Raw genomic sequence first — 288,358 nt, forward strand, 5'->3', positions numbered from 1 at the left:
TGTGCTTTACAGCTTACAAGGTGTTTTCACACCCGTTTACTCCTCATCTCAAACCCTGAGGGAAGCAGGGCCGGCATCCTCATGTCCCTGAGGCAGCTGAGGACCGGAAAGTCTGGGAGCGACCCAAGGTCACAGAGCTTGGAATCCAGCTACTGGGCCTGGGCTCCATGCTCGTCCGACTTTCTCGTGGAACCCACATGACACACCGAAGTCCTCTTGGAACCAAATGGTTGAGTGAATATGTGCTATACTCCAGGAAAGGGGCTGCCATTGAAGCACAAAGTAGGCATGTCCCAATTCCAGGGTGTAGTGATCAGAAGAAACTGTTCGAAAATTATTCAAGTGTCAGTGAAATAGCTACAGAGTTTTCTCCTTCGTAGTGGCTCTTAGTCACGTTGGTTGTACACCTGCAAAAGGAGTTTTTGATATACAGAGATATGAAAGTGCTCGGCTTGCTCAGGGAAGGGCAATCTCACATGGTCAGAAAGTGGGGTGTATCACGAGACGTGGTGGGCGATAAGGTTAGAGAGGAAGCTAGGACGAGGGCTGGAGACGGAGTGAGGAATGGAATTGGATTCTGTCGGTGACAAGGAACCCTGGATGTTGTTAAAGGCAGTGGTGACACGACTTGACTGGTATTTAGTAAGCCTGCTCCATGAAGAACATTGTCTTTTAAAGAACATTTATTCTTCCTGCCCGTATTACAAAACAGGTTGCTTTTGAAAGCATTGCATTTGATGTTGATGGGTTTTCATCGAGGACTGGGTGCTTTGCTGCAATTTGGATGAAACCACTTTCCGAGAGATTGGAGGCAGATGAAAATAGCATCTTGCACAGCTGTCCATCTGGGTGCCTATTTAAGTACCTAGTAAGTGAAGTCATAGTACAAATACTCACATGACTAACCATCATCTGAGCTAACCCAAATGGGTTTATTACTCCAATTCTAAAATCAAATGCACGAAAATAGGCTCCAGTGTGTTCCCAGGGTATGTAGTGTCATTTACATGTGCTAACTCTGGAATGGAGATCATCATACTCAAAGGCATTAGAAAAGAGAGCCCTTATTTACTTACTTATGGCACCATGCTGGCTACTACACCAAATAAATGGCTGTCTTTGCCTTTTAATTGCTTCCAATTCATATGTTAATACAACATTTATATATTTCTCTGGTGATACCTTCTCTTTGTAAAAACATTAGAAAGTGCAGATAAGTAGATGGCAGAAAATGTGTCACCCACTATTTCTTTCTAGAGTTTTTTTCAAATTAATAAAGATAAGTTATCATTTTTTTTCAAAGAATAATTCTGAAATCACACTTGTGTTTTCCTGTTTAAAAATTAAATCTTGGGACTTCCCTGGTGGTCCAGTGGTTAAGAATCCGCCTGCCAGTGCAGGGGACACGAGTTCAAGCCCTGGTCTGGGAAGATCCCACATGCCGCAGAGCAACTAAGCCTGTGCGCCACAACTATTGAGCCTGTGTGCCACAACTACTGAAGCCCGTGCGCCTAGAGCCCATGCTCTGCAATAAGAAAAGCCATGGCAATGAGAAGCCTGTGCACTGCAACGAAGACCCAGCAGCCATCAATCAATCAATAAATAAATAAACAAAATTTTTTTTAATTAAAATCTTTCATTTAAGTAAATACATAAACCTAATCTATCCTCCAGGTAACTCTTTTTCTTCTTGGTGAGGTTTATGCCAATGTGATAACCTCTCTGGGAGTATAAAGCATGTAGAAAAGTATTTGCCCTTAAAAAAAACTACAACATTGCCTCATGAATTGTTTTTTTTTAAACTAGTTAATTTAACATTTCTAAATATTCTTAGTCTTTCAGAAATTATGATATTGTGGATAATTTGCTCCTATAGAGCACATTTTTGTTTCAGCCCTGATAATTCAATTTTCATCTCTTTTCCCCAAAACAGGTTAAAAATCATTGCTGATTCTAAAAGAGAGGCTTTGATTCAATTTTACTTCGTTATTTAAACCTGCGGTGGGGGAATCAGTGCGTGTCACTCATTCACAGCTCTCCAGGTCACGGAGGCACAGTTAGTACCATGAGGGTATCACAGCAGTGACTGAAGATTCTAGTTCTAGAGTTGTTTTCTAAGTCATCCTTTTAAACATGCAAGGCATGGTGCCTTTCACTCCTAACTTCCTCTTACAGTTTCAGGGAAGATGCATCAGGATATTTTATTGTCTTGAGGTTGTCACTGTCATTGTCACTCTAGGGGGCCCTCGATCCAACGCTGTCCAGTGACCCATAAGGTAGTGGGCCTGAGGGCTTTTGCCCTGTGAAGGTGATCACAAGCTAATCAAACTTTGTCCCTCTGAAATGAGGACTAAATGATTTGTGGCCCTTTGGCCAGTAGGTAGTGAAAGGAGAAGGCAGAATTTACAAGCAGAGAAAGAGAGGCCTATGCAGGAGACCACGTGGGTCAGAGAAGCTGGAGGCAAGGAGAGGATGGAGGAGCTGTGAGTGGTCCATCCACAGGCCTCCTTATAATAAACCGCCTTTCTCTTTAAGGGGACCACATGCCTTGTTTTTGTTTCGAACAATCAAAAGTGCTCCATGCTTATTTTCATTCTAGAGTTCATGGTGATTAGCATAAGCTTTACACAAAGTGAGTCTTAATGTTTATGGAAATAAATAATTCATTTGTTCTCTCCAACAACATTGTATTCAAGACCTTAGAAAAACTCCACATAAAGTATCATGATTCTGAAAGACAATATGAAGAGAATTGGCAGACAAGACCCAGACTGGGAGAAAATACTTGCAAAAGACATATCTGATAAAGGACTCTTATCCAAAATATACAAAGACCTCATAAAACTCAACAATAAGAAAACAAACAACTCAATTAAAAAAGGGGCTAAAGACCTTAACAGACACCTCACCAAAGAAGATATACAGATGGCAAATATGCATATGGAATAATGCTCCACATGTGTCATCAGGGAAATGCAAATTAAAACAAAGAGATACCACTACACACCTATTAGAACGGCCCAAATCCAGAGCACTGACAACACCAAATACTGACAAGGATGTGGAACAACTGGAATTTTCATTTATTGCTGGTGGGAAAGCAAAGTATTATAGCCACTTTGGAAGACAGTTTGCCAGCTTCTCACAAAAGGAAACAAATTCTTGCCACATGATTCAGCGATCTTGCTTCTTGGTATTTACCCAGAAGAGTTGAAAATTTTATGTCCACAAAACAACCTGCACATGGATGTTTCTAGCAGCTTTATTCATAATTGCCAAAACTTGAAAGCAACGAAGATGTCCTTCAGTCGGTGAATGGATAAACTGTGGTCCATCCAGACAATGGAATATTATTCAGCACTAAAAAGAAATGAGCTCTCAAGCCATGAAAAGACATGGAAGAACCTTAAATGCATAGTACTAAGTAAAGGAAGCCAATCTGCAAAGGTATACATACTTTGGGATCCTAACTATACGCCATTCTGGAAAAGGCCAAACTATGGCGACAGTAAAAAGACTGGTAGTTGCCAAGGGCTGGGTTGGGGAGGGATGAATACCTAGAGCAGAGAGGAGCTTTAAGTCAGTGAAACTACTCTGTATGATACTACCGTTGTGGACTTATGTGATTTACATTTGCCTAAACCCATAAAATGTACAGCACCAAGAGTGAACCCTAATGTAAACTACGGTCTTTGGGGGATAATGATGTGTCCATGTGTGCTCCTCATCCGTACCAAATGTACCACTCTGATGGGAGATCTTTTTTTTTTTTTTTTTTTTTGTGGTACGCGGTCCTCTCACTGTTGTGGCCTCTCCCGTTGTGGAGCACAGGCTCCAGACGTGTAGGCTCAGCGGCCATGACTCACGGGCCCAGCCGCTCTGCGGCATGTGGGATCATCCCAGACCGGGGCACGAACCCGTGTCCCCTGCATCGGCAGGCGGACTCTCAACCACTGCACCACCAGGGAAGCCCTGATGGGAGATCTTTTAACAGGGGTTGGGGGTGCTATACATGTGTGGGGCAGGGAGTATATGGGAAATCTCTGTACCTTCTTAATTTTGCTGTGAACCTAAAACTACTTTAAAAATATGAAGCATTTTCTAAAAATACAACAACAACCAAAAATCATCATTCCTGATCTCAAGGAATTTTTGAGATATACACGCAAATATCTGCAGACAAATAAAAATATAGTAATTTTAAGATGGCTAAAATAACATATAACATTTAGGATGCTTTTGACTTCAGCAAACAGAAGACCTAACTTAAATAGCTTAAACAAAGAGAATCTCACATAACCAGAAGTCTGGAGATAAGGCACCTCCAGAGCTTGTTGGTTCAGTGGCCCAAGGACATCATCCAGGAAGGACGTGGGTTCCTCCCATCTTTGTACTCTGCCATCTTCAAGGTATTGACTTTGGTCCTGAGGCTTGTTCCCTCATAGATGTCAGACGGCTATTCCTCCTCCAAGTATCAAACCTCACATAACAGTCTGAAGACTGGCACAGAGAATGTTCCTGAGTCCTGTTCCAAGGGAAGTTTTCCCAGAGACCTACCAGCTGACTTCCCTTCACATTTATTGCCATTTTTTTATACCAGTCACTGGCAGGGGAAATGGAATTACCTTTATTGGTTTAGCCTAATCAAGAGTCCCACCTGATTATACTGTAGTACAATAATTGAAATTTGCCAAGCAAAATATTCTTTCTCTTTCCCTCCCTCCCTCTCCTTCTCTCTCTCTCTCTCTCTCTTTCTCCCTCTCTCTTTCTCTCTCTCTCACACACACAAGATAAATATATAAGACGATGGATGTGTTAATTAACTAGATGGGAATCCTTTCATAATGTATACATATATCAAATCATCACAATATACACGTTAAGTATCTTACAATTTTATTTGTCAACTACACCTCAATAAAGCTGAAAAAAAGACTTTAGAGGGGCTCATGAAGTATATGACTATCCAGTCCCTCAACCTAATAGGGGTCTAGTAAACAGGAGGTAGGGGGTATAAAATGACTCTTGAGTGGGCGAGAGCGTCTGTCACATGGGTCAAAAGGGCAAGTTAAAAAGACTGATAGAATAAAATAGAGGATAAATTAAAGGTAGTAAGAAAAATCTAGATAAAATATAAATTAAGAAAAAAGATTAAATACAGCATAGTTTAATGAGAAGAGGAAAATAAAAGCTGAGGAAAATTAAGATCTAACTGAAACATTAAATCCAGAAAACTAAAAGACTGAAAGGATGAAATGATAAAACAGGTTAAGACCAGCAGCTCTCAAAGTATGGTTCTTGAACAGGCAGCAGCAGCGTTACATGGGAACTTGTTACAGATGCAGATGATTGGAACCCACCCCAGGGTTACTGAATCAGAAACTCTGGGGGTAGGGCCCAGCATCTGTTTTAACAGATTCTCCTGGTGATTCTGATGCAGCCAAAATCTGAGGATCCAAAAGGGAAATAGACATTTTCAAACATTAAGAATTATAAAACTGAAAAGATCAATAGGCAAAAGGGCAAAATAAAAACTGGCACCTGGACCAATTCCAGGGTTAACGCTCCTCTGACTCCCTTTAGCACCGCCACCCTTTACCATCCCTTCCTGACTGACCACCCATTTGGTTGCCCAGCCAAATCAGAGGTTCTCCCCCAGCTACCCTTTAGAATCACCTGGAGAATATTTAAATGATGTTATATCTCAGATTCCACCTCAAACCAACTAGGTTGGAATCCCTAGGGGTGGGGACCTGTCATGTGTATTCTTAAGAAATCCTTAGGTGATTCTATTGTACACCCATAGCTTTGAACCACTGGCTGAGAGCCTCTGGGCTGAGAGCTGAGGGTCAGAGAGGCCTCCTGCTCTCTGTGGCTCCCTTGGCCTCATGTTTGCTGCTCATATCCCCAACAACCTGACTAAGAACATTTGGGAAAAGATGAAGCAAGCACGCGTGCAGCTCATTTCTCCAGCAGGTCTACACATCCTGCTCTACCAAATAACTCCATTTGGATTCTGGGTTGCTCAGTGTGGGAAAGCACAGGCCGATGCTGGAGTCCTTTATGTCTCTTGTGTTTTCTAAACACCTGCTGCGAACACAGTGTCCTCCAGCTAGGCAGCATCCCATCAGTGCAGCTGCTTTGAATGGTCAGAGCTTGGCCCCCACGCAGGCTGGGCGTGGCAGTTAAGAGCAAACCACGCTGGCCAACAGCTCATCCAAGCGCTCCCTCAAAGGGGGCCCCTCCCCAGGCTGGTCTGGTGCTCCGTTCTCTCACCGAGAATGCGGCAACACTTTTATCTCAGTCTTGGGCAGGTGTATTAGCCAGTTTTCTTTCCTGGCTCAGTTTCGTCCCCTCTGTGACATGGATCGCTTGATCCTTCAGCCTAATGCAGTGGACTCTAGTGGCCCATGGCCCACACCACTGACCCCTCATTGAATCAGCAGTGCCTACAAGGTAAGACACTCCCTGTTCACTTGGAGAAAGATTTCTGGAGTCCTGAACCTTAAAGGACCACAGTGCAGGCCTCTGGTCCATTCTTGAGCTTCACATCTCTGCAGACAGATCCCTTCTCCTCTGCACACCTTAGTGCCTGTCTGCCCTTATCCACCCTGCGGATAGGACCTGCTGACTCGTTTCCCCTATGAGTCCTTCAGTCAGCAACCTTGACCCCCACGGTCCCCTCATCATACATCTTAAATATCTGAATCAATGATTCTCAGTCATGGCTAGACTCCCCTGAGAAGATTATATACATACATGGGACTTCCCCGGTGGTCCAGTGGTAGAGAATCCGCCTTCCAATGCAGGGGACATGGGTTTGATCCCTGGTCAGGGAGCTAAGATCCCACATGCAACGGGGCAACTAAGCCCGCACACCACAACTACTGAGCTCACACGCCTCAAAAAGAGAGACTGTGTGCAGCAAAAACTACAGAGCCCACGCGCCACAACTAGAGAGAGAAAACCTGCATGCCACAGCTAGAGAGAAGCCCGCGAGCTGCAACTAGAGAGAAGCCTGCACGCCACAATGAAAACCCGACACAGCTAAAAAAAAAAAAAGAAAAGAAATAAAGAAGATAATATATATACATATGGATAGTGCTTTGTGGTGGTGATGCTTCTCAAGAGGGTGAGTGCAGAGAGGAAACAAAGAAGGGTCTAAGGAAGGAGCCTAAGGGAATCTAAGGAATTTGTGTGTGTGTATATATATATATAATTATAATTATAATATATAACACATAATATATAATGTATAAAGGAATTAATATAATACGTATATAATATATGTATAAAGGAATTTATATATGTTATCATAACATATAATATGTAAGTTTGTATATATAAAGGAATTTACATATATAATATAATCAAATACAATATATAATCATATATAATTAATATAGTATATATTATATTGATTACAATATTATATAAAAATTCCTTTATATTTATATACTGTATGTAATTATAGTACATATGTAATTATATATACATATATATGAATTTCTAAGAAATTTTATTACATATATTTACATACAATATAATATCCTATTATATTATAACTAATATACTACATTATATATTATTTATGTATATTAAGTTACATGTTCCATGTAATTATATTATATTAAATCCCTTTATATATTATATGTAATTATTATACATATACCTATATATAAATTCCTTAGGAATTCATATATGTAAACTATTATAATTAATATGATATATAATATTGAAAGGAATTTATATATAATGTAGTTAATATATTATATATTAATTACATATGATTACATATTATATGCAATTATATATAAATTCTTTATATAAGTTCATATATTATATATAATAATATATATACATTCCTTTAGTTATATGTAATTATTTTATATTATATAGATATATAAATTCCCTAGGTTCCCTTCTTAGAGATTCTGATTTACATGGTCTAGGTCGGGGTCTGAGCATTTTAGAAGCTTCTCAAGTGATCTTCCTGTGCAGCCAGGATTGAGAACCACCAATTTAGAGCACATTTAAAGCAAAAGGGAGAAATACAGCTAACAAAAGTCCCCAAGTAATTCATGTCCAGGGGAAGAAGCCCTGGCTGGTCACCTCCTCTGCCCTCACCCGCTTGAGAAGCATCACCACAAAGCACTATCAGTGGCCCCTGAAGCCACACGGACTCCTCCACTGGACCTTCATCTTCCATCCTGGCCCAAAGTCTTCACTCGCACTCCCCCCACCCCACCCACCGACCTTCACACCGGTAGGGAGCTCAGTTCAATCGCCTCTTCACACCTGCCTCTACTGCTAAGTCTCCCTGGACCCAACCACACAGGTGATGCTCCTGAGGCTTCTTCTCGTCTTCAAGAACCTCCCAGTAGTGGCAAAAAAAGACACGTGAGAGGAATGCCCCACAGGCCAGCAAGCGGCAGTTCAGCAGAAAAGAGCACTGGGAGGTAAGTGACCAGCTGTCCTGACTTGCTAGTTTCAGTGCTAAAACTGGGACAGTATTAGACAAACCAGGTCAGTTGGTCACCCTATGGCCTTGTATCCTTCTGGAATGGAAACTCAGGTGGGCCAGTGAGACCTTCCTTAACACAAGCATCTTCTGTCTTCTTTGTTGCCCTGTACCCATGCAGGGAGTTATTTTTCCAATTTTATTTTTTGCTTTTTCAAAAAATTAAGCGATTGATGTGTCAATCATAGAAAAATTTAAATATCCAGAGAAGCAAGAAGAAAACAAATGAAATCGCTTGTAATCTCATTCCCCAAAGTGAATGACTTTTGAGATTCTAGCGTTTCTCCTCCCAATCTTTTTATGCATATATATTCTAAATTTCTATGCATATATAAATATGTTAAATTTATTTTTCTATTAGAGAAATCAAAGATGTTGAGAGAGTAGAAAAGATCATTCAGCGCAAATGAAAGATGGCACACCAAGGGAAATGAAAATGAAAACATGAATGAGTCGGTAAGTTAAAGCGGAGAGCATTTGAGATTTGCCAGAGCCATGGTCTTGCTCTGAGGCATCGGGGTTGTGCTTTGTCTGTGAGGGAGGTGGTTAGAGCCATGAGGTCATGCTCCTGGCATCCCCTCTGATGGTGACCAAGGTTCTGTGTACATCCTAGGCTCCAGAACTCAAGGGGCCTGTATGGCACTTTCACAAAAGGCAGTTGCTATAGCACATGGAAAGGGCTCAGAGAAGAGAAACAGGGATGGCTAAAGGGAGCACAATGAAGCCTGTGAACAGAGGTGAAAAAGCAGAGCTCTTCAGCCTGAAAAGAAAGAAAGTGAGGGGCAACTTAATAGCACCCTTCATGCAGATGAAGGGTTTGCCCCACAGGCTGACCTGCTGTTCTCCATCTTCACTAAGGACCAAAAAAGGAGAACAAATAACAAATGTTCCTCTCCTGTGTAAGGGCTTTTACTTTGCCCAACGCCTTTCCTTCCCATTGGTTGGTATCGTCCTCAGAACATCTCTGAGATGCTGAAAGAGCTCACACAAGGGATTTAGTTTACACAAGAGAAAATGATGTGAGGGTTGTTAGAGCACCCAATGAGATTTTCCATGGAGGTCACAGATTCTTCTTTTAAAGGTCAATGAAAACAGAATCATTTTTCATCAAGTAGGGATGCTTTATACATCACCCTGCCTAAGGACAGGGAATAATAAGTATGCCTTCCATTTATATAATACATTTAAAAAATATCTTTCACCTTCCTAAACTCATTCTTTCTATGAAAGAATCATTTGAGGTCACAAGGAGATATTACTTTCCCATTTTCCAGATGAGAAAATGGAGGTTTAAAGAAATGAAGTGGCTTGCCCGAAGTCCCATAGTGAATTGGGGAGGTAGAGTATTTTCTAGACCTAGTGGTTCTTGGTTTCCAGGTCTAGTGGTCCAGGTCTAGTGGACCACACTAGTGGTCCTCAGCTTTTAGCACACATCGGAATCTCCAGAAGGGCTTGTTAAAGCACAGGTCACTGAGCCCCCTCGCCCCCAAGTTTCTGATTCAGTAAGTCTGAGAATTTGCATTTCTAAGTTCCTGCTGGCCAACTAGATTAGTGATGGAAAAAAATGTCAGTAAGGCCTTAGACCCATAGAAGCTGTGTTTAACTTCAGAAATTGTCTCCATGGAAACCATTACCTTCTGACTGCCTTTACAGCTGGCCCCTATGTTATCAGAGCAAAATAGCACATATGTCTGCTCACAGTGTAGGGGTCCAGCTCTCCTTCCCAAACAGTGTCTCAGAAGAATACAACCCAAAGGGTAGAAGTGGAGCAAGAAACTAAGACATTTTGGGCACCTATTCTTTTTTTTTTTAATTATTTTAAATTTATTTTTAAATTAAAAAAAAATTTTTTTTAACTTACACCTATTCTATTCTGTGACAAGCACTCTTCAGGTCTTTTATAATAACTTACTTTATGTTTGCAGTTACTCTTTGATATAGAAACAATTATTCCCATTTTATAGATTAAGAAAGTGAGGCTCTGGAAAGCTATGCAACTTGCCTAAGAAAAGAATTAGAATTTTCAGTTTTGAAACTATATTTTTCTTTGACATCATAGATTTAATTATTTTAGATCCATTACCTGATTTCCATTATACTCAGCCTAATATTTTTAGGTCCTCAGCATATTACACAATGGTTCTTTCCCCTACTCTACATGGTTAGTTATTTTCCCCAGCCTATGGTATTATACTCAATTTCTTTTTAGTTCATAAAGTTCTTTTCTGGACCTTGGAGCCAGAATCATTTAGGATTTGTTAGTTGGCTGATGAGTTTGATGCAAAAGGCATGCCTAGGAGGGAATTAGTTGGGATATTGTGGTACACCCATACGATGATGTTTTATTTAGTACATATTGACCTGAAAAGATTGGCATGATATATTTGATTTTTTTAAAAGCAAGTTATAAAACGTGCACAGAATGCTGCTTTTGTAAAAAAAAAAATTGTATGTAAAAACACACATGTGCATATGCAAATGCACATACTCACATTCCAACATATATACTCAGAGCAAACATCCAAACATTAACAGTGATTAACTCGGAATAAGGGGATGATGGGTGACTTTTTAATTTTCTCCAATTTGCTTTTCTGAATTTTATCATTTCTCTTCCATGGGTGTATATTATTTTGTGTAAGAAAGTCCTCTTTGCCCATCCTTAAAATTTCCCTCTTCTCTCCCCACACTAATTTCTTTATGTGTCCCGGGTGTTTATTCTCCTAATTAAATACTTAGCTCTATGTTATTCTCTATACCAGGAAATAATAGTTCTTTGGGAGCAGAAAGAAAAAAAACCAGCCTCCCACCCATGTCCCATTCAATGAGAAAGAAGGCAGCTACTAAATCTCCCCTTGGACTCCCATTTTGTACTTGCAGTGAGAGTGCTACTCAAAGGCATCTAAGAAGAGAACGTGTGTAATAATGATTTCTTCAGGATTCCAGGGCTCTGGAGGGTATGCCTAAGAATTTATTAATTATTTATACTAGCCAACTCGTAAGTCTAAATGATTAATATCAACAGCAAATACACCATAATAAATACTTATAGGACTCAATGAACAAAACGTGCATGTTGCAGCAGTGCCTAAACAATTAATAGCTGGTGTTTGAAGCCCTCTGTAAAGTAGTAAATTCTCTGGCATTTCTCTGCCCAAGTGACTCTGTTTGAGACCCCCGTACAATGGGGACCAAAGCTGTGCAGGTGTGAAGAAGGAAGATTCTGCAGTGTGAAGCCAGGGCCCCTTGAGGAACAAGCCTCGGGTCCAGGCCTCTTCCAGTGAAGGTCTTTCTCCACTGAAACAGGGACCACAGGTGATGCCCTGGGTTGGGGAGTACTCACTCCGTCACACCCGATGCCCTGGGTCATCCACCCACCCAGTTAAAGGGAGTGGATCCTCAAGGACACAATCACCTTTGACCTCTAATGTCTCTGGAGCCAGAAAGGGAAGGAATGTGTCTTCTTTCATGTAAGCTTCTAGAAAGGACAGGATCAGCAAGTGGGGAGTGAGGGGACAGGGAATCATTCACTGCACAAAGACAAATATTTGAAACTGGGACATCTCTAAGCCTGCAAAGTAAAAAGAAATCTATACATCTTCGGAATAGGGTCATGAGAGTGAAAACATCCTCTGGTCCAGGTCCCAACCCCTCAGTGCTGTGTTGGGACAACCCTCCTAAGGAAAACAAAGGAGGGACCCATCAGGACTGCTGGGCCCGGCCTGGGTTCTGGCTGCTTCAACAATGACTGTCTTCTAACGAACTCTCAGGGGGAGCAAAAGTCATGCAAGCATCTCAAGCGTTCTATCTGCGAGAGCCAGCCTCTGGCATTCTCCACACTCACCCTGCACCTTATCTGTCTTGTCACCATTAAACAGGTGATGTGGGCAAGGGGTATACAAAAACCAGAATGACTCACAGGCCCTGCCCTGCAGGTTAGGGATCCAGGCAACTGTTTGCACCTGGGTACCTGGTGGCCAAGAGCGAGGTGCCCTGTTGCTGCATTTCCACTGGGCGCTGGCTGAACAGATGCCTTGTGCCTTCTCTCTTGGCCCTGTTGCTGAACAAAAGTACCCCAGACTTGCTTCCTCTCCAGGGTGATCTTTGGGTACAGATGTGCATGGAAGGCGTCTGTTCCCGGCCTAGCCTGCCTGCCTACAGGGAATTAAATCTACATTTCAGCCCACCCTCAGCGATGTCAGGGGCTACCCACAGCTTGTTCCTTCCCCACCTCCCAGCACTCAGAGGGTCTGTGCAGACCGAGGCCCCAGAAAGGAGGACTGAGCAGGACAGCAGGGAGACGGCCCAGCTGGCGGCCCCTCACACCGTGAGCCCTCTGGCCAAGCAGCACTGAGAAGGTTTCCTGATCAACCTAAGTTAAGAGGTAAATACACAGTGGTCCTGGGAATGCCTCTGCTCCAGCAGAGAAGCAAAACCACCACCTTGTACGTGCAAAGGGGGAGAGAGCTCTTAGAAAGATTCTTCAGGAACCTTGACAAGAAGCTAAATACCACGAGGCACAGCCGTTTTCTAGCCACATTTTTTGCAGTTCTGTGCTGTGTGTTTATAACTCCAGACCACTCGCTTTATCACTCAGCCTCCTTCCTCTCCTCCAGAAAGGCTCAGGGAAGCAGCATCTCTCCGAGTGCCTTCCAGAGCAGCAGGATGTTTCTTGTCTCCCGCAGGCTGACGGCACCTTTGCTCCTGTAAACGAACCAGGGCCCCTTCTCCCATCCTGTCCTCCTCCGATGGTGGGGTCACTGAGAACACATTCCCTCTGCCTTTCTACATCATAACTAAACGCCATGACACTGATCTTTCTGACCTGCTCCCCCCTCCCCACCAATTTCTCAGGCGCACTGTTTTACTTTGAGTTTCTAAAACAGCTTGTGTTGACAGGTACAAGAAGCCTATTGTGTAGACAGCCTCAAGCTCAGCTACTAAGAATGAAGCTAGAGCAAGACATTTGAATGAGCCCCTGAAAAGCTAGGTGGATGGCAAACAAGCACATGAAAAGATGCTCAGTGTCCCTTGTCCTTAGAGAAATGCAAATTAAAACCACACTGAGATACCACCACCTATTTGAAGAGCTAAAACTAAACTAAATTAACCACACCAGGTGCTGGTGAGTATGTGAAGCAACAAGAACATTCATACACTGCTGATGGGGATGTGAAATGGACAACCACTTTGGAAAACTTCAGCAGTTTGCCAGTTTCTTATAAAATTAAACACATACCTTACCATGTGACCCGACAATCCCACTCCTAACAGAAATAAAAACCTATGTTCACATAACAAACTTTATTTGAATGTCTACAGTAGCCTTATTAAAAATTGCCCGAAGCTGGAAACAACCTAAATGTCCTTCCACTGGGAACAGATATGCTTCATCCGTACAGTGAAATATTACTCTGCAATGAAAAGTAAGGAACTACTAATATACATGCCGCAGCACTGATGAACCCCCAAAACATTATGCTGATTGAAAGAAGCCAGGCTCAAAAATCCACATAATGTATGTTTTTTCCATAATCATGATATTTTTGTGAGATTGTTGCAAAGGCAAAATTTTAGGGGCAGAAAACAGACCAGTGGTGGCCAGGGACTGGGGGTGTGGAGGGGTTAACTACAAAGGGGTGTGGGGGAATTCTGGGAGTGATGGAGTGTTCTAGATCTTAATTAGGGTGGTGGTTACACTACTGTGCACATTCACCAAAGCTCACAGAACTATACACTGAGGGTGAATTTTACCCTACATAAACTATACCTTAGCTTTTAAAATACAAAGCCAGAGTCTCCAGGTAGCCTGTGTAAATGCTTACGATGTCACCTTTCCAGTCAGCCTCCCCTGAAGGGCCATGTCACTGCTTCTCTCCTCCCCGTCTGTATGAGAAATGTCACCTCAGAGTGGCTGAAAAGGAATGTAGTTTTGCCACAGGCTTTTCCAGCTCTGGAGGAAATTGCTGTTGCTGCTTCGTTGACAGAGGTGATGCTGGTAAGGAAAGTCAGCTTGTGCAGCTGGTTAAATCCAGCTGGGAGGGACACTGTCAGGTCTGCCCTTTATACACGTCAAGTCATCAGGGGTCATGTAGGACACGGCCACCACGAGCCACTGAGCACCCAGGATGACCTCTAGGGTGAACGTGAGAGGAGGCAGCCCTGCCTACCCTGTGGTCAGCACATGACAAACTCAAGAAGGTCCCCAACCCAGGTTACCCCCCATGCCTCCCCACCCCGACACAGTGCCCAGTGCCAGAGGTGGGTGCAGGGGCAGCTGTCCTGGTGAGCAGTGCCTCACTCTGCAAGCAGAAAGCTGCCTGGCTCTGGCTTAGAAAACCAGGTCCCCTGGTTGCTGGTTACCCTGATGAGCGAGGTCTAGCTCTGAGCCAGTTTGAGACTGTGGGTTCCCTCCATGCGGAAGGCACGTGTTCCTGGGAGCCAGCCAGCTGCTGCTTCTGGAAAGAATCCTTTGGGCCCGAGTTGAACTGGGCCCTGGATGGTTCTCCCAGGTGAGTTCCTCTCCAGGCTGCTGAGCCCAGGGGGGTCCCTAGCGAGCAGCACATGGAGGGCAGGATGAGGATTCACCTTGCCCCTGGTTTCTGCCTCGCCCTGGCCCCAGGCCTCTCTCCACTGGTCTTTCTCCTCAACGTTCTTTCCTGGCTCTCGGGTATTCTGGCCATCAGCTTCTCTCTGTCTAGCAGCTTCCTTGAGGTATAACTGATATACGATAAGCTGTACACTTTAAAGCTCACAGTTGGATACATTTTGCCATGTGCCTACATCCAGGAAACCCTCACCAGAATCAAGATAGAGAACCTACAGATCTCCCTCCAAAGCTTCCTTGTGCCCCCTTGGTCATCCCTCCTCCTGCCCTTGCTTGCCCCTTATTCCCAAGAACCACTAACCTGCTGTCATTATAGGTTAGTTGCATTTCTAGAGTTTTACATAAATGCAATCATACAGAATTGCTCTTTTTTGGGGGGTGGGGCTGGGGAGGGTCTGGCTACTTTCAGAAAAATTATTTTAAGATTTATCCATGTTGCCACATGCATCAATAATTCATTCCTTTTTACTGCTGAGTAGCATTCCACCATATGGCTACACCACAATCCGTTTATCCGTTCATCTCTTGATGAACATTTCAATTGTTTCAAGGTTTGGGGCAGCCTTTTTCTTAAACCAGTCAGGTTGGCAGTTCTTTAGGAAACACCCAGAGCTCCTCACTCTGGCTTCTTGCTCTGACCCCTCCTGACCTGCCCAGTGAGAGCAGCAGGAAATCATTCTGAGGTAGGAGGTAGATAGGCCTTGGGAAAACCTGCTGAAGCCAGTTTCATGCTGACCCTTTAAGATAAACTACTAACGGGAACAATGCGCCCTGACTGGGTGAAAGACAAAGCAGCCCAGCGCAGCCTCCTCATTTCTGTGGTTGAGAGGATTTCCCGGTCCAACACATGCACAGGAGGCCTCTCAAGTCATCTTCTAGTAACCTTGGCTGCCCTGTAATATCATTATAATATCATTAGCATTGCAGTTGTGACAGCCCCCCTCCCCGTGGGTTTTTCTCAGGTGCTCACTGGAAAGATTCAAAATGGCGCCTGGTGGAAGCCCAAATAAGGAATTCTAGATGACATGCTCATAGGGGAGGGAAAAAGGGAGTCATCCTTATCTAAAGCCCTGAAGACTAACCCCATATTAACACCCTAAGCTACCCATATAGGGTGCAACTCCCTCTGCAAGTTCTCGTGTGTGTTCTCCCACACTTACTATGCTTCTGATAAACTCTGTGCCTGCTATGCAATCTTGGTCTCTTTGCTGAATTCTTTCTTCAAAGAAGACAAGGACCTTCACTTGCTGACAACAATTCCACAGAGCCTGGGAATTACGGTGGGGAGCACTGACATCTCCTTACGGCCTTCCTCCTTCCCACCGCCCCCATTCCAGTGGCCTCTGGAATCTCAACTGCCCCTTGATTTGAGCCAGAAAGAGAGGTGAGAACTGGGAGGAATGGGGCAGTTCAATAGGGACACCATTTCTCCGTTTGCCTTTGAGAAGGAGGCAAGTCTCTGCAGAGTAGTTGGTTGCTGACAGTTTTTATAATACTGGCTCTTGGAACATGTTTTTAAGAGCCCAATATAGAATGTCAATGGCAGTGCTTCTTAAACTTTGACGTGGACACAAATTATTATAGGATCATGCTAAAACTACAGATTCTGATTCAGTAGGCCTGGGATAGAGACCTCAGATTCTAGATTTCAAGCAAGATCCTAGACAATTTGATACTGGTGGCCTTCAGACCACACCCTTGGGAGGGGTCAGTCACAGGTGTTAAATTATTTAGTAATTGCTTTTAACAAGCATTTAATCACTACCTATAAAACTCCACTAAATACAGGCTGATTGCAGTCTGCCTCTCTCCTGGAGATCCTACAGCTCTTCTGACCCGGCCAGGGCCTACTGAACACCTCCAGTGCTCCCCTGAAGCCAGGAGGAAGAAGGACTAGATCTGGAGGGTCAAGAACGGCATCTCTTCTTAGCAGAATATCCACTGCTTCTCTTGTGTTCTGCCTTCTACATTACTTCCTGGGAAATACTAAGTTCAGGAACTAAGACTGCAGAAATGGGTTAAGGGACAGGCTGAGAGACTGGAAAAAAGGGGAAAGGAAACAAGGGTATTCAGAGGAAAGCAAGGAAGAACTCCTAATTATGTTCCCCAGGCAGATCCAGCTTAAGGCTCAGAGCCGAATGGGGAATCTGAGATGTGCTGTTAGTTTCAAACCTCGATCCCCAGGAAAACTTTCCAAAAGGGCTCAGCGGCTCCACTATCCCCATGAAATGCCCCTCCCCTTCCTTTCACTGGCCCTCAGTAACCCCCACGTTTGAGAAACGGTTGCATTCATCTGGCTCATTCTTTAGGCCATATACACTTGGCCCAGAGCCTAAACCTAATGGAATCTTTTTTCCGTAGGGACCAACTATCGCAGACCTATCTCGGGTGGAAATGAGCTGGTAATGGTAACTGTGGAGATCATAGATCTCTGGGTGAAACGTTTCAATCAAGTGATTCACTTAATCATGCAAATGAATATCCATCTCCTATAATGTGCCAGGCACTGTGGACACAGCCCCTTCCCTCAAGGGAGGACGAGATATATACTGATACATCTACACTCCTTCATGGGGGGAGGTACAAACAAGCTTCTTGGGAGATCAGAGAAGGTCACTTCTAACCATGGTATACAGGGAAGGCGACCCCGGGCAGGTGGCACTTACCTGAATGATCGCTAGGAGCTGGTCAGGGGAAAACTGGGGAGAGGTTTTCCAAGGCAAAGTCACAAAGGTGAGAATGCCCGCTGTCTGTGGAGAAAGCAAGTCACCTGGTCTTTGTGTCGAGAGGAATGGAACATGGAGGTGTGCACGGACGCCAGAGGCTCACCTGCTGCACTTGAGGGCTAACTGGAGATACAGAAGTGACAGAATTGATTGGCCCCAACGTGCTTGGATCAGAGCGTGGGTGAGTCGGGAAGTGAGGAGAACAGTTAGGAGGCCACCTTGTCAGTCTAGGTGGGAGGGGCTCGGCCAGGATGGGGTTCTGGGAACAGAAACGTGGTTCAGATGAGCGGGTAGGGAAGGAAGACACCCCAGGATCAGGTGGCTGCATGTCAGAAGTGACGGAGAGCAGGTGCAATTCTGAGTCTTTCTGGGAGAATGACTGTTCCAAACCGTGAGTTTGGTTTTCGTTAAATTGAGACATTTATGTGAAAATGTCCAGCAGTTAGAAACACAAAGCTGCAGCTTTGAAAGCCAGGGCCGCCCAGAGACACGTGCTTAGGTTACTCACACTGAGGTCCTTTTACAGTCAAGCCAACAAAAACGAGAGGATCTCCAGTATCCCACCCAGTGCTGCTCACTGCGACTCAAAGTGAGACAAAGTCCTTCCCTTGTGGAGTTCTCATGTTTGTAAAGGAAACAGGCCCTCCTGCAATCACAGATCCCAGGGCCGAGGGCCATCTGCAGTGGAGGTGTGTGCGGAGCTGCAGGAACACAGCTGGCCAAGGGGTGTGAGGGAAGGACAGGCTCTTGTCTCTCAGGCCTACATTTTCCCAGTGTTTACAACAAGCCAGGCACTGGGCTGAGCACGGCAAAGTGCAGACGCGTGACCGCTGCACTATAACTGTCCCACTAAGTAATGTCAGCCTAGGCAAAGGAGAGAAACTAGTCAGAGAAGGAAATGGAAAGGAACAGTCCCAGGGGTAGGAAATCAAGATACTGAGATGTCCGGGAGCCAAAAAGGAAACAATTCCAAGTGATAGCCGTGCTCATCAATGTCAAATACTACCAAAAAGTCAGGAAGGAGGACTGAACAGAGGTGACTGAATTGGGGACTTAGAGGTCACGGTGACCTTTGGTAGCAATTTCAGTTAAGACGCATCAGAGAAAGTCATATTCTAAGGGATTAAGGCAGGTAGAGGAACACTGAGTGTAGATGTCTTGTTAGAAATTTTTGGTAGTGAAAGGGAAAATGACTGCTCCTGGTTCAAGGTGAGAGCAATGTAGGATTCTTTTTTTTAAGAGAGCCTGGGGCAGGACTTCCCTGGTGGTGCAGTGGTTAAGAATCCGCCTGCCAATGCAGGGGACACGGGTTCGAGCCCTGGGCCGGGAAGATCCCACATGCCACGGAGCAGCTAAGCCTACACGCCACAACTACTGAGCCTGCGCTCTAGAGCCCACGAGCCACAACTACTGAGCCTGTGTGCCACGCCTGTTAAGCCTGTGCTCTAGAGCCCGTGCGCCACAACCACTGAAGCCCGCGCACCTGGAGCCCATGCTCTGCAACAAGAGAAGCCACCGCAATGAGAGGCCCACGTGCCGCAACGAAGAGTAGCCCCTGCTCGCCGCAACTAGAGAAAGCCTGCGCGCAGCAACGAAGACCCAACGCACGCAGCCAAAAATAAATAAATAAAAATAAATAAATTTAAAAAAAAGAAAAAGTACTTTCCCTTTAAAAACAGAAAGAGAGCCTAATCCAGGTTGGTATTCAGAGGAAGAAGGAACCAATGGGGTGGTAATGTTCAAAGATGAAGGAGATAATTAACACACTAGATTCAAGAGTGTAAAGGTCTCCTGGGCTGCCCACATCTAGGGGCCCTGTCTTCCCCTCGGCAGCCACCAGGCCCTCACCTGTACCTGCAGCTCTCAGCAGGAAAACGGGGCCCCCGTCATCAGCATTCTGGTTGGACCCTGAGTCCTTCTGGAGCCGCCCTGCCCTGATCTGTGGTTTCTCTCTCCTGCTCCATTTCCCTGACGGTGAATCACTGGCCTAAAGCCCAGTTTCCTAGGGGCGTATTTCTCCGTGTTCTCACCTGTAAATAAAGTTCTGCCCTAGACCCAGAGACCTCAAGAAACTGGTTTTCCTAGCCCTGGACACCAGAATCCCCTGATACCCAGTGACAGCTCTGTTAAGTGTTGACCATTTGTCCACCTAGATGTCTATGAAGTCCAGCTATGTGGACGTTGACACTCAGGATGTAGGACTCGATTTGGAAATTTTGGTAGCTGTCCTTCTCCCAAGAGATGTCACTTGGAAAAATGCTTTTCTTAACCCACAGCTATCAAATTACTTGCTTTATTTGCACCAGATAACCAGTGTTCAGCTTTCTCCAGTTTAGGCAGCCTGCTGTTGCTTCAGCTTCAGGGTTGAGAACAGGAGAAACTGTGCTAACAGGCGTAGGTGCGGGGCATGGGGTGGGGGTGGGGGGGGCGTCCTTCCCTCCAGGAAGTTTAAAGTTAGAGGAGAAAGCTTGGGGAGCTCCAGCAGGTCAGCCTGGAGCTCCCCAGTCTCCAGCCACAAAGCCATCCTCCTGTCCGTTCTTTTATTCCACCCCTCAGTCATCCACTTCCCTGTCTGCCGGTCAACAATGCTAGTGGAACACCCACAGCATGCCCGGCTCCAGAAACAAGAGACCGAGAAAGCCTCAGGCAAGACTTCAACTAGCCCATCAGTGACTCAGAGACCTAGACACACCCAAACCTCTCTGCTTTCTGCCAAGGAGAAAGGGGAAAACCTGTTTTATTTGCAGTCTCAGTGCCGGGGCCTCCCTTAACCAATTAGGACCGCAGGCCTCACACCCCACAGTCCTCCCTAGGAGGTGTAAGCAGACCCATCCTTTGGCAATGCTGGGTAGTATGGCCAGCACGGGGTGCCAGGCATTTAAAGACCTCGCCCCATTGCCCAATCCAGAGGTGAGGATGAACACTACCTGCCTGATAATTCTTGCTATTAATCATAGTGACAGGAACATGAGTATTTTTAGCATTTGAAACTCAATTCGCACACCAGGCCCTGCTCCAGCAGAAGCCCCATTATTACCAGCGGCTTCTCAGCTTCTCCTGTTCAGCAGTTAGGGACCAGCAGGGGCTCCCACAGCCCGGTTCTACCTGGAGACGCCTGCTTCTGCTTCCACTGCCTTCCCTAACAAGACGCACGGGACCCACAGTCCTTCCAGCTCCATCTGCTCCTCCAGGACCAGAGCAGAGCCCAGCCTAAGGCCAGGGAAAGGAAGATGCAGGGACACCAACTCAAGGGAGGAGTGAAAGAAAAGACTAACAAACCAGCAGGAAGCGGGGTCTACCTCACCCGGCCTCTGTCAGACATGGGAATCAACAGGCCTCTAGCTATGTGATGTTCGTTTCAAAATAGATTCGTAGTTTTTACTTTTCTGATTAAAAGCAAAAATACTGTTATGGTGGAAATTTATCAAACATTAAAAAGGCTGAAGAAGAAAGAAGAGTCATCCAGAAATAAACACTGTTCACGTTCAGTCTGCTGCCAGCCTTGCTTTGTCTACATATATGTTATATGTTCCCAAAGTTGTCTCCTTTGTAATCGGCTCTTTTTTTCACTTCATACATCATGTCCACTTCCTCACATTTTCAGATATTCTTCGACACCATATTTAATGGCCATGTTGAATCCATGAAAAGAATAATAATACTGACAGCAGCTAACACTTAGAATAGTGCAGGCACTTTACACAGAGTAACTCATTTCATTCTCACAATAACTTAATGGGGCAGATGCTATAAAATTATCTTCATTTTACGTATGAGGACACTGAAGCACAGAGAAGCCACACAGCTAGTAAGTGGAGAGGCAGAATTTGAACCCAGGCCGTCTCAGTGTCCATGCTCTTAACCACTTAATCATACTGCAACGAAATTTACTGAACCTAACTAAATCCCCTCTTCATGGAGATCAGTCCAGCTCAGGGGCTTTTTTACTGTCGTAAACAATACTGAATTGAACATCCTTGAATGCACAATTTTGTACACACTTAATTATTTCTTTACGACAATTCCTAGGCCAAAGGGAAAAATCACTTTTAAGACTTTTGATACATATTGCTGAATTTCAGAAACATACCAAATTGTATTCTGCATATATGAAAGTATGACTTTTTAAAGAATGCTTACCAATGCTGGGTTTCTCTTTCCTTAGCAATTTATTTGGAGGAAATGGTTCCTTATGATTGTTTTAATGTGCATTTCCTTGTTACCTAGTTTTATAGAAATTTTTTTCATAAAAGTATTGGCTAGTTGCATTTTTTTCTTATAAATAACCATTTTGTTTGTTAACATATTTTTTCTATTAGGGTATTCTCTTTTATTTTAATTAGAAGTGTTCCGAGTATATTAAGATTTTAAGTCTTATGTCAGGTACGTGTGTTGGAAACATCATTCAAGGTTGTCATTTGCCTTTTAATGTTGTTTACAGTGGTTTTTAAAAATATACAGACATTTTTAATTTTTAGTTTTTAATGTGTCCAATTCACTGATCTTTTCCCTTATGTTCTATTTTTATGTTCTATTTTTAATGTTCTATTTTTAATGCCGTGTTTAGAAAGGATTTCCCTACCTCAAGAGATTAATATTCACTTATATTTTCTTGCAGTTCTTTCCAAACAATATCATTTAATGGCTTTATGGTCCAGTGAGCAAAACTGCAGAAAATCAGAACAACTTGTCCAATGACATGACTGTTTGCCCAGCTCAATATCTACTTTGCTGCCATTTAAAAAAATGTCCCTCTTGGGAAAGGACAGGACTCGGTGCCATTTTGTGGGTCTCCTGGGAGCTGCCTATCATTCCAACTCAGGGACTTTAGTTCCCCACGTACCCCAAGGCTTCCTTTCCTATCTCAGAGGTTGCCTGCTTGAGTCAAGACGATTTCTTTGCTGCTGTTGATGGGAGCCGCGGGTTTACCATCTGTGTGCACTTGGACCACTTTCTTTCCTCTCCAGCCTTCTCCAAAGAATACGTTTAGGAAAAATAAACACCTAGAGCTCCCAAAGACATTGAGAAATTGGTCCAAGGACTCCAACATTTCCTTTCTTAAAAAAAAAAAAAAAAAAATCCCGCATGCCCTGCAGTGCTCCCCCTCTACACCAGAAAAAAAGACCAAAGTATTAAGAATTTCAAGACAGCAATAACAGAGCATTAAACTAAGCACTGGGCCCTTCTAAGTGTAGGACCCTGTGTGACTGCAGGGCCTGGGAAGCCCGTCCTGGCAATAATACTCCTTAGGAGTTAAATGGGAAGGTGGATACTTTTCTCATCTCCGCCCCTTACACAGGCCGAAGGAAAGGCACCTCTACGGAACAGGGCACTTCCAACCGGAGATCTCTGAGTTCTTTTCGGAATACCCTAGGACACCGACACACACATCCCTCCATGACAAGTCCCTCCTCATCTAACTCAGGGACACCAGCGACAAAGGCCTTGGTTCTGCTCCCAGGGCACGATGGGACAGTTTCATGGCAGGTTACACTGCCTGGCACCAGGGGAGCTCAGATTCCAAGAGGCCGATCTCCAGTATTGTGGTTATGTGGGAAATGTCTCTTATTCTTAAGAGATACATGCTTAAGTACTTTGGAGTGAAGCATCAAAATGCCTGCAACTAATTTTCAGATGGTTCAGGATATATGTACACTACATATACATGTAGTGGTAAGGGAAGGCCACTCTAAGAGTGCGTCAAGTGGAAATCTAGGGAAAGAACGTTCCAGAACAGAGAACCACAGGAGCAAAGCCTTGAACCAGGGTGCCCGTGAACCGGGCAACCAGCCTGGCAGAGCTAAAAGCTTAAATTTGGGATTCCGAAAAGAAACACTTTATTCCATCTATCACTGTAGGAGCTCATCTTGCCCTGTTGTTTGTTTGTTTTTCTCTCCTCTCCCTGACCAATTAGAATGTGAGGCCGTGAGAGACGGAAGCCTGGGCTCCTTATTCACCCTGTCCCACTGGATCCCAGCACCCAGAACAGGGCTGCAGCCTGAGGAGCTCGGGATTTGTTCACTGGGTGACAATGGATGAATAAGTGGTCGGAAGGTGCGTTTAACTCAAGACCGTCCCCGGGGCCGTTTCTCCTTGTTCTCCCGCGCACTGTTGGCCCGACGGGAGGAAAGGAGTCGGTGATGTCAATCACAGTGATCAGATCTGCTGCAGCTTCTCGGCAGTATGAGCCGTTTCAAAGAAAGCCAAGGTGGGCTTCCCTGGCGGTGCAGTGGTTGAGAGTCCGCCTGCCGATGCAGGGGACACGGGTTCGTGCCCCGGTCCGGGAAGATGCCACATGCCGCAGAGCAGCTGGGCCCATTGAGCCATGGCCGCTGAGCCTGCGCGTCCAGAGCCTGTGCTCCACAACGGGAGAGGCCACAGCAGTGAGAGGCCCGCGTACCGCAAAAAAAAAAAAAAAAAAAGAAAAGAAAGAAAGCCACGGAGAGGAGTGTGCTTTTGCTAGAACAGCAAACATCTGTGGAAGAGATGGTGGGGTGGGCGGGAGAGGAGGATGAAAGGGGGAGCGCTTTTCCTGCTGTTCAGATCATTCCACATAAACAGTCTGGGCTCCACCACCCCCCCGCTTTCCCTTTGTGGGCCCTCCTAAAATGTGTGTGCCTGGAGGGTGGAGGAGTTGCTGCCGGTGTATTTCATCTTTGCTCAGCAGCCCTCTCCTGTCAGAAACAGGATTTCAAAGGTCCAAGGGTTAAAATACCACGAAGCCCCCTCACCAGGCTCCCCAGGGGGCTTCACAACCTGTTGGAATTAATCTCCTGAGGTTTAAGGCATAACCCACAGAGCATTGTGGTTATTATAATTTTTCAATCTGGCGAGACACAGGAGCAGGCTGATTTAAAGGGAGATTTACATTCACCTGCCTAGAATGTTGATGATCTTGCAGAATTACAGGGGAATCCAGGGCCACATTTTCAAAATAATTTTTAGCAGACAGGCCTAGTCTGGTGCCAAGAAAAAACGAAAAAGAAAACAACTGTCTGGGAGATCAAATAAAATGATAATTCCGGACCTTGAGAAGCAGGGTTGTTACATGCCACGGTGCTCAGCACTCTTGTCTAATATGTTTTAAGAACAGCAGTTTTCTTAAAAACAGCCCCATATGCGGTATTGAGCAACCTGTGAGGTTACATCCCCACCTTGTGAAAATGTGTGCATTTATTCATCCTAAAACTTCCTGAGATTGTGAAATACTAAAAAGTAAAAATAGGACTTGTCACGTCAGACAGACAGGATTTACGAACCAAATATGACTTGTATGTCAGAGAGTAAAAAATAGAAGCCTCTGAAGAGTTGGAAGTTTGAAAATATAAAGGTTTTTTTTTTTCCTGTCATTCCCCAAAGCCAAGAAAACAAAATACAAATGATGCCAAATGATTCCACTGTTTCTCTCTGCTTGTAAGTTTAAGATATTTTAGGGAACAGTCCATCTGTTTAGATAAAAGAGCAACAGTCCCTTAGCCTTGACACAGGTCAAACTTCTTAAGAGACTTGGCCCTTTGCCTCGGATAAAAGCTAGACACGCCAAGTCCACAGACGTATCAGAAATGAAGGTGATTCCCTTCCAGGAACACTTATTAGTTCAGCCATTTGGCAAATGAATAGGTAAGCGCCTTGTTGGCAGACGGATAAAACTGAAGCAAACAGCGGCTTGAAAGTTTCTGTAGCTTCTCTCACAATCAAAGAAATAAAAAGTTGGTGATATCACCCAGCCCATTATGGACTAGAACAACTGGCATTAAGTATTCCATTGCAGTAGGGTTTGTATCATACAAATAACCAATCTAACGAATCAATGCATCTAACAATAATTAGACATCTCTTTTAGAAGAATTGTCATCTACGTCTGTGTCTTAGTCATCGTACGTTTTAAGAACAAACTTAAAATTACTAGCAAAATCAAGCAAATCCCTTCAGATGGTAAACAAGGGTCTGAAGATGACCGAGGAAATAAATGTAAGGAAAGGCCAAGTTCATTGTCTATTTTTCTTTGGGTCTTTACTTCTGCTTCTTTTGCTTTCAGGCTGGGGCAAGTCTTTTCTTAACAGTATCCAGCTAATGTCTTAGAAACTAAACCAGTAAGAACTGATACGGGGACATATGCTGTTGAGATAGCCTCTGAAACACACATTTTAAATGGTAACAGTGTTTTTAAAAATAGTTTGGAATCTGAAACCATTTTCTAAGACCTATGTCTAAATATTAGTCAGAAAACTTTTTAAAAGCCCAGGCTTTCATGAACTCATTTGGAAAAAAATGTTTGTTATACATGTATGTTGGAACCAAAACAACACCTTTAATTTTTAAATCTCATTTTCTTTATTCATATAAATGAAGTAATCATTTCTATCTTATGATTGCTGCTAGATAGAAAAATGCCCTCACACTAAGATTCTCAGCCAAGAGGGCTGATCATGTGTTCAGCTTGGGTCTCTCTTGCCTATGGTGATACACGCCACTCATTCTCTATTTACTGAGACCCACTATGTGCAAAGAAATGCACTAAAGGCTTTGGTGCATACAGAGATGGCTCAGGTGTAGCTCATTTTGCATTTTGCATGTTGGATGAGGGACACACAGGGTTAGAAATTGGGGGATTGAGTTCTAGTCCTGGGTCTGCCACTGACAGTGTGACTCTTGGCAAATCATTTAACCTCTGGAGGCCACACTCTCTTCACCTATAAAAAGAGGAAGAAACTAGATCAGTAGTTCCTAACCTGGGGTCTACGACCCCCAAGGTGTTCGAGGATGATATTCGGGTCAATCAACTTGTATGGGGAAAAACTGCATTGTATTTCTACTCACCTCTAGCTGAAAAAGTACATTTCCTCCCATTGTGAACGTAGGCAACAAACCACAGTTGTATTAGCTATGTATCAGCTGTGCTTTGCCACCAATAGAAACCAAAGATATCTTCATTTGGCAATTGCTGCAAATATGTTGAAATATTGTTTAGGCTCATTATTACTTTGAAGTTATGGTAATTATTAGACCAGCTGCTAGATTTTTTTTAAAACAACATGTTAATAAAAAGCATATATATATATATATATATATTACTACAAATTTGTTTTTAAAAATATGTTGAGGGCTTCCCTGGTGGTGCAGTGGTTGAGAGTCCGCCTGCCGATGCAGGGGACACGGGTTCGTGCCCCGGTCCAGGAAGATCCCACATGCCGCGGAGCAGCTGGGCCCGTGAGCCATGGCCGCTGGGCCTGCGTGACTGGAGCCTGTGCTCCACAGCGGGAGAGGCCACAGCAGTGAGAGGCCCGCGTACCGCAAAAATAAATAAATAAATAAAATAAAAATATGTTGAAAACTCCACCTTATACCCATTAGGATGGTTACTATTTAAAAACAAACAAACAAACAAAAATAACTAATGCTGGAGAGGGTGTGGAGAAAAAGGAACCCTCTTGCACTGTTGGTGGGAATGTAAAATGGTGCAGCCACTATGAAAAACAGTATGATAGGTCCTCAAAAAATTAAATATAGAATTACCATAAGATCCAGAAATTCCACTTCTGGGTATATACCCAAAAGAATTGAAAGAAAGAGCTCAAACAGATATTTGTACACCCATATTCATGGAAGCATTATTTATAATAGCCAAGAAGTGGAACAACTCAAATGTCCATGAAGGGATGAATGAAATAAATAAAGTGTGGCTTATACTTACAATGAAATATTATTCAGCTGTGAAAAGCTACATCCATGCTACAACATGGATGAAGCTTGAGGCCATGATGCTAAGTGAAATAAGCCAGGTACAAAAGGACAATACCATAAGATTCCCCTGTTTTTTGAGGTACTTAGAGTAGACAGATTTATAGAGACAGAAAGTAGAAGGGTGGTTGCCTGGGGCAGGGTTGGGATGGAGGGAGAACAGAGGGTGTTTGTTCAATCAGCACAGAGTTTCAGTTTTGAAGGTGAAAAGAATTCTGGAGGTGGACGGTGCTGACAGTTTCACAACAATGTGAATGTACTTCATGACCCCGCACAGTACCTTTAAAAATGGTTAAGATGGCAAATCTTATGTTATGTGTATTTGATCACAATTTTAAAATAATAATAATATATAGTGATAACTATATTTCAACATGGTTGACATTTCTGGAATCTTATGCATTTTATTTTATGCATTTAAAAATATTATTCTGAAAGGGGACAGTGGGCTTCACAAGAATGCCAAAGAGGTCCATGACACAAAAAATAAAGAACTCCTGAAAACCTCCAAAGCGGTTGTCAGTTTGGAAACTCTAGAATTCTCTGAAATGGAAAAGGAAGCAAGAGAAAAAAAATAGCTGTTTTATAAGGTGGAAGAGTGCAGCTCTACAGAGGAATATTGAAACCTTCACTATAAAGTATTTTTTCATAATAAAAATTTTAAACTAGATTCAGAAATTATTTAAAATGTTCTTCAAATCCCAAGAAATAATAACCATTCTACAAGCTGCCCTTTTCTTCATAATGCTCACCTTGGGCATCTGATCGGGTGCTCTATGAATAATTTTAATTATTGATTACAACTAATCAAGCCTTTTTTTTTTTCGGTATGCGGGCCTCTCGCTGTTGTGGCCTCTCCCCGTTGCGGAGCACAGGCTCTGGACGCGCAGGCTCAGTGGCCATGGCTCACGGGCCCAGCCGCTCCGCGGCATGTGGGATCTTCCCGGACCGGGGCATGAACCCGTGTCCCCTGCATCGGCAGGCGGACTCTCAACCACTGTGCCACCAGGGACGTCCTCACTTTTTTTTATATATTGACTTCAAACGGGAAGAGGAAAGTATCTCCAATCTTTAAAGCAGTTTATTTGCTCTGACGCTGCTGGACCAGCCTCCCCTTGCCTGCCGCAACTGGCCCCACTGTAGAAAGCAGGCCAGTCTGGGCAAAGGTCAAAAGGAAATTCCTTCCTCAAGGAGAAGCAAGGACTATTTCCCTTACCTGATCCTCAAGGTTTTGTCTAATTACCTAAGTTGCAAGTAGGTCATTTTCAGTTGTAAAGGATTTTTGTATAAACTGCTAACTAGGGTGTCATTTGTACAAACCGCCCGCCCTGCAGAGTGTCTTCATGTTGCTTATCTCACACGTTCCCGACTTTGTCCTCCAGGGACGTGTGGCCAGGTCTGGAGGCATCACTGGTCATCAGGACTGAGGGGTGGGATGGGCGGGGGCGTGTATTGGCATTTAGTGGAAAGGTCGGGGCCAGGGGTGCTGCTACACGTGCTGCAATGCACAGGACAGACCCCTACCCCCCAAAAAAATTATCCCGCTCAAAGTGTCCATAATGTTCAAGTTGAGAAACCCTGCTGTATCTGATTTTGTTTAAAAGAAAAGGATTCTCAGATGTCTCTTGAGAGCCATCTTGTGGGGAGGGGCGGTGGACAAGGGAGAAAAGCAGAAAGTCATACTGAGCAGTTTAGGCTTTACTACCTAATACCTGTCATGCTCACTGAGACCGTGTATTTTAGTATTTTCTCCATTTGTACAAATGAAGAAATAGGCTCTCTAAACAAGCCACTTGGGGTTGTAATGTGACAGGTCTAGAATGAACCTGAGACAGTGTGGCCCTAAAGCCTATGAGCTCTCTATTATTTGTGATCTAGGTACTAAAAATTCATCTGGAGTGTAATAGAATGAGCCTCAAAAACCCGAGTCCCTAGTCTTTATTAAGCCCTTACCATGCCATGGACAGAGACCTAGGATCTCATACAAGACCCTGTCTAGCCTAACCCTCTGTTGCTAAAGGGGCGTATCAGAGAAGTACTGGATTGTTCAAGGGGAGCAGAAATGAATTGAGAAGAAAAAATGAATCTGTACGAAGCTACTAAATAATAGCACAACCTATTGTAGCACAGTGTATTGAATTGAAATAATAGCACACATATACAACAAGAGTTGAATTACTTGGCATCAGCAGTGAGTGCGATGGGAGTTGAGAAGGGGCCCCTCTCATGTGTGTTGGTGTAGACAAGACGGCTTCATAAAGGAAGTCGGGGAACTGCGCTTTCAGAGAGCATAGGCTTTGAAGACAGTTAAATTCAGGAGGTTAAGGCAACATGTTATTGTGGGGAGTAGGAGGTGCTCAGACATCAGATTCCCTAGGTTTAACTCCTTCCTCTAGCACTTAATAAGTGGTGTGGCCTTGGGCAAAGCATTAAACCTTTTGGTGTTTGTTTTTTTCATAGGTAGAATCCAGATACTACATTTGGGTTGTTATGAGAATTAAATGAGATAATGCACGTAAAGTCTTAGCCTAGCGCTCGCCCCATGGTAAATGCTCACTGACTGTTAGCTTAAAAAAAATGTCAGGGTGTGTGTGTGTGTTTGTGTGTGCATGTGTGGGCACGCAATGTCAGCAGGAGTTCTTATTTGGAAGCAACAGAAATCTAGTTAACTTAAGCAGGAAATAATTTTGCTGGAAGGCTACAAGGTAGCTCCAAGAATTGACAGAAGGCAGGAAACGTGGATCAAGAAGCCAAGGGCAGCTGGATCACTGAAATTACAGCCCAAATCATGTGGTGACAGGCATGGTCCTGTCTCCCACCAACACTCACACCAGGAGGAGTTTCCCCAAGGAGGAAGGGGACAAAGACTTTGGGTAGCTTCTCAATTATGAAATATCTACTAATGTGGGTGTTATGTTTGGGGGGGAGTCAGGATGGATTTTAAGGGTTCGATGGTGAAGGGTAACAAGAGGAAAGCCTCTAGTATTGAACGGACACAGGGTCGGAGGTGCAATGGAAACTTCCCACGGTGCCTATAAGAGCAAGTAAAATGAGAGGAGGAGTGAGTGGAAGGGAAAGCGGCTTCACCAGCAGGCAGAGGAGAATGAGCTCTGACCTCTGACGGACCGGAAGGCACAGCCCAGAGGGACCTGCCACAAACTCAAAACTTCTTTTAAATGTCCTGTTTAGAATTTAAAGTTGCTGTGAATTTAATATTCTTGTCCCTAATAGGTTTGTTTTACAATATACTATGATTTAGGTGCCATACTAGTTAAACTTTTGAATATTTTTCCCTCAAATCTTCAAGTAAAATGGATATTACAGGAAAATATATTTTATCCATGTGACTTCACACATCCCTACCCAAACTGGCCTTGTACTCTCCAGGGGGATATGCATGGTTTCAAACATTCATTCATCAAACCTTGATTAAGCCCCTCCTATGAGCCAGATGCTAGGCCTACGAAGTGAGTAGTAACCAGTAAGGCCCCTTCCCACGTGGAGTGATGGTCTAGCTCATACTCCCATCTAAGAAGCCTGAATCCTAGAGGGCTGCGAACAAACACAGCTGGAGAAACATGGATAGGGCAGACCATGGAGTCGATCTCAGTTCAACCAACACGGGGCCTAAAGAGAGAAAAGAGTTTACACCAAGCAGGAGAGGCAGGCAGGAAGAGGCGAAAATTAGACTCAGAAAGTGGGCAGAAAATATATAAAGACTTTCCGTATGAAGGATGTAATTCCTCATAGAAATACCTATAAGAAAGAGAGACAGCACAAATGAGTCAGAAATGAATTCTGCAGAGGAGGGGCCATTGGCCTGAAGAGGGTTTTAAAGGATGACTCGCAGCCGACCAGGCAGGCAGTGAGGGAAGGGCCTTCCAGGCAGGGAAGACACAGCCTTGCGACACAGTGTGGGGTGCTGGGGAATTTTAAGTGTAAGAGAGCGAGTGGAGGAGACTGGAGAGATGATCAGGGGCCAGACAGTTGTCCCTTTGTCTGTCTGTCACATAAGTGCTGGGACTTTATCTGAAAGCAGTGAGGAGTCACCAAAAATGTGACATTTCTCAGGAATGAAAGGATCAAATTTGTTTTCAAGAAACCTAACTATGGCAGCGCTGGGTGGGTCTAAAGGAGACAAAACCACGGACTGGTTTGAGACTAGCGAGATAGTCAAGGCAATAGATAGTAAGAAGCTGAAATGGGAAAACCACTGTGGGGATGGAGAGGAGGGAATAAATCCAGTAGTGATGAAGAAGATGATAATTAGAGCAATAAAAAATTCCAGTTAAGGTTAATAAAAACTATTACTATATGCTAGGCACTGTTCTATGGTCATTAAGTGAGTTATTTCATTTTATGAATTCACTTAATAAATATTTATTGAGCACCTACTATATGCCAGATACAGAACCAGGCAATAGGATACAGCAGTGAATAAGCTCAACAAAAAATCCTTGCCTTCATAGGGCTTACATTCTCCTGGGGGAGACAGACAATAAACAAGCAATAAATACAATTTAGTAGCATGTTAGATAGTGCTAAGAGCTAAGGAGAAGAAACTGATGCAGGAAAGGGGAAATAAAGTATTGTGGAGGGTGTAAAGATTTTAGAGAGCAGAGCCACACAAGACCCCGATATAAGGTGAGATGCGAATAGACGTGAAGAAATGAGGGAACCAGCCACAGAGATATCTGGGGGAAGGGCGCTGCATGCAGAGTGAACAGCATGTGTGACACAGAGGCCGGAGCATCCCTGGTAAGTTCCAGTAACAGCAGGAAGGTCATTTGGTCTTAGCTAATGAGAGGAAGAGGAACTGGGGACATGCTAGGAGCAGTGATGGGGTCGTGATCTTGTTGGACCTTGAAAGTCATAATAAGGACTTTGGCTTTTACTCTAAGTGATTTGGGAAATGGAGCACCTGGAACAGAAGAGTGACGTGATGGGACTTGAATCTTAACAGGGTCACTCCCGTCTGGTTTTTAAGAATAGATTGCAGGGACCAGGGCAGACTTCGGAGAAACCGATATGGTACTGTCATCCAGGAGAGAAATGATGGTGGCTCAGAACAAAACAGTCACAACAGGGATGGTGAAAAGTGATCCGTCTCTGATTAGAATTTGAAGGTTGAGTCAATAAAATTTGCTGATGGATCAGATATTGTGTGTGTGTGTGTGTGTGTAAGAGAAAGAGAGAGAGAGAAAGAGAAGACAGAGAAGACAGAAACCAAGGATTTCTAAGGGTTTTGGCTGAGCAGATGGAAAAAATCGAATGATGTTTACGGGGGAGACTGCAGGGGGTGGATTTAGCTGTTCAGTTTGGGACCTGATAAATTAGCGATGTCACGTCAGCAGCTGGATATGTTGGTCTGGGCTTCAGGGGAGCGGTCTGTGCTGGAGATAAAAATGCTAGAATGATCAGCATATAGGTGATGTTTAAAGCTAGATGAGATCAACGAGGGAGTGAAGGGAAGGTGAGACAGCTATTAAAATAATCAAAAAGTGATACGAATGACTGGAGACTAGGTGTTCCGGTCTGAGGGCAAGATCATCAGAGATAACGCGACAAGGAAGAGCCCCACCCCACCTTCAAGCTCTGTGAGTGGGGATCCGGCCCCCAGCAGAGGCTGCAGGGGAGGGAGTGTCCCTGAGGGACAGGGCCAAGTTTCAGTTAGGGAGGACAAGAGACTGCTCAGGAGAGGTAAGAGAAGGAGGGTTTTGCTGATGACTGACCCACGTTCCAGAGGGCAGGTGAGACGGTTTCAGAGATGGGGAGGGGGGCCCAATGAGGCCAGAAAATAGCGTGGGGATTAGACTCCCAGGGACGAGAGATGACCTGTGAATGCCGAGTCTTGTGGGGATGGGCATCGGTGGGGATAAGGGACACGATGGGTTAGTCGTGATGGTCACAAGGCAGATAGCAAGGGATCTGGGGGACTTGATAGGAGTTGGACAGGTTTGGGGGCTCCCCCCTGATGGCTGTTGGGAGGGGTGTGGGGTCTGGCACAGGGGTGGTCTACCCTGAGCTGGGCCCTCTTTAGGGCCCTATTTAATCCACACAGCACTGTGAAGTGAGTACCGTTATTATTCCAATTTTACAAAAGAAGATATATTCAAAACGCAGGGAGGATGAAAAACAACAGGACTTGGTGAACAAAGGGCTTAAATTGCAGGTTGAATCTGGTCTTAATCACCAGAAGGGAGTTGAGAAGGGAGGCTACTTCGGTGTGAAAGTGGAGGGAAGAATAGACTGGGGAGTTGATTCCTGTTTAACAGGTTTTGAGTTGAAGGTGCAGGCAGAGGGGAAATGAGTTGGAGATGACTGGAAACATAGAAGCAGGCTTGACTGATGTGTCAGAGCAGGAGAGGTTGATCTGGAAGTCAGCAGTCCAAGCCAGAGCACACCTTTCCAGCCCAGATCTTCCCTGGGTAGGGGTCTTACTACCACAAGGGAAACATGTGTTTTCCAGGGGTGAGAAACAGGAGGAGATTAGAAGTGGATTTCAATTTAGGAACTTGATAAAATCCCAGCTGTTGCCCTCAAACTACCCTTGGTAGTTTGCCTTCAACTTCTTGCCCTCAACCTCTCATGCCAACTTCTCACTTGGCGTGATCTGAAGGATCGTCTCAATTTTATTGCTGGTGTAAAGCTGATGCTTTTGAAATATTGCTTGAACAGTGACCTCTAGTGTTATAAAGAGATCTCTGCTAACCGATGAGGCAGTCTAAAAATGAAAATTCCCTTAACCTAAGAGTCATCGCATAGATTCATATTGCCAGGATGTACCTTAATAAATTATTCAGTCCATCTCTCTGCCTTTAGGGAGGACATCCCTTGAACAATTCCAGGTCAGTTCCCTTCAAGGCAGATGTAATAGAGCTTGAGAAAGTTCAGAGAATGGCAGCTAGAGTAAACAAGGAGAGAAAAGTACTTTCCTGTGAGAATGGATGTTTTTTTAGAGATGAAGAAGAATATACTACAGACTAGAAAGTTGACACATATGAAACACTGAACTAACAGAACAGATCTCCAAGCGTGAGATCTCTTTGAAGCCATGAAGAGAGGGCTTTAGTATAATACTGGCTACAGTTTTGAGTATTTGCTCTGTGCCAGGTATGCTTTCAACCACCCTTGAGGTAAGAACCATTATTATCTCCATTTTACAGGTAAGGAAACCAAGGTATAGAAAAATTGATTGCTATTGTAATGAACCAAGGTGACACGGCTGAAAGGGGGCAAAATCAGGATTGGAGCCAGGCTTCCTGACTCCCAAGTCTGCACTCCTAACCTGTAGACACAACAACCCTGGAATAAACAAGAATGCTAATTTAGATATAGGATGCACATGAATCAGCAAATTAGCAAAGGATAAAAGTATAAATTTGTTCAAGAAAAGTGTGGTTGTGGCCATGGCAGTTTGGGAACGACTGGGATATTCTAGGCATGGGTGGTTCTCTTCCATTTCTCACCCAGCGTTCCTCAGTCCTAGCAAACCCTGGATCTGTGGACCTTCAGAGAAGAAACCCCATGCAGACTGAGCCATGCATTTCAATTTTTTAAAACCCTCATTAGCAGAAAAGTTCTTCGTGTCTAGTCTAAATCCCTCCTGTGGATGCCCATTTTCTTTTATTCTTTTTTTTTTTAAAGAATCAATTTATTTAGTTATTTAGTTTTGGCTGCGTTGGGTCTTCGTTGCCACACACAGGCTTTCTCTAGTTGTGGCAAGTGGGGGCTACTCTTCGTTGCGGTGTGTGGACTCCTCATTGCGGTGGCCTCTCCTGTTGCGGAGCACGGGCTCCAGGCGCGCGGGCTTCAGTTGTGGCACACAGGCCCAGTAGTTGTGGCTCACGGGCTCTAGAGCGCAGGCTCAGTAATTGTGGCACACGGGCTTAGTTGCTCCGTGGTATGTGGGATCTTCCTGGACCAGGGCTCGAACCTGTGTCCCCTGCATTGGCAGGAGGATTCTTAACCACTGCGCCACCAGGGAAGTCCTCATTTCTTTTATTCTGTCATCAGTGAAGATGGAAAACAGGTGGACAGAATCCTCGCTGTTTCTCTGTATCTGAATACCATCCGTAAGTCCCTCTTCAGGCTTCTGGTCTACCCGCCTTCAAGCTATACCATCACCCCCCATCCTTTCCAGTATCTCCATAGGTCTCTTGTCCACCTTAAGACTTTAATGCATCTTATGGGAACATTTTCAACCCTAAAAAGAAGTTTGTGCTTACAAAATCAATCATAAAAATTGTCTTCCTTCATAATATTTACACAATGTTTCTCATTTTCAAAGGACTTCCATTTACCTTATCTTCCTTGATTCCCATGTGCTTGTCCCTGTTTAACAGAAGAGAAAATGAGGCTCTGGGAACTGAAATGATTTGCCTAAGGTCCCATAAGGGAGTAGTAGAAAAATAATGAAGTTGACAAGAAAAGAGGCTGCATGGTATTTTATGACGTTTTTTAGAAGGCATGTAAGGGTTGGAAAATAATCCTTTTTACCTTTTCTGTTTGTTTTGGTAGCTATCAGCATCTGATAATAGAAATATCCAGCAAACAAAACAAAAGTACAGCTTCCCTTTCCGGTCATCCTTGGGGCTTTCATTTTCATAATTAGAGCCCAGAGCCTCTCCTTCAATTTCTGGGACTTAGGTAACTGCCAACTCAGTGCCACCTAACTTACTGGGCCAGGCACTGTTCCAAGCACCCTCCATGTACCAACTCATGTAATCTTCACAGCAGCCTTGTGTGGTGGGGACTATTTTTACCTCTCATTTTACAGATGAAGAAAGAAGCACAGACAGGGTAAATAATTTGCTCAAGATCTTACAGGTAGTCCTGGCCAATATACAGGTAAAGTTAAGATAAAATCTGCCTAAATCCTGCTGTGAAACAGTAAGCATCCATCACAGACTATGACCCATTATAATGCTGTGTAGGCAGACAAATATGCTTCCTTTGACACATGAGGCATTTGGGCTTTAGTGAGATTACGTCACTTAGTGTTGGCCACACAGAGGGGCAGGGCTGGTACCCGCTGGCACCCTCCGACGGTCATACCAGTGGTTAAAATGGTAAATTTTTCTACACGGGTTGACCGTGCTGTTGCCTGAAGCTCCCCAGGAATCCCCATCACCCCTGCTGCCCAGGCTTCTCCCCTACGAGCCCTCCAGATCTCCCTACAGCCCGGCGACTCCAGGGGCCCCTGCTCCGATGACGCTTTCACCCGGCTCTGGCAGGCTCCCTTTGGGAACTGGCATCAGGGAGACAGGAGGGGGGTTTCAGGGAGAGGGGGTGTCCACAGGAGAGAGGGCAGCCCAGGACAGGAGGATTTGAGGGGTGTCTGCTGCATAGATGGTTTCATTTCCCCTCTGCGTTATTACCTAACAGACAAAATAGGACTCAGGAACAGCAGAGGAAGTATTTCTCCTTTGTTTTCACATTTCCCGGAGAAACTCTAGGTGTCTGAGCAAGGAAACAACCCTGTCTGTGCTGCTGGTGGACTTAGAGGAGAGAGGACCCCAGCATCTGGGGAGGGCCAGAGGGCTGGAAATGAAGACGAAGGGATCTCTCTCCTTCCTGATAGATGGATCCATGATGATACATACACATGAAGCCCTCCTATACCGGGCCAGGCCCTTACCTGGGCCTCCATAAATACGTGTGTCCTTTCTTAAATTATGATGTGAGTTGTTTAAGAAAGAGCCATGAGTCTGCTTTCAGCCTTGCATTTAGTAGGCGATTACTGTAGCTCCAGAGCAGACAGGCAGCAGCCGGGAAGGGTTTACCAAATAGGGGGACATTGTTTTGGTAAAAGAGAGAGTCTCTGAAATGGGCCAGTAGTTATAAATATCAGTGGGAAATGCCTATATGCTGATGTCAGAAGATGAATCGTAAAAGCAAGAAAGTCTTAGAAAAGGCCTGTGAGCATAACTGATTCTTCCAAGTATAAATCCTCTCAGTTAGTTCCCAGTCTCCTCAGGCATTACGTGGAAAAAGGAACAGCAGATGAGGCATCCATCTGTCTGTACAAGTACACTCTCAGAGCACAAGGAAGCAAACAGAAGCAAAAACAGGATAAATGGCACAGGGTGAGAAGTCAAGACAGATGACCAAGAGACGGAGCCTGAAAACTGGCGAGGGTGTGTGAAGTGTTCCTTGGTCAACAAAGAGATTCCACAAAGATTCACTTGTTGAGTTTAATAACCACATCCTTGCACAGGGTATAGCAGAAAGAGAACTGAGTCATAAAAAGCAAAAGATGTTTGTATTACTTTCCTAGGGCTGCTAACTCGGTGACTTACAACAAAAATTTATTCTCTCACAGTTCCAGGGGCCAGAGTCCAAAATGCAGGTGTCGGCAGGGCCATGCTCCGTCTGAAGGCTCCAAGAGACAAACTTTTCTTGTGTCTTCCAGCTTCTGGTGGCTCCTGGCATTCCGTGGCTTGTAGCAGCATCACTTCAATCTCTGCCTCTGTCTTGTGACCTCTCCTCTTTTTATTTTTATTATTTTAGGGGTGAATTTTTTTCTTCCAGTTTTGTTGAGATATAATTGATATATAGCACTGTGTAAGTTACAGCATCATGATTTTTTTTAACATCTTTACTGGAGTATAACTGCTTCACAATGGTGTGTTAGTTTCTGCTTTATAACAAAGTGAATCAGCTATACGTATACATCTGTTCCCATATCTCCTCCCTCTTGCGTCTCCCTCCCTCCCACCCTCCCTATCCCACCCCTCTAGGTGGTCACACGGCACCGAGCTGATCTCCCTGCAGCGTCATGATTTGACATACATACATCGTGGAATGATGACCACGATAAAGTTAGTGAACATGCATCATCTCATACAGATACAAAATTAAGAAAAAGAAAACAAAATCTTTTTTCCTTGTGATAAGAACTCTTAAGGATTTATTCTTTTAACTTTCACATATAACATATAGCCGTGTTAATTATATTTATCATATTGTACATTACATCCCTAGTATTTATTTACCTTATGACTGGAGGTTCACACCTTCTGATTGACTTCATCCAACTCTCCCTCCCCCCACTCCCCACCTCTGGTAACCATACATTTGATCTCTTTTTCTATGACTTTCTGTTTGTTTGTTTGTTGAGGTGTAATTGACCTACAGCACTGTGTCAGTTCCTGGCACAGTCTTTCCTCTTTTTATAAGAACACTGGCCATTGAATTCAGGGCCTGCCCTAAATCCAGCCTGATTTCATTTCAAGATCCTTAACTCGTTACGTCTGCAAAGACCCTCTTTCCAAATAAGTCCACATTCTGAAGTTCTGGGCGGATATGAGTTTTGGGGGGGGTCATTATTCGAACCACTACAATGTGTGACCTATTGCAGGAAATGGACAAAAGGGGGAGACTATGCATTTATAAGACAGGAAATTCTTTTACTCTATGTGATTAACTTGTTATTCTTACTACAGCAAATTATCTCATGATTGTTGACAATTAAAAGCAAACTTGGGGCTTTCCTGGTGGCACAGTGGTTGAGAGTCCGCCTGCCGATGCAGGGGACGTGGGTTCGTGCCCCGGTCCGGGAAGATCCCACATGCCGTGGAGCGGCTGGGCCCGTGAGCCATGGCCGCTGAGCCTGTGCGTCCGGAGCCTGTGCTCCGCAGCAGGAGAGGCCACAGCAGTGAGAGGCCCCCGTACCGCAAAAAAAAAAAAGAAGCAAACTTGACTTTTACCTGTATCCTGTAGGACAGTGGTTCCCAGATGCTGGGTGATAGCACAGCCCTGGTCCAAGGGAAGTTTTCATAGGTCAAGGCATCTTTCCCTATAAACCCTGCAGGCCCTGAGTTGAGGCCCCGGGGCCTCCAGCTGCCCAGTCTCAGCTAAGCGGAATCACTGAGTGGGAGTTTCTTATAGGCACCTGGGTTCTTCAGGGCCCAGCAGAGAATGAGTGTGGCATCAGCGCTGTCAGCGAACTTGCTTCTGTTTGCACAGAATATTCCAAATTAAGGGAAACGCCATGAAGAGTGTCACTTCCGTTCTTGTTAACAAATCTATGAGAAACAGAGTTTAATAGTGAAAGATAAAGGCAAAATATGAGAATAAATGGAATACTTACACTCTACTTCATGATATCTCATTGAATATATAACCACAAGCTGATAAATGTGTATCAAGCTAACAATTATATAAATGTAATATTGTAAAACAAAATTTCATATTGCAATTCTTCTCAACTCAAACACTATGTATATATTTGTAAAATTATATTTCATCTGTGTTTGTTGTTAGGCTATACCAGCTGACCTTTATGCTATGTCCTTTTTACTTTCTGTATGCCAAATTAGTATTTTTTTAATGAAATAATAGCAAAAATAGATTTCTACCTCACAAAATTTAAAGAGGGCAACTTTTTTTTTTTTATTTGCGGTACGTGGGCCTCTCACTGTTGTGGCCTCTCCCGTTGCGGAGCACAGGCTCCGGACTCACAGGCTCAGCGGCCATGGCTCACGGGCCCAGCCGCTCCGCGGCACGTGGGATCTTCCCAGACCGGGGCACGAACCCGTGTTCCCTGCATCGGCAGGCGGTCTCTCAACCACTGCGCCACCAGGGAAGCCCAAGAGGGCAACTTTTTGTTGTTCTGTACCATAAAAAAAATTTACTGAATATATTTTATGTTTCAATGACTTATTAACCTATTGCTTTGGAACACAGAATAATCACAGAAATAGATTTCAGAATCTAAAGGTATTTCGCCATAAGAAAAGAAAACCTGCCATTTAAAAGTCAAATTTAAAGGCTATATTGGTTAAAATATTACTATATGTACTGTTTTGCTTTACAGTAAGAGAGTTTGCACTTGAGGGAAGGTACACCATGGAGGCCCTTTACACAATCAACTTCTGAAGTGCATTTATAATATGATTCCATTTTATATTTAAATCCAAAATTTAAAGAGTATAGACTCTTTGCAAATCTAATTACAGCCAGCGGTAGGCAAGGTATTCTATCTGCAGCTCCCACCTGTCCCACCCACCTGAGTGCTCCCCTGGCACCTTGAGGTCAGGCAGGAGGAAGGGCTGCAGAGGTGGGAGCCACACCCCGACTGGGCATAGTCATCCTGGCCGGGACGTTGGCTCTTCTTTTCCCTGGGCCTTTACTGTTATTGACCAGCACGTGACAACTGACAGTGATGGCAGGGTCCCCGGATCATCACTCCAGTCACCTTCAAATGCAGAAGACCTCAGCCCTCCTTCAGAAGGAAACCCTCACCCCAGCCTCATGTAAAGGAACTTGAACACCTACTCTGTCCAAGGTGTTCCAAGGGGTGTGGCTCACGCCTAACTGTGTTTTATTGTCATTACCTCTTTGGTGTTTGTCTGTGTAACTGCTTCTGTGCTTCTCTCCCTGTATCAAAACTTTCAGATGCTTTACTAGGAATTGTTTTTGTCAGCTATTGATAATTAGAAAAGCACTAAATCAAGTTGTCATCTAGTCTTTCCAAATATTTCAAGCTGTTAGAAACCAAGGTCTTATTCATTTTAAATGTTTTTGAATTACAACCAGAGGTTTATTTACCAATCTCCAGTACAAAGTCATATACTAAGAGACATGTCTGTCACATGGCTGACTTGTTTTCAAATTCTAACTCGTGGTATATGTGTATCTCTGGCTGATTCCCAGTGAAATCTCTTATTCACCTCCATGGAGATACGTAGTTTAACTTGATGCATCAAACTGCTTGGGCCTTGCATTCCAGAGAAGGAGCTGGCATAGACAGGAGGATGGCAGGAGTCTAAAAAAGATGAAAAACAATTTCTTCTAGGTCTCTCTTGTGCTTCTGCAATTCATACATAAAATACATTATGCCCTTGGAAATGGCCCTTATTTTCTCCCCCTCCTCCCATCATGTTAGAGGCTAATATGTCATAGTGTGAGGCAGATATAAGCATCCTTTTGGATTGAGCTGGACGGTAAATTAACTTATGCTAAATGCTGTCTGCCCATGACTGTCAACTATGTCATCCTTGTCAGCCTCCTTTTCCTTCCCCCAGACATTTCATTTCACTGTGGGTGACATTTCATTTCATTCTCCATACCATTTCATCTCCTTGCAATGTATGAAATTTTTCAGTGAACAGCATACTCACTGACCCTTCTGAAGCTGACAAGGATACTTGTACGCCCCCTACAAGTCCAATAATACAACACTGCTTGGATTCCCTTCCAGTCTCTCTCAAGCTTGTCTACACATCAGAAGCTGAGTTCTTAAAACGGAGCACTTTGGGCTTCCCTGGTGGCGCAGTGGTTGAGAGACCGCCTGCCGATGCAGGGGACACGGGTTCGTGCCCCGGTCCGGGAAGATCCCACATGCTGCGGAGCGGCTGGGCCCGTGAGCCATGGCTGCTGAGCCTGCGCGTCTGGAGCCTGTGCTCCACAACGGGAGAGGCCACAACAGTGAGAGGCCCGCGTACTGAAAAAAAAAAAAAAAAAGAGTGAAAAAGGAGCACTTCTCCCACCTGTGCTCAAATCCCAAAACTGGACTTAAGCCTTCATTACAGACACACACCATCAAGGATAATCTATCACATGAAGGTCTTTAGTAGGCTAGTGGGCAAAGGTCATCTAGGAATCAGAAATCAAGATATTTTCTGAGCACTTAAACAGTGTGACCTTGGATGTTGGCCTGGTCTCAGAGTCACCTTAGGAGCACGTGATCCTCATGTGCTTTATGATAATAAGAGATTGCTAGCAGAACAACTTTCTGGACGTTTCCTATAAATATACTGGGAACCTAAGTTCCCTGCACCTCTTCAATCCAGATACAGAATCACTTTTTCACACAACTATTTACTGAGGTGCCACTATGTGCCAGGACTGGATATTGTTAAATGCTGAGAATGCAAGGCTGAAAAAGATGTGTGTGGCTTAGTTCCTCACCGAGCTTATGGTCTGGCTGAGGAGCTAGACAAGAAAACTATGAAGAAAAGAAGCTGGGACGTATAGAACACTGTGGGAGCACACAGGAAAAAATCCCTAACACAGGTCTTGGGAATCAGGAGGGCTTCCAAGAGGAAGCAATATTAAGCTGAGACCTGAAAGATGAGTAGAAATTAGATAAGAGAAGAGTGAGGGGCCCAATCTCCTGTGGATTAAACATTGGCTAGGTTTATTATAGCAATCACTCACACACATGCACACACACCATTCTAGATTAACTTTAATGACCTCTTACTATTTCATGCTCTTCTGAAACCTGAGATACAGTTTCTGGTTCTACTGCCCAGTCTCTACAGCTCGGGCTTGGCCAAGTCCTGGCTCATGGTGGGTGTTCAATAAATGAATGAAATGAAATGACCACTATGGACCCAGCATCTGACTCATTGAAGATGCATTCTTTTTTTCCTGGGAAGATGAATCAACTGAATGGAGACAGGACGTTTTTGGAGAGGAAGCAGAATGAAGTAGTAATCATAGGTAACCCTTACGTACTCTGTGCTCCAGAAACTATTCTACATGTTCACACATATTAATGCTTGTGCTCTTAGGACAGTTACTTAACCTCTCTCTGCCTTAATTTTCCCATCTGTAAAGTGGAAATAATAATAGCACTGACCTCATAGCCTTGTTGTGAGAGTTAAGTTGGTTAATCCATACATAAGTCTTAGAACAATTCCTCATACATGGTAAGTACTCAATATGTTTTTTGTTTTTGTTTTTGTTTTTGCGGTACGCGGGCCTCTCACTGCTGTGGCCTCTCCCCTTGAGGAGCACAGGCTCCAGACGCGCAGGCTCAGCGGCCACGGCTCACGGGCCCAGCCGCTCCGCGGCATGTGGGATCTTCCCGTACCGGGGCACGAACCTGTGTCCCCTGCATCGGCAGGCGGACTCTCGACCACTGCGCCACCAGGGAAGCCTCTCAATATGTTTTAACTCTGATTAGGTTATGAAATCACCACCCCTCCATGTTTTACCAATGTGCTGTTCTGAGTTCAGTAAATAAGTGCTTTACAAGTTCTGAGATGAGGCCAATGTAGGCAGTAGGAGCATTTACCAGAGGACATAGGATTGAAGCTGGGCCTTCGCTCAATTTGGGCGGGCAGAGTGGAGTGGGAGGGGCATTCCAGGAGGAGGGAGGGTGTCGGGGGATGAGGTCACAGTCATCCTCTAACGTGCTTGGATTCCAGCCTGACCATTTACTGGTTTCCCTATGTGCAAAATCAGGACAATATCTGCCTCACAGTGTTAGTGCTATTTGGATGTTCCGTGAAATAGTGAACATACAATTCCTAGCACAGTGCCAGGCACACTGTAAGCATCCAGTGTAGGTAGCTACTGTCATAGAATAGAAGGGCAGAAAGAGAAGTTTGTGAGACTCTGAGGAGACGAACCGCTTCCATCTAGAATTGGCTCCCCTATTCTATCACTACCTTAGTGACTTTTTCACCTACGTAAGACCTTATTAACAGCACAAACCTGGTTTAAGTGGAGCCTTAAGTTTTAATGGTTTGGAATTGGGGAGTGGGAAGTGGGACCTGATTTTGAAGAGACTACTTAGAATACCTTTCACTCTTAAACTGGTTAGGGTTAAAGTTACTGAGAAACTGAATCACTGGAAAGTGAACCAAATAGCAAGTGGAGTGCGGAGGTGATTTGTTCTTTCTTCACACCCTTGCAAGCAGGCAGACTCGTGCTCCTTGTAAGTCACCTTGCTGCTGCTGGGGCAGGAAGAAGCAGTAACATGAGCCAGGTGCCTTTCCAGCCACTCCTTAACATACTTGATATGAACTTCTAGCTCCCAAAATAATTTCCCTGAGCTCAGTGCTCTTTTGGACTCGGGTTTTCCCTACTTGATCTTTCAGCCAACCCTACCCCAGATATCCTACAGAAGCCCAAGCTTAGGCCCCTCTAACTTTTTCTTTCATATCTAGGGCAGGAATTGCTGTTTTAATCAATTTTTGGTTTCCTGTGAAGATTCTGTGCACATATGGAATGGAAGGGCATTTTCTCTTCAGAGCTTTATGCACTCAAGGGTGGCGTTTTGTAGATTTATCTACAACATGTACGAAGCCCCAAGTGACTTCATGGACTCTTCTACAATCTACATTTGGAGATACTGTAGATGTACACTCTTTCTTCCTTATATACAGCACAGAAAATATCAAATTAAAAACCTCTGAATTCTTCCAACCTGGCTTTATTGCCCTGCACGTCACCTGTCCAGGCCTGGGACCCCCTGCAGGAAAGCTTCCTGACTAGAGCAGCTCATGCCAAGCTTTTCTCTATACTCTAGGAGTTCTTTTACCACACAGATTTGAAACTTAGCATACAATGGCTTTTACTACCCAGTGTGTTTATTCTGTCTTCCCAACCAGATGGCAAAATCCAAGGTAGGGATGAGGCCTTTCACTGCTCTTTATCCCCTCTCACTCCCTAACACAATGCACTGGCAGAGAAAGCTCTCAAAATAATATCTTACCCCTATGTGATAGTCCTCTTCCCATTTCAGAAATAGCTCAACTAATAGCGATCCTATGATTGAATCTTTATTTTCTTTGCTCTGAAAACAGAAAATACGTCATTCTGAAGAGGTTAGCTTGGGGTCTGTAGGGTTCACTTTTTAAACATTGTGTTTCAGATGCTTCACCAGATGATAATATCTCTGAGTGTCAAAATGACCAAGTCCTGGTGGTGGAGATTCAGCTGGGGGCTAATTTCGGACTCTGTGTTCAGCTTCTAGAGAGCCAAGGCCTCAGACAGTTCTATTTATTAATTGGATCTGGCAAGGGGATTTAATTCCTGGTAAAAATACACAAGCAAGCTTTTAAAAATAACAGTCAAAGAAGAAAGTTAAAAATAATGTGCAAAAGACCAAACTTCTTAACTCAAATACAAGTTTAGAAAAATAATTCTCTTACAATTTCTTTAAGTGTTTATTGGTAACATTGAAGAGTTTGAAAAAGAGGAGGAAGACGTGGGATGTTAGCTTAATATCCTCAGAGACTGAGAGTTCTTTTTTCTTTTGTTAACAGTTTGTATAACTTTTAATACTGAATACTTTATATACGGTGGAAAGATGAAGCAGGGTTTCTTAATAGTGAAATCTTAAACAAATTTTATACGCACGTCCTTTGTCTGGAGAAAGTCCAAAGCTTTATTTGAATTCTCAGAAGGGGCTGTTAATCAGAAAAGATTTAAAAACACAGGTAACCTTCCTCCATACTACTCTGAGTTTAGTAGGAGAGACGTAGACACTTCTAAATTCCCTTTATTCCAAGTACGTCTCAGATTTCAATGCATTTTTCAGTTCTTTTAAAGTAAACAACAACCCCCCAAATCCTGTACCTTTAACAATCTTAAAATTAAACAGAAAAAAAAACGCACAGGTAGTATTTATTCAAAGGCTAGGCTTATACAACGATCCCATGGGCCGATGGAACTTGACAAGGATTTCTAGAATTGCTCTCCAGAGCTTTGAACATCTGGAGTCCTCATAGCAGTGGGCTGCTAAGTCATTAAAAAGTGTTAGCTTTTTAGTTTGCCTGATTAAAGACATGTATCATCTCCCTCAGGCCCCACAAAAACCACTATAAGTACTAAACGGATTTCCACACAGTGAAACCATTCTCTGGGCAGTTAATTAGGAGCCAGGTCTTCCCTAGACTCAGACGTTTTTGAACTGATCTGCACAATGTATCTATTCCACACATTATTGAAAGTAAAAAAAAAAAAAAAATTGCCAAATTTGTGGAGAAGGTTCTTACAGAAAACAAAAATCCAAAGAACCATCTTCTAACCAGGGGCATTATGTGTGATAATTTTTTAGAAGTCTGGCTTCTCATTTTGAAACAGGGGGAGATGGAGTAGTGTGAGAAGAAAAACGGATTGTCAGTGAATCATTTTAAAGACACCGGCTCCTGTTCATGTGCTCGTCACATAGCAGTGAATGATACTCGAGCTGAGAACAGTGGTGATTCAAGGGACAACAGAATTTGGAGAGGACAGCGAATCATTCTAAAAATATATATTCTATCTTTTACGTTAAGGAGAGCTGCAGAACATGATTAAAACACCAAAGAGCCAAAATTAACAATTAGAGAACGAACCTTATCTGTTTTGCTTTCTACCTCCTAGAATATACCTTTATTATTCCTTCTTGAGCCCCAGCCTGTTATATAGATCAGCACATCTTGTTACTATACTAGATAAGAAAAAAAATAAAGGAGGGGAAAATCATTTATTAGAGAATCATTTGTTTTTAGACATTAATTTTGCCTTTTGTCATGTTTTTTTTTTCCCCTCCTCAAGTGTTTTCAGACCCTCCTTTTGAGGCTTGAATCTTAAAAGACATAGCTTTCAGGTGGATTATTTAGTTTTTTCCCCAATAGTATTGAGGATGTTTTATTCCAAGGAGGATGTTCATTCCCAATGAGACCATTTGAGAGCACTGGCCTAACATAATTCAAGCTGCCCCCGATAAACCACACCTCAAAACAGAGAATTAGGAGAACCTTGGTTATTATTTAACCTGTGGTTCCCAATTACACACAATAGTCATGATATTTTTAGAGAAGTGGCAGAAAGGGAAGCAAGAATGTTAATATGTGGGGTGGGGGAGGGACAGACTGGGAGTTTGGGGTGAGCAGATGCAAACTATTACATACAGGATGGATAAACAACAAGGCCCTACTGTACAGCACAGGGAACTCTATTCAATATCCTGTGATCAACCATGATGGAAAAGAATATTTTGAAAATGTATATATATGTATAAGTGAATTACTTTGCTGTACAGCAGAAATTAACACAACATTGTAAATCACTACTTCAGTTTTTTAAAAAATGTTAATATGAGACTGTTGAAATCTATTTTATTGTCTTGTAAAGATGTATGTCTTACAGCATGACCTTATCTATTTGTTCCATAGACACATTCTTTCCTTCCAGGTTATAATTCATCTTAACATAAAGGAAATGGTTTCAGCACTGGGAGAGTATGTTGGGAGGAGGGGGGCACAGTTTACAGGGGTCTTAAATGAGCTCCGTTTAGGTCCTATTTCAGGAATGGGAAGATTTCTCTTCCTCGTCCCCACCGCCATCTCAGAGGCATCCAAGGTCCACCACCCCTTCTCTTGGGCAGTTGAAAGGCAGGCTGCTCACGTGGGGAAGTGGACAAGATCTGCCAAGGTCTTGGGGCTAAGACTGGAACCACCTCTGCAAGGCGGTCACCAAACAAGGTACTGGCTGCTGTGGAAGGAGGATTCCCCGGATGCCATGAGGAGGGAGGGGCAACGGACACGGCCCATCCCAGGGGGCACTGGGCCATCTGCAGAGTCAACTCAGCTCCCGTAGTTATTTGACCTCCAAACAATGTCCATCTCAATGACCCTGGCTATAATCTTCCTCATTCCTGTGTGGTTCCCAGGTCCTTCCTTTTCTCGCCACACCTGGAGGAAATTTTTTTCTTCTTGAGAGGAGCCTCCAAACTCTCCTTTCTAATGCTTTGCCTATGTTCCGAGTCAGGCTTTGGAAAACAAACATGGGAAGACTTCTCCTTTTCCTCCTCCATTTTATTTCTGTTTTGGTAAATAAGAGAGCGAACGCTTACCCCGTCCTGACTGTAGGCCAGTCCCTGCAGGCCTGGCCTCTTCCTCCTCCTCCCACTTTTCATCACTTGAGATGCTTTCTTCCGGTTCTTTAACCCATTCAGTCTCCTTCCCTCCGAGAACCGTTGCCTAGAACGTCTTCTCCTTTCATCTCCTTTGACTCATTGACCCTTATTTATCAGGCAAATCTCAGATCTCAGGTCCCGACACTTCCTTCCTGACCTTGGGATTAGGTCAGGTTCCCATATTATATGGTTTTATAGAAGCAGGTACTATCCTTCACATATTTCAGCATGGTCGTAATTTTATTTTTCTTCGTGTCATTATTGAGTACCGTCTGCCTCCACCACTAGCCTGTCAATTCCATCACGGCGGGGACTTTTTTTTTCACTCTCACCGGTCAACCCGCAGTCCCTCGCATAATGAGTGTGATAGGCTCTTATGGAATAACCAGCCATTTTTTTTCTTCACTATAATCTTCTGGAGTCACTAGGCTTGATTCAAGTCTATCTGGAAAATTCTCTGAGCAACAAAATCAATTAGGCAATATCAATCTGGACTTCCTAGGATTTTGTATTATTTCTCTAACAGAATAACTGAATATGGCAGATAATGATCAAAGGTAGGGAAAGAAAAAAGACAAAGTTGAAATTCCACAGCCTAGGTGGATGTTGTAATAGGTTATTAGCCTTGTAGTAGACTTTAACTGTACAGCTACAATTCAGGAATGCAAAAATATACGTTGTTTTTTTTTTTACAAAATTAAACTTTAAGGGACTTCTCTGCTGGCGCAGTGGTTAAAAATTCACCTGTCAATGCAGGGGACACAGGTTCAAGCCCTGGTCCGGGAAGATCCCACATGCTGCGGAGCAAATAAGCCCGATTGCCACAACTACTGAGCCTGTGCTCTAGAGCCTGTGACAAGAGAAGCCAACGCAATGAGAAGCCCACGCACTGCAATGAAGAGTAGCCCCCAATCGCCACAACTAGAGAAAGCCTGAGCACAGCAGTGAAGACCCAATGCAGACAAAAATTTAAAAAAAAAAGAAATTAAACTTTACTTGTCCACAAGCCCCCATTTCCATTTAGCAGCAGAAAAACAACAATCTTTCCACTTAAAATATTAATTGTCTTCTGGTTTAAAATTTAATTTCACTTTAGAAATTACTCAGACATTGTGGGATTTAAACTCTTCAGCATGACCTCTCAGTGCAGGTGCAGGAACTTGTTATAAATAGAAAAGACATAACAAAAGAGTAAACTAGTCAGGATGATAACTTTCCCTTTAGGAAAACAGGATTAGATCCTTGCCTCTACCACACAAAGGATAAATCCAAATATGAAAACAAAGCTTGTAAGCTACTAGAAGAAAATCCAGAGGACTATTTCACGGCCTTGAAGTAGGGACAAGAAAAATAAAATAATTAGTATAAATAAAAAAAACAGAGATTAAGTGATCCCAATTTTAAATAATGAAATGATCTGACTAAAACCATACTTGAATTAGTAAGAAACTTTGATGATGTGACTAGATATAAAATAGTCAAAAATCATTCACTATTCTCTATACTAGTAATAATCAGAAAATTAAAAATTAAAAAACTATTCCATTCACAGTTGCAACCAAACTATAAAATATTTAGGAATAAATTAAGAAAATAAAGGATATATATGGTCATCTGAAGCAAACATCATATTATGTAAATTGGTAGATATTTGTATTGTATATACTTTCCCATACTTTTAAATTAAAAATTAGAGTATGTCAAATTAATGATTATTCTCTTATGATATTGTATATGAGTCTTCTTTTACCAAGTTTATTGTTGGGTGACTTTACAACAATTAAAATGGTTGCAATGCATAGGTCTGAGTTTTTTGGTGTTATTTGCTTTATTTTCTTTCTTACTTTTTTGGTAACTAATTTGTTTGGTTTAATTTTACTTGGGAATTAACTGTTCATTGCAGTAAACAGCATGAAATTCTCATAGATATTTAGAGTGTAGGGGTGGGGCAAATATCTCTCTGCAAACCACTCCAAGTGTTGAGAAATGCACTTCTGGATCTTTTTTTGGGAGCAGTTGTGCTCAGTGGGGCAGGTAATAACATGAAAATGACTCTTATCTCCACGCTGAGTTATCTATTTTGAGATACAGAAAATAACGCGTGGCACCAGCCAGCAATGCTGGTATGACTTTGTATTAACAACAGGAGAGTTTAGTGGCATACAAAGAGGAAGTTAGGGGAAAACAAAACAAAACAAAACGTGGCCTTTATTCCTAATACAGGAAACAAGACTCTCTGTAACGTCATTGAGTTCCCCAATTGAGCAAATATTTAATCATATCAACAATCTGCCTATACTTAATAGGTACTATTGGAAGGATATAAAGGGATTATATAAGAGTCCACCTTTAAAAAGCAAAACATGATGTTGTTGGGATTTGATGACTCAGAAAAAAATAAGTAAAAGTGGAGTGAAACGGGGCTCCTATTCTTCTGATTTTTCTCCCTGACACATTGGCTAAGAGTTTTCCTATCAAGGAAGCTGACTTCTTTGGACTTGTATTGGACTAATGTGCGAAGGTGAACACGTAATTTATAGTACCTTAAACCAGCAAGTCTAGTTTTTCACCAATTCGATACTATGTATAGTTTCTGTTTCACTTGGCAAGGAATTTTCTAGCCTTGTGGTAACAGTAAGATGTTCAAAAAGGAGAATCAGAAGGGGATTTTAGTTCCAGAATTTGCAAGTTGAATTTAGAAAATATTCACTTCAGTTCAAGCAAGGAAATTTGCATATACACACAAATAAAAGAAATTTTAAAAAAGTTTAGAGCTTGATGTTTCATCAATGTGAACATATATGTAATCAATTTTCTTAAAAACCTTCAAATAGTTTTTGGTTTTTTGTTTTTGCTTTAAGCTATTATAGGACTGCAATCTGCTATCTGCATTCTGAAACGTGAAAAGCTCTGAAAACCTTTTTGTAACCTGTATGGTGGTAAAAGCTGACCTGACATGAACTTATTTGGCAGTAAAAACTAGGAAGCTACTAAGCTATTTATAGTCTTTACATATCTGACTTCATGTGAGTATGATTCACCGCAAAATTATTGTTTGGGGATGCTGCCATAGTATTCCCAGGGGGTGTTATATAATATGAAGTATATGCATTATTATCTTTTTCAAATCTGAGAAATTCTTAATTCTGAAACATATATGCCCCCAAGGTTTTGGATAAGGAACTATGGTCCTGTATACACTGCAACAAATATTCTTAATATCTTTGTTTTGTTAGGATGAATTTATATCATGTACAACATATTTCTAAGTCAGGTTTTCTGGGTTTAAATCCTTGTTTTGTTATTTATTAGCTGTAGCTGTTCTTAAATTTTCTCAGTGGTAAAATGGAAATGATAATAATTGGAGGTATTCTGAGGATTAAGTGAGACAACGTATGCAAAACACTTAGAACAGTTGGGTAATTAGTAAGCATTTAATACATGTCAGCTATAATTTTAACAGAGCGTACCAATTTATATTTCCAACAACAGTGCACCCGTTTTTCTGTGCTCTTGTCTACATTTGGTATTATCCTTCTTTATAATCTTTTCTAATGTGCTACACCCTCCCCCAAAAGATATCCCATTTTTGCTTGCATTTCTTGTGATGTTGAAAATATTTTCATACTTTATTTTGACACTCAACTACTTTTCTTGAGTATCATACTTTTTAAAAGATCTCTGTTGAAGTAATATTAAAATATTTACATTTACCTATATTTTTCTTAGTGTCTGCAAGTTTCTTTCCTCTCTTCCTTTCACTTTTTCTTTTTCCTTTCCTCTCCTCCTTCCTTTCTTCCTTTTTTGCTTTCTTTCCTTCTTTTCTTCCTTTTAAGAGTTTAATCCTTCTAGGATTCATTTTGAATATGACTTTTAAAAAATCCTATATTGTTAACCAGTTGCCCCAGTGCCAGTTACTTAATAATCCATCTTTTTCACCACTGATTAAAAACTATTTTTATTATATGCAAATTCTTTGTCTTCTTCTAGACATCATACATTATTCATTTGATTGACCTATTAATTCCCTTGCCAACACTATACCGTTTAAACTTCTGCTATAGGTCAAATACTACCTATTTTTATTTTTCAAGAATTCCTTAGATATTGATACATTTTTATTCTTCCAGATAAAAATCAGAATTATTTTGCAAAATTTTCAGCAAACCTGGATTGGGATTTTGTTTGAAATTAACTTGGAGAAAACAGACATATTTCAAAGTTGAGTCTTTCCATTTGTTCAACGACATGAAATATGTTCCCATTTCTTTTTAAAGTTTCATAAACTTTAAAGTTTTTGCTAATAGCTACAGCTAATTAACAAGTTCTGAAATATGCATGCCTTTTTAGTTTATAGAAAATTGAAAACTAAATTAATATGTGAGAACAGTTAACCCTTGAACAACTTGTGGGTTAGGGGCACCGACCCTCCAAGAGGTTGAACATATGCGTATAAATTTAGTCTGCTCCCTGTATCCATGCATTCAACCAACTGGGGGCCAGTGTAGTCCTGTAGTATGTATTTAGTGAAAGAAATGCACATCTAAGTGGACCCTTGCAATTCAAAGCTGTGTTTTTCTTTTTCTTTTTCTTTTTTTATTAGTTTCTGCTTTATAGCAAAGTGAATCAGTCATACATATACATCTGTTCCCACATCCCTTCCCTCTTGCGTCTCCCTCCCTCCCACTCTCCCTATCCCACCCCTCCAGGCGGTCACAAAGCACCGAGCTGATCTCCCTGTACTATGCGGCTGCTTCCCACTATCTATCTACCTTACGTTTGGTAGTGTATATATGTCCATGCCTCTCTCGCTTCGTCACAGCTTACCCTTCCCCCTCCCCATATCCTCAAGTCCATTCTCAAGTAGGTCTGTGTCTTTATTCCTGTTTTACCCCTAGGTTCCTCATGACATTTTTTTTCTTAAATTCCATATATATGTGTTAGCATACGGTATTTGTCTTTCTCTTTCTGACTTACTTCACTCTGTATGACAGACTCTAGGTCTATCCACCTCATTACAGATAGCTCCAAAGCTGTGTTTTTCAAGGGTCAACTGTACCTTCATCAGTACGAGGTAGTCGTTATGGACAGAATGAATGACTCAGAATTCACATGTTGAAGCCCTAACTCCCCAGTGTGATGGGACTTGGAGATGGAGCTTTAAGAAGGTAATCAGGGTTAGATGAGGTCATGAAGATGGGGTCCTCGCGAAGGGCTAGTGCTCTTATAAGAGACATCAGAGGGCTAGCACTTGCTCGCTCTCTCCCTGTGCTGACACAAAGAAGAGGCCATATGAGCATCAGTAAGAAGACAACTGTCTGCAACCCAAGGCGAGAGCCCTCACCATAAACTGACCAGCTGGCACCCTGATTTCAAGACTTCCAGCCTCTAGAATGGTGAGAAAATAAATTTCTGTTGTTTAAACCACCTAGTCAATGGTATTTTGTTATGGCAACCCAAGCAGATTACACTAGTAGTGTGTATATTAGTATTCCCCCCGACTCGGGGTTACCCTCAGCTACACAAGTTAATCACAGGCCAAGGAAACAGTACAATCAAATCAGCTAGCGTGGTGACGGAAAGGGCTACTTAGAAAGGGCTACTTCACAATGAGTACTTATTGTACTGAATTGCTTTCCGTGAGGATCAGTTTTTTAAAAATGAAGGTTTCTAAGTCGCCTTATTCCCTCATTCAAAAAGGAGATAATTTTTTTATTTCTACAGATGAATTGCATATTTCTAGAAGTGTTGGCTTTCCTATTTTACTGCACAGAAGAATCTCAATGAGAAAACTGTCGGTGGTGTTTAGCGACCACAATATTAATACTTGTGCATATCTGGGAGTAGTAACATAGAGGCACCTTTCTGGTCATTCTCTATAGTTCTGGAACACTTCAGAGTTTGCTAAAGGCATTCACATGCAAATTTTTCTTTCATCTTCAAAATAAATTCAAATGAAGTGTCAGTCTCATTTTATGGATGGAGGAAACTGAGATTCAGAGAAATGAAATGTCTTTTGCAAGGTAGCCTAGAACTAGGGCCAGATTTCATATATTCCAGCAAATGAAATGTTTTCTGAGAACTTAATTGTATGCATATCGTGGCCCCTAACCTAGGTCTTTCTCTCATGGGGTCTCCTCTCAGCAGCTAGGGTAGCTGTCTGGCTGCCTTATACCACGCTGTCCTCAGCCCAAGTAGCTTTTAGTGGCCCCAAAGATCCAGCCCACCACTGGACTCTGAACCTCTGGGCAGATGTGTGGTGTCGTCTTTCCTAGAGGCAAACCTCTGTCTGCCTGTCTCTACCATGCCCCTGCTGGGCCAGTGATTGAGAGGGCTGCTCTAGACATCTGAGGTGTTTGTGTGGCAAGCTCTCCTTCTACTCTTCCTCTCCTACTTTACACCCCCTTCCAATTATTCTGCTTTGTATACACTAAGAGGGAGGTTTAACATTTGATATTAGGTCCAAATAAGAAGCCAGGCAAGTAACATGAAACCCACAGGCCTTGATTTACTCACTGTCCTACTTTATCCTGAAGCAAATCTCTTACTAGTGGAGTGAATCAATGTCCCAAATCCAATACAAGATTTGTTGTTTGATGAAGTAGAAACAGGCAAAAACATTGTTGAAACAGTAGGAATTTATAAGGAAGAATAATGAAAATAATGCCACATTTAATTGAAAAATGAGTGAATTGTAAATCAAGTTCTTCTTTGAAAAGACAAGTGACATTTAGTCCCAACTTTTTATTGACTGTGTATAGAGAAGATAAATCAGGAGTGAGGCAGGCAGGTAGTGACTGTCTTAGGAAAAGTGACTTTTTTTTTTTTTTTTTTTTTTTGCGGTACGCGGGCCTCTCACTGTTGTGACCTCTCCCGTTGCGGAGCACAGGCTCCGGACGCACAGGCTCAGCGGCCATGGCTCAGGGGCCATGGCTCAGGGGCCTAGCCGCTCCGCGGCATGTGGGATCTTCCTGGACCGGGGCACGAACCCGTGTCCCCCTGCATCGGCAGGCAGACTCTCAACCACTGCGCCACCAGGGAAGCCCAGGAAAAGTGACTTTTTAAAACTTTTGTTCTGAGAATGATTTAAATCTATATATCTTGTAAATTACACAGAAGCATACACATCATCAACAACTTAAAAGTTTATCTTTGAATTTAAATCTGCAGGCATCTTTTGCTTATTCTTTATAGGAGCCTTGTCTTATTTTATCACCTTTAGATTTATTATGCCCCAGAAGTAAAAAATGGATGATGTCATACAGAGGAAAAAAGAGTAGGTACTTTCAACACTTTAGGAATATTAAAGTTGTTCTAAATTTTTTCGTTAGAACTCCACTGGAACCTCTGTGTTAAAGTGGTACAGAACTACCAAATCAAAAGGTCCTGGTATTTCATTAGCAACAATGTTCTCAGGAGAGATGTTAATGAATACAACTACAGCAAAGATCCAGGCAGGGTATTTTCTGAAATACTTTGACCTCGGGGCCCTAAACTCAAGGGAAAAAACAACAGAATTTTCTTTTATAGAGTATAGAAAAGAAGTATTGTGGTATATAGTTAGAAGAACACAGGACGAGGTGACGGGGCACTACTGCATTTTAGTTTTGGTCCTGAGATTTTAACCAAGTCATCTTTCCAGGTTTTAATTTCCTCATCTTTAAAAATGGAGATAATAATTCTTATGTCATAAAATATCTGGAATGATTAAGTAAAATATTTGATACCAAAATGGTATGAAGTGGAGAAAGAAAGAAAAAATTTATTGAGGGCTCAGTATACACCAAGTACATTAGTTACAGGTGGGGCTCTTAAGAGAGATCAACGTCCATGATTTAGGTCCATGATTCCACCACTTTAAAATTTTAAAACAAATCATTAATAAAAATGCTTTTAATTAAATTTAAATAATCCGTATTTCACTCTAAAAGAAACTTTCTTAATATTAATATATTTTTAAGGCTTACTGTTACTAAATCTCAAAAGCAAAGTAAATCAACAGTGGAAAATAAAAATACTTTCTATAAATATTTCCTTCCAAATGTGTCTTGTGTTGGCAGATTAATGATAATTCAGAATAAAAATCATCCATATAATGTTTTATACTTTTTCAAAATACTTTTCAAAGGGAACACTAAATTAGATGTAATAAGTTAAATAAACGTAGTGTTTAAAATTTAACAACAGAAAAGTCTGACACATTGTTATATTTTTTCTGTTGGTTAAAGACTATTTTATGGATGGAATATAAATAACTTCATACAACATTTTAAAACATTCTGAAGACAAAACTTCCCCAAACAGAAAGTTAATCCAAAATGTTACCCACTGGATTTGAAAAAAAAAAAAAAATCAAAATATGCTGAAAGAACAATCAGTCCTGAAAATAAAATTCAGTAAAACCAAAAAAATTCAACATTACAGATTAAAAGTTTCAGCTCTTAAAATCAGAAAACTATCTAAGAACTACATAAGACATTTTCTTTTTTAGTAACTGCATATGTATATTCATATTTACTTTTTAAGAGTAATCTTATTAAAATATAAATATCATAGGAGTTTAATATATGTTTCAATAATGTATTTTTCTATTTAAACACACACATATACATACAAATATTTAGGAAGAACCCATATCACCTTCTGGTTATAGATGATTAAAAAAAATCTGATAAGGTCATAGTCTTTTATTTGATCTTATATAGAAATAACTTGAAAGTTAGACACATTTTTAAACATATCGGTATATAATTGGGTCAGATTTTATTTTCAGTAATTTTTCATAGTTTTTATTAGGACGATTAGCTAGTTATGAGAAAAATAATTTAAAATTAACATTCGATATTTAAGTCTAGTTAGAATATATATGTTTATAAAACTAAATATCTAACCAGTAGATAGATATTTTGTTTCTTAGATGAGGTAGATAAATTAAAATATCCTAGAACATGATCTGAACTTAAAAAAACCCAGAAAATAGCAATCACCAGTTCAACCTGTATGAATCAAACAGCTGGAGAGTTCTTTTTATTTTTGACATATATGCTGTATGTTTCAAGTACAAGGCCTCTGAAATTCATTTTCTGCTCCCCAAAACCTTACTAAATTGAAATTCATATTATTCATTTACTTACTCATTATTTAATCTACCTAGGGAACTTTGCTCTTCAGACTAAAGACATTTGCAATTAAACCAAAGATTACTAGTTTTTCATTTTTTAGGTTTAAGTAGTAGTATTTTCCCTTTACATACCTTAAATAGTAAAATGTATTACAAAAAGCTATTATCTTCAGATGTTGTACAATAAATAATTACTTAGATGATAAAGAGTTAATAAAAATTTCAAGGTCTGCTAAAGAATTATGAAGCTCATCATTCATATCTTGACTTCTAAGAAAACTTTTCAGAGTATCTAAAGCGGTTATTGCCACATTTTTTGATGGTAAAGGGAGTTCGGTTCCCAGAGATCCACCATCATCCTCTTCGTCAGAAGTATAAAATCCAGTCTCATCTGATTTACTTTCTTTGGTCCATACAGCATCACCACTTGGTGCTGCTTCACATGTCTCTAAATCATCGTCCAGGGCAGCATACTCTTCTATGGATAAGCCTTCAGGAAATTCCACTCCTGCCGCCTGGGCATGGACAACCAAATCAAGACCAGTGTCCGTCTCTGCATTTGTCTTGTCACTTTCTCCCTTTTGAGATTTGAATCCTGCCTCTTCATAGCTCTTAACAATAGTCTCTGGGGTGACAGCCCTCCAACAGAGATGCAACGTATCAACTGCATCTAGCAGGGAAAACATAAATTCTTTGCTGCCTTCAACAGAGCTTAAAAATTTCTTAATGAGACAATGTCGATATTTGATTTTAAGGCTTTTAATAACACCCTGTTTCATGGCTATAAGTTTGGAAGATAAGCATGATGGAAAGAATGCTAACTCAATGGATTTTAGGTTTTTTACCTCTGGATGTGCAGGAAACGATTCAACAAAAATCACCACTCTTCTTTGCTGGGCTTGAAATTTCTCATCAAGCTTCCGCATCCATTGTTCAAATACAACTGAGGTCATCCGTGCCATTTTGTTAGCTTCATAATACACAGGCAATGATTTTACACCTTTGAAACAATGTGGATTTCTGTTCTTTCCAATGATAAGCAAAGGAAGTTTCTCTGAGCCGTCCATGTTTGTCCCAACCACCAGAGTTATTCTGTCTTTGCATAACTTGCCAATTGAGCATGTTTCTCCTTTAAATGCAAATGTATTTGTAGGCAACATTCGATAAAGCAGCCCAGTCTCTTTTACATTAAAAACATTTTTAGGATGATAATCATTTAAATAATAAGGAAGTATGTTTTGGTGCCAGACATCTGAAGGGTCTACTGATACACCTGTAGCTTCTACAGGTTGAGCTCTGAATACTAAACCATACCTGGATTTAAAGCGATCCAGCCAACCATTGCTGCACTTAAAATCATTATGTCCCAGTTTCTGGGCAAAATCATTAGCTTTTAGGCGCAACATTGGACCATTAACTGGTACATTCAGACACTGGGCGATTCGATACCACCTCATTAGTGCCTCTTCCAGATCTGTATAAAAAGCAGTTCTCAGTCTTTTTCTCTTTGGATCAAATCTCAGAGATTCAAAGGCTTCTAGAACCTTGTCTTTATTCTTCATAATAGAAGACAATGAATTTTTCTTTATTCCATATTCAGCTGCAATCTCTGCTTTTTTCTTACCACTTTCTACTGCATTTATGATGTCGATCTTTTCTTCAATGGATAGACTTTTCTTTTTCTTCACAGTTACGGGCAGAGTTGAGGCATCCACAGGAGCCTCTGCCATCTCACCCTGTGCTTACGTAGAGATGTCTTCTCTTTCTGGGTCTGTTTCTTGATGAAAATTTATTTTCCAGTATGATACAAGTTGCTGCTTTGTATTCCACTTCATATATTAAAAGTCGGTAAGTGTCTAATAGTCGTATTCCTCAGAAAATGGATGAGTAAATAATTTCTTCAAAGGATCTGAATAAGAAAAATGTTATCTGCAGCTAGAATATTTTAGAAGAGAAATTTCCTCCCCAGGACCTTGTGTAGCTCAGTTTATAGTTTATTCGGAGTTCCAGAAGTCAAGCTAAAATAGAAATCTCATTATGTCAAACCTGTCCAGTCCTGCTGATGTATTTTTGGAACTTCAATCCTTTAAGATGATCCATTTTATCCATGCGTGCATTCAACCTCCTCTTAATTCTCCACAGAAGGCCTCAGAGATAAGAAGAAAAGCATCCAGTAATTTCATGCAAAATGTTACCCATTAATTTCCAAGTCTCTTTAGGATGGAGAAGAATATGGTAGAACCCTTCTAGGACTTGACGATCTCCTCTATCTCTTGAAATATTAAAAAAACAAAACAAAAAAAAAACACACAACAATTTTAACAATGATATGTCAACTGAATATCAAAAAATATTTATACTAATTAGTTATGCTTTTAATAATAATGAAAAGAATAGGAACATATTTCTAAAAATACAATAACTAAAGTTTCCAGGAGAAATGCTTACCTCCTAAATGGTGTCTTTGTGAAAAGCTCTCTAGCTCTGCTCTGAGCCTTTGAATTCTCACTTGCCTTTGAATGCTTTGTAATATATACTTCTGAAATAAATCAGACAAATTTAATCTGTTTTGAAAATGTGAGCTTACCAAAATTAAAGAACTAAAAATGATGCTGGATAGATCTTTGGTGGCTATTTTTTCCATGAAGTCACAAACTGCCCCCTCTGACTTCTCTAAAAGAAAAACACAGTCAGACAGTGGTCACAAGGTCCAACTTTTAATAGCACATGGGAGACAGTGTCTCTTTTATAGGAGTCTGGTACAAAATGCTTCACTAAAAATCAAACCAAGGGATTCCATTACAAATTTTAAAAATCAAAATCTTATTCTATCTAAATGCTTAAAAATCTAGTAACTTTTTATCAATTTGACACATTAGCTGGATGCATAAAGGCCAAAAATACTTGATAAAATGCATAGGAATAAACAAATTACTGAGAAGATATAATGCAGAAAAAGACCTAGACGAAGAGTTAGAAGGAGAGTGACCATGGTCTTAATCTCTCAGGACTTCCACTTTTTTATCTGTAAAATAAAGGGCTTACCATAGTGTAAGGAGATGGACTTTGGTGCCAGACACACCCGAATTGACAAGTGACTCTGCCATTTAGTACTGAATGTGATCCTGGGTAGTTTATTTAACCATCTGAAGCCTTGGCACCCTTATTTGTAAAATAAGGGTGACTACAGCAAGTACCTCGTGGGGTAACTGAACATTCAGTGAGATGGTGTAAAGCACTTAGCACAGTATTTTGCACCTTACAGAGTGTTCAATAAATGTTTGATGATATCATCATCATTGTCTTCTCTCTAATGTTCCTTTCATCTGTGTCAATCTATAAAATTCAGAGATTTAATGAAATTGTACTTCAAAGAGAAGCGAGAATCCCACCTAAAACATATACTGAAAGCAGAGCTCTTCTTAAGCCAAATAGTACTGTGAGAACAGTCACAGGGCCCCAGGTGGGCTCGCCTCTACCTTCCCAGGTAGCATCTCCCCTACTGGAAACCACAGTCTTTGGGCCTCCTGCAGGCCAAGGAAACAAGCTAATTTGATGAACCCGTGTTACTTCCCTGTGAGAGTGTGGGCATTCCATTCCTCTAATTTTTCTCTGTCCTACGAGGTTTCAAGATGACACATGCATTTTTTTTTTTTTTGCACAAAACTTTGTTAAAATTCCTCTGCCTTTGTCATCAAAATCAAAGAAGTAATTTTTATTATAGGAAATACAACCAGTAAAGGAGTTTTCGTTGTTGCTGTTATTGCAAAAAAAAGGTCTTAAAAATAATTATGAGAGCCTAGAGTGTTACTTTCTAAACTGCTTTACTTCCTGTATTCCAAACAACACGGGAGGGAGGTAAAAGTGGATTTCAAAGCTCATACAGTTATAATGTGGTTGAATGCAGTCCAGAATCCAGGCTTTCTAATGTCAAGTCTACATTCTTTTCACTATATTACAGTGTCCTTGAATTACATGGTGTGGCTCCTCTAACAGGGGCACATTCTATGCCTCCAGCACCAAGCCAACTCAGCATTTCCAATGCCTATCCAAACCTACCCCCCACCCCAAAAGGCAATATCAGGCCTCCATAGGAGAATAGCCATTATGAATTCTGTGGACACAAATAGCAACCACGTTCCATATCCAACTGTTAGGGTGGGGGTATTTACCTTAGAAAGGTATTTACCTTTCTAAGTAAATAAGATTTGACCATTCAACTAAAAAAAAAAATCTTACTCATATATGGGACCTCCCTGTATATTTTTCTGCAGTTTCCTATAAATCTACCATTATTTCAAAATTAAAAATTAAAAATATCTTGCTCTCATTAGGAAGATACCAATCTTCAGAAATGTAGGTAGCAAGAACCAATTTCTTAAGAAAAATTAAGGAAAACTACTCTCCAAAAGAAAGAGGGAATCTCTTTCTTCTTTCTGTTCTTTCCTTTCTTCCTCTTTTCTTCTTTCCTTCCTTTTTCCCTCTGCCTTATTTCATTTGTCAGAAATAAACCCTATCATCTCAAATAACAAGGATTACAGAAAAGTGACTTGAATTTTCTCCCTTACCCCATCCCAAATAAAGCAATGTAGTATACACAATCAGAGATTACTGATTATCTTGATCAAATTGAAAATAGTGATATGTTTATTTAGGAAGATAGTTTTTTTCTGAAGTTAACAGTATATATTTCCTTCTTGAACAGTAGTCAAATCTACAATTTTCCATGGTAAGATGCAATATATATTTATTCCTGAAACAACCACACTTCTAATGACAAACCAGACATGCTAAACTTTTTCCCTAGCGAAGAAGAAGGCACCAATACTGCCTAATCAATGAAGCTGACATTTTCCATTCTCCCACAGTACAATGGCTGGGCTATTATTTTGCAGGGAGAGATGGCAGTAGCTAATATTTCTTAGACTATTCATTCTCTCAATTAATTAATCATTCTCTCAATTAATCATTCTACCCCTTGAAAATATTACAAGAGAAATGCTGTACTACATGTTAGGAACAACCTTCTCTATGTCAACAGTAAAGCTAACTAACGACTAAGAACGGGCAATTCACTAAAAAAGACTTACCAACTGAATTCCAAATAAAGAAAACAATGGTCAGCAATATGAGAAATGTAAATCTTCCTTCAAAACAGGAGATACCTTTTTGTTTTTGCTTTTATTTCCCAGAACAGTAGTATCTAGTGTTTGCCAGGATGCAGTAACATAGGTTGCTAGGAACCTATGTTAAATAAATTGGTACAAAGCTTATGGAGGGCAAATTAGCAATACAGTACAAAAACCTTAAAAAGGGGGCTTCCCTGGGGGCGCAGTGATTAAGAATCTGCCTGCCAACGCAGGGGACACGGGTTCGAGCCCTGGTCTGGGAAGATCCCACATTCTGCGGAGCAACTAAGCCCGTGTGCCACAACTACTGAGCCTGCGCTCTAGAATTTGTGAGCCACAACTACTGAAGTCTGCGCACCTAGAGCCCGTGCTCCACAACGAGAGAAGCCACCACAATGAGAAGCCCCTACACTGCAACGAAGAGTAGCCCCTGCTCGCCACAACTAGAGAAAGCCCACGCACAGCAACGAAGACCCAATGCAGCCAAAAATAAATAAATTAAAATAAATAAATAAATAAAAAAAAACAACCTTAAAAATGTGCATAAGTTTTATCCAGCAAGTCCATACTGAGGATTTTATCCCCTCCCCCAAAAATTGTAGATGTAAAAATAATCTAGCTTACAAATATATTTATTTTCTATTGCTGTGTAACAAATTAACACACATTTAATGGCTTAAAACAACACCCATTTATGATCTTACAGTCTGTAGCCAGAAGTCCAGGTGGGCTTAACTAAGTCCACTGCTTCGGGTCTTACAGGGCAGAAATCAAGATGTCAGTCAGACTGGGCTCTTATCTAGAGGCTGGAGGAGAAACTGTTTCCAAGTTCATTCAGGTTATTTGCAGAATTCAGCTTCTGTGGTTGTAGGGCTGAGGTCTCTGGGTTTTTTGTTGGCTGTGAGCAGAGACTGTTCTCAGCTCTTGGAAGCCTCCCTCAGGTACTTGCCTGTGGCCCTCTTTATTTCAGCAACAGAGAACCTTCCTCATGTCAAATCTCTTTCATGCTTCAAACCTCTCTAATTTCCTCTGCTGCCACCAGCAGGAGAAAACGCTCTGCTTTTAAAAGTTTCATGTAACCTAATTAAACTTAAAAGCTTTTGGACAGCAAAGGAAACCATACACAGAAAGAAAAGACAACTTACTGAATGGGAGGAAATATTTGCAAATGATGTGACCGAGAAGGGGTTAATATCCAAAATATATAAACAGCCCATTAACTCAATATCAAAAAACAAACAACCCAATTAGAAATAGGCAGAAGACCTAATTAGATATTTTTCCAAAGAAGATACGCAGATGGCCAACAGGCACATGAAAAGATGCTCAACATCACTAATACTCAGGGAAATGCAAATTAAAACCACAATGAGATACCACATCACACCTGTCAGAATGGCTATCATCAAAAATAATAAAAAAATGTTGGCAAGAGTGTGGATAAAAGGGAACCTTTGTACACTGTCGGTGGGAATGTAAATTGATGCAATCAATGTGGAAAAAAGTATTGAGGTTCCTCAGAAAACTAGAAACAGAGCTATCATATGACCCAGCAATTCCAGTGCTGGATGTATATCTGAAGAAAACAAAAACATTAATATGAAAAGATACACACACCCCAATGTTGATAGCAGCATTATTTACAATAGCCAGGATATGGAAGCAACCTAAGTGTCCATCAACAGGTGAATGGATAAAGATGTGGTATAAATATACAATGGAATATTACTCAGCCCTAAAAAAGAATGAAATTCTGCCATTTGCAATAATGTGGATGGACCTAGAGGGTATTATGCTTTGTGAAATAAGTCAGACAGAGAAAGGCAAATAATCTATGATATCACTTTTATGTGGAATACAAAAAATAAAACAAAGGAATGTATATAACAAATCAGAAACAGACTCACAGATATAGAGAACAAACTAGTGACTACCACTGAGAAGAGGGAAAGGAGGAGGGGCAAGATAGGGGATTAAGAGATACAAACTACTATTTATAAAATAAATAATCAACAAGGATATATTGTACAGCACAGGGAAATGTAGCTGTTATTTTGTAATAACTTTAAATGGAGTATAATCTATAGAAATATTGAATCACTATGTTGTACATATGAAACTAATATAATATTGTAAATCAACTATACTTCAATAAAATAAAATAAAATAAAATATAAGGCTCATGTAGTCAGTTTAGGACCACCCAGATTATCTTCCTTTTGAGTAACTCAAAGTCAACTGATTAGTAACCTAAATTACATCTGCAAAATTCCTTTTGTATGTAATATAATATAATCATGGGAATGATATACTACCATGTTCACAGAGGAGGGAATTATACAAGGTGAACATCTTTGGAATCATCTAAGAATTCAACCACACAAGACTGTTCCTCATATTGTTGTTTTATAATCATAGACAAAACCAAAAATAATCCAAATGTATAACAAAAAGGATTAGATAAATAAATTAAGGAATATCTATATGCTAAAATACTATTGAGTCACTGAAGGAGACTATTTAATGATATGATGGGAATTCCATACTATATTAAGTGGAAAAAGCAAAATACAAAACTGTACGCCAACAAATACAACATACACTGAAAGTTACATGAGGGCAAAGGCTCATGGCTATTCCTACAGTGCTTAGTGCCCAGGAAACAGTAGGTTCTTAAGAACGATCTGTTAAATAAATGAAGAAAAAAATACTCACAGAAAAAAAAGATCCTGACCAAAATGTTGAATGTTAACTCCAGAAAATGGAATTATGAACACGTTTTTGTTCTCTTAGTTAAAACAATTTCTACTCTGATGTTCTACTCATTCTACTATTCAAGGGCTTGTTTAAATGTTCCATTAATCAGTACCCTCTAATCAAGGGTTTATTTCCAGAGAATGACACTGTGCAATCAGTAACTGAATATCTCTTCATGAAAAGGAAGCTGTCAATAAACAGTGATAAAATTACTGGGACACTACCAGAATTCCCCTAGAAAAGAAAAATAGCACCTTCTTCTTCTAAGGAAATATTGATAAGCAGAATACAGTATTCAACATCTAAAGCAAAGAGAAAAGGTTGCATGCACATTTAATTCACTCAGAAAGGAAAAATAACAATATCCTTTAACCTGTTGCCTCCTTTCCTTCCCGGTCAATAAATAAAAGATAGGCTGCCACAGTTCCCCACAAGCCAAGTGAATAAATGGTACCTGATTTTTCTAAAGCTAAATAATAGCCAATAGCAGTGCAAAGGTAAATGAGTAGATAAGCCCCATGTCATAAGCATATGTGACAGGCAGCTATTCCCTTTTTGTCTTACTTCTCCAAACACAATGGCAGTTAAAAGAAAAGTAGTATTTTTCTGTTCTTCCTAAGGAGAATGGGCAGGCAGAATTCCCCAAGCTGTAGGGAGAGGGGGAGATAGAGAGAGAGAGAGAGAGAGAGATGAAAAAAAGTCTCCATCTAAGCAAGGTTAGGTTTAAAATAGTCTTTGAGTTAGTATGAAAAATTTTCCCCAAACCCAAGAATAACGACTACTACTTCCTTTTTCCCAAAGAAAGTGCATAGACTTTCACTGTTTTCCATCTACTACTAAGTTCCATTCTGTTCCTATATAATAAGAGCAGTAATTATCCTAGATTAGAATCCTTTTCTTATAATTGAGAAGACTAACAGGATGGCTTTGAACAGGAAAATCCACAGTAAACTGTAGAACTTAAGTTAAATGAATCGGCATATATATTCACCCATTTAAGATAAGGGCCCTTTAACCACAGATTTATGTTTTGGGATTTCATTACGGTTTTTGTCAGAGAAGGTGTCCTGGAGATTTCAGACAATAAATATTTACTTTTGAAATACTTGTGGTGTCACGGGTATCTACTCTTCACAGATATGGGAAAGATTATCTGTACAGGGATATACAGTTCACTACGCTGAAACTCCCTACAAATTTGGAGAAGCAGAGTTCTGCCATCGGGCACTTAGTCATTAAAAATGTCTTGTCAACTAATGTGACAAGGCAGGTGAGAATTATGGTCTAAAGAGGGGTAGGTCCCACGGAGTGCACTGTTGCCTTTGGCATTCTTGCAAGTGAAATGGTGGTGAAAATGAGCACCCAAGGCTGTCAAAGTAAAAGCGGAGTCCGGAACCTTGAAGGGAGATGCGCTCGGCTGGATCACCGCTATGTACTGTATGTAACTGAGCTTCAGGTTTGTCTAGCACCACTGCAGAGCCATACGGTGCTGGGGACAGGGAGAATATCCGAAGTACAGACTGGGGCCTCCACTTAGGAAACTACAAAGGGATCTGAGAGAAGGACTGTTCGTCGGCTTCTGTAGACAGGGCAGTGATCTACTTAAGTAACGGGGCGAGCGAAGAAAGCAGAAATCAGTCCTCTGGATAAACAGGAGCAGGAAAGAACAGTATCATGGATACACTGTCTGCGAGCGAGCAGAGCAGAAGGTGATCACAAAGATAGAGCAAATCATAAGAACTCAGGGATGCCGCGCGAGGGGGTCTGGTCTTCCTGAAGCGGGTGGGCGTGAGTGACGTGGCCAGAGGGTGGCTTCCCAGGCACTGGGGAAGAAGAGTGAGGCGCCCGCATCCCGTCTGCTCCCTAAACCCCGCATTCCCTCCACCCTCCTACCTCCCACGGGGCTGGAATAACCTTCTACGTGCTCTCTGGCAGCTGAGAAAGAAGCTTGGCTCTCCTGTGATTGCGAGGCGGTGAGCTACGTCCACCTCCACCCTCCCGCCACCGGCTCACCGTCTGTTGGGGGGACGCCTAATACGTGAGGCTGGGGTGTGTGGGTGAGAAAAGGATGCCGAGGGCTCCTGGACCTCCGACCACTCAAGACCAGGCCGGCGCGCCCTTCGGCAAGCTCCCAGCTCTGGCAGGTGCATCTGGACCCGTGCTCACACACCCCCACAGTGATCTAGCCGCAGCCAAAAAATTACCCGGGCAAAGGCGCCGGCTGAGTCCCGGATGTGGTTGCTAGGGGCCGCAGCGGGAGGGGCGGGGCCCGCCTCCTGGAGCGGGGCGGAGGGGGCCTCGGGGGAAGCGCGCTGGCACCATCGAGACGTGGCTGGGCCGGCCAGACTGAGGGAGAGAGAGGCCGTCCAGGGCTACGGACAACGCTACTTCCGGTCCCCTCACTTCCGGCTCCGCTGCTCGCGGTGTTGGAGCTGTAGGCCTGGTGGAGGTGCCGCCGGTCTGAGTGTCCTCGGCGGTTGGTCAGTGTGAGGCTGTGACAGCTGCTGTTGCTCCCCACCCCCGAGGAGCCGAGGTGCGTGGGAGAAGGGGAGGAAGGAAAAGGCCCGGGTCGCGTTTCCGCTCACTTCTTGCCAGGGCTGAGGCGACTCCGGAGAGCAGAGGCAGGGATAATCCTCGACGTGAGAGCTGCCGGCTTCCCTGCAGACAGGTGAGGGCGGAGCTGGCCGGCTGGGAAAGAGGCGGGGGAATGCTTCTCGGAGATGGTTGGCGGGGCTGGACACGTTGCCTCTGGGGCTCGCAGTTCCGGACTTCCACGGGGCACTTATGTCCTTAGTCTGTGTGTGCCGTCTCTCTCTGCCCAGGCATTCGGCGTTGGGTTTCTGCTCCTTCGTTCCTCCTGTCCCCCTGAGTGTGCCCCCGAAACAGCCGGGTGAAGAGGTAGGACTGGCCCTCCCAGGGCGGCACCCTCCCGGTTTTGCTTGTATTTAGTGGGGAAAGGGGTTGCAGGATCCAGGAATTTCTCGACTGAGTCTCGGAGCGGGCCACCTTCAGGTTTGGTGTCCAGCCTTTATCTCTCTCCTCCTTTCCCTGCATCCCCTCTTTCTCCTCTCCCGCAGTGAGAGGAAGGGAGCTAGCGATAGTCCCTGCGAGAGGTTTCTCGGGCAGTGGTGCAGGGAGGAGCCTTGCCTGTGAAATGTCCCAAGCCTGACTGCTTGCGAGGACGTCCAAGGAATGCTGGAGTTTGGGAAGGAAGTTGTGCCGTCGTCTCGTCCGTTCCTCTTTGCCAAGTTACTACTGTTTACGTGTCTAGGAAAAAGGAAAGAGGTTTTTGTTTTGTTTTAAGAACAGTTTCTAGACGCTTTTCCCTTTTACTTTATTTTATTATTACTTCCTTTGTTTTATTCTCATCTCCCTCTTGAGACCTTTGATCTCAAAAGGTTTGTAGTTAACACTTCCTGCAGATCCTTTAGCCACCCCGTTTGAGGATTGCTGGCCCCCTCCCTTCCTTTTTTTCTCCTAGATTAAAGCATATAATTTCTCTCAGTCGGTTCTTAAGGAAAAAATGATTTGCAGGACTTTGGTTAAACTTGTGCTTTCACCTGCAAGTGTGGCAGGTGTGGGTTCACATTTGCCATTTAATTAACTTCACTGGCGTGGGAATGTGCACCAAAATTGGGTACCTTAAATCGTTCCTTGTTAACGCTGCAGGAATTGGCCATTTTATTGCTGCTGTCTGAGAGTGAATGCAAGAGACTACATGTCAGTACTGTTTTAATTCCACTTGTCTTTTGTTAGTCCTGTGTTTTTTTGTTTTCCCTACTCAACATGACCAACACCCTCTCCCAGCCACCACGTCTAACACTCATTAGCTGAGAAAACAAAATATTTCTAATCTTGTTTTATTTTCTGGATTAAAATCTCGGTCTCAGTTACTTTCATTCCGTTTCAAATTGATAAATTAGTTTGCCTTAATCCTGGGTCATGCCTTTGGGGACTGTGGTCTAGTGGTCAGTGACTTTCAGGGGACTTTCTCATCCCCACCCCTGAAATTAAGTGCACAGTTTTGTTTTCAGTGCATTTTCTCCTTTCTGGGGAGAATGTCCATTCTTCTTATCAAATTCTCAAAGGAGATATATAACCTCCAGGTAGATTAAAAGCCACTCCTTAGACAGTGTCTTGAAGTTAATGAAAACTTTTTTTGTGGAGCTACTACTTTTTCAAACTGTACATAGCTAGTTTGGGCACCAAGGAGAGTAGAATGCAGAGATTCCAGCTTTATAGTGATGAAATCTCTAGCTACTTCAAAACTTCAGTGTTTCTAAATTTCTTCCTAGACCTAGAGAAGGAAGTAAGACTGCCTGTTTATTTAGTTCCTGATTTGTGGTTTTGAGGTTTCTTTTTATGGATAAGTATTTGTGGCCAATGTTGTGGCGATCCAGTGGATTTATAAATTGATACATTTATTATTATTTAATACATATTTAGTATCACCAACCTACTGGGTACAGTTCAGACTAAAAGTATAAATTTCTAGTGTACTTTGTTTTCATTTTCTTGTTTTTCACTTGAGGCATCTACTTTGGGCTTCGGCTTTGTTCAGAAGGGCAAATGATGTTTCAGTGGTGTGGTCTGTAAGCCTTTGGCATGTTGCTGCTTATCTCGACATCTCCTTTCCCTCCATATTACCTCTATATTAGGAATTTAATGATCGTTCTCTTTTGTGACTAAGATAGTATCCTTCCAAACTTAATGTAAGTTTAGAGTGCATATTTGAACTTACTGATTTGATGGTAAAGTGTTTGTTGATCAAGGGTTGACGTGCTAAAATGTTTGACACCTGTTTCATAGAACGTTAGAACTTGAAGAGACCTATACAGCTCATCATAGTCCATATGGAGTAACCAGTGTATTCTGCGCCCAAAATAATTTTCCCTCTGTCTAGCATCCTCACTTTGGGGGGCAGAAAACATAAGTTTATAAAGAGTCAATTATGCTAAATTAGTTTCTTTCTAAGGTAATGACAAAGTCAGAAGATTGATTATATCTGATACCATAACAACAGTTAACATTTGTTTACTTACTGTGTGCCAGGCATGATGCTAAGTGCTTTATATGATTATCTCATCTAATCCTCACAGCAACCTTATAAAGTGGCTAAATGTTTCATTTTTGTAGATGAAGAAGTTGAAACTAAATGATTAACTGAAGCTAAAGTAATCTGCTCAGAATTACACTGGTCAAGCCAGGATTGAACCTAGGTTATCTGAATCCAGACTGTGAGCTCTTAACTACTACTCTAGGCTGCTTCTACCATATTTTCTTTACATCTTTTATTGGCATGTGTTGGGGTATCTCACCTTATTTTCTATCAGACATTAAGTAAAGAAGGTCTTTTCCTTTATTAACCTTCAGTAGCTGAACACCTGGTTGAATATCATACCAAAAAGTATGACAAAAAGAAATGAATTCGGAGGAGGCCTATGGAGTGTTATTTGATAGTTTTCCCACAGGGCGGATATGTGTATGTGTTTGTCGGGTGTGTGTGTGTGTGTGTGTGTGTTTGTATGTATGTATGATGGCATATGAGGAGTGGAAAATGTGAAAATAAAGGTTTTAAGTAATAGACTTGGCATTGTAAGAGTCTGGAGCTATAAATACATTCCAGAATGATAACTTTGGGATGGGGTAAGGAATAAATTCAGGATGGAGGAAGGAGTAAATTTAATAGGGAATTTAAGATAATATGGCTGTGGATGAAGAACTAACAATACATGTGCAGATTGGAAACAGTAGTCCCACAAAATATGGATGATGATGTCGTAGGGACCATAACAATCTAAAAGTCAGACATACACCAGCATTAGTTCTAGGAAGTATGAAAAAGACTATCAAACAAAGGAACCTGAAAATAATCTTGTTCTCTTTAGTCTCTAGTTTAGCTTTAGGCAGTCATGGAAGCCAGTGATTAGCTCTTACGGATTCTCAGCTATTTTCTACAAGACAAAAGTCTACATTTTCTTTTTCTCTTTGTTTCTTTTCTCTTTCATCTTCCCTCCATCCCTATTTCCCTCTCTTCCATTACTTCTAAACTTTTGTCTTAAGATGGTTCTAGGCAGATATTGCTGGAAATTGCTCAAATCTTTTGTGAAAATATGGTAACATCTTTGCCGTATTGTCACCTGAGAGTTTTTATTTTGTTTCATTTTTTGTATATGTATGATGGCATTGGACTAGCTGCTCCTTGATGTTCGGGCTTGATCCTTTTTGATCCTTTGGGGAACTGTGACATCACTGTCTTTGAAGCAGGATCATAAGAATAACAGAGTTGGTGGTGAGCCCTAAATCATCCAGAGGAGGGAGTCATTTGGCCATCTCCAGCATCTGCCGACATGAGATAGTGTGTTAGAGCAAAGTTTCCAAACTTCTGCATCATGGCACACATAAAAATGATTATTTGCATGGCAGATTCCCCAGCTCCCTGTAGGCCGAGGGGGCCAGGGAGAGGGGGTGTCAATATTTCAGCATGTCTGTAATCCTTTTTTTAAAAAATTTATTTTTGGCTGCGCTGGGTCTTTCATTGCTGCGCACGGACTTTCTCTTGTTTCAGTGAATGGGGACTACGCTTCATTGTGGTGCGCAGGCTTCTCATTGCGGTGTCTTCTCTTATTGCAGAGCAAGGGCTCTAGGCGCACAGGCTTCAGTAGTTGTGGCACATGAGATCAATAGTTGTGGCTAACGGTCTCTAGAGCTCAGGCTCAGTAGTTGTGGCGCACGGGCTTATACTAAGGGATCTTAGTTGCCACGGAGCAACAACTAAGATTGGGATTTTCCCGGACCAGGGCTCGAACCTGTGTCCCCTGCCTTCCCACCAGGGAAGTCCCTGTAATCCATTCTTGGCATATTGATTGGAAAGCTTTGTCCAAGAGAGGAGAAATATGATACTCTTTAATACCTTCTTTTTATTTAGCATATAATAATTTACAAAGCATTTTCCCATACATTCTCATTTTATTTTTACTCCAGCCATCTCAAGTAGGTAAGAGCAGATAACATTACCATGTTAGAAATGAAGAAATTTAGATTTTAGATGAAGTACTTTGCATAAGATCACACATCTAATAAGGGATGGATCAGGAATTCACATCCCAGATGGAAAGAGGCCCTGGGGTTAAGCCAGTGTAACGTAACCTCTAGGATGGCTGGGATTCTGTTTTGCTTCAGAGCTCTCCCCTTCAGTATCTAGGGCAGCGCCAGGCGCATAGAAGTCCGTAATAGTTGTCATTTATCGAGTGCTACTCTGGCTAGGCATTATGCTTTATAGATGCTATCTGTGTATTAGGTACCCTTATTTTCTATAAACAAATGAAGAAACAGGTATAGAAACCAGCAGAAGTAATTAGTCCAAGTCATCCAAATAGTAAAAGGAGAACCACAGACTCAAAGTTGCTTGACTCCAAAGCTTGTACTCTTTTTCACTATAGTGACTAATGATTCCATGATATTGTGGGGTAGAGATTGGGTTCCAGTTACAGTGGTGGCAGAGGGTGGTCGTGGTGGTGGTGAAAGGGAGATAAGCAAGAGGACTATGAAGTGTTTATTTTTGGCAGCCTTGAGGTAGAGTTCTAGAGATGATAGCTTTCTAATAGGATTCTTAAGGTGTTTGGGATGGGGATGAGGTAGAAGAGAAATATGATAAAACTCAGAGAGAGTAACGGGCCATTGGTGCGCCTTCTAACAGAAGGGTTAAAACTGTAGATCCTCTTCATATAGGGCTAAATGTTAATTATAGATTATTTCTTAAAGTAGGTTTACAGATTATTTTCATTTTCCTCTTTCTGTATTTCCTAATTTTTCTGTGCATTTAATTAATTTTAAAATTAAAAATATTTTAAATTTTACAAGTAAGATATATTCTTGAAATAAAAATTCAAATAATATAACAAGCAGATGGAATGAGAGCTTCTACTTCTTTACTCCCTCTATCCCCCACACTGGCTCTCAGTTAATTCACAAGGTGGTGGTTTGGGACTAGATGAAATATACAAGGAAGCTCTAAAATGCTCCTGTCCAATAGAGTAGCCACTAGCCACATGTGACTATTTAAATTAGTTAAGATAAAATAGGATAAAATTCAGTTCCTCAGTTCAACCAGTCACGTTTCAAGTGCTCAGTAGCCACATGTGGCTAGTGGCTACTTTACTGACTAGTGCAGGTATTGAATATTTCCAAGGACATTGGCCAGCCCTGCTAAAACTTTAAAATACTGTATGATTAGTGACATAATAAATATACTGTTGAAACAAGATTTTTAAAACTCTGTGTTCCGCATGGTGCCTAGCAGTTTTTGTTGTAGTTGATGAAATATTACTGCCATGTTCTGTCTCAGCTTTTTGTTTTAACTAAATACAGATGGTCAAAGTCTAACGTTTTTCTTGGATATTTGGCAATTATAGTTAGCTGCTTTACTAGGATAAAGATGTCAGCTTTTCTAAGGACGTGAGTGTTTTCTATCTCGTCTGAGCTCTAGATCTATATATTTTGCTTTCTAGTTGGCACCTCTCTTGCATATATTAGATATCGCAAATACAAGGTCTAAAACTAAACTGGTTTTTCCCTCACTCCCAAAACCCCCGCAAAATGTTGGTCCTCTTTCTTTGCTTTTTATTTCAGTGAATGACTCCATTATTTTTCCAGTTGGAAAATGCAGGACAGTAGGAGTGATCCTTAATAACTCCCTCTCCCTTATACGTCTAGTCTGTCAACAAGTTTTATTAATCTTACTTTCTGAGTATCTCTTAAATCTGTCTGCTACTTCCCGTTTCCACTACCACCACTTTAGTTTGTTACCATCATCTTGCCTGAAATTTCTACAGTAGCCTTCCTTCTTGTCTACCCACTTCTGTTTCATCCCCTCTCTAATCCAGTATCCATCCTGAAGGCACAGTGATTTATTTTGAAACACACGTCTGATTGTCACTCTTCCCTCCTCTTCCCCAGTCTTTTTATGGCTTCTCATTGCTTTTAGGATAAAAACGAAACTCCTTAACAATGGTCCAGCCTTATTTTTTATCCTGTTCTGCTTAACTCTCCATTTCACCCATGCTGGCCTTCGTTAGTCCCTTTGTACTTGTCTTGCTCCTTGCATTACATGGCTTTTGCCCATGCTTTTCTCCCTGTCTTTACCACTCTTTCTTTTCTTTCATTTCACTTGTTGGTTCTTAGCTATCCTTCACACCTCAACTGAAGTTTTGCTTCTTGAGGACATATCCTGACCTCCCAGATGAGGTAGTAATGTCATACGTTTTCCACAGTTGCCGTTTACGTTTATATGTGTGACAGTAAGATTGTCTTTCTCTTCCGCTACCGCCATATCCATGCAGATAGGGACCACATCTTATTTTCTTTTTTGGCTTATTATTGACTCCCAAGGACCTAGACCAGTGCCTGACACCTAAATATTGATTGAATTTCCAAGTTGATAGTATTAAAGATTTCAGTTCATGGAGTTCTGCCATATAGGATTTTAAATATAAATATTTATAAATATATTAAACTGCCAGTTATGCTGTTTTTTCCAAGTGCATGGAAATAAATGTTTTTCTTTTTTATTGGGGTATAGTTGCTTCACAATGTTGTGTCAGTTCCTGCTGTACAACAAAGTGAATCAGCTATATGTATACATGTATCCCCTCCCTCTTGGACCTCCCTTGCCCCTCCATCCCGTCCATCTAAGTCACCACAGGGCACTGAGCTGAGCTCCCTGTGCTATATAGCAGGTTCCCACTAGCTATCTGTTTTACACATGGTAGTGTATATATGTCAATCCCAATCTCCCAGTTCATCCCACACCCCCCTTCCCCACCTCCATGTTCCACACATCCCTTCTCTATGTCTACATCTCTATTCCTGCCATGCAGATAGGTTCATCTGTACCATTTTTCTAGATTCCACATACATGTGTTAATATACGACATTTGTTTTTCACTTTCTGACTTACTTCACTCTGTATGGTAGACTCTAGGTCCACCCATGTCTCTACAAATGACCTAATTTCATTCCTTTTTATGGCTGAGTAATATTCCATTGTATATATGTGCCACATCTTCTTTATCCATTCATCTGTTGATGGGCATTTAGGTTGCTTCCATGTCCTGGCTATTGTAAGTAGTGCTGCAATGAACATTGGGGTGCATACATGTAAAAGAATGAAATATTTTAATAATATAAATTTATATTATTAATATTAATTATTAAAAACAATAATTATAAAATAATAATATAGCAAAGTATTCTTAGATTATTTTATAATAAACTCTTATTTTAGAATCACTTTAGATTTACAGAATTACTGTAGAGATAGTATACAGATTCCTATATACACCATGTCCAGTTTCCCACATTATTAACATATTACATTAGTATGGTACATTTGTTACAGTTCATGAACCAGTATTTATACATTATTAGATAACATATGTTCAGATTGCCTCAGTTTTCTCCTAATGACCTTTTTCTATACCAGGATTCTATGCAGGAATAAATCCTGGTTATCATGTGTCCTCTTAGCTTTAAGAGTTTCTCGGACTCCTCATTTTGATGACAAGTTGATAGTTTTGAGGATTGCTGGTCAAATGTTTTGTAGAATGTCCCTCAGTTGGGATTTGGCTGATTCTTTTCTCATGATTAGACTGGGTAATGTGTTTTGGGGAGAAAGACAGCAGAGGTAAAGTGCCATTCTTTTTTGTTTGTTTGTTTTGGTTTTTTTGTTTGTTTGTTTGTTTTTTCTGCAGTACGCAGGCCTCTCACTGCTGTGGCCTCTCTCGCCGCGGGGCACAGACTCCAGACATGCAGGTTCAGCGGCCATGGCTCATGGGCCCAGCCGCTCCGCGGCATGTGGGATCTTCCCGGACCGGGGCACAAACCGGTGTCCCCTGCATCGGCAGGCGGACTCTCCACCACTGCACCACCAAGGAAGCCCCAAGTTGCCATTCTTGTCGTATATCAAGAGTAAATACAGGGACTTCCCTGGTGGCACAGAGGATAAGACTCCACGCTCCCAATGCAGGGGGCCCGGGTTCAATCCCTGGTCAGGGAACTAGATCCCACATGCTTGCCGCAACTAAGAGTTCACATGCCACAACTAAGGAACCCCTGGAGCTGCAACTAAGACCCAGCGCAACCAAGTAAATAAATAAATAAATATTTAAGGAAAAAAAAAGAGTAAATACAATCAATATGCCTTACCACTGTTGATGTTAACCTTGATCACCTGGCTTAAGACAGTGTTTGTCAAGTTTGTACCTTGTAAAGTTACTTTTCCTCTCTTCCTTTTGCATATTGTACTTTTTAGAAGAAAGTCATTATGTGAAGTGCACACTTAATGTGTGGGGAATTATGTTCTACCTCCGTAACAGTGGAGTGTGTACATAAATTTTTTGGAATTCTTCTGTAAGGGAGATTTGCCTCTTCTCTCCCATTTATTAATTTATTCAATCATTTATTTATATCAGCATTGACTCATGGTTATTTATTTTATACTTTGCATTATAATCCAGTGTTACTTTATTTTATTGCTCCAATTGTTCCAGCTTTGGCCACTGGAAACTCTTTCAGTTGGTTCCTATATTCTTTTGAGCTTTTGTTGTTGTTCTGTTATGGTGTTTTTTTTTAAAGCACGTTCTTACTTTCCAGCACTACAAGATACTCCAGGCTCATCTTGTATGTAATCCTGCCTCAGTCCTAGAATCAACCATTTCTCCAGGGAGCACTGGTTCCCTTTATTGGAGAATGGTATTAGAAACCAAGATCTGGGCACTATGTGTGCTCATTGTTGCTGGAGTTGCTTCTAGGAAATATACACTAACTCATGTATATACACATATCTATAAATATTTCTCTGTGTAACTCTCTATATTATTAAGCTGTCTTCTTAGATTATTTCCTCTGAGCTTTTTCCCATTGAAAAAATTACCTGAGAATATTGAGGGGTTTATTTTATATGGTTTTGGGAATTAATACAGAATTTTACAGTAACTCTCCAATTCTCTTGGTTGGCTTCATTGCGAATGTTCTGAACCTTAGCTAGCCGTTTGTGAAGAATGAGGCCACAGTACACTGAATAATTTAGAGTTTATTTACAGCTAGCTTTCTTTTCAGGGAGTAATTTAGTTTTGAGAGTCTTATCATTTTACTTCTCATTAGTTTCTCTGTAACACAGTCTGAATGGGGAAAATAAAAAGACTTCTCCAAACTGTTCATTTTGTCACTTGGTTAGAAGGTGGTATGATGGTGAGGATGAGAATAGTTGAATATCTGTTGATTTTTAAATTGTTTCTCATTACTGCATATAATTGAGAATTAACTTTTTTTGTCAAAGCTTTCTACTTTTGAATTATCTAGACTGATGTGTTTATCTTAATGATCCACGTGAACTTAAGTTATCACTGTCTAAAAGAATTTAGGAGTATCTAACAAAATAGCTTTTACAGATACCAGATAGTTGTTGACATAAAGACAGCAGTATAATGTAGATGATTCTTTATCTTACTCTTGATTATTCTACTTATCAAAGAAAATGTAATATACTTTGAACATATTGTGTGGTAAACCATTTTCAGTTTAGCATCATTTGCATTGACAATAGGGAAAAGGATCTTTCCTCCATGTTAAGGAAACTACCATCATAAAAAAACCCCACTATTTTAAATTGTTTTGACCAAAACTAGAAAGCTAATGTATTTTAGATACTATTTTTCACTCTTAGCATATATAGTTATTTAATGTAGTCACTATGTATTTTAACTCTAAATTTTTTACTGTAAACAAGTCAGTTCAACTTGAAAATTAATATTGAATTATGAAATTAAAACAAATCTTACCATTCTCTTCCTGTTCATCTATGAGCAAGAAAAGATAGACATATTTGAGTGAAAGAAATAGAGCCATTTTCTTTAATCGCTAACCAGTCTCTGAAATCAGTGATATACCCAGTCTAGAGAAGCTAAGCAAGTTCAGACCAAAGCAAGCCCAAGTTTTGCTACTTTTTGCCCTCAGTTTTCTGTATTTACCTCCCTAGCATTGTCCTTGAGTTCCAGTCAGAACTCCTTACTCCCATACATCAAAATTAATTATAGTACTTCTCCAACTTTTTTACTGAAGTACCCCTAGAAAGAATAACTCTTCAGATATTCCTTTGGAGATTCGTATTTCATCATAAAAATTCAGGAAATTTCTTAGAAGGCTTATGTGTATTTTATTCAAGTGAATTTTGTTTTAGATTCCATAACAGCATACTTATTTTCATTTAAAAAAAGTGTAAATTCTCATTCCACTATGATGTGCTGTGTCTATCCTGTTTATATCTGCTCTCCTGTGCCTTGAGTATACCATTTCAGATCCCCTGTGGTATGTGAGTACCTTAATTTGAAATGTGCTCATGTTATAATTTCTATTCAACATTCATTCTTTAATATTATAATTCTGAATCTTTAACTCATGGAGATTGTAAATGCAGTTTTTTCTTTTCTGGTATCCATGGAGTATTTGTTTCTTCTTATCTTCTAGGATCCTGGCAAGTCTCTTACCTCCTGCCCTCTCTTTCCTGGGTCCTTGGAAAGACCTTAAATGCACTTAACAGTTGTAGGATATAAAATTCTCCCTCATTAAATTCTGGTTAAAGTTCTTATATAGTTTCCCTCTATAAACTGAATAGATCTAGTCTATTCAGTTTATAGAAAACAAAATGTGATTTTGATAATAAATCAAAAACAACTCCAAAAAGTTGAATGAATTATAAACTTCAGGTAATATTAGTTATGCTTTTTTTTTTTTACAAATGTTAATTAGTAATTCACTTTATAGGTCATTGGTTCTTACACTCATTAGTTAATGAATACCCCTGGCTGATTTATGGAAGTAGAGCCCCAGAGATGACTTGAGGCATATTTGGCCTCCAGTATAAACCAGTCTGTGAAGTCTCAACATTGATGGCAGTTTTGTAATAATGATTTATCATTTTATTTTGAAGACAAATTTAAAGATAACTTCAAATTCGTGTAAAGATCAGAACACATATATCTTAAACAGCACATTCTGCAAGTCATTAACTTCTTTTTTGGTTTCCCATAATTATAAGTTTTTTTTTCTTCCAGTTTTATTGAGATATGATTGACATATAGCACATATAAGTTTAAGGTGATAATGATTTGATTTACATACGTCATGAAGTGATTATCACAGTAAGTTCAGTGAGTAAGTCATTAACTTTAAATCTTGTTGTCATTCCCTGTGTGTGTCCATTATTAAAGTTATGAACAAATGAACTTTTAAAAAATGTGAAGGTAAGACCATTTAAATAATATGAATAAAACACAGACTTAGTACCTGACTCCGTAATTCTCAGAAATTTGATTCCCTGTTTCCCTATCTGCTTGGAGTTATTTGGTCTTTTTTTTTTAATATACTTATCGGTTTATTATATAGTAAAGGATATGATAAAGGATACAGATAGATAGCCAGATGGAAAGGACATTGGGCAAGATCTGGAAGCGTTCTGAGTACAGGAGCTTCTATCTCGGTGAGTTGGGGTGTTCCACGATCCCAGGACATGGATGTGTTCACCACAGAATTTCTCCAAACCCCATAGTTCGGGGATTTTTGTGGAGGCTTCCTCACCGACGCATTATCAGTTATTAACTCCTCTCGCTCCTTTCACCTCTGAAAGTTCCAAACTTCTAATCATGGCTTGGTCTTCCTGGTGACCGGCCCCATTCTAAAGCTATCATTTGGTCTTTTCTTGAGCTGGTTGATAATGATATATTTTGCTAATTGGTGCAACTGATGAATACAGGGGAAAGGATGATAACTCCTATTTCACAAGAAAGTAGAAGACAGCAAAAATGAACTGCCTTAGCTTTCTTCTGTTTTCCATTCCATTCCTCACTATTTCCATGGGTTCCTTCCTTCTTTCACTCTTCCTTCTATCTAAGGAAGAGATTTTCTATCTAAGGGTAATTCCTCTACCTTTGCTCAGCATTCCTTACTGTTCTTTAAAAACTTTTATTTTGATCTAATTTTAGACTTGCAGAAATGGTACAGAGAGTTGCTTTATATTCCTTACCCTACTTCCCATAATGCTAACGTCTTACATAATCATAATATAATTATCAAGAATAAGACATTAGGGGCTTCCCTGGTGGTGCAGTGGTTAAGAATCCGCCTGACAACGCAGGGGACCCGGGTTCGAGCCCTGGTCTGGGAAGGTCCCACATACAGAGCAATGAAGCCCGTGCGCCACAACTACTGAGCCTGCGCACCACCACTACTAAAGCCCGCGCGCCTGAAGCCCATGCTACACAACAAGAGAAGCCACCGCAATGAAGAGTAGCCCCTGCTCACTGCAACTAGAGAAAGCCTGCGTGCACCAACAAAGACCCAACGCAGCCAAAAGTAAAAGAAAAATAAATTAATTTTTATTAAAAAAAATAGAAAATTAACATTGATATAATATTATTAACTGAACTACAGACCTTATTAGAATTTCACCAAATTTTCAACTAACTGTCCTTTTTTCTGCTGCAGGATTCTATCTAGGAACCCATATCGAGTTTGGTTATTTCTCCATAGTCTCTTTCAATCTGTATGTTTCTCACACTTTCCTGGTCTTCATGACCATGACACTTTGAAGAGAACTGGTCAGTTATTTTGTAGAATGTTCCTCAGTTTGGTTTTGTCCAATGTTTTCTCATGATTGGACTGAGTTAATGCATTTGGGGGAAGAATACCACGAAAAATAATGTTGTCCTTTTCAGTGCAGTGTATCAGGGATTACGCTCTTGATATGTCTTACTACTGGTGATTAATTAATCACTTGGTTAAGTTAGATCTGCTGAGTTTCTTCACTGTGAACTGTGAGTTTCTCCCCTTAACTGTCTTTCTTTTTTCAGTTGAGTACCTTGTGGGAGATTTTGGAGATTATGTAAATGCTGTTTCTCATCAAACTTTTGCTCTCTAATTTTAGCATCCATCAGTGAGTCTTTCTGCAACACTTATTACTGTGATGTTTGCCTGATGGAGAGTTCTGGTTTTCTCTCTTTTCTGTGTTTATTAATTGAGATTCTGTTGTGAAGAATTGTCACTTTACCCCCATTTACCTATTTATTTGATTATTTATTTCTATCAGTATGGATTCATTAATATTTGTTTTATTCCAGGAGTTTCAATTCAGTACTGTCATTATTTGTTGCTCAAGATGTCTCAGGATTGGTCATTAGGGGCCTTCAGGTTGGGTCCTTTTTTCTTTCAATAAGCCCCTGTCCTTTTTTGAATTTTTTCTTATTTTCTGACACCAGAAAAATGCCCCAGGCTCCTCTTGTATTTTCCTTGCCCCAATATTAGAATCAACCACTTTTCCTTAAGAGTTGTGGTTCCTTTTATTGGAGAATGGTGTTTAGAGACCAAGATTTGAGCACCAAGTGTACTCATTGTTACTGGGTATCACTGCTTCTAGGTCCTCTCAGTGGACAAAGCTAGGAAACCTATACATACATGCATATGTATGTGTATAACAAATATATATACACGAATACAGACACACACATATTAAAAACCATGTGTTTGTACTGATAACTCTAATTCCAGTCCAGTAACACAAGGTTTATTTAGCATTTCTCCTTTCTTTATTACTTTTTTCTCTAGCAGTGAGAAACCAAATTCTCAATATCTACATTCTGTTTGCATATTTGTCCTGTTCTGTTACACACATAAAGTACTTTAAGAATTATTAACCTATACCCCTGTGAGAAGTACTTTTACTAACTATATTAACAGAATTTGTGTATAATTCTTTTTGTCTTCAGCCTCGTGGTGTCCAGTCAAGACACTCTTTTCTCCTGCTCTTCCTTTCCCTCCCTTCTTCTCCCTCTCCGCCCCCATCTCTCTTTGCCCCGCCTTCCCCTTTCCCCCTTCCCTTTCCTGGGTTATTCATTTCTAATACAGTTGGTTTCATGTGTTAGTGATTTTTTACTGTTTGAATTCCTCTCAAATCCTGGTTGGTTTTATTTTTTTTTTATGAGGGGTGTGTGAAAATTTCTATGGTTCTAAGAGTCAGAATTATTTAAAACTATATATTCAGAGAAGTGTCACTCCTTGATTCCTGCTACTTTGTTCCCATTTCCTACCTTTTTTTCCACTCTTTTCCCACCTCTCCTTGTAGGTAACCTATCTCTTTAGTTTCTGGTTTATTCTTCTTGTATTTCTTTTGTTCCAATGAGCAGAAACATGTATTTTCATGTATCCTCTTTGTTCTTACATGGAGACAGCGTACCTATAGGTATTTTTGGACTTTGCTTTTTTCGCTTATCACTATGTCCTGGAAATTACAGTATATCATAGAGATCTTCATTTTTTTCAACAGTTGCACAGTACTTCCTTGTCTGGATGTGTCTTAGTTTATTCAGCCACTTTCATATGTAAGGACATTTAGGCTCTTCCCAATATTTTACAATTATGAAGAATGCTGCAATGTGTAAGTATTTTTGTATTATTGGAGATGTATTCCTGGGATGGATTCCTAGACATGGGATTGCTGGTTTCAAAGGTAAGTACATGTGTGATTTTCTTAGGCATTACCAAAGTTCCTTCCAGAATGGATATACAAATTTGTGTTCCTATCAGCAATGTATATGAGTGCCTCTTTCCTTACATCCTCAGTAACAGAATGTTTTGTTACATTAAAAAAGTTTTTGCTAGTCTAATAGATGAAAAATGGTATCTCAGTGTTGTTTTAACTTGCATTTCTCTAATTATGAGTGAATTTGATCATTTTTTATATTTTGGAGACCATTTTAATCTTTTTTTGTGAATCGTCTGTTCATGTCTTTTTCCTGCTTTCTATCTGGTTTTGGTTTTTTCCCCTTTGTTTTTAAGACTTCTTTATATATTAGGAATATTAACCCATTGTGGCATATGTTGTAAATTTTTTTTTTTTTTTTTTTTTTGGCTACACTGGGTCTTCATTGCTGCGCGCCAGCTTTTTCTAGTTGTGGTGAGCGGGGGCTACCCTTCATTGCGGTGCGCGGGCTTCTCATTGCGGTGACTTCTCTTGTTGAAGAGTATGGGCTTCAGTAGTTGTGGCTCACAGGCTCTAGAGCGCAGGCTCAGTAGTTGTGGCACACGGATTAGTTGCTCTGTGCATGTGGGATCTTCCCAGACCAGGGCTTGAACCTGCATCCCCTGCATTGGCAGGCGGATTCTTAACCACCGTGCCACCAGGGAAGCCCCTGTTGTAAATATTTTATCCTAGTTTTTCAGTTGTCTTTTTTCTTTGTTTATAGTGCTTATGTTATACAATTTTTAAAACATCTTTATTTAGTCAAATTAATCAATTTTTAAAATTATCTCTAGATTCTTAGAAAGTTTAAAGAACAATTCATCTATGTTTTATTTTAGCAGTTCATCTATGGTTTCATTTTTTACATCTAGATTCCTAATCCATTTGGAGTTTATTCTTGTGTGTGGTGGTCTAATTTTGTATTTTTCCAAATGGCTACCTAGTTTTCCTGGCATCATTTATTGAGAAGCCCATCTTTAATTAAGCAATTTGAGACGTCACCTTTGTTATATATTAAATGTTTGTATATATTTGGTCTAACTTCACACTTTTTATTCTGGTCTCTTTGTTTATTCATGTGCTATACCATAGTGCTTTAAGTCTAGATACTTCATGGTATGTTTTAACATCTGACAAAGTTAGTCCCCTTGTGAGTTTCCTTTTTCAGTGTTTTCCTGACTACTCTTGCATGTTTGATTTTTCCATATCAACTTTAGTATAACTTATCTAACTGTATAATTTAGCTTGTTATATTTTTCTCTATTGCAATGAATTTGTAAATTAACTAAGGGAGAAATGACTTCTTTATAATGTCATCATAGCCGAGAACAGGATGTCTTTTCATTTGCTCAGTCTTTAGTGTCTCTCAGTTGTGTTTAAACATTTTTCTCATATAGGTTTTATACATTGTTTAATCTATTCCTAAGTATTTAATCTTCTTTGTTGTAATTGTAAACGGGATTTTTCTCTGCCTTTATGTCCACTGATTATTGTTTTTCAATAACAGTTCAAAAATTGTTGAGTTTTTTTTAATTGAAATATAGTTGATTTACAATGTTCTGTTAGTTTCAGGTGTACAGCAAAATGATTCACATATATATATATAATATATATATAATATATATATATATATTCTTTTTCAGATTCTTTCCGCTTATAGGTTATTACAAAATATTGAGTATAGTTACCTGTGCTATACAGTGGGTCCTTGTTGGTTATCTATTTTGTGTATAGTAGTGTGTATATGTTAATCCCAAACTCCTTTTGTATGTTAATTTTTTATCCTACTTTTTCACTGAATTCTTTTAATTTTTAGTTAGTTTTACCATTGAGTCTTTGGAGTTTTTCAGGTGTACTATCATTCATCTGCAAAAAGAAATAGTTTTACTTCTTTACCTATTATTCTTCTAATTGGTTTATCTACTTGGATTGGCTAATACCTCTAGTTCAGTGTTGAATAGTAGCAGAAATGGTGGGTTCCTTTGCATTGTTCCTGTTCGTAGTGGAAATGCCTCTGTTATTTCTTTATTAAATAAAATAATGGTTGTAGGACTAAAGCATGTATCATGTTGAAGACATCTCCCTTAATTCCTTTTTCCTTGAGTATTGAATTATGAATGGGTATTGAATTGTCAATAGATTTCTCAACATCTACATAGAAAACCATGTTTTTTTCCCCTTAGATTTATGAATATATTATATATTAATAGCTTTCTTAATTGAACAGCCTTGTATTCCTGGAATAAATCCCACTTGTTCATGTTGTATTATTTTCTTAATGTGGTACTGGATTCGATTTGTGAACAATAAAATTGTTCCCTCCCTTGTATTTCATGAGTAAAACTTTGCTTCTGTACATTATAGTACCTAATATGGTGTTTTGTACTTATCTATCTGTCTCCTTGATTAGATTCAGAGTACAGTCGCCCTCGCTATATATGGGGTATGGGTTCTAGTACACCCACAGATAACAAAATCTGCAGATGCTCAAGTCCCTTATAAAATGGTATAAAATTGCATATAACCTATGCACATCCTCCCATATACTTTAAATCCTCTCTACGTTACTTATAATATATAGTATAATGTAAATGTTATATAAATAGTTACTGGTGCATGGAAAATTCAAGTTTTGCTTTTTGGAACTTTCTGGAATTTTTTTTTTCAAATATTTTTGACCTTTGAACCTGCAGATATGGAGGGCATTATGCTCTTATAACCTGAATTAGATTTTACTTTTCTTTCTCCTTAATGCCTAGCAGAATTCTTCATATGTAGTTGGCATTCTCTAAATGTTGTTGAATAAGTTAGAAGCAGAAATAGCACATTAAAGTTTTATTGAATGAAATCTGAGTATAATTTGACTTTGACAATGAGCAGTCACATCTGTTATCAGTACTAAAGAGCACTGGTCAGAGAGTTGGAAGATATCTGAGTTCTGGTCTGAAACTTTGATTTTATATAGGCCATGAATAACTAATATTTTGGCTTTATCTTTGGATATTTTGACATTTTTGATCTTAGTTTTTTCATCTAGCAAATCAAGTTGACACTCTGATCTTTTAAATTGTTTCATATCTAAAATGGTTTTATGAAATTATTTTTTACTCACTGAGATATGTGTTTTTACATTTTGCATAAAAACTTTTCCTGAATTTTTGTCTGTTTTTAGAATTGTTTATCTGTTATAATCAATAGATACTCATGTGGTTATAGATAGTTTTGCAAAACAGTTCTGACTGCAAATAAATGATTTATGTTGTGGAATATTTGTAAGAATATCGGTAAGGTGATATAGCTCTTTTAACTAAATTATTTAATGTGTGCTTAACACGTTTTACTTTTAGGTATGTCTGACTGCAGCAATGATACTACAACTCTTGGTACATCTAAGCCAGCCACAGAAGAAGTCAAGTCTAATTCTGAGGTGAATGGGTAGTATTTATATTGTTTTTTTAAAGTCAACCCATATCAATCAAATTTAGACTGTCCAAATTGACTTAGTGTGTCTAAACGTGCCATTCTAAATAAACTGTTCTACACACACAGACACAGGAAAGGGGTGGGAGGAGAGAGAGCTATCTCTTCATAATTGGAAGTAAGTTAACATCTGCCTTTGGGCATATGAAATTTTAGAGTATACCTGTCCCATAATCAACATAAAAGTCTGGTCGAACTATAGTTTTAAGCTTAAACATGAAATGAAGTTTCTGTTGAAATAACAGTGGTAACTGGTTCACATTTGCACGCATCTACTCCCATATTCTCTCTGTAGTTAATTATGCATCAGAATCCAAATGTAGTGTTTAAAAAAAATACTGAGTTCTGGACTTTACTTCAGACTCACGAAATCTGAGTCTGTAGTGATAGACACCGGGCTGTGTGTGTGTGTGTGTGTGTGTGTGTTTTCTTTTTGGAAGTTCTACAGGTGATTCTAATATATACCACCCAAGAACCACTGTTCTAGCTCATTAGAGTAGAAGGATGTTAAGAAGTTAATTTTATATCGAATTCAAGTCATCAGATGCTTTTTTGAACACCTAATCCTAGTAACATCTCTCAGATTTATAGTGCTTAAAGATTTACAGAGTAGCACTTTCATATTGTCCCGCCTTGATCCTTAGACTGATTTGATACAATTCAGTTAGGCAAGTAGAACAACCATTATCTCCCCCATTTATTTGTTGATCATATTTAACTTTCACAGAGGTAGTGCCTGAGTTGGAGTAACCGGCAAGGCTGGAACACAACATGGGTTCTTCCGGCTCCAGTTGCAGTGTTTCTGAACCAGTTTGCCTTCTGTGTATGTGGCACAGTGTTAGCCACAGTGTTTCATCATCACGCCAAGACGCTGAGTCTGTGTGATAGACTTTAATGTAGGGTTTAGAGCTGGATAATTTATTTTTCGCCCACAAGTCAAAGATGAGTTCTGGTTGGCAAAATATGTATTATCTGTGAGGGATTCAGGATTCTTCTTGATTTAAAATAGTTTGGCTGGGACTTCCCTGGTGGTGCAGTAGTTAAGAATCTGCTTGCCAATGCAGGGGACACGGGTTTGATCCCTGGTCCGGGAAGATCCCACATACCACAGAGCAACTAAGCCCGTGCACCACAACTACTGAGCCTGCGCTCTAGAGCCCGAGAGCTGCAACTACTGAGCCCGCATGCCACAACCACTGAAGACCGCGTGCCTAGAGCCCATGCTCCGCAGCAAGAGAGGCCACCGCAATGAGAAGCCCGCGCACCACAACAAAGAGTAGCCCCCGCTCACTGCAACTAGAGAAAGCCCGCGCACGGCAACAAAGACCCAACGCAGCCAAAAATAAATAAATAAATAAATAAATTTAAAACAGAAAAAAAAAAGTTTGGCTGTTTACCATTTGTCAAAGCAGTGTTGTAGTTATATTTAGTTCTGAGAACCTAAGGAATTATGTATACTGTATTTGTCCTAACTCATGGATTTGATTTTTTATGATCAGATCTCTGAATCTATACTGTTGAGAGATGGTCAGAGGAAGTTTAATGCTTGTGAACTACAGGAAGGATTGGCAGCCCTGTCAGTGATGGGACTCATCATAATAAATGAAAGTATTCCCTCTGTGGTTTACCACTGTGAGTTTCTTCTATGTGAATGTCACACCAGTAGATGCTAAACTAGAAATCTGCTCAAGAGAGTTAAGGCTGGATGACAGTGATCTGAAGGAATCCACTGCCAAATAATTGTTCAAATTTGTCTGTAAATTAACATTGTAATTCATATTAGGCATTCCCAGTGTTTTTAGCCATGCCCAAATGTGCAGCATCCACAGGGAATATGGTAATCAAAACAAAACAAAACAAAAAAAGGCCAGGTGTATGAGTATAATCTGAATTTATACCCAAATTTAAAAGCATTGTATGAGTTTACAGTTAACCAAAGTAGGATTTAGGAATATTCTGTAACTTTAAAATTCCCCATTTATCAATATTAGTATTCTACTAACTTAAATCTTCTTTTTTCAATATCCTTGATGAAAACATTTTGGGGGTCAGATTTGCTTATAAGAGTTCTTTTAATATATGTGTATATATATTTATATTTTAAAATTTTTTGTCTGCATTGGGTCTTCATTGCTGCGTGCAGGCTTTCTCTAGTTGCTGCAAGCGGGGACTACTCTTCGTTGTGGTGCGTGGGCTTCTCTCATTTGCAGTGGCTTCTCTCGTTGCAGAGCACGGGTTCTAGGTGCGCGGGCTTCAGTAGTTGTGCCACGTGGGCTCAGTAGTTGTGGCTCCCAGGCTCTAGAGCGCAGGCTCAGTAGTTGTGGCGTGTGGGCTTAGTTGCTCTGTGGCATGTGGGATCTTCCCGGACCAGGGATCAAACCTGTGTCCCATGTATTGGCAGGCGGATTCTTAACCACTGCACCACCAGGAAAGTCCCTTCTTTTAATCTATTATAACTCTCTATGTATTATGGCCATTAACTCTTAATTAAATGTTCTATACATTGGACTTTTCAGTAATTCAGGCTAATCCTAGCAGAGGTTGGCACATCACCGATGGTCAGTTTGATGAATGAATTAGTCCTCACTCCACTAGTATAAACGATATATGGATACTGGTTTCTTAGGAATAGAATATGATGACCTGAATGATAGTTTTCATTTCTTTAAGAGCAAAACAAAACAACAACAAAAACTCCAGCATTTTGAACTGAGCCAAAGACAGTATCAACCCTGAACAAGAAGGGACTTAAGGTTCATTTTAGGTTCTGTCAGGTGAATTGCCTTTGTGCAGAATCACTCAGCTAGTTAATTGCAGAATCCAGGTGATTTCCTCTCAATCAAATGATGTTTTCATTAGGATATCCATCCTATCAGTGACCATAAAAACGCTTTCTTCTTCTCTTTTTTTTATGACATCAGTTGTTTGGTTTTTTTTTTTCTTTTTGAATTAAAAAAGACGAAAACGTGAGCTTGGCTTGCTTTGTACTCTATTCCAGTCTTGATTAGAGCAGAAAACGGTAGATTTTGTTTTTGTCTTTTTAATATTCAAACTTTATACCCTGAAATGTGTTTAAAAACTGCAGTTTCTATATCTGTAGAAGAAATAATAGCCAAATAGGCACCATTCACTGACAGCCTGTTAGGTGCCAGGCACTGTACTGGGTTTTATGAGATATATTATCTCATATAATACTATAATAACCTGTTTGCAGTTGAGGTTTTCTCCCTCATTCTATAGATTAGGCAACAGAGACCTGGAAGGGTTAACATGGCTGATGAGGAAAAGAGCTATGATTTGAACCCAAAGAAAAGTGGGAAATATGAGTAAATGTAAGAAATTTTATAGGAAAAAATTATGTAAAGATGGAATCAAGGAAGTTGGGAAAACAAGTGTATTTTTAACAACAATAAAAAAGGAAAGAAAGCAAAATAGTTGTGTTAGGTATTTATTAGTGTATCTTAGGATTATTGCATGAATTCTCCTTTTCTGTCTGCCCTTTGATACAGTAACACTAATACATATACTTACTTCTAATATCCAAGAAAAAATATACAAATATTTCCATTTCTCTTTTATGTAAGTAACCCAGAGGTCTAAAAGTGAATTCGTTTAGATCCTGCACTCAAGCTGCATGTTGATTATTAGAGGATATTTTAAAATAAATAAAATATAGAATAATAATGCCTTTAGAGTGGTACAGATGAAGAATTGTGGCAGTTCAGAGAAGTATCAGCCAGGAATATCAGTAAAGGTGGTGTTTAAACTGTTTCTTACAGTGTGGGTAGAATTTGAGTATGTGAATGATGATGGTCACAGCTTGGGCTGAGTTGTAGAGAAAGGAAATTGAGAAGTGTGAGTAATTAAGTTTGATTTAATAGGGTATCTGAAGAAGCATAATAAATGGGAAGAACATAGTTCAGGTCATGGAAGGATTGTGAGTGTCAGGAGGAGTTGGCTTTTATGTTGTAAACATATTGGGGAGGGAGACAGACATGTTAAATATATACATAAATTATTTTATAATATAATGTAAAGTAGTCTTTACTGCTGTAAAGCAGGATAAGGGGCTAAAGAGTGATGAAGTGTGCTAATTTACATCCTTTGGTCAGGGCAGGCCCTTTCTGTTTGAGCAGAAACCTAAATGAAATGAGGAAGGGTCATGTGAAAATCTGGGAGTAACAACCTTCCAGAGAGAGCAAAGGCAAGGGCAAAAATAAGATTGGTATGTTTGAGGAATAGCAGTGAGAACTCTGGCTGGAACTGAGGGTCAGTGAGGGAGGAGTGGGCGGAAATGCGGTTCAAGTGGTAGCTAGTGGCAAAGATTGGCTTGACCCAGAAATGAGAATGACAGGCAGAAGGTGAGAAACTTGGGAGACCTGACATGCAGTATTCGAGTAGCAAGTGGTTGAAAATATAAGACAAATAGGTGTTGATACTAGTAGATTAAAACATCTGTTAAGAAAAATTTGCAACGTATGAAATGAAGGTGAAGTAGTAAATGAATTACCATATATTAATCATCCAGATTCAGTAATTATTTGGACTTGACCACATTGCTTTCTCCATCCTTATGTAGGATCATCTTCCTTTTAAAACCATGAAATTGCCAAGAAAGAAAAAAAAAAGAACTTGGCCAAAGACGATAACATTTGTAACCATATTTCAGCTCTGTCTTGATATTGGTCTGTTTTAGAGAAATGTATTTAGGGTACCCATAGTGACAGTTAGGAGGAGTAGCTATGCTGGTAAATGCTAGTGTTGATGGGACTACTCCAATATTTGTCCTTAGCCGAAATCAGTATGCTATAATTATAACATCTTTATAACGTTTCCAGTTTGCCAAGCAATTTCATATTTGATTCTTATAATAGCTGTATGATATATAGGTGAAGTTAAGAATCTCATTTTATAAATGAGGACATTGAAACTTAGGGAAGTACAATGACTTCTGTAAACTTATAAAACAGTGGCAGAGCTGGTCCTTAAATCTATGTCTCCTGACACCTTGGTTAGTTATCTTGAGACCTCATGGGTAGGCTTATTCACCTAATACTTTTGAACCATGTTAAATTAACTTTGCTATAAATACATTAACCAGTTTTCAAAGCTCATATTTTTACTAATACAGAGGGCAATTTCAAAGACTGAATTATGAGTTTAAATGTTAAATTAACTTTGCTGTAAATACATTAACCAGTTTTTAAAGGTCATATTTTTACTAATACAGAGGGAAATTTCAAAGACTGAATTATGAGTTTAATAGAATTGCTTTCTTTTTTTGTAGGCAAACAAAAATCTAAATAATTTCATCTGACACAGAAGGCATTTGTGCTTTTTGGTTTTAGAACAAAATATGGTCTCTGTTGACGTACATAATTAGTTCACTAAGCACTGCGACCTTCATTGTCTGAAACCATAACTAGAACAATTAGAGTTGAATATTTGTAGCTTCCCTTCTTTTCTTTTTTTTTCCCCACACTGTTTACTTTATTCACTGCTCTTTTGTCTAGATTTGACTGAAATTAAGAATTCAGTCCTTTAAATTAGAAGAACTACTTGATAGCAGAACAAAATACCTACTGAGCATTCGAAATATTTCATAGTGCTTTTCAATGAATTTTCAAATAACTTTTTTTTAAAAAATGGTAGATGTAAGAAACAATTGGAAAAACTTTAAGCTTATTATTATACCACTTTATTTTTACCAGCTCAGTGGTAAATTGGATTAAAGAACAATGTTAAATATGTGTGTTTTAGAAGATGTGATGCCTTGTATTGTTCCAGAAGTCTGATTAAGGCTAAGACAAGTTCTTTTACACCCTTTCTAGAAAGTTTCTATCTTTTTCTAATAAGCATTTTAGAAATTAGGTCTTACCATTCATAATGTAATATATTGATAACATCAAGAAACTTATTTCCAGTATCCTTCTCTTGCATTACTAAGATAGATTTTTAGTCTTTGGGTGAATTTTTGTTAATGTTGAATCTTTTATTTTCCATGAAGTGTTCACCCATAGATGCTGATTGTCTAATGTAAAGCCTTTTATAATGTTAATGTCAAGGTATATTTTCAGGATTTGAAAAACATAAGTAGTGCCAGAAAAAGTTACACGAGCTTTTTTCTTTTAGCTTTGGTCTTGGGCAGCTACAGAAAAGGCCATAGACTAGGAGTTGAATTTACAGGGAGAAGAGTTACTGTGCACCATGAAGTGAGCAGACATTTAGTTGTCCAGTATGGAGAAAGTTAGGGAAGAATATGGTCTGAGAAGTGGCTGGAGAAGTAGGTAGGGGTCAGCCTGTCAGCAGTTTTAAGAGCCATGTTATAGCTATTGTAGTGTTGAGAAAGTTCTCTGGAGTGATGGATAGTGTTAAGTGGTGCACCAAAGGAGGGCATGGGGGAGTTATCCTCACCCAGTGCAGTTGGTCTTGCTTTGAAATGGGTTACATTTATGACATTAAAGTAAGTTTTGTTTTTAATTGAAGTATAGTTGATTTACAATGTTGTGTTAGTTTCTGGTGTACAGCAGAGTGATTCAGTTATACATATAGATACATATTCTTTTCCATTATGGTTTATTACAGGATATTATATACAATTCCCTGTGCTATACAGAGGACTTTGTTGTTTACTTTATATATAGTAGTTTGTATCTGTCAATCCCAAACTCCTAATTTATCCCTCCCCCACCCCCTTTCCCCTTTGGTAACCGTAAGTTTGTTCTCTATGTCTCTGAGTTTGTTTCTTTTTTGTAAATGTGTTCATTTTTGTCATATTTTAGATTCTACATATAATTGATATCTTATGGTATTTGTGTTTCTCTTTCTGAGTTACATCAGTATGATAATCTCTAGGTCCATCCATGTTGCTGCAAATGGCATTATTTCATTCTTTTTTACGGCTAATATTCCACTGTGTATATATATATATACACCACATCTTCTTTATCCATTCATCTGTCGATGGACATTTAGGTTGTTTCCATGTCCTGGCTGTTGTAAATAGTGCTGCTGTGAAGATTGGGGTGCATGTATCTTTTCAGATTATAGTTTTCTCTGGATATATACCCAGGAGTGGCGTTGCTGGATCATATGGCAACTCAATTTTTAGTTTTTTAAGGAACCTCCATACTGTTCTCCATAGTGGCTATATCAATTTACATTCCCACCAACAGTGCAGGAGGGTTTCCTTTTCTCCACACGCTCTCCAGCGTTTGTTGTTTGTAGATTTTTTTGATGATGGCCGTTCTGACTGGTGTGAGGTGGTACCTCATTGTAGTTTTGATTTGCATTTCTCTAATGATTAGTGATGTTGAGCATCTTTTCATGTGCCTGTTGGCCATCTGTATATCTTCTTTGGAGAAATGTCTACTTAGGTCTTCTCCCCATTTTTTGATTGGGTTGTTTGTTTTTTGTTATTGAGTTGTATGAGCTGTTGGTATAATTTGGAAATTAAGCCCTTATTGGTCACATCATTTGCAGATATTTTCTCCCAGCCCGTAGGTTGTCTTTTCATTTTGTTTATGGTTTCCTTTGCTGTGCAAAAGCTTATAAGTTTGATTAGGTCCCACTCGTTTATTTTTGCTTTCGTTTCTATTGCCTTGGGAGACTGAGCTACGAAAACATTGGTACAGTTTATGTCAGAGAATGTTTTGCCTGTGTTCTCTTCTAATTTTATGGTGTCATGTCTGATATTTAAGTCTTTAAGCCATTTTGAGTTTTTTTGTGTATGGTGTGAGGGTGTGTTCTAACTTCATTGATTTACATGAGGCTGTCCAGCTTTCCCAGTACCATTTGCTGAAGAGACTGTCTTTTCTCCACTGTAGATTCTTGCCTCCTTTGTTGAAGCTTAATTGACCATAGGTGTATGGGTTTGCTTCTGGGCTCTCTATTCTGTTTCATTGATCCATATGTCTGTTTTTGTGCCAATACCACACTGTTTTGATTACTGTGGCTTTATAGTATTGTCTGAAGTCTGGGAGAGTTATGCCTTCAGCGTTGTTCTTTTTCCTTGGGATTGCTTTGGCAATTCTGGTTCTTTTGTGGTCCCATATAAATTTTAGGATTATTTGTTCTACTTCTGTGAAAAATGTCTTGGGTAATTTGATAAAATGAGTAAATATTAAGACCCATTGGGCCTGCTATTATAAGAAGCAGTTTATAGCATCAGGCTATTTACAGTTTTTCAGCCTTGACTCTGTGGCATATTTACCTATATGATTTTTTATTGTGGGGGATTATCCTGTGCATTGTAGGACCTCTAGCAACATTCCTGGCCTGTACCTTCAGGAAGCCAGTAGCACACCATCCCCAGCTATAACAACCAGAAATGTCCCTAGACATTGTTTGGGGGGATGGGTACTAAAATTGACCCCAATTGCTAACCAAGGAGTTATCAGGATCAATAATAACATGCATATTTTCTGGCAGCTGATGCCATTTGCAGCATCAGGCTTAGTCCATATCCTGAAGCTCCTGATTCCCAGATGTCCTAGTTTAATTCTGCAACCTCCCACAGCTAGGAGTAGGAAGTTCCTGGTCACAGCTGTCTCTAGGGCTCTGTTATTAGCAAAAGGCAGCAATAATGATATAACTGGAGGCTGTTGCTTCCATCTTGAATTGTTGGATTGGGTCAGATTTAAGACAAGTAGCACAGTTAGAGTAGCGCAGGTTGATATGGAAACAGAAGAAACAACAGTACAAGTTGTCAGCATCAAGAAAGCAGTACGTTTGACTCACAAATATCTGAAGGCATATATATTGGTTGGCATGGCCCATTGATGTATTTCAGTCACCTTTAGGGAGGCAGTATAATGTCGAGGTTAAAAATAAGGTCTCTGAAGCCGGACTGCCAGATTTGAATCCCAGTTCATCACTTGCTAGCTGCATGTCATTAAGCACATTTCTTAATCTTTCTGTTCTCTTACCTGTAAAACAGGAATAATAATGGTATCTCGGTTCGCGAGTTGTGGTGGGTTTGAATGAGTTAATGCATAATTAGAATTAAATCAGTTAGTATGTGAAAAACGTATAAAACAGTGCCTGACACTTGGTATGTACTCATTGTTAGCTCTTACTATTCTGGTAGGGCTCCATTTGCAAGAGGATACATTATTTAAATCATTTAAATTCTTTAACCTCCCTAGCCCTCAGTTTTCTCATCTGTAAAATTGGGAAAATCTTATCTACCTCACAGGGCAGTTGTGAGGGTTAAAGGAAATATTTCCTGTCATGTGCTTATTATTACTACCATGCCTGGCATGTGGAAGGCAGTTAATTAAGGTCAGCTTTTTGGTTATTATTGGCATATTAGATTAGGGAATCATGAAGGTATCAAACAAGTTCCATAGCTAACTTGTTCACGAACATTCTCAAAAGTTTCTAGACCATTTCATAGTTATCACTTGGTATGCAGAAGCACTCATAAAGATACTATAAGACCTTTTCACATTTACCCACTTTTTGCAGGTCAGCTGTCAGGATCTTACGTTGCAAGCAAATGAAACCAACTCCAGCTCACTTACATAGAAAAGACATTTACTAAGAGGATCTGAGGTAGCTTACTGGAAGGTTGGAAAACCAGAATGCAGGCTCCATATCTGGGAGTATGCTCCAAATCACGGTTCAGCACGATTTCAGTGAGGGCACTGTCGCTGCCATGGCTTAGCACTGGCTCTAGCACCTCGCGCTGCCAGGACTCTGGTGACTAGCTCTGGTGACTGGGTGCTGCCCCTGGTGCTGTGGCCACTGCTGAAGGCATTTGGTCTCACTACAGTTGTGGCTGCCCCAGAGTGAGTTCCTCATCATTCCTCTTTCTTGCCATCGCTAGTTTCTGATTCCAGGTCTGGGGCAAGTGCCTTTGATTTGGCAGAGCCAAGGTCATATGGCAGTGCCCCCAGAGTTTGGGAAAGAAATAATTATAATGTAACCTATATACCACTTATTATATGCCCGATACTTTTCTAAGTACTTTATATTTTATTTTATCCTCACAACAACATCGTAAGGTAGGCACAATACTATTATCATTTTATTGATGAGGAAAGAGACTTTTAGGAAGTTTAGGAAGTTTACATAGCTAGTATGTGGAGGAGCCAGGGATTGAACTCAAGTAATCTGGCTCCAGATATTTGCTTGATTATCTGGTGTTTTGAGCTTTATATATAATAAGAAGCAGGCTCTGCCTTTCCCCAGACTTAGGTGGAGGCTTTCCCCAACATTAAGGGGGACTGAGGCTGGGCAGCCAGGAGAATGAGATATACACAGTACTTGGCTAAAAGTCTGACTTGGCAAACCAGTCATTGCCTCTATGGCTGCCTTAAAAGATCTAGGATGAGGGACACTGGATCTGAGGAACAGAGGGATTTTTTTAATACTCTGCCATTTTTTAGATATTCTCTTAGAGGCAAGTGCTTGTGAATTTTCAGACTCTGGATCAAACAGGGAATATATATGTCTGTAAATGACACTTAGGATTCTGCAGTAATTTTTATGGTGAGAGGGTATTGACCTAATTTATTTTTGTCATGAACACATATTTTGGAAGGTGACAAACTTTATTTGCTACTGGGTTGTAGAGCTGCAAGTCCGTTCTTCCTTGTAGGTGGGCAAGGAAGATCATGATCAGGGCCATATGCCTCCCCGCATCAGACTGGTATGGTCTCCCTGGGGGTGGATTTTGGGCTTTGAGGCAAAACAGATCCTCTGTCCTTAGATGATAGAATGGAATTCACCCTTAAAAAAAATTGACAGTTTATTGAAGTAAATTTTGCATATGATAAAATGCATTCATTTAAAATATACAGCTCGACGAGTTTTGACAAATGTATAAACTTAGGAAACCCATAGTCACAATCAAGATACAGAGGAAGTTTCTTGTGCCCCTTTGCCATCAGTCCTCCCCTATCCACCCCTGTCCCCAGGCAACAACTGATTCGTCGTGATAAATTAATTTTGTGTGTTCTAGAGTTCTGTATAAATGGAATCATATAGCATGTATTCTTTTTGTGTCTGGCTTTTTTTGGCTCAGCATAATATTATGAGATTAATCAACAGTTATTGCATGCATCAGTAATTCACTCTTTTTTATTGCTGAGGAATATTCCGTTCTATGTATGTGCTATAATTTTTTTATCCATTAACCTGTTAATGGGCTTTTTTTTTTTTTTTCTAGTTTTGGGCTCTTACGAGTAAAGCTGCTATGAATACACATATACAAGTCTCTTTGGGACATTTGTTTTTGTTTTTCTTGTGAATGCTTAGGTACAGAATGACTGAGTGATATGATCAAGTGTATGTTTACTTTTATAAAAAATTGCTAAACAGTTCTCCAGAGTGAAGTAGTTTTTTACATTTCCTCCAGCAGTGTATGCAAATTCCAGTTACTCATTACCAACACTTGGTATTGTCAGTCTTTTTTTTTTTTTTTTTTAAATGCTTGGCTTTTTTATTTATTTATTTATTTATTTATTTATTTATTTATTTATGTCTGTGTTGGGTCTTAATTTCTGTGCGAGGGCTTTCTCTAGTTGTGGCAAGCGGGGGCCACTCTTCATCGCGGTGCGCGGGCCTCTCACTATCGCGGCCTCTCTTGTTGCGGAGCACAGGCTCCAGACGCGCAGGCTCAGTAGTTGTGGCTCACGGGCCTAATTGCCCTGCAGCATGTGGGATCTTCCCAGACCAGGGCTCGAACCCGTGTCCCCCGCATTAGCAGGCAGACTCTCAACCACTGCGCCACCAGGGAAGCCCTGTCAGTCTTTTTAAACTTTAGCCATTGCATTGCGTATATAGTTGTATCTTCTTGTGGCTTTAAATTACATTTCCTTGATGATTAGTGATGAACATCTTCTCATGCGCTTACTTGCCATTCATTTGTTTTCTTCAGTGAAGCGTCTGTTAAAATTTTGGGCCATATTTTATTTCGGTTGTTTGTCATCTTATTGAATTTTAAGACTTATTTATATATTTTGAATACCAGTCATTTGTCAGATACATATCTTACATCTGTTTTCTCCCTATCTGTGGCTTGCCTTTTCATTTTTTTAAGGGTGTCTTTTTGAAAAGATGTTTTTAATTTTGTTGAAGTCCAGGTTACCAGTGTTTCTCTTATTGTTTATGGTTTTTGTTTCCTAAGAAACATTTGCCTACCCCAAGGTCATTGTTCAGTCTACTAATAAGCCCGTCAAAGGCATTCTTCATTTCTGTTATTAACTGATTTTTGTCTCTAGCATTTCTTTTTGGTTCTTTCTTAGGATTTCTACATCTCTGCTTAAGTTGCTCGTCTGTTCATGCATGCTGTCTGCTTCATCCATTACAGCCCTTAGCATATTGATCATAGTTGTTTTTAAATTCCTGGTCTGATAATTCCAACATCCCTGCCATTTCTGATTGTGATGCGTGCTCTTTGATCTCCAAGTGTGTTTTTTGCCTTTGGAAGCCTTGTAATTTTTTCCTTTATAGTCAGCCATGATGTATCAGGTAAAAAGAACTGCTGTAAATAGGCCTTTAGCAATGTCTGGGTAAGGTGTGGGAGGAGGGAAGCACTATGTAGTCCTATGATTAGGTCTCAGTCTTTTAGTGAGCCTGTGCCTCTGGATTATGAACTTCACCAGCGTTTCTCAGTTTTTCTGTCCTCCCCTTAGGTGGGACAGGATAGTTAGAGTGTGCTGGGTTTGGGTATTTCCCTTCCTCATCTCTGTTAGGTGCTGGTTTTACCCAAGCAGGTTAGGTTCTGGTTTCTCCTGAGGGTAGGCCTTGTTAAGAACAGAGTGCTTGATGTATTTCAAAATGGTTTCAATTCTCCACCACTTGCTGGAAGGATGAGGGTTTTTTTCTGATATTTGCAGGGGTAACCTGGTCTGGCTCTTGGAAGCAAAACTCAATATTGTGGGACCCTGCTTATGACTGGGTCGCCCTGGAGTCTTTAATTCTCACAGTTGTCCACACTGAGCCTCCAGCAGCTCATCGATTACAGTTCAGGTTTTCCTACCCCAGCACTGGTTCCTGAGGTGGTTTTTGCTCTGGTGAGCCATGGCTCCCTGCATTTGCCTGTCTCTCCAATTTTGGGAGTAGCGGTGTGCCCTGTGTCTCCCCTTTTACGAATTCAAGAAGAGTTGTTGACTTTTTAGTCTGTTCAGCTTCTTACTTGTTGTTAGAATGAAGTGGTGACTCCCAGGCTCCTTCCATGCAGAAATGAAACCGGAAGTCAAGGTCATGACTGAGTGCTTCCTCACACCAAGGTTACCATGGTTCTGCCTACAGTCATCGTTCCTTATTGGTTTTCTTTTTGAACTGAATCGTACGGTATGTACTCTTTGGGCCTGGCTTCACTGGCTCAACATTGTCTGTGAGATTTTTTGTTTTTAATAGCCGCAGTTCTGTTTTATTGCTGTGTAGAGTTCCACTGTATGATTATACTACAGCTTCTTTATCCATTCTACCGTTGATGGACATTTGGGTTGTTTCCAGTTTTTAGCTATTTTGGATAAAGCTGCTATGAATATTCTTGTATTTGTTTTATGATGGACATATGCACTATATTTCTTGGGTGTATTTCCTAGGAGTGGAGTTGCTGGGTCATAGGATAGGCATATGTTTAACTTTACTAGTTAAATACTGCCAAAAAGTTTTCCACAGTGATTTTACCAATTTTTACTTGCACCAGCAATGTATGAGAATCCACATACTTGCTGACACTTGGTTTTGTCACTCTTTCTAAATTTGGCCATTCTAATGGGTGTACACTAGTATCTGATTTGTGGTTTTAATCTGCGTGACAAGTTGAACTGAATGACTTGTAGATCCTCCCCAATACTCAAGTTTTATGTTTGTTTGTTTGTTTAAAGAGTCTAGTGCCTGCTTATAGCAGTGGTTCTCAATTAGCTACACGTTGGAATCTCCTGGTGAACTTTTAAAACTTAAAGTTCCCCAGGTAGTTCTAAGATCCAGAGAGTTCTTGAAAATCATTGGCATTCATGGATGAAACAGTCTGTGCTTCTCAGGACTTTGCCGTACCCTTTGGTGAGTGACATGTTCGTCTTTCTCCTTGCCCAAGCCAAAAATTGGGTAGGGGGCAGGGAGGGGGCATGGGTCATCCTACATTCCTCCCCCTTCTTGATCCCCCACCATCTAGTCACTCTGTAAGTCTCTTACTTGACCTCCTAAAGAACTCTTGAATCTACCTTTTTCCATTCCCACAACCTTAGCTTAGATCTTTATTATTTCTCACTTGGGCTGTGAAATACCTCCTAAATCGTTCTTCTACTGCTAGTCTTCCTGTCTTTCCCTTCAGTCTAACCTCCTACCAGACTGTCCTCTAAAATAAATTCATCAGATTCTTCTCCTTCTTTCTCCCTTATCCCTTTTAGGCGAAGTCCACACTTCTTGGTCTGGCATTTATAAAGTCCATCATGATAGTCTCCTGCATACTTTTCTAGCCTCTTTTGTTATTTTTATTTTTCAAACTTTAAATTTTGATAAAATTTCATACAGAAAACTTAAACTCTTTATCCAGATTCACCAGTCATTGTTTTGTCCCATTTACTTTAATGTTTTCTCTTTATATATATATATAGTTTCTTCTCTTTTCAACCCTTTGAGAGTGATTTGCAGACATCGTGTCCCTTTATTCCTAAGAACAAGGACTTTTTCTTATATAATCTCAGTACTTTTATCAAAATTAGAAAATTATTTAGGCAATTGATACAGTACTGTTATTCAGTCCACAGTTGTTCCAATAATGTCCTTTATAGCTATTTTTTTCCTATTTTGTGATCCAGTCCATATTGTATATTGTATTTAGCTGGCATTTATCTTGTCTCCTTTTATCTGCAACAGTTCATCTACTTTTATTTTTCATGAGCTTAAGCTTTTTTGAAGCATGTGAGCCAGTTTTTCTACTGCCTACCATCTATTTCCTTGATTTTTGGTCTTCATGATTATTTCCTTCCTACGTCTTACTTTTAGTTTAATTTGCTCTTTTTCTGTTTTCTTAAGGTACAATCTTAGATTGTTGGTTTAAAATCTTCCTTCTATTCAAATATAAGCATTTAAAGCTATAAATTTCTCTCTAAGCTTTGCTTTAGGTGCATTGCACAAATATTGCTATGTTGTGTTTTCATTATCATTCAGTTCAAAATATTTTCTTTCTCTTGTGGTTTCTTCTTTTTCACATTAATTTTTTAGATGTGTTATTTAATTTCCAAATTTTGGGGGTTTCCTGCATATCTGTATGGATTGATTGTAATTAAATTCCACTGTGGTCATAGAACATTCTCTCTATGATTTCACTCTTTTAAAATTTATTGAGTCTTGTTTTATGGCACCAAATATGACCTGTTATGCTAAATACATCATGTTCGTGTGAAAATAATATGTATTCTGCCATTATTAAGTTTCCTATTCCATAAATATTAGTCAGGGTGGCTGATGGTGTTCAGATCTTCTATGTCTATGCCAGTTTTCTTTGTCTAGTTGTTCTTTCAGTTGCTATAAGAGTGGTGGTAAAGTCTCCAAAGATGATTGTGGAGTTATCTGTTTCTCATTTTAATTCAGTCAATGTTTGTTTCATTTATTTTGAAGCTCTATTACTGGAACCAACATATACATTTATGATTGTTACATATTCCTGATGAATTGATCATTTTATCATTATGAAACATGTCTATCTTTGGTAATACTTAAAAAAACACTATTTTATCAGATATTAGTAAAACCATGCCAACTTTCTTATGCCTACTCTTTGCATGGTGTATCTTTCTCCATCCATTTATTTTCCATCTATTTATACCTTTGGCTTTAAAGTGCATCTCTCATAGATAGAAGATAGTAGGGTCATTTAAAAAAAATATCCAGGTAATTCCCTGGTGGTCCACCAGTTAGGACTTTGCGCTTTCATTGCCGAGGGCCCAGGTTCAATCCCTGGTTGGGGAACTAAGATACCGCAAATGTGTGGCATGGCCAAAAAAAAATAAAAATTCCATTCTGACAATTTCTGCCTTTTAACTAAAATGTCTAGTCCAATAATATTTAATGCCATTATTGATGTGGTTGATTTTGTATCTACCTTCTTAGTTTCTTTGTTTTTCACTTCTTTCCTCTGTATTTTTTCTCTCCTCCTCTTTTCCTGCCTTTTTATTTATTATCTGAATATTTTAAAGAATTTCACTTTTATTTTCCTGGTAATTTTTTAGTTATACTTCTTTGCATTATACTTCTAGTGGTTGCCATGATTATAGTATATATATATGGTATATATATTAAACTTTTCATGTTTCACTTATAATTAATAATGTACTGCTTTTCTCTTAAAACAGAAATTTTATATCCTTTGTATCCATATTTCTCTTACCTCCCCCCTTGTTCTTTTTTTTTTTTTTTTTTTTTTTTTTTGCATTACACGGGCCTCTCTCTGTTGTGGCCTCTCCCGTTGCGGAGCACGGGCTCCGGACGCGCAGGCTCAGCGGCCATGGCTCACGGGCCCAGCCGCTCCGTGGCATGTGGGATCTTCCCGGACCGGGGCACGAACCCGTGTCCCCCGCATCGGCAGGCGGACTCGCAACCACTGCGCCACCAGGGAAGCCCCCCCCGCCTTGTTCTTTAATACAGTTGTTTTATATATATTACATCTAGATACATTGTAAACCACAGAAATGATGTTCTAACATTTGCTTTAAGCAGTTTTATGGTTTATAAAGAATTGAGATGAAAAGGCAAAAAGAAAAAAAAAAGGTTTGTGCATTTACCCAGGGAATTACCATTTCCTTCTCATTCTTTTCTGAACATCTATTTTTTCTGTCTGGTTTTGTTTCCCTTCAGCCTGAGAACTTCCTTTAGCATTTCTTGTAGTTCAGGTCTGCTGGTGATGAATTCTCTTAGCTTTATCTGAAAATATCCATAATATCCTAATTCTTTTTTTTTTTTTTTTTTGCGGTATGTGGGCCTCTCACTGTTGTGGCCCCTCCCGTTGCGGAGCACAGGCTCCAGACGCGCAGGCCCAACGGCCATGGCTCACGGGCCCAGCCGCTCCGCGGCATGCGGGATCCTCCCAGGCCGGGGCACGAACCCGGCAGGTGGACTCTCAACCACCGCGCCACCAGGGAAGCCCTCTAATTCTTAAAGGATATTTTCATTGGATATAGAATTCTAGGTGGATAGTTTTCTTCTTTTTACCACAGTGTCCCACTCTCCTCTGGCCTTTACAGTTTCAGATGAGAAATCAGACATTAGTTGGATTGTTGTTCTCTGATAGTAATTTTTTTTTTTCTCTCTTGCTGCTTTTGAGGTTACCCTTTTCTCTCTCCTTTTCTTCTGGTATTTTACTTACACATAAATTGGAATATTTAATATTTTCTTACAGGTCTGTGAAGCTCTTTTTCTTTAGTCTTTTTTTCTCTCTGTTCTTTACCTTGGATATTTTATATTGATTTAATTTAGTTTTACTTTACTCTTTCCTGTCATCTTCATTTGGCTACGTCCACCTAGTGAATATTTTCTTTGAAAAATTGTAGTTTTCAATTCTAGAATCCATTTGATTCATTTTTACTATGCTGAGATTTCCTGTTTTTTTCACTGAGATTTTTGATTCACTGAAAATATTTTGTTTTACTTAATTGAAGGTATTATAATAGTGTCTTTTAAATCCTTATCTGTTAGTTCCAATCTCTTGTTCATCTCAGAGCCAGACTAAATTGATTTTCTTTTCCCTTGGGAATTCTGTTTCATTTTCTTGGTTCATTATATACCCAATAATTTTGGATTGTATCCTGAATGTTTTGAACATTGAGATGTGAAGATCTGGATTCTGTTATTTTTCTCCAGTGAGTATTGCTCCCTTTGTTTTGGCCGATAATTTTCTTGGCTGGACTTGCATTACAGACTGTTTCTTGGGTGGCAGCTCTGGTCTCAATTCAGGTCTTTTGGCTTTAGGTGAGCTCATTCGAGTCTGTTCTGTGCAGGTACCTTGAGGGGTTAGAGATGTGAGTAGACAGAGTTTGGGAATCCCCTTTCTGGGTCTTTCCTTTTCAGGATTCCCCTATACCTTTTACTTATGTGAGCTTAACTTTTCCCCAACTCAGAAGGACTAGTTTTCCCCTGGATGCTCTGGCAGCTACCGGGTGCACAGCATAGATAGGATTTAGTTTTAGGCTAAAAGCCAAGGAGATGGAAACTTGCTTGCATAGCTCCCTGTCTCCCCTCCTCCAGGCAAGCATGTGCTCTCCACCAGAGTCTCTTTACTCTTCAGTGCCTTCAATTAATTGCTTTTTAAATTGTGTTCCGCTTTTACAGTTGTTTACTGTGCAGGGTTGGGGAGGTTTAGTATAGGGTCTTAGTGCATTAGTTCCAGAAGCAGAAACCTGTCCTTGGAAGCCTCCTGTTGTGGTTTTCCTCCTGCCCTGCTTGCCATCCCTTATACGCTTCCTTTGCTAGTTCCTCCCACGTCCAAATATTGGGGTGTCCTAGAGCTCAGTCTACAAACCTCTCTCTTCTATCTACATCAACTTTCTAGATCAGAGGTCAAGCCAAATCCATGCCTAGTCATTTATGTATTGCCTGTGTCTGCTTTTGGGCTATAACAGCAGAGTTGAGTAGTTATAACAGAGACCTTACAGCTCACAGAGCCTAAAATGTTTGCTCTTTGGCCCTTTATAGAAAATGTTTGTTGACCCCTGTTCTAGGTGATCTTATGCAATCCAAGGGATTTAAATGTCGCCTACACACTGATGACTTCTAAATTTCTTATCCCCAGCTTCAAGCTTTCTTCTGGACTCAGGCTCATATATCCAAGAGCCTAGTAACCTTATCCACATAAACCTTAATATGTCCTACACTAAACTTTAGCTATTTTCTCTATGTTGTGCTCCACCCCCAGTCTTGCCCAGGTCTATTAACAGCAATTCCACCTTTCCAGGTGTTTGGGCCAAAAACCTCTATAGTTGTCCTTCACCTCTCTTTTTCCCATCTTTCACATCTGTCTGTAAGGCATTCCAATTGGTTCTACCTTCAGAATATGCCTAGAATCTAACCACTGCTTACCTCCTCAGCCACTGTCACCTTACTCCAGGCTACCATTATCTCTTGCTCAGATTATTCCATTAAATTGTTCTTCTTGCTTCTGCCTTTGCTCACTTATAGTTTAATGCAACACAGCAGGAAAAAAGTGATCCTTTTCAAACATAAATCAGGTCATCTCACTCTTACGTTCAATCCTTCAAGTGGCTTCTCATTTCACTAAGAATAAAATCCAAAGTTCTTATTATGGTCTTTAAAGCTGCACATGTTCTTGCGCTTCGCTGCCTCCCTGACATTTCCTTCTGTTCTCCTCTGACCCTCAAGCTGCGTGGCCTTCTTGTTGTTCCTTGAAAAGCTGAGCATGTTCCCACCTCCTCGTCTTTGTATTTACTATTTCTTCTGCCTGGGATTCTGGACTCCCGGATATCTTTATGGCTCACTCCCTCACTTTATTCAGGTCTCACAAAAATATGATACCTCTTCTGAGGTTTTCCCTGACTACCTTATTTAAAGCAGCACATTCATGAACACATGCCCATTAGCATTTATGACTGTATAACATGTGTATTTATTTATTTGTTTTCCCCAACTAGGATATGAGCTCTATGAGGGTAGGGAGTTTTGTCTGTTTTGTTCACCACTCTATCCTGAGTATCTGATTGTGCCTGGCACATGAGAGAGCTCAATAAATTAGTAGAACTGATGAATGTATGAATGAATAATCACCATACTACCCAAATTGCTTTAGTTGCAGTTTCTAGAATATACTAGACTCTTTCTATTCTGCTCCTGTTATTCCTTCTATTTAGAATCTCTCCTTTACTGTGTCCCCATCTGTCATCCTATAATATTCAGCTTAAATATCACCTCTGATTAAGTCTTCCCTCTGAGTGCTTACCATGTTAAGTGCTTCCCTCTGGTGCTCACCACACTGTACTGTAATTATTTTTTACCAACACTTCTAGTTCCTAGAAGCCTAAGATCTGATTTCTATTTCTATTTCATCCCATGCATACTGCATAGAAGATAGTAAATACCTGTTGGATCACCAGCTATTTTTAGGAGGAAGAAAGTAAGAGCATATCTTACAATTTGGAAGAGTGATGATTATTTAGATAGCTAGATCTTAATCTTCCTAATTGGATTAGAGACCAAATACCTAGTGTCTGTACATCTCTTAACCACAAGGAGCAGAAGCTTAACTCCAGTAGCCTCAACTCAGTAGCTGGGTATATATTGTAAGGAGGCAGTGGCAGTGAGCAAAATAGGGATCTCAAAAGAAGCCAAGATGCTGAGACCCTTCAATGGAAAAAGGGAAGTCTCTTCAACAGATGGTGCTGGGAAAACTGGATATCAACATGCAAGGTGGACCCTGTCTTATACCATACACAAGACCAGCTCCAGAATGTATCTAAGACCTCAGTGTAAGACCTATAACTATAAAACTCTTAGAAGAAAAGCTTATGATAGTGGATTTGGCAAAGATTTCCTGAATATGACATCAAAAGCACTGGCAACAAAAGTAAAAATAGACAAATTAGGGGCTTCCCTGGTGGCGCAGTGGTTGGGAGTCCGCCTGCCCATTCAGGGGACGCGGGTTCGTGCCCTGGTCTGGGAGGATCCCACATGCCATGGAGCGGCTGGGCCCGTGAGCCATGGCCGCTGGGCCTGCGCGTCCAGAGCCTTTGCTCCGCGGCGGGAGAGGCCACAGCAGTGGGAGGCCTGCGTACCGCAAAAAAAAAAAAAGAAAGGAAATTTTGACACATGTCCAACATGGATGAATCTTGAGGACATTATGTAAAATGAGATAAGCCAGTCATAAAAAGTCAAATACTATATGATTCCATTGGTATGAGGTATTCAGAACAGTCAAATTCATAGAAATAGAAAGTAGAATGATGCTTGCCAAGGGCTCTGGGATAGTGGGGGAGGGGAATGGAGAGTTGTTGTTTAATGGGTATAGAGTTTCAGTTTTGCAAGATGAAGAAGTTCTGGAGATTGCACAGCAATGAGAATACTATACGTAACACTACTGAACTATACATTTAGAAATGGTTAAGATGGTAAATTATACGTTACACGTTTTTTACCATAATAAAAAAAACAAGATTTTCATAAGGTCATAATTTAGAAACAGAGGAGGATCTAGATACAGATAACACTTTGTCAACAAACTTTGACAAGTTTGATAACACTTGTCAAGTAGAGTTTGTGAATTTTTAAGCTGTGACTTTTCATCAAAATAATTCTATTCTTTGCTCTTCTTGTGCTTTCACTTGTCTTCCCAGTACCCTAGTTGACTGATTTGCTTAGCATCCCCAACTCACACCTTCAGAAAGAGTCTGATTAGCTCAGGAAACTCCTCTTTCCTCTGTTGAGCAATGGTTTTCTAACCCGGCCTTACCTTGAAACCTGTAGCTTGCAAGGCCTTGTGTCAGGGGTTCTTCTTTGGTTCAATCAGGGGCCACCCCTTAATTGGGGACTGTGAAAGAGACAGTTTCTCTTAGTAGAGATCAGTGAAAGTCTGTAAATATATGCATAAAAGTAGCCAGATATAATTTAAATGACATTTCAAATCCTTTTAAGGTAGATACTGCTTTAGAATAATAATAAGGAAGATATAGTGGATGCTATGGTGAGGGGCTCAGTTACCTCCTTTAGGACCAGGGCTGTCCTTCCAGGAGTGATGCCTGCTGAGGGCTCATAGCTGAGTCTCCCCAGGAATTGCCTCTGCCAAAGAGTACTGCCTTGTCCACGATTATACCCCTATCCAGGGGATAGCCTGCATCTAATAACCAGGGGTAGGGATGCTGGGGTACAGAGGCCTGGCCCCCTTCCCTTAATTTGGAACAACTTTACAGAGCCACCTCAGCTTCAGTGCTCCATGTACGATTGGCCGAGGCCTATGATGTAACAACAGCGTTGCAGCTCCGTCCAGTCTTACTACCCTCACTCACTGCATTCAGAGACTCTTCCCCCAGAATCCAATCTAAAGCAGAGAAGTTTTTGTTTTCCCCTCTTGAACTTTTGAAATCTTCTCTCTGAAAATTTTTTTTTAATCTTCAAGTCTTACATGAGATGTTCAGTTTATTGATTCCCTCACTAGTTCCGAGCCTGTGGTAAGGTGAACTCTGAAATACGGCATTTTTTAAGCCAGTATTTTTTTAATAAGATATTTAGGAATGCAAGGAAATAACTGAGCTTTCTGGGAAATGTTTTAAGTGATTTTAACGGGGTTTTGCCTTATTATAAAAGTTCTCTTTTCATTGGCTTAACCAAGTTCAGTTTGATATTTTAGTCTTTTATTAAAACTGTCTCCATATAATTAAAGTACATTGATTTTGAGATACTTGGTAATTCACTTTTTTTGTTTTGCTATTTCGACATTTCCCCTTGGTTTGTTTTACTGCAGTGATATCCATAAGAAGTAACGAATGTGTGACTACATGCTTAACGGGTGGGACAAGGGAGAGAGTGAGGGTGGAACCTAAGTGTACAATGATCATTTTAACACCTTCATAACTACAGATCAGACTTTTGATGTAGCTCGTATCCTTTCCATTCAGAAAACATTTATTGAGGACCCTGGGCTAATCTCTAATGATACAGAGATGTCTATGACTGTCTCTGTCCTCAAGGACCTGACTTTACTAAAAGGGAATGTATTCATTTATTTGTTTAGATTTGTATTCTGTTGCCCTGGGAATACAAAGATGTAGAGGTAGTCTATTAAATTTTGTGTCAGACACTAGAAACATTACTATGTATAAAATTTGTCATGGTAAAGAAAAAGAGGTTTGTATAAGGCGTAGAAGTGTAATATAAATGTGGATCTATGGGAAGCAGAACATTTCTAGAGCTGCCAGGAAATAGAAATCTGGCCTAGGAAGACCGTAGGATTTATGCAATCTATAACTATTCCAAAAGGTTTGGTTTTAGAGGATCCAAAAGAGGGGCAGATACTTACTGTTCTAGGTATTTACTGAAGAGTCCAGTCAGTCTCCCAAAGTGAGTCAGTGGTACTTTCCCCCAGAGCAGTGCCTATCTTATCTTTTTTTTTTTTAATATTCTCTAGAATCTAGTACAGTGCCTTGCACGTAACAAGTTTCACTAAATGTTGGTTAAATTTGTCTATACCAGTGTTTTTCAAAGTGTGGTCTGTAAATGGACTTGAGGATATGGGGAGGGGGAAGGGTAAGCTGTGACAAAACGAAAGAGAGGCATGGACATATATACACTACCAAACGTAAGGTAGATAGCTAGTGGGAAGCAGTCGCATAGCACAGGGAGATAGCTCCATGCTTTGTGAGAGCCTGGAGGGGTGGGATAGGGAGGGTGGGAGGGAGACGCAAGAGGGAGGGGATATGGGAACATATGTATATGTATCACTGATTCATTTTGTTATACAGCAGAAACTAACACACCATTGTTAAGCAATTATACTCCAATAAAGATGTAAAAAAAAAAAAAAAAGTGTGATCTGTAGATCCAAGAATCTTTCAGGCAGCCTGTAAAGTCAAAACTATTTTCAATAATACTAAGACATTATTTGCATTTTTTGATTTTTGTGTCATTTGTACTATTTACAAGGTAAGGATATTGCCCCCTGATACCTACAATAAGATCAAGAAATCTAAGTTGAATGCAGTTTTAAAGTCCAGATGTGTTTTTTATTATATTGGTATCATGTTTATTTCATAAGGATTAGGTAGGTTGTAATTTTTTTTTTTTTTTTTGCGGTACGCAGGCCTCTCACTGTTGCGGCCTCTCCCGTTGCAGAGCACAGGCTCTGGACGCGCAGGCTCAGCGGCCATGGCTCATGGGCCCAGCCACTCCACGGCATGTGGGATCTTCCCGGACCAGGGCACGAACCTGTGTCCCCTGCATCGGCAGGCAGACTCTCAACCCCTGCGCCACCGGGGAAGCCCGGTTGTAATTATTTTTCAAAAGGGCTATAATGGTGGCTTTTAAGTGCTATAAACATGAATATAGTCTTTTGAATATTTGCCTTTTATGATTTGGTGTTATTTATGACTATTTCTTTCCTCCTTTTTTTAGGAGTCTACTATGGCTCAAGAATCTCCAAAAAATTCAGCAGCAGAAATTCCAGTGACTAGTAATGGAGAAGTTGATGACTCTCATGAACATGGCTTTAATAGGGTAAGAACACTTTTCTGTCTCTTAATACAAAGAACCATGATAAGCCCTTAAAGCTGAGACAAAAGTAATAGAGTTTAATATAGGAATATGCTCTTAGATTGGCTGAAATGCCAGGAATCCAGTGTTATTACCGAGGAATGACTAGGTGGGTCATGTTAGTGATTTGTCAAGATTAAGCTCCAGGCCAGTAAAGCATTTAGGTTTTGATGTTACTATCTGCAATTTTATTACATGACCAGAACAAGAGTATATCTGATGATTTTGGCATATAACTTTATAGAAAATGACTTCATTTTACTTGTGATAAGAAAAAATATTAACTATAGATTATCCTTTAAAGAATTGGTACTATCTTAATCTCTTTTCTTAGTACATAATTCCTTAGTACACAATTCCTCAGTAGGCTTCTCGTGACTTTGCCGTTACTTTCTAAAATGGCATATTTGACTCAGTGGAAAATGAAACCTGGGGTGTGTTTAATTTTGATCTGCTGCGCATTTGAAATGGACATTTAATGCATTTTAATGGAAGCATCATGGGTTTAGAGATAATATGGGTTCAAATTTCAGCTGTGCCACTCCTAGCAGTGTAACCTTGGGCAGATATTCACTTAATCTCTTCTAGTTGTTGTTTTCTAACCTCTTTAAGTGAGATCTTATTTTCATGGGCATATTAATATTAAATGAGATTTAAATAAGTTATATGCCTAATATAGTCCTAGAAATGTTAATGATGGTTATCATTTCTGGAGATACTTGAATTAAACATCCCTTTTTATGACATTTGATACATGTGTACAACTTTAAATAACTTTAAAAATATAGTTTCATATTCTGAAAAAGTATTGGTTGAAAGATACTTGAATTATTTTACAGCTTAAATAGGACTCTTTTTACTTCATATGTTTTAAGAATAAAATTCTTTATTTTAGTTTAACAGAAGGTGATATTTTAGATCAGGGTTTCTCATTCTCAGCATTGTCTACATTTTGGGCCAGGTAAATTCCTTAGTGGAGGATCCAGTAGCACCCTCCAGTTGTGACGAGCAAAAATGTCTCCAGATGTTGCCACATGTCAAGGGTAGGGGAAAACTTGCCTCTGGTTGAAAACTACTGTTTTAGATAGATCATTTTAGTGGATTTTTAGAAAATTCCACTGAATTTCACTTATTTTTGACTCAGCAGTCCTTTGGAAGAAACAAATGTGTTTTCAAGTTTGGGATATGTTTATTTTAATTGCAAGTGTTTTAACTCGGTTTCTAAGCATCCATGGCCCAATATAGGGTGACTGACAGAAGAAAGACTTAAATTCTGAGCGCTCAAAGGAAATTTTCACTTTCTGGTATTTGAAAACACTAAGACACACTTGGATATTAAGGAGACTCAAGTTACCATCATTAGACAGTCTACCAGTTACTTTATAAACTTCTATTAATTCAAATAATTTGTTATACCAGGATTTTAGTTAATGATTGCTTCATCTTATTTTTGGTAACAGCTCCTTTTTGTGAATTTATTATGCAAACATTTATTGAATGTCTGTTGTATACCAGGCACTGGGGATATCACCACAACAAAAATGACAGAAATACCTGCCACCAGGGAGTTGACACTCTAATAGACAGTCTAATGAAACCTTTGAGAAAAATGCAACACATACAAAATGCTGCATTATTTTGGGGATCCACCTGCCATCTTCCATCTTAAGCCTTAAGCCTGTTCTTTTTTTTTTTTTTTTTTTTTGAGCTATAGCTTATACATAGTAAAAAGCACAAATATTTTAAGTGTAAAGCTCAACAGAACCACTACCCACATCAAGAAGTAGAACATTTTGAGGTCCTGCCTTACCTGGCTCCCTCTTGCCCTGTTCTAAGCAATATACCTCCCTCCCTTCCAGGGTAATTACTGCTATAATTCTGTTGTCATTGATTGCTTTTGATTCTTCCTGAACTGCATATAAATGGAATCATACAGTGTGTACTCTTTTCTGACTGGCTTTCACTCAACATTATGTCTATAATATTGTTGTTGTTGCTTTGGCAGTATTTAATTCTTTTTCATTGTAATATAGTTTTCCATTGTGTCAATACACCACAATTTGTATATCCATTCTTCAGTTGATGGATACCTAGGTTGTTTCCAGCCTGTGCCTATTATGAATAAAGCTGCTGTGACCATTATTATACAAGTCTTTTGGTGTACATAATCACCTATTTCTGTTGAGTATATACCCTGAGTGAAATTGCCAAGTCATGATGATGTTTGGGTTTGGTAGGTATTGTCACCTAGTTTGCCGAGTGATCAAACCAGCTGACAATCCTCACAGCAGTGAATAAGTATTGTAGTTATTCCACATCATTACCAATTTTTGGTATTGTCATACTTTAAAATCTTAGCCATTCTGATAGAATCTTAATGGTTATCTTATTGTGGTTTGAACATGCATCTCCCTGATAACTAATGATGTTGAGCATATTTTCAGACTATTATTGACCATTTGAATATTATCTTTTATGAAGTATCTTTTCAAGTCCTTTGCCCATTTTTCTATTAAGTATATGCCTTTTTCTAATTCATTTGTAGGAGTTCTTTATATGTTCTGGGTATAAGTCATTTGTATGGATGTGTGTATTGCAGATGTTTACCTCCAGTCTGTAACTTGCTTTTGTACTCTATTAATGGTATCTTTAGATGAGCAAAAGTTAATTTTAATGAAGTCCAATTTATTAGTGTTTCTTTCCCTTTAATGATTTTTGTGACCCTTCTTAGAAATCTTTGCCTATCCCAGTATCATGAAGATACTCTATCTTCTTCTAAAAGTTTTACTGTTTTACTTCTTACACATAGGTCTGTGATTCACCTTGAATTTTGTGTATGGCATGATGTAGGAGTCAAGTTTCATTTTCTTTTCTCATATGCATGTGATTTTCATCATTTGTTGAAAAAACTATCCTTTCTCCACATAGGGGCCATTGCTGTTAATCAGGTGATCGTATATGTGTGGCTCTGCTACTGGGCTGTTTTATTTCTTGGTCTTTTTGTCTATCCTTGCAATAATACCACACTATCTTACCTACTTACTTATTAGAGTAATTAAGTCTGGAGCAAATACTAGCTTCAACCGTGATACCTAGTAGTTAATTCCGCCAGCTTCATTCTTCTGCAGGGTTGCTTTGTACCTTAAACCTATTCATGAGGCTTTAGTTAAGAACCTTTATTGCCTTTGAGTAGTACTGAAAAGTTATTTTTAATCCTTTCAAATTTTAACTTTAGAATAGAGTCTTATTAGAGTGAAGTGAATTAAATCATTATATATCTGTATAAGTTCTTTGCTTAGGCAGTCAAAGCCAGTTAACTTGCTGCTTTGTAAGTTTACTTCTTATTTAATGTTTAATTCTCTTTCTGGAGAGTCCCCTGTAATGTTATTTCATTTTCTATGGGGGGGGTAAAGAAGGAAAAAAGGAAATGTTGTCCTGAGCTCTCCTCTTACTGGATGTGAACTTTACCAGTAGGCAAGACTCCTTAGAAGCAATAATCCACTTCAAACAGTACACCCCACTTTACCTCCCTAAAGAAATTCAACATCATGAAAGTTGTTTCTCTTTGTAGCTGCTCTTATGAACAATATATATCATGAGAGTCTCTTACATATTTAACATTCTTTAAAATAAAACTTGGCTATGTGATCCCTTTTACTATGAGTGAAAACAGTATTTCAAAAGCATCTTTTGACTCTTTTAAATAAATTACACTGAAGACTGTTAGGCATATATTTACCTACATTTTGGCATACCCCTTTATTTTCCTGAGCAATAAAAGGGAAATTGTATTTAACGTCATATTCATATTTCTCTTTTAATATAGATAAAAGTTCACAAGGAAATTGTGAATAACGTACTGCTTAGCATTATATAGACTAGTAAAGAGATTTCATGAGAAACTAGCTCATAACTAAGGGTATTTTACTAATATACATCTTTTATACATATTTGATGTTTAAAATCATACAATACACAACATTGTAAATCAACTATACTTCAATAAAAAAATATTGAAAAAATGAAATAAAATAAAATCATATAATGGCTTTTATTTAATGCATACTGCATAATGCACTTTAAAAATTATAAAGTCTTGTATGAAATTAAGATGATGGCTTATTAAGTTGTCATAACTTGGCTGGCCAGTTGGCGTCACTGTGGCCCAGGCAGTGAAATTGTAAATGATTCTGTTCTCCTTTCTGTGTCTCACTGCCGATGTTTCATTTTTCATTTAATTTCCCTTCTTAGTCTCCTACTATGAGAGGCTCTGATGGACTTTAACTCAACATTCACATTGAAATAGAGAATTTGTCCTAGAAATTCCCTGGCAGCAGCTTAACATGTGTTAATGTTTCAAGGTTTGTTACTTTTTTTATTAAGATGAGGGGCAACAGCTATATGTAGAGAGGATAGGATAATAATCTTAGTATTATCGCAGTTCTTTACAGCAAAAATATTTTTGCTTCTAAATAAAAAGTAATTGTTAGTTTTTAAAGAGTAGTAAAATTTAATCTCTAAAGAATACAAATTACTCTTTTACTTATAAACCACATATTATTTATAATTTATTCTGTTATAGTGCTGGTCAAAATGTTAGATTAGAAATGTGCAATTTGTACCATGAGTTAAAGAAGTGAATATTAGCTCCTTGTGAATTAAGTTGAAACTTCTTGTGAATTAAGTTATATTTGGCAGATTTAGAAAAATTACCTTAGTAAATATAGCTAAAATAAAACGTTTCCTGTGGTAGGCCCAAAACTAAAATTCATAATTTAGGTTTTTCCACCTATAGACCTTTTCTCTAGAAAAACCTGTATATACACAAAGCTACCAAATCTTGTGTTAAATTTGAAGGAGTTTAGGATCCCTTGAACCTTGCAGGTGGATCCTTAGGTTCCCTGTGTTTTAACTACTCCTAATCTACAAGTTTTGAGTTAAATCACAGGATTTTAATCCAGTAGGAATACCTTGAAGATCCCTGTGTCTCACTACTTTATTTTACAACTGAGGAAAAGGGGCCCTGAGGTTGTGATGGAATTACCCATATTAACTTGCTGTACCAAAAGCTTATGTGATTGACTGTAAGTACAGTGTGGGCAAGAATGCTCATTCATTACCTTATCTCCAGGGCCTGGCAGCATTGCTGGCACATAACAGATAATCAGGCTTTCATTAAATGTTTAGTGAATGAATGAACAAATGTTAGAACCAGGACTAGAAACACGGTTTCTAGACTTCTATGGCACAACAGGAAGAGATATTATACTCTTAGACTTGACACATCTTTTGCCCTTAATTTTCCACGTGCATCATGGTCATCATTGTTGTAGTTGTTGTTGGAAGTTTTATTGTTTTGAAAGTTTTTATTGTCATTTTTCTTTTACTCTTTAATTCTTTTGTTAAACTAAGTAGTTTCTCCATTCCCCTTTACTTATTAGTCTGGATAACATACTTTAGCAGTCTAAAGAAGACTTGGGAAAGAATATAAGAATAGAAATTATAAGAACCCTTTTTAGAACATATTTCCTCTCCTCGCCTTAATGTCATAACTGTCCATTTATTTATCTGCTTTTCCCAAGAGCTTGGAATCACTCTGTTTAGGGCAGAGACGGTATGTGCGCACTGCACAGCTTATGGTTCACAGTAGTTGTTCAGTGAAAGAATGAGTTTCATTATGACTTAAATTTAACATAATTTCTACTTCAGCCATCCTATCCTAGAGTTTGAGTAGCATCTGATGACAGTTTTTCCCCATACTATATGGTGATACAATATAATGCTTCTGCATTGTCTGAAAAATTTAGTAGCTCTGTCATTGGCAGCATTGATTTGATGAGGGCTTTTTCCTAAGGCCAGTTTTTACCACATGTATATCTTAGATCCTTTTAAAGGTATGGCAAATGTTTTTCAGGGGTTGTTTAATCCATGCAAATCTAAATTCATTTTAATATTTACTTATTTTAAGTATAGAATATATTATTAGTACTATTACCACAAATTAAGTTTTAAAATATATGTTTATTATATATACATCTATTAAATTAACTCTGGATTCATATTCCTGTTGAAAATTGTGAATAAGTATAATTTTTAATGAAAAGTTGAAGCCATATGTATCTTAATTATAGTTTTTAGATTGCACCTTTATAAACAAATGCTATCATGGATAAGTGTTTTACTATTTAGGAGAAATTGTTTTGAATGTAGTTATATACAAACATTTCCATAGTGATAGTCTTTGAATGAATTCAGCATTTCCTTGATGCAAATTGGTACATCTTAACTTCAGTACTACTTAGAATCTAGACTTTAGTCTAAGATGCAGGGATTGGGGTGGAACCAAGAGAATAGACAGTAAACTGCCAGAAGATAGTGATGCTTTAAGTTCTTGTTAAATGTTTGTTGAGTGAATGCAAGGGAACTGGGGAGAGAGAGAGAGAGAAATGAGATTGAGATTGTGTGTGTGTGTTGATAAAATGACGAAAATAGGTAAGTCAGGAGATTTGCTGTCTTGATCAACTGGAGTAACAGATATGGGAGGAGATGGTGATCATAAAATAAGTTATTAGATTTAAGATTCCAGAAGTGTTGCTTCCTGAGCTGTGACAAGATCCAAAGAGTGGCCATGGGAGTTCCAGTTGCTTAAGTAGAATTGGGCATGAAAGGTGAAAGGCATTAGAGATGAAGAAGTTAATGAAATCTGAGACTAAAATGTAGGTTGGGATGTACTGTATTAGTTGAATATATCTTTTATCTGCCGTCACACTCTTTTGGCCCCTTGTCCAACTACAGATCACCAAATCTGAATGAAACTACCAACCTTAGGCTTCCTACAAGCATACTGAGGGGGAAAAAAATCATACATCTTTATAGATGGTTATTACTGCAACCCATCATTCTGCGTCAACATAGGTAGGCAGGCTCATGCGATAGATTTTATTTCATTTTAAGTATTTCACAGTTTGTATTTTAAAAAAATAAAGCAACAGACTACATACCATGCCATTAGTAGAGTATGTTTTTGATGAGCTGTAAAACTCAGCTTAGGGCTTCCCTGGCGGCACAGTGGTTGAGAGTCCGCCTGCCGATGCAGGGGACACGGGTTCGTGCCCTGGTCCGGGAAGATCCCACATGCCACGGAGCGGCTGGGCCTGTGAGCCATGGCCGCTGAGCCCGCGCGTATGGAGCCTGTGCTCCACAACGGGAGAGGCCACAACAGCGAGAGGCCCGCGTACCGCAAAAAAAAAAACAAAACCTCAGCTTAGACACCTTACATATCACTTTGGAAGTAATTGCAAACTGAACATAGAGTCATTCCCTGAAAGCGTGCCCAATGACATGCAAAATGTTGGGAACACCCAGGATAATGGTAAAAGTTGGGGATAGAGCAGAAGACCTGGATATGCCAAAGCCCTCATTATTGAGGGGACTGACCGGAAAGAAGGTGGGTGACGGAGGGTCGGTAGGTGGGGCGGCCCACAAGGGCAGTGAGGGGTGGGAGTCAGCACTGCACACTACAGCAGAGTTCCTCAGAGTGTCGACAGAGGGTTACCTACATCAGAGTCACCTCACTTACTTGTTTGAAATTCTGACTCCTGGGCTCCACACTTCAACTTAACCAGAATTACAATAGGCAGCTAAGAAGAACCTGCATTTTTAGTAGTTTTCTCAGGTGATTCTTACCCAAGCCAAAGTTTGAGAACTGGTAGTTAGGAAGTGGAGAGCTGAGAAAATGCTGACCCTCCCTCTACCCGCTTGATAAGCAATGTTAGAGAATAGTCCACTTTGACTCAAGATAACTGTAGAGTGTCAGAGAGGCCACCGTGAGGAGGTTAAGGATGTTGCAATATGTTTACAGCAGAATTAGGAATGTGGAAGTCTGTTGAATAACAGCTTTGCTTCTGGCAGAGACTCCTTATAAGCAGCTAACTGTTAAAACAACAAAAGGGGGTTTTAAATTACCAAAGTTTATAGAATATTTAACATAAAATTTTCAATTTGTTTCTTTTAAAATTATATTGTGTAAATGCTATGGAAGGTTTTATCCATTTTGAAGAATGAGAGAAGGTGTTTAAATTGAGAAAATTAAATGAATTGTTAGTATTATATCTGCTAAATACTAGGAGTACCAAAGAAGAACAAAATAGATGGTCTTAGGGAGCTTACCGTCTTCAGGAGAGAGAATGTAGACAAATAATGTCAATGCTGTGTGAGAAGTGATATGCTAAGCCCGGTATAGCATGGGCTGATAACGGGTATGAACAAGTATGGGAAGATTACCTGAGGAAGTGCTATCCAAGCTGAATCTAAAGGATGAGCCAACCCGATAAGGAAGAGTAAAGAATGGTCCCATCAGAGGCAACTAGAAAGACCTGAAAAAGGTGCGAGACCATAGAATTGAAAATTCACTATTGTTGGAGTGGGGAACGTGGGGGCAGGTGTGTGAGAAATGAGGTTGGAGGGTAGGTAGGGCCAAGGTCCTGTAAAACCTCAAAATCGTTTGGAGGAGTTTGGACTTCACCTAAAAAGCAGTGGAGGACCACTAAATGAGTAAAAACTCAAGTGCCTCATCACATTCTCATTTTAGAAAGTTGTCTCCGCCTGCTGTACAAAGAATGAACTTCAGGGCTGACAAGACTAGAGACAAGGGAGACAGGTCACCCTGGGAAGAAGGGAAGTGAACTTCGGACTTTGCTCTTGTAGGGAAACTAGAGCCAGGAAAGAACACCAAGCCATTTTTAAAGATGCAGATAGGAGGAAAACTGGGAAAATATAGTGTAAGGAAACTAGGGAGAAGAGAGTTCGTGTAGTTTGTGGAATGCTTGGAGAATCCTTGCAGATGGTTGGTGGTTACAATGCATGCTTTGCGAATTCCTCCTTTTTTTTTTTTTTTTTTTTTTTTGCGATACGTGGGCCTCTCACTGTTGTGGCCTCTCCTGTTGCGGAGCACAGTCTCCGGACGCGCAGGCTCAGCGGCCATGGCTCACGGGCCCAGCCGCTCCGCGGCATGTGGGATCTTCCCAGACCGGGGCACGAACCCGTGTCCCCTGCATCGGCAGGCGGACTCTCAACCACTGCGCCACCAGGGAAGCCTGGGAATTCCTCCTTTTTAAAAGATTTCTCCTCCTCTCTCTGAGTAAAAGGGGAGAATTCATTAATAAATCTCTAGTTCTTTTTTTTTTTAACATCTATATTGGAGTATAATTGCTTTACAGTGGTGTGTTAGTTTCTGCTTTATAACAAAGTGAATCAGCTATACATATATCCCCGTATCTCCTCCCTCTTGTGTCTCCCTCCCTCCCTCCCTATCCCACCCCTCTAGGTGGTCACAAAGCACCAAGCTTAAAATCTCTTGTTCTGCTTATATACTGTAGTGTTGTGCATCTTATTGAGCATGTGTATTTTCTCTTTATTAATTAATTAATTTTATTTTTGGCTGCGTTGGGTCCTCATTGCTGCGCGCGGGCTTTCTTTTAGTTGCAGCGAGTGGGGGCTACTCTTCATTGCGGTGGGCGGGCTTCTCATTGCGGTGGCTTCTCTTGTTGTGGAGCACGGGCTCTAGGCACGTGGGCTTCAGTAGTTGTGGCACACAGGCTCAGTAGTTGTAGCACGCAGGCTCTAGAGCGCAGGCTCAGTAGTTGTGGCGCACGGGCTTAGTTGCTCCGTGGCATGTCGGATCTTCCCGGACCAGGACTCAAGCCCATGTCCCCTGCATTGACAGATGGGATTCTTAACCACTGTGCCACCAGGGAATCCCCAAAGCATGTGTATTTTAAAGCAAATTTGCTGAACATTTGGTGTTCTTTAATTGTTAATTTTGCACTAACTTCAGTTCAAAAGTAGATTACTATGCTAAATTATAAAGTTACATTTTTAACCTCATTCTTATTCTTACCTCTGTTAAAATATGCAAATGGAAGCAAGTTATTTTGGTTGAAAATGAGCATCCCTTCACAGCTTTATGGAAGCTGTAACTACAAGTATTATCTTGTATCCTCTGAAAAGAACTTAAACTATACATGAAACTTTTTTGCCAAAAGCATTATATTTTATTTTAATTGTTTGAAGATTTATTTTTAAAAACTGTTAAATACTCCAGTATTATCCTAGTAGCTTGAATAGAAAATTAACTTCAGGTTTATTCCATTTTATTGTGCAATTGTTAAGCATGACTTTGCAAAGTCTTAAAAGTTGAGTTGAATGTGAGCGACATAAAAATGCAAATTAGGGATTTTACGTTGTTGGTTATAAATGGGCTCGTTGTCTTTCAAATATATTCTGGAAACTATAGGAGTAAATGCAGTAACATATTTTAAAAGTTACTAAGCTAGGCACAACCTTACAACTGAGACACTAAAAGTTTAAGGGTTATGTAAAGATACGTTTTTAAGTTGTTGTGAACTATGAGGCTAAATTATATTGCTTAGAGAATGTGTATTTTACAGAAAGCAGTCAACAAGCTCAGAAAATACTGAGTGTTTTCTTACAAGTCATGCATTCCACTCTCATAGCGCATATCATTTTGTGTTGCAGCAACTTAACTGCCAGACCACAATCAAAATGATAATTCTGTTCACAATCTGAATGGATCTATTTGTACCACTTTTGGTTAGGCTCCTTCTATTAGTAAGAATTTAAGCAAAGGAAGGCCTTAGTGTTTTTCAGATTTTACAGCTGTCTTACATAAAGGACACGAGGTTTTTTTCTAGAAGAACTTTTGTTTGTTGAGTAAAGGACCCTTGGGAGACCATTGGGAGGGGTTTGAGTGAAATGTAATATCCTCAGACAGCTAGAAGTCATTTCTTCCAGAGGCCATGCATGACAAGATGGAAGCATCCCTTAACTTTTTAAAAACTTAGGGAATGAGAGGTATCCATCAAATTCCCTATTTAACCTGTACTCGCTCCCCTCTTCCCAACTACTACTATTGTATCTCTTTTCTGGGAATTCACAGTGTTTTGTGACAGGACAGACGATTCAAGTGAATAATGTTCTTTCAATTAAGTTCTAAGAATACAGCAAATACAACTCTCCTGGACCTCTCTGCCATTTCTATGTTGTTTATGGTTTTTCACCCTCATATTTTGAGAGATGTCTTTGATACTTTTTTCCTTAAGGAGAGCTAAAAAGCTTTCAAGACTTGGAGCAAAGCAATATCCAGGGAAACCACTCTATAAATAATTGACCTTAATAACCAAACTCACAGAGTTTAAGAAATATCTTGGTGCTTTGACATTATTTATTTTGTAAGTGATGTATTTGTCTTTTAGAGAGAAAAAATTATCTGGTTTTATGGAAATATGAATAAAAGTGTCAGTAATATTTAAAACTGGAAACCATTGATTTAGTACATTAGTATATTAAAAAATAAACTGGGAAGGTAAAGATCATTTATTCAGCAAAATGAACAGACTCAGAGATTTGGTTTAAAAATAAGAAGTAAATAAAACTGAGTGTAAAGAGTGTTTTCTTTTTAATTCTAAGTGCTCTCCAAAACAGTACACAGATGAAAAGGATGTTGTCGTGTGACAAGAGGTTTTACGTGACATTAGGAAATATGTGAAATGGAATGAAAGTTGTTATCTGTTTTGTACCAGTAGGAAATTACAAGTTGAGAATATATTTGCATTAGTGTGTTTAAACTAGTGAGCACATTATGCAATTATTTTTAAAAGGTATTTTTTAAATAATTTTTTAAGAAAACATACTAGCTAAAATAAATTGAGTCTCTAACAAATTGTTTGTGTCTGTTTACATTTACTATACATTACAGTTAATAGTGTGTCTTGAAGCTTAGTCCTATTTCTGTGTTCCTGTTTTCTCATCTGTAAAATAATAGTGATAGTACTACTAAATGAGATAATATTAGGCAGTTCTTGCTTTGTATAGTTCCAAAATGCATTAATTTTGGTTACCGTGGTTTAATTAAATAATATCTGTCCCCAACAACACAGCTCAGATTTCTGTCACCACAGTGTATTAACTGTAGTTGTATAAAGTACAAACTTCACTGCTAGCACTTAAGTTCAAAAATCACCATGTGAATGACGATGCATATCATGATTATTGAGTAATCATGTCACTTTCAAAGTCTCTTGGTAATTGGTCACTGTATCTGTTATTCATTTCATACACAGACAGCAAATCCTGTGGTTCTGTTATCACCTTGTCTCCTGGTCATAAACCCATGTGGCATTTTACAGAAGTGGATAATCAAAAGGGAATGGGTGAACAAAGATAGAAGTGCAGCAAAGAAATGAAAAGTGATAACATAAATTCAAATCAAACCTAAACGGGGTATGTTGGGGGGCTTCCCTGGTGGCGCAGTGGTTAAGAATCCACCTGCCAATGCAGGAGACATTGGTTTGAGCCCTGGTCTGGGAAGATCCCACATGCCGTGGAACAGCTAAGCCCGTGCGCCACAACTACTGAGCCTGTGCTCTAGAGCCAGCGAGCCACAACTACTGAAGCCCGTGCGCCTAGAGCCCATGCTCTGCGAGAAACCACCACAATGAGAAGCCCGCGCACCTCAACGAAAAGTAGCCCCTGCTCACTGCAACTAGAGAAAGCCCGCATGCAGCAACGAAGACCAAACTCAGTGCCCCCCCCAAAAAAAAACCTAAATGGGGGACTTCCCTGGGGGCACAGTGGTTAAGAATCCACTTGCCAAAGCAGGGGACACGGGTTCAAGCCTTGGTCCAGGAAGATCCCACATGCTGAGGAGCAACTAAACCCATGTGCTACAACTACTGAGCCTGTGCTCTAGAGCCCAGAAGCCACAACTACTGAGCCCACGTGCCACAACTACTGAAGCCCGTGCACCTAGAGCCCGTGCTCTGCAACAAGAGAAGTGACCGCAGTGAGAAACTCACGCTCGGCAACGAAGAGTAGCCCCCGTTCGCTGCAACTAGAGAAAGCCTGCACACAGCAACAAAGACCCAGCACAGCCAAAAATAAATAAATAAATGTATTAAAAATAAAAAATACCCCAACAAAACCTAAATGGGACTTCCCTGGCTGGCGGTCCAGTGGTTAAGACTTCGAAATTCCACTGCAGGGGGCGTGGGTTTAATCCCTGGTAGGGGAACTAAGATCCATGTACCCCGCAGTCTGGCGAAAAGAAAAATAAACCTAAACGGAGTTGTGGAAGAAATAACTGACCCACAGGCATGTTGACACTGCCACTGTTTGAGAGACTCTAGATTTGATCCAGAAGAACTTAATGAAGGCTAACTTAACAACATAAGAAAGGAAAGAGTTTTTAAACGTTTTGACAAGAATTTTTGAAGGTCATGGAATAATCAGTTTTTCCCATTAACCACTTTGCACAGTTTCTACTTGCTTGGTCATTTTTATGATCTTGATCTTGCACTGTCATGCAGAGTGAAGACTGCCTGTACATAAAGTGCTTAGAACAATCCCTGGCACATAGTAAGTGCTCGAGAAATGTTTGCTATTGTAATTATTAGTGATAACACTAATTAGTTGTAAAGATGATTGTAGTAGGGGAGAGGGATGGCCAACTTAATAACTGAGTGCCTAAAAATATGTACCGGGTATCTCGCCCATATTTTCTCGTCTAATTGTCATAGTACTCTAGGGTAATTTTGATCCTCTTTTTACAGCTGAGCTAACAGGAGCTAGAAAGTTTTTAAGTACTTACCCAGGATCACATAGCCACTAAATATTGATAGGAAACTAGTATTCAAATGAGGCCATCTGAATTATCTTTCCAGGTCTTTCATGTTTCTAGTAATAGTTGATACTTGATGAGACTATCAAACTTTAAAAAGTGATTTTAGAGTCTTTGCTGTTGGTAAACATTTTTAAAGTTTGCCATACAAAATTCAAAAGGTGATTTCACGGGGAGCTCTAATTAGGGTGAAGAAAGCAAGAACCAATTTTTCAGCTTACTTGTATTTACTATTATGTTATTGTGCTTTTATTTTATGTTTATTAGTTTTTGTTTGTCCTCATAATGATTAGCAGTGAGATCCTTAAAATTTTTTTTAAATTATGTCATAGCTTTGCTTATTACATATCATTGGAGTGGGTACTCTTTTTTTTTTTTTTTACAGGCCAATTCAAATAAATGTCCCTGGTAAAACTAATGTTAATTAGTTTTCTCTTTTGGAGTAGACATATCATCTCCATTGGATTATCCAACAAAAAGTCTGCCTTTGATCTTTTTGGTCTTGCTAATGAAAAACTCTAGGTGTTAAGTGTACATTGGTTTTACCGCTTTTTTTAATGTTTTTATCAAATATTGGATATAAAAGAGTGTTGATACAATATGTATAAGATATAAAGAATAACTATACACATAAAAGGCATACAGATTGGAAACGAAGAGGTAAAACTATCTCTATTTGCAGACAACATAACCTTGTATATAGAAAATCCTGAGGAATCCACACACACAAAAACCTTTTAAAAATAATAAGTTCAGCATAGTTGAAGGATAGAAGAGCAATATGCAAAGCTCAATTTTATTTCTATCCTCTAGGAATAAATAATCCAAAAATAAATTTAAGAAAACAATTGCATTTACAGTAGCATCAAAAATAAGAAAATACTCAGGAATATGTGCAAAACTTGTACCCTAAAAACTATAGAACATTGAGGAAAGAAGTTAAAAAAGATCTAAATAAATGGAAGGACATCTCACGTTCATGGATCAGAAGACTTAATTTGTTAAGATGGGATTCTCCCTAAATTGATCAGATTCAACACAGTCTCTCTCAAAATCCCAGCTGGCTTTTTTTTGTAGAAATTGACAAACTGATCATATGTAAATGGCTTACTCCCTCATTTTGTTCAGAATTCTGCCCACATCTTACCTCTTCAGAGAGACCTTCCCTGAATATCCCATCTGAAGTGGCACCCTTGGCCTGTCACTCTGTATCCCTCTTATCCTGCCTTAAAAAAATAAACAAACACACTTACAATTTATTACAGTTTACCCTTGAACAATGGGTTGGGTACCCACCCTCCCCACAGTCAAATTTTTGTGTAACTTTTCCTTTGGCCCTCCTTATCCACGATTCGGCATCTGAGGAGTCAACCACCTCGGATCTTGTAGTACTGTAGTACAAGCATATTTATTGAAAAAAATCGGCATATAAGGGGATGCAGTTCAAACCTGTGTTTTTCAAGGATCAGCTGTACTTGCTACAGCACTTATTATTACCTGAGATACATTTATTTACTGTCCATCTCCTCCTTCCCCTATACCTCACATGAGTCTGATGGGCAGAGACCATCTGTTTCCTACAGTACTTATCTGTAGTGTCTAGAGGAGTGGCTGTCATAACTTGGTGCTCATTAAATGTTGATTCAATAAATCCTTTATGTTCCAGAGCTCAAGCAGTACTTTCTCTTTTCCTATTCGATTTTCATGGACTTAGTCCCTATTGTGAATTCCTCTGATACTTATTGTCTTTACTTTGGCACCAAGTTCAACTTTTATATTAATGTTTGTGTATGTTGTCTCTCCAGTGAGGCAAGTACTGTACCTTATGTTATCTTTTTCTTTGCCCAGCAAGTCTAACATAGTAAGAAAAAGCAAATACTCATTAAATTTTACAATAAGCCTATTGCTGTATCAACTTCTTAATCTATATGGTGTTGTCATAAGTCCTTTAGTTTATTCAACAAATTCATTTATTTTTTCATCCAACAAATATTTATTGAATATAATAAATTATTTATTTATTTATTACTAGCTACTTAATGATAACTGCTGTGAGAAAAATAAAACAGGGTAAGCAGAATAGGGAGTTCCAGTGTGAAGGCTGCAGGAGTTTCAAATGATAACTGTACATTGTATGTGGTGGAATAGAGTATTAAGAAAGGATTTCAAAGACGTTTATCTTTTAGTGCATCGCTAACTTGTCATTGTTGTGAAAAAAACAGTAGGGTCCATTCATAGACTCTGATTATGAAAATTGGGTAATTCCTCATATCCAAGCCAGAGGACAGAAAGGACTTCTAATTGGAAATCTGTGTTGCGTGGCCTTTTCTCTTTTCTTTTACTATAAGACTGAATGTCAAATATTATATTTATTACCATTAAAAGCTAAATTGCAGTTAGGTTGGCTAATATAATTTATATTATAGGTTGGTTTATTATAAATCTAAATAACAAGAAATTTTCTTTACCTCAGCCTTTATCTCACCCTGACTGAAGTGAGAGAAGCCCTGTTAACCTAGCTAACCTGGAAATCAAAGGGAAGTTTAATTTTGCAAATGAATGATTTGTTTAGACTGAACATTAGCCAGGCTCATCATGATTATATTAGACATCAGTGAGTTTTTTAATGTTAGACTTGACTTTTTAATCTTAATTCTACTCTTTAAAATGATTTTCCTGACGTATCAGTGGATTAGAAATTTGAAATTGAATTTTAATATCTGCCTGATGCTTAGCTCTAACATGATGAAAGTATTTTGTACTTGATATACACTGTATCTCTTAATAGCAAACCTTACTGAGTTTGCTGCTGATTATACATCATTACAGAACCCTGTGACAGCATAAGGGACTACTACATCGTAGAGAGAAAAAACAGTTTAAGGTGGGTTAAAAGGACATAGTTACGCTGAAATGTTATGTGAGGTTTGTTACAAGATGTTCTCTTTTATTTGAATGTTGCTAAGGATTTGAAGCGTTCATTACCAGCTGGACTTGGTCTCTCAGAAACCCAAATCACATCTCATGGCTTTGAAAGTACCAAAGAGGGGGTTATTGAAGCAGGAGCATTTCAAGGTAAGGAACCCATTATTTTTAAAGATGACTGGGGTGGAGCCTTTATTAATAAAGTATGAGGGTTGAGCCCTTCAATTCCGTGATAAAACACTGATTATAAACATAATCCTTTTTCTCTTCAATTTAAATAATTTAAAAATTGTTTAGTAGTCACCTCTATATAAATAGATCAATGTGCATAATTGCACGGATTATTACTTAAGAATTGGTTTTAAAATACTGAAATAAAAACTCAAAAATTATGTCAAGAATGCATATTTATATTATTTTAGGGGTAACCACAAAATTTATAGGTCAATATTGATTTGTATAAATACATATTTCCTGTTTCATAGCAATTAGGAAAATGAAACTTTTATTTTTCTTACTATACATGCTCATACTATACTATATGTGTAGGAGGTCTCCAAGACCACCCTCAGATTCAGTAATTTCCTAAGAGGACTAACAGGACTCAGTCTATAGTCATACTCTAGGCTATGATTATTACAGTAAAAGTATACCGAGCACAGTTAGCAAAGGCAAAGAATGCCTGAGACGAAGTCTAGGGAAACTGGGCATAAGCTTGCAAGGATCTTTTCCCGGTTCGGTCACACAGGACATGCTTAATTCCCCCAGCAGAGCTGTGACAACAAATGTGAAATGTTGCTAACGAGGGAAGGTAATTAGAGCCTCAGTGCCCAGAGTTTTTACTGGAGATTGCTTGCTCACATAGGCACCGTCTGTGAGCAAGTGCCCAGATTCCAGACTCCCAGAAGGAAAGCGTAAACCACATTGTTTGTATAAACAGTTTAGGCATAGTGAGCAAGTCTTACCATTTTGGGAATGGAGGGAATCACCCCAAAATTAAAGTTCTTAGATGCCAGCCAAGGGCCAATCTTCTGTAAGCTGGTCTTTTTTTTGTGTGTGTGTTACGTGGGCCTCTCACTGTTGTGGCCTCTCCCACTGCGGAGTGCAGGCTCTGGACACGCAGGCTCAGCGGCCACGGCTCACGGGCCCAGCTGCTCCGCAGCATGTGGGATCTTCCCGGACCGGGGCACGAACCCATGTCCCCTGCATCGGCAGGCGGACTCTCAACTGCTACGCCACCAGGGAAGCCCTGTAAGCTGGTCTTTTTAAGGATAAGTAGTTAGACCTACTATGTTAGCTCTTTTCTGCACACATCCCATGTGTATATGTCTATTTTTAATATAAAGAAAAATGCTTCCTTTTTTAATGCTCTTGCCTGTAATAACATTTTTTAGGTATTCTTTCATTTTCACACAAGTGAAAGAAAGTAAAATCATGTGGAAATTTGGACGTGAAAATGGATCGTTTTCTCGACAGAGCTATAGTTAAAGTAGTAATAGTTGATGTTCAGTGAAGAATTTTAATTTTAATATTGCATTATAATTTCACAAAATAAAAAAGATATCTCCATGCCTTTGTAATCCTTAGCCCTCTTGCAGATAATAGTATTCTATATTTTTATTATACTAATGGCCAATACTTTAGTCAGAAACAACTTATATTTTGGGACTTCCCTGGTTGTACAGTGGTTAAGACTCTATGATCCCAATGCAGGGGGGCCTGGGTTTGATCCCTGGTCGGGGAACTAGATCCCACATGCTGCAACTAAAGATCCTGCATGCTGCAACTAAAGATCCCACATGCAGCAAAGAAGAGCCCATGTGCTGCAGCTAAGACCTGACACAGCCAAATAAATAAATAAAAATTTTTTTAAACCTGTATTTTGAAATAGATTCTTTGTTAAATGGATCCTGGAATAGGATAACCCAGTATAATATCCTCTGCTCTAGGCTGTAAAATGAGTGGGCTACCTACTGACGTTATTTTTTTTCATTTTTCATTCTTTTGTTCAGAAAAATAAAGATATAGAAAGGGAGCATACGTGTCAGTATCTCCGTAGTCATTGCATAGTATTGTGGTGTTATTCTCTAGAAGATAACTTTGAATTTGAAAAGGTTGACTGATTGCCTAAAATTATGAGTGCTTAAAGATATAAGGCTTACTTTGCATAATGTGACATCATTTTTGCACCAGTCACCAATTTCCAAATTTAAATGTCAACATAGAATTAAAAAAAAACTTTTACAATTAAGATATTTTAAATATTTTCAGTGAAATTATTTAGCTGATGTTTGGTTTTATTCTTTCTCCCTTAATCAGAATAGTATTATACAATAATCAAAGTCAGCTGGCCATTGTAACCTGCTGTGCATGAGCATGAAAATGCCAGTCACTTTCACTTGCTTATAGATTTATCCTAATCCTTCAAATTGGAATAAAAAATGTTTCATGATAATGGCGGTAATTTATGTCTTTTTGAATTGACTTTGTAAAACACTTTTTAAAACAAACTGTTGTTTATATGAAAAAGATAATCATTCTGCCATACTCAGATTAGTTGAGCATTTATTGGAAAGTTGTTTTAAGTGCCCTTGTTTTTGTTTTGTTTTTTATAAATTTATTTATTTTATTTATTTATTTTTGTCTGCGTTGGGCCTTCGTTGCTGCATGCGGGCTTTCTCTACTTGCAGCGAGCGGGGGCTACTCTTCGTTACGGTGTGCAGGCTTCTCATTGCGGTGGCTTCTCTTGTTGCAGAGCACGGGCTCTAGGCACACGGGCTCACTAGTTGTGGCTCGCGGGCTCTAGAGCACAGGCTCAGTAGTTGTGGCGCACGGGCTTAGTTGCTCCGCAGCATGTGGGATCTTCCCAATGCAGGGCTCGAACCCGTGTCCCCTGCATTGGCAGGCGGATTCTTAACCACTGCGCCACCTGGGAAGCCTTAAGTGCCCTTATTTGAAGACATACATAGATAAATTGGAATGAACATGATTTTCTCATGTTTAGAATTTAAGAAATAGGTCTTATGAAAAAATATTAGGAGTTGGGGCTATGTTAGCTCTCTGGAGAAATGACTGAATGATAACTTTAAATGACTCTATTACCATTTACTTTTCCATCTCTAGAGCAAATTTAGAAGAAATGATACTTAAATTCAGCCTAACAACAAGAAATACTGAAATCTGCCCAGCAAATACATTGTAGAATTAATAATAGTAGAAATCATGAATAAATCAACTCATAAGAGTGAAGTATACTTGGTATCTGAGTTTTGTTTTAATGGGGTTTTGATCATTGCATACACATTCATATTCCTAGATTTCTGCTGTTGAGAGAAAACAGAGCAAACTCCCCAAATTTAGTCAACTAGCAGAAGCATAGAGTTTTAAGAATTATTTTTTGTTGGAATGATTTACTTACTTATTGTGAATGATTTTAGTAACTAATTTAGTCTCAGTTAGTGGTTTAAAGGGTTGAAGATACAAAGAATAATTACCCTTGAGCAAACAGTTGAAGGTACAGACTTACCTCAGCACCATGTCTTTTGCTACTTTAGTTTGGAAAGTTCTGTATCATTTGTTACATATATTATAAATATCTCATGTTATGTCATGGGATTATCTCTTATGTAAGATTAATAAACAGTAATAACCAGAACAACAGAGCTCTGTTCCTGGGATCATCAAGAAATGGAACTACAGTAGTCATCTTTTATTTAACACTTCCTTATATAATAGAAACCCTTGTGCCTTGGATAGTAGAGATAGCCTTTGTTTAAAATGGTGATTGAACTGGATAACATTAAATGCCTTCCAACTCAACAAGTAATTTATGGATTCGTGTTTTCTGTATTGAATTTAATAATGGAGACATTGTGGTGTGGATTTGGAACATCTGAGTCTCTAATAAGAAGCTGTTTTAACCTCTCTGCACCTCATTTCTCCTGTAGTTTAATGTCAGACTAGTTGATTTCCGTTGTCCCTTCCAGTTTTCTTGTTTTGTTTTTTTGTTTGTTTGTTTTGGCCGAGCGGCATGTGGGATCTTAGTTCCCTGACCAGAGATTGAACCCATGCCCTCTGCATTGGGAGCGCACAGTCTTAACCACTGGACCACCAAGGAAGTCCCCTTCCAGTTATAAATTTTATGGCTCAACAGATTTTTTTTTTTAAAGACAGGTATCTCTCACTTTGAAAGGTAGCACCAACCTATTTAGATCTATTGCATGTTTGGATTTTAACATTAGATCCAGTCCAGATTAAGGTTTTCATATTATTAAACCTGGTGGCTGTTTCTGATCAGAACTTAGTATATCTGGGATATGAGAAAGTTGATGTTGATTCTTATTAGAAAATTTTAATTATAAATTTTGATACATTATGTGTTTTCTAGAGAACTGGGAAAGAGTGTAGTTGAAATAAAATTATCTTATAAACATTAAAATATACTCAGCTAAATGTGGAAGGATGTTAATAATTTTTTCAACTTCTTTTTAATTATCACTTCCCTAAAGATATATAGCCTTTAGAATTTAAAATAAAGAAATCAGTTGAAGCTAATTTTCTTTAATGCCAGACAGTTTTCTTAGTTTAATGTCGGCCATTAGCAACAATGTTGGGTAGTCAGTTTTTCTTACTTTATAGGTAACTAAGGCTCAGAGACCTTAAGTAATTTGCCAGGGTGTTACTGGCAAATTACTGATACTAAAATATTGATACTATGTGGTTAAATAGGGCCAGAATTTCAAGCCCAGAGTTAGAATTTAAAACTCAGTTGTGTTTCACTCAAAAATTGTGTTCTTTCCTCTGGTTCTCAAACTTAGTTGTGTTTGAGAATAGCCTAAGTAGCTTTTAAAAAACTACAGTTGCCTAATGTGCAGCATGGTGACTATAGTTAATAATAATGTATACTTGAGAATAGATCTCAAGTTTTTTCACCACACACACAAAAGAGGTAACTATGTGAGGTGATGGATGTAAGCATTTCATAATGTATACATATATCAAAACATCACTTTGTACACCTTAAATATATAATTTTTATTTACCTAATAAATAAATGAAAACCAAAAATCAATCGAATAAAAAAGCTAAACCTGTCAAAAAAGAAAAAAAAGCCCTACAGATACCTGTTTCACTGATAATCAGAAGATTTTATGGAGTGTCTCAGGTATGTTTTAAAAGCTTCAGAAGTAATGCTTATGATTAATTGGAATAGCACTCTATATTAGCACTTCTCAAGCTTAAAAAAAACCATGCAGATCACCTGAGGATCTTGTGAAAATGCAAATTCTGGTTCAGTAGATCTGTGGCAGGGCCTGAGTTTTGCATTTCTGGTGAGCTCCCAGGTGACATAATTGATGGAGACCCCTTGCATCCATACTATGAGCAGCAGTGACCTACACTATGTGATATTTGATATATGATATGAAAATTTTGGCTACAATTTCTGTGAAGGCTGTGATTCATTCACATTTCTATGAATTTTAATTTTAAATTTGATACAGTGTTATGTGCCTTTGGATTTCTACTTGAAAAGCTTTCCTCCCTATGTTAGAGTAGCAAGTGATAAAATATTTACTTAAGCTTTAAATCATTCAGCTGTGGGACTCTAATCACATTATTTTAATTGATTTGGAAACTAAGAACTCAGTCTAGTAGCATCCATTTATTATTAGTCCATTTCTGCAAGAAAACAAGTATATTAATTCTAGCTTTTAATCCTAGTTTTTGAATATCTTAAAGAAAATGTCAGTACACCTATATTCAAAATGTAATTATGTGGAGGGAGAAAAGGATTTTCACAGTGAAATGTCTGCCCTTTTCAGGTTCCCCAGCACCACCACTGCCATCTGTTATGTCTCCTAGCAGGGTGGCAGCTAGTCGACTGACTCAACAAGGAAGTGATTTAATTGTTCCTGCAGGTATTCATTCACTGCACTGATTGGATAAAGCCCTTCTTGCTACTGCTGAAACTAAACTAATTCACTCGGTTTCTTATCACTTGCGTTATATTCTTAGGTGTGCGTTATTCTGGCTTTTTTGCCGGCTGCTTTTTTTTTTTTTTAACAATAAGGAAAATAATCTTTCTAGCCATAGCTTATCTTTCTGGCTTTTCAAAGTTTATTAGGCTCTATTTCAAACCCGAAATTTAATTTACCTTACGATTAAACAACACTGTACAATCGACTCATTTTCAGTCATCCTCTCTTTGCTCTGGAAAATGTTGGTTCACTTATGTGATCCTAAAGTACTCTGCACTTCAATATTGCTGGACCATAAAAGCAGGGAAAAAAGAAACTGTGTATTTCTGTTTACAGGAAATGTTAATAGTTTCTATTTTGTTTCTGTGAGAATTTTGTAAATTCTTAAATGTGTTTGATGTGTTTGATGCTCTCCTCTTTCTTAGATTGTGGTAAAGCTGTGGGAAAGGCTGGGCTGGCTAGAGGAGTGAGAAAAGAGATTTTTGCTGACTGTAACCTTTTACAGCCATTTTATAAAACATTTTCTCTTGTCTTCTCATTGTTATTTTAAAATTATTATGAAGTTTCTATCCCAAGTCATGAGCATCATAAATGTTTATTAAATATTTTCTTCTACAAAAAATATTTTACTATTAGGAACTATATAGTTGTAGAGTTGCTTTTATGTCATAATTTCTTGATTGTTGGAGCAATGCATTATCAGGGCTTTATACTGCCTGTATTAAATTATGGCTGTTTTGGGAAGTGGCGGGGGGTCTCTTGAGAAAAAACGAAGTACAGTGTAGGTCTTGTTATAACACAGCCTCTTATACTAGTGGTAAGATATTTTTAATGACTTTAAAATTATAGTGTTTTTAAATCCTCCAAAATTACAGTAACATTCTATTGTTGCTCTCTTCTGTGTAGTATAGTGAAAGGAGATCACTGTGAAGAGTGCGTGGCCTTTCAGATTTTCACTGACAGTTTTTTTTAGAATCATTAGGTTATAAGATTAATTGTGGAAATTTTTTTTTCTTGAAGTAAACAGCAGTGTATTTAGAGAAGAAGGCCAGTTGCAGGATTTGCTTTTAAGAAGATGGACAAACCGCAGAAACATTTTTTTTTAAGTGTTAGGAAATTATCCTCAAAATGATTCCAGGAAATTCTAGTCCTTCACCTTGTGGGAACTTTTTTATTTCTTTAAATGCATAAGTAGTTTAATTTGAACAACATCAGTGTTTTGTTTTCTTTCTACTTGTCTTTATCTGGTTTGCATTTTTATCTTTTTTTCTGATCTTATAGGTGGCCAGAGAACGCAGACAAAAAGTGGACCAGTTATTCTAGCAGATGAAACTAAAAATCCTGCAATGGAAAAGTTAGAACTTGTTAGAAAATGGAGTCTAAATACCTACAAGGTTTGTAATTTTTTTTTAATGTTTCTACCCTATCTGGCTCTAAGAATTTTCATTTGTATGTTATTCAAATTATTATTTTGCAATTATATGAATATATAGGAGAGAATAATGCTATTTAAACATAAATATACAATTAGAAAATGAAGTATTTTGTCTTATTGATCTTGGCATAAATGTATTTTAAAAAGTCAGTAGCAAGAGTTTAAAAAAAAGCTACTAAAGTTCTTACTAATTGACAGATAACACATAGTTGAAGAAGAAATACAGTGCCTGGGAGGGAGCACATTTAGCTGTATACAGAGCTGCTCTAGATATGTTTGTCACAATCTGCAGCTTTTTGATGCTTTATAGCAGCTTAATGTCAAAAAAGGTATATTAGTTTTCCAAACTTTGGAATTCTCTGATTTATTGTAATAACTAAGCACTAACTGTACACCCAGCAAATGAGTTGGATTTCAAAAGTTTATTGTTGTTAGTTGTATTATTTCAACAACTGTAATTGTTGGTTATTTTTTTATGTTCTCATAAAACAAATAAGCAAATTATTTAATCTATACTATATTTGATGTATTACAAATAGATAAGCCCCAAATCCACTTAGTACCTTCAAATCTTAACAGAGACAAGATGGTAGAATTCATAGAATAGTTAAGTGGGTGAAAGCCCTAGCAGTTCAAGTTAGAGCATTAGCCTTAACACTGGCTGTATTTGTGAATTGGTAGTGGGCCTAGTGGTTTGTAAGTCAGGAATTGTCTGTATTTTTATACGGGAGTCTCTTATGTGTCTTCTAAAGAGTAATACAAAAGCAAATTTATTCTTTCAGTTAGTATTTTTAAAGTATGATCTGCAGTTTTCTACAAAAGTACAGGTATTCTTAAGATGGTAAAAGTGCCCTGAAACTGCTACATGAAGCTTTCCAAAAAAGTATTTAGTTCATGTCAGTGTAGAACTGAGAAATGCCAGTGGTAGCCGTCAAAAAGTCATCAGTGGATGCCTGTGAAACTGTTCCCACTCAGGACATTCTCTTTACTCATTGCCCCTTTTGTTCTCAAGGACATCGATTCTCTCATTCCATGTATTGTTTTTCCCTTTGTATTCCCTCATATCACAACAGTTCACCCAAATATTCAGATGTCTACTTCATCTTCTTGCTGATTCCACATACCTAGTTAATTATTAAATGGATTCTGCCTCTTTAATATTCTTTGACTTTATCCCCTTGTCTCCATCTCACCCTTCACAGCCATATGATTACTCTCTCACATTACTGTAGTAGCTCCTTGACAAATTCTCTTAGCCTACATATTCTGCTCTGCCTGACATGGTTCATTCTTGCTTAAAATCCTTCACTCGATCCCCATTGTCTTTAGAACAGCATGAATCTGACCCCATCTACCTTTCCAACTTCATCTCCTGCTGCTCTTCTCTTCACCCAGGGATCCAGTGATCCATACCAGGTTATCCAGATGTTTCTTAAACAAGCTGTGCTTTCTCACACCTCTACTACTTTGTTCACGGGGCTGTATTTGCCTACTGCTTGGAATTCCCCTTCATGCTCCCTTTTATTCCACTTGTTTATCTTTCATACCAGACTGAGCTTCATTCATTTATTTATTAAATTCTGTTCAGCCATTTCTTTGTTCATTTATTCCTGAAATTTAACTCTAACCATTGACATTCTCTATCCACACATTTGGAGCCTAAAGAATACAGGCCTTATTTCTGAACTAAATCCTAGTAATTTTACAGATTACCAAATTAAATTTTTCTCATTTTAGCCTTCCTCTCTTATGTCATTTAATTTGTGTTTTCCTTGTTCTTTATCTTTTTTTTCCTATGTGTGTGTGTTTATCATGTATTCCTTTTCTTCTGTCTTTTACCTCTTCAATAATCGGAGTTGAATCATTAAGATTCCAGTTATCTCTACATTAACATACCACATTCAGACTTTCTGTTAATAAAAATGACCAGTCTTCGTAATGTGTACACATGGCGTAGTACTATGTGAAAGAGTTATTCTCTTCAGAGTGATCACTTTATTTTTAGCTGAAAATTTTTTTCATCAGAAAAGTTTGGATATCTCAGTCTAAGTCAAAAGAGAGAAAGTCCTAGCTTACATGATTTTATGAAGTTTGTAGCCCAGTGTGTCTGGGCTGACATATGACACTCTATTCTTGTGGTTTTTTGACCTTTTTGATCCAAATTGTGAGCTGATATAGGACTTTCGTTGTCATTTGGATAATCCTTCAAGTATTGATTCTGATTTGGGTGAATTAGAACTTTGCTTGTTATCCATCACTCTTGAGGACCTTGATTCTGGCTATGGCTTTGATCCTTTCTTTCTTGGACTTCAGTTCCTACATGATTTCTAACTTTAATTTCTTCTGTTTCTGTTCTCTAGCAAACACTTTAAGGCTTTTCCTAAAAGAGAATATTAGCACCTCCTTTATTGGTTGTTAATTTTGGCTCCAAGGGCAGTCTGGTGATTAAAACCGAATATGTAATAGGAGTGATTTTAAGTTTAGGCCTTGGACCTAACTTCTTAAATATTATTATTATTATTATTAATTTATTTACTCATTTATAGCTGTGTTGGGTCTTCATGGCTGCGCACAGGCTTTTTCTAGTTCTAGCAAGCAGGGGCTGCACTTCGTGAGCATGCACGGGCTTCTCATTGCGGTGGCTTCTCTTGTTGTGGAGCCACAGGCTCTAGGTGCACGGGCATCAGTAGTTGTGGCATGCGGGCTTCAGCAGTTGTGGTTCGCGGGCTCTAGAGCTCAGGCTCAGTAGTTGTGGCGCATGGACTTAGTTGCTCTGCAGCATGTGGGATCTTCCTGGACCAGGGCTCGAACCCATGTCCCCTGCATTGGCAGGCAGATTCTTAACGACTACACCACCAGGGGAGTCCCTTAAATATTATTTTAATCTACCTGATTTTATTCGCACAGTTTGAATACAAAATTTATTTTCTTATTTATTCACATCTGCAGGAACAGTTGTGAATAATGAACTCTGGTTTATCATTTTTGTTTGTTTTGTATTTTCCTAGTGTAGAATAGGGTACTTTCAGAAGTCCATCTTATTTTTTTAAGAATAATCTCAGTTTCAGCATTCAGACCTGTTTGGCATCTTTTCCAAACATTAAATGTTTTTTTAAAATGTTTTAAGAATGTGCCACCATTATTCACACCTTTATCAAGTTAATATTTGTTGTCTTAAAGCCAGTATCTTTGACTTTCATTCCCGTTTTTCTTATCATATTACCTTATTTATTTACTTCTTGAGCTGTCTCCCCTGTTCAATTTCTAGTATTTCCTTTTATGCTCCCTTTTTCCCTATCCTTCACTCTTAATAACTCTTTTAATGTAATATCTATCAGTTGCTGCCATGAAATTATTCTTTTCCTTGTACTTAAATTGTTTTATTCCTTTTTTTTTTTTTGCATGTACAAAAGCTCCTGGTGCTATTTAAATACTAGTAGTACCCAGTGACTATCTTGTAAATTCATGACCTATATGGTGGTGATTTACGGTATTTTATACACTGCTCATCATTATATTATCTTCCCCCAAGTAGGAGATCTATGTAGAGCAATAATTTACTTTTGCTTCTTCCTGCTCCTTTAATTTTGTTCCATTTGTCCTATTATTTTCAAAATGAATTCTTTTTTTTCCCTGTTTTTTAACATCTTTATTGGAGTGTAATTGCTTTACAATGGTGTGTTAGTTTCTGCTGTATAACAAATGAATCAGCGATACATGTACATATATCCCCATATCCCCTCCTTCTTGTGTCTCCCTCCCACCCCTCTAGGTGGTCACAAAGCACCGAGCTCTTCTCCCTGTGCGATGTGGCTGCTTCCCACTAGCTATCTGTCTTACATTTGGTACTGTATATATGTCAGTGCCGCTCTCTCACTTCTTCCCAGCTTATGCTTACCCCTCCCCATGTCCTCAAGTCCATTCTCTACATCTGTGTCTTTGCTCCTGTCCTGCCCCTAGGTTCTTCAGAACCATTTTTTTTTTTTAGATTCCATATATATGTGTTAGCATACAGTATTTGTTTTTCTCTTTCTGACTTACTTCACTCTGTATAACAGTCTCTAGATCCATCCACGTCTCAACAAATGACTCAATTTTGTTCCTTTTTATGGCTGAGTAATATTCCATTGTATATACATATACCACATCTTCTTTATCCGTTCATCAGTCGATGGGCATTTAGGTTGCTTCCATGACCTGGCTATTGTAAATAGTGCTGCAATGAACATTGGGGTGCATGTGTCTTTTTGAATTATGGTTTTGTGTGGGTATATGCCCAGTAGTGGGATTGCTGGATCATATGGTAATTCTATTTTTAGTTTTTTAAGGAAACTCCATACTGTTCTCCATAGTGGCTGTATCAATTTACATTCCCACCAGCAGTGCAAGAGGGTTCCCTTTTCTCCGCACCCTCTTCAGCATTTGTTCTTTGTAGATTTTCTGATGATGCCCATTCTAACTGGTGTGAGGTGATACGTCACTGTAGTTGTGATTTGCATTTCTCTAATAATTAGTGATGTTGAGCAGCTTTTCATGTGCTTCTTGGCCATCTGTATGTCTTCTTTGGAGAAATGTCTATTTAGGTCTTCTGCCCATTTTTGGATTGGGTTGTTTGTTTCTTTAATATTGAGCTGCATGAACTGTTTATATATTTTGGAGATTAATCATTTGTCCATTGATTCGTTTGCAAATATTTTCTCCCATTCTGAGAGCTGTCTTTTCGTCTTGTATATGGTTTCCTTTGCTGTGCAAAAGCTTTGAAGTTTCATTAGGTCCCATTTGTTTATTTTTGTTTTTATTTCCATTACTCTAGGAGGTGGATCAAAAAAGATCTTGCTGTGAATTATGTCAAAGAGTGTTCTTCCTATGTTTTCCTCTAAGAGTTTTATAGTGTCTTGTCTTACATTTAGGTCTTTAATCCATTTTGAGTTTATTTTTGTATATGGTCTTAGGGAGTGTTCTAATTTCATTCTTTTACATGTAGCTGTCCAGTTTTCCCAGCACCACTCATTGAAGAGACTGTGTTTTCTCCATTGCATATCTTTGCCTCCTTTGTCATAGATTAGTTGACCATAGGTGCATGGGTTTATCTCTGGGTTTTCTATCTTGTTCCATTGATCTATATTTCTGTTTTTGTGCCAGTACCATATTGTCTTGATTACTGTAGCTTTGTAGTATAGTCTGACGTCAGGGAGTCTGATTCCTCCAGCTCCGTTTTTTTCCATCAAGGCTGCTTTGGCTATTTGGGGTCTTTTGTATCTCCATACAAATTTTAATATGATTTGTTCTAGTTCTGTAAAAAATGCCATTGGTAATTTGATAGGGATTGCATGGAATCTATAGATTGCTTTGGATAGTATAGTCATTTTCACAATATTGATTCTTCGAATCCAAGAACATGGTATATCTCTCCATCTGTTTGTATCATCTTTAATTTCTTTCATCAGTGTCATAGTTTTCTGCATACAGGTCTTTTGTCTCCCTAGGTAGGTTTATTCCTAGGTATTTTATTCTTTTTGTCGTGGTGCCAAATGGGAGTGTTTCCATAATTTCTCTTTCAGATTTTTCATCATTAGTGTGTTAGGAATGTAAGAGATTTCTGTGCATTAATTTTGTATACTGCTACTTTAGCAAATTCATTGATTAGCTCTAGTAGTTTTCTGGTGGCATTTTTAGGGTTCTCTATGTATAGTGTCATGTCATCTGCAAACAGTGACAGTTTTACTTCTTCTTTTCCCATTTAGATTCCTTTTATTTCTTTTTCTTCTCTGATTGCCATGGCTACGACTTCCAAAACTATGTTTAATAATAGTGGCAAGGGTGGACATCCTTGTCTTGTTCCTGATCTTAGAGGGAATGCTTTCGGTTTTTCACCATTGAGAATGATGTTTCCTGTGGGTTTGTCATATATGGCCTTTATTATGTTGAGGTAGTTTCCCTCTATGCCCACTTTCTGGAGAGTTTTTATCATAAATGGGTGCTGAATTTTGTCAACAGCTTTTTCTGCCTCTATGGAGATGATCATATGGTTTTTATTCTTCAGTTTGTTAATATGGTGTATCACATTGATTGATTTGCATATATTGAAGAAGCCTTGCATCCCTGGGATAAATCTCACTTGATCATGGTGTACGATCTTTTTAATGTGTTGTTGGATTCTGTTTGCTAGTATTTTGTTGAGGATTTTTGCACCTACATTCATGAGTGATACTGGTCTGTAATTTTCTTATATTTTTGTATCTTTGTCTGATTTTGGTGTCAGGGTGATGGTGGCCTCATAGAATGAGTTTGAGAGTGTTCCTCTGTCTGCTATATTTTGGAAGAGTTTGAAAGGATGGGTGTTAGCTCTTCTCCAAATGTTTGATAGATTTCACCTGTGATGCCATATGGTCCTGGACTTTTGTTTGTTGGAAGATTTTTCATCACAGTTTCAATTTCATTACTTGTGATTGGTCTGTTCATATTTTCTATTTCTTCCTGGTTCAGTCTTGGAAGGTTATACCTTTCTAAGAATTTGTCCATTTCTTCCAGGTTGTCCATTTTATTGGCATAGAGTTGCTTGTAGTAGTCTCTTAGGATGATCTGTATTTCTGCAGTGTCTGTTGTAACTTTTCCTTTTTTATTTCTAATTCTATTTATTTGAGTCCTCTCCCTCTTTTTCTTGATGAGTCTGGCTAATGGTTTATCAATTTTGTTTATCTTCTCAAAGAACCAGCTTTTAGTTTTATTCATCTTTGCTATTGTTTTCTTTGTTTCTACTTCATTTATTTCTGCTCTAATCTTTATGATTTCTTCTGCTAACTTTGGGTTTTGTTTGTTCTTCTTTCTCTAGTTCCTTTAAGTGTAAGGTTAAATTGTTTATTTGAGATTTTTTTTGTTTCTTGAGGTAGGCTTGTATTGGTATAAATTTCCCTCTTAGAACTGGTTTTGCTGCATCCCATAGTTTTTGGGTCATCGTCTTTTCATCATCATTTGTCTCTAGGTATTTTTTGATTTCCTCTTTGATTTCTTCAGTGATCTCTTGGTTATTTAGTAATGTATTGTTTAGTCTCCATGTGTTTGTGTTTTTACATTTTTTTTCGTTGTGATTGATGTCTCATCTCATAGCCTTGTGGTCAGCAAAGATGTTTGATATGATTTCAATTTTTTTAAATTTACTGAGCCTTGATTTTTGACCCAAAATGTGATCTATCCTGGAGAATGTTCCATGTGCACTTGAGAAGAAAGTGTAATATGCTGTTTTTGGATGGAATGTCCTATAAATATCAATTAAATCTATCTGGTCTATTGTGTCATTTAAAGCTTCTGTTTCTTTATTTATTTTCATTTTGGATGATCTGTCCATTGGTGTAAGTGAGGTGTTAAAGTCCCCCACTATTATTGTGTTACTGTCTGTTTCCTCCTTTATAGCTGTTAGCAGTTGCCTTATGTATTGAGGTGCTCCTATGTTGGGTGCATATATATTTATAATTGTTATATCTTCTTCTTGGATCGATCCCTTGATCATTATGTAGTGTCCTTCCTTTTCTCTTGTAACATTCTTTATTTTAAAGTCTATTTTATCTGATATGAATATAGCTACTCCAGCTTTCTTTTGATTTCCATTTGCATGGAATATCTTTTTCCACCCCCTCACTTTCAGTCTGTATGTGTCCCTAGGTCTAAAGTGGGTCTCTCGTAGACAGCATATATATGGGTCTTGTTTTTGTATCCATTCAGCGAGCCTGTGTCTTTTGGTTGGAGCATTTAATCCATTCATGTTTAAGGTAATTACCAATATGTATGCTCCTATTACCATTTTCTTAATTGTTTTGAGTTTGTTTTTGTAGGTCCTTTTCTTCTCTTGCATTTCCCACTTAGAGAAGTTCCTTTAGCATTTGTTGTAAAGCTGGTTTGGTGGTGCTGAATTCTCTTAGCTTTTGCTTGTCTGTAAACTTTTGATTTCTCCATTGAATCTGAATGAGATCCTTGCTGGGTAGAGTAATCTTGGTTGTAGGTTCTTCCCTTTCATCACTTTAAGTATATCATGCCACTCTCTTCTGGCTTGTGGAGTTTCTGCCGAGAAATCAGCTGTTAACCTTATGGGAATTCCCTTGCATGTTATTTGTTGTTTTTCTCTTTCTGCTTTGAATAATTTTTCTTTGTCTTTAATTTTTGCCAATTTGGTTACTATGTGTCTCGGCATGTTTCTCCTTGGGTTTATCCTGTATGGGACTCGCTGCGCTTCCTGGACTTGGGTGGCTATTTCCTTTCCCATGTTAGGGAAGTTTTTGACTATAATCTCTTCAAATATTTTCTCTGGTCCTTTCTCTCTCTCTTCTCTTTCTGGGACCCCTATAATGCGAATGTTGTTGCATTTAATGTTGTCCCAGAGGTCTCTTAGGCTGTCTTCATTTCTTTTCATTCTTTTTTCTTTAGTCTGTTCCGCAGCAGTGAATTCCACCATTCTGTCTTCCAGGTCACTTATCCCTTCTTCTGCCTCAGTTATTCTGCTATTGATTCCTTCTAGTGTAGTTTTCATTTCAGTTATTGTATTGTTCATCTCTGTTTGTTTGTTCTTTAATTCTTCTAGGTCTTTGTTAAACATTTCTTGCATCTTCTCGATCTTTGCCTCCATTCTTTTTCCGAGGTCCTGGATCATCTTCACTATCATTATTCTGAATTCTTTTTCTGGAAGGTTGCCTATCTCCACTTCATTTAGTTGTTTTTCTGGGGTTTTATCTTGTTCCTTCATCTGATACATAACCCTCTGCGTTTTCATCTTGTCTATCTTTCTGTGAATATGGTTTTTGTTCCACAGGCTGCAGGATTTTAGTTCTTCTTGCTTCTGCTGTCTGCCCTCTGGTGTATGAGGCTATCTAAGAGGCTTGATGGGAGGGACTGGTGGTGGGTAGAGCTGACTGTTTCTCTGGTGGGAAGAGCTCAGTAACACTTTAATCCAGTTGACTGTTGATGGGTGGGGCTGGGTTCCCTCCCTGTTGGTTGTTTGGCCTGAGGCAACCCAACACTGGAGCCTACCTGGGCTCTTTGGTGGGGCTAATGACAGACTCTGGGAGGTCTCACGCCAAGGAGTACTTCCCAGAACTTCTGCTGCCAGTGTCCTTGTCCTCCTCGTGAAACAGAGCCACCCCCCGCCTCTGCAGGAGATCCTCCAACACTAGCAGGTGGGTCTGGTTCAGTCTCCCCCGGGGTCACTGCTCCTTCCCCTGGGTCCCGATGTGCACACTACTTTGTGTGTGCCCTCCAAGAGTGGAGTCTCTGTTTCCCCCAGTCCTGTCGAAGTCCTGCAATAAATTCCCACTAGCCTTCAAAGTCTGATTCTGTAGGAATTCCTCCTCCCGTTGCCAGACCCGTAGGTTGAGAAGCCTGGTGTAGGGCTCAGAACCTTCACTCCAGTTGGTGGACTTCTGTGGTATAAGTGTTCGCCAGTCTGTGAGTCACCCACCCACCAGTTATGGGATTTGATTTTACTGTGATTGTGCCCCTCCTACCATCTCATTGTGACTTCTCCTTTGTCTTTGGGTGTGGGGTATCTTTTCTGGTGAGTTCCAGTGTCTTCCTGTCGATGGTTGTCCAGCAGCTAGTTGTGATTCTGGTGTTCTCACAAGAGGGGGTGAGAGCACGTCCTTCTACTTTGCCATCTTGGTTCCTCCTCTGTCTGCTTTTTAAAAAAAGGACTGCTTTATAAAAAATGTTTATTCATAAAAATCCTTAGTTGATGATAAGAGAGAATGTCAGGGAATTCATTTCAATTTTAAAATAGAAAAATATGAGTAGCTAAATATAAATTTATGTGTATTGACAAGGAAAAGTCTCAAGATATTCGTTCTCAGAAAGGAAATGCTCAGGATATTATGTATAGCATAGCATGGGCTCATGTGCACTTTAAGAATATTATATATGTGATTATATAGGTTTAAAGGAGAGTCTAGACTACCCATCAAACTATTAATAGTTTTCTACTATTTAGTCAAATTAAAGGACGGAAGAGGAATTTCATTTTTATTTCATTCATTATTTTAACTTTTACAACAAATACTAATTCTGTGACCAAAACTTTGAAAGACATGATAAAAGAACAAATTTGCAAATTTTAAAAATTGCAAAACTTATTTACTACTTTTTAGAATATTTTTGTTAGATTTAAATGATAAGGATTATATTAATGCCCTACATTGTTACTCTGAAAATGTATTGTTGAGTAGTGAATTTGCTTGTAATTTTTTATTTCTACCAAAAATTCCTAGAAAACTTATTTTCATGTGCTCTAAAGTTAGGTACTTTAAAAAATTGTAAATTCCTGTATCATTATTTCTGGGACAGAGATAGAATAACATAGAGTAGAATAACATAATTTAATTTTATCTGGGCAAAAGTAGAAGAATTCAGGAATCTGTAATCTCTACCTCTTTCTCTTTCTCTGTTCCTCCCCTCTTCCCTCCCTCCCCACCTCCTCTTTCTTCTTTCTCCTTCCTTTCTTCCCCTCATTCTTCCTACTCACACACATATACACAGCTATTTAAGGGGAAAATCGAAGGAAAAAAAGCATTTGAAACCAATAGAATTTTGGTATTCTTATTATTCCTATATTAATAGTCGAGTATTGTTCTTAAATCAGTGCCAGGTATCTCAGTTGTTTTCAGTAATCTACCAAAGTGCACAAAGCGTGAAATATGATTATGTGAGAGAGCTCATCTGGCAGTATATACACTAGCTAGATACGTCTTAAAACTTCCTCTAATAAGTAATAGTTAATAAACATGTCTGATAAATTTACTTTCTGGGGCTTCCCTGGTGGTGCAGTGGTTGAGTCCCCGCATGCTGATGCAGGGGACACGGGTTTGTGCCCCAGTCTGGGAGGATCCCACGTGCCGCAGAGCGGCTGGGCCCACGGGCCATGGCCGCTGGGCCTGCGCGTCTGGAGCCTGTGCTCCGCAATGGGAGGGGCCATGACAGTGAGAGGCCCGTGTACCACAAAAAAAAAAAAAAAAAAAAAAATTTACTTTCTGAGTCCTGATGAACCTCTAAGGGGGCTGACAATTTTCAGTTTGTTAGGCTAGCTTGTTTGAAGCCAAAAATGGTGTATGCCATATGCTCCAGCATTTGCACTTTGGATTGCTGTATTACTGTTTTTTTCTTTTGTTCTTTTTTTTCTTCCTAAACAAAGTATATCTTTCCACTTCTAGTGCACTCGACAAATTATCTCTGAGAAGCTGGGCCGTGGATCAAGAACTGTGGACCTTGAACTTGAAGCTCAGATTGATATATTAAGAGATAACAAGAAAAAATATGAAAATATTCTAAAACTGGCTCAGACATTGTCAACCCAGCTTTTCCAGATGGTGCATACCCAAAGGCAACTCGGAGATGCATTTGCTGACCTGAGTTTGAAGTCACTAGAACTCCATGTAAGATTATTTGAAATAACTATTGGGGGGGTGAGGGGGATGAAAATGGCAATAGGAGTATACTAAGAGGTAAGTTGTTACATTTCTGATTTGCTGAATTCTTAATAAAATTGTAATCTTGTGGTGTTCTTTAAGATATTTCATATAATTTTCAAGAAGGCCCAACTGACTTCTGTCACCATAGTGGTCCAGTTGTACCCTAAAGAAGATGTCATCTGGAGGTTTCAGGGGAAGGGAACTTGGTAGAGGAAAGGAAAAAGAGTACTCAGCCTGCTTGAGCCTAGAAAGAATCATAGCTATGTATATAGCTGGGCGTGGGTAAAAAGTAAATTCAGGCACCTATTGAAAATCCCCTGCATAGTCTCTGAATGTCCTGAGCAAAGAGTAGCTTGCTTGACTGGATTTGTGATACACTTTTACTGAAATCATTAGTGTAAAATTATGAATTTTAGAATGCAATTATTTTTCTGTATATATCTATGTAAGTATTCAGCAAAGCATTATTAACAACTTCTAATGATATCTTAAGTGACTCCTTTTATGTCTTTTTTTTTTCCTCACGTGGAGCGAAAAGGTACAGAAATTCCTTGCCTACAGACTTCTAACTTGCACAGTTAGATAATTTAGAGCATTAAATCAGTTGATAATATCTTGTATCTTGGACAAAGAAAGTTTGGCTACAGATGACAATGTTGAGAAAAACATTGAGATTCAATTCTAACTGAGTCATTAGACAGTCAAAAAGAAGAATGAAACTAATATTTAGAAAGCCGAGTTATCATAACAGCTGCAATTATTGAGTATCCACAATTTCAATATAATGGGCTAGGTGCTTTATAACCATTATATCATGTAATTTATCTAACACTGCAAGAAATGTTATCCCCTATTTATAGATGAGGAAGTTGAGGCCAAGAGAGGTTATGTAGTTTTTATAAACTCACAAAACGAATAAAAGATAGAATTGGAATTTATATCCAGGCTTTTTTGTTTCTCCACGATCTCTTTTTTTTTTAAATAAGAATTAATAGCATTTAAAAAAATATTTATTTTTTGGCTGTGTCGGGTCTTAGTTGCAGCACACAGCGCACAGGTTCTTTGTTGAGGTGTGCAGGCTCCAGGGCAAGTGGGCTCAGTAGTTGTGGCGCATGGGCTCTCTAGTTGTGGTGCGCAGGCCCAGTTGCCCCGTGGCATGTGGGATCTTAGTTCCCCAACCAGGGATTGAGTCAGTGTCCTCTGCATTGCAAGACAGATTCTTAACCACTGGATCACAAGGGAAGTCCCTTTCCAAGATCTCTTGCTGTCTCTTTAAGTGGAATCTTTAGATGGTCTGTGACCCAGAGAAAAATCCCCACAGTGTGGAGAGAGGTAGCCAGAGTATAGGGTCTGGGGAAGTGGTGCAGTAATGTTATCACTGATGCTATATTCAGTAGAACCTATTAATTATAATAGTTAACAGAGATTGGGGACTTACTCTACATCAGATACAGTGTTTTATATGTGTATTAGCTCATCTAATGCTCAGTCTTAGCTAGTAGTACTTTTATTATCTTTCTTTTACAGATGTGAAGTCCTTTTTTTTTTTAAAACAGAACTGAGAGGGTAATCCTCAGTATTCAAGTCCATTGGACCCAGTTTGAATTTTTGAGTTTTTTATTTGAGCATTTTAAACTCTTTGTAAGGATTGGTATTTCATGACTTTATTCTTTCTTGAAGGTCTTCCAATGAGAAAATTTACTTATGCTTTTAATAGAATAAAACTTGTTATCTTGCAACTACCATACGGGTCCATTAGAAATCAGACACGATATGGGATCTTAATGATCCTATTTTCCTATATCTTAAAACATTTTGCTGTTTCACCATCTTAGGAATTATTTCATTATTACTCATCAGTTTTTTCCTACCATGTTAAAGGTGACTAAGACAATAAGAAAACTAAAGAATGACAGCATTGCCTAGAAGAATGATACAATAGTGAGATAAATACTTTTTGTTTGTTTGCATTGCCAAAAAGAAATCTGGAGAAACTATTTATGTAGTTGTTGTTTTTTTTAATGTTCATGCAACACAATTAAGAATTTTGGGATTTTTCATTCTTGCACATAATGGAAAGAGACTACAATACCAGCTGAATACATTTCACAATTATTACACAAATCAGAAGATGACTGCAAAGAGATAGCACTATTGACTCTTAACAGTGATGGCAAAATTGATCATATCAGTGAAATTGCGGGCTATAAGTGTTCCAATGATGATATCCTAAGTGAATTTTCTTAAAGAGTCATTGAATAATAATGTATTTTTAAGGACAAAAGGAAATACGGTATTGTATTAGTCAAGATTCTCCGGAGAAACAGAATCAACAGGATACATAGCTATATAGAGATTTATTTTAAGAAATTGGTTCACATGATTGGCAAGGCTGCTACATCCAAAATCTGCAGGGTAGGCTGGCAGGCTGGAGACCCAGGAAAAGAGTAGCAGTACAAGTCCAAAGGCAGTCTGCTAGTAGAATTCTTTCTTGTCCAGGGTAGGTCAGTCGTTGTTCTATTAAGGTCTCCAACTGATTGCATGACACCCCCTCACGTTATGGAAGGCAGTCTGCTTTACTGACAGTACACCAATTAAAATATGTCTCATTCAGAAACACCCTCACAGAAACATCAGAATAATGTTTGACCAAATATTTGGACACTGTGACCCAACCAAGTTGATGCACAAACTATCCCAGGTATTTTCATTTAGTTAGTTGTTCAACAGGAACAACTCCAACAAGCAACATTTTTTTAAAGAATCTGGACCATCCTATTTTGCTAAGAAGACATGATACTACTTCTTTTATGATGTTTATGCACCAAAATATACTTGATATATTTGTTAGTGAACAAATGCTGGAAGTGTGTATACAAAAGTGATTTGAAGGAAATATATAATATAGAAATTTTTTTAAATTCATGGAATTGAACATTCTAATTGGTATTTATAAATGTAAAAGTAATGGTAAACTAGAACCTACTGGAGATGAGTTTGAAATCTGGAATCAGCATTTACAAGGAGGATGTTTCTGTATCATTCAAGGTTTTCCAGAGAAAGAGCATCAGTAGGAGATACCCACACACACACACACCCAAAAGATTTATTTTAAGGAATCGGCTGACACTATTATAGGGATTGGCAAGTCTGCAATCCATAGGGTAGACCAGAAGGCTGGAAACTTGGACAAGCTTTCTGTGTTACAGTGTTAAGATGGAATTCCTTCTTCTCCAGGAAACCTCAAACTTTTGCTCTTAAGACCTTCAGCTGATTAGACGAGGCCCATCATGTTATGGAGGATAATCTCCTTAAAGCCAACTTTAAACCACGTCTTCAGTGTTTATCATCGTAAATGTTGATCACATCACAAAATCTGCACCTTCATAGCAACATCTAGACTGATGTTTGACCAGACAGCTGGACACCATAGTCTTATCAATTGGGCACATAAAATTAACCATCACAGTCCACCCTTTGTCAGCTTAGCAGCACTTACATGCATCTCTTTAAACCACACTTAATCTCCAAATCAAGACAGTAAAGTCTTACTTCCACCTAATGTGATATAACTATCCTGTGTACTATCAAAGACACAGTAACTCTTTCCCTAGAAGATGATGCAAAGTCCTTGGGTGAGGATCACTTTTTTCCTTGATCTCCTGAAACTTAAATACTATGGTGTTAAGTTAATAATAGCTATATATCATGATATAAAGTCAATATATCTTATGTGATAAGGGAGGAAAGATAAGAGAGGGAAGAAAACAAAGGTACTTTACACACACACACACACACACACACACATTCATAACAAAGTAAGGAAGGAATAAGTATTATAGTCCTGGTGGCGCAGTGGTTAAGAATCCACCTGCCAATGCAGGGGACACGGGTTTGAGCCCTGGTCGGGGAAGATCCCACATGCCGTGGAGCAACTAAGCCCGTGCGCCACAAGTACTGAGCCTGCGCTCTAGAACCCAGGAGCCACAACTGCTGAAGCCCGCGCACCTAGAGCCCGTGCTCTGCAAGGAGAAGCCACCGCCCTGAGAAGCCCGTGCACCGCAACAATGAGTAGCCCCCACTGTCAGCAACTAGAGAAAACCTGCGTGCAGCAGCGAAGACCCAGTGCAGCCAAAAATTAAATAAATGAATAAATTTATTTTTAAAAAAAGAATTATAGTCCTCATTTCTACAAATGGTCACATGGCTGTAGCTTCTTCCATTTACCCGTTCCATACTGCATTTGCTCTCAGGTAGCACCTCAGTCTGTGGTGGTTCTTTGCCTGGTGAGGTGACCCAAACCATCATTCCTGAAAGGTCCAGACCATTGGCAGTCCTTCCTGAAGTGGGTTGTCGCAGTTTTCCATTGAAATTAATCACAGGACCTGGTAGTAGGGATCGCCTGGGTTCCAGGCGTACTCTTCCTTACCTCCATTGTGGAGGGGCAGTCCAAGTTCTTGGTAATCAGGATCAGTCACACCCGCCAACACTGTAACTCCCTTCGTTGCCTGTTGGTTCTTTTTGAGGAAAAGTTTATAGAGGACAGTGGTGAAGAGCTGGGGTCCACTTCCTTCCACCGTATGCCATATTAACTGAGATTTCTGGAAAATACATAGTGCAGGGGCTGGCACATAGGCGGCACTAGATAAGTTATGATGGTTATGATAGCTGTGGTTGAGATTGTGCCATTTGGGGGTTGAGGAAGAATTTATAGATTAGTCCAGTTTCTTCATTTTCTAGAGAAACAACCAATATCCAGCAGTAAAAAAAAAAGTCAAATCTCCTGAAGGGGATAGGAAATGATCTTTTAATGAATGCCTGTCGTCTGTCAGAAACTTTATACAGGTTGCCTTGTTACACTTCCTGTCAAGCTTGTAAGGGAATTATCTTCATTTTATTAGTAAGGAAATGGAGGCCCGAAGAATTTGAGTTATTCATGAGAGACACAAATCCATTGAGTGGCAGAATCAAGATATGAATTACCAAACTGTTTGAATTTCCTAACTAGACTTTTACCATTTCATCACATGCCTTCTTCCTCCTAGTTCTGTTGTACCATGGCACCTTATTAAGTTGCATTTTCTCAATTTAGAGGATAACATCTACATTGAGATTAGGAAAGTTTCCACAGTCCGAATTACTATCAATTATCAATTGGTTATTGTGATTCTAGTTTTTTACTGCTCTGTATTATTGTTTTAAATAACTCCTTTGTTATTAATTAGGTAATAATATCTATTACAAAAACTTGGTGTTTTAGGTCCAATCATATGCTTCTGTTATTTAGTCCTAATGTATAAGTTGAATGGGAAATGGTGGTCATTTATATTTGGTAAATTTACATGTGATAAATATTGTAAATAATGTAGGAGCTGCTGAAGAGAAAAAAAGTTCAAGTGTTTTGAAACTTGATTCTCTCTATATATAAAGCAAGTAAATTTTTAGATCAAGGAATTGTGTTGGCCTTTCTTCTTCACTGACAGATTAGAACTACAGCCCTGTTCTTGATATGTATACCCTTTGACTATTATAATAATGTGTAAAATACCCCTGTCCAACTGAAAATACTAAAATAACTTATCAACTAAATGAAGTTTGAGGCATGTTTTATTTTATTTTCATTGCCAAAAAAGCATATTTAATTATGTATTTATAATGCATATACATATGTATATTTATTTATTTATAGTGTCCTAATTGTTTTGTAACATTTACTACTATGTCTCTTGTACCTTACTATAAAAAAGCTTTTTTATTTTAGCCAATTAAGTTTCCAAATTATGCAATAAAATCTGAAGTTTTATACACATTTTCATCACAGAATTATGGGCGAGATTTACACTCATGAAACAGAACAGTGTCCATTTACTCCTCCTGTCTGCTTTGAATTTAGGGCTGTTTTTCTCATCTGTAAATATAGGATTCCAAATTCTGCTGTATAACATATCAATCTGCTGTGATTTCATCTTACAGTACTCTAGTTTTTTTGTTTATTTGTTGTTAGTAAAAGCACAGCTTTCTAGGTTATATAGATCTCCCTGTGGCTAAATTAGGACTTCTGGCATTTTCAGAGTTAATGTGGAATTGTGGATGTTGAGAACTTTTAGCAATGAACGGTGTTACAGGGATATGATACAATGACATATACTTTGTTATACAGTGAATAGAAAAACTATGATATTTATATCCAACTCAGTTTCATATTTTTCTTCCTCTTATTTGGTGATTTTTTAATTTTGCCTTTTACCTCTTAATGAACACCAAAGAAAATAATAACAGTTGTGTGAACTCTTTCTAAGTTTTTTTTTAATGTTTTCTCCTATATTCTATTTCCAGTAACATTTATTTAGTCTTGAGTATTGTAACTTAGCTTGTAAAAATGGTGCCAAAACTCTTCAGCTTTTCTGCCTTTTATTTTAGTTTTTACATACATTGATTGATAGTCCTCTTATGTAATCCTTATCTGCCAATATTTGCAAATCAGGGGGTCTACAATTTTGAAGACTGAGTTCCAAGTAAAGAGTTACATGGACCTCTCTTAGATGGAAAATGCTTTTAGCATAATAAAGATAATTTTACTTCCTGTATTTATTAATTATTGAATATTCTATCACCTGGAAATTTAATTGTACCTATAGCACTAACATTAAATTTGCCTCTTCTAAAATTCTAGTTAATTTAATATTACATTATTTTTTTCAGCTGAAATTTAAAAATGTTTTTTAACAAACTCAAAATTCTCAAATTGAATGATATATCTTATAATAAGATATATTATTGATAATAAGATACATTATCTTATAATAAGATATGATCAAAGTTTTTATTTGGTCAGATGTGTTCCTGATAATCTGTTAACTAATCAAACTTAGACTGGAAAGATTTCTCTGCTCAAAATTTAGAGTTAGTCCTTGCCATTCATATGTTAAGGAGTCATGTGTAATATTTGCTAAGCTAAGACTCAGTTTATTCAGGAAGAATGAACTAAAACTGGTGTTGAGTGATCCTTCCTCAGCTGTTTGTCCAGATAGATCTGAGCTTGGGAGTCAACTGGTTGCTAAGTTTACAAAGAAATGTGTATTGTTAATATTTATACTTTAAGGAGATTCAGTCAAAACACAAAAATTGCAATCTATTTTATGTCTGAAAGTTTTAGCCAATTGTTACCTAATTTGGTTGTGCAAGTTAAAGTTTCTCTGATTAATAATCTGCTATATTTTTCTTCTTAACAGCTGTGCTTACAGTATAATAGAAACAAAACGTAGAAATGAAAATAATTTTTCTAGTACAAAGTAGTTTCACTTTTTAAAATTATTTAATTTTAGCTATGCCTCAGAGCTGAGCAATTTGTTTTATTCGACTTTTTCTGTAATTCTGTAGCTAGTTGTGATTTAGATTCCTATTTATTTATTTAAACATTGAAAGAGAAAACTTCTAAAGCTAGATTTCTAAATCAGATATTTTCCCAATAGTGATATGTTTGAGATTTTCTTTAGTCACATTTACTAATTAGTAACTGGATAAATTAAGATGACTTTTTTGTTTTAGGAAGAATTTGGCTATAATGCAGATACACAGAAACTGCTGGCTAAAAATGGAGAAACTCTTCTAGGAGCCATTAATTTTTTCATTGCCAGTGTGAACACTTTGGTGAATAAAACAATTGAGGATACATTAATGACTGTGAAACAGTATGAAAGTGCCAGGTAGGTATAGATTTTCATTATATTGTCTGTTTTACCAGGTGGTACATAATTTGGTTAAGGTTTTGGGTTGCAAATAAGAGAAACTGACTCTGGCCAATATGGGCAGAAAAAGAATTTATTAGAAGGTTATAGGGTAGCCCACAGAGCTAACAGAAAGGCAGGAGAACAGATTCTAGAAACAAGCAAGAACCAAAGCCAAGTTAATGCCTCGGAAGAATCTAATTAGGGTACTTGATGCTGCTACAGCTCCCATAAATAAAAATTTCCAAAAGGCTCCTGAGTACTTTGCTTCATTGCGTTGAGAGTATACGGTTGAGCGTTGGCCATGTGCCCAAACCCTGCCTGCTAGGGAATAGGGAGGTGGAGGACTCCTGGCTCCAGCTTCCTTGGAAGAGGACAGGGCCCTGTGTTCTGCCAGGTAGATACCAGATGCCCTTTCTAATCTGGCCTAAGCCTGCCTCTTCAACCATACTACCACTGCTTCCCTCTAAGCAGTTACACTGCTTCTGCAACAGCCAGACTCATAGTTTCAATTTCTCTTGAATATACTAGCTCATTTCTGCCTCCATGATTTTGTTGATGTTGGTTATTCAGATTATAACCAGCCTTCAAACTCTTCCAAATTTTACCTTTTACATAAAGTATTTACCTTATATTTTCATAGTTTTTTATAATGCAGTGTTTTCATACATCTTTTTATACACACACACACACACACACACGATTTCTCTATCTCATAACCATCCTGTTAGGTAAACAAAATGCATCTTAATAGGTACTTAGAAATGTCTAAAAAGTAGCAGATCTACGATAGCATTTTTCAACTTTTGATTCCAGGCCCAATTTTTTTCCCCCACTCATTCCTGTCCCCTTTGAGTTTTTTTCCTCTGAACACTTTATTTCTTTATTTCCTGTTATATTTTTTATAGCACAGTTGAAGATAGTGCAAACTTTATTTATTTTTTTAATGTATCTAAGTAGTTTTAATATATAAAACACCATAGGGTCTCAACAAATTTAAGCTGTAAGAAAGAAATAGATTAAATTCTTGATTACTAACATTTCAGGGATGAAATCTAGCTTTAAGACCAAATGGCTTTTTGAAGACATTTTAGAATACATATAATGGTATGATTTTTAGAGAATAATATTTTAGAGAATAATATTTTTATAGTTCTTTTCTAATTTTTTGAAATCTTAAAGTAAATTAACAAAAGAATAATTATGTTTTAACAGTTTCTTGATGTATTTTACAGATTGTTTCCTTAGGAGTAATCTCCCAAGTGTTTCAAACATTTGTATGAGAGCAAGAAAGGTTTTTTTTTGTTAAAATGTATTTCTATAGATTAGAAATAAAACTTGTTGAATCTAGAGTAGGTCAGTCTTAAATAAGAAACAGTGAAACGTGATCTTTGTATTCTGAAATTTTTTATAGCATAGTTGAAGATAGTGCAAACTTTACCTTTTGGATATATAACTTTACTTTTGGCCTCTTGATGTAGTTTAATGATGTGAGAAATGCCTATGAAAACTCTAAACTCATCTAGACTTTTTGCTATTGAGTACTTATTCTTAAGTATATATGTCCTTATGCTTTATATAGCTAAAAGCCCAAACCATTTGGAAAGTTAACTTTTTTTTCTTAAAATTTATTGGTGGTAGTTATTGAAAACATTTTTGTACCTTATAAACACTTATACAATTCCAATTCAAGCTATAAAAAGTTACTACCTTGTTGTGTCTGTAGCTTGCCTTTTTACACACACCCTCCTGACTCTCCTGAAACTCTCTTTTTTTTTCTATTGAACTATAGTTGATTTACAGTATTGTGTTAGTTTCAGCTGCATAGCAAAATGATTCAGTTATGTATATATTCTTGTTCAGATTCTTTTCCTTTATAGGTTATTACAAGATACTGAATATAGTTCCCTGTGCTATACAGTAAATCCTTGTTGTTTATGTATTTTATATATAGTGGTATGTATCTGTTATCCCTCCCCCCCTTTCCCCTTTGGTAACCAAAAGTTTGTTTTCTATGTGTGTGAGTCTGAGTTTCTGAGTTGTAAATAAGTTCATTTGTATTATTTTTTAGATTCCACAAACAAGTGATATCATGTAGTATTTGTCTTTCTCTGTCTGACTTAGTTCACTTAGTATGGTAATCTCTAGATCCATCCATGTTGCTACAAATGGCAATATTTCATTCTTTTTTATGGCTGAGTAGTATTCCATTGTATATATGTACCACATCTTTATCCTTCATCTGTCAATGAACACTTAAGTTGCTTCCTTGTCTTGGCTACTGTAAGTAGTGTTGTTGTGAACATTGAGGTGCATGTATCTTTCTGAATTAGAGTTTTCATCTTTTCCAGATAAGAGCCCAGGAGTGGGATTGCTGGATCATATGGTAACTCTATTTTTAGTTTTTTAAGGTACCTCCATACTGTTTTCCGTAGTGGCTGCACCAATTTATAGTCCCACCAGCAGTGTAGGATGGTTCCCTTTTCTCCAGACCCCCTCTAGCATTTATTTATTATTTGTAGACTTTTTGATGATGGTCACTCTGACTGGTGTGAGGTGATATCTCATTGTAGTTTTGATTTGCATTTCTCTAATAATTAGAGATGTTGAGCAACCTTTCATGTGCCTAGTGGCCGTCTGTATGTCTTCTCTGGAGAAATGTCTATTTAGGTCTTCTTCCCATTTTTTGATTGGGTTATTTTTTTGATATTGAGTTGTGTGAGCTGTTTGTATATATTGGAAATTAAATCCTTGTTGGTCACATCGTTTGCAAATATTTTCTCCCAGTCCATACGTTGTCTTTTCATTTTGTTTATGGTTTCCTTTGCTGTGCAAAAGCTTATATTTGATTAGGTCCCATTTGTTTATTTTTGCTTTTGTTTATATTGCCTTGGGAGACTGATCTAAGAAAATATTGCTACAGTTGATGTCAGAGAATGTTTTACCTATGTTCTCTTCTAGGAGTTTTAAGGTGTCATGTTTTATATTTAAGTCTTTAAGCCATTTTGAGTTTGTTTTTGTGTATGGTGTGAGGGTGTGTTGTAACTTCATTGATTTACATGCAGTTGTCCAGCTTTCCCAACACCACTTGCGGAAGAGACTGTATTGTCTCCATTGTATATTCTTGCCTCTTTTGTCAAAGATTAATTGACCATAGGTGTATGGGTTTATTTCTGGGCTCTCTGTTCTGTTCCATTGATCCATATGTCCATTTTTGTGCCAATACCATGCTGTTTTGATTACTGTAGCTTTGTAGTATTATCTGAGGTCTGGGAGGGTTATGCTTCCTGCTTTGTTCTTTTTCCTCCATATTGCTTTGGCAGTTCTGGGTCTTTTGTGGTTCCCTACAAATTTTAGGATTATTTGTTCTACTTCTGTGAAAAAAGTCATGGGTAATTTGAATAGTGATCTCATTAAATCTGTAGATTGCTTTAGGTAGTATGGCAATTTTAATAATATTAATTTTTTCCAATCCAAGAGTATGGAATATCTTTCCATTTCTGTGAGTCACCTTCAATTTCCTTTATCAGTGTTTTATAGTTCTTAGCATATAGGTCTTCCACCTCCTTGGTTAGGTTTATTCCTAGGTTTGTTTTATTTTTGTTTGTTTGTTTTGTTTGATGTGATTTTAAACGGGATTTTTTTTTTATGGAAGGTTAACTTTTGATCTTTGCACAAGAAAAGATGCTTCTATCCTATGCTGTGTTTGTAATTTTCAGTTTAGTATTAACATACTAAATCAGATTCTTACCAGATCTAAATCAGATTCTTAATGACTTAGACGGTCAAGACAAATAGCTGTGGTTGTCAGGTGGGAGAAGGACACAGATGGATCTGTGTGCCTTATTTAGGTTTTGGGCTTGTTTTTTTATTTTTCTTTATTGTTTGAAGTATTTACTAACATAGTATTAAAATCAGAAGGTGGGAAAAAAGAAACAGAAGAAATCTATCAATATGATTTTCCTCAATAACATTGCAGGAATGTCTCAATAAGGTATCTTTCAGTGGGACTTCCTTCAGTTCCCAGTAATGGGTTTTCCAGTCTCTGTTTAAATCCTTTCATGGGCATTGCCAGTATTTTTCAAAGTATATACATTATCTCAAAGTCTATACATTTATTATGTAAATTTTTCACTTCTGTAAACTGTTTGATTCTTTTCCAAATCTATTCCTATTCTTAGTATCCTAATTTGTTTTCCCTTTTACCTCTTTAATCATTTTAAGCATTCTTATTTTCTAGTCTAAAAAGATTATTTTAAATATGTGCTTTTGAAGATGAAAATTCTTTTGTTCCAAAAGTATCCCCTATCACTTCCCAGTTAAGAACTACATGAATCTAGTTTCTATAGACTTTGTAATTGTCCACCTGTCCTGAAATATATTTTAGCTACTATTTTTAGTTTCAGGTATTTTAAAATATAAAATATGTTTCATTTGAAATATGTCATATGTTTCTCTTCAGCCTTAATTCCTAACATGCTTTTAAAAATATTAACCCATATTAAAGAAAGACAAATATATTAGATGTCACTGTTCATACAGAAAACATTTTATATTAAATTTGCGAAGGAGAAAAATAAGCCTCTAGAGGTTAAATGGTTTGTTCCCAGGAATCAATTTCAAAGCCAAAATGAAAACCCATGGACTCCTTACCTTCTATTTTTGATCATTAGGCCTCAAGCCTGAACTGGACTAATCTCAAATTTTCACATCTAATTATAAAAAATAAGTTTCATGTCTTATGATGAGGAATCTGACTTAATGTACAATGTGATATAAAATCTCAATTTATCCAATGTATAGGTTTGTTTAAAACTTGAGCAAAATTATAAACCAGGTTATATGTACTTGGTAGCTGGTTATCAGGAAACCTTTAGAATACCTCTGTGTGTACTTTAAAAACCAACAACAGTAATGACCTCATCCCATAATTTATTCTCTTTTATTGAAATTGCAATATATGATTTTATTCATTAAGCTTAGCCTGGTGGTTAACTTTTCTGTACATTTATGGAGTAGCTGCGGCATTGACTAGTTGTAACACTAAAACATTGTCTACTGAGGGATAACACTGAAAAAGAACCCCAGATTAAAAGTTTCTCAGTAGCTGAATTTTCTTCTCTGTCAAAACCAGAATTTATTGAGTTTTAGGGCAAGGGTCAGCTATTTGATCAGCACAAAAAGTGGCAGTTTAGGCAAATGTCCGGGTGGCCTTTTAATGCTCCCTATTATGTATTGTACAAGTATTTCCTAGCTGTCTGGTGCTTCGTGTATAGAAAATCTTATAACAGCCCATTCAACACTTCTCCATAGCAGCACCAACAAGGGAGCCTATTGTGGTCAAAACTTTTCAGATGTGGACACCTGCTCTCTAGAAGTTTTATAGAAGCCATAAAGTAACCAGCTATCACTAACTTTATTGGTATGGACTCAGGGCAGACTGGCAACCTTGAAGTGAAGAGTTGCATTTTGAAAACTTAGTATACTTCTCTTCCTAGTGTTAATGAGCACTGTTAGATAAGCTCTTAGGGGAAGTTTTAGTTTGACACCATCTACAAACTGGATATAAATGAAAGGATATAAGGTCAGTATTATAGCTTTGACTGTGTTTAAATTAACTGCTGTTATTTAAAAGTATACCCGAGGCTATGAGGAATATTTGTCTTCACATTAAATCACCACACATTACTGTTTATTTTTGTCTACTTCTCTCTCATTTTTTACTGTTTTTAGTATGTTTGCTTCAGGCCATCCCTCTTCTAATTTGGCTGAAATAATAAGCACTCTAAAAATATTAGTTATTAGCAGGTGTCCCAAGTACTTTGTACATATATTTTTTTGTGGAGATTATCATTCCCATTTGTAGATGAAAAACTGAAGCAGAAAGAGAGAAAAAAAAACTAGCTCAAGACATTAGAGCCAGTGAAGGGCCGAGTGGTCATGCAGTTTGGCCACAGATCCCATGGGATTTAACTTGCCATTCCCATGTCAGTCTTGCCTCCTGAATTTTTAGTAACTGTCTCCTCCTCCTTAACGTCACTGCCATTATACTTCCTGATTCAGTGACTCATTTCTCTTTTGCCCAGTCTTCTAATTGGTTTCCTTGCTTCTGATTTCTTAATCTTCTACTCTGGTCCATCCTCCATGCCTTATATTACCACTAGAGTCACCTTTCTATCCTGAGAATGTGTCACTTTCTAGATTAAAGTTCTTCCATGGCTTTCCATCACTTGTCCTACTGGAGTCAATCTGATCCCTTTAATATGGCCCTGCTTAATCTCAATCCTGCCTTCCTGTCTGATACTAATTCCTTTCGTTATCTTATTCCAACTTCAGGTTCTAAATTATTGAATTACTTCCCAAATATGTCATGGTAACTTACAGATCTATGCCTTTGTTCATGCTGTTCTCTTCCTGAAATATTCTACCAATTTCCCGGTCCCAATCCACCTCATAAACTCTTACCATCCTTTGAAATTTAATTGTTTTAATTCTTTTCTGAGATGCCTCTTCAGATACCTGATTAAGTAATTCTTCCTCTTGATTTCCACCATACCTTATCTTCCTTCCCCCATGGCAGTATCCATTATCTCATTTTGTTGTCTGTTTAAGGGCTTCTCTCCCTCTAGGCTGTTAGCTTCTTGAAGATAAGCTATGAAGATGAGCAGATAGTTTTCCTTTCTAGCACAGTGCCTGGAACATAGTTAATACTTAATGTTTGTTGAATGAATCATTGTATCAATGAATGAACAAATGATATGCTTTTGACCCTGAAAGATAAAGTTACTAAATTCAGTACGAGTTGAGAATAAATTAGGCTTGGTGTGAGGGACTGATGTGTTCTTTCTCACGTCGTATATACATTCTAGAGTAAGTTGTTTACTAATTCCTGAAATAGGAGATATGAATTGTACTATAGATATTTTAATAAAGAGCTTTAGTTTTAGGGCATACGTTTGTGGTGCTGATTTTGACTAAATTAGAGATCACTTTGCTTCTTCCTAGCTGAGTACTGAATAGTTGACACTGCTGGATAAGTCACTGTTTAATTAGCAAGGTAATGCTATGCCTACATGGGTGCTTTGACAGAGGTATTGTAAAGTGCTGTGGGATTGTGGTTTGTTGGTGGTGGGGTAATTATTTCAGTTAGTGGTGGGAGAGTATTAGGGGAGGCGTCTCAGGGAGCACAGGGTGATAAGTGCTCTGTAGTAGATGCCACTGTCACGTTCTAAATACTAATGTTACGGATATCTGTCTAGAGTTCCCATACGGTGGTCACTAGGCACATGTGTCTATGGATCATGAAATGTGGCTAGCCTGAATTGAGATGTGATGGAAGCTTAAAACACAATGGGGACTTCCCTGGTGCCACAGTGGTTAAGAATCCGCCTGCCAATGCAGGGGACACAGGTTCGAGCCCTGGTCCAGGAAGATCCCACATGCCACGGAGCAACTAAGCCCGTGCACCACAGCTACTGAGCCTGAGCTCTAGAGCCCGCGAGCCACAATTACTGAGCCTGCACGCCACAACTACTGAAGCCCTTGTGCCTAGAGCCCGTGCTCCACAACAAGAGAAGCCACCGCAATGAGAAGCCCGTGCACCTCAACAAAGAGCAGCCGCTGCTTGCCGCCACTAGAGAAAGCCCGCGCGCAGCAATGAAGACCCAATGCAGCCAAAAAATAAAATAAATTTAAAATTTTAAAATTAATTAATTAAAAAAACAATGGATTTCAGAGACTCAGTCCCCCTCTCCCCCAAAAGTAAAATAGCTCATTAGCAATTTTTTTGCATTGATATATGTTGCAGAGATAATATTTTGGATATATTGTGTAAAATTAAATATACTGTTAAACAGGTGAAGTTAACTTTTATTAGTTTAATATGACTGCTAGAAAATTTAAGTTACATATGTGGCTTGCATTATATTTCCATTGTGCATTGCTGACCTAGACTATACTTTAAGAAGCGCCAGCCCACAGTTAACTCCCTTTTACCAGTTAGTTTATGTCATTCTAAAGTCTACTATCCCAACACAGCCAAAATTAAAAAAAAAAAAAAAAAGTCTACTGTCCTCACCTGCTTTGCCTTATCAATATTAACCAATTCACATGGGGGGTTGATCACTACCCTGATCTTGCTAGCATTACGTTTTAACATCTGTTTTTTAAACTGGTCTTTATTTATTTATTTATTTTAGCCTCATGGCACGTGGGATCTTAGTTCCCCCACCAGGGATTTACCTGGCACCCCCTGCATTGGAAGCACAGAATCTTAACCACTGGACCACCAGGGAAGTCCCTAAACTGGTTTTTAAATTGTGGAGGGACTTCCCTGGTGGTCCAGTGGTTAAGAATCCACCTTCCAATGCAGGGGACCCGGCTTTGATCCCTCGTCGGGAAACTAAGATCGAATGTGCCGGGGGATAACTAAGCTCATGCACCACAACTACTGAGCCTGTGTGCTCTGGAGCCTGTGTGCCACAACTAGAAGAAGCCCACATGCCGCAGCAAAGAGCCCGTGAGCCGCAACAAAAGATCCCACGTGCCGCAGCTAAGACCCGATGCAGCCAAAAATAAATAAATAAATAAATATTTTAAAAATAAATAAACTGTGGAAATTTTACTCGTCAGTTAATACTGTTCTTGGAAAGGAATAGTTAATGAGATTAAGATGCAGCCCCTCCCCTCCCCTCCCACCATGCTTATATTAATAGCTCTTCGTACCAAAGAAATACTTGATTTTAAAGGCATAAGGTGGGCTTCCCTGGTGACACATTGGTTAGGAATCCGCCTGCCAATGCAGGGGACACGGGTTCAAGCCCTGGTCCAGGAAGATCCCACTTTTCACAGAGCGGCTAAGCCCATGCGCCACAACTACTGAGCCTGCTCACCTAGAGCCCATGCTCCACAACAAGAGAAGCCACTGAAATGAGAAGCCTGTGCACTGCAACGAAGAGTAGCCCCTACTCGCTGCAACTAGAGAAAGCCCGTGCATAGCAAGGAAGACCCAACGCAGCCAAAAATAAATAAATTAATTAAATTTTTTAAAAAAGCAGAAGGTATCAAATATGTGTGGGAATTATTATATATTAATGTATAATATGGAACTATTATGTAGTTCCACTTCATGCCCTGAACTTATTTCACACTGTCTTTGTAGTGTGCTTCACTTATTCTCTTCTTTCCAGAATTGAATATGATGCATATCGTACTGATTTGGAAGAACTGAATCTTGGACCACGTGATGCAAACACTCTGCCAAAGATTGAGCAATCACAGCATTTGTTCCAAGTACATAAGGAAAAATACGATAAAATGCGCAACGATGTTTCTATCAAGTTGAAATTTCTAGAAGAAAATAAGGTAAATTTATTCTTTACCTTCTGAGATCTTTCTGTGGACTTTAAAGTCACCCTAAAGAGAGATAAATAGAAAGTTTTTTGTTTCTGTTAACTGTCTTTCATTATAGAATTGACCCTTGAACAGATTGGGGGTTAGGGGTGCCAACCCTCCATACAGTCAAAAATCCACATGTAACTCACAGTTGGTCCCCCTGAATCCAGAGTTCCCCGGAGTCTGCGCTTCCACATCTGCAGGTTCAACCAACCACAGATCGTGCAATTCTGTAGTATTTACTGTTGAAAAAACTTAACATATATGTGGACCCATGCAGTTCAAACCTATGTTGTTCAAGGGTCAACTTTGGAATTGTTGGAAATGGGATTCCATCTATAATCAGCGTTTTAGTTTTTAGAAGTACATAAAATATATTTACCTTTCTGTCAGAAAAGTCATCTTTCACATGTAACAATTGGCAAAAATTACTTGATGTTGATCTTCAGATTGGTGTTGGTATCAAGTGCTTTAAAAAGTTACATAATGGGGCCTCCCTGGTGGCGCAGTGGTTGAGAGTCCGCCTGCCGATGCAGGGGATACGGGTTCGTGCCCCGGTCTGGGAGGATCCCATATGCCGCGGAGCGGCTGGGCCCGTGAGCCATGGCCGCTGGGCCTGCGCATCCGGAGCCTGTGCTCCGCAATGGGAGAGGCCACAACAGTGAGAGGCCCGCATACCGCAAAAAGAAAAAAAAAAAAAAGTTACATAATGATAGATTCTGTTCTGAATATTTTGAAAAATTTTTATTAATGGTAGGTACAGATTTCAAGAAGGGAACATCATTCTTCCCAGTAACTAATAAATGAGGAATGACTGAAAGGTTCCGTTGAGGGCTGCAGTTAGCATAACCTAGAATAAATAAGCCAGGAAACCAATTTTACACATTATTTTCATGTAACATGAATACATCCAAGGACTAGAACAGTAAAATCTGAGATGGACCTGCTTTCCTTGGAGGTAGAGTCAGGTAATAACAGGCTCCTGAGCTTTGGTTTAAGTGAAGGACTGGTTCCCATGTTTAACATTACATGCATATTCAGTTTGGGGAGGGGGATTGCAGTTCTGAAAATGGAAGAGCCAGTAGTGAGCTGGGTACAGAGGAGGTGTAGATCAGTCCTCTGGAGATGGGGTCTCATCATTGCACATTGGTGCCCCCCTTTCTGTGCTTTTCACATCCTCTGAAGTCATAATAGACCTTCAGCTCTGCTTTCTTCCAGGTATCGTCTTAATATTATTCTTCAGTTCTAATTGTCTGTTGATATCTTCTTGTTTTCCTTAACATTTCCTTAGAAACTCTTCTGGCTACCATAAGAGCTGCATACATTTCCTTCAGGCTAGCAGTATCATGCACTTTTTTTTTTTTAGCTACAGTGGGTGAAAAGTACTGATTTTCCATTACACTGAAACCATTATAGTGTCAGTAAAGGAAACCTCAGCGGAGTCATCAGACAGCTTGCCCAGCACCATTCAGACAAGAGCACAGTGAGCCTTTTAGCGTTCATTAGCTGAGCATGTGAGATGGCATTCATTTCGGTCATTTGGTTTAATATTTTGAAGGATAGGAATATGTCAATACTTAGATATAGACATATATTTTAAATAAAAATATTTTTTACATACTCCCCTAGAATCAGCACAGTACAGTGTGGTGCTAAATGAAATATGCTAGAATTTTATGGGCTCTACCTAAAGCTAATTTGAATGGAAAGAAAGGAATTTGTCTAATTTGGGGGTTCAGGACCTCTGCTAATAGAGAAAATTATTTTAGGAAATGTTTAAAATGGTAATTGTGGTCTATTGGAATCTATTGGTATTTATTGTGTGCTATTCTCTGGATAGTGAGATTATGGGTAATTTTTGTTTTCTGTGTATTTTTCTGTATTTTAGACATTTTCAATGAAAAGTTACGTTGATTTTATAAAAAGGAGAGAAACTTATTTTGAAAGAATTAGTATCCTTAAACCATCTATGTTTATATGGTTCTTGCCAGAGTAAATAAAAATAAGCAAATTATACAAAGATAAATAATGCCTGTGTGACTGCTGCTTCTCTTACTATATAACTGTTTTTGAAACTTGGCAGTAGATCTCCAGATTTAGACATGAATCAGGGAAGGCAGTTATTTGTCAGTTACTAGGCATTTCACTTATATTCTCTCACTTAATCCTCATAACAGCCTTCATACTCAGGAGACACACTGAGAAGTGAGGAAAGAAGAGACCAGCCAGGTCATCTCTGTAAATTGTACATGTCAATCAGGTGGCTCTCACATCCAATTTTATCTTATTGGCATTGAAGAATTTTTAAAGTTGGGAGTAACAGAAAATTATGACTTAAAAACACTCTTCAGGCACCATAGTAAGGGTCTGGACTAGGATCATTGCATTAGCAGAGAAAGGAAAGAGCAGTAGTTTCAAGGCTGCATGACAGGAACTAGGAAATCACCATAGGAAGCTGGTTTGGACTGCAGCTTATGAGGGATGAAGGTTGGGAACTTGTTCTATTTAACCCAGTATTTAGTTTGAAATGACAACAAGATATTCACATGGAAACAATTGGTGGGAAGTTTATGATGTGGGTTTGCAGTTTGGATGAACAAGGTCAGGGTTCCAGAGATAAAGGTGTAGAAGTCATTACTTTGAGGATAGTGTTGTCATTGTCACATCCTCTCTTCTTTCAACCTTCCTTACTATAAAATAAAAAAGAAAATTGCCTTTATTCTCAAGGATTTTATGTTCTTTTAGAGCCTAGAGATATTCTTTGTTTGGGGTTTTCCGCAGTTGTCATCAAGCTAAGTTTCAGTTTCAACTCAGTAATCATTAATCAGCTGTCTAAAACAAAATCTAAAAGAAACTCTGATCTTTTTATCTTTTGTGTTTAATTCTTTAAAACTATAAAAAGATCATGTTTTTCGTCTCTGTTATTTTAAGCAATAAACAACTATAATTTGGGTGAAGACTTAGATCCATGAGAAAATTTTTCTTTGTTTTTTATTATTGTTGTTGAGCAACTTTTACCCTTTTCTCTTCTTTTATAGCTCTAACAAAGGGAGGAAAAAGCAAGCCTTTAGGCCTAGGAATTGCCTGTCATTCCTGTTTGCTTTCTTGACAGTTTGAAATGCCTCAAATTGGGGGTTTTCTTCTCTTGTTGAACTACAACTGAATTTGTACCTTAGTATTTCTTTTATGCACAATTGTCAGGTAATCTACTTAGCACTTGAATTTTACCAAAATATAATATACTCTATTTCTTAAATATTGTATATTAAATGTTTTTTTTAAATGTAAGTTATCTGAAACATCGATGAGTATGCTATTTTGTAATTTGATGATGTCCTGAAGGCTACTGTTTTTTTCTAACGTTGTTTTTGCAGCTTTTTTTGAGGGTGGCGGGGTGCCAGGGGAGGGGTTCTTTTGGTTCTCATATCCTGGCTTTTGGAGTGCCCTACCATAGCAACACTTTCTTGCAAAATGCGAGACCAGATAACCAAACAGCTAGAATAGTGCAGAAGTAAAATAGTCACTCAGACTGTGACTGTCGTTATAAATTTTAGTGGCCAAACATTGTGAAGATATTTTTGTTTATTTTTTTTGAACTTTAAAAAAAAATTTGAGAGGGACTGGGAGATGGATTCTTTACTATTATTTTAGAAAATAGAGGTGTTTATATGTACTTAGTCTAACCTTCCTTCTCTCTGGCAAAACAAAGGGAATAGGTGTGTAAAATACCTATGTGCATACCGGGGTGTGTATGTGCATGCATTAATGCTGAGAGATATGTGCACATATCCATGTTTGTCATTTCCCCTTAATGGAAAAACCTGAATTCTTCTACTGTTTACAGTCTATATTCTATCCAGCCCCCAGCCCTACCCACCACCCTCCTGATATATTGTGTTTACCTTTAACCTAAACAACCCTCTGATATTCTCTTCCTTGTTTACTAAACAACACTGAGTTGCGTAACAGTAAGGACACAGTTAATTAGGCTCTTCTAATGTTTCTCCTTTCATCAATATTTCTTTTCTTCTAGACCTTTAAATAATGTAACTTGAGCTATTTTCTGACTTAAGGTAGTTTACCTTTTTATTGTACCTTTGAAGGTTCAAAACAAAACAGAAGCTAGAAAATAGAAAACATAGTCAAGAGAGAAAATAGTCATTTCTGGTGCTTTGTAGACTTTGTGGGAACACAAAACACATTGTAAATCAACTATACTTCACTTTAAAAAAAAAAAAACAGAGAACAAAGTAAACATACTCACATAATGTAAGACAGCTATATATGTAGTTGTGGTTACCCAGTGACTTTATACAAATATGTACTGTAATAGGAAATACCCAAAGCGTAGTACATTTTTATAACAGTATGCTCTAAATGTTTAGAAAAGCTTGGAGAACAAAGGTATTCTTCTCTTTGAGAAGAAAAAATATAAGCCTCTGAATTTAAAAAATGGATACCTGTTGCCAAATTTTAAGAAACATGTTAATCATTACTTAATATGTACAATCAGATACATTCTTGAAATCTCTTTTTCCCTATTGTCAAAAGAAAAGGACCCTAACTTTTTACTCTTGATATTTTTAAAATAGTCATGCCAGTGATGTACTGTCATCTTTATTTCTGTAACTGTAGGCATATATTCTTGGTATTTGCTCATAAGTCAAGTGAAATTAATTTCTATAGGTAAAAGCACCCAGTTCTAAATAAAAAATAAATATTTATGGATTGAGATGTGTAAATACAGTAAGCAACCTCAACACCGTGCCAAATATGATTACCTACGTTTGGATCCTGTGAAACAGTCCCTTAGTCCTGCAACTCTACTTCCACACTTAATTCCTCAGTGTATTTAATCATGTAATTTGATATAATCTCATGTTGTTACTGTTCTTTTTTTCATTCATTTAACAAACATTTATCAAGTATTACACTCTGTACCAGGAAGTGTTCTGGATATTGGTGATACCCAGTGAGCAAAAGTAAAAAAAATTCAACCCTTAGAGTTTATAGCCTAGTTAAAGAAACAACACTGATCAAATCACACCAAAACATAAATGTAAAATTTTGGCTGTGACCAGTGAGTGCTCAGGCTCAGGCTTCCATGTGATGTTGAACATTAACCAGGTAAAGTGAGAAGCAAAGAGTATTTCTGGCAGAAATGGCAGGGTGTGGGAGGTAAACGGCCAGACAATGCAGGCCTTATAGGCCATGTTTGGGAAAATTTATTTGAATATCAGTGGGAAGCCACTGAGAGAATTCTTGGCAAATGATGGGTCTGTTTTTGTTTTTGTTTTAATATTTATTTGGTTGCACTGGGTCTTAGTTGCGGCAGGTGGGCTCCTTAGTTGCAGCATGTGAACTCTTAGTTGCGGCATGCATTTGGGATCTAGTTCCCTGACCAGGGATCGATCCTGGGCCCCCTGCATTGGGAGCGTGGAATCTTAACCACTGCGCCACCAGGGAAGTCCTGGCAAATGACCGGTTTTAAAAATGGTACATAGATTTTAGTAGAACCTAAGAGTGAATATAGGAGTTTAGCCAAGAGATAATGGGAGCTTGGATTAGTGTTAGTGGAAGTGGAATGAACTGAAGGTTTCAAGAGATACTTACAAGGTAAAACAGAAATACATGTAAAATACTAAGAACAGATTGATGTAATTGGCACCTTTGACATTTTATTCCTTTATTCAGCAAATATTAATGGTTTTTCATATGTCGGTCACAGGGTTAAGTAATAGAAATATAATGGCCTTGTTGTCATAGAACTTTTGGTCAAGTAAGAGAAATAGACATTAAACAAATAATTACAGAAATACAAACCATGATCAGTACTGTGAAGGGAAAATAGAGGGATCTTGTGAATATACAAAGGGGACTTGGCTTGATGTGGTAGAGAAAGTGACGTTGGAGCTGAGGATTCAAAGGGATGGAGAGGAGTTACCAAAAGTGTGTGGAGGAAGGAATAGAATATGCAAAAGCCAGTTGAAGCTCAGTGAGGCCAGAGTATGAGGAGAATGGGGGAGAGTAGCTCTGTATGAAGCTGGACCGGTAGATCAGGCCTACACAAGGATGAAAAGACCTATATACAGGTTATTCATCACAGTGTCACTTGTAATATCAAAAGATGAGAAACAACTGAAACAGTTCAGCAGTAAGGCCTAGTCGAATCAACTGTGGTTCATTTATGCAACAGAATACTTTTCAGCTGTTAAAAAAAAAAAGAATAGGGATGCAATTGATAGAAAGATCCTCAGAACATACTATTAAGTGAAAAGAGCAAGATGCAAAGCAGTGTATATGGTACAGAACCTTTTCTGTGAGAAAGGAAGGAAATAAGAATGCATAATCGTATTTTCTTGTGTTTGCATAAAGAAAAACCAAAGGAATTAACTAATTAAAATTTCTTAGCTATAAGGGGAACAGAGTATTTGGAGACAGGACTGAAAATGAGACTTCTCATTATATGCTTTTTGTGTCCTTTCAATTTGGATCCTACCTATTGAAAGAATAAAATTTGATTTTTAAAAGAAAGGAAAATAGGTATAGATAGAAAATGTTTGTTTTTAAAATAATGTACCTTCTGTTTTCAAAAAGACTCAACTAGATTTCTGTTTTTCGTTTTTCTTTTTTTTAAAACATATTTATTTATTTATTTATTTGGTTGCACCAGGTCTTAGTTGCAGCAGGCAGGCTCCTTAGTTGTGGCTCACCAGCTCCTTAGTTGCGGCACGTGGGTTCCTTAGTTGTGGCATGCAAACTCTTAGTTGCGGCATGCATGTGGGACCTAGTTCCCTGACCAGGGGTTGATCCCATTCCCCCTGCACTGGAAGTGCGCCTCCAGGGAAGTCCCGGTTTCTATTTTTCAAGCATAGCTTACTATACATGTTTATATAACCTATAATTTTCCTCTTAGCTTACAATCAAATGATTGATTCTGTGTTGGAAAGAATAGAAAAGCAGTTTCATCTTCAGTGACAGACTAGAAATAATGTGATAGGGCCTTCCATTAATGCAGGAAATACTTTCTTGTGTGCTGCCATGTTTGCTCCTTTTAGTGGTTTGGCTTCCAGGTCCCTTTAAAACTGTCTGAACACACGTGGAGCAGGAAAAATTTGCCTGTGATTTGCATTGTCTTCTTTCTCTCTTTATACAAGAGGCAGAAGTTAACTGTCTTTATATGAATCACGAAACCAAAAAGAACTGTGAGCTGTGGGTTGACTTTGAAATTAACATCCACCAAGCCATATCTATCCAGAGTCGGTTGGTAATTTGCACTTCTCAGCTGGTGAATGCAGGAGAGAACGCACCCAGCTGACCAGTTCATACAGTCTCTCTGTTGGTTGTGCTAAGATTTCCAGCATGCAGTTTTTGTGAAAGAAAGGTGTTTTGTACAATAGATTTAAAAGCCTTCCAGAGGGATAGCTGTATAATCATGAGTTGCTGTTTTTATGTATTTGACTTAGTTCTGTTTCTTGGCAATTATATTTAAAGTACTTGGGTTTTCTGACCCCTTTTGGTCGTAAGTGACCAACTCATTTGGAGGATAGGTTCATTTTTCTGTTGTTTATCTTATAGAGGAGAGGATTGTTCAGTCCTTTCACTTTGAGTGTATAGGATTCACTTATTAAAATTTACTTCTTGGGAATCCCCTGGTGGTTCAGTGGTTAGGACTCCATGCTTCCACTGCAGGGGGCCCGGATTCAATCCCTGGTCAGGGAACTAAGATCCCGCAAACTGCACGATGCAGCCCCCCCAAAAAAAAATAACTTCTTGACCATTACTATTGCAGTGTCTCTGTTCTGTTAGATGGTTGGTACTGTGTATGCCTCAGATCCACATTTCACTTATTTTGCCAGCCTTGGGTATCACCCAAGTCAGTTTGCCAGGTTTTGTGATAAAGGTGAGTTTTTAAGTCAGCAACCAGTGTGAGATTTGAACAGATCACTGATACTCCACCTTGGTTTTGGAGGTGGTGGCATTACTGCACTTTTTTTTTTTAGCTCCTAGTAGTTACAGTCTCTGAGATTTACTTAAAAGTAAGCCCTTTAATTAGTAAAATCTCAGACGATACCAGCAGTGTTTAAGAACTTGACTTTGCATTGTTCTTTTTCACCTTTCCTTGAAGTCCTTTCAGTAATGACTCAGTGCTTTCCTGTTGACTATATATACATATGCTAAATTACATATATATATATATGTAGTTAGGCATTACAAATAGCGTGCTTTGGGCTATTTGTAATGCCTAATTCTAAAGAAATACTGTATAATGGTATTATGACAAGCTTGCTGACGAGCAACTTACAGTCTAATGGAGAACATTTAGTAAAATCTATTCTATACAAAATGCTGAGTAAAGCATGAGGAAGAATAAACCTAAGAATTTGATGAAGAAAACCTTAGTGTGGGCTAGAAGTACTTGCTGGGCTGGGTGGCAGTGTGACTTGAGCAGGACCACACAGAATGAGGAACATGAGCACTGGCAGAAACAGGTCAGAAAAAAAGTCTTCAAGAAATCCTGGATCATATGTTTCAATGATTTGTAAACTTTTGTTATATTTTCTGTTCTGTTCTTAAAGCAGAACATAGTATTGCTGCTTATGGATTTTTTTTTAGGAAAAATAATGGTTTTATAATAACAAATTTTAGTAAAGCTTTTCCATTAAGTTTATAAACAGCTGTTAGGTGCATGGAATGAGAATTTTGTAAGCTGTATAAGAGGGGAAAAAAGTTAGCTTTCCAAGATAAAATAACAGAACCATACTTCTGAAAGAAAACTATTTTGTGAATGTAAAGATGAATTTGAATTGGCCATTGGTTTATCTGTAAGTTCCTGTTGCCCAGTGTCCAAAGGCCAGTGAGAACTGGGTCACCTAATTAATGAAAGGAAATACCCAGTTCCTTAACTACTCTTCTGGACCTAAATTAATTTTAAACTAGGAGTTCAGATGCTAACTGGAATGATTTCTGCTACTTAATATTTCCTCGAGCAAAGTTTCTTTCTTTCTTCCCCTGTGTATTACGATAGTGCCCAGGGCTTTCTCCAGTTAAAGCACAAATCATACTGTGCTGTGAATGCCTGCTAGTCTGTTTCTTCTCCTAGAGGTAAGCTCCATGGATACATATTTAGGGCATTCCCTTCCTACAGTAAGTGAACTGATGGACACTGACCTTTACGTAATCTGCATATAGAGGAAGCTTTCTGTAAGTATTTTATATAATATCTATATGTATATCTATAATCTGTGATCTAGATGGTCGTATACTAGTGTACAGATGATGATGCTGAGGTCCAGAGAGGTTAAGTAACTTGCCCAAAGTCTCAGAGCCAGACCAGGATTCAAATCTAGATCTGCTTGACTCCATAGCCCTGCTTTTAGTTAAGTAAATGATGTTATAAGGCTGCTCCAAGAAAGGCTTGGAGGGAAAAGATTGGAGATAACGTTGGAAAACAGAAGCCATGTTGGTCACATCTAAACCTGGAGCTCTTGGAGGGAAAGGTGAGGACAGGGAGTTAGCTAACATGGTAAGCCATAGAACAGAAGGGCCACAGGCATTTTTGCTAAGGGTGAGAAAACTTGTGTGTTGAGAATTTTTATGTACCATTGGATAAAAAATGATAAGGCGTGGTGCTGTGACTCACTGTTACTGGAGTTTACAGATTGCGTTTCATCAGTTATCTTCTTTTCAAAACAAAACTGCCATTCTTAACTCATAGGATGCTTTTTTTTAAAAACCCACTTGTCAGTGATTTGTTGAAACCATCCCAGTGAGTCAGAAAAATAAAATCTATCCTTCCACCCCCATATTTGTCTCTCCTTTTTCTCACTCCCTTCCCAGTGCCCACTCCCATATTTCTGATAGTGCTTCTCTTTTTCAGCTGGTAGCTGCTTTCATGACAAACATTTCCGAAGCTATTACAAAGTAATAAAATTATACTTCACAAACCTAATAAAAGGCCAAGACAGGTATACATTCCTGCTGTTACTCTTCTGGTTTCTTACTTACTGGAAAAAGATCAATGATGGGCAGAGAAAGCATATCATTATACATTTTTAAATAGTTGGGAGTAAAGAAAGGAATTAATTCTTTACATGTCAGTGGTTGGAGACTTCTTACTAAAGAATGATTTTGTGGGCTTCCCTGGTGGCGCAGTGGTTAAGAATCAGCCTTCCAATGCAAGGGACATGTGTTCGAGCCCTGACCTGGGAAGATCCCACATGCTGTGGAGCAACTAAGCCCCTGCACCACAACTACTGAGCCTGAGTTCTAGAGCCTGTGAGCCACAACTACTGAGCCCATGGGCCACAACTACTGAAGCCTGCGTACCTAGAGCCTGTGCTCCGCAACAAGAGAAGCCACGACAATGAGAAGCCTGTGCACCACGAGGAAGACACAACACAGCCAAAAATAAATAAATTAATTAATTAATTAATTTTTTTAAAAAAAGAAAGAATGATTTTGTTCCAGCTTTTCTTTTCATGTTTAAGCCAAGGTACTGCCCCAGTATTGTTGTACACTTAATATAAAGCCCTATTTTATATAATTACTGGAAGAGCCAATAAGTACTTTGAAGAACTTAACAATTGTAAATATATTCAAACTAATAGCTTTTTTAACTAGAAATTACCTCATTTAAAAAAATTACTTCAGTGTCTTTGATAAAAAGGCATGTAATCTAAATTTGATTTGGAAAAAAGTTCATTTGGTAGAAATAAAGTACTTTTTTATGGTTTTGATGCCTATGAAATAACACTTTAAGTTTTTTAGTCAATAACTTTGTGAGTGGTGTTTATCTTGTTGATACATGCTGTATCAGCAGGAGAAAGTTTTCAGTGTGATCCACTTGACATCATCTATCAGTTCTGCTCTTAAATTTCTCTTACCCAGTTTCTGTTTAAAACCTCAGCTTGTCTCTGTGTCTCATTAGTCAGTGCTGAAGTTTGTTTTGCCCTTTAACAGTTAAAGTATTGTATGGTATATTTTCGGTCATTCACCAGATGTTGCTATAGTGGTTTTGCTTGTGTCTGATCTGAGTTGCTCACTGTTTGGTAGGTCTTTATGAAAGTTCTTAGTAATTGAGTTCACAGTGATTTAGCATGTTTCTAAATTACTCTGTTTCTGATGTTAGGTTTTCAAAGTTGGTCAAATCTGTCATCATCTCACCACAGGAAATATTACCTCTGTCTTCTCCTATTTTAAATCTGCTTTTCTGTCATGTTTTATTTATCCTTATAACCACTTTAAACCTTTTTAAAGTTAGGAGATAACATACATAAATAGCTCAATATAGATTTTTCTCCCTGCTCTGTAATTATGGAAAGATTATATGAAAGTTTTTTATTATATGAAAGTTTAATATTGCATTATTCTTCATAATTTTAGAAAAAAATTAACTTTTATCTGTTCCAACCCTTGCATTAGATCCTTGTCCTGAGGCTGTTTAAATGCAACTTCAGGACCAGAGACAAAATAGGAAGGAGGTTTAAATATATCTTTTCTACATTTCTACCCTTCCTTTAACTGATCTGTTATACCTTCTTTTGTTTGTTTCAAACTTTGTTTAAAAGCTTTCTAAAATGTAGAATAGAGGCAGGTTAGAATAGGTGAAAGAACATGGACCAGTCTTGGAATAAACATTCCTAAGTTCCCCAAATCCAGCCTATCTGCTTCCTACCTGTCTAAAACTTAGGTGAGTTACTTAACTTTCTGAGTCTATATATTTTTTTTTAATGATAACATGGAGAGAACAGAAGATGTAAGATGTAAGGGTGACATATTACCTGTCACACAGAAAGTGCTTCACAAAAGTTAGTGTCACCCACCATATCAAAGAATAGTCTACCAAAAATGCTTGGCTGTTTCTTTGATACTGTATGCTTATCACTTCTCATGATTTCATAGCATAAATATAGAAGTAAATTGAAAAAGTGTAATGACCCTAAAATATTTCCTCCAACATTTTGGCTTTTACCCTTCTCCTAAAAGCAGGGTTTGACCTTTTTCCCCCCACCTTATGTTCTTCATCTTTCTCCTCAAGCCAGTTCTACTTGAGAAACCAGAATCTTTCCCAGACTGATCTTTTTTCTTTTTTTAAATTTATTTTATTTACTTTTATTTTTGGCTGTGTTGGGTCTTCGTTGCTGTGTGTGGTCTTTCTCTAGTTGCGGCGAGCGGGGGCTACTCTTCGTTGCAGTGCACGGGCTTCTCATTGCAGTGGCTTCTCTTGTTGCGGAGCATGGGCTCAAGGCGCACAGGCTTCAGTAGTTGTGGGTCACGGGCTCTAGAGCGCAGGCTCAGTATTTGTGGCACACGGGCTTAGCTGCTTCACAGCATGTGGGATCTTCCCAGACCAGGGCTCGAACCCATGTCCCCTGCATTGGCAGGCGGATTCTTAACCACTGCGCCACCAGGGAAGCCCTCCCAGACTGATCTTTATAAAAAAGCCAGATCGCCTAGTAAAGTGAACCTGATAGACAAGCCCCATACTTAAAATAATACTTTTAAGTCTTGTTAAAACTGCGTATTATATATAGTGGCAACAGCACAGTATCATTACCAAGGTTACAAAAATTACCTTTAAAATTGTACTGCAACTGCTTTTCTAATGTTTCTTAATGTTTCCTCTATTGGTAATGATTTGTATTTACTTAATAACCAAAGCATTCTGAAGATTCTTTGTAGCCTATCAGTCAAAGCTGCATTGAATACATTATATGAGTACAGACCCTAGTGCAAATTAAAATCAGTCAAAAATAAACGGAGATTGGACTTCCCTGGTGGTCCAGTGGTTGAGACTCCGTGCTTCCAGTGCAGGGGGTGTGGGTTTGATCCCTGGGCGGGGAAGTTCTGCATGCTGCGTGGCATGGCCGAACGTAATAATAATAATAATTAGAGTAAAAAAATAGAAAAAAAAATTTTTTAAGAGAAAAAAATAAGTAGAAAAGCAAACTATTCTAAGTTTTTAATTCATTTAATTTAGAAAGTATACTCCTGTTGAGAACTGATTTATTCGTTTATTTTAATTTACCTTCATTTTTGATTTAGTAATGGTTTGATTAGATAAAAGAGTCAACTTACCATTGTTATTTAAATTTGCATCTGATTTTGAAGACTACTACCAGAACTAAAACTCATACTAGGATAACACTTACATAATCAGTGCTAATAGAAAAATGAGATAAGTGGTCTGTTTTGGTATGAAACAGCTTCTGAGATTAAAGTGACAATGAAATTTTATATTTTATTTCCATAATTATAATTGAAAAGCTGTGACTCCCCAGAGGCTCTCTTTATTCCAGGAACTTCTCTGAAGTGCAGATACTTTAAAAGGCTTTTACACATCAACCTTCTCACAGTTACCAAGAGAATGTTTTTGTGAAAATGGGTATTGTATTATTTTGTTGTGAAAACTAGAATTCAGTCCTAAAAAGCATCCTCTTTCCTTTATTTCCCATGGATTAAGTTTCACTGGGTAGTGGGGGACCATTTTAAGTACAGCTAATGGCCCCGTTTTGAGGCTTGGGTGGTGGGCTCCCAAGCTTCCCTCAGCTACAAGAAGAAGTGTGTCTCTGTGTTAGGTTTGTCGACTGTCAGGGGGTGTGAACTCTGACTTGTGTTGACAGCAGTGGGGTTAGCTAAAAGTTGTGTGATGCCCTTCCCACTTTCTTTCTGACTCTCTAACTTTCTAGGCCATTGTAACCGCTCTCTGCAGTTCAGTACGTGAATCAAATCCTGTGCTCTTTTACTGTCTTCTCCAATTCTTTTTGTTTTTTAATATTTATTTTATTTATTTATTGGTTGCATCAGGTCTTAGTTGTGGCAGGTGGACTCCTTAGTTGCAGCTCATGGGCTCCTTAGTTGTGGCATACGAACTCCTAGTTGCAGCATGCATGTGGGATCTAGTTTCCTGACCAGGGATTGAACCCGGGCCCCCTGCACTGGGAGTGTGGAGTCTTAACCTCTGCACCACCAGGGAGGTCCTTGTCTTCTCCAAGTTCTAAAACACTGGGAGTTAAAATTCAAGTCAAAAATTTTTTGTGGTCTGAAAAGGAGTAATTAGTTAGAACCTATTTCTAAAAATTATTAGAATTTCATATGAAAAATACAGAAGCCCTTTAGTTGCTCTGTTGCTCCAGGAGCCAAGGGTCATCTGAAATTGGAAACAAGGAGGGCCAAATAATACTAGTAGGTGGAAAATTACTCTGTGACTCAAGTAGGTTACTACCATGAAAACCTTAAAAAATAACTCAATAACAGGGAAGAGTGTTTATAAACTGGTACATAAACTTCCAGCTAAATTTAATACATCTCTAATAGAAGTGCCAGTTTCTGTCCTTAAAAATAAATAGAAATAATGTTTTTCTACTGAAAGAAAGCCTTTCAGCAGAACGGCTTTTTCAGAGCCATTTGAGTTTCCAAATATATGTGTACCTCTATTTAGAAAGCAGTTTTCTCAGAAAGTTTTAGTAGAAAGGAACCATAAAAATGATCTTACTCTCAGTTTCTTCATTATGCAAATGAAGAGAGTTCATATGGTTAACTTGAGGCAGAAATGGGAGTTGAGCCCAATTTTCCTGAATCTTTCATTCTCCTTCAACTATATCAGCCTCCTTCTGCAGTTAACAAGAGTCTCTACAGGCAAAGAAAAAGATTATCTACTTAATGGACATAGAAAATAGAAAGTTAATAAATGGTTTATTTGTGGTAGATTTGCTTTGTTCCTAATCAGGGAAATGTCATTTTAGAGAAGGAAATTTTACTTACGGGTGCTTTCCAAAGAATCAAAATGCATCACATACCAGTTTGTAAGGATTGTAACATCATATTTTAGGGCCAGATAGGAGTTTTCCTTGAATTCTCTGAAGTGTATTACTTTTAGAATCTACAAGCAAAGGTGAAAGTCTCGATTATAAACAGAACTGACTTATGGCTTTAGGGAGAATTAGAAACTAGGAAGATTATTTGAAACTTTCTAATTTAGTTTCATTTTTAAATCTATCTACTCATTTATAGTCTTTATTTTTTATACTACATTTGAAACAAGTCATGAAGCTTCATTATTTTCCTTTTTTTTCTTTTTAAAAAAGTATTTGGTATATACACAAAACAATATATGTAATGCATTCCTCTCATGTCAGTACCTAGTTGTGGAATAGCTGGGTTGTATGTATACAAACACATGGGAATAGTAGGTGCATGTTTAACTTTTTAAGAAACTGGCAAACTTTTCCAAAATTGTTATACCATTTAACATTTCCACCAATAGTATATGAGAGACCAATTTGCTCCACATCCTCACCAATAAGGTATGGTTAACCTTTCATTTTAGCCATTGGTGGATGTGTAGTAGACCTCATTGTGGTTTAAATTGGAATTTCCCTAATAAATAAAGATGTTGGTCATTTCATGTGCTTATTTGCCATCTGTATATTTTCTTTGGTGAAATGCCTGTTCAGATTTTTTCCCCATTTTTTCATTGGGTTTGTCATTTCCTTATTCATTTGTAAGAATTTTTTGTATATTCTAGCATCAGGTTCTTTGCCAGATATGTTTTGCACATATTTTCTCCCAATAGGAGAAACTAGATAACATGCCGTGGGACCAAACACAGCCTATATGTATATATATAATTTTTTACAAAGGAAAAAACAATAGGGATGATAAGCAAAACTCAGAATAGGCAGGAAACTTGCACAAGCCTCTTAGATAGCCTCAGACAGCAGAAGCAAGAAGAACTACAATCCTGCAGCCTGTGGAACAAAAACCACATTCACAGAAAGATAGGAAAGATGAAAAGGCAGAGGGCTATATACCAGATGAAGGAACAAGATAAAACCCCAGAAAAACAACTAAATGAAGTGGAGATAGGCAAACTTCCAGAAAAAGAATTCAGAATAATGATAGTGAAGATGATCCAGGACCTTGGAAAAAGAATGGAGGCAAAGATCGAGGAGCTGCAAGAAATGTTTAACAAAGACCTAGAAGAATTAAAGAACAAACAAACAGAGATGAACAATACAATAACTGAAATGAAAAATACACTAGAAGGAATCAGTAGCAGAATAAATGAGGCAGAAGAACGGATAAGTGACCTGGAAGACAGAATGGTGGAATTCACAGCTGCAGAAGAGAATAAACAACAAGAATGAACAGAAATGAAGACAGCCTAAGAGACCTCTGGGACAACATTAAATGTAACAACACTCATATTATAAGGGTCCAAGAAGGAGAAGAGAGAGACAGGACCTGGGAAAATATTTGAAAAGATTAAAGTTGAAAACTTCCCTAACATAGGAAAGGAAATAGCCCCCAAGTCCAGGAAGTGCAGAGAGTCCCAGGCAGGATAAATCCAAAGAGAAACACACCAAGACACATAGTAATCCAACTGACAAAAATTAAAGACAAAGAAAAATTATTGAAACCAACAAGGGAAAAATGAAAAAAAACATACAAGGGAACTCCCATAAGGTTAACAGCTGATTTCTCAGCAGGAACTCTACAAGCCAGAAGGGAGTGGCATGATATATTTAAACTGATGAAACGGAAGAACCTACAACCAAGATTACTCTACCCGGCAAGGATCTCATTCAGATTTGATGGAGAAATCAAAAGCGTTACAGACAAGTGAAAGCTAAGAGAAATCAGCACCACCAAACCAGCTCTACAACAAATGCTAAAGTAACTTCTCTAAGTGGGAAGCACAAGAGAAGAAAAGGACCTACAAAAACAAACCCAAAACAATTAAGAAAATGGTAATAGGAGCATACATATTGATAATTACATTAAATATGAATGGATTAAATGCTCCAACCAAATGACACAGGATAGCTGAATGGATACAAAAAGAAGACCCATATATATGCTGTCTACTAGAGACCCACTTCAGATCTAGGGACACATACAGACTGAAAGTGAGGGGATGGAAAAAGATATTCCATGCAAATGGAAATCAAAAGAAAGCTGGAGTAGCAAACTCATATCAGATAAAATAGACTTTAAAATAAAGAATGTTACAAGAGACAAGGAAGGACACTACATAATGATCAAGGGATCAATCCAAGAAGAAGATACAACAATTATAAATATATATGCACCCAACATAGGAGCACCTCAATACATAAGGCAACTGCTAACAGGTATAAAGGAGGAAACAGACAGTAACACAATAATAGTGGGGGACTTTAACACCTCACTTACACCAATGGACAGATCATCCAAAATGAAAATAAATAAAGAAACAGAAGCTTTAAATGACACAATAGACCAGATAGATTTAATTGATATTTATAGGACATTCCATCCAAAAACAGCATATTACACTTTCTTCTCAAGTGCACATGGAACATTCTCCAGGATAGATCACATTTTGGGTCAAAAATCAAGGCTCAGTAAATTTAAGAAAATTGAAATCATATCAAGCATCTTTTTGACCACAACGCTATAAGATTAGAAATCAATTACAACGAAAAAACGTAAAAACACAAACACATGGAGACTAAACAATACATTACTAAATAACCAAGAGATCACTGAAGAAATCAAAGAGGAAATCAAAAAATACCTAGAGACAAATGACGACAAAGACACAATGACCCAAAACCTATGGGATGCAGCAAAACCAGTTCTGAGAGGGAAATTTATAGCAATACAAGCCTACCTCAAGAAACAAGAAAAATCTCAAACAATTTAACCTTACACTTAAAGGAACTAGAGAAAGAAGAAAAAACAAAACCCAAAGTTAGCAGAAGAAATCATAAAGATCAAATGCAGAAATAAATGAAATAAAAACAAAGAAAACAATAGCAAAGATGAATAAAACTAAAAGCTGGTTCTTTGAGAAAATAAACAAAATTGATAAACCATTAGCCAGACTCATCAAGAAAAAGAGGGAGGGGGGCTTCCCTGGTGGCGCAGTGGTTGAGAGTCCGCCTGCTGATGCAGGGGACACGGGTTCGTGCCCCGGTCCGGGAAGATCCCACATGCCGCGGAGCGGCTAGGCCCGTGAGCCATGGCCGCTGAGCCTGTGCGTCCGGAGCCTGTGCTCCGCAACGGGAGAGGCCACAACAGTAGGAGGCCCGTGTACCAGACAAAAAAAAAAGAGGGAGAGGACTCAAATCAATAGAATTAGAAATGAAAAAGGAAAAGTTGCAACAGACACTGCAGAAATACAAATCATCCTGAGAGACTACTACAAGCAACTCTATGCCAATAAAATGGACAACCTAGAAGAAATGGACAAATTCTTAGAAAGGTATAACCTTCCCAGACTGAACCAGGAAGAAACAGAAAATATGAACAGACCCATCACAAGTAATGAAATTGAAAGTGTGATGAAAAATCCTCCAACAAACAAAAGTCCAGGACCAGATGGCTTCACAGGTGAATTCTATCAAATATTTAGAGAAGAGCTAACACCCATCCTTCTCAAACTCTTCCAAAAAATTGCAGAGGAAGGAACACTCCCAAACTCATTCTATGAGGCCACCATCACCCTGATACCTAAACCAGACAAAGATACTACAACAAAAGGAAATTACAGACCAATTTCACTGATGAATATAGATGCAAAAATCCTCAACAAAATACTAGCAAACAGAATCCAACAACACATTAAAAGGATCATACACCATGATCAAGTGGGATTTATCCCAGGGATGCAAGGCTTCTTCAATATATGCAAATCAATCAATGTGATACACCATATTAACAAATTGAAGAATAAAAACCATATGATCATCTCAAAAGATGCAGAAAAAGCTGTTGACAAAATTTAGCACCCATTTATGATAAAAACTCTCCAGAAAGTGGGCACAGAGGGAACCTACCTCAACATAATAAAAGCCATATATGACAAACCCAGAGCAAACATCATTCTCAATGGTGAAAAACTGAAAGCATTTCCTCCAAGATCAGGAACAAGATGACGATGTCCAGTCTCGCCACTACTATTCAACATAGTTTTGGATGTCCTAGCCATGGCAGTCAGAGAAGAGAAAGAAATAAAAGGAATACAAATTGGAAAAGAAGTAGTAAAACTGTCACTGTTTGCAGATGACATGATACTATACATAGAGAATCCTAAAGATGCCACCAGAAAACCACTAGAGCTAATCAATGAATCTGGTAAAGTTGCAGGAAATCAAATTAATATGCACAGAAATCTCTTGCCTTCCTATCACTAATGATGAAAAATCTGAAAGAGAAATTAAGGAAGTACTCCCATTTACCATTGCAACAAAAAGAATAAAATACCCAGGAATAAACCTACCTAGGGAGACAAAATACCTGCATGTGGAAAACTATAAGACACTAGTGAAAGAAATTAAAGATGATACAAACAGATGGAGAGATATACCATGTTCTTGGATTGGAAGAATCAATATTGTGAAAATGACTATACTACCCAAAGCAATCTACAGATTCAATGCAATCCCTATCAAATTACCAGTGGCATTTTTTACAGAACTAGAACAAAAAATCTTAAAATTTGTATGGAGACACAAAAGACCCCGAATAGCCAAAGCAGTCTTGAGGGAAAAAGACGGAGCTGGAGGAATCAGACTCCCTGACGTCAGACTATACTACAAAGCTACAGTAATCAAGACAATATGGTACTGGCACAAAAACAGAAATATAGATCAATGGAACCAGATAGAAAGCCCAGAGAGAAACCCACACACCTATGGTCAACTAATCTATGACAAAGGAGGCAAGGATAAACAATGGAGAAAAGACAGTCTCTTCAATAAGTGGTGCTGGGAAAACTGGACAGCTACATGTAAAAGAATGAAATTAGAACACTCCCTAACACCATACACACAAATAAACTCAAAATGCATTAAAGACCTAAATGTAAGGCCAGACACTGTAAAACTCTTAGAGGAAAACAAAGGATGAACACTCTTTGACATAAATCACAGCAAGATCTTTTTTGATCCACCTCCCAGAGTAATGGAAGTAAAAACAAAAATAAACAAATGGGACCTAATGGAACTTAAAACGTTTTGCAAAGCAAAGGAAACTACAAACAAGACAAAACGACAACCCTCAGAATGGGAGAAAATATTTGCAAACGAATCAACAGACAAATGATTAATTTCCAAAATATATAAACAGCTCATGCAGCTCAATATTTAAAAGGCAAACAACCCAATCCAAAAATGGGCAGCAGACCTAAATAGACATTTCTCCAAAGAAGACATACAGATGGCCAAGAATCACATGAAAAGCTGCTCAACATCAGTAATTATTAGAGAAATGCAAATCAAAACTACAATGAGGTATCAACCTCACACCAGTTAGAATGGGCATCATCAGAAAATCTACAGACAACAAATGCTGGAGAGTGTGTGGAGAAAAGGGAACCCTCTTGCACTGTTGGTGGGAATGTAAATTGATACAGCCACTACTGGGCATATACCCTCTGAAAACCATAATTCAAAAAGAGTCATGTACCACAGTGTTCACTGCAGCACTGTTTACAATAGCCAGGTCATGGAAGCAACCTAAATGCCCATCGACAGATGAATGGATGAAGAAGATATGGTACATATATGCAATGGAATATTACTCAGCCATAAAAAGTAACGAAATTGGGTCATTTGTAGAGACATGGATGGATCTAGAGTCTGTCATACAGAGTGAAGTAAGAAAGAGAAAAACAAATATTGTATATTAACACATATATGTGGAACCTAAAAAAATAGTACAGATGAACTGGTTTGCAGGGCAGAAGTAGAGACACAGATGTAGGGAACAAATGTATGGACACCAAGGGGGGATAGTGGCAGGGGGATGGTGGTGGTGGGATGAGTTGGGAGATTGGGATTGATGTGTATACACTAATATGTATAAAATGGATAGCTAATAAGAACCTGCTGTATAAAAAATAAATTCAAAAAAAGAAAACTCAGAATAGGGCTTATGTAGGGAGCAGGCTGGTTATCTATTTTATATATAAAGATATATTCAGAGAAAAAAAATACCACACCTAAAATGTTACTTACATTCATTCACTCAATAAATATTACCATGGATCTGGTGTTGGGCATTACTCTAGGGGCTGGAATGCCTTTATATATAGAGAGAGAAAGAGAAATAGATACAGATATAGATATGTCGATATATGTATATAAAGAGACATATATATCATTATATCTGTATCTTAATTTACTGTTCCATAGGATATATTCATCTTTCATTTTACTAGTTAATGCCAAACTTTTCAAAAGTAGTTTTACAAATTTATACACTGATCAGCAGTGTATAAGAGCTCTTATTAAGTCTTTCTAATGTAGAGGGTAAAAAATACCATCCCACATCAGTCTAAATTTGCATTTTCCTGTTTTCTAATGAGACTGGAAGTCCTTTCAGATTTAAATGGCCACTCCTGTTTCCTCTGCTGTAAAATGGCATTCATGTTATTTGCTCTTTTTAATTGGGTTCTCAGTGTATAGGAGGTCTTCACATTTTCTAGATGTGTACCCTTCGTCAGCCCCTGTAATGCAGATCCCTCTCCCCAGTTTGTAACTTGTCTTTTCAATCTTTGAGTGAATAGAAATTCTAAAATTCAGAGTCATTGAATTTATCGATCTTTTCGTCATAATCTATGACTTTTTATCTTGAAGAAGTTATTTCATACCTAAGGTCATCTGGAAACTTTTCCACCCTTCTGTCAAAACGCACTGCCCTCAGAGCTCTCCTTTGACCAGTCTTTGACAGTCTGTTCTCCAGAAGAGACCTGAAACTCATTCACACTGGCAGAGGTTACTGAGAACAGGTCAGTTTTAGAAAACATTTTTATGTGAATAGGAATCAGATGCGAACTAGCCTGTAATAATTTACTTTACTTCTTTTTTCTAGCTGTAATTTTCATTGACTCTAGTGACTACAGGAAAGAGATTTGGTCCTGAAATCAAACTCCATTCATGTAAGGTGAACACTGGTTATAACTTTAATTAGCATAATTTGACCTTTTCTTAGTAGACACTTAACACAAATCAGTTTATCATTTTAAAGCTTGTTTTAAAAGTGATTGCAATGCAAAACTTTTCTGTCTAGACATAGAGAAAGAAGTCAATATGAATTAGTGGAAGTCTGTATTAAGAATGGTTGAACAAATTTTTAGTGTAATACTGTTAACTTGAATGGTGCTAACCAGTGAATAATTTGGCAGAAATTAGGTGCCTTCTTGTTGCTTGAAAAATGTGTTCATTTTAGAAGCACAGAATCATGGGGTTGTAAAGGGACCCTTAAAGGTTCTTCTGAGGTGATCCATTAGGCAGAGGAATTCCTTCTGCAGCATCTCTGCCCTTGGATTGAAGGCCTTGTCAAGGCAGGCAGTGTTGATAAACCGTGTTCATGCACTCTTGTCAACAAAATTTATTGGCTTAGCACACACCTTTTTTTCACTGTGCGAAGGTAGACTTCACATCAGCTTCTATCTTTGAAAAGGAAAAAACTCTATATTTCTTGTTTCACTCACAGCACTTCTCTGACATCAGATGTGTGTGGGGTTTTTCTCCCACACAGACCAAGTCTCTGATCTTCTGGACACTAGCTGGGTGTCCTACAATTCGGTTCACTTCTGACACTGTGGACCCCCCTCACCACCACCTTTAGACACCATTCGAAAGTCCAGGTCATCACCTGTGCTTCTGACCAACCAGCTTTAAGTCGAAGGTTCCCACAACCCCCTTCTCAGCTTCAGTCATTTCCTAGAGCAGCTCACAGTGCTCAGGAAACAGTTTACTTATTATATTACCAGTTCATTACAAAAAATATTAAAGGATACAGACGCAGAGGTCCATAGGGCAAGGTCTGGAAGGGTCCTCAGCACAAGAGCTTCTGTCCACATTGGGCTTGGGGTGCACCACCCTCCTGGCTTGTGGATGGGTCAGCCAACCCAGAAGCTGTCCAAACCCCCCACTGTAGGGATTTTTATGGAGGCTTCATTGCATAGGCACAGCTGATTAAGTCGTTGTCCTGAGGTTGGTGGGGGTGAGGGTGAAAATTCCCACTCTCTAATCACAATTTAGTTCCCCTGGCAACCAGCCCCAAGCTGTGGTTATCTAGGGGCTTTCCAAAAATCTTCTCATTAACATAAAGGCAGGTGCCGTTGAAAAGGGCTTGTTGTGAATAACAGAAGACACTCTATTCACCTTTAATAGCTCTGGGGCTATTTCAGGAACAGAACCAGAGACCAAATATTACAACAGAAGATGCTTCCTAGGCTCTTATCACTTAGGAAATTAACAAGGGTTTTAGGAGCTCTGTGCCTGGAATGGGATGAAGAGCAAATATTTACTTCTCATTGTAAATCACAGTATCACAATCTTACTTCTTACAAGTTCCAAATCAGAGGGTTCTAAATAAATGAAATTCTATTTTACTAAAAAAAGTCAATGTTGTTTGAAGGTTTAACCATCAACTAGGTAAACTTAAATTCCGCTGAAATCGAATGAGTACTTATCCTGTGTCAGACACTGTGCTAGGTAGTATCTCATTTCATTTAACCCTTACAACAGCACTACAAATGCAGTTTGGTAATGGCATCCCTGATAAACGGATAAAGACCTTGGCCAGTGAAGTTAGAAGTAACCCGTGCCTGGTGTCACAAAGAAAACTGGGAAGTGGTACAGCTGGGACTGGCACGCGTGCCTTCTGATTCCAGAGCTCTTTCTGGTAATTTCTATAAAAGAACAGTACTAGTAATGGGGATATTTTACTAATGACCTAGGTGAATAACAAATAAAAATTTGGGGAGGCTGTGACCAGTATCAACTATGCCTAATGCACCTCTTCCCAGAAAATTGGAAGTAAAAGTTCTCAAAGTTACTGTATGTACTCTTAAACTGCACTTAGTTAGGTCTTGGGCCTGGTTAATAGCAGTTTTGCGTCGCTTGTTTGTTTGAGTCTCTGTTCCCTAGCTGCTTTCTCAATTAATTTCTCTCCTGTATCACAGCCATGTTTTAGCCTTTCTTCATTCTAGGCCTGTCCTCCTCCCTCTGATTTTCCTCCTTTTCATTGTTTTCTAGACCCTCATTTATTCCTAGGAAAGCACATTCTTAACCTTTTCCTTTTTTTAAAAAAATAAATTTATTTATTTACTTATTTATTTTTGGCTGCGTTGGGTCTTCATTGCTGCACGCAGGCTTTCTCTAGTTGCAGCAAGCCGGGGCTACTCTTCGTTGCGGTGCGCGGGCTTCTCACTGTGGTGGCTTCTCTTGTTGTGGAGCACTGGCTCTAGGTGTGCGGGCTTCAGTAGTTGTGTCTCACGGGCTCTAGAGCACAGGCTCAGTAGTTGTGGCGCACAGGCTTAGTTGCTCCGCAGCATGTGGTATCTTCCCACACCAGGGATCGAACCCATGTCCCCTGCATTGGCAGGCAGATTCTTAACCCCTGCGGCACCAGGGAGGTCCCTTTATTTTATTTTATTTTATTTTATATAATAAACATTTATTTTTTTATATATTTATTTAGTTGCAGCATGTGTGCTCCTTAGTTGCGGCTCACCAGCTCCTTAGTTGTGGCATGTGAACTCTTAGTTGTGGTATGCATGTGGGATCTAGTTTCCTGACCAGGGATCAAACCCGGGCCCCCTGCATTGGGAGCACGGAGTCTTAACCACTGTGCCACCAGGGAAGTCCCTTTAACCTTTTTCAGGGATGCACCTCTTTTGCTGCATAATGAAACACCCACTACTTTGTGGCCTGTTACACCAGTGATTTATTATTTCCCACCATTACCTAGGTATGGGATAGGTGGATTCTTCCTGTTTCACTTTCAACTACAGTGCCTGCTGGGCACTGGGAGCAGCTGGAATGACTGGGCCTCTGTCCCCGTGGGTTTTCATCCCAAAGGGAGGCTACACAGGGCTTCCTCACAACGTGGCGACACCAGTCCCAGAGCGCCAGCCCTTGCTTATCAGGCCTCATTTTCTAAAGTTACAGGCCAAGTTTATTTTCATTGTAGAAGCCTCCCCAAGAGTGTGGATTGAGAGGGGTGGTTGGGGCCATTATTGTAACAGTCATTATAATAATATACTTTGCTCACCTCCTAATTGCCTTCTAGAAACCTGCTTTTCCTATCATTATCCTGTTCCCTTAATAATTGCCCCTGGGTGGAGGTTCATCATCCTTTGAAATATACCCCCCCGCCTTATCTCAACCCCAGAGGGCAGGGGAGTTAGAGTTCTCCCATCCCGATGTTCTCTTTCAACCTTTCTTGAAGAAACCCTCTTCTCCCCACAAGTGCCTTTTTTATTTTTTTTAAGTTAACAAGATGTATTTTTACTACCCATGTATCATAGGAACCATCATTTTTACTGCACTCTGCTTTGGCCTTGTATCCTCGTGTCCCTAGTACTGTGCCTGGTGCATAGTGTTATGCGTCAGGTTTTGTGGTCATCCTTGTACCTGGTACCAAAGGTTTTCATTTAGGAAGGTTGCAGGCCTTAAATTTCTGACCAGGTGAATTCAAGGTATTTTTTTTAGTTTGTACAGACATTTTTAGTCTCTGGCCCTTTTAAGCTATCTCCCTGCCAGAAACTTTCTTATCTTTGTCAGAGAAAGAGGAAAAAAATCCGTTTTATTTCTTAAACAGCTTTAGTTGAATCAGCAGCTCCAGATGCCCTAAATGTTAACCCAGCTTCTTCGCAAGGCTTGAGATACTCATTCCCTGGGGTCAGTACTTATTTGGTTTCCTGCCTACCTCCTCCTTTTTCCACCCCAAGACTGTAAGCTCGTGAGGGAAGGAATTTCTTTCTGTATCTCCTAGAACAGTGCCTGGCACTTAGAAGGTACTTAAGGTCTGTTGAATGAACAAATGAATGGAATAAAAAGTTATCTAAGATACTTTAAGTAAACATCTGTTACTGAAAGTGTGCATGGTGCAATCCGTTTATGTTTTTAAATATTGTATATAAGCCTAGAAAATTTCTCAAAGGATACACAATAAAATGTTAACAGTGCTTCTCTCAGGCGAGGAGGAGAGAATAAATGCAGCGTGGATCAGGAGATTTTACTTTATAATCTTGAGCATATGCCATTTTTATAACATTTTAATTTTTAAAATAAAGGCTTTACAAATCAGAAATATCTACTATAAATATATTAGTGTGATTTCCTTTATAGAGGTACATGGACGAAGAAGTGGCTAGAGAGACTGTGCATGTGTGTGTTAACAGTGAATACAGGTGTCATGTCATATATGTTAACAGTGAACACAGGTGTCACATCGTATATGTTATAATCCTAGTTTTTCACTTAGCATCATATATCAGATGTTTTTACATTATTAAAAATGATTAAAGCTCAGTTTTAATGAATATTGCATTGGATGGGTAAATTAGAGTGTATTTTATACTTTACTGTTGAACAATTTGCAGTTATAAATAAGACCTCAGGAAACACTTCATTCATAAACTCTTTTTGATGCTTTGCTGATTTCTTTTAAAAGAGTCATAGAGATAGTGTTACCTGATTAAAACATACTCTTGGGCTTCCCTGGTGGCGCAGTGGTTGAGAGTCCGCCTGCCGATGCAGGGGACACAGGTTCATGCCCCGGTCCGGGAGGATCCCACATGCCGCGGAGCGGCTGGGCCCGTGAGCCATGGCCGCTGAGCCTGCGCATCCAGAGCCTGTGCTCCACAACGGGAGAGGCCACAACAGTGAGAGGCCCGTGTACCGCAATCAATCAATCAATAAATAAATCAATCAATAAACTCTTGATATCATTAGAAGTAATAAGCAGTTGAAAGTAACTGAGAGGCCTATGAACTTTAATTGGCTTTCTGGGCAACTCTTGGCCATCCTTCTTCAATCTTCGCAGAGAAGTGCGGTATTTAAAAGTATCCAGCCTACTCAGTTTTACGTAAAGTGTGGCCTTAATGATGTCCATACTTGGTATAGAGCATGTATCATATAGTAATTATTTATGTATAATTTTGCCTCTTCAAAATTTGATTTTGAATATACTTAGTTTGAAGGGGGATCTAATGATTTGTTTAATTAAAGTAAGCTCAATAATGTTTGAAAATGGTTAAGAGAGTACATATTTAGCATCTTAAACTGATCTGTTCCCTTCAGGGAAGTTAAGAACCTTCATCGAAGGTTCAGTGACTTTACAAAGCAATGTACAATCGGTGTGTGAGAAATACTTTGTCAAAACAACTTTTCTGGAGGAGAGATATGCTCTTTCATTACGACATGTAATAAGTCACCTTATATTTCATTGTCATTGGTGTTAATGCTCGGTCTTGTGACTCTGCCCTGTTCACAGGTTAAAGTGTTACACAATCAGCTGGTCCTTTTCCACAATGCCATTGCCGCTTACTTTGCTGGGAATCAGAAGCAGCTTGAACAGACACTTAAACAGTTCCATATCAAATTGAAAAATCCTGGAGTGGACACCCCGTCTTGGCTTGAAGAACAGTAAAATCGCACCTGGAAAAAAAGAGAAAGTCACGTTGTTATATTTCTAAACAAACCTAATAAGAGTTAAGCAGGGTTGGGGGAAGAGGGAAAGGGTGACAACGATTGTAGTGATTCTTGCACAAACAGCTTTAATTTTTCCCTTTTTTCATACTTTAACAATTGAACTGTTAAATTTTATGGGAAGGTGGGTGGTTTTAATGTAAACATAATTTCTATAATCTAAACACAATAATTTTCCTTTTTGAGAAATCCTTTTGTATTGTGAGGGTTGATGGCTATTTCTGTAGTTTGAAAACACTTAATATAGATTTGCACTGACAAGATAAAAATTCAAGGTTTTGGGTCCTGCAAATGAGGACCAGTTGTACCTTTTCCGAAGGGAGGTTTACATGATTTGTATCAACATCAGATATTTTATATATGAAGATATTAAATATCTTTAAGAGATTCGTTTTCATGTATTGTCTTAAAGAAAAAAGAAACTATTTTGCAGAGTAAAATTATATGGTGTTCCTGCAGCATCCACAGAGAGGTGGCAGCTCTAGTGAATGACTGATTGGCTTGTGGAGCTGTGGCAGATGCCTTTTTAGAAATGAATCTGTACCATTATAATTTTGTTTAAGACTTTTTCTTAAAGACGCAGGAATCACACTGTCATTTCTGTGAGGCTTTTGAACTTACGAATTTGCGTCACCCAAAGTCATGGAGCCTTTATGTTAGCCATTTCTTTGATTCATAATGAAACCTGCTTAAGAGAATTTTTTTGACAGGTAGACTTGGGAATAGAAATTCTCCATGGTTTCTAGAGTAGAACTCTGTGCTTGGAAAGCTAGTTTTTGGGTAAGTTCCACTTTGACAGAAGTGAATTCCTAGACAGCTTTCATTGACTTCTATGTGTAACAATACCGGTTAAGCCTTAAATCACAGATATGTGCCTTCTCAGATACAGTAATTCTCATTCAACCAATGTACATAAATCCATAAAGAAGCCCCTTTCAAATAATGTTTGATGTGTCTGTTACTTCCTTGCAAAGGAGCACTGTGTATAAATGTTGAGTTTCTTTGTGTTTGTTAAGCCACATTTAAGGTTTATGGAGAAGTCAACTCTAGAATTTGCTGTTTGGTTTTTCTTCATTCCTTTTGCAGAATGGGAAGACAGAGGACTTCTTTTCATTTGATTAAAGGAAAGGTGATGTGGGTCCGTGTGGTGGTAGCCAGAAGAAGGGGGCTGGAAGGGCCAGTGCTGTTTCAGTTGCTCAGTGCCTTTGGTTTTGTGTTACGTGGTCGGCCTGTCTGCTGTGTGGTGTTACCAGTAATGTAATCCTTTTAAAATATAAGTTCTCTTGATTTTTGACATAGACATAAATTAATATTTTGAGAGGTATCTCTTCTCCTGTTCATTTCTTTTGTGTTGAAGTGAAGTACTTAAAATTACTGTTATACATAAACTTTGTGGACTGTAAGATTTGTTATATATGTTCAAATGCCATTTAGCTGGCTTTTTAATTAATATGCCTGTTTTCAGTGCTTAACACAATGTAATGTGACTATAAATCATAAACCTATTTTAAATCATTCCCTCCTGTATATTTGTACTCTGAGAGAGCCTTATTTTATTCTTCCAGCAGAATTACTACTTGTGATAGTTCATTTACATTCCCCAGAATGTGCCTCTGGTGTGAATTTTGTATTCTTATTAAAAGTGTTTGCTTCAGTACCTCATTCCTCTGACTCTTCATAATTTAAAATAAGAAGCAACTATTTGGAAAAATGAGGACATGTGATTTTTCTTTAAAAAACAGTGACAAAGGGCTTCCCTGGTGGTGCAGTGGTTGAGAGTCTGCCTGCCGATGCAGGGGACATGGGTTCGTGCCCCGGTCCGGGAAGATCCCACATGCTGCGGAGCAGCTGGGCCCGTGAGCCATGGCTGCTGAGCCTGTGCGTCCGGAGCCTGTGCTCTGCAACGGGAGAAGCCACAACAGTGAGAGGCCTGCGTACCGCAAAAAACAGTGACAAAAACTGGTGCTTCTGTCACTTAAAATTGTTTTATTTCAGTAAGTTACTCTTTTCCCTCAATTGGAATCTCTTGGGAGCAGCAGAACATGTCCACTCTTACACACTTCAATAACAGTTGTAGCTAAGGAACTCAATTGTTTCATGGATTGATGATTTTTCAGAATAAACTAAAATTATCAGTGATTTTGAGTAGTGGGTACATGTGCAAAAGAAATAAGTAAATTAACATATTAGCCAGTGGTATATTTACTTTGTTAGGAAAGTAACTCATATTCCTTGTAGAAAAGAATTTGAAGATAACCTCAAAAATGGAGGATAAAATAAATAACTTCCCAAATCAATAAGTACTGCATGGGACCCCCTAAATCCCCCTGAAATTAGATACTTTAGTTACCAGTTATTTCTATTGTAAGCTCTAGTTTGAATATCCTTTAAGGTGCACTCTTATCAGGTTATTCCATTAGGTTAGATTCCAAAAGTGAAAATGAGCCCTCAAAGTATATACACATTTTTAGGACTTTACTATGCATTGCCAGTTGGCTTTCAAGAAAGATTTTGCCAATTTATATACATGTGCCTGTTTAGCATATTTTTAAAGCCAGTATACATAAAAGGACACCATGCATATAGTCAGCAGAACATCATTTTATAAATGTTTTAAGTGGATAGGGGAAAACCATCAAGAAGATAGAGGCTGAACCATCAGGATTTGGGGAGTTGTGGGGTGTGGGGCAGAGGATAGGTAGAAATGGCTAACTTTTCTCTCATTAAAATAGAAAATTTTCAAGAAAAAAAATGCACTGAAGAACAAGCCTGTGAAATTGAACTCTTCATCCTGTTAAAAGATAAACTGAGGCATATTAAAAATTTTGAGTTTATATTTAAAATCTATTTGAATCAGGCAGCACCGAACTGGAAGTGGTTAGCCCTCCACCAGCAGGAGCTGGGGTTGGGAGAGACTTTTATAGAGAAGAGGTGGGTGCAAAGGAAGGAAAGCATTTGATTGACTGTAGCTTAAGGGTTGATTATCTGGGAAAGCCTAGTTGGCTGTTTGTGATTAGTTGTCCTTTGGTTTTGATTTCTTAAGTTTGAGGCATCTGTGGCTGAAGTATTGGTTTGCTTACGTAGGCTACTAAGGCATTAAAGCCACCTCAGTCTGATGACTTCCTTTTTAAATTAATTTAATAATCCCAAAGTTGCCAAAATCTTAGAGCCCAGGAGGGACGTGGGCTTATAGAAGTAATTTAGCTGAAATCTAGACTTTAAGCAGCATCTTTTCCATATTCAGAGCACACTGATGATGTTACTGAAGTGTATCCCATAGAGTTGAAGCTAGAAGTTTCCTTACAGATTATCTGTTTAAGGCCCTTTTTTTCACAAGGCCCCAAAACATTAAACTGACCTAGCCAACTCCCAACTCCAAATGTAATGCCAGGTGAGTATTTGCAACTAAATATATGAATTCCCCTTTAAATCCTTCCAGTTTCAACTGCATAATTAAATCAATGTGTCAAAAGTATCATTTCTTCTACTAAAGCACTATGTGGATAAATGTCTTCTCAGTTGAAAAAAATAATCAACCCCCAGATGGATTCATATTAGATATATTTCAAAGTATTTACGATCCACTGATCTTTAACTTAAAGTATTCTGAAATACTGTGAACCTCAAAAGGACTATATTAAGTAAAATTATGCATATTGAAAAAGCTAAAGTTAAATCTTGGGACTGTTAATTTGAAGAATAATATATCTACCTCATGCCCAGTCTCCTTTACCCTTCACTAGAGATGACTGTAGGTGTGGAAAACAAAAGCAAAATATCTAAATTGCTAATTCAGTGTAACATCTGTATATAATTTGTACTGATTTTTGTGAAGCTTAAGAATGCCTATATTTTGTAGTAATATTCCTTAACATCTGCCCATTAGCTCTTCTCTTGAACCTTTCTGGGAGAGTTGAGACCATCTGAGATCCTTCATCACTCAATTCTAACCAAATTTAGGCACTTAAAAAAATTATTCCCCCTGTAAGACTGCGTATTTTTATATTGGCTAAGACTATCCAGTTGTGAATAGGCTATTTTCTGACCAAAAGACCAGTTATATTTTGCATTAGTTCAAAGCTTTTCCAAGGGCCACAGGTCCTTAACTATTTTTGCAACATAGCAAGACCTGTTAAAATAGAATGACAATGCAAACAACCTTCCTCTTTTAAGGACCTGCATTAAATTCTATTCTGTGTTCCCACTTGAAGGTTTCCTGCTCAACAGGTTTCCTGGCATAAATGAGCCTTTATAATAAATTGCCAAGTGATTCTCCTAATGTACAGAAAACTATGAAGTTCAGCCTTGTTTTTGTGAAGTAAAGACAGACTCGTAGCAGTTTCTGTATGTTAAGTGAGAACTACTTATTATTGTGGTTGTAACTCTGCTGTGGAAAGAGGAGACTCTCCATATGAGGACGGGAAGTAAGGCCCCGTCCAACAGCCCTAACCCTGCCCCTGAGTAGGTAGTTGATTAATACGCTATCAGAGCTGGAATGTCAGTGACATTGTTACAAGTGAAACTTCCATTAAAAAAATAAAACCACAGTTTGTTTGGTTTGGGCCCAAGCTAGGCTTTGCCATATGCATCCTCTGTCGAAGACTGAGAGCTTTCTGCAACTATGGTTTCTCATCAGATGTTGATTCATAAGAAAAATCAAAGAAGAATGAGACCACTTTGTTGAGCTTAGACACAAAAGTAACCTTCCGTATCTTAGACTTCCCTATTGTTTTGTACAGGTGTATGTTGTATAAATATCTTAGAAGTGAAATGTACATTGAGCTGCCATGGGGGCACATAGGGAACCAAACTGTAACCCATATGGGTCTTCACGATATCTTGGAGCTTTCACTATTGAAGTTCTACGGAAAAAGCAAAATCTCACTGTAAGGAAAAAGTGGAAGGTATTATGGGGTAGGGAGAGGGAAGGTAACTTTAATCCTGTTGGCCTTGCTGCAAAGTTTGAAAATTATGAAGTTTTTAGAGTGATGAATTAAGTACTCAAATTATTTTTATATTTGCGACTTGACTGATCCTCCCCCTAAATGACTTCTAATTCTGTATTAGGAAGCTTTTTATGAAAAGCTACCTAAGGTTTTAGGCAGATAATTGTACTTCTTTCCTTTGAGGAATATATATGTGCTTATTATTAAGGCTAGGCTCTAAGCTCTTGAGAAAGGCACAGGGTATTGCTTTTTATTCACCCTGCATCCCCAACTCCTTGTATGGTTCTTAGCTCAAAGGAGCCATGTAGTAAAAATGTGTCTGGTTTGTGATACAAAATTCAAATGTAGAAAAACATTTGGTGGGAACTTCCGTGGTGGTCCAGTGGGTAAGGCGCCACGCTCCCAGTGCAGGGGGCCCAGGTTTGATGCCTCTTTGGGGAACTAGATCCCGCATGCTGCAACTAAGAGTTCACGTGCCATAACTAAGAAGCCCACATGCTGCAACTAAAAGATCCCACATGCCACAACGAAGATCCCACGTGCCGCAACTGAGACCCAGGTCAGTCAAAATAAATAAATAAATATTTAAATATTTTTTTGAAAAAAAAAACTGTTGGTGGTTGCACTGCCATTTCATGTGAATGAATTATAAAGGAGGCGGTACATTTATAACATTCTGAATCTGTCAGGGTGTTACCTAAGATACTAGGAATGGCCAGTTAAAAAAAAAAATGGAGATATTGGCAGACTTAGAAAAGTCACCATTTTGCAGCCCCTAGTGAAATATTGATTCAGACAGGGATCACCAGTGGAATCTAAAATCATTAGAGGTTTAAAGAAAATGGATTATGTACATAATATGAAGTATTACCTCACGTATCTCTCAATGGGGAAAAGTACCATTTGTAAGAGTTTTATGCTTCGCGCCTAGCTCGAGTGATCAAAGTTAACATCACTACTAACATGATAATCATGTACCTCCAGATATGATGCAGTATAAATTATGCAACATCACTTGTGAGATGAGATATTCCTGCCGGGGTTGTTTCTGGGTAAAGAACAAGTTAAATGATACCATGAGGAATTAATTGGACAAACCCAGAATCTGGGACTTTCTCCAAGGTAATGGGTGTAATTTCTTCAAAAAGTATGTTACAAAAGAAAAAATATTTTAGAAATTTGTTAGAAAATAAGAGACTTTAGATTACAGTTCAAGAAAATAGCTATATAGAACATTTGAGGGCTTCCCTGGTGGCGCAGTGGTTGAGAGTCCGCCTGCCGATGCAGGGGACACGGGTTCGTGCCCCGGTCCGGGAAGATCCCACATGCCGCGGAGCGGCTGGGCCCGTGCGCCATGGCTGCTGAGCCTGCACGTCCGGAGCCTGTGCTCCGCAACGGGAGAGGCCACAACAGTGAGAGGCCCGCGTACCGCAAAAAAAAAAAAAAAAAAAAGAAAAAAGAGGAACCACTGAGTAATCTGAATGTGTATTTGATATGACTAGCGACCTTTTGTTAATTTGGGGCTGTGCTATTGTGGTTGGGGGAAATGCATATGCCCAAAAGCATTGAAAAGTGGAGTGTCATGATATCTGCAATATACTCTTACGTGGTTCAGCAAAAATGTATACATTCATGCATACATACTTGCAGAAAGCTGGGGGAAAGAGAAAAGGAAGAAGAAAAAGACATCTTAAAATAAATATGGCCTTATGTTGGCGGGTGGCTGTGTGGGGTTTCACTGTACTCATCTTTGAACTTTTACTTTTTTGAAAATTTTCATAATAAAAATTAAAAAGAAAATATCTAGGATATTTGGTCCAGAAATGCAGGCAGCCTTCTCCTAAGTCTTTCCTCTTGCACCGGGGTGGCAGTCAGGGGCTTCGTTCGGTTACAGCCAATGACACCACTTGCTTCCCTCCTGCAGGTACCAGAACCCCTCTGCCAGCATGTAAAAGAAATTGGTTTGTACTTGGAAGCACAGAAATTCAAGGAAGTGTAAAGTTGAACAGTTTTCTATTTGTCTACAGAAACTTAGGACAATTGAAGAAATAGAAATAACTTAGGATGTGAGACTAGTTTAAAAAAAGTCATGTAGGAAAACGTGCATTTACTAAACTAGATTTTTTTTCTTCTCCTCTTTCTCAACTTTCTCAATGGCTATTTGCAACTATAAGGGAAATTAAGCCCCAGAATCAAACACTAACTTGATGGTAGCTTAATACCAAGTTTCCTCTGTCTCGATGTTTCCTCCTCTTCTCATAAGTAAGCATATATACTGTTCTGTACTAATACTCTAGATTTCTTAAAGCTTAGCTGCTTAGAGCTTCACTTATTATAACAACTTAGACTTCTTAAGGTAAATTGTATTTGTACATTGGTAATTTTTAATAACTTATTTTCAGTCTGAAAAGATATCTTAAGAGCTGGACAAGTTGTCCTTAATTCACACTTGTTAAATTAATAAAATAGCTTAAATCTTTAAAGAACTCCCCAGATAAATAACGGATGTTTACCTTGTTCTCAAATTCTCTGTTTCTCATTCCCTCACCCCTACCTTAGGTCAGAACAAGGAAAATCCTGTGGATTAAACTTTCCTGACTAGTTTACGTCAGTAATAGAAGCAGTAAAAAGCCCAGACGATGTTTTGAGAATTGAGTTTTTACCATGGCGATGGTTACTATATAATCACTGTTACTATCAAGTGAGTTGGAAAAAAAAAAAGATCTGTGTAGGTTTAAACGGTCATGAGTATTTGCTGAACAAACCAGTCAGCGTGTCCATGCTGCCTTTCATCACCTGATTCCACTAACACCCTCAAGAGGGTCAGAGAGTCCCTGAAGTGGGTCTAACAATTCCTTCTTGGATGGGTGTTGGCCACTGGAGAAGGCCAGGCCTTTAGGTTGTCATTCAGATTTCCCGTGGTGTGCCTTTTAAAAAAATAATCTGTCTTCGTATTCTCTAAACTTTATCTAAAAAAGTTCCCTACATTTTCTTTGTGAAGTTCAGCATTTTCCTCCAATTAAGAGTGATAAAATAAGAGAAATTACTTAGAAATTGCAAATGAAGAGCTCTAAGTCTAATGATAAAACTTATATATATATGTATATGTATATGTGTATATATATATATATGTAGGAGACCTTGTCTAGACTCACAAGGGCAGGGAAAGTAAAGTATTAAATGCTCATAGCAGGCTCTAGTCCTAACTTGCCTTTGTCCTTTAAAAAAAACCACAATGACATAATAAGAGGCTGTTGTGCTGTCTTCGGGTTTTCAAGCTTCAGAGTCACTATTTGTGCTCAAGGCTGGAGCAATGAAAACAAGTCTTTTTTCCCCAAGACACAGTAGCTTCAGTCCAAGCTACTCCAGACTTCCTTGCCAGTGACCTCAACACTGACCTTGACCTATTCTAGGAAGAACTCTGCCTGTTTAGTCCTTTTAGCTCATTTTTATGTGAATTTCTGTTCCTTAGTAGTGAACTGGAACCACCCAAGTAATTAAGAAAAACCTCATTCATGATTTACTTAATTTCTAGTATGCTGACTTTTCATTATTATAATATCATCTTTCCTCACGGTGGCCTGTTTGGGATCTTGTACACCCGGCCTGCAGAAGCAGGTTCCCTGAGCAGTGGCAAAGCCAGACGACTGTCTTTCCAAGGGCCTCTCTTCGTCTGAAATCAGGAATTCCCATCTCTTTTTGATTCTCAAGCCTCTGTATCAAATTTCAGAAGAGTGCACTCAATCCAATCACTCTTTCTCCCAAACCGTGTCAAAGCTGGAGGTGTTGTTTGGTGCATCGCCCGGCTGCACGGCTATACTCAGGACATCAGCGTGTCCTTAGAAATATTTCCCATGACTGGCCTGTGCACGCCTACATTTCTTCAGTTCACTGTGAAATGTTATGATACCTGGCTGTTCTCTTCATTTGCCCTTATATCCTGTTCCAAAGAGCTTGAGTCTCGTCTGGTGGATTCCCTTCTGGATTATAGATGCTTCTTGAGGGCAGATCTGTTTTGAACGTTTGTGTAGCCCTCCCTGTGCCTTGCACACAAAAGTCATTCGGTTTTGTTGATAATGATGAATATCATTGCTGGAGACTCCAGCTTGGAAGGACTGGAGGCCCCTTGGCCTCATTCGCAGCGATGAGGACCAAGTTTAGTTGGCAGACGCAGTGACAACAAACATTCATTGTCAGAGCCCTGGGGGTAGATACTACTGAGATATGAAGATAAGTAAGGTGGCCCTGCCCTCAAACTTTTTGGTTTAATAGGGATAAAGTCCGTGCAAATCCTCGAAAGGCATGGTGTGGGGAATACATGCTATTTATTAGTGGTTGAGTGCGGAAGCAGCCAGCCTTCAGCTCCAAATGCGAGCGTGTGCATTGGGTGCAGAGTGCATTTACCCTCCTGCCAGGGCAGCCCCGTGAGGGGAAACAGTCCTATCTGTGTTGTCCGACTAACCCTCACGTAAATCAAATGTTAAATATAGTACAATGTTATTTATTTATAGGCTTTGAATCAACACTATTTTTTTCCTGGTACCAGTCCATCTATCAGAATGCTTGATTCCTTTTTTTATCTAATAGCACTAGAGTGTATTTAGACAAAGAGGCAGAACTTGTCTATAACTTCTAGGTCATCAGGGGAGACTTGTTGGTCAGAATATATGACTTAGTTTCCATCTGGAGGTCAACCTGAATACTCCCTTTTTTTTTTTTTTTGTACTCCCATTTTTGAAAAGGAAAAAAAATTAATAACTAGTTCCCTAGCTGCTCAAATGTGTGGATTATAACTAGACACACAAGGACTGGGGTGCATGCTTGTCTCAGGGTCCCCCGGGCAAGCCTTAGAATCTGCAAAAATGGCCTTCTGGAATTTGAAAACAATTCTGGTAAAAGTCCTTTATTATGATTTCAATGACTGCAGCCCAATGAAGAAATCAGCTTACTTTGACAGGGAAGACACACACATGCAAAAAATGTCACTGGTGGTTATCTCCAGAGCTCTGGCCCAAGTAGAAACACATGTGACTTTTGTTAACAATTTGATGGTAATAAGAATTTGGGGGTGATTCCTCATCTCTATGGCTCCCCCTTCTCCTGCTATGCCTGCTACAGCCTTCTCAGCCCCTCTGATTTCTTTATGGTGCCTCAAACCAGCCTGTCACACAGGACAAAGGTCTTTGAACATCAAGTGACTTCTGTAGACTCTGTACCGTGAGCATGGGATCACAAAGGGCCCCCTTTTTTATGAGCTCCTGTGCAGTGGAGCTGCCAGCTAGAATTTCTTCCTCTGCCGTCCCCTCCAGTAGACAAGGTTTAACCTGATTCTGCCCAGCAGGCATGTAGGGCCCTTGGAAATTAGTCTCCTTATTGAGATCAACTGTGCAAAGGGCATGCTTGGAAAGAAAGCAAAGCTAGAAAATATGTTCAAATCTCTGATAACAGGAAGTCTGAAGGAGGGGAACGAGATGCGGGAACAACCAGCATGTTCTCTGCTTTTACTTATTTACACTCCTCTTAAAATGACAAGTGTGATGGGTCTTTGTGACCCCAAACTTGAAGTATCAATAAATACGAATCCAGAGTGAGAAGATGTTCAATTTTCCTGGAAAGAGAAACACCCTCTTTTGTGTGTGTGAAGCCATTTCCAAATTTTAAAAATTCCATTGCATAAGTAAATAAGTCCTGCCCTTAATTGTGTGCTCCCCGAGCATCCCCCAGCCCCCCTCGTAAACCAGACACCCAGAGCAGCACTGCCCATTAATCAGCCCACAGGAAACATGACAATTCAAACCTCAAAAATTCTGAAGTTCATTCACCTGTGCCTTCAGCAAAGCGATACGGTGTGCAGTGAGTCCGGGGTTTTACTTAGAAAACCAGCTACGTTTCAAGAAAATTTTTTTTAAAAGTCATTTGCTCTTTTCTCTAGCCTAGTCCTGAGAAATCACCACCAATAGAAAACTAATTTGTATAGGTAAATTTTACTCTTTAACACACAAAGTTGATCATATGCACAAAAACACTAGATAAAAGGAACTTAGAAATGTGAGGGGAAATTTTTTCGTCCATTTTAAACTACAGATGGCTGAATGTGTAATACCACCCCTCCGAGTTAAGTACAGGAGTCTCTTTTTTCAGGAGGGAGCCAGCAAGTTAGGAGTAAAGATAAGTCCTGGGTTTAACCCCAATGCATCCCCTTTCAGTTTTAACCTGGTCAGCCCACAAAGGGATATAAATGTCAGCTAATTGTGATGCTGAGTATTTTGACAGGGATCCTCTTTATGGCCAAGACCAATCAAAACTTGAATAACGGTATTTCCACCAAAAAGCTCACCCTCTTTACTTTCTCCAAAAATGGTCCGTTTTCATTATTTTTATAAATCTGACTTGAGAAATTTTAAGATGCTAATTGTTATGGGCTGTTTTTATTATTTGTTATCATACCCAGAGTATTTACCTTTTTATTAAAATGGAAGCTTAGGGCTTCCCTGGTGGTGCTGTGGTTAAGAATCCTCCTGCCAATGCAGGGGATACAGGTTCGAGCCCTGGTCCGGGAAGATCCCACATGCCGTGGAGCAACTAAGCCCGTGTGCCACAACTGCTGAGCCTGCGCTGTAGAGCCCGTGCTCCACAAGAGAAGCCACCGCAATGAGAGGCCCACGCTTCGCAAGGAAGAGTAGCCCCCGCTCGCCGCAACTAGAGAAAAGCCCGCGCCCAGCAACCAAGACCCAACGCAGCCAAAAATAAAAATAAAACAAAATAAATAAATAAATAAATAAATAAATAAATAAAATGGAAGCTTAGTGTGAAGGGATTGTTCATAAACTAAGTACAAACTCAATTTCCCAGGGGAGTAAGAAAGGCTTTCCAAATTGCTAAGTCACCAACATGGCCTTTCTCCCACCTTCATATGCCGTACAAAGTCTTGTACAAGACATGAACTTAGTATTTTCCCAGGGATACACACACAGAGACACACACACACACACACATACACCATCACATCCCAGTATTGTTGGTTCACTGGGTTTCTGTTTGGGGACTGCCTATGCTGTGTGTGTTATGGTTTTAAATTACTGTTTGCTCTTCTAACTTCTTGGAAGGTAAACAACTTGGAAAGAGAACCAGTAGCAAAAGAAATTGGCATCTAACATACTCTTTACCTTAATTCCTCATTGAGACTCACAGTTTTTTTTCTTTCAAATATTTAATTAATTAATTTATTTATTTGGTTGCACTGGGTCTTATTGAGGCTAGCGGGCTCCTTAGTTGCGGCATGCATGTGGGATCTAGTTCCCTGACCTGGGATCGAACCCAGGTCCCCTGCATTGGGAGCGCGGAGTCTTAACCACTGCACCACCAGGGAAGTCCCTCACACTTGTTTTTGATGATGGTAGTGGAAAGAAGAGATACGCTTTCATGTTTTGTTTTGTTTTGTTTTGTTTTGTTTTTGTGGTACACAGGCCTCTCACTGCTGTGGCCTCTCCCACCGCGGAGCACAGCCTCCGGATGCACAGGCCCAGCGGCCATGGCCCACGGGCCCAGCCGCTCCACGGCACGTGGGATCCTCCCGGACCGGGGCACGAACCCACGCCCCCTGCATCGGCAGGCAGACTCCCAACGACTGCGCCACCAGGGCAGCCCTCATGTTATATTTTAAATCTATTTTTCTCCTCAGAGTTTGAATGTTATAACAGGCAGACATACATTTATAATTAATACCCACCAATTGTCTAAGCACTATACCAACTGTAAACTAAAAAAAGGCCTAGCTGAAAGTTTTCTGGGTGAAAACTCTGTGATACTTACAGCTTTTCTCTTACCTTAGTCTCCTCTTCCTTCCCTGTCTCCAAACACACACACACACACACACATGCACACACGTCTTAAAAAAGAGAAAATGAACAATTTGCTCTAAGGAAACATAGACAGGTAAGGACGAGGGTCATGGGGTGTCTAATTACCTCAATACTATACATTGGGTAAGGATTGTCTGTAATCTCTCCTACCCGCAAACAACTCAGGCGCTGTTGTTGACAAAGTACCTGTATTTACTTCTGGCAAAGGAAAAGCCATTAATGCTACCATGGATATCAACACCACGTGTGGAAACATTTTCTATTTAAAACTTTCAGAAATCACTACTTAGCATCCAGAAGCAAAGTTTCTCCCTCTTAATGATCAAAGCCTAGTCATTATTTACTATATTTAAAGGCAGCTTACAATTTAAATTTCTTAGTCTGAAAATATAAAACATCGCTTTGTCAGTTCAAAGTTGTTTGGAAAATTATAATAATAATACAGTGTCTGCAATTTGCGAGTAACGTCACTATGGATGCAAACCTGCATCCATAGTTACATTAGAAATTCTGCTGATTTTGTTTTTACACTTTCGTTCTCTGAAGGAAACAAGGTCTAGCAATTTCTCTTAGAAATGGCTGTTGCTAGAAGGGCTGGTGAGTCTTTCCATTTGTCTGCAAGTCTGTTTAACTACAGAGTTCATAGTATGTTTCTTTTGCAGTTTCCAGCTGTAAGAGCAGACACAGCCTATAATCTACTGAACAACTGGATCTCATCAGAGATATGTTTTCGGAAGAGCAAAGATTAAGTAAATCTCAGTCTGTATCAGAGAGAAAGAAAGAGGGAGAGAAAAGTTTAAAAGTCAGCTTGGGGAATTCCCCGGCAGTCCAGTGGTTAGGACTCCATGCTCTTACTGCCGAGGGCCCAGGTCGGAATCCCTTGGCAGGGAACTAAAATCCCACAAGCCACACGGTGCAGCAGATCAAAACAAAAACCAAAAAAAACTACATTTAAAAATGAGTTTGGGAGAGACCTTCAAGATGGCAGAGGAGTAAGACGTGGGGATCACCTTCCTCCCCACAGATACATCAGAAATACATCTACATGTGGAACAATTCCTACAGAACACCTACTGAATGCTGGCAGAAGACCTCAGACTTCTCAAAATATATATTTTTTTCTTCCTTTTTCTCTTTTTGGGAGTGTATATGTGTATGCTTCTTTGCGTGATTTTGTCTGTATAGCTTTGCTTTTACCATTTGTTCTAGGTTTCTCTCTGTCTGTTTTTTTGTTTGTTTGTTTGTTTTTGTATAGTTTTTAGCACTTGTTATCATTGGTGGATTTGGTTTTTGGTTTGGTTGCTCTCTCTTGCTTTTATTTTTTATTACTTAAAAAATTTTTTTAATAATTTCTTATTTTAATTATTTTATGTTTCTTTCTTTCTTTGTTTCATTTTTTCTCCCTTTTCTTCTGAGCCATGTAGCTGACAGGGTCTTAGTGCTCCGGCCAGGTGTCAAGCCTGAGCCTCTGAGGTGGGAGAGCCGAGTTCAGGACGTTGGTCCACCAGAGACCTCCCGGCTACACGTAATACCAAATGGCAAAAGCTCTCCCAGAGATCTCCATCTCTACACTAAGACCCAGCTCCACTCAACAACCAGCAAGCTACAGTGCTGGACACCCTATGCCAAACAACTAGCAAGACAGGAGCACAACCCCACCCATTAGCAGAGAGGCTGCCTAAAATCACAATAAGGCCACAGATACCCCAAAACACACCACCAGACGTGGACCTGCCCACCAGAAAGACAAGATCGAGGTTCATCCACCAGAACACAGTCACCAGTGCCCTCCACCAGGAATCCTACACAGCCCAATGAACCAACCTTAGCCACTGGCAGCAGACACCAAAAACAATGGGAACTACGAAGGTGCAGCCAGCGAACAGGAGACCCCAAACACAGTAAGTTAAGCAAAATGAGAAGACAGAGGAACACACAGCAGTTGAAGAAGCAAGATAAAAACCACCAGACCAAACAAATTGAGAGGAAATAGGCAGTCTACCTGAAAAGGAATTCAGAATAATGATAATAAAGATGATCCAAAATCTTGGAAATTGACTGGACAAAATACAAGAAACGTTTAACAAGGACTAGAAGAACTAAAGAGCAAACAAACAATGATAAACAGCAATATAAATGAAACTAAGAATTCTCTGGAAGGAATCAATAGCAAACTAACTGAGGCAGAAGAACGGATAAGTGACCTGGAAGATAAAATAGTGCAAATAACTACTGAAGAGCAGAATAAAGAAAAAAGAATGAAAGGAATTGAGGACCGTCTCAGAGACTCTTGGACAACATTAAATACACCAATATTTGAATTATAGGGGTCCCAGAAGAAAGAAAAAGAAAGGGACTGAGAAAATATTTGAAGAGATTACAGTAGAAAACTTCCTTAGTATGGGAAACGAAATAGTCAATCAAGTCCAGGAGGCACAGAGAGTACCATAAAGGACAAATCCAAGGAGAAACACAACCAAGACACATAGTAATCAAACTATCAAAACTTAAATACAGACATTCACAGAAAGATAGACAAGATGGAAAGGCAGAGGGCTATGTACCAGATGAAGGAACAAGATAAAACCCCAGAAAAACAACTAAATGAAGTGGAGATAGGCAATCTTCCAGGAAAAGAATTCAAAATAATGATAGTGAAGATGATCCAGGACCTTGCAAAAAGAATGGAGGCAAAGATCGAGAAGATGCAAGAAATGTTTAACCAAGACATAGAAGAATTATTAGAGAACAAACAAACAGAGATGAACAATACAATAACTGAAATGAAAACTACACTAGAAGGAATCAATAGCAGAATAACTGAAGCAGAAGAACAGATAAGTGACCTGGAAGACAGAATGGTGGAATTCACTGCTGAGGAACAGACTAAAGAAAAAAGAATGAAAAGAAATGAAGACAGCCTAAGAGACCAATGGGACAACATTAAACACAAGAAAATTTGCATTATAGGGGTCCCAGAAGGAGAAGAGAGAGAGAAAGGACCCGAGAAAATATTTGAAGACATTATAGTAGAAAACTTCCCTAATATGGGAAAGGAAATAGTCAGTCAAGTTCAGGAACCACAGAGAGTCCCATACAGGGTAATACCAAGGAGAAACACACCAAGACACATAGTAATCAACCTGACAAAATTTAAAGACAAAGAAAAATTATTGAAAGAAGCAAGGGAAAAATGACAAAAAAGACATACAAGGGAACTCCCATAAGGTTAACAGCTGATTTCTCAGCAGAAACTCTACAAGCCAGAAGGGAGTGGCATGATATATTTAAACTGATGAAACGGAAGAACCTACAACCAAGATTACTCTACCCGGCAAGGATCTCATTCAGATTTGACAGAGAAATCAAAAGCTTTACAGACAAGCAAAAGCTAAAAGAATTCAGCACCACCAAACCAGCTCTACAACAAATGCTAAAGGAACTTCTCTAAGTGGGAAGCACAAGAGAAGAAAAGGACCTACAAAAACAAACCCAAAACAATTAAGAAAATGGTAATAGGAGCATACATATTGATAATTACATTAAATATGAATGGATTAAATGCTCCAACCAAATGACACAGGATAGCTGAATGGATACAAAAAGAAGACCCATATATATGCTGTCTACTAGAGACCCACTTCAGATCTAGGGACACATACTGACTGAAAGTGAGGGGATGGAAAAAGATATTCCATGCAAAAGGAAATCAAAAGAAAGCTGGAGTAGCAATACTCATATCAGATAAAATAGACTTTAAAATAAAGACTGTTACAAGAGACAAGGAAGGACACCACATAATGATCAATCCAAGAAAAAGATACAACAATTATAAATATATATGCACCCAACATAGGAGTACCTCAATACATAAGGCAACTGCTAACGACTATAAAAGAGGAAATCGACAGCAACACAATAATAGTGAGGGACTTGAACACCTCACTTACACCAAGGGACAGATCATCCTGACAGAAAATTAATAAGGAAACACAAGCTTGAAATGACACAATAGATCAGATAGATTTAATTGTTATTTATAGGACATTCCATCCAAAAACAGCAGATTACACTTTCTTCTCAAGTGCACATGGAACATTCCCCAGGATAGATCACATTTTGGGTCACAAATCAAGCCTCAGTAAATTGAAGAAAACTGAAATCATATGAAGCATCATTTATGACCACAACACTATGAGATTAGAAATCAATTACAACGAAAAAAACGTAAAAGCACAAACACATGGAGGCTAAACAATACATTACTAAGTGACCAAGAGATCACTGAAGAAATCAAGAGGGAAATCAAAAAATACCTAGAGACAAATCATGATGAAAACACGATGACCCAAAACCTATGGGATGCAGGAAAAACAGTTCTAAGAGGGAAGTTTATAGCAATACAAGCCTACCTCAGTAAATGAGAAAAATCTCAAATACACAATCTAACCTTGCACCTAAAGGAACTAGAGAAAAGAACAAACAAAACCCAATGTTAGCAGAAGGAAAGAAATCATAAAGATCAGAGCAGACATAAATGAAATAGAAACAAGAAAAACAGTAGCAAAGATGAATAAAACTAAAAGCTGGTTCTTTGAGAAGATAAACAAAATTGATAAATCATTAGCCATACTCATCAAGAAAAAAAGAGAGAGGACTCAAATCAATAGAATCAGAAATGCAAAAGGAGAAGTAACAAGTGACTCTGCAGAAATACAAAGCATCCTAAGAGACTACTACAAGCAACTCTATACCAATAAAATGGACAACCTGCAAGAAATGGACAAATTCTTAGAAAGGTATAACCTTCCAAGACTGAACCAGGAAGAAATAGAAAATATGAACAGACCAATCACAAGTAATGAAATTGAAACTGTGATGAAAAATCTTCCAACAAACAAAAGTCCAGGACCAGATGGCTTCACAGGTGAATTCTATAAAACATTTAGAGAAGAGCTAACAACCATCCTTCTCAAACTCTTCCAAAATATAGCAGATGGAGGAACACTCCCGAACTCATTCTACAAGGCCACCATCACCCTGATATCAAAACCAGACAAAGATACTACAAAAAAAGAAAATTACAGAACAATATCACTGATGAACATAGATGCAAAAATCCTCAACAAAATGTAGCAAACAGAATCAAACAACACATTAAAAAGATTGTACACCATGATCAAGTGGGATTTATCCCAGGAATGCAAGGATTCTTCAATATACACAAATCAATCAATGTGATACACTATTATAACAAATTGAAGAATAAAAACCATATGATCATCTCAATAGATGCAGAAAAAGATTTTGACAAAACTCAACACCCATTTATGATAAGAACTCTCCAGATAGTGGGCAAAGAGGGAAACTACCTCAGCATAATAAACGCCATATATGACAAATCCACAGCAAACATCATTCTCAATGGTGAAAAACTAAAAGCATTTCCTCTATGATCGGGAACAAGACAAGGATGTCCACTCTCACCACTATTATTCAACACAGTTTTGGAAGCCCTAGCCACAGCAATCAGAGAAGAAAATGAAATAAAAGGAATACAAATTGGAAAAGAAGAAGTAAAACTGTCCTGTGTACAGGTGACATGATACTATACATGGAGACTCCTAAAAATGCTATCAGAAAACTACTAAAGCTAATCAATGAATTTGGTAAAGTTGCAGGATACAAAATTAATGCACAGAAATCTCTCACATTCCTATACACTATTGATGAAAAATCTGAAAGAGAAATTAAGGAAACACTCCCATTTACCATTGCACCAAAGAGAATAAAATACCTAGGAATAAACCTACCTAAGGAGACAAAAGAACTGTATGCAGAAAACTGTAAGGCACTGATGAAAGAAATTAAAGATGATACAAATAGATGGAGAGATATACCATGTTCTTGGATTGGAAGAATCAACATTGTGAAAATGACTATACTACACAAAGCAATCTACAGATTCAGTGCAATCCCTATCATACTACCAATGGCATTTTTCAGAGAACTAGAAGAAAAAATTTCACAATTTGTACGCAAACACAAAAGACCCAGAATAGCCAAAGCAATCCTGAGAAAGAAAATCACAGCTGGAGGAATCAGGCTCCCAAACTTCAGACACTACTGCAAAGCTACAGTAATCAAGGCAGTATAGTACTGGCACAAAACAGAAATATAGATCAATGGAACAGGATAGAAAGCCCAGAGATAAACCCATGCACATATGGTCACCTTGTCTTTGATAAAGGAGGCAAGAATATACAAGGGAGAAAAGACAGCCTCTTCAATACGTGGTGCTGGGAAAACTAGACAGCTACATGTATAAGAATGAAATTAGAACACTCCCTAACACCATACACAAAAATAAACTCAAAATGGATTAGAGACCTAAATGTAATGCCAGACACTATAAAACTCTTAGAGGAAAACATAGGCAGAACACTCTATGACATAAATCACAGCAAGATCCTTTCTGACCCACCTCCTAGAGAAATGGAAATAAAAACAAAACTAAACAAATGGGACCTAATGAAACTTTAAAGCTTTTTCACAGCAAAGGAAACCATAAACAAGACCAAAAGACAACCGTCAGAATGGGAGAAAATATTTGCAAATGAAGCAACTGACAAAGGATTAATCTCCAAAATTTACAAGCAGCTCACGCAGCTCAATATCAAAAAAACAAACAACCCAATCCAAAAATGGGCAGAAGACCTAGACAGACATTTCTCCAAAGAAGGTATGCAGATTGCCAACAAACATATAAAAGGATGCTCAACATCACTAATCATTAGAGAAATGCAAATCAAAACTACAGTGAGGTATCACCTCACACCAGTCAGAATGGCCATCATCAAAAAATCTACAAACAACAAATGCTAGAGAGGGTGTGGAGAAAAGGGAACCCTCTTGCACTGTTGGTGGGAATGTGAACTGGCACAGCCACTATGGAGAACAGTATGGAGGTTCCTTAAAAAACTAAAAATAGGGCTTCCCTCGTGGTGCAGTGGTTGAGAGTCCACCTGCCGATGCAGGGGACTAGGGTTCGTGCCCTGGTCTGGGAAGATCCCACATGCCGCGGAGCGGCTGGGCCCGTGAGCCATGGCCGCTGAGTCTGCACGTCCGGAGCCTGTGCTCCACAACGGGAGAGGCCACAACAGTGAGAGGCCCGCGTACCACAAAAACAAAAACAAAAACAAAAACAAAAAAAACTAAAAAGAGAACTACCATGTGACCCAGCAATCCCACTACTGGGTATATACCCTGAGAAAACCATAATTCAAAAAGAGTCATGTACCACAATGTTCATTGCAGCTCTATTTACAATAGCCAGGACATGGAAGTGACCTAAGTGTCCAGCGACAGATGAGTGGATAAAGAAGATGTGGCACATATATACAATGGAATATTACTCAGCCATAAAAAGAAACGAAATTGAGTTATTTGTAGTGAGGTGGATGGACCTAGAGTCTGTCATAGAGAGTGAAGTAAGTCAGAAAGAGAAAAACAAATACCATATGCTAACACATATATATGGAATCTAAAAAAAAAAAAAAAATTGGTTCTGAAGAACCTAGGGGCAGGACAGCAATAAAGACGCAGACCTGGAGAATGGAGTTGAGGACACGGGGAGGGTGAAAGGTAAGCTGGGACGAAGTGAGAGAGTGGCATGGACATATATACCAAAGGTAAAATAGATGGCTAGTGGGAAGCAGCCGCATAGCACAGAGAGATGAGCTCAGTGCTTTGTGACCACCTAGAGCGGTGGGATAGGGAGGGTGGGAGGGAGGGAAACGCAAGAGGGAGGAGATATGGGGATATATGTATACATATAGCTGATTCACTTTGTTATAAAGCAGAAACTAACACACCATTGTAAAGCAATTATACTCCAATAAGGATGTTAAAAAAATAGAATAAAATAAAAAATAAAAATGAGTTTGATGCCTCAATCCTATGCCAGAGGGGACTCGTTTCAGTGTGTCCACTGTGGTCCCCAGAGGGCCCATGAAGTCAGCTCATGGATTAGACTTACTCTTTGAGCAAATAAGCCTGTCTTAGAACTGTGAGGTCTTCTTTAGAATGCATCCTGGCATTTGCTTCATTTTGGTTTGAAAGTTTGTTTCGTGGCTCCTAATGACAGATTCAAATCCAAAATGCTTGATGTAGGAGAAACTGAAAGCTTCTCAGGGCTGAGGAGGTGAAGCTGGAAGAAAGGAAATGAACTGGGCAAAGGCAATGGAGCGATCTGGAAGGGACAGCCTGGGGAGAGGGAGGAGCAAGCTGCAAACAGAATTCTTCAGTAGGGCTTACAGCCGGCACCCAGGAGGCCACTGTGAGCCCCTGGCACACTCCCAGGAGGTGTGGCTTGCTTGCAGGAGTGTGGGCTGGCCACCGATCAAGGCTCAGGAGCCCAGGACGTAGCAGCAACAGCCAGCTCCAAGCCACAAGCTCCAGGGCTGCGCTCACTTTGGGCGGCTTGGCTTCAGGAGTCTCTCCAGCCTTTTCCTCGCAGACAGGGTGGCCGGCAGGTTGCTGGGATACAGATGAATGGCAGGTCCTTTTTTTTTTTTTTTTTTTTAACATCTTTACTGGAGTATAATTGCTTTACAATGGTGTGTTAGTTTCTGCTGTATAACAAAGTGAGTCAGCTATATGTATACATATATCCCCTATACCCTCCCTCTTGCGTCTCCCTCCAACCCTCCCTATCCCACCCCTCCAGGCAATCACAAAGCACCGAGCTCATCTCCCTGTGCTATGCGGCTGCTTCCCACTAGCTGTCGATTTTACCTTTGGTCGTGAACACTCCCAAGCACGATCTTAGGTGAGATGACGGTGTGGCTCACAATTAATAAATGAAGAATAAATCGTCCTCTGGATGTGCAGCCTCCAATCCAAGGCGTCAGCACCTTGACTCTACGTGGGGGCTGCGTTCTGCTCTATTCAAGTACTTCTTGGCCCCCTCATATGCACACCACCAAAAAGAAGAATCAAAATAAGCATGTCACATTCAGGGGCAGCACACAATGCTGCTCGAGTGAAATGGGAGGGAATCAAGACGGCAGAGTAAAAGGATGTGGATCTCACTTCCACCGACAAATGCATCAAAAATACATCTACAGGGTTTCCCTGGTGGCGCAGTGGTTGAGAGCCCGCCTGCCGATGCAGGGGACACAGGTTCGTGCCCCGGTCCGGGAAGATCCCACGTGCCGTGGAGCGGCTGGGCCCGTGGGCCATGACCGCTGAGCCTGCGCGTCCGGAGCCTGTGCTCCGCAACGGGAGAGGCCACAACAGTGAGAGGCCCGCGTACCGCAGGAAAAAAAAAAAAATCTACAAACGGAGTGAAATGGGGCGCTTCACACTGTGGAGATGAAGGCAGGATGCTGCCAGAGGCAGCCTTCCCCGTAGGCACCTACGTAATCTACAGAAGGCTTGAACAGGTGCGTAGTGTGATGAAATCAGACTTTTTTCTTTAAATTTATTTTATTTATCTTTGGTAGCATTGGGTCTTCGTTGCTGCGTGCGGGCTCTCTCTACTTTTGGCGAGCGGGGGCTACTCTTCTTTGTGCTGTGTGGGCTTCTCACTGCAGTGGCTTCTCTTGTTGCGGAGCACGGGCTCCAGGCGCGTGAGCTTTAGACGTTGTGGCATGCAGGCTCAGTAGTTGTGACACACGGGCTTAGTTGCTCCGAGGCATATGGGATCTTCCTGGACCAGGGCTCGAGCTCACGTCCCCTGCATTGGCAGGCGGATCCTTAACCACCGCGCCACCAGGGAAGCCCAGAATCAGACTTCTAAAAACACTGACCTAACAGCAGAGCAGGGAGAAGAGGGGAGAGGCAGAAAGATGGCTGAGGCAGCGGGTGCCCCCGTCCGGTTTCACGTGTCTAAGGCAGACAACACGGAAGGCAGGGTTTCTAGGACGGTTGTGAGAATCAAGTGTGATGCCTGACACACAGCCAACAGCAAATGAACATCAGTTCCCCTTCCCTCTAATCGGGGCACGTGTAGTGGCAGTGGATGTCAAGTACAGATGGAAGAGAACTTACTGGGGAAAGAGCAACAAATTTGGCAAATACTTGGATATAAAAAATGTAAAAGAGGAAAAGAACCCAAGGGAAAGCTGGGATTTTGAATGTTAAAAGTCAGGTCTTAAGTAAGGGGTGCAGGCCGGAAGAGTAGTAGTTTTGAGAGACAGAGGAGTTGACTTTTGGACAATGAATTTGGACTTGAATCATTACAGGGACAATATGGATTCAAGAATCCCTGACATAGAGGTGAAATCAGAAGTGGGTTCACCTCGGAGCTCAAGTTTTCGTGCCTCTAACTTTCCCCGGACACTTCCAAAAGCACGTAGCTGGTGTTGTATTGGTACATAAGTTTTTATTGTTTTTCTTTTAAAAGCTCCCTCATGAGTTACACAAGCTTCAGGCCCCACAAAATCTGGGCCCCTTCAGGTTGAAGTCAGAAGGCAGCCCCCATGGGATAATGGGAAATAAAGAGCTGGAAGAATCTGGTTACCATCCTCAAAGGACAAGAAGGGTCAGCAGAGGAGGCCGAGGAGGCTGAGAGCAGGCCTGTGGGCCGGGATGCTGCCGGACATCAAAGGGCTGAGCGGCTGAGGACGGGTCACTGGACTTGACCCTTCAGAAAAGTGACTGGTTTTAGAATGCACACTCAGTACATTGTGGGGAAGCCCAGGTTGGAGGGGGGCTTGACAAGCAGGAAGTGTGCAGTGGCTCGACTTCTCATCTGGCGAGGCTGACATAAAAGAAAAGGAGAGGATGCCATTAGCCCCTCACTTTGATATTCTGTAACTTAACGTTTGCCTGTGCGGTCAGTATGCCTTTGGGGTTATTAACCCCCCGAGCACGGGGCTTTCTCTTGTATTACACTTCCCACTCCTTGAGATTTTCCGTGGTCTTAGCTGGATCTACTTCTCTTGATGGTTAGTGTAAGCCCGGTCCATGGCTAAAAAATGGGCCGTTGGTGGGCAGAATTTTGCTTTTTGGTTGGTTGGTTGTTTGTTTTCAGTTTTTACCCTAATAGCTTCTCTTTTTCTATTCCTGTGGAAGTTGAGAATTCTGTCCTGTGAGTTCAGGAGCTGTGGACCAGGGTGGAGAGGCGGAAGTTATCAGGCTCCAGAGGCTGGATAAGCCCTGGTCTGTTAACTGGGAGCACAGAGCCAAAGGTAGCAATGACTTCATCCCCGCAGAGGGCGCCTCCCCACCCTTGCAGCTGATTTCAGATCAGTCGGTTTTCCGGGGATAGGTTTTCTTTGATTACTCGGTTCTCACTGCCTGGCATCATAAGTCACTTTGAAAAAAGATGCGATAAAACCATTCCCCGGTTTCCTCCTGTGAGGAGCCTTTCCCAGACAGCATCTGTTCATGTGATCAGCCCTGGAGTGGACTTTTTCTTTTATATATAACTGAAAGGTTTCTGTTACCATCATCATCGAGGAGATTAAAAAAAAAGAAAGAAAGAAAGAAAAGAAAAAAGTAACAAACTTGCAGGATGTCAGGTTCCAGGGAGAAGCTGACCTTTGGGAAGCTCCGGCCCGGCTGGGACTCGGCCACGCGGGCCGGGACAGTTCACCCAGATGCTACCTCCTGCTCCAGGGAAGAACGAGTGTGCTGGGCAGAGGGTGGCCTGTGTGCGCGCGGGGTTTGAGCGGAGCGTGCATGAGTGTGCGTGTGCGCACATGTGTGTGCGCGCGCGTGTGCGCAGGAGAGGGTGTCGGGGAGGCTGCCGCAGAGGCTCCTTTGTGGAGCCACTTGCCGGTTCAGAGCCAGCTTGCCGCCTCCCCTGGCTGGTTCCACGAGGACACCTAGCTCTTCTTCACAGTCCGTACATCTGTGTCCCCCGCCGCCGCCCCTACTTTCCTCGGTGACCGCCCCGCTCCAGCCTTCAGGTGCTGGCAGCCGCCTGCCGGGTGGCGGCTCCCAGGCCCCCGGGGCCCCGCGCAGGTGAAGGTGAGCGCCGCAGCGCCGATGTTGGCGCTCAAGGGTGGGAGGGAGGAAGGGCCGAGCTGGAAAGGGCGTGCTGCCCTTTGCAGCTGGCGCTGGGAGCAGCCTGGTCTGCAGCATTGTTACCTGAGGCAGCGGCCGCGCCCCGCCCCGCGCCGCCCTGCCCCCTCGCGGCCCCGAGCAGCCCAGGCTGCAGTGACCCGGGAGGAGGCGACGGCGCTGGGAGACCGCGGGCGGCGGGGAGAGAGGAGCGCGCACTGGGAGCGCCGGCCGCGGGTGAGTGAGTCGCGCGGCCCAGGCAGGGCGATCGCTGCTCGGGGGCACCCGGGGACCGAGCCTCCTCGGCTCCGGAGGGCCGGGGGCGGGGATCCGTCAGGACCGAGGGCTGTGGCACTGAATCTCGGCTGCCTTCGAGCCTCACCGGGAAGGCTGGGGAGGTTTGAGCTCCCCCGACTTTGGCGGCTGCACTCCCTGGGCCGCAGAGGACAGCCATCCGTCCTTTGAGGGGAAGACGCGCGCGTCTGGACCAGCTAGGTCCCGGGCCGCCTCCGGGTTAAACCTGGGCCGGCTGATTTAGCTTTAGCTGCCAGGACTTTTGGCGAAACTGAGCTCCCACTTGCTCCCCGCCCGTCCAAGAGCGCGCAACCGGGGGCGCCCGCGCCGGGTCCCTGGCCAGCGGGGGAGCCACGACCTGCCCCTCCTGACTGTGGTGCGGGGCTGGCCAGGACCGCGTCCGGGTGATACGGGCCGAGGACAAGGCGGTACTCGCTCTGGCACGTTCGCTCTGCCCCTGCGAAGTTCAGCTTAGAAGTTGAGCCCTGCGCTTGTGGAAGTTTAGGGAGGAAGTGGGTGGGCTGGCGGGTCACCTCCAGCCTCTTCGGTGCCCCAGCTCGGGGACACCGGGCTCTCGGTTTAATCCTCCGACCAAACACCAGGAGTCTCCCCTCTGTGTTTTTCTCGCCGGCTCTTCCCCGCTCCTTTTGGCTGCTCCGCACTGCGGCCGTGAGGCTCTCTCCCCGCACTCGGGACCCGGACCCCAGACGTGGGGAGGTGTCGCCGCGGAGGTTCGAGGAGGGGGCGGAGCCCGCAAACTGGGAGATCCCCCTTTCGCTTCAAGCACAGTGACACCTTCCCTAGTGAGCCCCCCACTCCGCTCGGAGGAGCCAGGTTCGGCGGCCCCCGCGAAGGGGGCAGGGCCTCGGGGATCCGCGGGGGAGGCGGGGGCCCTCGAGGCGAGGGGCGGGGCCGGCGAGCCCTGCGGGGCTCCGGGAGGGGCGAGCTAGTGCGGCTGCCGCTCCACTGGCTTCTGCCTGAGGACGCGCGCGCGCTCGGTGCCCGCGGGAGGTAGAGGGTTCCGCCGTGCCCCGGCGTCCGCCCCGTGGAGCCGCGTGTCCTCGCGCGGCGGGCGGCGGCCCCTCCCCGGCGCGCGCCTCGGCCCCGCCGCTGAGCCTGCGCGGCGCGTGTGGGCGTCTGTCTGGGCCGCGCACCGGCGCCCGCTCTCTCACTCCTTCCGCAGCCGCCCAGATAGGGACGCGCTGCGGCTGGCGGCCCGCGGACTCCCCGGGGACTCGGACGGACGCGGCGCCCTCCGAGCCTTTCGTGAGGCCGAGCCGGTGGCGCTTTGGTGAGTGGCTTGGGCGGGACGCGGGCCGAGGGTTGGGGGCGGAAGGACGCGGTGGACCTCCCGCCACTGCAGAGACCTAGGGAACTGTTGGGCGTCCAGACTCTGCAAAAGAAATCGGGCCCCAGGTGTCCCCCACGCCGAGTTTCTTCAGGACTCAGGAGTCCGTTTTCAAACAGCTGTTTGCACTGAAACTGCGCCTGCTGTTCGGCCGTCTGTGACCCCCCTCTCGTCTCCTGACCCACAGTTGTCTTCCTGGAATGAGTCGCGAGCGCTTCCTTTCCTCTCTCTGGAGCATCCTTTGGCACCCGTTTGCTTTGTTTGGGGACATTGAGAGAAGCTGAAAATGCACATTCAGAAACAGGCGGTTTTTCCCTCTGCTCCCAGGGTGTTGCGCTCGGGGGCATCTGTGGACTGTTTATGTTGTGCGGCGGCAGATTAAATGCGCGGACTGGAAACATCTTGGGTCCTTCCACTGCTGGCGAGAGTGCCAAGGTGAAGAGCTGGATGTTGCCAGCTCTGGTTCGACTGTGGGGTTGACGTGCTGTGTTCAATAATCTAGAAAGATTTTGAAAGATAGGTGGTGGGGGAGGAGCCTGTTCGCAGTGAGTTGGTGGCGAGCAAAAACTCCATATTTAAAAATGGCCTGTCCCTCCCCCCCCCTCTTCTCCCCCCAGGAAAACAGGGCCGTGTGTTCCTCTCTCTCTCCTCCACACCCGGCTTTCTCTGCCCCCGTTTGTCATTAGAAGGGTGTGGGCCCGCCTTTCCTTATCCCACCTCATCTGTGACACATGTCGGGAATCAAGGGGTAAAGGTTTTTCTGGTGTGGCGTTTACTTCTGATTATTGTTGACCTAGGCAGTGAGTGACCAGCTGAGCAACAAGGCCCCGCTAACCGATTTTCAGGCGAGCTCTGAGCCCTAAACGGGCTTTGAGAAACATGTTTTCCTCCTAAATACACTGTGAAATGAAGCATACTTACTCTTTTCTTCCCTCCCACCCACTCCCTTGAAGAGAATAGAGCTTCAACGATGTTTCTGACACCAAGAGCAAAGTAATCCTGGCTATTTAGGCAAGGGAGTTTAGGAGGGGCCACAGGGCTTCTTTGAAGACCCTTATTCTCCTTCTCATTCTAAGACTTTTTGCTTGCTGATCAGCTAAAGGCTAGGTACATGGTCACAGCCTCCCCTTATTAAAAATCCACACAGTTGGGAGATGCTCAGCTGAGCTAGTAGCCTCCCCAGGAGGGGACTTCCCTGGAACTTGCCCCCGATGGGTCATGATTAGCACCCAGGCGACTCAAAGAGAAGTTCTCATCTTCAGAGACTTGACAGCTGTACAGTTTACTCAGGGCTGGACATTTGTCCCCCTGCTGCTGAGGTCCCCAAGCTGTAGGTGAGATGTTAAATACACGCCTGTCTCTGTTTGCCCTGGGGAGATTGAGGGGACACTTGACATTTTCCAGATACAGCCTAAGGCTAATTCCGTTGTCCTGGCCGGCAGCTGCCCTCTGTGTGAAACAGCCGTCTTCGGGGCTGCTGCATCACCTATGTTCTCCTAGCATATTTGGAGAGTATGCGTTTGCACCTTTACTGCGGACAGTGCCATAGTAAATCGAGTATTCTCTGTGTATCCTCTGTTTTTAATATCTCGTGAGACTGTGGAAAGGGTTCGAATGTGTGTCTGCACTCTCTTTTTCCTGCCATCTCTTTGACATTGGAAATCCTGGCCCGGGGTGGGGGGGAAACCCTATCAAAGCCCTATTGAGGCTTGTAGTAAAAGCATTAGCATCTCAGCTAATCATTGCTGGAGAACTCATTCATTAGAAGCTGTTGGGGGCCTAGGATCCTTGTATGTTACCCTGGGAAAAAATTAGCCAGACAACATACCAGGAACAATGTTGTAAATTTTCTTTTGTTCCTTTAACTTTCTAAAATAACATTCTTTCCCAAGAGGGGACAGTGGTTAGAGTCCTGCTGATGCATAGCTAACGTGTGTCACTTTTTACTTTGACAAGCTTTAATCTGGTACTTCCTCTGCAAAACAGACTATACTCAAAAGGACTCACATGCTTTGGGGCTTTGGTATTAGAAGATGGTGTTGCACGACCTCCGAGGGCATAGTCTTTGTCACTCTTTATTAGTATCTCTACATTTGCTCTGTGAGGTTTAATGGCACAGCTGTGCATATACTAACGCAGCACCGAATGAGTTATTGCTTTCTAGGTTGGAGACTTTTTTCACTTATCACCATTCTTAACAGGGATAATATATAAACAAGTCAGCATATCTGGAATTGGAGGTGAATTGGAGGATCAACAAGTCTTCTATACATGAGATATTTCATGTACAGAAGTATTTTAAAATAGGTAAGGATAAACTGCCAAGATTACCTGTACAGTCTTGAGAAAAGAAGAGTTCAGCTATAACTATAAACTGTAATTGACAGTGAGTCATTTGCTTTAGGGATGCCAAGTCTGAAAACAGCCTAGTTATGCCCCTAATGATAATTCTGAAAACTCCTTTTAGAAGCTGGTTGCATCTCAAGGGAGCTGTAAGTTGGCTTGGATAAAGATTTTCAGTTTTACTTTCTAAAAAATTATCCCATGATAACACTGCACAACACTGCGAATGTACTTAATGCCACTGATGGTACACTTAAAAGTGGTTAAAATGCTAAAAAAAAAATCCAGTAATAGTTGGAAATGCTATTTTCTACCCATACATAATTTTCAGAACTTAAATATTTAAATGTTTCCTAAAAACGTTTGTTCTTGTAATGTAGAGATAACTTAATATACAATCACTGAGTATTGAAAAGAGAGAGCTCACAAACCTAGTAACTTAGAAAGCAGAGAATGGAAATATTAAAGGTGTGTTTCTAGTAGCCAAGGGTAACCTAGCGTTTTACCTATAAGCCCAATACACATTTTAAAGCAAACGTAGTGCCTGTGAAAATAAAGACAAATCGTATGTACCTGTGACACCAGTTGTTGTTAATAATGGCTAACTATGTACCATCTTGGTAAGGGTGTACACGTATGAGCTCATGTATTCTCATACAAACCAATGGAATAGTATATGCTTATAGTATAGAGGAGGATGCTGAAACATAGGTTAGGTAAACTACCTCACCCCAGGTTGCACACCTAAAGAAGTAGCCGAACTGGGATCTGAGGAAAAGCAGTCTGTTCTTGGAGTCTCCCCTCTTACTCCCAAGGCAGTGCTGCCTTTTATGTATGATTCTGTGTAAAAGATTTAATAATATTTGAATTAGTGATGTCAGATAATTTACTCCTGTAGAATTCTGCATTGTTTGATGAAGATGTGTAACTGCGAGCTTTGGACAGTAATGCCGTAGAAAGATAACTCCTCTCAGAAGTCCAGTCTAAAAAGCCCCTCCACGTGACCCTTTACGACCTAGACGAAACAGCCCCCTTTTCACACACCCAGATAGTTGGGGTGCTCATTCCACAAGCCTACACAGGACCCCGTGTTCTACATCTCCGCTTACCTGTCCTCACATCTGAAGAACTGTAGTTATTTTGACCCCTGTTTTCACATCAGGTCCACAACAAATGAACAAAAACGAACAGTTAAAGGTCAATAAAAACACAAGCCACCAAGATAAGTCAGCGACCGAGTGGATAAGGGGTAGCCGTGTGGCAGGTGTGATTCGGGCAGCACCCCCTTGTGTGTGTGTGTCTCCTCTGCTGAGAGTGTCACAGAAGAAGCAGAAGAGGCCCTGAGAAGTTCTGGTGGTTTCCAGAGAGTTAAGCTCCAGAGAGCTTACTTAACCAGAACCCCAAACGATCGCATCGGAAGTGACGGTGGAGGTCAGTGCCAACCTCCTAACTTTACAAATGAGAAACTCCAAATCTAGTGAGGCAACATGGCTTTTCTAAAATTGTAAGCAGTAAAGCTTGATTTAGAGCTGGAACCGTTTATCTTCACGCCTGGCGTTCTTTTCTCTATTTGCGGGGGAGCAGCATCAACAAAGTGTAGGGAGGAGACGACGGCCCTGACTCCAGGGGAAGGAGTTCGGCCGTTATTTGATCATCCCCGAGTGCCCTGCCTGTTCTGTGCAAGGTGGAGGATGCCCGTTGACCCACTGATGGGTAGGGGACATGTCCGTACTGGAAAAAGGCAGAGTCACTAGGGCTGCAGCCATTTGGGTAATTTCCCCAGGGGTTGGGGATCCACTGCCCAAAGAAGACGAGCCAGTGAATGAACAAGTAGCTTGTTCAGAAAGTGAGCAACACTTGCTGAACCTAGTGCAGGTTCTTGGTAAATATGTGTTTTATTGATGAATGGAAGGTTTCCAAGTTGGATGTATTGCTGTTGCTTTGGCAGCATTTCCAGGTGGTAAAATTTGGTTCACATTTAGAAGAGTATTAGTCCCTTTTAGTTCTCTTTTGGATGTGTGGCCCCTCATTGATTTTAATATCCAACTACTCTGGGAGGACGGGCGCTGGCCTCGGAAGGGAGTCACTAGTGCAGCGATGTCTTCCTGCACTGATTTTAAAGTTGTTTTATCTTTGCAGGTTTGGAAGAGGACACACAACGCAGTTGCCTTTGCTCTGGCGGCAGACTAGCGGGCGGAAAAGTATGACACAAATTTGATGTCGGCGTCTGCTTCCCCAGGGTCAAGAAAGTGTCTCCTTAGAAGGCAACAGTACTATGCACGTTATGAACTGTGTCTCCTTGGTCAGTGATAAAGGACATGGGAATATTGCCACGACAGCTGGATTCATGATCGGGCAAACGCCGCCACCACCGCCTCCTCCTCTAGCCCCTCCACCTCCACCATGCCCATACTCAGGGGAAGGGTTTCCGCCCTCTCTTCCCCCTCCCCCTCCCCCTCCCCTGCCTGGAGGGCCTCCGGTCCCCCCTCCCGCCCCAGGACTACCCCCAACCTCTCACCTGAACGGCTACAGCCACCTCGGTAAGAAAAAGCGGATAAGGAGCTTTTTTTGGAAAACCATCCCAGAGGAGCAAGTTCGTGGCAAAACCAACATCTGGACCTTGGCAGCCAGGCAGCAGCATCACTACCAAATTGATACAAAGAGCATCGAGGAGCTGTTTGGGCAGCAAGAAAATGCCACCAAGTCTTCCCCTCCTGGGAGAGGAGGGCCTTTAAATCCTTCCTTCAGGGAGGGCAGAGAAGAGGTAAGAACGGTCCGCGGAGGGATGGCTCTCCCCACACTGCACTGTTTTGTGTTTGGGGACGTGTGTACATTTCAAAACCTGCTAGAATCACTGAGAAATAAGATAATGCAAGTGAACGTGCTTTGGAAAAGATGAGCTTGAGCTGAGTAGCAAAAAAGTGTGAGAGGCATGCGAGCTGTATCCTGGCACATATCCCAGAGGATGGTGACCTCATGCGGGGAACATGCTATCTGGAGGCCTCGCTCCTGGCCTCCCGGCAGCGCCTTGCCTCCAGCACATCTGCCTGGTTTCCCCTGGTGGAGCAGTTCTGCTGAAGCCCGGTATTATGAGTCGCCATTGAAACAAAAACCTGAGCTCCTGAACTCAGTTACCTGAGATTAACTGGAGGTTTCTGAGACAAAGTGCCTTCTATTAAATAACATCATTAAATAGTGTCCATCCTTAGACTTTTATCTTTCCCTCCAGCTTTCTTTCCACAAGTGTTGTGAGGTGGCCTTCGTTCTTCGGATCTCTGAATTAAGTGTTGGCCGTTGTGGAACAGATTCCAGAGAGCCAAAGCATAAAGCTATTTTCAGATAGACTTTCTACAAAGCACATTTCCAGTGGACGGGAACTGTGTTACTTTGAGGACAATATAAAGCTAGCAAGTTAGGACTTCCCTAGCGGTCCAGTGGTTAAGCCTTTGCCTTCCAACGCAGGGGGTGTGGGTTCGATCCCTGGTCGGGGAACTAAGATCCCACGTGCCTTGTGGCCAAAAAAACAAAACAAAAAAACAGAAGCAATATTGTAACAAATTCAATAAAGACTTTAAAAATGGTCCACGTCGAAAAAATCTTTAAAAAAATAAAATAAAGCTAGCAAGTTATAAGAAGGTAAGTGAAAGCATGGCTTCAGAGCTACAGGTCACCGAACATCATAGAAACTGAGTCAAAAATTACATTTCTAAGTACTCTCTGGTTAGAAACATGAAAGTAAATTAAGAAACCTCTATTTGCTAGAAGAAATAATTAGGAAACCAGGGTTAAAAGAAAAGAATGCTGGCCCCCCCACCACACACACACAAAAAGGGGGCAACAGAAATGCATCATTTTCTAATCTGTTGTAAAGGAGCAGCGAAAATAGGTCAAAGATAGAGCTGACTAGATAAGAGAGTGGGCAGGCAGGGCTCTGGAGTGAAGGAGCAGCCCTCTGCATTATTGAATTCTTGAGCTCACAGTATTGACCTCTTTTCTCTGTCTGGCTCAGGAATTCACTTGGGGGCCCTTGAAGCTGGCGGTATGGCCCCCTGTTGAAATAGCCAAGAGTCTATTTATTATAAAATGTGGAGAGCCCTAGGACTGGAACTAGGCGTCAGCTGTGAGGTGATGTGAGAGGAAGTCTTCAGGACATCCGTAGTGCCCTCCTGCGCTGAACCTAGCTTTCCCTGCTCTTCCCTTTATGCAAAGGCCTTTCATTTCTCAGTGCATCCTTTCATCATCAGGAGCAAGAAGTCATTTCCTTAGTGCACTGGCCTCTGCCCCAGCTTCCAGCAGAGGCTCCTTGCTGGGCAGTAGGTCATGCTCACCATTGTTTCCTAGCTCTCCTTACTGGCCTTGAAGGATTTTAAAGGAAAAGAGTGGATGGGTGCGTGGAGACGGAGCTCCTGTCTCAGGAAAGCCCCTGTCACACACACAAGGGGGTCTGGCTGATCCCGCTCCTGGGGAGGCAGCTGACCAGGTTAGAAAGGGCAGTGTCCTTTATAAACTGGGGACATTTATTTGGCCAGTGATAGTTCAGGGGGCTGTGTGGAACTTGCTGCTTTATGTTAGTGACTTCAAGAGGGGTGAAGACCCACTGATGGAAGGAAGTGGCAGGGTGTGTGGCATCTTCTCCCACCTATGGCAGAAGCAGAGACGTCCATTTCTTAGGCCAGATCTACAATTCAGGTAAAAAGACTCTTTCTTTTTGCCTCTCTCCACCCTAGGTACATTTCTTTACTCTTTTTGTTTGTTTGTTTTTCTTTAACTTAAAAAAAGAAAAACCCTGAAACTGAACAATTATTTTTTAAATGGTGGTAAAATATACATAACGTAACATTCACCCTCTTAACAATTTGTAAGTGTACAGTTCAGTGGCACAGAAACATCCACATTGTTGGAAGGCTGCCATCACTATCCATCCACGGAATCCTCTGCATCTCGCAAAACTGAAATGCTGTTCCCCATTTCCCCCCTCCCCCCAGGCCCTGGAAGCCACCCTTCTACTTCCTGTCTCTATGAACCTGAGTACTCTAGGTACCTCACACAGTTTCTGTCCATTTTTTTTTTTTTTTTAAAGGAACCATTTAAGAGTTTCAGGAGAGTTGTTTTTTCGTTTGTTTGTTTTTTTTGGCCGCATGGCGTGTGGGATCTTAGCTCCCTAACCAGGGATCGAACCCACACCCCCTGCATTGGAAGAGCGGAGTCTTAACCACTAGACCGTCAGGGAAGTCCCAGTATTTGTCTTTTTGTGACTGGACTGTTTTACTCAGCATAATGTCCTCAAGGTTCATCCATGTTGTAGCATGTACCAGAATTTTAAGGCTGAATAATATTCCATTGTATGTATATACCACATTTTGTTTATCCAGTCATTTGTTGATGGACACTTGGGTTGCTTCCACCTTTTGGCTTTTGTGAATAATGCTGCCATGAATGGTGGGTGTGCAGATATCTTTGACACATGTAGGTTCTAATCTGCGAGATAGCAGTCTAGAAAGAAAAATTAAATCGCCGTGACTGTGTATCATAAGATAATCTAACTCTTCAACTTCTCAGTACTCGGGTAGGATAAGTAGTGTAGGTGGATGGATTTAAGGGCAGATTAGATAATATTGTCACATCACAGAGGGTTACCCAGAATTAGTTCCATTTTTCATGCTATCTCCAACATGGCTAGAAGTATTATATATACTTTTTTTTTTTTTTGGTGAAAGAATATAGTACATGCTGTTCTCTTCCCTCATTAGATTTTCTTTAAAGAAGTCACAACGCAGCAGAATGATAGTCTAACGTGGACCAGTAATACATCTTCCAATTCACTCTGTAGAAAGTGGAGTCCAGGGTTGACACTGTGTGGACTGGAGAATACATACATAGCATGTTTGGCCGAGGGACCCATCCTGAGCCTGGAAACGTGGCCTTCCCATGTGCTGCCACACAGCTCATGATTCTGAAGAATCAAACACGCCACGGACCAGATTATGTTCCCTTGAAATGTAATAGCCTCCTACAGAAATGGCCTGCCATTATGCGGTTGGCTCCGGCTTTAAAGGGCTTATGAAGCACTACAAATAAGTTCCATTATACTACGAAGGAAGAAGTTATTGGGAGACAGGGAAGAGCTGGGTTTGGGAATGGCTGAATTTAGGGAGAACAACATCTAAAACAGTAAATTAGAACATGTAGTAAAGGGGGAAAAGGTTACGAAATACTATCTTTGTATCTTTGCTAGACAAAAATTAACTTGAAGAAGCTACAGATGTTACAATAATAAACTTTAGTAAAGTAATTAGAAATAACAAAGAGTATTACTGGGGATAATAATAAAGAGGTTCAACTCAAACTCCAACTTCTTTTCCGAGTTTGGTGATCTCACGTTTGAGAAGCCCCCATCCATCTGTTAGCGCTGCTCTTCAGCCCCTCGGAGCTGGTTAGCTGGGGCTACCCTTGTCTCCCTACAGAATCTGATATGCTCTCAAGGCAAGGACAGCCCTAGCCACTTGGTATCCTCCAGAGAAAGTAAACTGAACTGATAGAACTCAACCAAGGGAGCAAAGGGGCTATCTTGTAAGGTATCAGTATGATAAGTCAAAATAGGGGTTCACAGAGAAAACACAATAATATGAATCGGGTCTAAGGACATAACGTGAAACCTGGCAACTATAGTTGATAACACTGTGTTCTGTAATTGAAATTTGCTAAAAGAGTAGAACTTAATTGTTGTCACCCAAAAATAAATAAATAAGTAAGTAAATATGTGAGGTGATGGAGGCAATGTAGACAAGTATGTAGTGTATACCTATAGCAACTCACCATGATGTGCACCTTAAATATCTTACAGTTTTATTTGTCAGTTATACCTCCATAAAACTGAAATTTAGAAATGAAAAAGAAAATGCAAACATTGAAACACTTGAGGTCATTCACTATGGTGTCTGTGGTAATATTACAATTAGTGTTAGTTAATTATACCACATAAGAAATAATTAAAATTGCTTATTAGAAAAAGAGAGGACAGGAAAGAGAGAGGAAGGAAGGGAGATTGGTTTTTCTAAGTTTATGAAAAGTAATGTTATTCTCCCACACAGTAATTCAGGTATCAGTCATTCTTTGTCAACTTCTGTTATGGTCCCAGAATGTTCTAGAATTCTGAGACATGCTCAGTTGAGAACTATAGAACTAGGTAGAGTATTTGAAAGGGGAAAAAAAAGCTTCAACCGGACTATCATTTTTTTCCTCAGAGCTGGGGGAGGGACATTTCCCAATGAATAGCCAACCAAAAATAAAAAAAGAATGAAAAACCATCAGAACTCAAAAGCTAAGTCTATATTAGTGGATACAGGAAGATTTTTAAAATATTGCTTTTCAGATTTGACATAGGATTGAAATAACTACTATTTAGTGTTACTTGAGTAGGTAAGGAAGCCTCCTTTGACAAACTGAAGCTAAAGTGATTTAAGAATTTCTTCTTCCACCTTAAGGACGTTACGCTAAATGAAATAAACCAGTCACCAAAGGACAAATACTGTATGATTTCACTTATATGAGGTACCCAGGGTAGTCAGATTCACCGAGACAGAAAGTAGAATGGTGGCTGCCAGGGGCTGGGGAGGGGAAGTGGGGAGTTAGTGTTTAAGGGGGACAGCGTTTCAGTTTTGCAAGATGAACGGTTCTGGAGGCGGATGGTGGTGACGATTCCACAACAGTGTGAATGTACCTATTGCCGCTGAACTGTACACTTAAAAACTGTTAAGATGGTAACTGTCGTGTATTTTACCACAACAAAAAAAGAAAAGTTCCTTCTTCCTTTAACGAATATGGGAGGCAGATTTTGTGGTGGATGGATGAGAGTGCAAGAATTGCAGAAGAAGAAAGGGAGGAGAGCTTATATGGAGGTTTGAACAGGTGGGGCTGGGGGAGTAGCCATTCACGTGCTTCCCTGAGCACGCAGCTCTGCTGTTTCAGTGCCTCAGAGGGATCTGAACAGCCCCACCACCTGGCAGCCTGTGGGGAGACTGTTACGAGGGGGTGGGACGTCTTTGCGGTGGATGAGCTGAGCACATCGCCTTTGCTCCCCTGTTCACCAGGGGTGGCGTAACTCTTGGGTGGGCCTTTAATGGGACAGGCCATGAGCTCTGTACGTGTTGAGTACACCCGCCTCAGCAGCCCTGCGGTGTCCAGAAGAGTAGATACGGATTGATTGAACTGGTGGGGAGGGAGGGGCCAGGTCAGTTCACCCCTGTTCCCAGGGTTGTTTGTCTCCGCCTGTGCAGTCCGCGAGGAGTGCGCTCCTGGGAGTGACTCAAAAGCACCTCTAGCCGCACACGCTTGGGCGTCTGAACTGCCGGCAAGCCTTTGGGAAGTAAGATAAGCTAATTTACACATGTAGTGATAACCCTCTTTAAAGGACTGTGTAATAACACCGCTCTAGAAGGCTGAGTGTGATGCCCTCTGAGAGGAGACTGCCCGTGCACTGGGCAGAGCTGAGGATGCCCGGAGAGTAGGGCACTGTCCCTGCAGTGTTATCAACTGTCTCATTTTCCTGTGGTTTGGAGGAGGCGCTGGCCTTTGTTTTCCCCCTTACGCTGCTCAGCGATGGCCAGCCCAGGTTTTCCCTTAGGAGTATTGCTGGATTCCCTTAAATTAGTGACCAGTTTCCTCGCTGGTGACACAGCTGCTGCCCCAGGCGTGGCCCCCTGTGCTCCCCGCGGCCTGAGCTCCACTCCCAGCGGCCGTCTCAGCTGGTGAGAACGTGAGTCCTGGGCTTCGTCCCACAGATACAACTCTGGGGTCACCAGGGGCCTCGACCAGGCCCCGTGGGTGGCTCTCTGCAGATCTGCCCCCATTCCCAGAGAAGCATCCCAGTGTGGATACTGGGCTGGTGGGCAACCTTCCCTACTTCTCTGTTTTCCTATATCCGCAACAATGTTGAAAGTCACTGGAACTAGAGTGAACAGGAACCAGAGAGACCCTGGGGCATTTCAGTTCAGTGTTGTTTTGGGGAAGGTATGAAATGACATCCCTGAGGCTCAGTTTCCTCATCTGTCCAATAGGAACAATAACAGTAATTTCTCCACCGCTTTTCCAGCGATAATAGCTGTGGATCTAGGCTGAGGGCACAGAGTCCCAGAGGGTTGAGGGGGGAAGAGGGTGGGGGTGGGGCTTGGGTGTGGAGGCTGGGAGGGCTAGATGTAGCAGGAGGTGGTAATGTAATGAAAACATATAAAATGTTTTCCCCCCATTCTGGATAGAAGTGAGTGCAGAGAAAGCTCTTCGGATATATATATATATATATATATATATACAGCCAGATCAATGCACATGCTCCTACTTTTTAATTTGTGAATTATAATAAGCACATAGTTTCTGTCTTTTTTTTTTTTTTTTTTTTGCGGTACGCGGGCCTCTCACTGTTGCGGTCTCTCCCGTTGCGGAGCACAGGCTCCGGACGCGCAGGCTCAGCGGCCATGGCTCACGGTCCCAGCCGCTCCGCGGCACGTGGGATCCTCCCGGACCGGGGCACGAACCCGTGTCCCCTGCATCAGCAGGCGGACTCTCAACCACTGCGCCACCAGGGAAGCCCTAGTTTCTGTCTTAAATTTAGATTCCTCTCTTTGGTAAAAGCTTTTCTCTTAAAGAATGTTAAGTTTGACAGGTTTTATTCTCACCCTTTCTTTCCCCTCTCCTCTCCCCTCCCTTTACACTGAACTTGAACTGTAATCCGTGGGTAGGATTCCAATAAGGAGCCTGTCCTTTTAGCTTGGGAGTTTACTTTATGGCTGGCAGGTGATTGTGTTAACATGAAATAAACCCCTGGGACAGTAAATAATGTGATTGTTTAAGATTAGTCTTCAAAAGAAGGCAACCATAGTCTTGTAAAAATTTAACCTTCTAGCCAGGAAGTCCCATTAACTTTGGTTAACAGACTTGCTGCCTCTTATAAACTTAGAAGCAGGCCCGGAGATCAGGAATTTAATCTGAAACCTGATTCTTTTTTGTTCACGGTGTATCACATACTTTTGGAAAGAAAGAGCCTTATAACAACATTCCTATTTAGCTCGTTTCCCTTTTCCAAAAAACAAATGGGGAAAATTGCGGACTTTTAAGGTTATCTTTCTTCCATGTATCCTGGATATTTACTTCCAAAGAAATGGCTTCTGTATTTAATAATACCCACCCCCTGAAAAAAGATTCTGTCTAAATTTTAGTCTGATAAAACCCTTCCAGATTATTACAATAGTTCTCCCTTATCTGCGGGGGATACGTTCCAGGACCCCCAGAGGATGCCTGAAACCGTGAAGAGTACCAAACCCTATATATACAGATGGTCCCATGATGGTTCAACTTAAGATTTTTCTCCTTTATGATGGTGTGAGAGCAATAGGATACAGTAGAAGCCGTTCTTGGAATTTTGAGTTTTGATCTTTCCCCGCTAGCCATTTGAGGTACAGCCCCTCTTGTGATGCTGGGGCAGTGGTGGTGCAGCAGCACCCATCAGCCATGCGATCACAAGGGCAAACAATCGATACACTGACAGACATTCTGTTTTCCACTTTCAGTACAGTATCCCATTAATTATGTGAGATGTTCCACACTTTATTATAAAATAGGCTTTGTGTTAGATGATTTTGCCTAACTGTAGGCTAATGTAAAGGTTCTGAACACGTTTAAAGTAGGCTGGGCTAAGCTGTGATGTTCGGTAGGTTAGGTGTATTAAATGCATTTTCCAGTATTTTCAATTTACGGTGGGTTTATCTGGACATAAGTCTAGGAAGGTCTGTACTGTGTTTTTTTGTTTTTGTTTTTGTTTTTGCGATACGCAGGCCTCTCACTGCTGTGGCCTCTCCCGTTGCGGAGCACAGGCTCCAGACGCGCAGGCTCAGCGGCCATGACTCGCGGGCCCAGCCGCTCCGTGGCATGTGGGATCTTCCCAGACTGGGGCACAAACCTGTGTCCCCTGCATCGGCAGGCGGACTCTCAACCACTGCGCCACCAGGGAAGCCCTGTACTGTGTTTTTTCCTACACATACGCAGCTATGATAAAGTTTAACTTATCAGTTAGGCACAGTAAGAGATTAACAACAATAAGGAGGGCTTCCCTGGTGGCGCAGTGGTTGAGAGTCCGCCTGCCGATGCAGGGGATGCGGGTTCGTGCCCCAGTCTGGGAAGATCCCACATGTCGTGGAGCGGCTGGGCCCGTGAGCCATGGCCGCTGAGCCTGCGCGTCCGGAGCCTGTGCTCCGCAATGGGAGAGGCCACAACAGTGAGAGGCCCGCATACCGCAAAAAAAAAAAAAAAAAAAAAACAATAAGGAATAAGAGAATAGACCAACTATAATGTCAGCGAACAAAAATGGATCCGCTGATCTAAGAAAGATGGAAAATTTTATTCGAGCCAAATTGAGGATTATAACCTGGGAACAGCCTCTCAGAAAGCTCTCAGAACTGTTCCGCCCATTAGAAGTCAAAGCACAGTTGTATAAATTTTTGAGTCAGAGGACTGTGCATTAAATGACGTATTATTGACAGTTTACACAGTCCAGATGTACCTGTACAAAGCGAATAGTGGGTCATAGGTCATGGTGGCCCCTTACAAGATTAAGAAGGAAGGTTATCTCCTAAGGAGTTATCTTGTTGATGCCAGGAGAATGTTGCTTTTTATGGTTGAGCAGGTATTTCTGCTGATGGGGAGGTTTGGGTGATGCATAAGGCAGATACGCAATGCACAGTAGAGGGGAAAGAGGAGGCCAAAGGGCAGAGAATAATTTTTATGTTTACATTTTCCTTGATTTGCTTTAGAATACGAATTTTTATTTCATCAATAACAATGTACTATAATAAAAGTTATGTGAATGTGGTCTCTCAAAATATCTTGTACAAATTTAATGCCTTTTCCATTGTAATGAAGCACTTATCTCGCACTGTGGCTCTAACTTTTGCAGTTTAAGGTGCAACAGCAAAACTAGCAAGAATTTCTTTTTCCTTCTTCACAATTTCTTGGATGGAAGATTCGTTCTTACCGTAGATCTTAGCAAACTCGGCATACGAGTTTTTTCTTTCCTTATTGAGAACTTTCACCTTTTCACTTAAAGGAAGCTCTCTACGGCCCCTCTTTGGCATATCTAAGTTGCCATCATCACTACTCCTGCGCTTTGGGGCCATTACTACATAAAATAAGGGTCACTTGAGAACAAGCACTGTGGTACCGTGACAATAACCCCATAACCAAGGTGGCTACTAAGTGACTAACGAGCAGGATACCCTGGACAAAGGGAAGATTCACGTCCCGAGACGTGAGATTTCAGATTTCATTACTCTGCTCAGAACAGCACACAGTTTAAAACTTATGAATTGTTTATTTCTGGAAATTTCCATTTAATATTTTCAGATTTCTGTTGACCTAGGGTGACTGAAACTGTGGACAAGGGGAGACTACTGTAATTCCGAACAGCTTAAATCTATTGCAGCCAAAATCTGGGTTTGGATGGTACATTAGAATAGCCACCATATTGTATTAAATCAAAGATGATGCATATATTATAAGACATATCCTGATTCTAGAGATATTCATATGCCAAAAAACAAAAGCAACGCATCTTAGACTTGGTAAAATACAGCACAAAAGTTTTCCTTTTTAAATTCTGAGTAAGTAAAGTGTAGGCCGCTTTCTTACCTCCTCCTAAAAGGGCTACTGGACATATATATTCTTTCCCAATGAAAATAAAATTTTCCTTTAGAAAAACATTAAGAATTTTATTATGTTTCTGAAAATAACAGTGCTGGTCCTTTTACATCCCTGAATCAGGATTGGGACTCACTCTGCAATAGCTTCAGTTCAAATCTCATATGATTCTTGCTATGCTAAGACATCTATTTCCAAATTAGGGGTTTTAAATGTGGGCTATACTATTCTAAGAGGAAATTGCAAAATTTAGAAAATGTTAATATAATTTATTTTAAATTATACAATATTAAAATAGATCTATATGGGAATTCCCTGCGGGCCAGTGGTTAAGACTCAGCGTTTTCACTGATGTAGGCCCAGATTCGATCCCTGGTCAGGGAACTAAGATCCTGCAAGCTGCATGGCACAGCCAAAAAAACCCAAAAAGATATATATAATTATTTTTTAAATTAATTACTTTATTTATTTATTTATTTTTGGCTGTGTTGGGTCTTCATTTCTGTGCAAGGGCTTTCTCTAGTTGTGGCAAGCGGGGGCCACTCTTCATCGCGGTGCGCGGGCCTCTCACTATCGCGGCCCCTCTTGTTGCGCAGCACAGGCTCCAGACGCGCAGGCTCAATAGTTGTGGCTCACGGGCCTAGTTGCTCCGCGGCATGTGGGATCTTCCCAGACCAGGGCTCGAACCCGTGTCCCCTGCATTAGCAGGCAGATTCTCAACCACTGCGCCACCAGGGAAGCCCAGATATATGTAATTATTACCATTAAGGAAATATATATTGCAGAAAGTAAATTTGGGGAGATAATAGTATTTTGATATTCATAAAATTATATTAGGTGCATCAGTTAATCACCAGATTTACATACGGGGAATTACTCTCTTATACATTAAAATTGGTGTTGTATTTTGATAGGTTTTAATTCTCTTCTTTCCTCCAACTCTTCTTATTCATACTTTAATAATCTTACGTGTCTTTGTTTTTTTCCAGATTACTATCTTGGATGCAAAACGGAGCATGAACATTGGGATATTTCTAAAGCAGTTTAAGAAGTAAGATTTTTGCACACATTTGAAACTTTAGTCACATCCCTGCTGTCAGCATCAGAGTCTGTGGGTGTGAGCCGAAATGCAGATTCTAACGAGGGAAAGCCATCCCTCATACTTTCAAATTGTTTTTAGACACATGGCTTGAGGAGGCCCCAAGTGTGTTTCGCTTTCCGCTGTTTCCCTCCATAAAAACATAATCAGGTGGCTTGGAGCCCAGGGAGAATTACCTTGGGGCATCTGTCCACGCCTGACATGTCAGGGAATTTATAAATTCACCTGAGGTGTTGCTCCATGAGTGGAAGATGGATGGGTGAGTCCAACAGTGTTAAATTCACGTGTCCTCAGTGGAAAGGAGAGGGCTCTGGCTCCAGGAGGCCCACAGCACTGCTTTTCTTCTCCCAGAGAAGACTCCCAGTGGTCGTTGCCACCTTCGCCCTCTCTGGGATGCCCGAGGATGGTTTTCTGGGGAAAGGGGCCTCTGGTGTATCAGGATCCCTGCTTTCCCTGGCAGTGGGGCTCTTATGATCGCTGACACAAAGCCACCCATCGGACTGGGGAGGAGGTGGAATGGAAGGGAGGGTGGAGGGGGTTTGTTTTCATTTCCCCTGGCTTGTGTTTCTTTGGCACTCCAGCCAATGTGAAAGGGAATCTGATCATTGTCTTTTCAAGGTCTCCTCTGTCCATTGTGGAAGATATTCATCAAGGAAAGAGTGAGCATTATGGATCGGAGACATTACGTGAATTTCTTAAGCTTTTGCCAGAGTCAGAGGAGGTAAGGAATTTGGGGTGTGAGTTTTAGATGTTAGGAGTGATAATAAAAGCTTAATATTTTTAGGAATGTCAGAACTCACATGGGAAGGGCACTCTCCTACCCAGAGCCAGAGTTTTCTCGCCTAACAATGAAAAGTTACCCAGTAGAAAGAGTATGGGTTATCGAGTTGGAGAACCTAGGCTTAAATTGGTGCTGTTCCCTTAATTGAGAAAGTTGGGCAAGTTTTCATAAATCCTGTGAACTTTAGTTTCCTCACCTGTAAAATGAGGATAATGATGTTTACCTCACTGGATTGTTGATGATTAAACCCTAGTTATGTATCTAACATGGTACATGGCACATGGGAGCTCAATAAATGTTAGTTCCCTTTTCTGTCATCTAAGGACGATCTTTGCCTAGGGTGTACCTGGGGTTGTTTCATAATACATATACTTTTTTTAAAAAAAAAAGAAAAAAACCAACCACTTTTGAATAAAGATGCTCTAAAAACTGGAGAGGTAGGTAAATTGTTAATAAATGTTGTCTGTATAATTGATTAAAAGGTGGGGATTGCTATGACCGCAATATAGTACCACAATATAAAGTATTGATTTTTTTGGACTGAATTAACTGAATTTATGAATGATTAGGAGCTTGATAGGATAAAAAAGAGAAAAGCAGTTTTGTAAAACCGTCCAAAATTGTGATATTGTCTATTTCTGAAGAAGTGACCCTTTAAAAGTTTCAGTAAGAAGTTACACGAATACATTTGCTTGTAAACATTTAAATAATACAGAGCCTTATAAAGTAAGAAGTGTAAGTTATCCTTTTACACATATTGCTGGCTCCTCCCTCCCCGATCTCTCTCCACTTCCTAGACATAATTTATGGAACTTGACTTTAGTGCCATTAATAACAACAAGAGAAATGTATTTGTGCTTTTTCTTTTCCATCAGTGATAAGCTCACAATGCCAAACTGAGGGTCTTCGGGGGTAACTGGATATTTACATATTCTGAGCTGCTCTCTCCACCTCGGGTTTTCTGTTTGCAAATCAATTATAATTTACCAAAGCCAAGGTTAATTAATGGCATTTGTTAATGTTAGTAAAGGGTCTTAAAGAGTTGAGGGAAAGGTACATGAGATCAAAATTTACCCTGGATCCTGTATACTGAACACTCCTTAATCTTTTTTTTTTTTTTTTTTTTGCGATACGCGGGCCTCTCACTGCTGTGGCCTCTCCCGTTGCGGAGCACAGGCTCCGTATGCGCAGGCTCAGCGGCCATGGCTCACGGGCCCAGCCGCTCCACGGCATGTGGGATCTTCCCGGACTGGGGCACGATCCTGCATCCCCTGCATCGGCAGGCGGACTCTCAACCACTGCGCCACCAGCGAAGCCCACTCCTTAATCTTTTATGTAAAGAATGGGCATTCCAAAATGTATTTTTTAAATTGAAGTGTAGTTGATTTACAGTATTGTGTTAGTTTCAGGTGTACTCAAGATCTTTTATTAGGATGGATAGTGTTTAATGAATTGAGTTTTCAAAAAGATTTAGTTGCTCTGGAAATCTCCCTGCTTGGGCATTTTTCACGCTTCCTCCTTAGGACTGCTCTGGTACCCAGTCCTAACGGAGCTCTAAATTTCCAACTAAATGGGAGTTAGGCATGAGGGAGGCTGCCAGCTTCATGCCCTGAAGAGACAGGAGGTTAAATGCGGTTTCCTTAATACCTTCCTTCCTAATTTAACAATCAGAGGCGAGTAAAAAATTAAATTAAAAAAATTTAAAAATGCAAAGCCTGTGGAAGACTAAGGGACCTTTCAAAGAAGCAGCTTAGCTGTCGAACCTGTCATGTTTTAAAGAACCCTGTTTCTTGCATTGTCTGTGGGGTATAATTCAGAGGAAAGAGGCTGTTAAGGGCGTGATGACTAAAACCCACCCCAGCGCTGCCCTGAGACGCCGAGGCACTCTCTCTCCCCCAGATGATTAGCTGAGCCCGGAGACGAGACGCCCGGGCTCCTGCACTGCCTGGGCTCCTGCACTGCCTTCCCAGCCGCTGGGCCAGGCCCTCCCTCTCCCCCTGCAGGGTCACCGGAGTGACGGGGTCTGAGTATCTGACTGCTTGTGACACGCCTGCTTGTTTACATTACCGGCTCAGCACACCCTCGGGCTCCTCTGGGAGCTTCCTTCACAGGTGCACCCTGACAGTCCTCAGGGCTGCTCGGCGCCCTCCCTGGACCAGCGAGGGAGCCACCTCCTGACCGCTGCCACTGCAGGGACAGACTGGCAGTGCTGGGCGGCCCGGCCCCACCCGGACGCAGGACCTACCCTGCAGTCCCGGGTAGAGGGCAGAGGGTGGAGAAGAGGCCAAGGAGAGGCACGGCCAGCTGAGAGAGGGTTAGGAATGTGGCAGAAAAATGCTAATGAACGCATCGCTGTGTGTCACTGTGCGTTGCTAGGTCTGTGGAGTAACGTCCTGTGCTCATTCTTAGCACGAGGATGGGCGACACGTTGATCGAGTGCCCCATGTTCCCGGCCCCGGACGAGGCCAGAGGCGATCAAGTGCTCAGCCCAGTGCCTGGCACACAGAAGGTCAATAAATCACACCCATGGTGTGTGTGTGTGTGTGTGTGTTTCATTTAATCCTCGCAGTGACATTGTAAGCTCTTCGTCATTTAACAGATGAGAAAGCTGGGGCCCACACAGGTTAGATAGAGCTTGTCTAGTGCCACATGACTAATGGGCTGTCGAGGGTGGTGGGTTTGACCTGGTGTGTCTGACCCCAGAGCAGTTCCTGGGGCCGCACTCCACCACCGCCCTCTGAGGAAGGAAAGGCAAGGGTTCCCCAAACCCCGCCTCACTTCAGGCCGGCCTTGGGTCGCCTCCGCGCTCACGAAGTGCTGGTGTGAGTGTCACTCATGATACGTCAGCTTGTCAGCACGCTGAACTGAGGAACGGAAACGGCCCAGCTGCCAGGCTCACCCCAGGTCAATTTGTTTTCCGACGTTCTCTGCCTTTCACCGCAGAACTTTTATCTGGCACGTTGTCTGTCTTGCCTCAAACTCATGATTAAAACGTGCAGAGGGAGAAGGTAGACTCAGAAATAAAAGCACGCTCCCCGTCTGGGCCCCGAGAGGCGGCTTGAGAAGGAGCCTTCCCTCTGTTGGCGCTGGTACCCTATGGCCACAGTCAGCATCAGGGGTGCCGGGCTGGAGGTGGAACTGCTGTCTATAGGGCAGCAAGTTGAGTCACCTCCCCTGATAGTTTTATCACCTCATTCTTACCTTGTTCGTTTACTCTCTGTTCCTGGGAGGAGGAAGCCCCAGTGTCTTCTGTTGGGTGGGTCTGCTGGTGGGAAACCCTGCTGTTGCAAGGCCACATGAGTGGAATTAGAGGGGATGAAGGAGGCGTGCCGTTCGGAACACGTGAGTCTTGAGGAGCACGCTGTTTGCTGTTAGGGCAGAAACCAGGCACAGCCGGCTCATAATGAGAGTCCCTTGGCTCAGCCAAGAAAATGATGCCTAACAACGTTTGCTAAATGCTTTTTGATGATGATGAGAATGCAGAATAATTATAGGGTCTGTCCACCCTCTTTTTTACCTTCCTCTCTGTGAAGGCACAGTAATCCCTCTTAATGAACATAAATCTCATTTTGAAATGGAATTAACTGTATACATGGCATTTAAATCAAATACTATCTTTAGTATCACCATTCTGTTGAACTCCATGAGCATTTTCCCCTCGTTATGTAAGTGAAGGCAATTAATCATTGTTCATTTACAGTTCAGCACACGTTTAATAGAAATATCTACCAAGTGTACTTAGCATGACCTGTTCTTGTGCTTCAGACAGGAAACCGTGCTGTGAGTCTCAGAAGTTTTGCCCACGCTACATACGTGGTCTTGTATAAAGGCACAGCCCTGTTCAGCCCCTGCTCATATATGGTGACTCATTAGACTCTAGTTCAGGAGGGAACAGAATTCATCCCGTGGCTTTCTCAGTTCAGAAACTAAGCACTAGTTTGGGTTTAGCTAATGCAGAACTTCCATCTGCCCTTAAATTTAGGACGGTTGAAAATGGAAAATTCAATTTGGGGCACTAAAGGTAGGGGAAATAATGCACTTCTATAAATGGCTATTTTCTGCCCATTGTGGGGAAAAATATAGTCTTAAGGCCCAGACTTAATACCAGGGTGTCTGGGGTGTGCATCTGCACTGTTACATTTTGATGCAGATATTTCAGTTTGTGGATCTTTGCAAATACCCCTCCTCTGTGTTTTTGAACTGTTATTTCCTATTTTTCAAGAGGTTTAAAAAGTAGGTTATTTTTATGGGCACCTAACATAATCCAGGGGGTGGAAGAGAGAAAGCTTTATAAAACATAACAAAGTGGTAAGTGCCTACTGAGAACAGTTAGCTTCAAAGACAGGCTATCAGCTTTACTCTAGAAGTCTTTTTTTTTTAAGTGAAGTATAGTGTATATATATATATATATATATATATATATATATTTTCAGATTCTTTTCTTTTATAGGTTACTACAAACTCTAGCAGTCTTAAGGTGCTCCTGACCATAAAATGTTGTTGGAAGACTCTCCATTACAGTTGACAGAGATGTGTTTTTGGGGTTGGTCCTGTTTTCTCTGTGGGGAAGGCATGCCTTGCTTTCTGATGCAGTTTGAGAACTTTCTCTTTGCCTGCATCCCTACTTGCTAGCTGTTTGGCTATATTCCTATGTTGGAACCCTTTTTTTTTTTTTCTTTACTACAGTTGAAGGAATATTTGTGTGTTTAATAACTTTTAGTATAACTTTTTACAGGAGTAGTACGTGCTTATTGTGGACATTTTAGGAAATAAAAATGAGCAGCAGATGAAAATGATAATGACTGGTGATTGCATTGCCTAGCGTAGACGTCTGGTTTGTCTTATTCCTGTGTTTGTAGTGTGTGCATGAAGGGTCCGGGCATAGTAGACACTTCTTTTCTTAATTTACAGAAGTGGGATCCACTGTACACACTCTTTATGTTACCTGATTTTTTTTCACAGGGGGAAATCTTGACACTGATCTTTCAATTGTTTAAGCCACACTGGAGAGCCAGTGTGTACTCACCTCAACATCCAGTGATCCCTTCCTATAAAGCTACTAGATGTGAAGCAGGACTTAACCTCAGAAAGAAGATCTGTGTTAGACACCCTTCCCCAGTCTAAGTGTCTTATATGCAAAATACTCAAAATAATAAGATTTTTTTCCTTTATGACTCAAAGGCTCTGCTATGGTGACTATCCAGTCTCTTCTTTCTTCCAAACAGTGGTCTCCCTTCCAGATTATAACTTACAGAACGTTTTCACCCTTGGAACTGATCCTTTCCCTTTAGTAACCTCTGAGGATTCCGGTGGCTCCAGCCTTCTGGTTCGTGTGGGATTGTTTATGCCCACATAAGTGACACAGCTCTCCTCTCCCTAATTTGCTTGTTTGGGTTTTTTTCTTTTAAACAACAAAGTAGTAGCTGTGATGATTCCCTTTTCTGTCTTTTCTTAGGCTGACATTTTTATTAATTTGAATTTAGCACTGATATCCTTATTTTCCTAAAGAAATTCTAAGATGAAATTTAAAATGATGTTCCATTTTAATCATTTGTCCTTTTTTTCTTGACCCCCTTTTCCATCTGTCTTTTAGATAAAGAAACTAAAGGCATTTAGTGGAGACGTGGCCAAGCTGTCCCTAGCAGACTCCTTTCTGCACTGCTTAATTCAGGTGCCAAAGTAAGGATCACCCATCACTGTTCTTTGCAGAGTAAGGTTTTGGAATCAACAACGTCAAATTCTACACTGTAGCTGTACTTTTTGTTTTTCAGCTATTCACTGCGGATTGAAGCCATGGTGCTAAAGAAAGAATTTTTGCCCTCTTGTTCTTCTCTATACACAGATATAACCATTCTAAGAACCGCTACAAAAGGTGAGTAAATACATGATGCTTCGTGTAATTTGATTTGATTAATTTTGGTAGCAGTTTATTTTTTAAAAACTGTTCAATTGAAAAATTAGATATGGAAAGTTCCATTTCTGATGCGCTCTAAAAAGGGAAATGAGATGTTACCAGGGATGGTATTTAAAGTTTATTTCCACTTACTTTTCTGCCTCCCCCGGTTAATTAATTTAATTAATTGACTGATCAATCAATTAATTAGCATATTATCCTCCTGTAAAAGGTTTCTTTCATCTCAAGCTTAGGAGTAAACTTGTTGGTTGCAGCTTGCTTTTGTTCCTCTCCTAGATTAGCTTTCTGTGTATGTGTGTGGTGTGTGTATAGTGTGTGTTTAGTGTGTGTGGTGTGTGTTTTGTGTGTGGTGTATAGTAGTGTGTGTGTATGGTGTGTCCTTTGTGTATGGTGTGTGTGGTGTGTGTGCAGTGTGTATGGTGTGCATTTAGTGCATGTGGTGTGTGCATAGTGTATATATGGTTCATGTTTTGTGTCTGTGTTGTAGTATGTGGTGTGTATGTGGTGTGTGTGTGTGTGTAGTATGGTGTGTGTGTAGTGTGTGTGTATGTGGTGTGTCTGTGTAGTATGTGGTGTGTGTGTAGTTGTGTGTCTGGTGTGTGCATAGTATGTGATGTGTGTATAGTTGTGTGTGTATTGGTGTGTGTAGTATGTGGTGCATGTGTAGTGTGGTATGTGGTGTATCTGTGTAGTATGTGGTGTGTGTGTAGTGGTGTGTGTGTAGTATGTGGTGCATGTGTAGTTGTGTGTGTAGTATGTAGTGTGGGTGTAGTTGTGTGGTATGCAGTGTGTGTGTATGGTGTGTGTAGTTGTATGTATGTGGTGTGTGTATTATGTGGTGTGTGTGTAGTATGTGGTGCATGTGTGGTTGTGTGTGTAGTATGTGGGTGTGTGTGTAGTATGGGTGTGTGTGTAGCTGCGTGTGGTGTTTGTGCAGTTGTGTGTATGTGGCGTGTGTGGTGTGTGTGTAGTTGTGTGTGTCTGGTGTGTGTGTAATATGTGGTGCATGTGTAGTTGTGTGTATGTGGTGTGTGTGGTGTGTGTAGTTGTGTGTGTCTGGTGTGTGTGTACATGGTGGCGCGTGCTCATAGCCTGGGCCCGGGGCCAGCTGCCTGTCTCCTCCAGCTCTGGCCTCTGTTGGCGGCTGGGACCCTGCTCTTCTGGAAGCATCCCTCCTTCCCTCCTGACTCCTCCCCAGGCATCTCCTGTTCTTCCTTTACCAGCTTTCCTGACGTTTCTGCTCCAGTGGTGTCTTCTCCCACCCGCGTCCCCTCCAGACTCTAACGCCTGGTGGGCTCATTACATTTGAGAGTGAACAACTTGCTAATTTTTGCTCGCCCCTTGGATAGCCTCCTCAGCTTGCTCTAGTGTCTCATTCCATAGGGTTGGGAGCTTGCTTTCTGGCATGTACGGTGCTGAGAATGCCGGCTCCAAGGCAAAGTCTCTGGTGCTCCCTGTGGCCCTCACAGTTTCCAGCATTCATCAGCTGGGATCTCCAGCCTGATTTCCTCCTGGTCACTTTCTGGGTTCCTAGTTATTGTGGTAGAATGTTTATTCCAATTTGGTTTTCTTGTTTAGTTGCTCTGACGTGTATTAAGTTTTTCTCTTCAGCTCATCATATTTTCTTCATTTTAGAGAAGAGACTAAGAATTAAGAAGAATTTTCCTCTTTCTATATAGAGACCTTTTAAAATTTCTTCCTGTGTCAAGCCTAAAGCAGCAATTTTGAAAGAATTGTCTCTCCTGTTCAAGTAGAGATGGGAAAATATGTTTTCATATTGAGTGATGCAAATTTGTGGGCATGGTAGAAACGTTTCTTATCTGGTTACCCTTCAAAACCTGGCCTTCTTAGATAACACAGTATAGGCAGTGATCCAAGTGTAATTTTTTGAAAGTAATACCAGACTTAATGGAGAATATTAACTTAACAATATCATAGGTGACATTTTATTACCTATATATACAGTAATTTTAATAATTAAATTTTCTTTTTAGCTTTTCAAATACATTAGCAATTTTTAATATTGTTTATTTGCGTAGGTGTGTGTACAAAAGACTTCATGTTTAACGAACTAGTTTACCAATATATGACAATCATGAGTTCCTTGTTAAACCTTTAAGCCAATCCAAATGAAATGTAGAGTTTTGAATAAAATGGAAAGATTCTCTGGGTACCTGCCGCTAAGGGTTGGAGCTTTGCAAGTTATTTACCTGTCATCCCAGCCTGTTTATTTTTTATCTCCTCATAGCTCATCAGCTAAGCAAAATGCTGTGCACTATTCATTTTCATAGTCCATAAATAGAGTCTCAAAGGATATAAAGGAAACCATAAAGAAAAAACTGCTGAGAGGAGATTATTCCTGTGACACAGTGTGCTGCTTTTCCTAAGGCTTTTGTATTTTCCACTCCTTGAAAATTTTCATTATCAAAGTATGTGTGATACTTAAGTGTCATACATATTTGATTCCCAGTTGAACACTAGGATGTGCATCACCAATGGCCAGTGGTACATTAGATATACCATGCAGTGTGCTACTTTGTTTGTTTCAGTCTTTTATACAGTTTAGGGTCAGAGCTTGCTTCAGACGCACTTGAACTTGGATGTGGTAGCTGTCTCGTGTGTGTTTAAGCTGAAGCCTTCTCTAAGGTACCGTGGTGTGTTCTTTCTGACAGAGCTGATGTCATGTGAGGAACTACATTCGATATTACACTTGGTGCTGCAAGCAGGGAATATCATGAATGCAGTAAGTGAAGTTCAAAAGAAATTTTTAATGTTGTATTTCCAACTTTGTCTGTCTGTCTAAAGGTGTATGTATATTTTTTCTTTTGATTTGTCTTCTTTAGGGAGGGTATGCTGGCAATGCAGTAGGATTTAAACTATCTTCTTTGCTCAAATTGGCAGACACAAAAGCAAATAAACCTGGGATGAATCTCCTGCACTTTGTTGCACAGGTATGTGGAAGTGATTGATACAGAGAGAGAATGTACGTTACCCACCCCCGCCCCCAAGGCAGTGAGTGAAGTTTTTCAGAGGTGTAAGGTGGCATCAGAGTCAGGAAAGGGCACCGTAGGTGCCAAGAAGGTTCTATTTGCAGATTCCTGATTTGGGCTGCACCTGGGGTTACAGGCCTGGAGGGAAGTGGAGGGGCCGGGGGCGAGGCAGAGTGGTGGCTGGGGAATCTGGACTTCATGCTTTAGCCACGGGGAGCCAACAGAAGTTTACACACTGCACCATGGCCTGACCAGGTATGTTTCTGCTGCTAGGGAAATGAGGCAACGTGGAGGGTGGGTTAGAGTGGAGAGAGAATAGAAATAGGGCTATCTCTTGGTGGAAGTTGGCGCTCATTGTTTGGCGAGAGTTGAGAATCAGAGTAATGGCCACAGGGATGGAGAGCAGGGGCCTGGGTGTTGAAATGTTTCTGAGTTGACCTGACTAGAGTTTTGACCCGTGGTGTGTAAAGAGTGGAAGAGTCAGAGCAATGAGGGGATCACTTGCGTATTTTCTTTGTGAACCGGGGGCTACAGGGCCTTGCCATTCACACAGGGTTTGGGGTCTGAACTCTGTCCATCACTTGCAATTTTTTTTTTTTTTTTTTTTGCGGTACGTGGGCCTCTCACTGTTGTGGCCTCTCCCGTTGCTGAGCACAGGCTCCAGACGCACAGGCTCAGCGGCCATGGCTCAGGGGCCCAGCCGCTCCGTGGCATGTGGGATCTTCCCGGACCGGGGCACGAACCTGTGTCCCCTGCATCGGCAGGTGGACTCTCAACCACTGCGCCACCAGGGAAGCCCGATCACTTGCATTTTCGACTGGGTCTATGTGACATCCCAGTAACTAGTTACACAGTCAGAGATCAGCCAAGGACAGTTCTCTCTTTGTTGTTAAACTATCTCAAATAACGAATTGTGCTGGTTTGTTTTTCCCATTGAATCTCCCTGTTGTTTTGACAGCGATCACATAGATATGGCTTCACCTGGGAGGAAAGCTGTGTTGCAGCCTTGTTTCAAGTATGAGCTTCAGAATAGAACAGGGAGATTTTCTTTTTCAATCTATTTATCCCATTCATTTCATCCTTGACTGCGTTGGGTCTTCACTGCTGCACGCGGGCCCTCTCCAGTTGCAGCGAGCGGGGGCCACTCCTCGCCGCGGTGCGCGGGCCTCCCACCGCGGCGGCCCCTCTTGCCGTGGAGCACGGGCTCTAGACGCGTGGGCCTCAGCAGTTGCGGCACGCGGGCTCAGCAGCCGTGGCCCTCAGGCTCCAGAGTGCAGGCTCATCAGTTGTGGCTCACGGGCCCAGTTGCTCCACGGCATGTGGGATCCTCCCGGACCAGGGCCCAAACCCGCGTCCCCCGCATTGGCAGGCGGACTCCCAACCACTGCGCCACCAGAGAAGCCCGAACGGGGAGATTTTGATTTGTCCTTTATTAGCTGTACTTCCTCAGACAAGTTACTTAAGCCTTAAGTTCCTCAATTTCTTCATCTAATGATGGGGGTAGTGATACCTCAAAACTACGTAATTGAGAGGGCGGAGGGAGATAATTCCAGAACGTGCTTATTAGCTCAGTGTTCCGAATATGGTAAGCTCTCCATAAACAATACACACTGTTAGGACTGTATTCTTCAAAAGACAGAGGGCACATTGAACTTGGCACTAATTTGTGTCAAGTTTCAGGGCATTGAAACCAGAAAATGTGTTCCTCATCCCATGTGGCCTGCAGCATCTCCCGGCTGCCCTTTTCGATCCGCATATCCCGGTGCTCCGTGGAGCTTGGTCCCTGCCCACGTGGGGGAGTTTCCTGAGCTGGTAACTGCCCCCTTCAGACCTGCCTCCTTTGTGCCCTCTGAACAGCTGAAGGATCCAAACACCCCCATGGCCTCTATACCGTCTGATTAAACTCAGTTTGCAAACTGGTCTAACAGCTGCAAGGAGCTCGGTCAAGTAGAGGCATACTCATAGGTGTGGGTGGTATTTCAGCAGGATATATTGGATTCTCTTAGGAACAGTGAGCCCTGCTAAGCCGCCGCCTCCTTCCACTGAGTCTTCATGCACATGAGTCGTGTTTCATGTCAAGAGCAGTTGCTCTGGGAAGTTAAATGTTTCTTGAGAGTAGGAGAGTTCTGGTCAGTCTTACTAAGAATATCAGACTAAGAGTTCATGACTCAGTGAATTGCTTTGAATGTATCAAGCCTAAAAATGGGAACAGTGATTTTTATGGTTCCTTTAAGCCCTGAAAAAATTTTCTCCGTATAGTGGATAAAATTCCAGTTTTATCCCTATATAGTGAGAGAAAATTCTGGTTTTGTTCCAGGAAGCCCAGAAGAAAGATGCCGTGCTTCTAAACTTTTCTGAAAAATTGCATCATGTTCAGGAGGCTGCTAGGTAAGCAAAGAAGAGAACTGTGAGAACAAGTTTTTTTGTTGTTTTTTTTTAACTACCTTCTTATGAAAACTGATGAATATTTTACAACTTCTGGATTCATGTTTGAACTTTTAAAAGTTTTGTCTTGTTGAACTTTCAGACCTTCCTTTCATTTGGTTACAGAGGTATGTGTGCACCTTTGGGATTTGGGCGTTTTGAAAAATTAATCTTTATTTTTAATCTAAAAAACTCCTATTGCAGTCTATTCTAATGAATCTCATCAGTGTAAATATATATATATATATATATATATATATATATATATATATATATATATATATATATATATATACACACACACATATATGGATTAAGAACTTCAAATACCTCCACACCCAAAAGATAGGGCTCAAAGAACACAGCCTGTTACCTTGGGAGTTGGTATATATCAGGCAAGCTTCCAGGGCCATACATCACTGATTCCTTTAGAATCTAACATGGTACGTTTATTTTCTATTGCATTAAAAGAAGTTGGAACCATACCAAGGGCTGTGAAAGGATTCTGTTTTAACTTAGTCACTCAACTTTGCAGAGAAAGTATCTACCAAACATAAAGCTCTATTTACATCACTGTTTACTTCTGATCCTAATATAGATGTGTATTTTAACATAGCTGTAATCTGTGTATACATGCTATTTTGAATCCTATGCTTTTAAATTTACAATACATATCCATGCATCAGTGGTAAATGTTCAACGACCAGCTTTTCAGGGAGAAAAGTCCTGATTTGTAGCAACTGCTGATTTCCATGGCGTAAATACTGCTGCCATGGCTGATCTCAAGCTCCTAATGTGGCACTACTGACTGTGGAGCTGGGGAGAGATACCCACAGCCACAGCTGTGTCCCATGAGCTGGCTCCAGCACCTTACCTCACGTATCAACCCAGTGCATGTCATCTGCTTGTTATCTGAGGGACTCTATCCAGTTGGGACATCTGTGAACCGTATGCATAAACACATGAACCAGAGCTTTCTAAGCCCCACCCCGCCACTGGCCCGCATCTCAGTGTTACTGACTGCAAACATCTAACCACAGATGACATGTCTTTCCCAAAGTGAGATTATCCGTCCAAAGGTGTAAACAGTTCACAGTTCATATTTACAGATCACCAGAGTATTCTCCCCAAAGAATGAGCATTTTCAAAGATGTAAACTGTTTTGGTTTCTGAATTACTAACAGAAATTTGTGTGGGAATATTTTTTCCGCTTCCTAGTATGGAGATGTTTCTAAGAGATACATAGAGAAATAAAGGTTCCATTTCTGGTCAGAGTTAGATGGGGAAAGTTAGCTAGATATTGTCTTAGAAAAAACTTATTTACTAAGGTTATTTATTTGAAATGGAAAGTGAAGTACAAACAGGTCATAGGTGGGTGCCAGTGACCAGTGAAGGTGGAAAACTTTTTTTTTTTTTTTTTGTGGTACATGGGCCTCTCAGTGTTGTGGCCTCTCCCGTTGCGGAGCACAGGCTCCAGACGCGCAGGCTCAGCGGCCATGGCTCATGGGCCCAGCCGCTCCGCGGCATGTGGGATCTTCCCGGACCGGGGCACGAACCTGTGTCCCCTGCATCGGCAGGCGGACTCTCAACCACTGCGCCACCAGGGAAGCCCTATTTTTTTTAAATAAATTTATTTATTTTATTTATTTATTTTTATTTTTGGCTGCGTTGGGTCTTTGTTGCTGTGCACGGGCTTTCTCTAGTTGCGGTGAGCAGGAGCTACTCTTGGTTGCGGTGCGTGGGCTTTTCCTAGTGGTGGCTTCTCTTGTTGCGGAGCACGGGCTCTAGGCACACAGGCTTCAGTAGTTGTGGCATGTGGGTCCTGTAGTTTTGGCTCACGGGCTCTAGAACACAGGCTCAGCAGTTGTGGCTCATGGGCTTAGATGCTCTGCAGCACGTGGGATCTTCCCAGACCAGGGCTCAAACCCGTGTCCCCTGAGTTGGCAGGTGGATTCTTAACCACTGCACCACCAGGGAAGCCCCTGAAGGTGGAAAACTATTGCATAAAAAAAAAGTTAGAATTGATCATGGAAGCATGAAAGCATCTTGATTTACGAATTTGCTAATTGAATTCCACCTGGATTTAGGTTTCATCTATTCACTTTACCAGGCGACAGAAACATCATTCATGCTCTGTTAATCTGGGTGTGACATACGTAACAAAAGCCTTGCCATCAATTCCACCATTTCTCCGCAGAACTGTTAGCTGTGTGTCAGTTCTCCCTAAGGCACAGAGTGCTGACTCTGGTTGCCTGTGGCGAGCAACATGCAGTCTGTGTAGTGTCTCCGTATCACCCTTAATATCCCGTTTATCGGCATGCTCTGCCTTGCTTTTCATGGGTTAGAGCTTTTGTATTTGTGTTTCATGGCCAGAGGAAAGTATAAGGATCTGAGTCCTGCTGAATTCTAATGCTAACAGCATAAAGACGTTCAGACCTAGTTTATGAAAAGCTTCACAAGTCCCGTGCTTCCGGTTATCTCACCAGCAAGAACAAAATTACATCCTGGTCTTTGAACCAGTGTGTGTCTTTAGGAAGGAATCACCTCTTAAGGAAACATAGGAGGAAACTCTAGATACAGAGGTCAGTAAACGTAATCACGGTAGCTCTCCCCTTCTGTTTCCATGGTCTTGTTTGATGTACCTGCGTGACACCTGGCCTCCTGTGCCATGTACCCACTCTCCCCTTTCTTCTTTCAGATTATCTCTGGATAACACAGAAGCAGAGCTGCACTCGCTCTTTGTCAGGACAAGATCTCTGAAGGAGAACGTCCAGCATGATGGCGAGCTCTGTCAGCAGATGGAAGATTTCCTTCAGGTGTGTGTATGATTCGAGTCCGTCCCCCTGATCTCATCTTCAGCAGCCCCTCAAGGCTGGTTACGTTTGCAGGGCTGTTTGTGGAAGCAGCAGGTTCCCATGCATATTTTTTCCCCAAGTCGGTAAAAGGAAGTTTGTATTTCAGTGCCCAGCCTTTGCTGGGTTGGTTTTTTGGCAGAGGATATTGAATATGGTCTAACCCTGAGGCTTTGGTTAGGGACAGGGTCTCTGTTTATCTCTGCTCTGTCTGCATGATGGCACCGCCTAGGAGTGAACTGGGATCCCTTATGCTTACACTTGGCAGCTTCTGTCTGGCAACTCAGGTTTTGCTTCTAAAGCACAGTTCAGGAGTTCCTGTCTCCCACTCGAACTTTTGGACACCAGTAGGAAGTTCCACGGAGATCGTTAAAGACACCTGAGCACTTGGGCTGTTGTTCCTTCCGTTGTTTTTGTGGCAGAAACAAGCTCCATTTTGGCATATTTTATAGGGAGGGCAGGAGAACACACCAGAGTTGGTGCCTCTCACCACCAAGTGCACCAGCCCCACAGGGTGTGGCAGGAGCTGTTCGGAATAACATCAACAAAACCCAGCAGAGAGAACATGTTTGTGACAGCTCACTGTGACTCACTAATCACAGTCTGACATACTTCTTTTCTCTTCCTTATTTTTTTAAAGAAAAGGTGGCACCTTTTCATGCTTTCAGTCTTCAGTGAAATGGTGTGCTGCCTTCAGTGTCAGGGCTTCGAGGCTCATGAGCTGGAATACATGAGGTAGGGCCGCCCTGGGCGGTGGAAAGGGACCAGTGCTTTTGAGGGTTGGACCAGCCTCAGCCTCCCTCATTTCCTTGTAATGAAGTCGCATCAAATGCTGTGAGCTGCAGCTCCCGTCAGCGAACATTTGATGTTGTTTGGCTCTGCTGGGAGTTTGTTTTTATTATTAAACACATGTTCTGTATTTTCTTTCATATGTCCCTAAACTCTAATTTTCCCTTAAAAGTGCACAGATTTTCTTCTCAAAGTGAGACAACAAAGCAAACACCACCACAGAATCATCTAACAGTAGCTAGGAAAACACTCAGCAGTAAAGACAAACGGAACAAATCCAGAAATTCAAGGAGAAGGCCTGTCACACATCGGGAGAAGGATTCTGGAGGTCTCATTTCTCAGTTCTTATGTTAAATGTTAATCTCTTATGCTAAATAGTAGCACAGAAAGGCTTATGATGCAAAGCCACACCCCCGGACTGCTCTTCAGAAGCAACCTTGTTTTCACTCTAAACTCGTCTTCCTGATAGTCAACTTTATCTCTCTAAGTAGACTGTTCCACACAGCTATTTATTTTTCTTTTTTAAGTTCACTTTCTTTTTAAATGGGGGAAATACAGTTTTTTAAGTTAGGTTATGGTCCGGCCATGAAGGGCTCTGAATGCCAGTCGGAAAACTTTGCTCTCTAAGCTATGGTGAACCATTTTTGAGCAGAAAAATGACAGGAACACAGTTTTGCAGATCTGTTTCAGTGTTTTGACCCTTTGGGTGAGAGGTACCAAGTGTACTGGTGTGGAACTTTGGTCCACAGCAGACAAGTTCGAGCTGGAAAGTTGAGATTGCTGCCACAACTGCCAGTCTGTCGTTCATGCTTTGCCAGTGTTCTTTGGGCTTTTTCATCTGTGGCCTTAACCATGAGGAAAGGGTTCAGCAACCAGCTCTTGGCAAACAACTCTGAGCGTGGTGGCTTTTCAGGCCCTATTCAGAATGTTTCACTTTCCCAGGTCCTAAGGGGACTGGAAGCGCTCAGGCACTCTCCCTGTCCCCACAAGATCTGCGATGAGACATCCCAGGTGGCGTAAGCTCCCATGAAGATTCTTGTCAAAGTCCTGTTTTTCTGCATTTGAGCTGTTCTTGGCTGGAATCCACCTTTCCCCCTGTGTGAGAATGACAGGCAAAGATTTATCCTTCCATTAATATCCTTCTCTCCTCGAAGAAAACTACAGCGTGAACGCACACACTGCCTCGGGTTACTGACTCAGATGGTTACTTTCTCTGGCATTTGGTTTCCTAAATAGTTTTGGTTTCCTGCTACTTCTCGAATATGCTTGGTGGAAGAAAAGGGTTTTGAAGGGGGTTAGTGTGGGGGTAGGTGGGAGGGGATGCGTCTTCTCGGAATTTCTCCTGAGATTCTCTTTAGTGTTCCAGCAGTGAGCCCCTCCGCCAGTTGGGCAGCCCGCAACTTCACTATTTCCCACGCCCAGCCCTCCACCCAAGATGACTTTTCTCAAATAGAAGTGTGATTTCATAAAAGAATATACCCCATGCATTCCTTCTTCATATAAGCCTTGTTATCCAGTGAAAAAGCACCGTCAGGTTTCAGTGTGACCCCAAATGCTGTCTCCCCGGGGCTACGTCTCCTCTACCTGGCTGCTTCCTCACCTCAGCTCAACAGGAAATGTCACTGAGCTGCCGTCAGAGACAATTTGCTTGTGCCTTTGGCCCTGGGGATCCCCATCCTGAAGGGGCTGGGGCTCAGCAGAGGAGAGCGGGCTTCCTTCGGCCGCACTGCATTGCTGCAGTACTTGAGTCTGTATGGGCCTTGGAGACGTTGTTCTAGAAGAATTAGGAAAAAACAAAGAGGCCAAGAGGATTGATTTGTATAGGGCAGTAGTTCCAAGCCATGGGTACCCATCAAAACCTCCTGGGGAGTTTTAATAAAGTAATGGCAGGTCCACCCCAAATCTACTGAATGGCTTGGGGGTGAGGGGTGCAAGCGTGGGCCATAGACAGAGCTGACTCGGATAAGAAGCCCTGGCTGGGCATTTGTCCCTGCGGGGGTGACACTGACCCCGATAGAGCTCATTTGGGGGTAAGTTTAAACCCCTCTCAATGGGGCAGACCTCTGAATAAGACAACTGGTCAATATAAGTGACTTCCGGGACCCTGAAGTAGACCCTTGGCCCAGTCTAAGCCTCAGTCGTGAGAGAAAGAAGAACAGATACAGACAGATGCAGGGTTTTCCTTCACAACACCAACTGCACTCCTGTGCCATGTGTCCAGTGACATTACAGGGGAACATTTGGTTGGTGGCCTCCTCCAGCTTAAAGCTCTGCAGTCTCCTGTGGCTCTCAGGCCTTGCATGGGGGTTCCCCTCGCTTCCCCAAGGTGTTGTCTGGGGTGAATTACTCTCCTGTCAGCTCGGAGGGACGTGCAGTGAGCCCTGAAAGTGCAGCCCAGGCGCCGGGCAGCAGGCCGAGCGCTCACCTCGGCGTGTGCTGTCTGTCCCCTTCCCCGCAGTTTGCCCTGGAAAAGCTGGCGGAGCTGGAGTGCTGGAAGCAAGAGCTCCAGGACGAGGCCCACACCCTCATCGACTTTTTCTGTGAAGACAAAGACACCGTGAAACTGGACGAGTGCCTTCAGATATTCAGAGACTTCTGTGTCAAATTCAACAAAGCAGTGAAGGTACGGCTCTGTGTTTCCTGAGTTGTCAGGATTTTTCTTTTTCCTCTTCCCAGCCAGCCCTCTGCCTGTGGCGGAAAGGTGCTTCAGCAGCTCCGCGGCATCAGGAAAGGAAGGTCTGGCCCGGGCGCTGTTGCCCGGCTGTCACTCGGGATCCCGGGGAAAGTCTCTGCCGTCTCAGCCCGAGCCTTTCCCTGTTGGCAGGAATCTATTGTTTGGCTGCCTTTGCTACTTATCTGCTCATTCCTACGCTCGCTCTGATGCCCTCAAAACATTTTGTTAGGTTTTTTTAGGATGGCAGTCACGATATTAAGACGCCTCTTTGAAGATCCTTCCCCCTTCCCAGGAGACACTTTCCTCTTTCAGGGGGACCTTTGTCGCAGTGGGATGGGAAGGCCCTCACTCCCCTGTTTTAAGCTCCATAGCCATTGCCAGGGGTTGGCATCTGGGGAGCCAGGCTGTCCTCGGCCAGAGTGGGCTTCAAAGTGCCCTGATAGTGAGGGAGTCTGCTGCTGTCCGAACGTGACTGCTGCTTTCTTGCACTTCAGCCTCCAGGTCCAATAATCTCTGAGTTCATGCAGAAGCCAGGAAACTCTTTGGGTTGCTTGGCTTTGCAAATAAAACTTTCATCTGTCAATTAAAAGCAAAATAACATCCCATCATTTCAGGTGCTGATAAGGAACCAAGTACTCGTGGGTCACCTCTTTCCCTATTTTTAAGTGCAGATGTGTCCTTAGCTGAATTTCTCTGAGGGGTTGCTCAGACATCTCCCCAGCCCTAAGTGAGTAGCTGGAGTTCTCAAGCTGCCTTTCTCTGTCCAGCGAAGAGGAGGCTGAGCCTGTGGCCACGTTTCCTCTCCCCTGTCCAAGCAGTGAGGTCAGCAGGCGGAGGCGCTGGTGGGCGGTAGCGGCCAAATTGGCTCTTTCTGAGGCCCTCGCTCCCAGTCAGAATTCTCCAGGCCCATGAGGCCACCTGTATGATGCTCTCAGCCCAGCTGTCCTGAGAGCCAGGAGCTGGCCCCATGCCCTCCCACAGGCAGCCTTGAAAGGAGAAGACCCGGGACCCTGGGGAGCCCGAGGGCAGAGCTGCAGGAGGGGCCCAGAATTTCTGGTCAGAGCCAGAGCCTCTCAGAACTTGGAAGGGAAAGTCCACTGTTTGAGGAAATTGATTTTCAAGTAAAAAGCACTAATGATAACAGATTTGGGTGCCACATCTGCACGTTTACGTGACACGAGTATAGTTAAGGACAGTAAAGCGTGCTTTGGTGCGTGCATTTCTTCCCGTTCTGTTTGTTGCGGGAGGGCTGGCTCCTTGGAGCAGGGAGAAAGGTAGAAAGATTTGTAAAGCAAATCCTCCTCTCCGATTGTGGGAAGCGGGTGGGGCACAAGGGACAGAGCCTCGGTGGCATTTCTGGTGGTTCTTTACCAGGGAGCATTCAGAGAACACAGATTGAAAGGCATCTCTTAATGTCCTGAGTCTACATTTATGCATCCAAATCATCGTTAAGTACAATGTGTGCACATGAGTTTGTGTGTGTAGATGTTTCCATGCAGCACAGATTCTTTTAACACCCGTTGTAGTTTTCTCTCTGCTCTTTTGCCTAAATAGCACTTTCCTGGAAGTCCTTTCTCTCTTGCCCTGCTTAGAAACCAAGTTGGGTTTCCTCCGAGTTGAGGTCTCGGGCATGTGTGGAATCACAGCCCGCACCGAGGGCACGATGCCTTGACTGGAAGTTAGGCCCAGGGATCTGATGAGAACTTTAGGCAGATGGTTGGGGCCAGGCCTAGTGTGCACGCCCGGCCACGCCCATGTTGCTTGCAGAGAACAGAGGCCTCCAGCCCCCCGGGCACACATGCACGTGCAAACACACACTCGCATGCAAACACAGGCCGTCTCCCTCGCTGAAACAAATGACCCAGGTCTCTCCTCCCGCCTGTGTCTCTCAGTGGGGTCTTAGGGTAGCTGTCTCTGGAATTGCACTTGGGTCCCACGTGTCTCATGCATCTTCTGGCTTCTCTCCGTCCCTCCTTCAGGACAACCACGACCGCGAGGTGCAGGAGCTGAGGCGGCTGCAGCGGCTGAAGGAGCTGGAGCAGAAACGGCATTCCTGGGCGGCTGGGGAGCTTGGATTCGGCCGGAGCAGCAGTGAGAACGACGTGGAGCGGTTGACTAAGAGGGGCGTGGAGGACCTGCCCCCTTTCCTGCGCTCCAGGCCCATCATCCTCTCCTACCGGCCCCCCAACACCCGCCGCTCCCGCCTCTCCCTGGGCATCGTGGCCGACCGGGAGCTGCTGAGCTTCCTGGAGAGCTCCACTGGCAGCCCTGAGGAGCTCAAGTTCCACAGCTTGCCCCGGAGCTGCCCCCGGCAGGCCCCGGCCAGCGGAGCCCGGACAGAGCCTGGAGAACAGAGGGACCAGGGCTCCAGCCCAGCACACAGACCTCCGGCCTCGGAGGGCCAGGAGGAAGCCCCCCACCCCACCTCCGCTTGGCCGAGCCAGCTCCCGGCCCCCTGGCCTGAGGAACCCGCCTCCGCCTTACCCCGGGTTCGGTGCAATGGGGTCAGCATCCTCCGAAAGAGGAACAGCGAGCCCGTGGGCCTGGGTCCCGCGCGGTCCCCTCCACTCTCGCCGTTGGCTCTAGGGATTAGGGAGCATGAGCTGGTGACGGGTCTGGCCCAGTTCGACCTCCAGGCTGCCAAGGGCCCGGAGGAGCTGGCCCCGCTGACCGTGAATGACTTCAGCCCAATGGAGCTGGCGTCCGTGGGGGATGAGAGCCCGCAGTCCCTGGGCGCCAGCAACGGCAGCCCGATGCCCGTGGGCAGAGGTGCCCAGGGGGGTCCCAGCCCGGCCCCAGGGGATGGCAGCGCTGCCCCGGATGAGCCCATCAGCGCGGCTCCGGTATCTGAGGGCAGCAGCGACCCCGAGAACCAAGATCCTGGGCCTTTGTTCTACATCTCGGACACCACCGACTGCTCACTGACCCTGGACTGCTCGGAGGGAGCCGACTCCAGACCCAAAGGGGGGGACCCGGGGGAGGAGGGCGACGGGGAGGGCTCCGTGTCCTCCAGGGCCGGGGAGACGGGCGGCAGCCAGGTCTCCCCAAACCCCGCCTGCCACCCGCCTGCGGAGACTCCCATTGCCGCCTCCGCCTCCGGCGGCTCCGTCTCGGGGAAGAGCGAGCCGGGCTGCAAGGGGGGCCTGCCCAGGGACAGGCCGGCCAGAGGGAGGGAGGCGATGGCCCCGAAGAGGAGCCCCCTCAAAGAGGCGTCGGCGGGGGCGTCCAGGGCGGGGCCTGCCCGGCGGGGCGCAGGGGCGGCGGGGCCGGTGCGGACGCTGACGGGCTGCGAGAGCGAGAGCATGCGCAAGGTCGTGCCCATCTCGCGCGCCGGCCGCGCCCCCCCAGCCGGCAAGCGCTCCCCTCGCGAGGCCCCCGTCGGCGCTAACCCGCCTGCGCCGCTGTCGCGCCGCAGCTCGGTGCTGGGGCCCCCGAACGCGTCGCCCGGGAGGTCTTCGACGGCGGCCCGGCCCGGGAGGGAGCCCCCAGCGCCGCCCAGGAGCTCCTTCAGGAAGCCCAGCGCCAAGCCCCTGCGCAATGTCCCGCGGCTGAAGCCCGAGGAGAACAAGATCTGCCGCTCCGGCTCCCAGGGCCCCGACAGCCCCGAGGAGCCGCCCCGCGCCCCGCCGGCCCCCAGCGCGCCCCGCGGCCCGGCCCCGGTCCCCAGCTTCGCCCGCAGCACGGTCGCCTCCTCGTCTCGGTGCCAGAGGACCGACTCCCCCCCTGTGGCCAGATCCCCGGGCCTCACCCGGACCGTGTCGCAGCGGCAGCTGAAGGTGAAGGGTGGCCCCGAGGACGCCGCCCCCAGGGACAGCGGCGCCCTGCGGCGGGCCGGCAGCGCCCGCGCCCCCCGGAAGGGGCCCGAATCGGCCGAGGGCCCCGGAGACAGCGCCCAGGCCCCGCCGAAGGGCCTCGGGGCCGGGGAAAGGGCCTCCCTCCGGCTGAAGGACGCCTGTCGGGGGGCGCTGGGGAAGGGGCTCCATCCCTTGCGGAAGTGAGGGGCGTCCGCGCTCCCCGGTCGCCTGCTGGGGTCCGGGTGGTGAGGACCGACTTGTGCGAAAGGCCGACCCCGAACGTCTATTCCACGTAAAGTTCGCCGGGGCCACCTGCCAGTGCTCCTGTCACGGAAGGTGTAGCCGTGGGTCCCGCCTACCATGCCGCGCTGACTCCGGCTGGACTGGACGGACGGACGGACGTCCTGCCGCCATGGGCAGGCATCTCCGCCCGCGCCCCGGAGGTGGACCAGGCGGACCCCGTCTCCCAAACAGACCACAGAGACCCGTGAACGACTCAGACGAGGAAAATGACTTTCCTATGTAACAAGTAAAAGAAGATTTGGGGCCAGTTTTTATATATCAATGACTTATTTTTTAATATAAAAATTAAACGTTGTTTTAGTTGGTTCCTTTCACGGAGTGAAATGCGTCCCGGGGGGAAATGGTGAAGATGTTTTTATCTTCCTGTGTTCCCTGGCCTCAGGGTTCCACCTGCCCACCCCGTGCATAGCTGGCAACTAGACTTCCGCAAGCCCTTGGGTGTTCTGTGGTTGGCCCCGTCTTCCTGAAGACCTTCTTCTTTGCTCGCCTCACCCTGCTGACTTTGGTGAGGGTTTGGGTGTGGACAGGGGGGAAAGTGAGACTGGTGGACGGAAATCGGGTGCTCCCGTGTGTTGGGGCGGGCACCGTGGGCAGTGGGGCAAGTCTCCCCTGCAGATGGGTGGCAGCCCCTGGAGAATGCTGAAGCTTCCAGAGTTTAGAGGTGCCATATTTTGATGGAAGGTCATCAGGGACTGTTCAGCTGAGCACATCTTTCCCGTTGTGTTTTCTCATTTGAGTATCTGTTGTAAAAGTGAGTGAAGGCTGCTATGACTTGTGTTCGCTCTAGTTACAGGGAAGAAAAAAACCTTCAGTCTCCCACTCTTTCCTTTGCTAATGTGACCTGGAGCCTGGAGCGAAGCTCTCTCCTCTCACCTCTCTCTCCCTCTCTCTCTCTCTCTCTCTCTCTCTCTCGATACTTTTTAATGTTTCTGTCTGTTCTTTGGTACAGTGGTTTTAAATCCTGAGAAAAACCAGATCAAGTTTTTAAAAACACCAAAAAAAAAAAAAAAGAAAGAAATTGCTTTAGAAGATTTTATATTATCAGGAAATTTTGGGGAAAAAAGGTCAGGCTTCATTCAAAAGAAAGAGGCAAACATGTACTATCTCTACTCAGTGCCAGTTCACTGTTTGCCTCTGACTAATTGGGAAATGGGGGAATTCTTGAAACTTTTTTGTTCTTTAAAAATTGCCCCCCCCCCTTTTTTCACTTTTGATCACTTGTTAGTGAAACTTCGTTTTACATCTGACAGCGGTAGGTGGACTTTGGCGAATATAATGTATTTGTGATGGATCCATACGGTCGACGTTACAGTCTCCCTCCTGTAGACTGTTGCCTTCCATGCAAATCAATTGGAAACTCTGAGCTTCCGTAAGTCAGCTAAATTGAAAAGATAAACTTCATGGCTGAAGAAGTAAGGCACTTGACCACAAAACCTCTTGTAAAAGCAGCCCTCAGAGGGCTTCCCTGGTGGCGCCGTGGTTGAGAGTCCGCCTGCCGATGCAGGGGACACGGGTTCGTGCCCCGGTCCGGGAGGATCCCACATGCCGCGGAGCGGCTGGGCCCGTGAGCCGTGGCTGCTAAGCCTGCGCGTCCGGAGCCTGTGCTCCGCAATGGGAGAGGCCACAACAGTGAGAGGCCCGCGTAACGCAAAAAAAAAAAAAAAAAAAAAAAAAAAGCAGCCCTCAGTAAGTATTTCCAGTGCTCCACAAAGATGAATCCTGAGCCATTTTTCACCATCTCAAAAAGCCTTAAAAATCATGTATCTAACCATGCAGACAAAAATGTTCAAACCATAGGGCCTGTGAAAGAGGTCAAAAGTTTGTGGATTTGTGGGTAATGCCAGAGTCGGGACCCCTTGGCGGGACCCTAGAAACTGAGGTCAGAGTCCCTGTTCCGTCACTGATGCTGTGTGGTTTTGGCAAGTCACTCCCTCTCCTTAATCCTTTGTTTCCCAGTCTGCAGAAGTAGGGGCATGGCCTCGATCATGCTCTTCAAGAGTCCTTCAAACTCCCAAGAGTCCAAGTCATCATGAACAACCAAGGACCCATGTCTGCCCTGGGATCAGCTTCCAGAACTAACCCCCAGCATCTCTACAGCAGAGGTCTCACATAAAGGGCCGCTCAGAAGAAAGCACCTTCAGAATGAGTTGTTGCTTTGATATCTAATAAGCTGAGTTTCCTGAGAAGTGGTGTTTTGCTTAGCCCTATGGACAACTTGTATGCATCTGTGTGAACAGGTGATCATTCTGTTACCTTTTATTGGTAGTAAGCTTGGAAAAATAAATATATAATGCAGAACTGTAAATAAGTTTCTATAGAAACTTAAGATAAACTGAATGTATTTAAAGGTCCATTTATATGTTCTTTAATGTAATGTGTAGTTTAATAAAGTTCCTGTTTATGGGATTTGTGTTTTCTCCTTGGCTGCTTCTGTGGATATGTGTACTGTGTGATCCCAGTAAGAGAGTGTCATTTCCTGCACAGAGAGAAGGCGGGTTGCAGGAGGTGCCAGAGGGCTGGGATACAGCAGTCCTATCTTCAGAGGGCTCAAGAGCCAAAATTCAGCTGTTGATGTGTATCTTCTTGGTAGCACAGAACCTGCATTTAACTGAAGGCCCAGGGAGTGGGCCTTGCGCCAGACCTGGGATGTGGGCATGCATCTGACACGTGGGCCATCCATGGAATGTTCAGCACCTCATACACGCTTACATTATTCCATGTTGTGGACCAAGCTTTGTGTAATCTCCCTGGGGCCAGCAAGTCTGGATCTGCTCCTGTGTGTTCTCATGTGTTTTGGCTCAGGACGCTGTTGGGAAATAGCAGCTCACCTCTGTGGCTGCCTCAGGAGTAAGAGAGGGAGGGAGGTGTGCTTTTATTTGAAGCACAGTGTTGGTTTGAGAAGAAAGGGGGATTGTGTGTAAGCTGAGCCTCATACCTTGGGGTTTCCTGTCAAGTTCTAGTCCTAGTTACTCTCCCAGTTTAGCTGACAGTGGGTTAGAGGAAGATCCCAGGGTCAGGCAACAACGGATGAGAGAACAGGTGACTCACAATGTCCTCATTGGGAGTTGCTGCCCCGTGGACATCTGTAGCCTGGTTTTGCCTGGGTTGTAAGCCGTTTGGGGCACTGGACCCCTCCCTCTACAGTCATCTCTGCAGTACCAGGGCTTACTGACCCAAACCAAAGCAAGGCCTTTTATTTCCACAGTGAGTCTCAAGAAGTTTTCTTTATACCCTTTATTTTATGGCTTTCACAAGGAACCTGGGTTCTAGTCTTCCTCCCAAAGATTCTCGTTGAAACCAGGGACCACAATTTCGTAATTGTTCATTCAAGAGTCTGCATATTTATATATTATGGCCAGAGGCTCCAGAATGGTTTGGTAGAACTATTAATTCAGGCTTCCGCGGTGCACAAATCCACCAACTTCTGCCTCTAAGGATGAAGTACCCTTCCTCTATCTCCTCCCATCTGGCAGTGATGACATTTTGCAATTTCACAGAATTTTCTATTGAAGCTTAAACTTTAGTCTTCTGCTTCATGCTTCAGTCCCGCCCAAAAAAAAGAAGAGGTTTTTTTTCAGTGTATGTGTCCCCAAACTGTAAACACATATGCCAAATTTGAATATGAGACATTGCAGCTGGTCACTCACTAAGTACTTCTTAAAATTATTTGGGCCGTGAGCACAAACAAAACGGGGGACAATGGGTCTGCAGAGCCACCCTATTTGGCATCCATGGAGCCACAGTGCATAGCTCAGAATGAATCCTGTGCAGACTTGAAAACGTAACCCACAGCAGCCTCTCCCTGGGGGTGTTTTCATCTGCAAATATCTTCCAGTAAAATGCTCTATGGCTCACTGGATCGCCTCAGTGGAGACAAAGGTAACATTCTTGTGGTTGTAGAAAGTGGCTTTTCTGTCTTCTAGGCCAGAGCCCTGCAATGAGGTTTTGGCTTTGTGGTTGATAGGTAGGACAATTGGACCCCACTGCAGGAGGGGTCACGGCCCTAAGCAACACTCACAGTCTCCTTATTCATGGGCCCTTGACCAAGGGCCCACCGAGAGCCTGGCACGACCTGACCTTCAGCCTGTGGAATGCAGCTGGCTCAGCCTGTCCATGAGGATGCTGCCTGAGGTCCTCTTAGGCGCATTCATGCCAGGCTTCTGCAGTCAGGGCCCGGGCTTTGTCCCCAGCTTCCTCAGAAACATTCAAAGCTGAGTCATAGAGGCGGTTCCTACCTTGCAAGCAAATGATATTCCCCACGTTTGCTCGCAATTAGATTTGAGCCTTTCAGAATGCACATTCCCCGAGCAGCCGTGTCATGCATTATAGGTAGGTTTCCAGGACAGCCCATTAGAAACCTCTTTAACCCTTCCATGGTGGACTGTGGCACCAACGTTTCTATAGAGGAGAACCTCACTTGTAACAGTGCTCCTAGAGGAAAACACCAGGGTGCCACAAGCATTCCTCCCCTACTTCGTGGCCTAGAAGCTCCCATCTCCTAGGCCAACTCCAATAAATATGGGCCATTTCTTGTGGGAGACTACCTTTCGTCTGTCCTTCCTGATGGCACACTGGCCGAGTGAGAAGGTGGGTGCCTTGTGCTTCCAGTTCTCCAGGGGGAAAGCTGGGCTCAGCCACACTCCCTTAGGCTCCTGACAACCAGCAAGCAGGTGGCAGGGTTGTGGCGAGGCCAGCTGTGTGGCCAGGGCCTGCCCGCGTGAACCAAGGGCAGCAGCCGTGGGGCCAGTGGGCTGCTTCAGTGAGAGCTGGCTCTTTGCTGTGGGCAGTGGGCTCTCCACAGTGATCCCTGGCCCCTAACAGTGTCGGAGCACCAGTGGCACCCACTCGCCCTGGGTGGAGTGCTCCAGCGTGCGACAGGCCACCCAGGGCTGCTGGGGGATTCCCGGTCGCACTCCAGACCTACACCAAGTCAGCATCTCTGGGAACGCCGTGGGGCCCCCAGATTTGCATTCAACAACTCCCCAGCGATTCATTTTTCACCCTGCTTTTGAGAACCAGTGGACTGGAGAGAGGCCAGAGGCTGGGTTCTGAGGAGGGCTGTTGGGCCGTTCTCCAGCCTGGACCCCTCTTCGAGCCTCTGCCGGGCGAGGCAGGTGCTTTTCCCCTGGGCAGGTGCTGCAGCTCACTCTGAGCTCAGTGCCCGGTTGGGAGGAGAGCTGCCTCTAGAAGCCTGAGGAGGTGGACTGATTTGGATCTTGCAACAGAAGCACCTCTGCTGGTACGCTTGGCCACTCCTTTGAGTCTGGAGCTGTCAGGAACGCAGCACCAGAGCGTCCGGAACAGCAGCTCCAGGGGAACATAGGAAGTGACGCTTCACTCGAGTCTCACAATGGCTGCCTTTTAGGAAGATTAGAATTCAGTGTCAGAGAAGCAATTCGCTAAGAAGTGCTGAGCAATGCCACACCCGTCTGTGTGCCCACGGTGAGATTCTGTCAGCAAAGCTGCTCTTTGGAGCCCTGCTCCCTGGGCCTCTTGGGTTCTGGAGTCTTCCACAGCCTTCATGAGAGTCACTGCAACTGTGTTTTGGGAGCTTCGCCTGGCGGCCGCGGTTCCTCCTCCCGCTGAGAGCCGGGGCCCGGCGGGCGCATCTGCGCTGACCTCACCGCTTAGGAAGGGGGCGGGGCAGCTCTCCAGGGTGCTGACTCAGTGAGGCCGTCAGCCACGGGAACTCGGCCGGCTCTGCCCTGTTTTAGGGCGTAGGAGCCCTCCCTGAGAGGGGGGCTGGGCCCCGGGTCCTTCCAGAGCTGTCAGCACAGACTCATTCTCCTTTCACTGCTGTGTGCTGTAAACAGCTCCCCATGAGACCGGGGAAGTCGCCGAGGTCTCCACAGTCTGGCCACTTCCAGGGACAACCGTTTTGCCAGTTCAGGGAGGGCAGTAGAGGCGATTGAGCTGTATCTGGATGGAAACGATGGTTCGACCTCGGAAGATGCTCCAGCAGAAAGAACAGTAACTCCATTCAGCTGTGGCTGAGCAGAGACGGAAGCCTGGCTGCTCAGCTGTATTTCCCTCTTTCCCAAGGCACCAGCGGTCCCCATCAGCTGATTCATCCCCAGGGAGGAGAGGGAAGAGGTGGGCTGCTCGCAGGGCAGGCTTCCTGCGCCAGCTGAGAGATGGCGGGACAGCCTCCCCACCTCCACAGGGCCTCCTACTCCCGAGGTGGGGTTTGACTCCTGTGCAACAGAAATGAGTCACCACATCAGCACCTAGATAAGGTGCCCACTGCTCTCAGCCCTTTCCCAGCCCCTGCTTTTCTCAATCAGCTCATAATGGGTTGGACTCTGGCTAGTGCTTTTCTCCCAAGAAGCTTATGGCTTTGCAGACAGTTACTCACCACACACCCACTGTCCCAGTGACCCAGTGGGAGGTGAAACTCAGTGGAGGAATTCCTTCTGGGAGAGGTGGAGGGGAGCACGTGAGCCAGTTGTGCCACGTGGCTACCCCAAGGCACCACTTTTGGCCACATTCATGGGGGTGATAGTACCCAGCACGAGATCCAGCTGGTCGGTCCACATCTGGACCTCAGCCCTGGGACACCTTTCAGGAGGAAGTGTGATGAGCTGGATCATGGTGGACGGAAGGACGGGACAGCTGAGGGTCTGGGCACCGTGCTTGAGGACGAGGCCACCAAGACTGTTCAAACTGAAAAAAGGACAGTAAGAACCCGGTGGTGGGATTAATCTTATTCTGTGTTGTTCCGAAGCAAAATGGAGATAAATCTTCAGGTACAGGAGGAGTTCATGCCAAAGCTGCATGTCCCCCTCCCTGGGCTGGAGGCCACGTAAGTCCCTTCCACCTGGAAGACTCCGAGCCTGTGAGATGGCTGCCCCAGGTCCGGTTGCTAAGTTGACCCAGTAGCCCCTGAAGGCCACTTTTTCCTTGCGGGGGGGTGGGGTCACCTCCTGGGAGGCCCAGCTGTACCTTAATATGTCACAAGAAGAAGCTTCAAGACAGTCATCCTTGTCATTGTGCCAAGAAGTCCTCATGGAGGGCTCCTGGGAATAGGGCCCTCTGTTGCCAGGGCAGCGCCACTCATTCCTCCTGGATTTGACCATGTGGTAGGAATGCAAGGACAGTCACCTTAGGACAGATTTTCAGCGGGAGTTCAAGGAAAGCTTGTGATTCTGGAAAGCTCTGAGTCTTGCAGGGATTCTAAAACAGGGCTCCCAGACCTGTGCTGTCCAGTGGCTGCTCAGAAGCCCAGGCATCTACAGTCCAGATCAAATACTTCTTTCCTACCCTGAATTCAAAGAACACCTGGGATTATAACACTGATCCCCACCTGTGCTGTAGAGCAGTTGGTCGTGTTTGACTCCTGGACTAGGAGTGTGTGTGTGTCGGGTGCAGATGGGGTGATGCTTCATCTGTGGAGCCCTCCTAGACCCAGCACAGGCCAGTATTAAGTGGGTGCTCCACATGCACATGGGGGCAGATGGAATCGAATGGATGAGGGGAAGACTCAGGGACCTGTGCGCTAAGGGAACACGTGATCGAGGACCACGGCCTCTGCCTGGACTTGGCCTTGGTAGATAAAGGTAGGGCACCCAAGGCTTCCAGCAGAAGGCCCCATGGAGGTAGCAAAGGGCTTCTGGGAGAGGAGGACTCTGAGAGGCCAGAGAAGGGACAAGAACAGAGATAAAGACAGTGCTGGGCACCCCAGGCACTAGGTCTGCACTTCACACTGAAGCAATGGGAACCTCGCGGCCACCTTGCCAGCCCTCCGGCCTGTTGGGAGGCAGCTGGATACCCCTTAGCCTCAGCCTCAGGCACTGAGAGCAGAAAGAAGCAGGCACCGGGCATATCGAACATGACCCCGCCTCCTTGATTTGTACAGAGTGCCGGCACGTTTCTGGGGATGTTGGGGAGATGGACGTAGCTGGGTGCCTGCCCTCCATGGGCAGCTAGGCTACTGCCCGCTCTGCCGTTTTATAAGCTGTGTGACTCTGGACCAATTGCTTAACGTCTCTGCTTGGAAATCACAGCACTTGAGAGGGTTAGATGGTTAAATATGCTGGACAGTATACATGTTTGCTGTCATCACTATTCTAGGTCAGAGCCCACACCTGGCAACTGCTCGGGGGTCCGGTGATGGGGGCTGGCTCGCAAGGAGGCCCAGAAACCCATGTGCGTCCGGCAGGGGGGCCAGAAGTTTCCAGAGCAGCTTGCTGCCTCAGCGCACGGGGTCCTCAGCTGGACTCTGTCCCTCTCTGGCTGGGCGATCTGGTCACTGAACCCAGCTTTGCCTCTGCTTCTGCTTCCTCTCCCTGAGCCGAGTAATCAAGGCTCCTTGACACCTGCCAGTACATAACTAGGCAGAGTGTGTCTCATTTATTGGATCTATAGAATGCATCTGCTTCCAAGACCCATGATCTCACTCTCGAGGTCACAGTCTTCAGGGGGATTCCCTCCCACCTGTGACTCCTGGTGTCCTTTCTCTGGGAAAATAGTTGCCCAACAGGTGTATGGAGGGGCGGTGCTCTCGACAGCAGCAGGCTCGGCGTGGGCTCAAGGAAAGGCCAAGGGAACACACTGTACCCGGAGCCTCCCTCTGGGTCGACGAAGCCCAGCAGGAGGAACGGGGCTGGGAGGGCTCTGTCTTCACAGCCCGGCACATCCCTCCTTCCTGAGTCCACCGTGGGACCACCTGCTGCCCTTGGTCACCTGAGTGGGTGTGTCCTCCCCCTACTTAAAATCTGCCACCGTGGCTTCAAGAAAGGCACGACAGACAGACAAAGGAGGCCACCCAATTCTGGGGGAAGAACAGAGGCCTGGAATTCCTGAGCCTTCCTGGTCCTGCCCTGGGTGACCCTGGCCAGTTACGCATCTTCTTGAGATGTCTGTTTCCTTATTCCTCCAAGGAGGGTGGGGTGCCACGCCCTCCCAGTTCCCATCAGGGCGGACGTTATTTGATTGCAGTGGTCTGGTTCTTGGTGAGAGTGTGAGAGATGTTGGGGCCACAGCAGAGCCCACCCCTTCTGCTCCATTCACTCACATCTCACGCCAGTAGACTCACTCCTCTCCCAAGAAGAAGCTCAAAGAGCCCACCCATCGCTCTTTTTGTGGTTGCCCCAGAGGTCCTTTCTCAGAACCCGTGAGCGCATGGACTCTGGAGATGGACAGACCTGATTCGAATCCCCACTCTGCTACCCGGGTTACTTTGGGGAAATCACTCACCATCCAAGTCTCGGTTTCTCATCTGTAAAATGGGAAAAATCATGCCCACTTTTGGGGGTTGTTATTGTACTAAAATGAGAGATATATTCTAGTGCATAGAAGGTGCTCAATAAGTGGTAACCGGGATTATTAGTGAAGTCTGTTCCATGAATGTTTCCCATTTGCTTAGTGGCAATTGGCTGGGGCTCTGTTTTCTGCTGGGCACTCATGTGAGAAAAATGGTGGGTAGTCCAACAGGCTTATAACCATCTTTCATCACAAACATGATACAACCCCAAGATAAAAGAACAGTGACTTATCATCTGGCTCCAAAGGAATTTCTAAAAGAGAAATTCTAAGAGTGATTTGAGCATATGAGACCACTGTTTCTCACATGTGGCTACAATATTTGGCTGTTTCCCACAATCCAATACATCTTCAAGGCTCTGAGGTTTGTCACCATTGAAACCTCTCGGAGGTAAGTGCGGACAGCTCATCCCAGGCGCCTATAACACGCATCAAACCCATGTGCTCCCAGCAGGGCCCAGGTGGCTCAGCAAAGAGCAGCAGCCCGTTGCATGATGCCTGCAGATGTCATGGTGCAGGGCAAGCCGGGAGCCAGCCCGGGCCCAGGGCCCAGCGGCCAGGTTTCTGTTGACTTCCCTAGGGATTCCAAGACTAGGCAATCCCTTAGTTCCCTGGGCGCCTCAGCAGGCCCAGGCTGGGAACATTGCCAGTCACCTGCCTATCTCACTAGAGAACAGTTTACTAGTTTAAAGCGGCTTTAATCGACTAGCACAGGGTCTCTTGTCTGCTGACACCCTGACCCGGAATCTGACGGAGTTAAAACAGGAGATGCACACTCATCTATGTCATTAGAAGTCGGCATAGTGGCGACCCCCTGGAGGGCGGGCAGGCACCTGAAAGGGACACATGGGGCTTTTGCAGTCTGAGAATGTTCTGAAAGTTGATCAGGGTATTGATTACATGGGTATGTGGAATTTGTGAGCATTCATTCTTATGATATATGCTGTTTTCCCCGTGTATGTATATTATGCTTTCATTGTAAAAAGCCGGGCCACGCAGGATCAGGGGGGCATTAGTGATATAAGCCCATTTCGAAGGCTGCTCCTTGGAGAGGTTCCCCGACACTGATTGTTCATACCCCTCTCTCAGGAAAGTTATGGTCATAAACCTCCACCAACTACCCACGTTAATACCCTATCCAGTATTCTTGTCGGCAGTTTTATGGGTCTGTGGGTTCCAGCAAATCTCTTGACATCAACACATCGTACGCACCCTGTGCAGGGCTTCTGGACATGCCACGGGCAGGGCGAATGCTGTGAGAAAGATGGGTCCTTTAAAGGCTCACTCCTCCTGCCCTCAGCACCACGATGATGTCATTTCCTCCCAACAGGATTCACTCCCATTAAAACCCTGTCCAGGTTCTGCACTTACCTGCCCAGTCGAGTCAATGAGTTCATCTGGGCTTTGAGCCAGTTGTCCTGGAAAGAGGAAAAGCACTAAACAACAAAGATAAAGTAGTCCCTGAGCTTCCCAGTTCCCTAGGAACGTTCACCTTGCACTCTACACAGGAAGAGCCCAGTAACGCCAGGGCATTACCTCAGCCTGGGCACCCATGTGCTAAGACAAACAGCTAAGCCCTTTAAACAAACACTCTGGGGAGGTTGGGCTGAGTGGTCAGAAAATGGAACTGGACAGAGAGTGGCACAGGGAAGGCCAGCCAGGGGCTAGGACCTGCATCAAGTCTTCCTTTTGCCACCAAAGTGCTGTGCAGCTGGGCCAACTCACGTGCCCTCTCTGGGCTCTGGATTCTTCAACCTTAAAGTGGGGAATTGGGTTGGAATAATTTCTACGGCCCCTGAAAAAAATGGAATGCAATCAGCGTGCTAGTGTGAAGTGCTCTAGGTCAAGGTATTTACTGGTTGGTTGTCATGCTCTGTGTTGGACCACAGGTACACAGGATAAAGCTGTCCAGACTCAGTCTTGGAGCACAGTTAGCATCAGTCTGTGCAAAGCCCTTTCATGCTGGATACTGTTTTCTCCCCCCATCTGTAATCTCCACTCCCATTCCCCCTCTCCTCAGGAGCCCACCATAAGGTATTTGATGTCTGTTTTTAGATTTGTGTGTATGTTTGTGTGTGTGAGTGTGTGTGTCTGTGTGTCTGTATGTCTATAGATAGATAGATCCCATTGCTTTGCATGTGTATTTTTAATTTACATAAGTGATAACGTGCTATGAATCTTGTCCCGTTTCTTCACTCTACACTATTTTTATGATCCTTCCATGTTGCTGTATGTTCATCTAGCTTGTTTTTTTTTAAGGTTTTTATTTTAACTGTTTTTTTAACTTTAAAAAAAATATTTACTTATTTATTTGGCTGTGCCAAGTCTTAGTTACGGCACGTGTGGTCTTTAGTTGCGGTATGTGTGCTCTTAGTTGCGGCACGTGGGATCTAGTTCCCTGACCGGGGATCAAGCCGGGGCCCCCTGCATTGGGAGCGTGGAGTCTTAGCCACTGGACCACCAGGGAAGTCCCCGTCTGGCTTGGGAATGCTTACTGATGCACAGAAGTCCTTAGCCCGTGGCCACCACATTGTTCCTACCCGTCCCCTACTGATGGACCCCTATGTCACTCACGCACTGCGCCAGCACACGCGGCACCACGGTCGACATTGCCACACACACCTCCATAAGGACCCTGGAGAGCTTTCCTCGGGACTGCCCCGTGTGCAGTCTATGTATAGTCACTGTCGTAGGTCCTGCCTGATTGCCCTGGGCGGGACGGGAGGCAGGTGCATGGGGCTGGGGAAGCCGGGCCTAGAGAAGGGCCCATGAACGTGGGCGGCCTTGGGCTGAGCTGTCTGGTCCTGGCTCCGGCTTCCCTTCTCTGGGGAAGGCGTGTCTTTCACTGATTGGCTCCGATGTTGAGGCCACGTGTCCCCGCCCTTTATAACCCACACTACGGTTTGTGATTAAAGGTGATCTGTTGACTGACTGTCTCCTCTCCTCGTAACTGCAAGTTCTCCAAAGGCAGGGCTTTTCTCCCCGCCGTAGGACTAGGCCCCGCTCCTGAGACGGAGCTGGTCCAGCAGCTGCCCGGCAGACAGCCACTGGATTTGTGTCAGCAGTGAACCTGGGCTGCGAGGAACGCAAACGAAGCCTGGGCAGGGCAGGGCCCCGGGTGAGGGAAGAGGGGCTCCTAGGGCACAAAAGTTAAGGAGGCCTCGCCCTCGGGTGCCGGTCTGCGCATGTGCCACCTGAGATTGGGGCCTCCCTTTCCTTATTCTAGGCCCTGCTCTGACTGCAGGTACTTTTGCCTTAGAAAAGCTTTGACCTCGAGCTTAGCATCTAACCCGGTCCCTTCCTCTCTCTTCTCCCTGCCCCTCCTTTCTCTCTCATTGACCGTCACTGTGTGCCCGACTCTGTGCTAGGACCTGGCAAGGACACTGTCCACAGGGGAGGGGACAGGAGAATAACCATTAGGATGCATGCACATGAGTTTAAAAAAGAGAACGAGTCATCACCCAGGACGTCGGCGGCAGGGAAGAATGGACGGTTACATCCGGCAGCACGCAGGGGGCGATGGCTGGGGTCGTGTTTTGTCAAGAAGGCTGTGGGTGGAGGGTACCTGAGCAGGGGCTCAGGGTCAAAGCCTGCGTCAGAACCACGCGTGTGGTCAGGGCTGGCGGGGGTCTGTTCCTGGAGCCTGAGGTCCAGGGCGGGGAGGCAGCGCTCCGGCTCCGGGGAGCAGGGGAGACAGGCTGCAGGAGAAGGGGGCATGTGGGAGAGATGGGAGGGTAAAAGCGGGGTGCAGCTCAGAGCGGCCACTCGGACTGTATCCTGAGAGCAACAGTTTATGGGAGAATTGTAAGCAGGGCATTGGCAGGAACAAGCGTGTCCTTTAGAAGATTACACATCTGTGTAAAGGTGTGTAAATTCGTGGTCCTGGGTGTCCGGAGGAGGACTGGGGCTGCTGGGGAGCCAGCGGTTAGGATCTGACCGGGGTAAATAGAAAGAGAGCCCTTCTGAGTCCTCCGCTTCGTAATGCAAAGGACCATTAGCAAAGTTGTTTTCCAGAAGCGAGGAAGGTCACAGGACAAACTGTCAGCCTTGCCCGGAAGATGCAGCACCTGACCCGGCACCTAGACCCTAGGAGAGGCCGTGCAGGTCCCCAGCTGGCTGGCCCCGCTCTCAGGACAGAGGGGGCTCGGTTCCCCCACCAGAAGGGGCCTTCTCTTTCCACCTGTGCTCACAGGCCCCAAGCGGGGACTTTCTCCTTCCTCTTCTGAAGCTGAAACCTCAGAAGCAGCCTCTAAAATGAGCAGGGCCCTCCTGGCGAGGCCATGCTGAAGGAACCTCATGACACGAGGGAGAAACCATTATCTTTGTGCTGACCTCACCCGGCGATTTGCTGAAGGGAAACCCTCTCCACCCATTTACCAAACTGGACTTTCAGGCTGGGCTGCTCTCCGGGAAACTGGGGGTTCCCGTGCCTTCAGGCCTTTACTCCCTTCCTCCCACTGCACCCTGCCCCCCCCCCACCCGCCGCAATGCTCTGCCGTTGGTTTTCTTCCTTTGAATCTCCTCTTTGTCCCCTGACCTCAGGTCCCTCACCAGGTGGCCAAGTGGAAAACCGATGCAGCCCCTGCTGTCCTCTTCCCCTTGGCCCGCCAGGCTTCCAGAAACAGCAGCAGCAGCAGCCAGTGCCCTGCCAGGCCCCTCCAAGGCCTGTGAAATCTGTTGTCAGCACAGCGCTGTCCAACCAGGGAAACCCCGGGCTACAGCCAGCCTCCTGGCAGAAGTGAGCTCCCTGCACTTAGAAATGGTGCCAGAAATGGGGCTCTGGTGTCTTTCCCCCGTTGGTGACACTCACGTCCCTGCTGCAGCCCCCCAGCACCTTCAGGCCCGGCTGAGGGGGGTCAAGCTTCTTCCGTCTCCTTGTGGAAACAGGACTGGGGGACATGTTTTGGCCCAGTCTGGTTAGAATGACATGTAGCTGCGGGTCTCCCCTTAGGGAAATGTCAAAATCACCCGGGGACTTGTTTTTTTTGTTGTTTTTTTTTGCGGTACGCGGGCCTCTCACTGTTGTGGCCTCTCCCATTGCGGAGCACAGGCTCCGGACGCGCAGGCTCAGCGGCCATGGCTCACGGGCCCAGCCTCTCCGCGGCATGTGGGATCTTCCCGAACCGGGGCATGAACCCATGTCCCCTGCATTGGCAGGTGGACTCTCAACCACTGAGCCACCAGGGAAGCCAGGGGGACTTGTTTTTAAATTAAAAAAAAAATAAATAAATTCAGTTGGTTCTTTTTACAAAAAGTTCAACCTGGGACGGCTAGGCTGCCCCCACCCCCCTCCTCACTTCCCATCCTCCCTGGGCTGCCGGTGGGCTTCAAGAGTGTCAGTAGGGTGCAAATCCTCCAGAAAGTTCCCCAGGGGGTTCGGTGCAACCCACGGTCTGGAAAGCGCTGGCCCATCGCGTATCGTTAGTGCACTGTTTGCACTAGGAGAGGACCCGGTCATTAAGGTGCTAAATCCAGGGAATAAAGGCCTGGGAAAGCAGTTAGCAAAAGGACGCAGTTGCTTGGGGTTGGAGGGGCAATTTGTGTCCATGGAGCCCGGCGAGCTATTTGGCCCATTGGTCGGTGAATCCTTTGACCTCAGAGTCCCCAGGGGTCTCCACTTTTGAAGCCTAGACCTTCTCCTATATGTCTGAATTCAGCTCTTCAGCTATGGCGTAGGCCAGGTCTCTGAGTTCCTGGGTCAGCCTGCAGCGCAGGCCGTATACGAAGAGGGAAGGAGGAGGGGAGAGCACAGCTGTCTGGGATCCCCAGGGAGAGTTTATTTAGGTTTCGTTACTCACAGTAGGTTTTTATTTCAAACGCTTGTGCTCTACAAATGTATACCGTACAAGGTGAGAGGGCCCCCCCCACAGCCAACCCTGCTGATGGCGTTCACGGGAACCCGTGTGTCTCCCAGGCTTTGGGGCCACTCCACGTACTTGCTCAGCACGGCCTCGTGCCCATCGGGGAGAGCTTGCAGCTGGTTGTGAGCTGAGTCATCCAGCAGTCTGTCCTGCCTGGCGGTGGGTGAAGTCACCTCTCCGGTGCCAAAGCAGGAGCCCAGAGAGTGACTCAGAGCTGTTCTCCTTATGTGTCCAGTTTGCGACCAGCCCTGTCCACTAGGTAAAGGGAATAGTGAGGCAAGCTGTTTCATTCACTTGAGTGGGCCTCAACTTTGGGGTGTCTTCTTAAACCCCTGGTTCATAGGGCTACTGAGGGCAGATCAGAGGCATGAAAGGCCACTGGACTTGGAGTCATCAGTCAGTCAACAGCTACCTATTGAGGTCCTACTACGTGGAGAGAAACCAAGTCCCAGGGAGCTTAGGTGCTGGCGGACGTGCAAGACAGGAAACAGTCATGGAGATATGAAGGCATTTAGATGCTGGTCACCGACATGCAGAAGGTACGATAGGATGAGCTGACGGGGCCCTGGAGTGGGGCTGAGAATCAGCAGGCCCGAGCAGTTCCCGTCCAGCCAAGAAGCCACTGTGTGACTCGGGACAAGGCATGGGCTTCACTGTCCTCCACTGCACGGAGACAGTGTTGGCCCAGGTCACCTCATGTCTCCTTCTCTCCACGGAGGGAGCACATAGCTACCCAGAACGATGTTCTGTGACTGGTTCTCCCCGGAGTCCACTTTCTGTGGTTGCAGCCTCGAGGGAGGGCGATCTTTGTTAACATCCTTCATCCAACAATGGCCAAAGCTCTAGAGAACACAGAACAGCAGCAAGAGGAAGCCGGCCTCAAAACCAGTATATTCTTTACAAATTCAAAGTGGTGTTGTGCCCTCTGGGCCTTTGTCAGGAGCCCCGGTGGGGCGAAGGCAGGTGGCTCCCTGGAAGTGGCAGCAGTGGGCCGCTGGGCTCCCGTGGGCAGGGCAGAGCCCGGACACCTGGGGAGGGAGGCGGGGGCAGGCGGCTCCGAAGTCGAGGGTGGCAGAAGCTTCACACACCCTGGGGGCCCAGAGCTCTCAGCTGCGGCACAGGTGCTGGCTGAGGAGGCTCCCAGCCCACCTGTCACGTCCCAGCTACACAGTAAATCCCCCTTGGCATGATCCTGCTGCCAACAGGGCCAGCAGATCGGGTTTGCTGGGTGCTCCCAGGACCAGCCCAAAAGGGGACCTGGGTTCAGGCACCACCAAGAAAATCCTGCTTTGCAGAGAGGACCAGTTTGGCCCTTGAGAACCAGAGTGGGGAGGAAGCAGTGGAAAAGGCTCTTACCCTTTCCTTCCTTCAAAGTGTAATGACTCATACGATTTCTCTCTTTCTTTAATGTACAGGTTCACAAGTCACTTAGTGGGCACAGGGCCTGAGGGTCTGGGATCCTCAGCTCTTTGGACTCCAACAGGTATAGATAGGATCTCGGACTTCAATCCGTGCAGAGGTTTTCCCATCTCAGCCCCACGGGAATGACACACCTGAAAAGACCGTGCTTTTTCTTTAGGGGAAAGAGGAGAACTCCCTGGAAACGTCCTCTCCCATCTGATTTATGCTCATTCATAACGCAGCAGGCTTAGGGACCGTGAATGACATATTAGTGCAAGAAAGCAAGCCGGTCAAACAGACTCGTATATCACTGCTCCCGTGACACACAAAATTATTCACGCTATTGAGGCTGGTAACTTCACAGGGAGCCAGGACTGCCAGGACCGGAGGCAGCTTGGGGGTGGGTAGAAAGCTCCAAACTGCACCACCTTCAGCCACTGGAGGAACATTCCAGACCAGAAGGGTCTGCATACAAAGAGCATAGCACCTGCTCAGCAGCTGGGGGTGGAGCTTCATGTTTTGCACTTTTCTAAGGAAAGTGGGAAGGGGAGGGGGAGGGGGGAGGGGAAGAAGCGACTGCAGGGACCCCCAGACTTCTGAAGCTCTCCTGCCGGGCCAGGAATGTGGGGAATTTGCCTGACACACCAAGGGCAGGGCTCTGATGGCCCGGCTGAACCTTCCGTCCCGCACAGAGGCTGGACCCCAGTTCTTTGCCGCTTCGGTTCCGCAGGAGCCGGCTCCTTCCGATGGCGAATTCAGCAGTGATGCGTGGCAGCCGCAGATGCACGTGTACTCTGGGCGCTTGACTGAAGTTTCCAAAGACAGGCAGAGAGCTGGGCCTCCTCCCACTGCCCTCCTGCCCGCCACCCACTCAAACTCTCCCGCTTGCTGCGGGGAGGTGAATGGTGGGTGCCGTTCAGGCCGAGGTCCCGGTGACACGTGTCAGCTGCCTGCAGGCTCACAGGGACCAGAGGTGATCTCAGAGGCGTGGGTGGTGGGCTCGGGACGCCCGGCACTTCCGCCCCGCCTGGGAGGAGCGCGGAGGAGTCCGCACGGAGCAAAGAGGTTCGCGCGCTACGCGACACCTCAGCTTCCAGATCCTTCCAGATTCCACCATAAACCTCTGCTCCCCCGCCCACCCACCCCGAGCCCCATCCTCGCAGTCACGCCGCTCTGCGACTTCGGCAAAACCACTTCCCGAAGCTGGGGAGGGAGAGACCTGTGCCCGGGAAAATCACCGGGGTGGGGGAGGGGGAGGGGGTGTGGCCAGAAGTTACCCTCTTGAACTACTCCCCCGCCCCACCAAGCCGGGCTGCGGGCACACCGAGCCCCGCTCCCCCAGCTGCCTGCAGATCTCTGCCATTTGGGACCCGGTGCAAGAGTCACCGGCTCTGGGAAACCTGAGCTGTCAGTGAGCTGAAGCAGAGGTGACCCCGCCCAGCACGGAGCACACCTCCGGGCTCGCTGTCACTCAAGAGGTCGCCTGAGTGCCCTGCTGGTGTTCGGTCCTTCTTTGTGTGCCGGGCACTTAGCTGGATGGGCACCCGAGGTGTGCTCATTATATGAGGGAAGTTGCTCACCTGTGAAAACAGTCATGGGGAAACGGGCGCCAGCTTAGAGAGGGGACGAGGTGCCGATCTGCAGGGTCACCTTCTGGTTGTGTGACCCCAGGGGCGTCAAGGAACCTTCCGGAGCCTCACGTGTTAAGTGGAGAGATGCGCATCTCCAGGTTATGATGAAGTTAACTGAAGACTGCTCAGGACAATAATAAACACTAGGATTGTGCGCCAGCCACGTGACAGGCACTGCGACCAGCCTGAGGGATCAAATAGCAAATTAACCAAGAGACTGTCAGGGACAGACCTCGGGGACACATTTGCATGGGAAGGCCCCTGGCAGGTGCTTGGTGCAGAGAGCCACGTTCAATAAATGCAAGTTAACAGCCTTGGGGGCTGGAGGCCAAAATGGACCCAGGAGACCAATGGGAACGAATGGCTGGGGAGGATTTGGGGAGGAAGGTTCTTTCTTTTTTTCTTTTTTAAATTAATTAATTAATTAATTAACTATTATCATTTTGGCTGCGTTGGGTCTTCGTTGCTGCGCGCGGGCTTTCCCTAGTTGCGGCAAGCGCGGACTACTCTTTGTTGCGGTGCGCAGGCTTCTCACTGCGGTGGCTTCTCTTGTTGCGGAGCACGGGCTCTAGGCATGTGCACTTCAGTAGTTGTGGCACGTGGGTCAGTAGTTGTGGCTTGTGGGCTCTAGAGTGTGGGCTCATTAGTTGTGGCACACGGGCTTAGTTGCTCCGTGGCATGTGGGATCTTCCCGGACCAGGGCTTGAACCCGTCTACCCCGCATTGGCAGGCAGATTCTTAACCACTGCACCACCAAGGAAGTCTGGGAGGAAGGTTCGAAGACGACAGCCAGCCAGCAAGGGACTGCCTCCTTTTTCCCCTCTTGGTAGCTGAAGGAAGTACTTCCTTGGAATTATAGAAAAAACTGGAGACTTCTCCATTTGACGACTAAAAGTAATGAAACAATATTAAAGAAATATTCCCGGGACTTCTAGAAAGGACTAGAGATGTGTTCATTTTGCAGCTCGGAGAGATTAAGAGACATTCTTGGGAAATTTTGGTCTGAGGTCCTGAACCATCTAGCAATGCCCTCAGCCTCTGCTGATGGTACATGTGTTCCAAGCTCCCCCAAACATTTCTATGTCAGCCAAGCACTGATTCATTCACAAGGAGCGTGAGAAAAATAGTACTTGGTTGGGGGCACTAAGGCTTTTACTCCAACTTTCAAAGGCTCATGGGGATCTCTTACGGGCCTTGGTCTTGGTTTACTTTCAAGGCTGACCCCTTCCAGCTGCGCCCAGAGAAAAGCCGGGCTGCACAGCATCGCGCTTCTGAAAAGGTTACAAACAGCTGTCTCTGAAATCAGCCACCTTCCCAGCCTGACACTTCCTAGGGAGGAGGTACTTGAAATAAGGGGTGGTGACCCTAAGAGAGCTAGAGGAATGTTCCTGAGACTTCTAGATCTCGAAGTTCAAATGCATTTGCAAAAGCTCCAGTGTCCCTTTCGTGTTGAAGAGCCAGGCCTTCCCCAGGGGTCCAGGGCCATGGGGGTGGGGATGTGTCAGAACTCAGGAGAGCTTTTCAACAATGTATGTGCCACCCCTGCCCCCATTCTAATTCTCTGGGGGTTTGGGGGGGGGGAGGGGAGCATTTTGTAAAAAGCTCCCGGGAGGCCTTGCTCCCTGTTTCTCAGGCCTTACTCTCCAGCTGCCCAGTGGCTTGCCATACCACCAGCCTCAAATCCCGCGCACCTCTTTTTATTTCTTATTTTTCAGAGAATGGGCTCTCTGGGAATTTGCCAGACCCGGATTTCCTTCCAGATTGAGCACTTGCTTGTGGCTCATTTTTCTCATTTTTTCACCTTTGCGGTCTCGGGGGGGGGGGGGGGGACCCAGGCACACCGGACTAGTTGGTCCCCCTGGCAGCTTTCATCTTGCTGGGGGAGCCAGGAACTCGGCTTAAGTGTGGGGGGGCGTAGGGGCGGGAGGGGCAGGGGGTTAAAGCAGGTGGCTGCTTGGGGCCCCGCTTTTCTTCCCCCTACTCACCCTCTTTGTCATTCAAATCGCCACCTTGGAAGGAGGTGCCTTTGAAGGATCGTCTCCTGGGGAAGGTGAAGGACACAGTAGAACTCCCCTGACCCCTTCACCCAGGGAGAAGAGGGTTAGGGGACCCCACGCAGCATAGCATCCTTTGGGGGCTCCACACCAGGTGGGAACAGGTAGCCCTCCTCCCGGCAGAATCACAGAAAACCCTGTTAGCCCTGCTCTTTCCTGCCAAACCGGGGTTTGTCTCCAGCCTGTGGAAGAGGGTGGAGCCGGCACCGAGGCTCCTCCCTCCCAGGGCCGCCCTCACCGGCCCGCTTAGCCCTGTGCCCTCCTGGCCGCTTGGGCTCCTGAGGATTCAGCTCCTTTCTCCCTGGCTTCACCCCACTTTCATTTCTTTCTCTTTCGCCTTCTTGCAACCCTCCCTCCCTGTGTTCTGAGGAATAAAGTAAGGTCTCGGCAGGTCCCTTGCCGCAGGCCTTCTCGTGCCTCAGAAATTCTTAAAGGTCTAAGGGAAAGACAGCTTTTCACACAGGAAGGACTAACTCTGATTCCTCCTCACTGGGCTGGGAGTTCCTCGAAGCAAGAGGGACCTGGGTCTTCCTCGTGCCCCACAGTCTCATGGTGCTGGGCGTGTAAATCTGTGTTCAAAGAATATACAAACAAAGAAGAAGACAGCTTTTAACAAGGTTGGCATTCGACGACCAGGGAAGTTGAGAGAGAAGGAGATATGCACACTTCTAATTTATTTACAAGCTCCTTCTCTTTAAAATTTGAATTTGGTTGGACCCTTGGATCTCATGGAATCATAGCCTCAGGCCATAGTCCGGTGCCTAGCAAGACGGGAGTTAAAGCGAGGACCAGCCTCCCTTTTTAAGGAAGTCTCATCAACATGGAGAGCGGGAATCATGAGAAGCCCCAAAGTGGGACGAGACTCACTTTAGAGAAATTTCTCCATCTAGCCAGCATCTGGGCTTTGTCTATCCTGCCTCAGGAAAAGCTACTTTCTACTCTAGAATCTTGAGGAGGGGAGGGAGAGCTAATTTAATTGAACATCTACTATGTGCCAAGCCCTTTACAGAAGTTACCTCACTGATTCATAAACATCTAGTTTGATGATATTATCTTTTTTGGACAGAATGAAATTCAATAATTCACCTAAATTTCCCCCAAGAGAAGTAAAACCGGGAATTAACTGACCCTCTTGTCCTTAAGCCTGTGACCCTCTTTCTATGATATTTTGCTACATGGCTGCTGACAGAAAGAAGATAAAGGAGTCAAAGTAGAAAAGGGGAAGGAGCTCTTAAAATTAGAAACATGTTTGTAAATACTATGGATTTGCACTGGGCTTTGGGCTCAAAGCTGGCTCTAGAGATTTGTAGAGCAGTTCCCACTGAACATTTTGAATCCCAGCTACCCCTCCCTTGGCTAAATTTATATTCCATAATGGAGTCTATTGATTTAAACTCTCCAAACCTACTTGTAATGGCATCAGCCTGTATTATATCTTGGCCTAATGAATTCTTCGTTTACCACCTGCTCTAAGAGTAGTACTTGCTTTTATTTGTCCTACAACTGTTTTCTCTAAGTTTCAAGGAAATATTTGTTCATTCAAGTGTTTCAAAATGTTCTCTTTCTCTGAGAAGTCCACGATCTTTTAAATTTCGAGCCTATTCTCTCCTCCACTTTCATCTTCCAAACCAGAGGTTCCTTCCTTCTTGTCTGGCCGAGCTGATGCTCTGGACTCATCTAAATGTCACCCTTCCAGTCCCCTTCAGTGTGACTTTTTGTGCCAATAATATCTCAAGACAGTCTCCCTACTGTGGCCTTCTGATTGAGCCTCTGATTAATAAGATGCTTATGCTAACTTTGGTGATTTGTTGAGGCCAGCTGGGCATACAGTTTTGATAAAAACCCTTCTATCCCCCTCCTGTTAATCAGAGGATAATCAGAAGAGAGCGCTCCGACAGGGCCGTTCTTCCCCCAGAAGCCTGGATCACTTCCCCAGAGGGAGTGACACAGAGGGAGCAATGCCCACTGCTCTGGGATTTCCGACGTCAGCCCCACCAGGCAGTGCCACATTCATGCCCCAGACAAGGGACAAATTCCTACCTGTCCCAGAACGTCAATTCTTCTTGAATCCTGGACACCGTGAATGGCCAGGGGCTGCTGAATATCACGGGAGAATGGACCTTTCTTTCCTGGGTCTGGAGGGTAGGTACTATGGCTCAGAGCCTCCTGCCGACACCCAGTGCTGGGGTGAGGAGCAAGCAAGTCTGAATAATTCTGTGTCTCCTCCGGGTTGGGGAATGGGCTGCCCCCTCACTGAGCCCTCAGTCTCCTCTCATCCGAGCTGACCCCCGGTGGGCCCCTGCCAGGGGCTGCAGCCTGAGGCTTAGGGTAGGTATCCTGAGGAGGTGGTGGATTCTCCAGTGACACCCAAGTTTGGGGAAAGTTCAGCGGTAGGGGCTGGTCTTTCCCCCTGTGAGTGTATGTTCTGGTTCCCTTGACCTGTGTCATCAACCTCTTTCCAGAACCAAGGAGCCCAAACTAGTTGTGGGAACTCCTGGTGTTGTGGGTTGAACTGTGTCCCCCGCCCCAAATGTATTTGTTGAAGTCCCAACCCTCAGGACCTCAGAATGGAACCTTACGGGACAATAGGGTTGATGCAGAGGTAGTTAAGATGAGGTCATGCTGGAGTAAGGTGGACCCCTAATCTGATATAACTAGTGCCCTTATAAAGGGGAAATTTGGACACACACACACACACACACACACACACACACAGAGAACACCATGTGAAGATGAAGGCAGAGATTGGAGTGATGCTTCTACAAGCCAAGGAACGCCAAAGCTTGCCAATAAACCACGAGGAGCTAGGAGAGTGGCCTGGAACAGATCCCTCCCTCACAGCCCTCAGAAGGAACCAGACTTGCTGACTCCGATTCTGGCCTCCAGAACTGGGAGACAGTACATTTCCGTTATTTAAGCCACCCAGTTTGTGGTGCTTTGTTACCACTGCCCTAGCAAACTAGTACACCTGGGTGAGACCATTTTCTTGACTTCAGAATTTCTCAGTGCCTTTAATATAAATTAAATTTGTGTGCAGTGATTTCCAAATTTGACCTTAGGTCACTTTTGGTCCACTGGGCATCTGGGACGACTAGTGTTAACAGGCACACACTCTGGGAAACACTGTTCAGACTCCTTCATATGCGCGCGGTCTAAGTTCCTCAAGCCTACCCATTAGAAAGAGAAGGTGCTGTTTCAAAATCACCTGACGTCTTGGGTCTTGGCACCTGAATCACTTAACTTGTCTATGGCTCTGTTCCCACATCCATGCAGCTAGAATAGGCGGACTACTCGGACCCTGGCCCTGGCTGATGCTCTGCACAGGTCAGGGGAACATCTCTAGTGCTGTTTTCAGACATCGTTGCTGGGTGGGGCTGTAACAGAGCTGGGTCTCCAGTCAGTTCTGCTGTGGAGCCTGGAATGCAGGCGCCGGGGTTTGCGTAGTGGGGAGAAGCAGCCCTTGAGGTCTGGCTTGAATCCAATAACAGCAGCAAGAGCCAGGCCCCTTTCCAAGAGGCCTCAGGGACAGCCTGAGACAGGAACTTCCAGGAGGTGGATTCCCATGGTCCTGAGGGCTGGCCAATGGAGGTCAGCCTCCATCACCACCCCCTCTGCTTTCCAGCACCCAAAACTGCTCACTCTTCACCCAGGGCTCTCCATTATCTGTACTGTCCACAGCTGCCAGACAGAACCTGGGGCCAGGGAGCTATAGGAAGGGGCCGGGGCAGGCAGCATGGAAAACGGGGGCTGTGAGCTGAAAATAACACGCACACACACAGCCAGGGAGGGTCACTTCCTAATTCCTACCTCAGGATGGGTGTGGAAAGAGCAGGAGATGTGAGGGCAAAGGGGTGAGGGACACTAATTGTTACGCTGCCAATGCCCCATCTCCGAAAGCACCCAGCTGCTGGGGGAGGGACCCTGACTTCACCTCACAGTAGTTGTGAAACCGACTTATAACAGTTCACACCCAGCGCAGGAGGAGAGAGGGTGGGTGGCAGGGCTTGGCAGCAACTATGCCCATGAGATAAGAGCAGTGACCTCAGGTTAACAAACTCCCTCCACCCTAAAGCCCCTGAAAGGCATCCGGGGCAGCAGAGGAAGAAGTGGCAGTTTGCGGCTGGGGCACGAGGTGCGTGAGGAGACCGAGGACGTAAGGCTGGAAAGGCAGGTGACGGCCGGGCCGCTGGGGTCTTCCACGTCCCGGTTTGTTTATCTGCGAAGGATTTCAGGCTATTCCTAGGGCTGCGGGAAGTGACGTTCTTTGCCCAAATGGGTGACATATCGGAGCATATCGAAAAGTGACATATCGAAAAGTGATCAAGAGGGGAAGCCCCCAAGTGCCTCACTGAGAAGTGGGTAGGCTGCCCCAGAGAGGACTACAAGCCCAGAGCGTAAGAGGCTGGCAGGTGGAAGAAAACGCACCTTCTAGAGCAGCTAGATTTAAAAGGACTGGTGATTCCAAGTGCTGATGAGCTCACAGGGCAACAGAACTCTCCATCTCTGCTGGTGAGAGAAAGGCCGACCCTCTCCTGCTTGCTTCTAAAAGATGCAAACTCAAAACTCTGGTCAAGGTCTTTCTAAGAAATTGCCAAACCCTGTTTCAAAGTGGTTGGAAAACTGCCTTGAAAAACTATCTGATAATTTATTATAAAGTTTAACATATACCTACCCTATCATTCAGCACTCTTGCTTCTAGGTATTTACCAGGAAAAATAAAAGCTTCTATCCTCAGGAAGACTTTTCCAAAAATGTTCATAGTAGCTTTATTCACAAGAGTCAAGGTCTCCACCAACAAGAGAATGAACAAATTGGGTACAGTTCTACAAGGAAACACTACTTAGAACTAGAAAGGAACCAGCTACTGATGTGCACAGCATGAAGGAATGTCACACACTTATAAACAAGGCCGGATGTAAGTAAGGACTTGCTGTATGAGCCTATCTGTATGAAGTTCAAGAACAGGCAAAGTTAATCTAGTGCAATAGAAATCAGAGCAGTGGTTGTCTCCGGGAATGGGGGGTTATTGGAAAAGGGCAGGAGGGAACTCACTGGGATAATGGAATTCTTCCATATTTTATTTGGGTCATGGTCACACCATAGGACCATAGAGCACTTTCTGTTTTTAACTCAGCAGCTGGCAGGAATGGCATCTGTAGAACCATCCCCTGGGAAACTTTATTCAGACTCCTTCTTCTGTGACGGGTCTAGGTTCATCAAACTTAGGTACCAGCGAGAGGAGAGGATGCATTGGGAATGGGTCACCTCATTTTCTGAAATTTGAGTTGCTAGGACATCTGTCTGAGGCAAAGAAGTTATTTGCATGCATGCACCCCACCAGGCACAAAATCCAATGAACCAGAGTCCACGACTATTCATACTCCTGCCTTCTTTCCCATAAGTCACTTCGGGAAGACTCTTTTTCATTTTAATTGCTCACCTGGGGACTGAGTTCTGACAAAAGATTAGAACTTTAAGATTATGACTATTTTAGAAGACAGATTTTAAACCCAGGGATTGAAAATATGCTTTAGAAGAAAATGGATACATCATACAGGTTGACTACTGCAAGGGGCACTTGAAAGGAATGCTATTTAAAATATTTAACAACCCATAAGGCACAGGCCCTGGCCACCCTTAAGGTGCTCCGAAGCACTTGATGTTAACCCTTTAGTTGCTGAATCTTGGAGAGAGGGTGGGGAAAGTGAGGGAAAGGCCAGGGCTGTGGGGGGGAAGGGGGAAACCCCTGGGGGCTCAGTTATTCACCAACTGGTTCAGAAGTATTTCCATTTTTCACAACTGGTTTGCCTTCCCCTGTGCAGACAGCTGAATCCTCGCTCTGCAGCTGACCATTCTGGGATGGAGACACTAAACCTAAGGGAGGTTGAAAGATGCGGCCAAGTTCATGCAACAATGTCCCAGCTCAGTCTCTAACCTTGTTTTTAGATCCTCAACCTCATACCAGGAGAAGCGTCCCTCTAACATTCTGGTGTTTTATATTTAGTCTATCTACTCACAGACCTTGTCAATACCATAATATTTTCAGTTGTTTATAATTATACAGAAAGCAGGCTAAGATCATGTCAATTTATGAATTATTATCTAGACCAGGGGTTGGCAAACATTTTCTATAAAAGGCCACCTTGTAAAAATGTTTTTGGTTTGTGGATCATAAGTCTCTGTAGGTCTGACACGGTAGCATGAACACAGTCATACAGATAAGTCAACGAATGGGTGTGGCAGTATTCCAATAAAATTGTATTTATGGGCACGAAAATGAGAATTTCATATGATTTTCATGTGTCACAAAATAGATTATTCTTTTGATTTTTAACCATTAAAAATGGAAGAACATCGAAAAAACATTCATTCATTGAAAAGCATCCTTGCAAATCACACAGAAATATGGTGGGCTGGATTGGGCTCATGGGCTGCACTTTGCCAAGCCCTGGGTTCAAGATTCACCCCCCCCCCCAGCATAGTGTTTATATACAACTGAAGTTGTATATAAAGTTGTATATGAAGTTGGTCTAACTTTCCCTATAGCCTATCTACATGAGTAAGCCCGTGAGAACCCCTGAAGTCTAGACATCTGTTTTGGGGTGTCTGGAGGCTGCAAGTGATGGGGGAGCCGACCGGATCTGGGGGCTGTGTATGCAGAATTGCCTTTGAGTCAGGGCTCGCCCAAACCAGGCCCTGTGCTCCCCACGCCCAGGCACTCACCTGGTAATTATCCTGTCCTGTTTCTCTCTATACTTACATGGGAAGGGGCTCGTCAAGAGCCAGCGTTTAGACTTCCTCCTAATCTTCATCATCGTGCTCTTCTGAGAGGTTGTATAACAAAATAATTGAGTGCACGCACTCCAGTCTGCCTGGGTTTGAAGCCCGACTCTATCACTGTGGGCGACCTTGGCCAAGTTAGTTATCCTCTCTGGGCCGCCTTTCCTCAACTGTATTGTGATGCAGGGTAACTGAGTCAATATGTAGAAAGGATCTATAACATGCTCAATAAAATTGGGCTATTAGTATCCATGTTCTGCTTCTCTCCTGTCTTTCACCTGAGTCCATCCATCCAACGTTTATGAAGCACCAAGCTGTGTGTGGGGAGGGGCTGAGAAGCCAAGGGAGAGAGCCAGCTGAACAGCCTGCAGTTCCTCAGTCTCTTCAAGAGTAGAGTTGTTTCAGTTAGCTATCACTACGTAACATAACCCCCCAGAACTTAGTGACTGCAAACAGTAAGCATTTATTTGCTTACAGTCCTGCAGTTTGAGCAGGGTGCAGTGTAGACGGCTGGCCTTTGTTCCACCGAGTCTTGGCTGAGTGGCTCCACCAGAGCTGAGGCTACATGATAGCTTTACTCACACTCAGCTGGGGTGACTGGAACAGCCAGGGGCTGGCTGGGCTGACCCCTCTCTCCTCCAGCACCCCCCTCCCCACGTGGCCTCTCTCTAGCAGGACAGCTGGATTTGCTTACACGGCAGCGGGTTCCATTAGGACAAAGAAAGAAGCAGGAAGGCGCTCAAGGCCCAAGCCTAGAAGTCATAGTGTGACCGCCAACCCATTCTGTTGCCAAGCAAGTCACAGGGCCAGCCCTGACGCAAGGGGAGGTGAAACAGTCTCCGAGTCTCCACAGGGGGAGCACACAGGAGCACAGGAGCTGTGGGAGGGCAATCTACCGAGGAGAACGGAGACAGAGTGTGAACAACTCCTGAGCAGGCATCCAGGCTGGCTTCACCCTTTAGACACCAGAACCTAGACACTCAAGACATTATTTTAACTTTATATATTTATTAGCTTATTTTTACGTATTTATTTATGGCTGCACCCCGTGGCTTGCAGGATCTTAGTTTCCCGCCCAGGGATCGAAGCTGGGTCCCTGGCAGCGAGAGCTCCGAGTCCCAGCCACTGGAAATTCCCTCTCAAGACATATTTGAAGACACTCAAGAAAGATTTCTTTTTCTGCGGGTGTGGAAGCATTCTCTTCATTTTGAAATTCATTTTTCAAAAGCTTTGTTCATCTTACTGAAAACACCATAAGATAAGGTGAACAAAAAATTAAAGTTTTCATCACTCATTCTACTGTAACTCAGAAACTTTTGCATATCACTTTCTACTTGTATACATTCCGTTTTCATAATGCTAAAAGTTATATAACATTATAGAAATGAAAAATAGAGAAACCTTTCATATAGCCTGTTCATCTATGTAATTCTGTATTCAGCTATTTTTACTTATCACAATATCCACATTTTTCCCACATCCCCTACATGGTCTTCATAATTACTCTTTTTTATAGCTGCTATAATGTTCCATTGTGTTGACCTGTCACAGCCCATTAAATCTTTCCCCTCCTGGCCATCTAAGCTGTTTCTGCTGTGAAGTATTTTTTCGTATTTTGACACAGCCTTCCTGGTTTTTTTTAAATAGCTGAACGGTATTTCATTGTGTTTATCATCTTCTATGAGCACATGTTCCCTTCGTGGTGACCATCTTGGCTGTGTGTGCAGACTGGGTCAGAGCGAAGCTGGTAACCGAGCCACATGCTGGGACCAGGACAGGCTGCATCTGTCACTCAGAGGCAGAGGCAATGGGGGAGTCCTGGGGAACCAGGGCTTTGAGTGGCTCAGTCACAGAGCAGTTTGATCAGCCCTGCTGGACATTCACCTCCGCTCCTGTTTACACATCAGTCACGCATGCCCAAGCTTTTATCCCAGGATGTCTCAAAATGCCTCTTGCCTCCTCTCAACTTCCTATTGTTGTTATTTTTAAAATGTTACAAGAAACCTATAGGATCATAGTTCTTTTTTCTTCCTTTGAATGATTTTATTAAGATAAATTCCCAGGAGTGAATTACGAGGTCAAAGGGCATTGACTATCTTTTTGGCTCCTGCTATGAATTGCACAATTGCCTTCCAAAGTTGGCACTACATCCTGGTGCTACTGTTGGATGTTAGCATTGAAAATCAGCCTGAATACCAATAGGAGTTTCCAACAGGTGTCTCTACGGTTCTCCTATCTGTGCTCTGATCACAGCCCTTATCACAGTCTTTGATTGATGGTTCACTTGCCTACCTGCTCCCTTAGTTTCCAGATCCCTAAGGAGAAGAGGCATCTTGTCCATCTTTAAATCTCCAATCCTAGCACAGTGTCTAGTCCTACAGAGTAGAAGTGAGACCAATACTAATTTAATAAATGAATGAATGATTACCTGCGATGATAATTATTTTCCCAGACTTAGGTTCAAATCCATCTCCCTAAGCACTATCCATACTCCTTTGGCCTCAGGTTACTCATCTCTAAAATGGGGATAACCCCTACCTTGCAGGATTTGTGTAGGGATTTGAGATGGTGTTTCTGAAGGGTCTAACACAGAGCCTGATGCAATGACAGGCAACTTTCTTACTATGATGTCATGTGCTCATTCACTGAATTTCCCATTGTGAAAACCGTTTGTATATTTCCTCCTTTTATATGTTAAGGTCTAACTATTTTTCTAATAAATTTGAATAAAGTTTTCTTATATTTTAGTTTTATAGTCTTTTGTCACATCAGTTTAAAATATTTTTCTATCATTTTTATTATAGAGCTTTTACAATTGCATATGTCTAAATTTTCAGATTTTTTCCTTTGAGGTTTCTTGTATTTCTTCAATTAAGAACAGTGTTATATTCTTACAAATCTGATATGCTTTTCATTTTCTTTAATTTATTTTAAATTTATTTTTGGCTGCGTTGGGTCTTTGTTGCTGCGCGCGGGCTTTCTCTAGTTGCAGCGAACAGGGGCTACTCTTCGTTGCGGTGCGTGGCTCTCTCATTGCAGTGGCTTCTCTTATTACAGAGCATGGGCCCTAGGGTGCATGGGCTTCAGTAGTTGTGGCATGCGGGCTCAGTAGTTGTGGCTCACGGACTTAGTTGCTCCGCGGTATGTGGGATCTTCCTGGACCAGGGCTTGAACCCATGTCCCCTGCACTGGCAGGCGGATGCTTAACCACTGCGCCAACAGGGAAGTCCCTATTTTTCATTTTCTACTGGCTTTTCCGCTTTAATTTTTAAAATGTAATTCTTTAATCCATTTGTGTGTATGGCATAAGATGTGACTCTAACTCAATACTGTCCCTCCAGCCTGACACACTACTATGCTGGTTTGCTAAGGCTATTGTAACAAAGCACCACAAACTAGGTGGCTTAAAACAGCAGGAATTTATTCTGTCACAGTTCTGGAAGCCAGAGGTCTGAAATCAAAGTGTTGGCATGGTCCTCCGTCTGAAGGTCCCAGGGGAATATCTGCTCCTTGGCTCCCCCAGCTTCTGGAGGCTCCAGGTATTCCTTGGCTGTAGCTGTATCACTCTAATCTCTGCCTGTGGCCACACTGCTTCCTCTTCTTTGCTCTGTGTCTCTCAGAACCATACTTGTGATGGTGTTTAGGGTCTACTTAGGTTATCCAGGGTAATCTCATCTCAAATGCCTAATTTAATTGCATCTGCAAAGACCCTTTATCTAAATAAGGTAACATTTACAAGTTCCAGGGATAAGGACTTGACATATTTGGGTGGTCACTGTTAAATCTACTACAAGTACTTAAAAAAAAAAAAACCCTACCTCATTCCTTATTCTTCAGGAAAAAGAACAGTATATAACCAAATGACTTTAATACAAAGGGGTAAAGTCAGGGGACAGTTGAGGGTGGTCTCTGTTGGGTGGGCAGGGTAGGCACAGCCAGGCTCTGAGTTCTGATTTAAACCATCAGTACCATCTGTGGGGAAGTGGCCCCATTTTAAATTTTGTCCCATTGGTGTTGTCAACAGAAGCTCATGCTCTCAGGGTCTGGAGTGGACATATCTTTTGGCCTCGGTGGAAGAGATGACTAGTTAGCTACCTTAGAGATAAAGAGCCTGCCTCCCTTGCATCTTTTTGTGGCCATGAGACTAAGTTCTGGTCAGAGATCTGCAAATGAGAATTCACTGAGTGGAATTTCTAGAAAAGTTCCTTCAAAGTGAGACAGATAGCTGGGCAGTGCCCCCATTGCCCCTTTCCCATTCTCTTCTGCCTGGAGTACAGGTGTAATGGCTGCGGTACTAGCAGCCATTTTGGGCCATGATGTGACCATAAAGCCAGAAGTCAAGCAACAGAAATGATAATGCCCTGACGAGCTCTTGTATTTGCCCAGGGATATCTACCTCTCTGCTTATTTTATGAGAAAAAATAAACCTCTCATTTAGTCAAGCCACTTCATTAGTTCTTGTTAACACAATCTCAGTTTCAAATAAATACATTTCAAAACGTTATACCCCATCCTTTCTTCATTGACACTTGGCATGGGTTTACTTTACCTATAGCGTTCAGCTCAAATGTCACTTCTTCGGAGCTCCCTTCTCTGACCGGCCACCATATCTAAGGTTGCCGCCTCCCACCTTGTCACTGTCCATCATGTCACCCTGGTTGTGGCTCCTTATTGTGCCTTTCATACCAGTAATGATCTTATTTATTGATTTCATCACTTGCTGGAGAATGTAACTCCATGAGCGCGGGGACCACACCTGCCTCTCTCTCTGCTGTCGCTGGGAGAGTTCTCGGCACGTGGTGGGTGCTCAGTAAGGATGTGTGGAATGGGTGAGTCTGTGTGGGCATCAAGACGAGACACTGGGAGTAGGTGGTGCTGTCGATAGGCTTCCTTAGGGGAAATCCAAGAAGCTCGAGTGAAAACCCTGGCGGTGCCAGTGGATAAGAGGCCAGGGTACTGAGTGGAAGGGAGATGCTGCCATTCCTTAATCCTTCTCCTTCAGAGCATAAAACACACCCACCCACTCAGGGTCCCTTTCCTTGGGCAGAATGTGAGCTCACATTCATCACCTGCACCTCTATTGCATGGCTTCTACCCGCTGACCTGCACTGCAGGATCTCAAATTCCTAAAACATCCATGTCAGGATCTAGCTTGGTCCCATGGGAAAATAATTACCTCGAACCTCCAGGATGATGGTTGTTAATTGACTGAGCCCCCAGCATCCCTACTGGCAGAGGGAGTTTTCTCCCTGGAAGAACTTTGACAGAAATAGTTGTGGTTTCTCCCTCTTGTGACTTGATTAAACCCCACTCAGTCTTAGCTGCTTGGCCCAGTCTCACTCCTCCAAGAAGCCTTCCCTGATGACTCTGGTTCACCTGGATCCTTCCTGCTCCTATTGCCATGTCTCTCATTTTGACATGTCATTCATTTATTCACTTGTTCATTCACCTAAAAATTCCTATTTGGGGCCTCCTCTGAACTGGGTACTATGTTAGTCTCTGGGTTACAATGAGAGCAAAAATAGACATGGTCCCTATTGACCACATATTAATTGAACAGGTGTTTCCAGTTTTCAGTGCCTTGGTGATCATCAAATTGAATAAATAAAAGCCCCAATGTTAATGACATACACAAAGCAGATGCAGAGCAGCTTTCAGCCACAA

At 41.8% G+C, this 288,358-nt stretch overlaps 3 protein-coding genes across 8 annotated transcripts; 2 read left to right on the forward strand and 1 right to left on the reverse strand.

The window, feature by feature from the left end:
* Positions 1-57,097: 57,097 nt before the first annotated feature.
* On the reverse strand, positions 57,098-67,620 carry TIGD4 (tigger transposable element derived 4). Of its 2 annotated transcripts, none has more exons than XM_081238480.1 (3): positions 67,454-67,620; positions 59,812-59,902; positions 57,098-59,635 (listed from the first exon to the last, which is right to left on the reverse strand). In XM_081238480.1, exon 3 carries the CDS (start codon positions 59,091-59,093, stop codon positions 57,555-57,557), a length of 1,539 nt encoding a protein of 512 aa, XP_081094606.1. In that variant the 5' UTR covers positions 59,094-59,635; positions 59,812-59,902; positions 67,454-67,620; the 3' UTR covers positions 57,098-57,554. The 2 variants fall into 2 exon arrangements, with proteins under 2 accessions (XP_081094606.1, XP_081094605.1); XM_081238479.1 differs by having other exon boundaries at positions 67,263-67,620.
* A 97-nt stretch (positions 67,621-67,717) lies between these two features.
* Positions 67,718-192,254, forward strand: ARFIP1 (ARF interacting protein 1). Of its 5 annotated transcripts, none has more exons than XM_081238504.1 (10): positions 67,760-67,917; positions 68,072-68,147; positions 110,365-110,466; positions 127,165-127,273; positions 132,946-133,041; positions 134,383-134,495; positions 145,723-145,944; positions 153,529-153,686; positions 162,896-163,070; positions 190,383-192,254. In XM_081238504.1, exons 3-10 carry the CDS (start codon positions 110,374-110,376, stop codon positions 190,536-190,538), a joined length of 1,122 nt encoding a protein of 373 aa, XP_081094630.1. In that variant the 5' UTR covers positions 67,760-67,917; positions 68,072-68,147; positions 110,365-110,373; the 3' UTR covers positions 190,539-192,254. The 5 variants fall into 5 exon arrangements, with proteins under 5 accessions (XP_081094631.1, XP_081094630.1, XP_081094627.1 ...); XM_081238501.1 differs by lacking the exon at positions 68,072-68,147 and adding an exon at positions 86,166-86,245 and having other exon boundaries at positions 67,829-67,917; XM_081238502.1 differs by lacking the exon at positions 67,760-67,917 and adding an exon at positions 86,166-86,245 and having other exon boundaries at positions 68,068-68,147.
* A 24,654-nt stretch (positions 192,255-216,908) lies between these two features.
* Positions 216,909-257,685, forward strand: FHDC1 (FH2 domain containing 1). The gene is made up of 13 exons (XM_081235688.1): positions 216,909-217,002; positions 221,542-222,166; positions 233,076-233,137; positions 233,804-233,906; positions 239,560-239,645; positions 239,738-239,838; positions 242,553-242,623; positions 242,724-242,831; positions 245,188-245,258; positions 247,993-248,110; positions 251,394-251,558; positions 253,589-256,211; positions 257,663-257,685. Exons 2-12 carry the CDS (start codon positions 221,678-221,680, stop codon positions 255,605-255,607), a joined length of 3,393 nt encoding a protein of 1,130 aa, XP_081091814.1. The 5' UTR covers positions 216,909-217,002; positions 221,542-221,677; the 3' UTR covers positions 255,608-256,211; positions 257,663-257,685.
* The last annotated feature ends 30,673 nt before the right edge of the window (positions 257,686-288,358 follow it).

This window comes from Mesoplodon bidens (assembly GCF_964165515.1).
Source record: "Mesoplodon bidens genome assembly, chromosome: 1".
Classification (NCBI taxonomy): domain Eukaryota; kingdom Metazoa; phylum Chordata; class Mammalia; order Artiodactyla; family Ziphiidae; genus Mesoplodon; species Mesoplodon bidens.

Bases quoted from the DNA above. Each gene is read 5' to 3' on its own strand.
- TIGD4 (XM_081238480.1), bottom strand. From the start codon at position 59,093: ATGGCAGAGGCTCCTGTGGATGCCTCAACTCTGCCCGTAACTGTGAAG.
- ARFIP1 (XM_081238501.1), top strand. From the start codon at position 86,168: ATGTCTGACTGCAGCAATGATACTACAACTCTTGGTACATCTAAGCCA. The intron at 110,467-127,164 runs GTAAGAACACTT...AATGTTGCTAAG, and splicing joins ATGAACATGGCTTTAATAGG to GATTTGAAGCGTTCATTACC. The intron at 163,071-190,382 runs GTAAATTTATTC...CCCTGTTCACAG, and splicing joins AATTTCTAGAAGAAAATAAG to GTTAAAGTGTTACACAATCA.
- FHDC1 (XM_081235688.1), top strand. From the start codon at position 221,678: ATGCACGTTATGAACTGTGTCTCCTTGGTCAGTGATAAAGGACATGGG. The intron at 233,138-233,803 runs GTAAGATTTTTG...TGTCTTTTCAAG, and splicing joins TTTCTAAAGCAGTTTAAGAA to GTCTCCTCTGTCCATTGTGG. The intron at 239,646-239,737 runs GTAAGGATCACC...TTTGTTTTTCAG, and splicing joins TGCTTAATTCAGGTGCCAAA to CTATTCACTGCGGATTGAAG.